The following is a 288,358-nucleotide window of genomic DNA, read 5'->3' on the forward strand; positions in this document are numbered from 1 at the left end:
AAATCATATAATGTTCATATAAAGTTCATATAATTGAGGATTGCAAATGTACATGAGGAGCAACAAAAAGAAAAGAAAATATGCTTTTGTCATTTACTTGAATTTTCAGTGTTCTTGGCTTTCAGGATATTAATTGTCTGTGGATCTAGTAGTGTGGTGCATTATTAAAGTGGCCTAACATTTTCCCCCTAAGTTTCTGGTTCTAGTCGCATAAAATTTCAACCATACTTGGCATCAGAAACCCTATGTTAGTCTTCTTTTCGACTCTTAACCCATAGTGAGGCAACAAATGGAGTTCCAAATTTTGTAGGCTTCAGCATGTATACATAAACAATTACTAACTAACTAATTTGTTCTCCAAACACCTTACTGTAAGTCAAACCCAACAGTTCTAGAAGGGCCCACACAGCAGGAGATTTTCTTGACCAAAGTTTTTCTGTATTGTGATGAAAAGAAAAGTTACTTAGGAAAATAACCTACAGGAGAAATCACTTCAGTGAGATCATACTTTTATCTCACCTGCTGTCTAAATTTTGCTTTATGCTGATGTGGAACTTTTATGTAACAGTAACAATGCCTCTGTTAGATCTGTTGAAAGTGGCCAAAAGCAGATGCCAAGGAAAAGTGAAACACAGTACGCATATCTGATACTTCCTTGAAATACCTTCTCAGTCTTTGCCAATTTGAAATTAATTGGCTATCTGAGGCAAAGGTGGTTTCTAACTGTTCTGGGATATCGATCAGTGAATTTGTCTTTTATGGGTCTGCCTGACCTCTATGGAATCCACCTACATTTTTGGCATGTGTGCCACGGCAAGGAGTTCCACAGCTTACTTGCTCCCAGTCACCTCCTCTTGCTCACTTTGAGTCTGGCTCCTTGCTAACTCTATTTTATGCCCCTTAGTTCTTCCACTGCAGCAAACAACTAATACTTCTCCATCCTGTGTTCCCATCCCCACTCAACCCTATCCCCCTCTTGATTTTCTAGGCCTTCAGTTTGGTTAAAATTAAAAGAGAAACAGTTGCAAAGATGACCTTGTAATGGGAATGAAAAATATCTACCTAAACAGTGTACATATAGGTATGTAAAAATGTTGAGCAATGTAGGCACTCTTATTCAGAAAATGAAAAATAATTTTTGTATGACTTCATGTTTTGAATGCTTTGATTAAAAAAACAAAACAGGAAGGCTGATTATTTATTGAGTTGTAGGCAACTTGGGATAACTGTAAACATCAGAGAATAAGTCACTGGCTGCATCGTCCTCTTAGTTAGCTGGCAGTGTATTAATCTGGAAGGAAAACACAGGCAAACCTTTTGGAATCCCTATCCTGGTTTTAAAATGTATCTTAAAAAAACATTCAGAAAGCAGCAAATGAGAGACAAACCACAGGTAAGAAACTTAAATTTTTGTTTTCAGACACTTCACGAACTAACATGTACTGCTCTGTCATTTAAAATGTGCTTATTCAGAATGTATCAGCATTTTGTCAGTAATATGCCCTAGCTTGTCAAACTCCAAACTGTTCATTATTTCATTTCATTGCAGGAAATCGCATTTCATTATAACATTGTTTTTCATTGGAAGTTTTGTAGCAAACAATGCTTTGGATGAGGTCCTGGCCCAAGAGGACAATTTTTCAAGTTGTGCACAGACTCTAAAAGACGGAGACTGGACTTTTACAGATGCTTTGCAGTGCATGGAGCCATTAGCAGCAATGGTAGACAGCCCCATAGGGGATGTCATGATCAAAGCACTCTCCTTCGTATTTGGCCATGGATTGTTATCTCACAGCACCCCTATTGCAAAGCATGACCTGGTGTTTAACACTTAAACAAGTAGAAAAATAATTGAGAATATAATAGTTTATTGTATTTTCTCTTTTGCCTAAATGTTTAAATGTTTTCATTATTTAGTGAGATCATGTACAGCATTTGAGAAGTCAGTAACTTCTCTGAGACTGTCATGTCCCGGGAGAAGTGACTCAGGTTTCTGGGTCCCCTTGGTTGGAAAATAGTACATACAGTACTTAAGGTCCGTAAACAAAAGGTTTTTATTTTGCAGCTTGGCCCAAATGGTATATGATTTGGTGGCAGAAGGATTTACATTATTGTAGGTTCAATTGGTAAACATAAAATGTTTGCGGTATATGCGAGGCTGTAAATCTTATGTCAGTACGTCATTTATAAAAAGGAAAGCAAAAAGTAGTGGAAGTATGGGAAAGAAAGAAGAGAGAGAAAGATTTCGCCATCCTTATGGGTCCGCTTTATGTGTGATGGAGTTTGCAGTCTTGGGTCCAGCGATGTGCGCTGTCCTCTGGTGTCTTCTTTAGTTCATGTGGTGAGCAGAGTGGTCCTCAGGATGGTGGGTGGGCACCGCCAGTGCTTGCACAAAGTGGAGATTTATAGCCCTCTGGGTTGCTCGCTTGTGTAATTTTTTTTCTTCTTTTTTTTTTTTTTTTTTTTTTTTTTTTTTTTTTGGTGGGGTGTTATTGTGAAAGAGAGTAAAGTTGGGCAGGGGAGGCGGGGGGCACCGGGGTGTGATTGCGAAAGATTGACAAGTCTCGGGTGATGACGAAGGGTCTCAGCTTTTCCCTTTGTGCCATGCTGGGCGTATCAGAAGGTGGAGCTATGTGCCTCACCTCCTGTATCAGCCAGACTGGTCTTAGTCTGTGGCTCCTTAGCTTGTCGTTGATATGTAAATCGCAGTTCACCTTATACTGAATGTATCATTTCCTGTGGCTGGATGAACTGGCTTTGCCACAATGTTTGAGCCATTATCCTTATCAGTCTCTGACAGGGACTCTGTACAAACTTTAAAAACCGTATTCAACATTAATGTCCAAGTGCTGCAAAGTGAATGCTGGGCTATTGACAAATTCTATGTGACATTTATTATGCTTGATTCTGTGCTGACCCAGAGCTAATGGAAGTTACGGAGTATGATCTGTATTTGTTTCCATTAAGGGTACTTGTCCTCAGTAGCACTTTGGGCTCCTCTTGTCTGATCTTTTTATCTGTCTAGTGATTTGAGCTGCCTAAATTCTTTCTAATTTCCATGATCAATTCCACCCCTGTAAGGACAAATACAATAGGCAGGGATTACAAGAAGGAGCAAAGCTGAAAGAAGGTAAAAACTTCCAGTTAAGACTGGGGTTGTGGAAAGGCAGAACTCTTACGTTGCATGAAGAAAGCTGTAAGTTCTGTTCTCAGGTCTGTCATCATCTCTCAGTGCCTATAAATAAATCGGTAAGGTATTCTTGAGTTCCTTGATCAATGGAGCAATGTTCAATGTGTTACTGTTACTAGGAATTCACAGGAATTTTTTAAAAATGAGAAAAAAATGTGGCAAGCTAGAAGGGAACATACTGCCCACCATCCAAATAATACTTTGGCATCTAAAGGCTGTGGTCTGTTATGCACCAGAGTATCATACTGTGGTTATACACGCCTTGTTAGAACAGTTTAATTTAGTTCTCACAAAATCTTTCCAGCCGTTGGCCTCCCATAACTGTCAGAATGATTGAGTAATTCTGATGCCTTCCAAGGCTCCTTTTCTCAATAACCTAGATTGTTTCAGATTGAGTGTGTTGTGGAGAAAAACATTTGCCAGGAATTTCTGCTACAGGAACTGGTGGAAACATCATTGGACCTGACTTAAACTAGACAAACATATGGTTTGTTACAAATTTATATTGGCAGTTCTTGATCATAAGTATCAAATTTAGGGAAATTAACATTCCTGAACAATTTCAATGTTTGGCCTTTTGCATTATGGACAGTGAAATAATCTTCTGACAGCAGGTGGTTAAAAGTCTGCTATCCCATGCACATGGGTAGAACATGAATAACATTGAAATTCTACACAGATGTAACAAGGTAACGCCTGTGGCTGACCCGGTATAGTGAATGCAGTAGTTGTCTTTCTCATGGTGAGCAAGAGGTGTGAGGGCTGTGGTGATTGGCTCTGAAGGGACTCAAAGGCACAAACAAGTAATTTTTATGTTTGATGACTTCAACTAGAGGAGTTATATAAAGAAACCAGCAGTCTGTGAGGGAAATTTTTTCTATCAGCATCATTCAGCAGTCAGTCAGCGAGGCACACAGCGGCAGCAGTGGCTAGTTCCCACGGCTGAGCACCAGATTGTCTAGTTCCTGCAGCTAAGCGCCAGACAGGGGCAGACAACAGGCTTCCTGGAGGCAGGGAAACCCGAGGAAGAGGTGGTTCTGGCATTCACGGCAAGAAGTTGCAGATCTCATGAGAGAGGCTGACACGGAGGGGGCATTACCAGGAGATTTAAACAGCCCCTAGGAGGAGCAGGCGAGCAGGAGCACAGCGAACAGGGCCAGCAAACAGGGCTGAGGCAGTTAGCATGACAGTTTGTATGGAAAGGCGAGTGAGAAGGGTGAGGAAGCTCTGCCAACTCAAGAGATAAGTTCAGTTAGTGGTTATCACGCTCAAAGGAGGAGCCTTACTATGGTAGCCATTCAGAAGAATGGTAAGTACCCTGCATCTGCTACGAAGCAGGCAGCAACCCACAAAGAACTACCATGGAAACATACAGCTGTCCAGACCTCAAGCTGCAGGGAATGCCAAAGTCTCTCTCTGGCATGGAATGGTAAGAAAGATAAAAGCTGTGTGAGGTGTGAGCAAGGGGATGACCTGCTCAGCCTGGTGGTAGAGCTAAAGGAGGAAGTAGAAAGGCTGAGAAGCATCAGGGAGGTGGAGAAGGAAATAGACTGGTGGGATCAAGCTCTGGCCTCTCTGAGACACAAAAGGCCACCACCAAGTAACCAAGATCAAGAGAGTCCATTAACCTCACTCTGCCTGACTGAAGACAAGGTCAAGGGAGAGAGGTGGGTGGAAACAAGTCCACATCTGAGGAAGCAGATAAAACATCTCTTTTCCCACCCCACCCGCCCAGGTGCCTCTATACAACAGGTACGAGGAAGTAGAAGACCAATGAATGACTGATGAAAATCAAGGATCATTAATACCATCTAGACCACAGGTGCTAACACGGTCTGAAAGGCCGATCCCGCTATTGCAACCACCTCCACAAGAAAGAAAAGAAGCATTATAGTTACAGGTGACTCCCTTCTCGTTGGGTATGAAGGGTCCAGTATGTGAGAAGGACCCTGTTCCTACGGAAATCTGCTGCCTTCCTGGGGCCCAGGTTAAGGACATTGCCAGGAAACTTCCTAGACTGGTACAGCTCTCAGACTACTACCCGTTACTGGTCTTTCTTGTGGGTGGTGATGAAATTGTGACCCATAATCCAAGGGCAACTAAAAGAGACTCCAGGGCCTTAGGATGGTTGGTGAGGGAATCAGGAGCACAGGTTATTTTTACCTCTCTTCTTCCAGTCATGGGCAGTGACATTAGCAGAAACAGATGGGTGCACTCTATCAACACATGGCTCCGTGGCTGGTGTCACCACCACAAGTTTGGATAATGAGATGGCGTACACAGCACTGGGTTTGCTGGCATTGAATGGAGTGCTCCTTACACATAAGAGGAAGAGGGTCTTTGCACACATGCTAGCAGGGCTTATTGACAGGTCTCTAAACTAGATAGGGTAGGGGAGGAGGATATAACCAGACACACCTGTGACAAGCTGTGGGATGAGATAGTAAGCATAGACGAGCGAGGTGAAGCTTGGGGAGTGGGGTTCAAAGTGGTGATGCTCACACCATCATGTCCAACTGGGGAACGTGCCAGACCAAGCAGAGCAGCGAAAAACACTCCTTAGCTGCCTCCCAAGATGGGAACCAGAAGGCAAACCACCTCAAGGGTACACATGGCTGAGGTGGATCCTTGTGTACCCTTCATGGGACACCCAGATGCTTGAGTACTTCCCTGAAGTGTCTATAGACCAATGTGCGTAGCATGGGGAATAAACAGGAAGAATTAGAGGTCTACATGCATTCATTCACAAGGCCATGATCTCATTGCTATTATGGAGATGTGGTGGGACAGCTCACATGACTGGAATGTTGCCATGGCAGGCTATGTACTGTTTAGGAAAGACAGGCCAGCAAGTGAAGGTGGAAGAGTTGCACTTTATGAGAGAGAACAACTTCAATGTCTAGGACTCTGTCTAGGGAGGGATGATGAATGAGCTGAGTACTTACAGGTAAAAATTAAGGGACAAGCTAACAAGGGGGATGCTGTTGTGGATGTTTACTATAGGCCACCTGATCAGGAGGAGGAAATTGATGAGGCTTTCTATAGACAGCTGGAAGTGGCTTCATGATCACATGCCCTGGTTCTCATGGGAGACTTCAATCTCCCTGACATCTGCTGTGTGATAAGCACGCACAGTCCAGGAGACTCCTACAGATCATTGATGTCAACTTTTTGACCCGGATGGTAAAGGAGACAATGAGTAAAGGTGTGCTGCTGGACCTTGTCCTGACGAACCAAGAAGAACTGGCTGGAGATGTCTTGGTTGGGGGCTGTCTCAGCTGCAGTGACCATGAGATGGTGGAGTTCAGGACCCTGCATAGAGGAAGGAGGACAATAAAAGTAAGACTAAAACCATGGACTTCAGCAGGGAAAACTTTGATCTCTTCAAGGTCCTGCTTGGAAGAATCACATGGGATAGGGTTCTAGAAGATAGGGGGGTCCAAGAGAGCTGGCTAATATTCAAACATCATTTCTTCCAAGTCCAAGACCGACGCATCCTTATGAGGAAGAAATCAAGTAAAGGAAATAAGAGGCCAGCATGGATGAGTAAGGAGCTCCTGTCAAAACTCAGGTGGAAAAAAGATGTTTACGTGATGTGGAAAAAGGGACAGACCACCTGTGTCAAGCTCCACTTGGAATTAAATCTGGCTGGGGATGTCAAGGACAACAATAAGGGGTTCTTCAAGTACATCAGCAGCAAGAGGAAGGTTAGGGAAAATGTAGGTCTGCTGCTGAATGAGGTAGGTTCCCTGGTGATGGATGATACAGAGAAGGCAGAGTTACTGAATATCTTCTTTGTTTCTGTCTTCACTGCTAAGACAAAAATACTATCCATGAAGAATCTGCAAGACTTAGACACAATCTGTTTTGTGGCCAGGGAGATCAGGGTCACAGACAATATCTAGATGCAGGCAGATATGTGGTAGTCATCTAGTAGCAGGCAGCAGGTCATAGGTGTGGTGATGTTGAAAGAAGGTATCTACAAGTGGGACTGGTCTGAAAATTCTTTAATCAGCAGAAACCAGGTGTTAAAAAATCACATCCAGTTCCTAAGACATCTGCTAGAACAATTTTCTGTAAGCTCCACTCCTTCTTCTTGACCCACAAGGTGGCAGGTAGCTCTCCTTGTTCCATGTCTGCTCTGAAGGTCCTAGGCCTTATAGTAATAGCTTCCTGTCACTGTACCCATTCCCCTTTACATGTGGAACTTCCAGTGATTAAGACAAGTTCTTGTTGTATATTTGCCAACAGAACTGAATCACTGTGTAGCCTCCTCATCTTTCATACAGCCAGTCCAGGAAAGTCTCCGGAGTAAAAGTCACCCTCTTTGGTGGAGATGTGGTCAATCTGTTCAGGACTGATTTCTTAGTCTGTTGTAAGCATCATCATGCTTTAAGAACTATATTTCTATTACACTTTTACCTTGAGAAGGGTGATGACTTCACCATTGCTGAGATACTGAGAAAGAAAAGAAAAGAAAAATCTGAATGTACATTACAATGGAGCTGGAGGCCAGACATCATCTGTGATACTGAATGCAGAAAACCTACTCACTCATGAAGCTGCTGTTCAAAAGTGACTTACTAATAATAATAGCAAATGGAAGTCTGTAGTGCCTGAACATGAAAATGTGCTTTCTTTAACAGCCAACTTCATACTCCTATAACTAATTCAAGACCCACCAGTCAATAGGAGATTGCCATTTATTTCAATAGGAGGAAACAGAGTGAGGAGAGATGAGTGCACCTTCCCAGTGAAGGCTCTTGAGATTTATAAAACACTTGAGATGTATAAAACTCCTGAGATTTAGAAAAAACCTTTTGAATTATGTTTTTCTTCATTCTTGCATTCAAGATGCAAACTTTTCCATTTGTTTGGCCCATAAATATCACTCCCAACCATAAAAAAAAAAAAAAAATCCTTCTTTTTGTTTTTTTTTTTTTTTTTGATTGAAAGTTGAATACGGATACAGTCCACTGGCCACTTTGGGGGCTGTATGGAAAAGACAAAATATCACAAGAGTCAGTTGTGCTGGTAATGACAAATTCGTGTACCTAGTCAGGTTTTAATAATGCTCTGTACACTGTCTTCAATCTGTTAGCCTATTCTTGTTCTGTGTTCACAGATTGCTATCTGTCCAGGACTTGGGTTTGAATTGGAGGAGAGCCTCACTCATTTAAAAACTTTGGATCTTGAAATGAAGGGTTCCTCACCAGCTGGAAGGCAGCAAACATTTGCAGCCATGTTAACTCATACTAGTTTCTGTCTTTTATGTTTTTTAGGCTAAAAAACATTTTCAGCAACTCCACTATCTCATGGTCTTAAAGAAGTTTTGGTAATTTCACATGCTAAATCTTTGACCACCTCTGGGAATAAAATTGCATGATAGCTAATGCTGTTACAAAAAGAGCATGTGCTATATCAGTAATAGCAATGATGTGAGCAACTAAGTGAAAGTATTGCAGTTTTTCAGGGAGTTAGAATCGTAGAATCACAGAATCATATAGTCATTTCAGTTGGAAGAGGTCCGTAGGATCATGGAGTCCAACCATACCATAACTCTAGCACTAAACCATGTCCCTAAGAACCTCGTTTAAACAACTTTGAAACACCTCCAGGGATGGTGACTCCACCACTTCCCTGGGCAGCCTGTTTCAATGCCTGACAACCCTTTCCATGAAGAATTTTTCACTAATATCCAATCTAAACCTCCTCTGGCACAACTTGAAGGCATTTCCTCTTGTGCTATCACTTGATACTTGAGAGAAGAGACCAACACCCTCCATGCTACAGCTTCCTTTCAGGTAGTTGTAGAGAGCCATAAGGTCTTCCCTCAGTCTCCTTTTCTCCAGGTTAAAAAGCCCAAATTCCCTGGGCCGCTCCTCACAGGACTTGTGCTCCAGGTCCCTCACCAGCTTCGTTGCCCTCTGCTGAACTCTCTCCAGCACTGCAATGTCTTTCTTATGATGAGGGGCCCAAAACTAAGCACAGTACTTGAGGCAGGGCATCACCAGCACCAAGTACAGTGGCACAATTACTTCCCTAGTCCTGCTGGCCACACTATTCCTGATACAAGCCAGGATGCTGTTGGCCTTTTTGGCCACCTGGGCACACTGCTGGCTCATGTTCAGCTGGCTGCCAATCAACACACCCAGATCTTTTTCTGCCAGGCAGCTTTCCAGCCACTCTTCCCTGAGCCTGTAGCGCTACCTGAGGTTGTTGTGACCCAAGTGCAGAAACCAGCAATTGGCCTTGTTAAACCTCATACAGCTGGTCTCAGGCCAATGATCCAGCCTGTCCAGATCCCTCTGTATGACCTTCCTACCCTCCAGCAGATCAACATTCCCACCCAACTTGGTGTCATCTGCAAATTTACTGAGGGTGCACTCAATCCCCTCATCCAGATCATTGATAAAGAGATTAAACAGAACTGGCCCCAATACTGAGCCCTGGAACACCACTCATGACTGATCACCAACTGGATTTTACTCCATTCACCACAACTCTTCGGGCCCAGCCATCCAGACAGTTCTTTATCCATCGCAGAGTACACCCATCCAGGCCATGAGCTGCAGCTTCTCCAGGAGAATGTTGTGGGATATGGTGTCAAAGGCCTTACTGAAGTTTAAGTACACAACATCCGCAGCCTTTCCCTTATCTACTAGTTGGGTCACCTTGTCACAGAAGGAGATCAGGTTGGTCAAACAGAACCTGCCTTTCATAAAACCCTGTTGACTGGGCCTGATCACTTGGTTTTCTTATATGTGCCATGTGATGTCACTCAAGATCAGCTGCTCCATGACCTTGTCCGGCACGGAGGTCTAAGATCTCCCCTCAGCCTCCTTTTCTCCAGGCTGAACAGCCCTAGTTCTCTCAACCACTCTGCCTCTGTTGTGTCTGGTTTCCTCCCCTTCCCACTTCAAACGTAGTTTAAAGTCCTCTCAATGGGACCTCCTGACTCCTGCCCCAGGATCCATTTTCCCTTTTAAGACAGGTGTGTTGCATTTGTCACTAGCAGGCCGGGTGCCATATAAACTGAACCATCATCAAAATCCCCAAAATTCTGCCAGTGGCACCAGTCCTGCAGTCAGGTGTTGATCTGTTGGGTCTGCCTGCACCTTTCCTCATTGTACGCTGCAACTGGGGAGCAGAGAACACCACTTGTGCTCCCAGTCCTGCAACCAGTCATCCCAAGGCCCTGAAGTCTCTCTTGATTGCCTTAAGTTTTCCCCTTTCGGTTTCATCACTACCTACCTGAAAAATTATTAGGGGATAATAGTCTGACTGCCTAACCAAGGCAGGAAGTTTTCTTTTCACGTCTTTAACTCTGGCGCCAGGGACGCATCAAACTTCCCTAAGAAGTGGATCTGGCCTGCATATAGGGCCTTCTGTTCCCTTCAGAAGGGAGTCTCCTATGACTACGACTCACCTTTTTGACTTTGTGGGAGCTGTTCTGACAGAGGGCGCAGGGTGACTTATCCTCTGTGGCACCTGCAGCTTGGTTGAACCGCCTTCATCAAGGTTGTTGTTTGGTTCCACTTGCAAGGCCTCATATCTGTTTTGCAAGGGAACCTGGGAGAGTAGGGTAGTCACAGCAGGGTCCCTCCTTCTAGGCCCAGCAGAAACATGCTACCATTCCCCCCTATTCCCCAAGTCACTGCATTCCACATCCTGAGCTTCATGCCTGTTGAACAAGAGGCACCTGGTAGAGTGAGGTGGGGAAGGGGGTGTTTCTCCTGCCACCCCAAGTGTGGACTTTCTTCCATTCATCCCGTTCCCTTGACCTGCCTTCTTCAGTCAAGCAAGGGGAGGATATGGGAATCCCTTGATCTTTTTTTGCTGGTGATCTTTCTTGTCTCCGGGAGGCCAGAGATTGATCCCACCAGTCGATCTCCTTTTCCAGCTCCCTGATACTCCTCAACCTTTCCACCTCCTCTCTCAGCTCCACTATCAGGCTGAGCAGGTCATTCACTTGCTCACACCTCACACAATTGTTTTCTCTGCTGCCACTCCTTACTGGTGGAAGGCCTTGGCATTCTCTGCAGCCTGAGGTCAGGGTGGCTGCATGTTCCTGTGGCAGCTCTGTCTCAGATTGAGGTGCAAAAATGTTGATTCATCAAAGATTGCCAGATTTTAATGATAAACCAAATGAGATAAAGTGATCAAGAAGCTCCAGGTCGGAAAAGGGAGAAAAAAGCATATATTGATAGCATCTGACTGGTGGTACTCTCCTTACATTGCCATGAGGCAACAGATATTTTTGACCTACCATTTATGAGAAAACAAGATACCACTTGAAGATAATTTTGTAGCTCACATGTATTCATTAGTATTCTGCTTTCATCTGCTAGTTTGCATTGTGTTTATAAAACTCAAGGATAAGCAGTTTAAGAGCAAGTAGGGGAGACCAGCATGGAGAACATACTCTCAGCCATTGGAAGTTGCCTGAATACACTGAGGCCCGAGAAGTTTAGATTTGGTCTGTCATAGTGTCTGTTTTGCTTCCCAGATAAGGTCCCTGATAAACACTTCTCCCTACCCCATGCATCATCACAGCAGCCTCAGCACCTGTGTCCATCCACAACCTCTTCATCCTCCACCAAAAACATTCTGCTTCCCACTGCCAGCATTAGCTTCCCTCTGAGGTGGCCTTTTTCGCCTTTTCTTTCCCCACAGGCAGGTGTGTCAGTGTTGCCACTGCCTGGGAAGCAATGGCCTTGCAGGGTTGATGGTGGTGGGGCTGGCAATGACACTCTTGCCTTTCTTTGCTCCTGGTGCTCCTTCTGCTGGGGCAGACAGAGGACATCAGCAGCAAAGACAGGACCTGTAAGTGGATTACCATCATTTGCAATAGTCTGTTCCACCTGCCTCCTTGACCAGTTTCCAAGTTGTACATGTTCAGCTGGCAGACCAGTAACCTTCTAAATTAAAATCTAGCCAGTGTGGCCCCCACAATATATCACATCACTGCTATGTTGGACTGCAGAGAAAAATAATTGTCTTGTATTGATGTGCTGAATACAACATACTAAATTTGGCAACATTGCACAGGACTCTATTTTTGATAATAAATATAAATGATTCAGCTCTAGAAGCAGCTTTTTATTTTTCAGTTGGTTATTCTTTTCATGGAAAAATCAAACCTGTCTATACTTAAGCATGTGAACTATGGTTGATTATTCATAGACATGTTCTACTGAATTATACTACTACAAAGTATTTAAATCTTGTCCTGGAGAACATCTAGCAAGCACACAATAAGTTGTAGAGCCAGGCCCTGGATTCTTTCTTCACTGAAATTTATATGAGCTCCTGTTGCTGCTGTCCTGTTTAGGGGCCAACAGTGCTCCCATTTTAAAATCAGCATTTTTAAGAATTCAGTATATAAACAAGCTTGTAGCAGAAAATTGTAATATGTATAGATGACTGGCAGTGGGCCTTTTTGTCTTGTTGGCTTCTGGGTTTTAAAAAAAAATGTGCACTTTTTAATGTAATAAAATATGTTAGAGACTGCGGTTGTTAGGTGACACTTCCTGTAGTCTGTATAAAATGTTTGCAGTTCATGTAGCTGCTGTTTTAAACAATCTGCATTTTTTTAGGAAGTTGACGGAGAAGGCTGGATGATCCAATGGCATGGAACTAAGTCTGTTCCTTTAAAATTTGCAGTTTTTTCTACTGGGGTTCAGGACCTAAGTATGCATTCACCAAACCAGTTAAATTTTGACCTTGTTCAGGGAGATGTATCCACGTGCTTAAGTTCCAATAAAATCAACAGCATGAATAAAAGCCCATTTTTTATGCCTTGCTAAATAGAGTGTCCTGAGTTGGAAAAGACCCATAAGTATCATCGAGTCTAACTCCTGTCCCTGCATATGACAACCCCAGAGTTCACACCATGTGTCTGAGGGCGTGTCCAGTCTCTTCTTGAACACTGTCAGGCTTGGGGCCGTGTCACCTCCCTGGGGAGCCTGTTCCAGTGCTCCACCACCCTCTAGGGGAAGAAACTTTTCCTAATGTCCAATCTAAACCTCCCCTGGCACAACTTCCTGCCATTAGATACTAGATCTGGAATAAGTGCCTGTTTTCCAGGATGAATATGCAGCAGAAGTGAACTGGAAAGAGAGGAACCTGTCCTGTCTTTGGTGTGGTAATAGATAACTAGACAACTATAATCAGTCAGAAGGAGTTGAGACACCTGATTGCCTTTTCCTGCATTAAAAAGATTTTTAGAAAAGCAATTCGGGAAAGAACAGATCACGACAAAATTACTGGTGATTAAAAGGGAGATTGCAATATTGCCTTCCTGCACAGGGGCGCTACGGAGGCAAAAGGAATTGTTTTGTAAGTACCAAAGCCTTCTGTGCACCTACAGTGATTATGTCCAAATCAGCACTTAACTTATGCACTATTTTTTACATACCCATATCTTGTCATTTACTCTTGTAAAGGCTGAAGGATAATTTAGGACCCCTGGGCAAATTCAGCTTTATGATGAAGACTGGGCAAATGCAGCTTTACTTTGTATTTTTGAACATAAATGATTGAGTAAAAATGGACAGATTCATTTGAAAAACATACTGATTTGTGATCATAGCATTTTGATTTAGTGAAGAGTTCTTCAGTGAATTCAATGTTCAGCATTCCACTGATTGCATTTCAGATCAGATTGAGAAAACCAAACACACAAACAGGAAAATATTTGACGAAAACAGAATGCCCCTAATCATGTGTTCAAAAATTTTAATGGCAACAAAAAGGGATTTGTAAGTCCTTGTGAAGTGATTGTCTAAGTCAGATGTTACCAAAGATTTTAGATAACTTACATAAATAAAGGGTCTAAACTGTGGTAAGTTATATCTAGTGGCAAACTACTGAGTGAGAAATAAACAAGAAAAACTGTTTACACAAGTAATGAAACTGCTCTGCTTTTTGCTTTGCTTTTAACATGAAAGTAGAGATTCTGAAATACAGTGTCTATCCATGACATCCATTTAGTTCTACTGGAAATTTTACCAGATTGCTTTAAAATTTTTCATATAATCCTTGTTCAATTTTATTGGAAAAGCAGTAGTTGAAGGAGAAAGTATAATAATAGAATAATATATTTGTTCAGCCTGCAAATGTGATCATAATTGTTAATCCCCACTACTGTAATTAAATGAGGGGTACAGATTAAAAAAAAAAAAGCTAAATGAGAATTTATACAGAATGAAATGCAGCTGATTTTCAAAAAGGCAAATAAAACTCTTCTCTTGTGCTTGAAAATGCACAATTTTATTGGTGCAGCTTGTTTGAATATAAATACGTATCATCTAAAGAAGAAATTACAGGCTGTGACCTGCAAATACTAAGTTTTGTTCTGCCTTGGAGGGATTCAGAATTTTTTTTTTCAAGATGTAGCATATCTTCTGTGAAAGTATAATCTCATGAGATCTTTGAGTCCTGACTGAATCTCTTAGGTATTTCCAATAAAGTTTTTTATTTAATGAAAATTGCAGAAGTCATCTATGCTATACGTGTATTGTCCTGCAAGTCTATTGGTGGGTTTAATGATACTGAGTTCGTGAATAATTCTAAGACCTTGCAGTTCATCAGAAGCTTAGTGTAAGGTATCCCTGTGTACATGCTTGAATTACAGCAATTACTCCTGAACTGTAAAAAATACAGAATAAAAGTCTTTCTGTGTATGATTACCAGAGAGCAGATGAGGTGCTCTAAGTCCTCCCTTTACCAAGCAGTAAACAGCTCTTCTCCCAGAGAGTTAAATTAGCTGCAGTAAATTCTCAAGAACAAAAACTGAATAGTTTTGGAAAGATCCAGAGATAAGATGGAGAAAAACTATCAGGGTGAGGAAAGCTTCATTCAGAAGCCCCAGGGTTTTTATAAAAGAACTGTTGAAGAGCTGAGCGTTAGGTAAGCTTACATGTCTGAGATGACAATGGTGACACAAAGTCAAGAAAGCCTGAAATCAGAACCATATTTAGGTGATACAATATGATTTTGAGATTGTATTTTTCTAATCCATCTATCTCCACCTCTATGTGCTTCCATCTGTCCCTGGAGTATTTATGATGCTGTATATATCAGGTGTAACCACTGTCTTCTCAGGCTACAGTAGTTATATTACTCCACCTTTTTGGCAACTATTTATCACTGTGCAGGACAACCACTGCAAGCACCAGAGACTCTTCAGGCTCCAGCATCTGCAGACACATTTACACGGAGATGGGCAAACGTTATCACTCACAGATCCCTAGGCCCCCAAGACTCCCCTTCCTTCCTCCCCATAGAATCTAATGACCCTGCTGACCCGCACGTGCCATTGTGCTCTATGGCCCCTGGGGACTTAGAGCCCCCAGTCTATGCTCTTCTCCATCCTACAGCCCCACAGCCCTCCTCTCCCCAGGCTCCCATCCCTGGTGGCTCTGCAGCCCAGTGTACCCCTCTCCCCATCCCCAGTGGTACTGTCCCCACAGCTCCATTGTAGGTTGCCCCCCAACTCTTGAAGTCCATTCTACCAATCTTGTAGCCAGTGGCCCTGTCCCCTCATGGGGCTTATCTGCAGAAAAATATCCAGGGCCTTGTGGATCTGGAGAATAAAGGGACTTTTTAGAAAAAAAGAAAACAATACAAAACAAAAAAGACATAGAAGTTCAGTCCACAGGGGAGTGAAATGAAGGAATTATTCTCTGAAATACTCAAGAGCCTGTATTTTGACTTCTCTGGATTTTCTGCACAAACTTTTCCCCACAACTTCTGTCTCATGTGGGATCTATCAACAGAAGCATCAGGTCTGCCACTTGATCATCCTCATGAAGACTGAAGGTGCAGACTAATCCTGGACCAAAACACATAGCTAAGTAGTTAACCTTTACTTTTAAATTGGATGATGATGTAATATCTGTTTGTTTTTTTTTCTGCAGAGTTTGGTTTTTTTTAGAAACCTTTACCTAATACATAGCAAACCTTTTATCATGAATATCTGGCAGGGCACTCGAAGTGATTAGATTGCAACTGAGCAAAGCCATATCTGGATGTTTAATCAGAAAGTCATACAAAACAATATCATCAAACCGCATCCATTTCCTTCTCTGTTTTCCAGAATGTACAGAACTGGCAGCAATCCAATCAGAAATCAGTGAAGGAAATGACGATAGCCATTTTTCCTCTTCTGTGCCATGTCCTGGGTAAAAGCAGTTTGTGTTTCCCACTATTTCCGTGGCACTCGAGTCACAAGAAATTCAACCACAAGTACACTACAGCTAGAGCCCTCTCAACTTGTAGCCACTCAAATAAGAGGCAAATCAGTGAAACTGGAAGATCTTTTCCATACTGAACAGCAATAGTATGAACTGATGGTCATAACTGTTTTTCAGAATGCAGTGGGGTTTTATTTATTTTGTTTGGGATGAGGGGAGGTTTTAAAAGAATACAATGGGCAAAGCAAGAATTATTAGCTACCCTAGCTAGAAAACTAGGTGCCTTATGGATGGCTGTAGGGATGAACATTGAATTCTAGCTCTATGAGTAAAGCCATGGCTATTAACTTCTCTGTTAATGGACCAGTTACTGAACCCACTTTGCTGCTAGATAAGAGGCTGATGTGCTGTCAGTGAAGAATTCACTTTACATCCACACTCAGAAATCTTGCAGTGCAGAATCTGTACATAGTTATATAGGAAAATCAAGCAAATAGCTTAGACTGCTTCTCCCTGCTGGAAAATGTAACACAGAGGTATCTGCTGAATTTTCAGCTGGCTTTTATTCACAGTCAGCAAGAGGAGGCGTACAAGCTCTGAGTAACTTTAAAAAAGAGGTGAGTGGCAGCTGTTTTCGTTCACATGAGGACTTAATATTTACCTTGATGTCGGACAAAATATAAATTGCAGGAATTAGTAAAAATTAAGCTGTTTAAAATGTGTTTTCCTAGTTCTTCAATTCATTGCACATCTACTCAAGCTGCTAATGCTCTCACCCCTAAACCTCTCTCTAAACCTCTCTCCAAAATGACTGATTTAGTGCTTAATTGAGATTGGACTTCAGCCTACCTTCTGAAAGTAAATTTGCTTCACACAAATTTCTGCTTCTCAGAAATGGCTAACTTTGCCTCCCTTGCACAGTGTTTATATAATTTCCCATATGCAGGTATCTTTTTTCCAAATACCAAAACAATTATGAAATTGACTTTTCCATCTTGAAAGAGAAAGAAACAATGTTGTGAACTTTTTTTTTTTATTTTAAGAATTCTTGACTGTGATTAGGACTCTCCGTGTCTGTTTTCATAATGTGTTCTGTTTTTTCAACTTTCTGTATGGCTGGCATCATCTTAACCCTGGCAGAAAGTTCATATTCTTACATGTACGTTTTAGAGTTCACTTTCTGAGTTTGGTGTGGTTTTTTTTTTTTTTTGTGTGTGTGTGTGTGTGTGTTTGTTTTTGTTATTCTTATTTATTTATTTATTTATTTATTTAAGGTGCAGGGTAAGGAGGGGTTTCTTTTTCCACTACCCTGTGATGGAATGGGTGGGGAAAACAAAACCAAAAAACAACCACCCCAAACTTCCTGCATCAGAAACAAGGAAGCATTTTATTGTAGACAAATTTCTTGAGCTGCTAAAAATGGCAGAGAAACTTCAGCTGTATCTTGTTTTAGCAAAGATAATCTGCAGAAGCAGATAAGTGGGTTTCACTCAGGAATAGCTACGTGTAACTTCTGTGGGTCCTCCTTGGCTACTTTTGGTTGGTGAAGCCTACCCTCAAGAGGTTGGTTTATTTGGATTTAATGACTCATGTAGCCTTGTGGATCAGATTTATTTTCTTTAGTGAACCAAAGAATGCTGTTCAAACTTGCAAAATGAAAGGGAATGCTTCAAGTATCCTTTTGAATTCTAGAAATCAAAGGATTGATTGAAACTCTTAAAGAGGGACAAGAAAGATAAGTGCCATGACTATGTTGCAAAGATAACTGTTCTGTGTGCCCTCCTGCAATGACTATAAAATGATCCTATTGATAACTGAGGCCCACATAATGCAGTTCAGGGATAGCTGAATCACATTGTTTCCTAACAGTTCATCTTCAGGCAATCACTTTTTTATCACCACTTACATGTTTGCTTTTCCTAGACAATGGAAAAAAATAGTCTTGACTTCCAAACATGTGTAGGGGTTGAGGTAAAAGAGCTTGTTGCTACTGTCCTTCTCAACTTCCACCACTCTGCAAAGGATCTCCCTGTTTCTCTCCTTTGTTTTCTTGCATAAACACATTTCCTCTCTGTCACTACTCTTCTGCTGGCCTCTGCCTGCCCTGTGTTCATTCTTACCTGATTTAATCTTTTCACGTAGACAGCTGATGAAAGAGTCTGTCTTTATCCAGCAGTTCCATAAATCTTTAAGTATTAAGACTTAGATTTACATATAAAACAGCATGAAATATAACAAATTAAGAGACTGTGATGAACTTGTTCGAAGCAAGTCATAAGGCTCCATCTACATGAATAAAGAAATTGGCAGGTGTTGGCATTTCTAACTGATGGGCATTCAGCGGAAGCTTGCATGGTCATCCAAACGTACTGGAAGTTGAGTGCAAGATGAAAGATGTTGTAGAAAATAAAATGTAATGCAAGGCTTTGTATTCAGCAGGGAAAATTAATGATGGGAAAGTGAAGAGAAAGCTTTTGGGATTTGCCCTGATCTGAACTTCTTTGAATTCTATTTGGCATGGTTTGAATAACTTCTGATTCAGAAGACCTAATTTGCATTATACATATTGCAGGTAAGCATCAGGTGTAGCACAGATGCAAATGTGTAATCCATAGTGGATCATCTATCCAAAAACAGAAGCTGTAGTATTTGCAAAATGTTTTGAGATGAATGTTCCTTATTGAGGACAGTATCTGACAGTTTGCTTCTTATAGATGACAGTACCTTTTCTATAATAGGTGTGGACATCTTGTACGTTCAATAAGAAGCTGTGTTGTTGTTGTTGTTTTTTGGTTTTTGTTTTTTTTTTTTTTTTTAGAGATAGAAGTATAGGATATGAAAATAGTTTTTATTTAGGTATCTTGAAGATATATGATACAGTTTGCCTAGGAAGAAATACTAGCCTAAGCTGGCCAGTGACTAAAATGTTACTCCAGTGACTAAAATGTTACTCTTTTAAATAATGCCCACAATCTGTGAACTACTTATTCAAAACTATGAACAGAAGTTGCTTGTTCTCAAGTTTCTACCCAAAGTCTAGCTGCTCGAACTGTACAAAAATTTCAGAAGTCAAGTTTAAAAGTTTCTTGTCCTGTACCTGTTTTTGAAGTTAGCCCTGGAAAGTGTGGACTGCTTATACCTGATTCAGTGATGTCTATACAGAAGGAAAAAAGCATCCACAGAACAGAATTGCAGCACATAGGAGGGCAAGAAGATTACTAATCCCACCTTCACCAAACACTCCAGATTAACTTCTCAATTTGGGTTTAAATTTATGGGTAGCAGGAGAGGGGCAGGAGGCTGGACATCTCTTTCGTATATTTTTTGTTCATAAAAACTCCTTATTCTGCAAAAGATGCATGCCTCTTTGACCTGCCTTTTTCCTCTGAGTCTGTAACCTGATTTTGTTGGCAGGAAAATTATATTTGTAGCTCCATAGTAAAATTTTACACATAGTATGTCACAAATACATAAATGAAGTTTTATCAGTAGTTTAGTTTCATGTCCAAAAATGACAGTGAAAATCTTCACATTGTTAACATAGATCTGATGTAAGTGGAGCAGCGCATATTTGAAATGCTGCCTTTTGTATCCTGGAGACTGAGAGAGGCATTCATGTGCTAGTTACATGCAGCATGTAACCTAAATACTTTCTTTAATTCCATATATACATATTTGGATATTGTTATTTTAATTTTGTAAGGAAGTGAACATCTTGGAGAATAAGGTCCAGCCAGTTTTCAAGTTCTGGATTATCAGTATGGTGTGATTCAGCTCACACTGAGACAGAGTTTTAAGGAAAGCAAGCCTTTCACATAGGTATAAAAAGAATCCCCAGATGCTATGTCTTTTAGCAAGGAGTACATAAAGGCTCATGGCGAGCATACCTTGATCATCTGAGCTGTGAATCTGATTACAGGTACTTGGATAAACATAGTCTTACTAAAATAATTTTTACAAAAACCCAGCTACAAGGAAATATACGTGCTTTTGGATTACAGAACATGTTAGATATTTGAATAAACAAAAATACAACGTGGAAAACCAGTCTTCTAAGTGTGCTGATTGGCTATTTTGTGTGTGTGTGTGTGTGTGTGATTTTTATCATCAGTGACCATTTTTTCTCCCAGGAGATGCTGTCAGAAAATGTCATAAGAAAACAGGAAAAAATGTCACCTAGCAACCAAAGCTTTATGAAGAAAAGTTCCACACTGACCAGCAGAGACAGAGCGAGCTGGGGAGTCGGAAACAGGCATGAGCAACAGTGAAAAGGCTGCTTGTCTGCTGCTCTGGTGCTGATCTCACCCTTGCTATGGTAGGTGCTCTGGCTACAAAGTTGGTCTCAAAGAAGTGTAGAGTTTCTGTGAAACTGGTATCCATAGAACTTCGTTTGTGAAGTATGACTTTAGTCTCCTTTTTCCTCACTTTCAAATATGGATTTGAAAATTATAAAATCTCAAATAATGATGTGATCTACTTTGCAATTTTATGATGGCAAAAAGTAAACTTGAGAGGAAAGGGCATTATCTGTTTTATCTGTCTCTTTTATCCTTTCCTACCATTAACAAAGACTAGATTAGCACGTATTTCTTCTATTTATCTGGTTATGCAGAGAGGAGTATTTATTTTTTAAGGTCTTTGAGAAAAATAAGAGATTCAGAGTTAAGATTACTTGCCCCCTCCAGGTACTGTAAGGAAGATAGGGAAGAGTAAGAGACAGAGTTGTTTATGGGTGGGAAACAAAACATACTGGAAACAATTAATACACTTAACACAACCTTGAACAGGATACTGTGCTTTATCAGAGCAAGGAATACAACATTTAAAAACAGGCAAGTGGATTGTGGTTGAAAATTAGAGGAAAATACTTCTGTCACTTGTGCTGCATAGGCTTGCACATGGTCCATTTTACTGCCTGCCTGTGTGTGTGTGACAGTATGAGTGGGTGTAATAGCATGGAGAGGATGTGAGTAGGATTGATCTGGCATACTATGCATGCAAGGCACACATGACTGCTGCTGTCTTACTTTACCACTACACTGACAGAAACTGCCCTTATATAGACACTTCTGGCTAAGGTTTTTACACCCAGGGATAAATATTATAACTGGATGCATTTCATTACCTGCAGATTTCATAATCTGTTAAGAGTGACATTAAAGCATGACAACTTCTTTACGGCAGTCATGTTTGAGCACTTGTCAGCCTCTTCCCACTGTTACTGGTGGTGTTCAGTCCCTGCCTCCACATCCTCCTTCCCAAACGCACAGCAAACGCTGAGAGATAAAATCCTGAACTCCGTGATGCACCCTGATAACCGATCGCAGATCTGGAACTGGCAAAATGGTGCGGCATAATGGGGCGGCGCCCACCTCGCTACGCGCTACACATGCCTCCCGGCCCCACCGCCGACCGGTACGGCCCGCGCCGCCGGACCCTGGCAAAAACCGCAGCGGTCCCTCCCGATCGGCATGCCATTTCTCCTTCGTGATGTTGTACCCCCGTGAAGCTCGATCCCGCCCGTTCATTGGGCTGCGGGCGGCTGCGCTCCCGGTGACCGCTTGTGTTAGCATGCTTTTAGTGAACCCGCAGAGCGGTCGCCGCACAGGGCCAGCCCGGGGGATCGGTCCCGGCCGACGGGGATCGCCCACGCGTCGGGGTCAGGCGACTACGGGCTGCACTCGGCTCGGCGGGGCTAGGGGCCCGGGAACGGCTCGACCCCCGCCCGCAGCAGTCCCCTGTGCCTCGCCGCCCGCTCGCCGTGCCCAGCCCGCCCCGCTGCGCTCCGCCCCGCCCCGCCGGCCGCTCTGGGCCCGCCCAGGCGTGAGGCTCCCCCACCGCCCCTCCGGGCTGGGGGGAGCCGCAGCCGCCGTCGCCGCTCCAGCTCGGCCCGGGCCGACGCGGCGCGGGAGGTGGGGAGGAGGAGGGAAGAGAGAGAGAGAGAGAGGGAGGGAGGGAAGGAAGGAAGGAAGAAAGGAGAGAGGGAGGACGGGAGGGGAGCTGAGCTGCCGCCGCCACCAGCCACTCTGTCGCTTTGCTTTCTGCAGCTGGTGCCGAGGAGAGGGCAGCCGCCGGCAGGCGTCTCAGCATGCTGAAAGTCACCATGCCCTCCTCTTCCTCTTCCTCCTCATCCTCGTCCTCCTCCGGCTCCTCGGCTGCCGGTCGCCCCGGGTCCGCTACGTCCGATTACTGGATCGACGGCTCCAACAAGGACACCCTGGCCCACTACTTCGAGCTGGAGTCCGAGCTGGGACGGTGAGGCGGCGCGGGACGAGGCGGCCGCGGGGCGCGGGTGCGGGTGCAGCCACCGCGGTGCCGGGGCTGTCGGGGCTGGATCTGCCCTCCCCACCAGCACTGCGTCGCTGTGGCGAGGGCGTCAAAACTTTGGTTTGCGCGAACGACATTGGGAGAGCATGTAGGCTTTCGAAGGAAAATGACACCTCCCGAGAGCCAGGCTGTGCAGATCCCCGAAAGAAACGAGTGATTTTCAAGACAGGGCATCAGTCCGTCTCGGTAAATGCTGGTCCACATGAGCAGCTTTACCTCAGTCAGATTACCTGTATATTTGCAAGCTCTAGACTTAATACTGTATTTATCAGCTGAATGGGAGGCTTCACTTCGAAAGCGCTAAAATGCCAGCTTATTCGCAGCCTCACTTCATATGAGATCTTTTATTGTTATGACCATTATCAGCACCTTCAGACCTTGTGCTGACAAAACTCCCTCCTGAGACAGGAGTCTGTGAGTAGGCCTCAGTGAGCAGAGTCTTTTCATTGAAATGCAGTGCAGATGAGTGACCTGGTATATGTTCATTCACGAATTCTGCCATAGTGCCCTGATGCTTCTGCCTGTCAACTTGAATGTCCCAAGTGTTCAGTTTTTTTTTTTTTTCCAAAACTGAAGTCCAGTGTAAAATGCTGTTGCCCATATCTAATGTGTGATTTTTATTCTCTAAATACGTTTGGTGGTTTATGTCAAATTTGTGGGTAGAAAATAATGCGTTTAAAAAAGGTTTTATTTTCCACTTTTTATTTTAAGGGTATACATTAGATGACTTAAATCTCTACGTCAGGAGATAAAATAGCAATTGCTAACTTTGCCAGTGATAGTGTATTCAAAACCTGGACAACTGTGGGTAATTTGCAGGTAATAACATGGTTGCCTTGGTACAATATTTTTGCAAAAAGGACATGCAGTGGAAGTTACTGCTACAAAGCATACCTGTGCTTGCTATACTGTAACTGATAGGGGCAGGAAAAGCTGTAGAAATACAATACAGTATCATCCTTGGTGTGCTGGGTAGGTTTTAAGCATCTGCTGCTACCTTTTTGCCACTGTTGCTACTCAGACTAGCCAGTTTTAAATAGGCATAGGTTTATCTATGCTTACCACATATATACTTCACTGTACACCTATGCAGAAACATAAAAATGTAAAGCAGGAGATATGGCTGTGTCAGTTTTGTGTCCCAGATTGTCAAAAAAGAGTGTGTACTGCTAAGTAACAGCAGTCAATACCAACTCTGTCACCTGGATTAATACTGTTACATGTGGGCTATCTAGAATCCTTTCAGTGTGTGTGCTGGTGACTGTGGGCTTTGTTTAAGAATAGTCTGTGTTGGTGGTACAACATGGCTTTATTGTGAATCTTGGGAAGGGATTTTAAAATGGAAACTCTCCTGTCTGAGGAAGGAAAATATAATGAAAGCTGAGGTGCAGTGGGTTTTTCTGCCTTGCAAGGTGACATAGTAGATGCTGAAATCCTAACAAAAGGTTTGAATAAGGAAGATAACCACACCCAGCTAGTGTAGGGATGTGAGCCATTAAGCCTGCTCTGCTGTTGGATAGAAGTAGTGTCCTGATTTTGGCTACGATAGAGTTAATTTTCTTCCTGGTAGCTGGTGTAGTGCTGTGTTTTGGATTAAGTATGAAAAAGATGTTGATAATACACTGATGTTTTTGTTGTTGCTTGGCAATGATTGTATCAAGTCAAGGAAGACTGCAGGTGCACAGGAAGCTGGGAGAGGACACAGCTAGGATAGCTGACTGAAACTGACTAAAGGGATATTCGATGCCATATTGCATCATGCTTAGCATATATTTTGGGGGAAGAAGAAGGAAGGGGTGAGTGTTCAGAGTGATGGCATTTGTTCTCCCAGGTAGCCATTATGTATGGTGGAGCCTGGCTTTCCTGGAGATTGCTGAACACCTGCCTGCTGATGGGAGGTAGTGAACAGATCCCTTGTTTTGCTTTACTGGCATGCACGGCTTTTGTTTTACTTATTAAACTGTCTTTACCTCAACTCATGAGTTTTCTCAGTTTTACTTTTCTGATTGTCTCTCCCATCCCATTGTGGGGAGGTGAGCAGCCGTGTGGGGCTTAATTGCTGGCTGGGATTAAACCATGACAGTCCTTTTGGTGCCTGATGTTGCATGACAAAAAAGACTGTCATGGTTTAATGCCAACTGGCAACAAGGACCATGGAGCCACTCGCTTGCTCCACTTTCCCAAGTGGGATGGAGGAGAGACTCAAAAGCGGAAAAAAACTTACGGGTTGGGGTAAGAACAGTTTACTAGGACAGCAAAGAAAGAGAAAATAGTAACTACAATAGAATATACAAAGCAAGTGATGCACAAAGCAATTGCTCACCACTCGCAATGCAATAGGCTGTCCATTCCTGAGCAGCTGTATTTGCCTCCCCAGCTGCTCCAGTTTATATACTGAACATGATGTCATATGGTAAGGAGTACTCCTTTGTCCTGGCTTTGCTCCTTCCCAGGCTCTTTTGCACCTGGTAGAGCACTGAAAGCTGAAAGTCCTTGACTACCAGGCAAAACCCAAAACATCAGTGTATTGTCAGTTTTCCTCTCATGTTAAATCAAAACCACACTACTATACCAGCTACTAGAAATAAAATTAACTATCCCAGCCAAAACTAGGACATGTAGACAGATAGGAGAAGCTTCATATTCACAAACCCCAGTCCTCATGGGGGACTTCAAACACCCCAGTATCTGTTGGAGGGGCAACACAACTGGGCAGAAGCAATCCAGGAGGTTCCTGGAATGTGTTGATAACTTTCTTCTCCAAGTGATAGAGGAGCCAATGAGGACAGGTGCTATGCTGGACCTTATTCTTACCAACAAGTGGCTGGTGGGGAATGTGAAGCTCAAGGGCACACTTGGCTGCATTGACCATGAAATAGTGGAGTTCAGCATCCTTAGGGCAGTGAGTAGGGTGCACAGCAAGCTCATTACCCTGGACTTCTAGAGAACGGACCTTGGCCTCTTTGGGGATCTGCTTGGTAGAGCACTGAAAGGGAGACCTGAGGAACTACAGGCCAGTCAGTATCATCTCTATGCCTGGCAAGATCATGGAGCAGAGCCTCCTGGAAACTATGCCAAGGCACATGGAAAATAAGGAGGTGGTTTGTGACAGCAAGCATGCTTCCCTAAGGGCAAATTGTGCCCGACAAATTTGTTGGCCTTCTGTGATGGGGTTACAGTGTTGGTGGCTAAGCAAAGAGCAATTGATGTCATCTACTACATTAGACACAGTCCCACACAACATCCTTGTCTCTAAATCGGAGAGACATGGACTTGATGGATAAGGAATTGGCTGGATGGTGTCACTCAAAGGGTTGCTGTCAGTGGCTCAATGTCCAGGTGGAGACCAGTGGCAAGTGGTGTTCCTCAGGGGTTGGTATTGGGACTGGCGCCATTTATCATCTTTGTCAGTGACATGGACAGTGGGATTGAGTGCACCCTCAGCAGGTTTGCTGATGACACCAAGCGGTGTGGTGTGGTGCGATGCGGTGTTGTGTGGTGTGGTCAACATGCTGGAGGGAAGGGATGCCATCCAGAGGGACCTTGACAGGCTTGTGAGGTGGGTCTGTGCAAACCTCATGAAGTTCAAGAAGGCCAAGTGCAAGGTCTTGCACAGGGGTTGAGACAATCCCAAGCACAAATACAGCCTGGGCAGAGAATGGATTGAGGGCAGCCCTGAGGAGAACTTGGAGGTGGTGACTGAAGAGTAGCTCAACATGAGCTGGCAATTTGTGCCTGAAGCCCAGAAAACCAACCATATGCTGGGCTACATCAAAAGAAGTGTGACCAGCAGGTTGAGGAAGGTGATTCTTCCCCTCTACTCCACTCTTATGAGGACTCACCTGGAGCACTGCTTTCAGCTCTTGGGTCCCCAACAGAAGAAAGGCATAGACTTGTTGGAGGTCAGTCACAAAGATGAACAGAGGGCTGAAGCACCTGTCCAATGAAGAAGACTGAAAGAGTCAGAGTTTTTCAGCCTGGGGAAGAGAAGGCTCTGGGAAGACCTTAGAGCAGCCTTCAAGTATGTAAAGGGGGCCTACAACAAAGCTGGAGATGGACTTTTTACAAGGGCCTGTAGTGACAGGACAGGGGGTAATGGATTTAAACTGAAAGGGAGTAGATTCAGATTAGATATAAGGAAGAAATTCTTCACCATGAGGGTGGTGAGACACTGGAACAGGCTGGACAGGGAAGCTGTGGATGCCCCATCCCTGGAAGTGTTCAAGGTCAGGCTGGATGGGGCTTTGAGCAACCTGGTCTAGTGGAAGGTGTTCATGCCCATGGCAGGGGGGTTGGAACTAGATGATCTTTAAGGTCCCTTCCAACCCAAAGTGTTCTGTGATTCTATGATGAAGTTCAGTTTAAATAAATAAAATGGGGGTGGAGGAGAAACCATTTAGTTGTTTTATTAGTAAGATTAAGAGAGGGAGCTCTGGAGACACTTACGATGTAGAAAGAACACCTGGTTAGAGGTGCTTATTTCCTTTTTTCTTTGATTCATGCTCTGCAGGACATCTGACAGAGCTAGCAAGTGAAAAATGAAGCACAGGAGGTAAGGCTGTTGCAGCACAGTGTGTACTTAAGTGATGGAACTCCTGGCCACTGAATATTATGTATGCTAAAAACTTACATGGGTTTAACAGACACCTAGGCAAGTTTACATTCTAGAAATCCATTAAGACTGATTAAACATGAAGATACTATTGAACTACAAGTTGTTGAATGTTATGAGAATACTCTTTGACAGTATTGGTATAGTTTTGCTCTATTCTTATATTCTTCCTGAGGCATCTGTTTTTGGCCAGTGTTAAAACCAGTATTCTGCACTAGACAGGCTGTTATTCTGAGTCAGGATGACTATTTTCATGGTTTATTTGATCCTGGGTAGTTCACCTTATTTTTAGTCCATTTCTGACAAGAGGATTTTGTCTGTGCCACTTAACGGTAGTTCAAAATGATGTAAAGATGAAATTCTGGTATTTGTTTTATAAAGAATACCTGTTCCTTCACTAAAGTTTGCAACATTGGTCAGTTGTGGCCATTGAAATTTTTTTCTGCATATATTTCATCTAAAGGCTTTTTTTTCCCACACTCCCATGGAAAAAAAATTAATAATTTTAGATTTTAAACTTGTGTGTTCCTTAAGGACTAAAACCTTTTCTTGGCATGATATAATCCATACCCTATCTTTCTATGCAGAGTCTTGGTATTCAGGATTAGTTTAAAAATGGTCTTTAAGTGAAGAGGAAATTAATAAGAAGTTTTTATATTCAGAAATATAAAAGGAATATTATATTATTATATATTTATATTTATTTATATTTATATAAATATATAATGTTATTTATATTATTATATATTTATATTTATTTATATTTATATAAATAAATAATTTTATTTATATTATTATATATTTATATTTATTATTATATATTTATATTCAGAAAAGGAATTTCTCTTTGTTGTAATTTTATTTATGAAATTTTACTGAATATGCACTTCCTTGCCTAGCTGTGCCAAACTACATGACTATTTGAGTATAAACTGTCTAATATTATTGTAGGTGTATTGCAGATCTATTAAATGATCAAGGGCAGCTGGAAGTTACTTCCAACAAAATCCTTAGGGCTTTGTTTCATTTCAAAGATTAAATAAAATAATAATTTTAAAAATCTAGAAAAGTAACAGAGATTTCTCTTTGATAAGAATGATAAATCAGGAACTTCCAAGGTTAGCTTGTCCTTCATGGGCTGTCTTTCAATTGTGTGATCCTTGCTGAGGTCCTGAAACTTAAAGGCACTCAATACTTGCAATTTACAGAATCACAGAATGTTAGGGATTGGAAGGGACCTCGAAAGATCATCCAGTCCAATCCCCCTGCTGGAGCAGGAACACGTAGATGAGGTTACACAGGAATGCGTCCAGGTGGGTTTTGAATGTCTCCAGAGAAAGAGACTCCACAATCTCTCTGGGCAGCCTGTTCCAGTGTTCTGTCACCCTCACTCTGAAGAAGTTTCTTCTCAAATTTAAGTGGAACCTCTTGTGTTCCAGTTTGTACCCATTACCCTTTGTCCTATCATTGGTTGTCACCGAGAAGAGCCTGGCTCCATCCTCGTGACACTCGCCCTTTATCTGTAAACATTAATGAGGTCACCCCTCAGTCTCCTCTTCTCCAAGCTGAAGAGATCCAGCTCCCTCAGCCTTTCCTCATAAGGGAGATGCTTCAATCCCTTAATCATCTTTGTGGCTCTGTGCTGGACTCTGGCCCAGAACTGGACACAATATTCCAGATAAGGTCTCACCAGGGCAGAGTAGAGGGGAAAGAGAACCTCTCTCCACCTACTAACCACCCGCCTTCCAATACACCCCGGGATGCCATTGGCGTTCCTGGCCACAAGGGCACAGTGCTGGCTCATGGTCATCCTGCTGTCCACCAGGACCCTCAGGTCCCTTTCCCCTACCCTGCTCTCCAATAGGTCGTTCCCCAACTTATACCGGTACCTGGGGTTGTTCCTGCCCAGATGCAAGACTCTACACTTTCCCTTGTTGTATTTCATTAAATTTTTCCCTACCCAACTCTCCAGCATGTAAACTTACCTATCAGCAGGTTTGCTGATGACACGAAGCTGGGAGGAGTGGCTGACACACCAGAAGGCTGTGCTGCCATCCAGTGAGACTTGGACAGGCTGGAGAGTTGGGTAGGAGAGTCACTCCACTGTAAGTCAAAATAAAACAGGTCTAGCATTATGTGTTCACAATTGCACAAATGAAGAACAAACATACTACTTCATTCTGAACAAGCTGTAAGTATGACCATGAGCCAGCACTGTGCCCTTGTGGCCAAGAGGGCCAATGGCATCCTGGAGTGTATTAGAAGGGGGGTGGTTAGTAGGTCGAGAGAGGTTCTCCTTCCCCTCTACTCTGCCCTGGTGAGACCACATCTGGAATATTGTGTCCAGTTCTGGGCCCCTCAGTTCAAGAAGGACAGGGAACTGCTGGAGAGAGTCCAGTGCAGAGCAATGAAGATGATTAAGGAATTGAAGCATCTCCCTTATGAGGAAAGGCTGAGGGAGCTGAATCTCATTAGCTTGGAGAAGAGGAGACTGAGGAGTGACCTCATTAATGTTTACAAATAAAGGGTGAGTGTCACGAGGATGGAGCCAGGCTCTTCTCGGTGACAACCAATGATAGGACAAGGGGTAATGGGTACAAACTGGAACACAAGAGGTTCCACTTAAATTTGAGAAGAAACTTCTTCAGAGTGAGGGTGACAGAACACTGGAACAGGCTGCCCAGAGAGATTGTGGAGTCTCTTTCTCTGGAGACATTCAAAACCCACCTGGACACCTTCCTGTGTAACCTCATCTACGTGTTCCTGCTCCAGCAGGCGGATTGCACTAGATTATCTTTCGAGGTCCCTTCCAATCCCTAACATTCTGTGATTCTGTAATTGATGGTGTGAACTGAATCATAGGTGGTTTCTGTCCTTGAGGTCTTAGCATTGGGAGAGTTTAAATCCAATGTGTGGTTTGAACTCAAGATTTCAATGTGTAGAATGACATCTTACTCTGTCAGTCCTGTTTATGAGTGCTGTTATAGTAGCATCTGCTTTTGTAATGACAGTAGTAGATGAAATCAGGAAGCTCCACAGTATAAGCGTAATTTTATAGAAATGAACTGGTTTTGCACTTGATGCTTTGAAATTCAAACTTTTTTTTTTTTTTTTGCATTGAAAGTACGTAAATTATTTTCCTTTCCATTCCTTCATTAAAAAGGGGCCTTTCTTCTGTTCATCTCAAGAGCTGTTTGTTATATAGACTGTTTGCCATGATTGTTCCGAAAATCATTCGCTTATTTTGCTTTGAGCTACATTTAAAGTAGGTCAGTCCCCCCTTTAGTAACACTTTTGTTTAACTTGTGACCTTTAGTAATGTACCTGAGGATGTGCAAAGAGATGCAGGCATGCTGCTGACAGCACATGGTACAAGCTGTCTGAATGTGAGCATGGAGTGTTTAGCTGAAGCACGATGAGTGTTATCTTTGATCAGAAATTGGCTGTGTAGGTCTATCTGTCCTCCATGTCACATCATGCCACAAACTGCAGCTTGTTATCCTCACACATTCAGGCAAGCAGCAAGCATTTTCATTCCGGCAGTTCCTGCTGATGGAGAAGGTTGTTGAAAAGGTGAGTCTGAGGTCGTGTTTGAGACTGTTATAGGTACATTGGACCTTGCTTTGAGGTAGGAACATAGGAGATAGAGAGCACATGATGGCCTTTTACTACTGGCCGAGGTGGCAGCTGGATGTGGAGAACAGTCTTCTTCGTGCACTGCACCAGCCAGCATAACCCCAGATGAAGATTTTCACTTGCTTTTCCTCTTGAAGAGGTTCCATCCACCTTGAAGACGTTCTGTCCACCAGCTTTCCCCTTGAAAAATGTCATAGAAACATTTTGTTTGGAAAAGACTTTTAAGATCATTTACTCCAACTGTTAACCTAACACTGCCAAGTCCACCTCTAAACCATATCCCTATGAACCTTATCTATACATCTTTTAAACACCTCCAGGGATGGTGACTCCACTTTCTTGGGCAGCCTCTTCCAATGCCTGACAACCTTTTCTGTAAAGAATTTTTCCTAATATCCAATCTAAACATCTCCTGGCACAACCTGAGGCCATTTCTTCCTGTCCTATCACTTGCTACTTGGGAGAAGAGAATGACACCCACCTCTCTATAACCTCCTTTCAAGTAGTTGTAGACAGCAATAAGGTCTCCCCTCAGCCTCCTTTTCTCCAGGCTAAACAGCCTCAGTTCCCTCAGCCACTCCTCATAAGACTTGTTCTTTAGACCCTTCACCAGCTTCATTGCACTTCTCTGAACTCTCTCCAGCACCTCAATGTCTTTCTTGTAGTGAGTGGCCCAAAACTGAACACAGTGGGTCCTCACCAGTGCCAAGTACAGTGGCATAATCACTTCCCTAGTCCTGCTGGCCACACTATTCCTGATACAAGCCAGGATGCTGTTGGCCTATTTGGCCACCTGGGCATGCTGCTGATTCATGTGCAGCTGGGTGCCCGTCAGCACCTCCAGATCCCTTTTTGCCAGGCCGCCTTCCAGCCACACTTCCCTGAGCCTGTAGTGCTGCCTGGGGTTGTTGTGACTCAAGTCCAGGACCAGGCATGTACTAGGCATTTGACTGCAGGCTCTTCTGTGGTGAACATGCTCTTTGCTTCTTCCACTGAAGCAGCACCATTGTGGAGAAGACAATCCAATGCTAAATTGGCCAGAAAGAGGATGTCAGAATTTTGTTAATCGAGATACTCCTCTAGGAGCGGGGAAGTCAGTCCCTATCAAAATGCATGCTCATCTTTGGAGAGTAATAAAGAAAAATTAATACCAAGCAGCAAATGTTTTCTCTGGAAGATCTGTAGCTTCTTAACCAAGTGATGTGGATGAAAATTGTCATTTGAGTACCAGGAACCAGAACTTGCAGGCTATAGCCCGGGTTTTGATAACTAACAGTTTTTACTTAGTGCAGGGAGAATATTTTCTTCAGTTTTGTCTGGCTCAGTTCAACAATTGGTTGACTCAGAATTAATAACCTGGGTGTTGGAAAAAGCGTGAAAATAAAATTTTCTCTACAATTTTGTGAATAAAAAACAATTGAAAGAAGATACACCATTTCACTTGAGACTCTCTAACCATGGAGAGAAATGGGCTCTTAGGCTATTTATTTTAAACCTTGCCATTAGAGACTGTTATTGAATGTGTTGTCCAAATGCCTATCTTAGGCACTATGTACCTTGTCTAAATATTATCTCTGTCTTCATGTCTCTTAGAAAATAATACAGAGATTTAAAAAATTATTTTAAAAAATTATTTGTTGGCACAGTTGACATTTCTTTCTTGTTAGAAAATGAGTTTTAAGTTTTAAAGATGGTTGTTAAACCCCTTTACAGTTCAGATTTGTGGGAAAGCCGTTGTTCTCCTGCAGCCAGGAGTTTTGCACTGAGCTTCAAACTCAATGCCTCCACTAGGTCTCAAAAAACACATGATAAAATGTGCATTTTTCTTAATGGCTGATTAATGTCAATACTGTGACTGAGGCATTGCTTCCATCATGCCATGATGGAAAATAGGTTTGTTGATTCAATCAGCTGTGGACAAAATTTTTAGCTGACAACAGTTGTGGGCAGTCATGTCAGAGAAACTGACAATATTGTATTTGCATTCTTTCAGGGATGTGTTAATGCTTGTTCCTGTGCAAAAAACTGCCCTGCTACCTCTGTAAATAGATTACTTGGTTTTCAGTACAATCAGTAATATCTAAGTCATAACTGTGTTATATAAAAATAGTTTGAAACAAGCTTTTCTTCTTTTTCTAAATACGAACTTAAATAGACTACTGATAATGGCATGTATTTACATGTTTCCACTTACAGAATCAGAAAGATTTTGTTTGTAACATATTGCAACGTTCCTGTTTTGAAAAAGCAATTTGTGGGTGCATACACACTGAAGTTTTAATTTGGTTTGGGAGTGACTTCTGTGAAACAAATGTCCCAATTATCCCCTCTCAATGTGCTTTGCTTTGCATCAAGGGGCGTTCTTGGAGTGCACAGGGCAGACTGAATTTAGCTGAACCAAAAGATGCAGTTCAGGAACACTTAATCCACTCTAACACTTTGTGAACATTATTTCACAGGACCAAATCAGGGCTTATCTGATGTGAAACCTGCAAAAATTGTGTGTGCTGATATCAGCATGTTGCCACCATCTATAACACTGGTGTTCTCCTACTGCACTGCACTACTTGCTAGTGCCTACCTAGATTATGTCCTAGTGATACTGTATTTGAATCTAACTAGCTAATCTGGAAGTTGATTAACAGGATGCTTGTGATATGATGCGTTCAACGTAATGCACAGGTCAATGTCTGTCTGCTCAAGACTCAGAAGCCAAAGGGAATATATATTACATAAATCAAAATTCCGTACTTAGAGTAGGCAGTGAAAGAGTAGTTAAGACATTGCAGAGTATTAAATTATCTCTGTACTCTTATTAGTCTGTGTACTCAATGGATTCTTCTGTCAATACATGGAGCTGTTACCTTTTTTATATAAAAGGAGTGCCAGAGCAGTTTCGAATAGCTGCAATGAATAGGTGATCATTTTGTGTAATTTTTGCATCTTTCTTGTACTTAAAAGGAGATATTAATAACGAAAAATTACATTGGATAATTGCTATTTCTTTATTTTAATGTATTTCTTCTGTCAGCCACTATGCATTTTTGTCACTGGTTTTGGTCATCTTTTTAAATTAAAAAATATATTTCTAATGGAGAAAATCAGTAACTCTTGAAGTAAGTACTCTTAAGAATACTGAAAAAGTTTTTTGCACATAGAGATTTTAGGAATTGAAAGTAATGTTATAATTTCTGTTAATATGAGGGTTGTCATGTTTGAAAAACCGTTGCAATAGTCTGCAAAGGGTCGGATGTAACAAAGTCATTCATTTAGCTTGTTACAGGGAAAATACATCTGAAATTGAATAAGTATTTTCAAGTTCAGTTGAAAGCATTTTACCTAGTGTGATTGTGTAATAAACCTATATGATTATGGTAGGTAAACTTAGTAAATATGTGTTCATTCCACTGCGTTTTCAGGTGTGTGTCCAAGTACACATAGTATCATGTAAGGGATAGTAATGGACACAGTTTCATAGGAAGAATTCTGCCAATAACAGATGTTTAAATGCTTGCTCACATAGTAAATAGCCACATTTGAAAACACCAGCAATTATGAATGGTGGTCAGTGAAAAAATACTCACTGTTTGCTGTAGCATGTGCCCCATCTGTGGAAGTCCAAGTACTTGCTAGGAAGCACTAGCCATCCTCTTCAGTCATTCAAATCAAGGCAGTTTTATCTTCCTAAATATTGTCTGAAAAGGTCAATCAGGAAATTAAAAAAATAGGCATCCCTGGACCTAGTTTTGTTTGTAGTCCAACAAATTGAGCTGACTTTATTGCAGTAAACCTGAATGCTGCTTCTGTGGTCTTCTGCTAGCTAGAAGGCTGGCTGGACTTTGGGAAAGCAATCTTCTGACACTGCACATTGTGTAGAAAAAACATGCAAAGATTTGAATATTATTTTAATCTCTGCATGTACAATATGTATGAACCATTACTAGGAGTTAAGGCAGCATAAAAACAAAGAACATGTACTCCTTTGTGCTTTCACAATGATTCAGAATATAAATGTATAGACTTGCATATTTGCTGTTGACTTCCTTCTTTAGGCATTCTCACTGTGCTGCTTCTTTTCACAATAAGCAGATCTTTATTAACTGAATAACCACTAATTTTACAAGGCATATTCTTTTATGGTACAGTGATGCACATTCTGAGAAAGGGTAACCAAATGCTCTGTGTATTTCCAAATTGTGGTGCTGCTTTTGGTTTTTGGTTTTCTAATGTATTTTTGAATATTTATGGTTTTCCTAGCTCGTCTATTTAAAAAAAAAAAAAAAAAGTAAGAATGACAGCTTTTACAACCAGTCATTGATACCTTGGAAATACCCTTACATTTGTTTTTAATGATCCTTCGTTTGGGCTTGCGCTGTCAGTGTCTTCAGTCAGCCAGTAATCACCAGAGGATGCATTTTAGGTTATTGGTTTCTGCTCTTAAAAACTAAACTAATCTCTAATTTGTGAGGATTTTTTTCCTTCCCTTGTTCTTTGGAGTCTGAGCTAGCAGCTCTGTGAAAACTGAGCTGGTGAATCATTTAGAATTTAATTTAGGAATTTTTGTGTTGTGGAAGTGTGTTGTTTTCTTGTTGTCACCTTACTTTTGTATCTCAGTGTTAAGAAAGGTCTTTCGGAGTGAACCCTCTTTTGGCAAATGTGCACAGAATGTGTTTTCCCAGAGTGTTAGCTTGTAAACCTCTAGAAACTCATCTGAACAAGGCAAGGAAAGCATACTTCTTTCTTGCCCTGTTCTAAGACTGCAGTTTGTTGCTTGTGATGCTTTCCCAGCTTTTTCTGACCTGGGAGATAAGATCTGTTTTGGAGGGTAAATGCATGTTTTGTTGTGGCGGAGTGAGCAGGGAAGATTCTGCACAGCATGCCATCTTGGCTAGCAGTGTGCTCTGGAGCAGCTCAAATGTACTGCAACTACCGAGGATTTTATGTCTTAAGGACAGAATGACATTTCCTTTGAGTTTACCGGAGTGTGTGGGAAGGTTGCGGTCATGCGCTTGGAAGCCTACTTCTTTTTTCCTGGTGAGCTGTGGGTTTTTTTAAGATCTGTCGGCGTGATGGAATGGGAAAGATCATGGAGAATGAGCTATTCAAGACCACTTTCAAGTGTGGGGTTTTTGGTCAATATATACATTATGTGTGCTCAATTTCATAGACTATATAATATTTAAAATAGAGAGATGGAGTAATGGTAATACAATACTATACCAACACACATTGCAATTGTATCTCTTGGTTATAGAATGGAGGCAAAAATGGTGTTACTGTCATAGATTATTATCAGTTAAAACACACGGACTATTAGGGATCATAAATATTTACATCTGTTGCCTTGAGAGTAGATTGCTCAGGTGTTGATGCTTTCCTTGTAAAATAATTCTAAGTTCGGAGACCCTACAACAATATGACTTTGAAAAGGACCATTCAATCTGTAGCAATCAAATCTTTTGCCTCTTTGAATTTCATCTGCAGGAAATAACAGGAGAGAAATTATTTGGTGTGAACCATGAAATTACATGATTGGAACTGTATGCTGATTCTGACACAAGTGAAGTAGTCATCTGAACAACATAGTAGTGTAGCTTATAAGTTGTCCTCCTTTCACATATGCAGCTATCCATGCTAGAACTCAAGAACCATAAAACATGAAAGATAATAAAAATGGGAAACCCTTTGAGAAAAAAAAAAACAAAAAACATGCTGCCCTTTGACAATTTACTGTCTATTTATCACAGCTTTTTGGGAAGGGATAAAGCAATAGTAAAAGCATGTTCAAGATGTATAATGCAAAGCCTCAAAACCAACAGCATTAAAATTTAAGTCCTTCAACAAAGGTGTTGTCTGTGCTCTGATGCATACCTCGCTGTGAGCACCCATATGCCACAGATAAGATGCCAAAACTGCAACTTTACCTCAGAACTGATGTCATCTGAAAAGTCCTTTTCCCCAGGCTCTCTTCACAGAAATGTGTTGCATCTCTCCTGGCTTCTCTCCAGGCATGGTGAAAAGAAGCAATGGCTTGGGTTTATGGAGGAGGCAACATTCTAAACCGGGGTTCCTCCCTCTACCCCCTTCTCCCTGCCCCTGCAATAATTTTTTGTTATTGGAAGTATTTGTAGTGTCTTCTCAATTCAGATAATGATAAATGCACCAAAATTATTAGTTATTTTCAGTCTTTTGATCTTTAAAGCGTATCCATGTCTACCAGGTTCACTGCCTTTGGGAACTCATACTGCATCTTAAAATACTCAGCTGATTGTGGTTTTATTCATGAAGATGACCCTGATTGCTCCACAGACTTTGGCAGAACTGAATACTGCATAAACAAAAACATTCTATGAATGTCTTGATTTTATGTTTTCTAATGAGGCAGCATAGCACAGAAGGGAGGTCAGTCAATCAGATCAGTCACCATAAATTGTGAATTGCTTGTTGACATTTGTTCATGTATTAAAAAACTAAAATGCTGACATTAGTAGATAACAAATTCATATACAGAAGTTGGGATTATCTCAGAAATGAAATGCAGGAATTCCAATTTAATGTAAATAAATTACTTTCAATGAACAATTTTGCACTCATGAATGAATGGAAATTAAAAAATGTGTGAAATTGTAATGAATATCCATGGAATAAGAGGTCCAGCATTATCTTCAAGTACTTCTGAAATAATATTCATATTGATGTTTCTTTAAATAATCCTTGTTAACAGAGGCACACTGCCAATACCAAAGAAGCTGCTATGTGATGTTATTTTGTGTTTAGCTGTAAAAAAAAATGAATACTATGTTGAAAGGAGTGGACTTTAATACCCGTTCTGTGGAAGGCTGATCATAAATTGTGCAACTTTCAATTGATAATGAGGCCTTCTAGCTGCTTGTATTCTTTGGTGATTAGTTGTTTGAATTTTATTTAAATTTGTCAAAGTACCTCTTTCAGATTCTCTATATGTGCAAGATGGTGTTTGCTGTTTCTGATTTATTAGGTGTCCAATACTGGTCTAACGTTGTGAAAAAATGAGGATGTTTTAAGAACATGCTTTGGACCAGAAATTATTTCAAGTCTTTCGGTACACATTGATTTTCTGTGTGTGTGTGTAGTGGTATTACATAGTTTTATACTTTTGCAGAGAAAATGGTTGTCTTGGTAAGGCTTATAAGGCGTCAAGAAAAAGACTGCAATGGATGAGTACTGATTTTTTTTCTTTTTCCTTTTTCTCTTTTTCTCTCTTTTTCTTTTTCTTTTTCTATTTTCCATTTTCTTATTTCTTATTTCTTTTTGCCTTTTTTCTTTTTTCTTTTTTTCTGTTTTCTTTTTTCTTTTTTCTTCTTTTTTATTTTTTCATTTTTCTTTTTTCCCTTTTTTTCTATATTCTGTATTATTATTTTGTCCCCCTGTTGACATGTTTTCTAGATTAATGAACCACAATTCTAATATGGTATACAGTGCTTTACTGATGTTTGTTTTTCTGAGAGATAACATTCAGTTGTCAGCTTTCCATATTGTACAATAGTGATTTCCAAAAACTGAACAGAAAACATGCTGGTAACTCTGATATCTTCATAATAATCTAAATTCAAAGACCTGTAAATAATGTGTGCATGCATGTTTTAACCTGCTAGCTTCATTGGATCTCCCCACCATGCCTAGTGCTGTTAAAACAGTGAGTGATCCATCTCTCTACATTCTCTTCAAATCCTCATGATTTTCTGGCTGAATGGCATAGTAAATTTAAAAAGGGAAGGGCTGCAAAGTTGATTTTGTAATGGGAAGCAACACTTTGTGGTGTAGATACTGATGATAATTTAGGAAATAACTAATGATTTTGTTTAATGACCTTAGGTTTCAAGTGATCAGGTGAAGAAACATAATAAAGGTGGATGTGTGTTTGCTGCAGGGGAGAGGAAGGCCAGTAAATGTATTTCATCTGATTCTCCCTTCACAGAAATTTAGTTGGAGAGTATCTTAACTACAAACAAGAACACCATTTGGATTGATAGTTAAAATTAATTATCAATGAATGCTAAATAAGATCAGTAATAAATTTCCAGATTGGGTCAATGTGTAATGGAAAATCTGCAATGAAAGAGATACCCTAAAATTCACTTGCATGTTTTTTGCTCTGACTTTCATAGAAATGAAACCCATCTCCATCTCCATAATACCTCCATAATAAATGTGCAGATAAATTATTTTTTCTATTTAAATTCAAATCCCATCTCTATGCATAATTCATACAACAGGTGTTCAAAAGCAGATGGAACAGGAATAAAACTGAGCAGAGAAAGGCAGTTTTATTCATTACTATAAAAACTTGCTCACAGAGTTGAATTGATTGGCAGTAGCATAAAGAGAATACTCTTACATTTCCAGAGAATCATTCATTACAGATGACAAATCAACCTTGGTCATCTCCTCCTCCACCTTCTCTTCCTCTGCAGCACAACAATACGTTTTTGACCATTTCAATATTCAGCTTGTCTAGTTAAAAGACAATAGCTCATTTTACTGTAAAGGGATTTCTGGTTTAATCTGTGCTAGTCTGTTTTTTATCGTTCTAGCAACATTTATGTATTTAAAAAAAAAAAAAAGGAAAGCAAAATATTTTAACCTCTTCACATTATTTTTTTGCATGACCTTAGAAAAGTTGAAATGTCATTTATGACGGAAAAAAAATGTTAGATATATTTGTCTTGCATATGACCATCTAAATTAGAGCTGGTGACATTTATTCTTTAAATAAATAGCCCAACAAACCTTACTTTATTTTCCTGTCAGCTCCTATTTTGTGAACTGGTTATATTTGCTGTTTTTGAATGAATACAATAAATGTTTACCAGATAGCCTAGTTAAATAGTTTACCATGATGCTTCTTAGCAGTCATGTGTTTTAACTCTATTGAATATCTAGTGAGTCTATTTTATTGTGTTTTTCCCTGCTCACAGCTGAAACAGAACAATAATGATTAGCAAGATGTCATCTACAATGGCATGTGGACATTGGAAGACCATATTTCATGCTTGACAGTCATGCCTGTTAAAGTTTGGTTTTGTCTACATATTGACATCTTTACAATAGTGAATTGACAGATTTGAGAAACTCTAGAGTTTGCATCCCATGATAAATTACAGTATTTTGGCATATGTTTTTGTTTTGCATTAGGATGAGTAATTGAATTATTGGTATGATGTGGATAAAGGACATTTTTACAGCATGGAATTATTCAACAATTTCAGATTAAAGTTTACAAACACTTTCACATTTTACATTTTGTGTTAATTACAGACATTCTTGATTCAAAGTAACCAGATTGCAAGAACAAACTATGTTTATCTTTTGTACCATGGTGCCTTATGAGAATTTTGATGCAGATCCCTCTTTTAACTCTTTTCACCTTCTGTCTTTGGTTCCTGGTTGGACTGTGATTTACATGTTACACTGGAAGTGGTGCAGCTTTCATATGATATATTTCCTTACTGGGATATTGAGAGGTTGCAGAAGCTGTGTTTATCTGATGACCCAGTTATAAAATTCTCAGACTTTTCTGATAAGAACAATAAACATTATTGAATGGAACGGGATCACATTTGAGATTCTCAAAGCTGCTGTCTTGGTAGTTTGTAGCTGTCTGGTTGGTTGTTGCCCAAACTGTATGTCTTCCATTTTCCTTCTCTGCTTGCAGTTGCTGAGACTTACATTTTATAGCAAAGTTCTTGTTATTTGTCTGTGATGCATGACCTTCCGTTTAATACAGCTATATTTTATCCCTTTTCTCCTGCTCCCACTCCCCAGTTTTTCTTTTCTGATTTTACAGCCCTTTCCTGTATTGCTGATGCCAATCAGCATATTCCTAAGTTTATGCTATAGTCAATAATTAGAATATTAAATAAGAGGTATAGCAAACCAAAGGAATATCACTTAAACATGAACACTGGAAAAAAACCAGAAAAACTGAAAGAACAGTGGCAAGCTTTGATGAAGATTAGATTGTATGGGCAAATTTTCATGGGACAGAGAAAAAAATGCTAAAAGCAGATGTTTTATAAAACTGTTGCCTTCTATACCATTATCCCACTCAAACTGGAAAAAAAAAAAAAAAAAAAGAATTATTGCAGCATTGCCCATACCAAGCATTAATCTGTTCCTTTACATTCTTTTGCTGACTCCTTGCTCCTTTAGCTAAGGTCATCTAGGGCTATTCTCACTTTACTGCCCCCCAGCTCCTAGCACTTTCTTTAGAAAGCACTCTCAATTGTCTTTATGCAAAGATGAAGAAGTACTCTCTACTGTATTTAACAGGTGCAACTTCATAAGTTGAAAATTTTGGCATACTACACCTATCTTCTTGTGATAAGTGTTTGGGACTTATAAGTCCCATTATACCCCAAACAGGGTATAATTGGCATGCTAGTCAGAAAGCTGACAGAAATCTTGATGTTTCAGGGGAAGCAAGGGATTAGATTTCATTACGCAGATAGATTTCTACCGCCATCCTATCTTCCTCCTCCTGTTTTTATAATGTGGTTTAAGTGTGGATAAATTTAATGAATCCTGAATATAGAAGGACTCAGCTCCAGTAACTCTGTCAAACAAAAATGAAAAATGGCATGGTTTTAAGTGGCACTTGAAAATGATGTGTGTCTGTGAGTTATAGGACCTGATGGGTTTTCAGTTTTTATCCAGCCATCATAATAATTGCAGTTGTGAAAAGGGACTGCACCAGTGCCATAGAATTCTTGCCTTTATATGTATTATGAAAAATCTTGTTTATGCTTCTTTGTAAATTTTTCATCTGAAAATACACTGTGGAGGAATTTCATTCCCTTAATCTAACAGATGGTGCTGGGGAAAGGTGATGATGGTTCTCCAACAGAGAACCACACCTGTGAGATAGACTGACTCAAATTTAAGGACTTCTCCTTCATGCAAAGGGAGAGAGAAGTAACTTGACCATGATTACAACAAAATTTGTTACTTAGAAGAAAATTTCTAACCATCTGTAGTTCCGTGACAGACCTTCTCAATATGAGCAGGATAGACAAGAAATGTGCGGAAAATTAGAATGTGATAATTTTGTGTAAGAGACTGTATGACATGGTTACCCATGTTACTAGGAGCTGTCTTGATGACTCAGGAGAGTTCTTCCTGCTTATCTTCAGAATAACTGCATTGATTTTTCAGTGCCTGCTTGTTGATAGCAGTAAGTTCAATATTGATTTGTTGACATCACCAAGGAATTAGCCAAATTCTCCTCGTCAAATTCTTATCTCAAATTGAAATAAAAATGTCTTTGAGGGCTTGTGTTGTGGTCTTCTACATGTAAAATGTTGCTCTCAGAAATGAGTAGGTAGTGCACTGGATATGTGTGTTATTGTGTTCAAAGGAAACTTAAATTTACCTTTTAGTAAGTATCAGCTCTAATGATTTTATATTCTACTTGTGGAGATATCTTGTTTGGAAGCACGAGGTACTTTGTTTCAGAACTTCCAGACATTTAAAAATCTAAAAAACACCAACCCTTCACATCTGAAAAGATTTTTTTTTTTCCTATACTGAATTTTTCCTAACATCCAATCTAAACCTCCCCTGGCACAATTTCCTCTTGTCCTATCACTTGCTACTTGAGAGAAGAGACCAACACCCTCCATGCTACATTCTCCTTTAAGGTAGTTGTAGAGAGCGATAAGGTCTCTGCTCAGCCTCCTCCGGGATAAACAGCCCCAGTTCCCTCAACCGCTCCTCGTAAGACTTGTGCTCCAGATCCTCCACCAGCTTCGTTGGCCTCGCTGTACTCTCTCTAGTACCTCAGTGTCCTTTTTATTATGAGGGGCCCAAAACTGAACACAGTACTTGAGGTGGGGCCTCACCAGCACCAAGTACAGTGGCACAATCACTTCCCTAGTCCTGCTGGCCACACTATTCCTGATACAAGCCAGGATGCTGTTGGCCTTTTTGGACATCTGGGCACACTGCTGGCTCATGTTCAGCTGGCTGCCAGTCAACATCCCCCAGATCCCTCTCTGCCAGACAGCTTTCCAGCCACTCTTCCCTGAGCCTGTAGCGCTGCCTGGGGTTGTTGTGACCCAAGTGCAGGATGTGGCACTTGGCCTTGTTAAACCTCATACAGCTGGCCTCAGGCCAATGATCCAGCCAGTCCACATCCCTCTGTATGGCCATCCTACTTTCCAGCAGATCAACACTCCCACCCAATTTGGTGTCATCTGCAAACTTACTGAGGGTGCACTCCATCCCCTCATCCAGATCATTGATAAAGAGATTAAACTGGCCCCACTACTGAGCCCTGGGGAACACCACTTGTGACCAGCCACCAACTGGATTTGGCTCCGTTCACCAGAACTCTTTGAGCCTGGCCATCCAGCCAGTTCTTTATCCATTGCAGAGTACACCCATTCAGGCCATGAGCTGCAGCTTCTCCAGGAGAATGTTGTGGGATGTGGCGTCAAAGGCCTTACTGAAGTCTAAGTACACAACATCCATGGTCTTTAGCTCATCTACTAGTTTGGACACTTTGTCATAGAAGGAGATCAGGTAGGTCAAACAGGACCTGCCTTTCATAAATCCATGTTGACTGGGCCTGATCATATGGTTCTATTGTATGTACCGTGTGATGCTACTCAAGATCATCTGCTCCATGACCTTGTCCGGCACTGAGGTTAGAGTGGCAGGTCTGTAGTTCTCCAGATCATCCTTCTGGCCCTTCTTGTAGATGAGCATCATGTTAGCCAACTTCCAGTCAAGTGGGACATTCCACATGAAGTTTATACTTGGGATAATGCTTAGTGCTTCTTACCAGTTGTTTGTTTTTGGATTGCATTTTTTTTAAACTACAATTGGACATACAGTTGATCATTTGTGGACTTTTTGCTTAGATTTCAAGATTTTTTTGCTTGTGGTAATAGGCACTTAGTCTGTATAATATATGAAATTGGGGTTGTTTTCAATATTAATAATTTTTAATTTATTTACATGGAATTTCCTCTGCCACTTAATACCCCATCGCCGAATCTCAGTAGAGTCCTCTTGTAGCTCTTCTGTTGGGCAGAAACTTACTATTATGAAAAGCTTTGATTATAAAAAAGGAACCAACCAACTATTGTCACCTCATTTCTCATCGCAGTTCCTGTACTGGGTCGTTGAGTAGCAGACACCAGCTCTGGTCTGTCAGACTTACTGATGACCTCAATGCGCTGTGAAAACTGAACACTCATTCTTTCTCTGTTTTATATCTCTTAACCAACTAGTAATTAGTTTCTGCCTTCTGTGGTTTCCTCAAGAACCTTTGGTGAGGGAACCTCTCAAATAGCTTTTGGAAATCCAAGCAGACTAATCAATTGAGTCTCCTTTATTCAAATATTTGCTGAATCTTTCAAAGAAGTTCTGATACAGGGCTTCCCTTTAGAGAAGTCACATTTATTCTTCCCCAGGCTGTCACATGTATCTATATATCTACAGATCCTATTCTTAGAGCTTTAAATGACTTCAGCACTATAGAGAAAACATACAGTCCCCCAGTTCTCCGGTTTTCTCTCGTAACAATTTTTAATAATTGTTGTCACATCTGTTTTTTTTCCAGTGTAAGAAGGTGTGCAGTGTAAGTGGTGTACAAGAGGTTGCTTAGCACCTGAATTTGAGCTATTTCATCCATGAGTTCAAATTAACCCATTCAGTGAATCTCAATGGGTGCACTTAATTGGTCATTTTATCCTTTTGTTCCATAATCTCTTTTGCCTCTTCTCTATTCATTTTAGGAGGCTTGAAGACTTTTTTCCATTTATCTTCTGAGCAAAGAAAGATTCTAGCATTGAAAAACTTCAGTTTCTTCAACATCAGATGTGTCAAAGGCTGTTCAGTAGACACAAATTCTTTACAGAATTAAAATTTTGTGATCAAAGTGCAGCCACTCTTCACTGTATTATGTATTCGCTTCATTCTGTGCTGCAGAATACTGTAGAGATTGCTATCAATGCAGAATATTTTTCATTCAGTGAAAAACAGGTAAGAGGCTGGTCTCCTGCCCCTTGAGGCAAATGCCTTTAAACAGTAGATCTGAGGGAAGAGTGAAGCCGAAGCAGGTGGCTGCTGTTCGTCTTTGCAAGATTTCATCCCACACCTTCCTTTTGCTGTATTTCAGCGGTTTGGGCAAGGTGAAAGTCTTCATGTAGTTTTACTGTTTTTTATGTCTGTCTGCATGGTGTTAGCTACTTTAAGTCCAGCCAAGGAGAAATCTATATGACTAAAAACCAGAAATTTTCTGAAATTGTTCTACATCCCTGTGCTGTGACTAATCAGTACATTTGTCTTTTTGATGAGCTGTGCTACAGAGAGAAAGGTTTGGGAAGCTGAGGGGTAGAAGTTGAATTCCTGACTAATATGCAGATTGAGAAAATTTATTTGCTATTTTAGGCATACTTTTGGATATAGAAATGATGAATGAAGATTACAAGTCTTGCATCAAATATACTGTTTTCCAGCGGTGGTGGAAATTATTCTGGTAATAATTTATTTGTATGGGTTGTAAGAGAAATGCATATGATCCCACAGTCATTCAGAAATGAACATTTTCATTCACTCAAAAAGAAGAGTTATTAATGTAAAATGAACTGACCTCAAAAATTTGAGGAGGAGACTGGACAACAAAATGAGAATTACATAACTCAGACACCATTTGTGTATTGTGTGATGTTGGACTTCATAGACTCTCTGCCTTGAACTGGGAGTCATGTCAAGATTTGCCCTGCCATGTAGTTAAAGTGAGATAGTTATATGCCACCCTGGCAACGATTTCAATTCGAACTCCCATGTGAAATACACATTTTAAGCGTACCTTTCTTTCATAGGATTCTCATGTGCCAGACTCTTTAGGAAAGCTGTTTAAATTAGTCTTGAAAGACTAACATGAATTATGAAAATTATTAGTTGGCCATGCAGGCTTTTGCCTCTAAGTTTCATAGGACTGAACTCTGACAGGATTGGGATGACTAATATGATTGTTGGTCAATATGATTTTATCTGCCCCCCTACCCCTCCCCAAGTGTGAGCTGAATCTACCACTGCAGAAATGTATGAGTAGTTCATTTATACAGTCCTAAAATTACGTTCAGCCCTTTGAAGGCAACCACCAGGCCAATGTGACCCCCAGTGAAAGTGAGTTTGACAGCCCTGCTCTAGAGGATGCTTTGACAGCAGGATTAAGCCAAATACTTCTGCACAGCTAACATTAAGAGATTCATGTCTAACGAAATTTTGCAGCACCTTTGCAAGGCCTGGGCTTGTCACCTAGTTCCTGCTGGATAAGATCTGTCTGATGGATAAGGTCTGGCTATGGTGGATATGAGAACGCAGTTTTATGCATCCAAGAATATCTATAAAGCAAATCAGGCTATGTCACCTGGCTTGTCACTGCAATTTAAGTGGTATTGTACGTAACATGATAAGACGTAATTTAGCTATTAGACTTGAACATTAAGCATTGGCATCAAATTATTGAATAACAGAAGATTCGTAATGTTCTGGATGTAGACTGTGTGGGCTATCTTGCCACCAGACAGATGGAATTCTGTTTTTAGAACAGTGTTGTATCATTTAAATCTGACTGGAAGTCTTTCACTGGTTCTGTTTTTAATGAGCTGGTTTGTTCTTTAATTATTTTTAATTAAATACAAGTGGGGTTTGGTTTGGTTTTTTTTTTTTTGTTTGTTTGTTTTGTTTTTTTTAATAGATAAAAAATTGTGTGGAGTAAGGGAAAAAGTGGGAGACCTGCTTCAATAAAGCAGGTAAGTGTGGGTGAAGCTGAACATCTAACCATTGCATGTGATTACACTTCTGAGGAACAGCTTCTGAAACCCAGATTAGAAAGATATAAAAATACTAACGCGTTAGATATACTGATTTACCATAGAAAATTTTTATCCAGTATGTTCTTACGGCAGATCTGCAGTTAAACATATCTACATCCAAACAGCATCTGGAAACATAATAGAAACATGGAAATTTGGCTAGCTTCAGTTTTGCAAAACTGTCTTCTTTTTACACTGAGTTTAAGAATGTATGTGGAATAAGTCACAGCTTTGTTTACTCCAAATAGCTTGATTTGATAAGGATCAAATAGTTTCTCTGTCTTCATGCTCATTTCTACAGACAAAAATATATTATCTTGAAAGTGTCTTTCTGCATATCACTGACAGCAGTTTCATTCCATCATTTCAAATATACTTTGGAAAGAACTTCCAGAAAATTGTAGTCTGTCAGGAATACAGGCACAAATGGAATGTGCACACACACACACAGAGCTACCTTTTGATGTTGTTTTTTCTTTAACTTTCAAAAATACGAGTGAATTTGCAGAAGCTTGTCAGAAAGCGCTTTTAATACATTTGGCAAAAAGTATTCATTTTAGTTGTGATCAGGTATTAGAATCTACCGGTTATTTTATTATTGTGCATACAGATCCTTAAAGAGATGACTCCTTATAATTGCTTTGTGCAATCCCTAAAGATGTGAAAATACACAACAACCATTGGCAAAGAGTAAGACAAGTCATAGGCTTAACTTAGAGTAAGGATTATTTAGATGAGCTATTTGGAAAAGTGCAGGGTGTTTTTAATGAGGTGGTCCAGGAATGCAATTGGCATGTCTCTGTTGAGTGATCTGTACCAATGGGCTTCTTGGTTGGCCATAATTTCTTTTTCTTCCTCTCCATTGCCACCACACTCCTCAGCCTTAGTCTTCGTGGTCAACTCCCTAATACTCTGATACACCACAAGAATAACCCATGTGGCACAAAAGACTAAGTTCTTGATTTATTTTTGCAGTAATTACATTAATTTGAATAATTCCTTTTGAGTAAAACTGCAACATATAGACATATTCTGTGTTAAAATATTGGAAGTCTGATACATCAGAGATGCTTCAAGCTATTGTACTCCTATGGCTGCCAAGAGGTATTTCATTTTGTACTGTGGTGTGGTAGTTGTCCCTGAAGTACTTCAGGCCAACAAGATTTTCTTTTCTTTCTTAAGGTAGCTTGCAGTGTGAAATTTGAGCCAGTGTTCATACAACGCTTGTACTGAAATCTGAAATATATTTATAGGTAGTCCTGAAACACGTAGTCCTTTTCTATCTCTTATTTTAATGCTATTATCTGGATTTCCTCCTAACATTTGTGCTCCGTTGTTGCAAGGAAGGTGTTTCTAGATTATTTCAAATGGTACTGTTTTGTATGATTGTATAATTTTGTATGATTTATATGATTGCTGTCTCTAAGGATCTTTATGACGCTGTCCCTTAGAATCACAGAGTCATAGAATCACAGAATGTTAGGGACTGGAAGGGACCTCACCATTTTGTTTGGAAGAGACTCTAAAGGTCATCTAGTCCAAGCATAACCTAAATCTAGCACTAAACCATGTACCAAAGAGCCTCATCTATATGTATTTGACACACCTTCATGGATGGTGACTCCACCACTTCCCTGGGCAGCCTGTTCCAATATCCTTTGTGTGAAGGGATAAAGGATATTTTCCTAATATTTGATCTAAACCTCCCCTGGCGCAACTTAAGGCCATTTCCTCTTGTCCTATCACTTGCTACTTGGGAGAAGAGACCAACACCTTCCATGCTACATTCTCCTTTCAGATAGTTTTAGACAGTGATAAGGTCTCCCCTAAGCCTCCTTTTCTCCAGGCTGAACAGCCCCAGTTACCTCAGACACTCGTCTATAAGATTTGTTTTCCAGGCCCCTCACCAGCTTTGTCGCCCTCTGTTGAACTCTCCCCAGCACCTCAATGTCTTTCTTAGGATGAGGAACCCAAAACTGAACACAGTACTCAAGGTAGGGCCTCACCAGTGCTGAGTACAGTGTCACGATCACATCTCTGGTCTTCCTGGCCACACTATTCGTGATACAAGCCAGGATACTGTTGGCCTTTTCGCCACCTGAGCACACTGCTGGCTCATATTCACCCGACTGTCAGTCAACACCCCCAGATCCTTTTCTGCCAGGCAGCTTTCCAGCCACTCTCCCAGAGGCTGTAGCGCTGCCTGGGGTTGTTGTGACCCAAGTGCAGACCCAGCCCTTGGCCTTGTTAAACCTCATATGATTTGCCTCAGCCCAACAATCCAGCCTATCCAGATCCCTCTGTATGACCTTCCTACTCTCCAGCAGATCAACACTCCCACCCAACTTGGTGTCATTTGCACACTTACTGGGTGTGCACTCAATCCCCTCATCCAGATCATTGATAAAGAGATTAAACAGAACCAGCCCCAATACTGAGCCCTGGAAAACACCACTCATGACCGGCCACCAACTGGATTTGGCTCTGTTCCCCACAACTCTTTGAGCCTGGCCATCCAGCCAGTTCTTTATCCATTGCAAAGTGCACCCATTCAGGCCATGAGCTGCCAGATTCTCCAGGAGAATGCTGTGGAAAGCAGTGTGAATGGCTTTACTGAAGTCTAAGTACACAACGTCTACAGCCTCACCTGTTCATAGTAGATTAGGTTGGTCAAGCAGGACCTGCCGTTCACAAACCCGTGCTAACTAGGCTTGATAGCTTGGTTGTCTTGAATATACCATGTGATGACACTCAGCATGATCTGCTCCATGACCTTCCCTGGCACTGAGGTCACACTGATAGGCCTTAGCACTTGAGCAATCATTTTCTGTGAGTTGCTTATGTCTGTTTGTAGATACTTATGGATAAATGCCGAAGTGTGAAACTATATCCTAGACATGAGTACAGGTCTGTTTGTGGGCAGGGTTTTTACAGAAGAAAAAGGATTTGAATTTCATCAAATGGAAATTATAATTGACTATGCTGGAGCTATGCTGTCTTACATTAGTTGAGGACTATGGTTTTTGCTGGCCAGTTCACTCCAACAGGTCAAATTCTTCTATGCTGTGATACCTGTGGCTCTCCAGGTTGCTTATACAAGAGCTGAAATTGTGCTGGTGACCACAGTTGAGCTCTTTTCCTTGAAACCACAAATACCTGCCTTCAGCTGGGCGTTTGTTTAGACAGGGAGGAAAGTTTTTATTTTACTTTTTATTTAAGTCTCTAATTTCCTTTTCTGAATGAATTTCTGACACTATGAATAAACAATGTACTGCAGTCTTCTTTAGTGCCCTTACCAAATGCTTACATTGAAAGAAGGAAAAACGTGCTGCTCAGTGCCTGAAAGACTAGCAAATCCAGTTTCTGAAGAATGAGGAATAATGGAAGGCACTCCAGAATGCCAGGACTGACTCAAAGTGCACTAGCATACAGCATTGTCTCCTTGTGCTAGCAGTAGTTTGCAGGAAACTATTGAGACAAAGGTCAATTTATCTCTAAATATGAAATAACAGAAAATGTGTTCAGCTATCTCCAGATTTGCCGATATTCACCTCTGCGTTGAAAAGGGCGTGTGGGCATAGAGAGACTGATCATGTGACCTAGCTCCATCTGGAGAGCAAAGATTCACTTTGGGTCAGGAAGGTATTTGCATCTTTTAAAGCTAGTTGTGGAGTTGTCTTCCTGACCAGTGTCTCTAGTTTGTCAAAATAGTTTTAATTCTTCTGTGCTCTCCAATGTACGTTTCCAGCTTTGTAGTGTCCATGTTAGAGAACACATTTTTGTCCTGCTAAACCACTTATGACCTGTCCATTACCTCTAATATTTAGGTAATTCATGAAAACACTGACCAGCATCAGACACAGGAGCAGACGCAGGACTTATCTGTCCATTTGAACAAATTATAACTATTTTTAACTATCGAACCATTTGTAACTATTACTTTGATGTGTTTACCCAGTCTTTCACTGACCCTATGGCATTTTGTCCTATACTTTCTCCTTGTATTATTTCTTAGAAAGTCATGCAAGACAATGTCCTAAGTTGCATGGAAGTGAAAATGTGTGACATCTGCTGACTCTACCAGTAAGGGAACCTATTGCAGTGCAGGAGAAATTTTTCAGTTTGATAATGATTTGATCTTGAAAACTGGTTGTTGGTTGCCAGTCATGTCCTCCTCATTCTCTGGTGCTGACAAATAGTTTTCCTATTTTTTTTTTTTCCTGGTGTTTCTCCAGGGTGTGAAGCTGTCTGGAGAGCTGTCTGTTTTCCTCTCCTTTCTTCTTTTAGAGACAGTGACGGTTTGGCTTCCTTCTAGCCTTCTACTAGTTCATTTATTTCCCATGAGTTATCAAATATTGCCACTTGTGCTTTTCAAATTTCTTTGGATCAATCTTTTAGTATTCTGAGATAAAGCTTATGAAGGCCAGCAAATTCAATAATGTGCAATTTATCTAGGTACTCTGATATATTCTCTCCCCAGTTTTAAGATGTTACAAACCTGTTACGATTCTTCTGCTCATCTAAACAAAGCTGAGCCTTTAATGCAAGAAAGGCATTAAATTTGTGCCTGGTAGAGGTTTCAAGATTGTTTGGTTTTATTTTATTTTATTTTTTTCTCTCTGGACCAAGTAGCTCACCAACACTGCTTTTAGTCTTTTTTGTAACGCCTCCTTGCCTTTGATACAACTCTCAACTGTTTGCCTTTGTTTTTCAGAGATTGCCTGTGCAAGCCCTGGTTTTCTTTTGCAATAATGTTTACTATATATTTTTGGGGGGGGTGAAAGGGGGCGTTTATTTGTTTGTTGTTTTGATTTATTTTTTCCCCCTGTTTTGCTTTTTCTCCGTTGTGGTTGAGGAACAGTCCGATTTGCCACGTTGGTCTTCCGTTTTATTTCCCCATCCCTGTGCTGCATTGGAATAGCTTATATCTGTGTTTTCTGTCACCTCTCCTAAGTGCTCTTTTGCCTTACATTTGCCTACCTGAGATCTAACTAACTGGTTCTGAATTTGACTTCAAAAGAGCAAATTCAATATTCAGCTTGTTATCTATTATAGCCTGCACTCTGTGACTTCACAATTGTTTTCAGACGATTTTTCAATACCACATCATATTCAGCAGTGAACAAATGTAGGTTATAGACAAGCTGCTGGTTTTAAATTTTCTTTCCTTTTTAATTATATTTATTTATTTCCACTCCTCTTCCTTGAAGCCACATTCTTAACCTCTTTGGTATGGTGTTCATATCTGAAACATTGCATATGGTAGTATTTAAGTCACGTAACATGTATACATAGCAGTCAAATTTTTTACAGTGAATGATCTGAGATATAATTCATGTTTATCATTTGTATTTATCATTATCAGAGGACAGTTAGGAACAGAAATAAAGCTGCTACCTTACCACGGAGAAGGTCAGTGGTAGAGGTGAGAGTAGCCCTTGGGTTTCCCGACTTCTTGTTCTGTTGTTTATTCCCAATGGGATCCTCTTGCTCCACCTCTAAACACTCGGAACTATCAACGTGCACAAAGTTAGGCTATGGGGATTTGACTTCTTTTATTAAAATAACTTTTTTATTTGTTGTTGTACTTTGCTGCTAAGGCAAAGGTTCCTTGCAGAGCTGAGGTATATTATGAAATTGTGGCTATTGCTGGAAATGCAATATTGAAAAGGCTTTTATTTAGTGATGTACCAATCAGTACCTTCTCTTTGAAGCTGAAAGACACTAATTGCTTTATAAATTTGGTCCTCTGTACAGTAGAACTGTCAACTGCAAATGGAGTAAATATTAGCTAATTGGATTAATTTAGTCAGTGGGAATGGTTACTTCTGGTTGCAATTTTTAGTGAAGAGTTAGTATGTTTTTTTCAGACTGAACAAGTGGACATTTTGGGGACATATTTGTTCACAAATGGCAGAATATACCAATCACAAATGTGGAGATTTGCCGTCATTCCTGAGCAGTCTGTTAATAATTATGCTAGGTATGTTGTAAACCTACAGTAATTAAGATGAGTTTTCTAGTTAGATTCAGGGAACTAGTTTCCATAAAAATAAACTTGGATTATAGAGTGATTATATATAAAGATGAAACAGTTAAACACATTGTCAGTATCTTTTGCATAGAGCATGCTGTCAGTTCTCTTCAGTCTTAACAGCCTTATGTTTCTTTTCCACAAGATAGTGGGTGCAGTTGTACTTCTTCTTTGAATGGGGAGATGCACAGAGGCAATGTATTTCTTTGGGCCTCTTAAGAAAATAATTTCTTAAGCAGTATAGACTAATAATTTTCATTTCATAGAGAACAAATCCAGGCCCTGTGAGATGCTACAAAGTCTTAATAATTCACATAACCATTTGTGTTTTCCCACCATTTGGAGGTGAGAAACCATTAAAAAACTAAAAAGGTTTTAAAATATGCTAAAAATATTATTTGATGTCTTATTTGCAGTTCTAGAGGTAGGGAAAATTCCAGATGGTAAAAAAGCCTGCCCTCCTAAAAAGCAATATCCTTCACAATATGATTTAATCCTTTTATGAGGGTTATATTAGAAGCTTTTAATTTGGTTTAGGGTGATGTTTCTGCCCTGCACTGTGAATATAAGATTTAAATTCCTTGAACTTTTAATACAGCCTTTCCTGAGTCACTTTTCTGAGTCATTCTTCTTCCACGAATATAGAAAAAACCTTTACTATCTGTAAGTCAGAGAAACCTAGCCTTTATTGAGCTTTTTCTGCTTTAAATATTAAGAAAGAAAAAAAAAATAGTACTTTTGTAAGAAATCTAGATGAGTGGAAAGATTCTTAACAAAGAAACCAGAAAAGAAGGGCTGTGATGTCATTAGTTTTTAAAGGAAGAAACGCTTCTGGAGCAACACTGTAGAATATGTGCCCAGGTGGTCCTAAAATGGTGCCACAGCAGTGCAAGTGCTATGATATCTGTGAAGTTTACTTGCAGATTCTGAAGTTGCTAATGCAGAGATTGCTAGTATTAAGATATCATTATGTCATTAGCATCTGAACATTAAGGACAAAGTTTTCCAATTCATATTACTGATTTAATAACAGCTGTGTTAGTGGGGGCTTGTTGTTTTGGTTTGGTTTTGTGTCATTTTTGGTTTTGTGTTTTGTTTTGTTTTCCACAGAAAATGCCACACACACACAAAAGTATAGAGAGCATTTCGACTTGTTCAATATTGACTTATTGGTTGTGATATTTCAATTCCACCAAAAATTAATCCAACATAAACTTCTGCTTATTCTCACTTTTAAGAGCTGATTTTCTGTCCTGTGGATAATGGCACATGGCCATATCCATACACATCCCAAAGTAACCTTTTTTTTCTGCAAGGCACTGCTGAACCCTTTAATTATATCATCCTTTACCTTCAGAAATATCTGACTGTAAGTGCTATAAAATAAATCTTAAGTGGTTCATAATAGTAGGCTTCATTTTTAGTTGTATTGTGCAGGTACAAGTAGCAGTCTTTCTAAATCTGTTTTCAAACAGTGACCACATATAGAGTAACCTTACTGTTTAGTTTCAGTTGCAATTTCATAAGCTAGTATGGTGTATTATGAGGTAACTTCATTCAACCTATGTGTTTGTGACCTTTTATTCAATAAATTAACTTCTTTTGTTAGGAATGCAAGTAAGGAAACAATGGCATCTATGACAAGCTGTGGAAGTTGTTTTATCCTCTTCCTCATTACCTGCTCTGTAGTGGCTGTTGCTGTGATGCACCTGTCAAGCATGCATGGAATAAATTCAATGTAAAGCTAGCGTCTCTTGCAGAGTCTCCTGCTGGCCTATAGAATCATAGAATCACAGAATACCCTGAGTTGGAAGAAACCCACAAGGATCATCAAGTCCAACTCATGTCCCTGCATGGGACAACCCCAAAACCCCTATATACAATAAGATATTACTAGTCTAACAGGAGTTACCACCTGAGATGTACTGCAAAACATTTAGGAATGTTGATGAGGTTTTTAATCTAGTTTTATAGAAGTATAGCATCAAGGAGATCAGATGTGCATTTTAAACATTTCTGTATAATAGATAGTTAAGTGAAAGAGTTAACTCATCCAAATTATAAATAAAACTTGAGAATAGTCACTGGTGGCTTTCAAGTTTTGTCGATATGAAGAGCAGACAGTTACACAATCAAGATTACCTTAAAAGATTTATCAGGAGGACATATTCTTAAATACATGTATATTTCTATTGAACAGTGAAACAAATCTGTCACTTGAAGCTACAATATTCTCTGCAATTACAGCAGTCCACTCAGTGAGGGTCTGGTTTTAACTGTGAGAAGGAAATATATAGTCCTTTAATATTAAAGTGCAGAAAATGACAAGTACAAATGCTTCAGAAAGTACAGACAGCAAATAGGTGAGTGAGTTAGTAAATGTCAAATGTCTGCTCTCAGAAACAATTTCTTTCTTTGGGCTGTTGCACTGAACATATTTTTAGTAAGATCATAAGTATCCTCAGCCTTCACTTTTTTCATATTTTCTTAGGAAATACGGTTTCCTGATTGGGGTCCTAAAAATTCATGAAGCAGAGTAACTGGGTTAATTAGGAATATCCTTAGAGCCTAGGGCCATTCATATTCATGCTGTCAAAATAGTCTAAATTTACTTTCAAAGAAGTTTTGGACTTTACATGAAAATGGATGGATAACAAGAGAGATAAAGGACTTTTTGAAGCTGTAGATGTTCTAGCAATACTAAGAAAACCTTGTAGAAAATGCATCTCTTCCTTTTTTTCTGATCAGTTGTATGGCTTACATGGAACTGTTCCTAAATTAAGCTTTGGAGCAGACATAAAAATATTTTTCTTCAAAATGGGTCTTTTTTCTGCCTTCCTTTAAAATCCATTTTATTTATTAGAAGTTTATGTAAGTGTACTTATCTGCTCTGAATTTGCAACAAAAGGAAATGCTTTCAGATTGATCATAGTTGTGAAAATTACTGGTTTGCTGTGAACCAGTACTATTTACTGGAGAAAATTATGGAGATTTAGGGGCTTTAAATGACAAAATAAGATGATTTTAAAAAGCGAAAGGCTTTGCGTCTAGGAGGGTGGTATAAAAATAGAAACCTGAAAGAAGAGAGAACAAAAAGATGGGGCTCTGCTCTGAAAAGTAATACTGTGAATAGCATTGTAGAGTTTGTACAGATAAATATTCCTTTTGTATTTTGTTGAATCCTGTATTAAGTCTCCTGATTTTTATAAAAGAGATTCTTTTTTCTGCTCCTAATAGTGCTTGACCAATAATAATGATTCAGTCTGAACTGAAGCCTATACATGTGAAGGCACTTCACAACTGCGGTCAATGGTATTACTCCTATGATTAAAATTAAGGATGGGTTTAAAAGATGTAATAGGTCAGGGTCACATAAGACAGTGCAGCTGAGAATATTCACTATTGCATTGCAGAGGAAATGTGTGAAAATCTGCCATGCTTTCTCCGAGTCCATAAAACTAGCACAATTTCCAGTGTTGCAAGATAAGGGGCCACACTTGTCTGCTGTACGTTTAATTTCAGTCGGTAAGGCACTGCGATGATTAGTAAAGTGTAGTGAATTGAATGTCTCTTCCGTAACAGTGTAATACAGCATAGGTAACTTGCATGTTACTCATGGCAAATGCAGCTCATGTGACTTGCGCACCACTCCTACACATTACAGTACCACTGAAGCAGCTGCTAACATAGTCATCTGATAAGACAGTGAAGCTGGTAGATTCCAGGCCTCTTCTGTGGGAAAAGGTACAACCTAAAACATGGTTTACTTCAGAAGGGAGAAATTTTTTATTTCTAAACAGCTTTGCATGGATATGTTTTAAATATGTGTCATCTGAGCTTTTCATCACAACTTGTGATTTTGCTGACTTGAAATTTAACTGTTTACTTCTGTGCATTATTTTTGTTCCTAAGAAGAAAGATAATTTCAGTGATTTATGAACTCAAATCTAAGCTCTTTAAATAGGCAGGAAAATTAAAAAGTCAGGGTAGCTGCAGATGTGTCTTCTGTTACTAACTGTCACAACAGCAGTTATTTTAGAAAGCTACATGGAGGAGTGGTGGAGGCTGAGTAGCAGTAGAGGTCCAAAAAATGTGTGATCTGAAACACAGCAGCATTTATGTACCTGTCATTCAGAAACCTTATAACTCTACCAAATTTGGATATGAGATAAAAAATAACTGGTGAGGTTGCCTATGTTTTTCTTTTAATAAAACGAGAGTGAATAAGATGTGTTGGTAAGTCTTTCCTAATTGAAGTTATGCAAAATCAATTTTAGTGGTTTTAGCAGTAAGGTTCCCCTCCATAAAAAATGATGTCAGCAAATTGTATTTGAACCAAAGGGTTAGATTAGTCTTTGTGACTTATACAGCATTGTGCATTTATGTAACAGTGTATATACATTTATGTAGCAGATCTAGAGCAGATGTGTTCTGGACTCTCCTGCTGCTTTTCCCAAGGGCATTGTTTTGAGCATAATGAAATTTGAGCATAAACTGCAGAAACAGAGATAATAAATAATTACAGCTCTGTAAAACCAAGGTCCATAGTTGCCTGCCTGCAGCTTCATTTTATAAACCAGTTATTATTATCAGAACAAACAAGAATTGCCATTAAAATATGCATTCATCACAGAGTCTTCATGAACTTCACTTAAATCAATGAGAAGAATTCCCCATCCAAAGTCAAAATAACATCATCACAACATTAACAAAGGTGGACAATTTACACACACTGCACCTGTCGCCCTTTCCCCACAATTACAACAAATATTGTGGAAATTATAACCAGTTCCTAGTTGCAAACATTTACCCTAGGAAATTGTTTCTTATGATGTCTTGCAGCACAGTATCAGGGCACCTGTATCTTATTATTAACGTGTCTGATCTACCAGCAGAGGAAAGTGAGGAAAGAGATGAACAATTTCTGTGTGGCATCATGGTGTCACAGGACACCTTCCGTCCGCCACCAGTGCTGTGGTGGGTGTGTGGCGCTGACCAGGGTGCTGAGCAGGCGGGAGCAGGGCCTGGGGATCTTGGGGCCATCATGATGGAGCAGAAGAAAAGTCACATCTGTTGATAGAGGAAAGGGGCAGTTGTTTCTAATGGGGAAAATGAGAAAATAAAGATTGGCACATGGTTCCATTTCCTTGTGACTAAAGATGGCAGTGATATGCAGAAGAACTCAGAAAACTGAGCAAACTTTGTTAAACTTTTTGGGTAAATAACTTTGGTTGAATTTAAACTTTTTTTGATCAGGCTTATTACAGAATTACTGTTGTAAAAATTTCAGCTAAGAGCTGCATGGCTATTTATGGCAGAAGAAGTTGGTGAGAGTTGGAGGTTATAAGTAGTAGGAGAAAAGAAGAAAGAGCAAAGAATTACAGCTAGTCCTCTTCTGAAACATGTCTAGTCCTGTGCGTGCTTTTATGTGAGGGAACAATTTTTCTACAGTTTGCTCAAGTTAAATATTAAAATGGCATACTTGAGTACTTTTCTTCCCTGTCACCCTGGAAACATTTGAAGTCTTATATGCTGACCTGCTCTGTTTCATAGAATAGTTTGGGTTGGAAGGGACCTTCAAAGCTCATCTAGTCCAACCCCCTGCAATGAGCAGGGACATCTTCAACCAGATCAGGTTGCTCAGAGCCCTGTCCAGCCTGGCCTTGAATGTCTCCAGAGATGGGGCATCTACCACCTGTGGGCAATGTGCTGCAGTGTTTCACCACCCTCATTGCAAAAAATTTCTCTGTCATGTCTAGCTGAATCTCCACTCTTTTAGTTTAAAACCTATCACAACAGGCCCTGCTAAAGAAGTCTGTCCCCATCTTTCCTAAAGGCCCCTTTTAAGTACTGAAAGACCACGTAAGGTCTCCCCAAAGCCCTCTCCAGGCTGAACAATCCCTAATCCCATATGCTTTTTCTCATAGCAGAGGTGTTTCATCCCTCTGATAATTTTTGTGGTCTACTCTGGATCCTCTCCAACAGGTCGATATCTTTCCTGTACTGAGTGTTCCAGACATGGACACAGTACTCCAGGTTGGGTCTCACCAGTGTGGAGCAGAGTGTTTGTAAATAATTTTCTTTATCCCTTTGTAACTGTGGTGAGAGGAAAAGAGGTCAATGATAACCCTTTTTCCCCTTCACCAGAACAGAAATCCTTTCTACCATTGTTTCCCCCTTCCAGCCTGAAAAAACTGGTTTTAAAAGTGAAGTGTCTGTATGCTGTGGAGCATTTTGAGAAGTCCCATCTCATTGCATCTGAATGTGCTAGATGGAAAAGACAAGCTTTAACATTTTGGAAGAACCTCCTTTAGCAATTCTAGTGCATCTGGTGTATGCATTTGCTAAGCCTGCATATAGTTTCTCCCACATGAACAAATTAGTAGTCAGTGGTAATCTGTGGTTTAAATCCTCCCCCTTTGAAGCTGCTATAAGTTCTTGTTTTGTTTATACTGGAAGATGTGCATGATCAAGGCATTCTTTTTTGCTTTACAGCTGGTAACAAGTATCTTCTTTATGAAATTCAAACACAAAGGGGGAGAACCACCTCTCGTGACCTGCTGGTCACACTTGTTTTGATGCAGCCCAACATATGGTTGGTTTTCTGAGCTGCAGGCACAAATTGCCAGCTCATGTTGAGCTACTCATCAGTCAGCCCCTCCAAGTTCTCCTCAGGGCTGCCCTCAATCCATTCTTTGCCCAGGCTGTATTTGTGCTTGGGATTGCCTTGACCCCTGTGCAAGACCTTGCACTTGGCCTTCTTGAACATCATGAGGTTTGCACAGACCCACCTCACAAGCCTGTCAAGGTCCCTCTGGATGGCATCCCTTCCCTCCAGCATGTTGACCACACCACACCACACCACACCACACCACACCACACCACACCACACCACACCACACCACACCACACCACACCACACCGCTTCGTGTCATCAGCAAACTTGCTGAGGGTGCACCCAATCCCACTGTCCATGTCACTAGCAAAGATGATAAATGGCACCGGTCCCTATACCAACCCCTGAGGAACACCACTTGCCACTGGTCTCCACCTGGACATTGAGTCATTGGCAGCAACCCTTTGAGTGACACCATTCAGCCTATTCCTTATCCATTGAGCTGTCCTCCATCAAGTCCATCTCTTCGATTGAGAGACAAGGATGTCATGTGGGACACTGTCAAAGGCTTTGCACAAGTCCACGTAGATGATTTCAGTTGCTGTTCACTTATCCACCAACACGGTAACCTTGTTGTAGAAGGCCACCAAATTTGTCAGGCACAATTTGCCCTTAGGGAAGCATGTTGGCTGTCACCAATCACCTCCTTATTTTCCGTGTGTCTTGGTGTAGTTTCCAGGAGGCTCTGCTCCATGATCTTGCCAGTCACAGAGGTGAGACTGACTGGCCTGTAGTTCCTCAGCGTTTCTTTTTTCCCATTTTAAAAATGAAGGTTATGTTTCGCTTTTTCCAGTCAGTGAGAACTTCACTGGACTTCCATGACTTCTGAAATATGATGGACAGTTGCTTAGAGCTTCATTCGCCAGTTCTGTCAGGACCCATGGATGCATGTGATCAGATCCGATGGCCTTGTGCAACTTCAGGTTCCTTAGATAGTCTTGAACTTTATCTTCTCCCAGAGTGGGTAGTTCTTCATTCTCCCAGTCTCTGTCTTTGCCTTCTGTGATTTGGTTGGTGTGGCTAGAACACTTGCTGGAGAAGACTGAGGTAAAAAAGTTGTTGAGTACCTCAGCCTTCTCCATATCATGAATAACCAGGTCTCCCATTTCCTTCCAAAGAAGGCCCACATTTTCCCTAGCCTTCTTTTTATCAGCAACTGTTGAGGTTTGATTGCAGGGTGACAATAAACCATGGCAGATGTATTGTTAGCCCCCTCTCTACCCCCCCTCTCCCTTTTAGTCCCTCCTTCTCCCCGCTTCCCACTAAGGACAGTCAATTGGGAGGGAAAGAAGACCAAAAGAAGAAAGTTGGAAAAATTAAAAATGTTTTACTAATGCTACTAATAAAAATAGATAAAATAATACAAAATATACAAAACCAATCCTGAAAGTCCCAGCAACTGCTTCGGCAGATGTGGCACTGGCACCTGAAGTCCTGAACTGGACTCTGCAGCCAACCAGAACTGGATTCAGTCTGTCACTAGGCCTCAGTTCGCAGGGACAACTCACAAGGTCCTCTCCTCATGTCGACCATAAGGAAAAGGAATGAGATCCTTGTGATCTCCCACTTTTATCTTAAGTACCATGTGAATGGGATGGAATACTTAGTTGGTAAGTTTCAGTTCACTACTTCTCGTTGCCCCTCTCATGAGATGTACATCTATCCTTATCAGTGACCTAACATTCCATTGCTATGTCTACTAAAACAGGTATCTAGCTTTTCAGGAAAATGCAGTTAGTAAGGAGACTTTAGCTGACAGAAAAATTCACTAAAAGAGAAAACTTGTTTTAACAAAACCACGACACCAACATACCTACAAAAGCTTTTCTTGTTGCCCTTGATGTCCCTGGACAGATGTAATTTTATCAGGGCATTAGGTTGCCTAACCTGGTCACTGCCTGCTCGGACCATTTAATTGTATTCCTCTCAGGCTACCTGTCCTTGCTTCTACCCTCTGTCGGCTTCCTTTTTATGTTTGAGTTTGTCCAGGAACTTCTTGTTCATCCATTCAGGCCTCCTGGTGTTTTTGCCTGATTTCCTCTTTACTGGGATGCTTTGCTCCTATTCTTGAAGGAAGTGATGCTTGAATATTAATCATCTTTCTTGCGCCCTGCTTCTCTCCAGGGTTTTATCCCACCGTACTCTACCAAGGAGATCCCTGAAGATGCCAAGGTCTGCTCTCTTGAAGCCCAGGGTAGTGAGCTTTCTATGCATGCCCTTCACTGCCCTAAGGGTCTTGAACTCCACCATTTCATGGTCACTGCAGCCAAGGGTGCCCTTGAGCTTCAAATTTCCCACCAGCCCCTCCTTGTTGGTAAGAACAAAGACAAACATAGCACCTCCCCTCATTAGCTCCTCTACCATTGGAGAACGAAGTTAATATGAGCACATTCCAGGAACCTCCTGGGTTGCTTCTGCCGAGTTGTGTTGTCCCTCCAACAGATACTGGGTTGGCTGAAGTCGCACATGAAGACCAGGGCTTGTGAACCTGAGGCTGCTTCTATCTGTCTGTAGAGGGCCTCATCCATTCAGTTGTTCTGGTTTGGTGGCCTGTAGCAGACCCCCACTATAATGTCACCTGTCTCTGCCCTCCCTTCGGTCTTGACATGTAAGCTCTCAGTCAGCTTCTCATCCATCCCCAGCTGGTCACTGACATAGAGTGTGACACCCTCTTTTTCTTCCCCATTTATCCTTCCTAAAGGCCCTTTATCCTTGTATTTCAACACTCCAGTCATAGGAGCCATCCCACCATGTCTCCGTGATGCCAGTAAGATCATAGCTTGAAGGTGTGAGCACATCTCTAACTCCTCCTGTTTATTTCGTGTGTTACATGCGTTTGCACAGAGGCATTTCAGCTGGGCCTCCAATGAAGATGGCACTAGCTGGAGTGGCTGGAATTCCTTTGTGCTGTTCTCCAGATGTTCTGCTGCTCACCTGTGACCATTCTTCAGCCTCTGGGCATCTATTGCTGGCCCTGGCATCAAACTGGTAGAAGTGGGATGAATTAAGATTCCCCTCCACTGGGAACTTTAGTTTAAAGGCGTCTTCCCCAGCTTGCAAGCCTATGACCAAAGATGATCTTCCTCTTCTCTGACAGATGGACCCCATCAGCCCCCAGCAGACCAGCTTTCTCAAAATGAGTCTCATGGTCTAAGTAGCCAAACTCCTGGCTGTGACACCAGCCCTGTAACCATTTGTTGTTTCACCAGATTCACCTGGCCCTTTCAGACCCCATCTCTTTGACCAGGAGGATTGATGAAAAAACTACCTGTGCTCCAAAGTCCCTTGCTGCTGCTCCCAGGGCTCTGTAATCCTTCCTGATACTTCTCAGACTGCTCCTGGCTGTATCATTGGTGCCCACATGAAACAACAACAGCAGATAACAGTGGACTCGACGAGACTTGATGGTCTCTCAGCCACATCCCTGATACAAGCCTGCACTAAGCAGTGCAACTCTAGAGAGTGCATCAGGTTGGCAAATGGTGCCTCCGGGCCTCTCAGAAGAGAGTTGCCTGCTACTGTCACTGGTCACCTTCTCTTAGCTGTGCTGGTTGTTACACAGGGAGCAGATAGAGCTGCCTTAGCTCCAGCATCTCTCCTGATGTGATGGTTATAACTATTATAAAGATATATGATATGATATGATATGATATGATATGATATGATATGATATGATATGATATGATACGATATTATAGCTATAATAATGCCTTATAAGTATGATATGATATTACAAGAATATATAAATGAGAAATAAATTTTAGCATGCCTTGGACAGACTAAATTTGCTGTGCCCTTCCTTCCTTCCTTCCTTCCTTCCTTCCTTCCTTCCTTCCTTCCTTCCTTCCTTCCTTCCTTCCTTCCTTCCTTCCTTCCTTCCTTCCTTCCTTCCTTCCCTCCCTCCTTCCCTCCCTCCTTCCTTCCCTCCTTCCTTCCCTCCTTCCTTCCCTCCTTCCTTCCCTCCTTCCTTCCCTCCTTCCTTCCCTCCTTCCCTCCTTCCCTCCTTCCCTCCCTTCCCTCCTCCCTTCCCTCCTCCCTTCCCTCCTCCCTTCCCTCCTCCCTTCCCTCCTTCCCTTCTTCCTTCCTTCCTTCCCTCCCTCCTCCCTCCCTTCCTCCCTCCCTTCCTTCCTTCCCTCCTTCCTTCCCTCCTTCCTTCCCTCCTTCCTTCCCTCCTTCCTTCCCTCCTTCCTTCCCTCCTTCCCTCCTCCCTCCCTCTCTCCCTCCCTCCCTTCCTCCTTCCCTTCCTCCCTTCTTCCCTTCCCTCCTTCCCTCCCTCCTTCCCTCCCTCCTTCCCTCCCTCCCTCCCTCCCTCCCTTCCTCCTTCCTTCCTTCCTTCCTTCCTTCCTTCCTTCCTTCCTTCCTTCCTTCCTTCCTTCCTTCCTTCCTTCCTTCCTTCCTTCCTTCCTCCCTCCCTCCCTCCCTCCCTCCCTCCCTCCCTCCCTCCCTCCTTCCCTCCCTCCCTCCTTCCCTCCCTCCCTCCCTCCCTCCCTTCTCTCCTTCTTCCCTTCCTTCCTTCCTACCTCCCTCAGGTATGGCTGCCAACAGTCTATTTCATATTATACTGTCTTTTGCACAGACTGGCCCTGAATTTCTCCAGACCCTATCTACAGTTAATTTCCTGGTTAATAGTCCTAGTGCTAGTTCATATCTCCTCCATTTCTGGATGCTTTCAACAAATAAACCTACACTGCCATCAATGTCTGCCGAACATAATTTTGAAAACTCTTTTTAAAATCAATATGCAAGCTTTAATTTTAAGATCATAAGGTAACATAATGTATTTAAACCAGAAAACATATATTTATACTCTTTGGTCAAATTGAGTTGCAAGGAACCTCTGACATGTTATTCAGCAGCTTCAATTCTAAGTTAAAGGAAAGTCTCTTTTCCCCATTCCCTTCTGAAAAGCCTTTGTGTAATTGGAGATTTAAGATCATCTCATATTCTCCAGATCTTCCTGCAACATCAACATAGAAGTTTTGACTTCCACACTGAAATGAAGCTCCCAGTCCTTTGTAACTTCCAGTAGAGGACTGATTTCCAAACCTGAAGCTCAGTCTTTTGTGCATCAGCTGTTATCTGGAGCAATAAACTGTGTCATAAAAGAAGTGCTAAAACGAATTGCTCCAGAAAAGACTTCCTGTGTGTCAGTTCAATACTCTACCATTTTTTCCGGTCTCATTTTATAACCCTTTTCATATGTCGGTCATGTTTCATTTTAAAATGGGTTCAGCTGCAGGCTGCCAGTGGGTATCTGCTCCACCATGAACCTCCATGGGCTGCAGGGAACAGCCAGCCTCACCATGGTCTGCACCACAGGCTGCAAGGGGACCTCTGCTCTGGCACCTGAAGCACCTCCTGCCCTCCTCCTTCACTGACCTTGAGCTTTGATTTCTCCTGTCTTTGAAAAAGCAGTGTTGCTGGTCAGAATGGTTTCTGGTGCTTCTTCCAGTGAGAGAAACGTTTTTTTTTAAAAAAAAGCCTTTAGCAAAACAAACAACTAAGAATGTGACTACATCTCAGTCAACACTGGTTGCTGGAAAAACACAAGGTGCATGTGGAAATGTTTAGAACTTAAAAAATATAAAAATATCGAGAATAAGATTTGTTTAACACATCAGTAAAATATCTTAAAGCTTTGTATTTGAAATTATGGATAAGTGCCTTTTGATGACATACATGTAATTAACACATACATAAAGAATTTGAGTCAAACTTTTAGATTCTGAGATTAAATAGTCACTATTGTAAATCATGCAAAAATCAGTGCAAAAAATGCTATTACTGAAATGTCTGAAGGTATGCTTCTATTTCGAGTGAATGAGAGTTACTGCAAGGCACAGACCTTAGGCAATCTTAAACGTCTATTTCTTCTGTCTTAGGTAGCATTATTTGAAGGAAAAGATCCTGAAACTAAACACCACCTTTCCACTAAGGCCTATAAATTAATTTTCTTTGTTACTGACCTAGAAAAAAAGCTTCCAGAATTGCAGAGCATACAGAAACAAAAGAAATATTTGATTTTTGCCTGAAAATATAGCAGAACTCAGACCTCACCTATTGAGTTGCTGCAGTTAGAATCTTCTCCCAGTCATAAGAAATGCAAGCAATCTAAATAAGGATTCAGTCTACTTTAAATGAATTTATTTTGTTTGAAACAGAGTATATGATTCATATAAGTCACCAAATTAAAAGATTAACTTTCCCTTTATTTCCTGTCTGCCTGATGGCATAAACAAAAATTGTCATAATTAATTAAACACAGTTCAGTAAAAGATGAGAGAACCTCAAATATGTTTTGAAAAAGAAAAACAAACCATATGTATTGTACTGGAATGTAAATGATGCATAGGTTGGGCACTTTTGTTAGCCCCTTAGCATGACTGAAAAATAGATATTTATTTTGGAGTCTCAGGATCCTTGTGACTGAAGAATGATCAGAAACACATGATTTGTTTTAATTTAGAAATGCAAAGCCAGCTGTTGGATTCTCAGTTTTATCTTCTTTCAATCTACACAGTGCAGAGAAAAATGGAAAAAGTATGTCTTATCTCCTAAATTAATGAAGTTGTTGCTCACCATTTGAGATACATTTTCCAATTGTTTTGCAAATTCTTGTCTGAAGCAGAGATGTGGTGTGAGATTCTTCCATCCAAATTTTTATGGTGTTCTGCCAACCTACGTAAGTCTATGTCCCTGCTAGAATTTTCGCCTAAAACCCCTGCCTGTCTGCCTGAGCCATGCACAGAATTTAAAACATGGTAGATAAGAGGTTGCAGAGTCTAATCAGTCACCTAATTAGTGGTGAACAGCATTAATTTAGAATATGCTTTCTGATGATGTGGTTTACTTCTGCTCTCAAATATAAGAGAATGGTTGTAAGAGAAACCCTCTGAAATGGCAGTTACTGTAAATCAACTTCAATATCTTTTGTTGTTGCAATGAGAAAAACATGAATAAGACAATCTGGTACAATTGATTATTGTATAGAATACTATTTTCTTTTTAAAATGGACCCAAAAACAATAGGGAAACCAGTCCTACAGCTAACTTCCTCAGTCCTGATTATTTACTAAAGACAGAAACATGCATTTAAATGGCTAGGTGTCAAATTTGAAAAAGTCAGGAAATGTTTAGAAGATACCTATTACAGATCTAAGAAATATAGCAATGCTGCTTTCCTACATGGAAATCAAACATGAATCTTCATATAAAAATTTCCCTACCTCATTAATTTGTTAAAATGCTCATGTCTTGCCATGCTTTTACATTTTATTGCCATGGTTATCATGAAAATTTCAGTAAGCAGCAGAAGTGTGCACTCTACCAAAATCTTTTCTGTAGCCGTTTTCACACATCAGTTGTTAAAAGAATGTTGGTTCCTAAGAGCAAGTGGTTTGGAAAGGAGATTGTTGGTAAAAATACAATGCTTTTCCCCTTCAAGTGTTATGTGGAGAGAAATGAGGAGTTGACTGAAGTCTGTGAATCCAGTTACAAAAAATAATTAAGTGGCTGGCATCATAATCCTCTGTCTATTTAGGAAACAAAGATTTACCACAGCAGAGTATGAAGTATAAAGAACAAATAGTAGTGGTAGTGTTTATTAGCTGATTCATACCTACGTGGTGAAATGTCGTGTGCGCTTAAGGCATTTTGAAGAATTCTGTTTTTTCTCCTTATTTAGCTTGGGGAAAAGGATACGTTGCTCATGCAGAAAGCTTTGTCTTGTAGCATGTGTGGGATAATTAGAGTTAAGAAAGTAAAATAGATCATTTGTCAGAAAAAAAACAGGTCATCTCCTTTTCCTAGAAAGTGGTTACACAGAATTTAGGTGGTATAACAAGAACATAAACCATGAATTACATTGTATCTATGTTTAAATTCCTACTTTTGATCTATTGCAAATTTTAATAAGTGATTGAGGAAGAGGTTGGGCAACTTTCAGGGTTTCCTGTGCAACAGGGTGCAATCTCTGTTAGTATCTTGCCTAATTTTATGCCTGCAAATCTGTTTTTCCAAAAATAGATTAGGCTTATTTAGGTCTAGTTCATGCTGTTTATCAAACAAGAATTTTCTGTCCTGGTTTAAAAATCAGATATTGGTGCTCTTTATCAGCTTACTAGTATGTTGTGTTAACCTACTATGAACAAAGACTGTCAGGAATCTATTGAAGTGGCTTGTGGGTGAGGCTTGGTATGTCCAGTAAATTTCAGCAGTTAAAGTGTATCCAGTGAGATGTAATTGCAGTTACTGCAAACTAATCTGAAAAATCAAAGTGTGGTTTTGCAATTTTGTGCTTACCACTGGTGATGGTTTAACCCCAGATGGCCCCACACAGCCACTCTTTCTTCCCTGATGGGATGGGGGAAAAGAATCAGAAAAGTAAAAGTGAGAAAACCCATGGGTTGAGATAAAGAAAGTTTAATACTTTAAGTAATAGTCACATGCACAAGCAAAGCAAAACAAGAGATTCAGTCACCACTCTCCGTCAGCAGGCAGGTGCTCAGCCATCTCCAGGTCAGCCAGGCTCCATCATATGTAACAGCTGCTTAGGAAGACAAACACCACCACTCCAAACACCTTTTCCTACCCTTATATGCTGAGCATGGCATCATATGGCATAGAATTTCCCTTTGGCGAATTTGGGTCAGCTGTTTTAGCTGTGCCCCCTCCCATGTTCTTGTCTCACCTGGCATGTTGTGAGAAACTGAAAAGTCCTTGACTAGTTAGTAACAACTAAAACACAATGTATTATCAACATTATTTTCATTCTAAATCCAAAATGCAACACCATACCAGCTACTAGGGAGAAAACTAACTCCACTCCAACTGAAACTAGCTAAATCTACGTTTCTGAATTTGAGATGTCCCTTTCTTTTTTTTTTTTTTTGTTTTTGTTTTGTTTTGTTTTAGTATGAATCCTGGATATGTGGTGTATTCCCCTAAGGTCACCTGTTAATGAAATAACTGAAGGCAGTGGATACATTGTGCTTTTAATCAAGGGTATTATATCATTTTTTTTTGAAAACACAAGGTTAGGGAAAAGCAATATAAATAGAGATAATTTTGCTATAAACATCATAGTTGTCATTATGCTGCATTAATAAAACAAATAGAGAAAGTATTTGTGTTTTCTCACTTTGCAGTTTTCTGTCCAGATAGTACTGGCAATGTGGTGTATGGCTGTACAGGTGTTTCAAATCTATTATTTCAAGATCACTTCCCATTTACTTAAGGGGTTTTTTTTTAAGTATTTGTCACATTGTCTTTCTGGATTTATTTTTTTTTCTTTCCTTTCAAAGCTACATTTATTTCATATCAATGTTAGGTCACTCTATCCATTTGGCACAGATGCTATCTAGAAACCAACTATGATGCTCTTGCTGTAGCCACTGTTCCCTTGTGTAATGAGCTTCTCAAACTGGCAACCTTTAAAAAAAAATGTACATTTATTACAGTTTTGATAACCCACTAAGTAAAAGAGTGGCTAAGCTGATAGAGACAACTTTCTTCAAATCCTGTGCTAGAAAAAGGTACAGTGTCCTTTACCTGTCACTGAGTTCTGGATAAGCTGGTCTTAGCACTGTTCAACAAACCTAATTAGTATGTGTGGTGTACATTTTACTCTTACAAATGGCAGAATGCTCACAAGGCTTGCTGCTCACTGTGTTTCAGCCATGACATCCACAGTTGGCCATCTATGAAAGTGTGCAAGTACTTCCAAAACTACCTACCCAATTCAGTGATGGACATCTTATTAATGGGCCAGTGGAATTTAGCTAGAGTAAAATCACCCAGTGCTTTGTATATTCACTCTATAGAAAACTGAGAGCTATCATGCTTTATCCCGTTGTTGTGTAATGTCATTGCCATATTTCAAAATTCATGGAAATCAATAGTGAGTCTTCTACTGTAAAAATGAACTTGGTTGTATTTTTTTCTTTAAAGTAACAAGATTTGAAGAGTACATAGTTTTTTTTTCAGCCTGTAGTAGCCATGTCATGTGCAGCCAGGGTTTGTCTAGGACCAATAGATCGTTCTGTGTTTTCATCGTGCCATGAGTAACTGATAGCTACTGTAAGATTTATTCTTTCATTATTATGTCAGGAAAACTGTAGCCGATCAATAACAAAAGCAATACTAAAAGCAGTTCCCTTTTAAAAAAAATCTTAAGTGATATGCTGCAAGTGCATTTCAAACTAAATTATATCATTGGCATAAATAGCTGACATTTACAGAATGCCAGAAGACAGGTAAAGACAGTGCAAGAGGGCAAAGTTTGCTTACTAAATCTGTTGTTAGTAGTAGAAGATCAAATTACAATGGTTTATTTTTTACTTACGTTCATGTCTGGGGGCACAAGGGAATTTCTGTACTTGTACCAGAGGGCATGGGCTTGAGGGAGAAGATTTTAGGCAGTCTGTTAAAGGTAGATTGATGTTGTTACGTTTTACATTCTTTAAAAGCTGAGTTTTTCTCAGCTTACAGTACGCATTTCCTTTTATGTGAAGAGCAGGCAGACATTCTTTAAGAATGGTGATTTTTTAGGTTTGTTGAGACATATCTGATTTAAAGAAATTTGTTCACTTTAAGTTAGCCATTGTAGCATCTGCCGGACCACAGACTGCTAGTTTGCCCAACAGAGTTGTCTACGACTGGCACTGTCCCATTTAGATCATATTTTAGTGAAGATATCATGAGTTATACTCACATGCAAGTGTGGGGTTTGATACTTTAGCTTGATGCAGGTGCCACAGATGACATATTTTGTGTGGATTTTTCGCTCAGTTGTTGAATGTCTAATGTTTGAAATGGCATTGGGTGCAACAAGTCTCTAGTACTGTTTTTTCACACATACCACTTTTGATGCTGCATTGAGCTTTAAAAACTTGGCATCACACTTGATCTTGTTTTGCAAGTTTTGCATCTCCTCTAAGATATTAATGATTGAGCTAAGCTGGAAAAAAAGGAACAAGAAGGGCACAAAACTGGGAGGAGTGGCTGACATGCCAGAAGGCTGTGCTGCCATCCAGCGAGACCTGGACAGGCTGGAGAGTTGGGCAGTGAGAAATTTAATGAAATATAACAAGGGCAAGTGTAGAGTCTTGCATCTGGGCAGGAAAAACCCCAGGTTCCAGTATAAGTCGGGGAATGACCTGTTAGAGAGCAGTGTAGGGGAAAGGGACCTGGGGGTCCTGGTGGACAGCAGGATGACCATGAGCCAGCACTGTGCCCTTGTGGCCAGGAAGGCCAATGGCATCCTGGGGTGTATTAGAAGGGGGCTGGTTAGTAGGTGGGGAGAGGTTCTCCTTCCTTTCTACTCTGCCCTGGTGAGACCACATCTGGAATATTGTGTCCAGTTCTGGGCCCCTCAGTTCAAGAAGGACAGGGAACTGCTGGAGAGAGTCCAGTGCAGGGCAACAAAGATGATGGAGTGGAGCTTCTGCCTTATGAGGAAAGGTTGAGGGAACTGGGTCTCTTTAGCTTGGAGAAGAGGAGGCTGAGGGGGGACCTCATTAATGTTTATAAATATGTAAAGGGTGAGTGTCACGAGGATGGATCCAGGCTCTTCTTGGTGACAACCAGTGGTAAGACAACGTGTAAAATGGGATCAAACTGGAATACAAGAGGGTCCACTTAAATTTGAGAAGAAACTTCTTCTCAGTGAGAGTGACAGAACACTGGAACAGGCTGCCCAGGGGGGTTGTGGCATCTCCTTCTCTGGAGACATTCAAAACCTGCTTGGACACATTCCTGTGTAGCCTCATCTAGATGTTCCTGCTTCGGCAGGGGGGTTGGACTACATGTTTTTTTGAGGTCCCTTCCAATCCCTAACATTCTGTGACTTAAGCTGTTAGCTATTCTTCACTTCTTCCCTGTATTATTCTTAATTTTTGAATCTTGAAAAGCAATAAATTTGTTCCCCTCTAACTTTGCTTGCACTTTTCTTTCCGGCTCTTGTTCTCTACTGTACATTTTTGTCATTGCATGTTCTGTTTTCCCAAACTCTGAAACCATAAGCCTATCTACATATTTTCTATTTGCTGCTCCTTCTGTTCTGAAGTCCTTTTTTTTGCTTCCTTTCTTACTATCCAGCTCTTCCCTTGGCACATCTCCTGGCCCACTCTGCACAATCCCACCACCCCCTCCTCTCACCACCTTGTCTTCATTTCCCTGTCTTCTTACTTAAGCTTGCTTCCCTTCTCAGCTTCCCTTTGAGTCTCGCTGTCTCTGCCTTTCTCATCTCCACATATATAGAAAAATATACATATCCTTCTCCATGTTCCCTTCTGGGATGGCTTCTCCTTTTTCAAAAAAAGCTCTGTTCTCCCTGTGTCCATCCTTCTTCTGCTTTGAGTGGTAGTGTGCTTATGAGGAACTTCTCTGGTGCATGCCGCACCATACAAGGCAGCTGCTTTCTCAGTATGGTTTCATATCACATGTTCATCTGTGCTGGTTGAGGAGACAGAGGATAGAGGTCCATAATTTTTTTGGTATTGGCTATATGAAGAGAGTATCAAACACTGTTCCCTGACTGAGAGGTGGAAAGCCTCTGGTTCACAAGGGAAGAGCATCATGGTGATGTTTCGGCTGCTGTTGAAAGTCTCGAGAAAAGATTGCCATGATTTTTGTTCAAGTAATTGCTGTATGGGCTGCAATACTTAGAAAAGGTGGGAGTAATTTCTCCTAACCACAGACAGTTACTGTTGTAGTTGCCTGTGTGATCAGAGTTAAATTAAACTACTTTCAGGACCTGTTTCACTTGACCTGTACCAAACATCCTTAGAATTGAATGAATCATGATGCACAATTGCCCATTTCTCTCTGTTAACTTCAAAGGGAATTTAGATGGTTATCATCAAGTAAGTAAATACCAACATTTGATCAGATGAGTTGTGCTCACTGTTTTTGTACAGACTCAGATGGAAAGAAGAAAATTGTGTTGAGTCAGACAAGTAATTTTGTGGCTCAGGAAAGGTATTCAGTGCTTCACTTAGCATCACAGACTGTTACACAAATGAGGAGATAAATCCGAGGTAGAGCAAGACTGTCTGTGCTAATGAGGCATCTGATGAGTCTGCTAATAAGGAAGAATTACTCGAAGTCCTGTGTTTTAACAAGAACTGATGTAAATATTGTGGGAAGTTAAAATTAGCCAGAGGATTTTAATGCTTTATGTCTCTGCTGCTGGTCTTACTTTGCAATAGCACATCTTTCTAAATTCCTTTGAACTGACATTGTTTGCTTTTCACTCTATTTTTTCCTCTCTGATGAAAACTAATTCCCTGGATGTACTTGAGAATCCTCCTCTGGGTTAGTCTGGGAAGAAAATTCATCTAAAAAGAACCCAGCTAACTTTGAGGTTATTTTGTTTGTGTTTGTGAAGGTTTTATTAATAACTGGTCTGTCAGAATACATTGTGCTGATGACTGACATCTTATGTGCTTTGGACAAATTCCTCCCGATTGTATAACTTGTTCAATCCCTTTAACTTGATGAGAACATGAAGAGTTCTAAGACTAAGATGTGCTAGAAGAGTAAAGGCTTTAAAAAATCAGTAGGACAGCCAATTTTAAAGTGTTGCCGTATGCTATACTTTTTCTACTGCTCAGTGAAATTGTCTTTACAAGGAAGTCATTTTCATCATATGCTCAGATCATGTTAACTGATGTACTATCTGAAGAAACAACTAAAATACTGTTTTTTTCAACAATGTCAGTATATTTAATAAGATATTACCTCTTCCTGCAATTCTTGCCATTTTAGACTGTTGTGGCTAAAATCATATTTCATCTTTCAAATACTGTGCTGTATTATATGAACATTACTTGAAATAACTATGGAGTCCTTTTTTTTGACTTGTGCATAAATTTATGAAATTGAACACAATTTTTGTTATAGTGCTGTGTAGCACTGCAGGAGCATTTATTTGAGTAAATGGAAATAATTGCAGATTATTGCCGCGTACCGCACATTTCTAGTACTGTGGTATGCAAAAATAACTTTGTGTGTTCATTTGTAATAGCCCTTACAAAACCAAGTTTTTGAGGATAAATTGGAAAAACCAGGAAAAAACCATACCCAACAAACCTCCAAAACGAACTTCAAAAGCAACACAAGGGGAAAAAAAATGCTCTAGCCAAAAGACTCTGAGCCTGCTCTAGTGCTTTAGGCACCCATGTTGAAAATAGATACATTTTCTACAGTTTCTGTAGATGAAGTGGTTGTGCTTACAAATGGTCCATGTAACAGTGAACTTTCAGTGAGACAAAGAAGGTCCCCTTTGGGGACTGCTAATGCAGCGGTAGTTGCAGGATGGGAAGGCTGCCCCTCATAATTGTCGCTGGCAGCGGCAGCCTTGCCCGTAAGTCAGGGCAGCCCTGCAGTTCCAGTGCTTCCATCAGTGGGAGGCTGCCCACCATGGTCCCACGTCTTCACTCTCCCCAGGGCTGGCGACCAGTGCTTGTGCCATCACCTCTCCTCATCTGCGCTGGGAGAGGGCAGAGCCTGCTTCCCACCTGAGCTCGCCCACCTTCCTCCTCCCATCTCAGACTAATGGATACATCATTCTGATCATGGAGTAATGAAATTACAATACCAGGCTTCTGCTCTTTTTTAGTAGTCTCCTCCTTTCTTTTACTTCAGTAACGCAAGGGACTTTGATTTATCACAGCCAGTGTTTTTCGTTAGTGGACAAACTACGCTGCTATAAACTAAGCATCTAAACCAATTACCCATACATCTTTGTTTATGGGTAATTACTGTTAACTCTTTGCAAATTAAATTCACTCTGATGGACAAACTATGACACTCTGACTTTGTACCATTACAGTTGATTGGAGTAGATTTGAAACTCAGAGGAATAATTTCATATCTTTACATTCTAGTCAGGCAGATTAATAGAGCAAACTGGGAGAAAACATGGTAGCTCTTGATTTTGTTACTGATACAGGCACTAGACCTTTCTCATAACTATAAAATGTGCTGAATGCTGTGCTCTTCCTTTAGGAACAAAATGTGATGCTTTTACAAAGTTGCATATGCTGTTGGTGAGAGAAGGGGAATGAAGATGGAACTGGGGTGGTTAGTTGTGTGACAAACTAAATGGGAAGTTTGCTGCTTTCATTTTATTTTTTCTTAATATTTGCAACAATATATTGGGTAGTAGGTTAGCAATAGTTGTCAGTTTCAGCAGGCAACTAAGCAGGTTTGTTGAGACACTGGAAATCAGAGTCTTTTCCAACCACAGTTTGCCAAAAAAAAAAAAAAGGATTATGTTTTCCCTGTCCTTTCTCACATAATCTATGCTATTTCACGGAAATCAACAAGTGAGTCTAAAGTTCCCCATAACTGGGAGTTACTTTTGCTGCCTATGTTATTCTAGTATGACTGCATTCAAGTAACACATATATCAAGCCGTATTAAGCCAAAGTGTACTAATCTAGGGTAACTTCTGTAATTATTGTTACCAGTAACAGCATGCAAAATATGTCATATTTGTGGTGAAATCATAGTCTGAAGTACAAGCTTGGAGCACATGAAGGTGGTGAATAGCATTCACAGTATTGTCAAAGTTTGATTATTTTTTTATTCTTGATTATTCATTTATCTTCATAAGGGTGCCTTTGAACGAGCAGCAAATATGTGTTTCTTCAGATGTGAATGGTTGGGATTTCCTCTGTTTAAATTTTCATTTTTCCTAAAGCCAGAGGCGGTATCTCTCTGTTATCTTGTAAGTAGTAATGAGCATGTTGTGCATTTTACCCGTTTGCCATCCGTGGCTTATTAAAACTTTCGGTAGCTTGGTACTAGCTGAGTGTTGTCTGAATGCCTCCTAAGTTTTCTTTAAAGATGTCTTCCTTGTTTGCCCAGTTTTCTTAATAGTCAAAAATCTTACTGGCTAGGCTGAGTCAAGTCTGATCAAGTAATCTCAAGAGCCAGTGTGGGCATGGTGTGCTTTTCCCACAGAACAGCCTCGTGCCTGAGTGTAGGTGGGCATTCGAGCCTCAGAGATCATCTGTTCGTCAGAGGACACATCAGCGTGGCTGTGCCGTGCCCTCTGGTAACTTGATTTGCTGTCTGGTCCTGAGGGTAGCCTAGTTTTGGCAATCTCTTTTTCCTTTGAGTTTCAAATACTGGGACAATACAAGTGAAAGGAGGTGATATATGGCTAGTAATTCTGGTTTACCTGCAAGAAAAATAATGCAATGATTATAAACTGCATTCAGAGCAAACTCTTTTATGTACAGCATGTATTCTTTACAGTACTTCAGTAGTGTGCCATAAGGAAGTTACCAGAGGTTGAGCAATTATCTGTGAGGTGGTTTGAGACTGTAAGATGTTATCTGCTATGAAAAGGGATATTTCCCATCAGAAATTCATGTATGTTTCTAGGAGACAGTAGGCTGCAGTAAATGCCAATGTCCATGGAGTCAGGCAGACTTCCAGAAATCATGACGATGGCAAAACACTATCACTAAGCAAAGCAAAGGGAAGTTTTCTTAAAGGTACCTTTTAGGAGGTATTTGAAAGTGCCAATGAAATTATTTTTTAAAAATGCACTCTGACTGCATATGTTGTACTTATTTCTACATCCATAAATAGTACTCTCCTGTTCTCTCACCCTCTTGGGGCCCACGCTCGCATTTTGTTCCTGTTGTAGTATGGTAATGCAATGTAATACACATTGCGTTCTGTTAAATCTGCGATGAAAGAATCTCTGGCTAAAATTTGTGCACCTAGATTTTAAAGTACTGCCTCGGGTCCTTGTGTGTTGGTGAGATGTTTTTAATTTTCATGCTGCAGTGAAGAATAGATTCGGCTCCTTGCAATATTTGGAGTTTGCTGTTGTGTTCACTGCTCTTGACTGTACCTCTGGGAAGTCAAGAGGATTCATTTGAATTCATGAGCAGTGAACCACTGAGTGAAAGCTCAGTGAGTCAGTAGTGGATTCTCAAGCAGGAGCAATATGGTGTTAGACCGGTTCAACACAGGAACATTGTCTGACTTGGTACAAATAATACAATCCGTCTTCTCTCATGTGGCTGGAAAAAGGGATGTTGGTAAATGTACTTCAGTTTTCCAGCTGAACACACTAGAAACATTGTAATTCCTTCTGTCCAGTTTCTTTCTTTTGAGAGGAGAGGGAGGATTCACAAGGAATAACAAGAATATTGTTTGGAATTGAGCCACATGGAATTACTTGCTGAGTGTAACTTCATAATATTTGCCCTGAGCCCTTACCCCTTGAGAGCAATCCAGTGACAAAAACTAAGAGCTGTTTGTCACAGCGGAGTAACTTAGAATTCTGCTTACTGCAGAACAATGTCTGGATTTCTCAAAGAGAAGTGCGACTTAAAAGAGTTTGGTGGCAGGTTCACTCTATTATTTACTGCATATGCCAAGCCAAATGCTGCTGACCTTCTCTCCAGGAGCCTGTACCCATTCACAAAGCAAACTTTCAGGCGTCTTCCCTCCCTGATAACCATTCACTCTGGAGTCTGTGTCTTGGAGCTCCGGAGGCAAACTTTCAGGCAAGGCCTGTATCTGTCAGGGTGCAAACTGTCAGGATTCCTTTCTCCCTGTTAACTGTTCACTCCAGAGCCTGTATTTTAAAGCTCCAAAGGCAAACTTTCAGGGTAGGCCTGTACCATTTGCAAAAGCAAACTTTCAGGCATTTCCTCCCTAATAACCATTTGCTCTGGAATCTTATATTTTAGAACTCCATAGGCAAACTTTCAGGCGAGGCCTGATAACTGTATGCAGAACAGACTTTCAGGAAACAAAATTCTCAGAAAAAAAATTTAATAGAGAATATCAGGAGGGCTGGCTCAAGCTCTGTACCTGCACAGAGGTCCCACTCAAACATAGAAAACCACAGACCTTTATATCTTTAGAGGCCATTCATACCATGATTCAGTCCAATAGCAGTATTTTTCTTTGGGGTCTTCTTGCTTCTCAATGGATCTTTTTCACTGATCTCACGTGTTCCTTTGTTTTGTTTAGCTGTAGATACTGTTTACAGACCATAGCCTTGCAGACACTGTTTTGTGTGAATAAATCCTTTCTTCTCAGCAAAGTGCAAAATAGGCCCCGTTCTGCAGATGTATGTAGTGTCTTCACATTGGCCTTCGATTGTTATTTTTTTCCCAGTCAGTTCTGTTCTTCCCAGCAAAGTGCAAACTGGACCTTATTTTGCAGGTGTTTAGTGTAGTTTGTAGTTGCTCTTGGTAAATATGAGCAGAACTTTACAGCTTAAGATTTTAGCAAATCTAGCTTATTAAGTAATATGAAACAGCGAGTATATTAAAAATCATACAACCTTATAGTTCTAGATGATTCATTTTAGTTAGTAAGCATTTACTTAAGCTACGTGATTGATACGAAACTCAAATTGGGCTCATCCACTGACATGTGAGTAATAAAACCATTGCCATACAGCCAGCATATTTAGCAGAGAGAGCTCAAAATAGGCTCACCCAGGCTGTCATATTTATAGAACAAAGTGGTTGACTCGTAGTCAAATTGCATACAGTGGGAAAGGTATACACAAGACTTCCTGCACCCACAACTGCTTCCTTGTGTATTTCCTGAAAGGAGCTCTTGTCCTGGTAGCAGCTCAGGCTTTTACTTCCTCTGGAACCTGGATGAAACTGCTGCTGGTTTGGCTGGGGGAGATCGAGTGAATCTGCCACAGTGTTTCACAACCCAAATGAATCAGTTGGAGAAATGTGGTTCTTCTGACTCAGGGTGACCTTTTTCGGATTTCTTTCCCTTCTCTCTACAGAGTTTCACCATATGGCCAGGCTATCTCAGCATCTCTGCAGCAGCAGCATTTGATTTCCATGCCTGTAGCCAGGCACACCCTGCTGAAATGGACTATGTCAGAAGTTCACGATTCTCACAGGAGATGGAACACATGTGTATTTAAACAACTTGGATTCACCTTTCAAAAAGGTTGATATGCCTTCTTAAGAAGTTGATTTAACTGGACTTACCTGAAGAAATCTAGTGAAAGAAGAATGCAGCACTTGGAAGTCAGTTTCTCAGATAATCATGTCGCTGATGCGGGCTAGCATGAAAATTGTATTTTAACAAGGAGAGGTTTTGCCTTAGGACAGAAGGCTGTAGGATTTTTATTTTTTAGGATTTTAGTTTATGTTCTGCCTACCTAATTTACTAACTGATCTCAAACAGGTTTGGGAGAGTTGCTGAGAAAAATGGTACACACTCTTCCTGTCGAGGGTTAAGATTGTGGGGTGACAATCAAACCCTGGCAGATGTATTGTTAACCTCCTCTCCCCCCCACTTCCCCCTTTTTGCCCCTCCCTCTCCCCCCTTCCCACTCAGGACAGGCGATCAGGAGGGAAAGAAGGACAGAGAGAAGAGAGTTGGAAAAAGTTAAAGATGTTTTACTAATGCCACTAATAAGAATAGAGAAAATAATACAAAATATACAAAACCAATCTTGTAAGTGTCAGCAACTGCAGAGCCAGCACCCAAAGTCCTGGATTAGACTCTGTAGCCAACCGGAGCTGGATTCAGTCTGTCACTAGGCCTCAGTTCACAGGGGCGACCAGCAAGGTCCTCTCCTAATGTCAGCCATGAGGAAAAAAGGGAAGGGAAAAGGGACGAGATCCTCGTGATCTCCCACTTTTATATGAAGTATTCACGTGAATGGAATGTTATACACCGTTGGTCAGTCTCTCGGTCATCAGTTTTCTCGTTGCCCCTCTCGCGAGATGTCCATCCGTGCTTATCAATAAGTTTGCATTCCATTGCTAGATTTAACCAAAACATGTGTTGGGTTCTCTAGGAAAATGCAGCTAACATGAAGGCTTTAGCTGACAGGCAAATTCACTAAAAGAGAAACTTGTTTTTAACAAAACCAGGACACTTCCCAAAATATGGAGATGCTTAAGGAAGAAAAATAGGAATAATGGACAGTAAGTTACAGAACTGCTGATAGTTCCAGCAGGTAAATGGCAGAAGCAGAAGACTGCAAGAGGAAAGGGACAGAGAGTGGGACAGAGCCACCAGTGTCCTTGAGACTGCAGTCTGCATTGTGCACAATACTTTTTGTATCCCTGGGCATTTATAGAAAATATATTATAAACTGCCGGCACTAAATGATGAGGGCTTTGTTTAGCCATGATCATTAAGATTTTGTTGGCCATAATCACTTGGCTTTGTTGTCAAGATAGGACATAGTCCTTCACAAATTTCTGTGATGTCTGTGCTTGCAACAGTTTTTCAAGTTTGTCAGTATATTCAGTGTCCAAAAAGCATTAATGTTGTTTCATTAAAAACATTCGCTTCCTGACTGAATTCCCAGATTTGCCATTGCCAACAGCTTTATTATTAAGCCAGTGAGGGTAAAAAATTATATTTTCAGAGGTTACCAATGAAGGCATAAGAAAAGAATCTCTGAATGAAAACCTGGATAAACTTCTCAGCATTATAATGAACCTCAAAAAATTATAATTTATATTTTCCAGGCTGTATCAAATAATTTAAAATTACATTATACTTCTCCTTCCTTTTTGAAACCAAAGCTTTGGAGAGCCTGACCTTACTGAAGTTCTTTATATAATGACATATGCTAAAACTTTGTGAAATATCTTTTGCAAGATAAAAACCTTATTAACTAGATAGTTACACTACATGTGAAAATATCGTAAATACTTAATTAAGTAGTCTGGATGGATGGTCTCTTGATCACAATGACATCAGGCTGTGGCCGATGAGATTGCCGAAGCCCATGCTTGTGGAGGACATTTGCTGTGCAGGTTGACCATCAGCTATTTGCTTACATCGATGGCTAATTGTATGACTGTTACCAAATTAATGCTTATAAATGCATGAACCAGTGCATGGGCATACATGACTACACTTTTTATTCCAAGCCTCTCTCCAAACATATGTGGAGAGCTTTTTAAAAATATGTTTAAAAAATAAATAGTGACAATAGTGACTCTGCAAATCCTATAGAGACTATGTTGCAAATACTGCTTAACCATGAGTACAGACTGGCATAGATTAGATTAGAATCATTAACCTGGATTACAGAGCAGCTCTGAAAAATAAAAAGCCTCAGTCCTATAAAAACAGAGATTACAGTCATTGCCAGGTGTGATCTTTCTCTAACATAGCCAATTAAACAGTGGCTTGGCCAGTGGCTGGTATAGCAAGCTTCAAGAAGAGATAAAAGATGTTCATGAACTAGAAGATCTTGAATCTTAGGATAAGAGGAAATGACCTCATGTTGTGCCACGGAAGGTTTAGGTTGGATATTAAGAAAAGCGTTTTCATGGGAAAGGTAGGCATTGGAACAGGCCGCCCAGGGAAGTGATTGAGTCTCTGTCCCTGGAGATGTTTAAAAGATGCGTAGATGAGGTTGTTAGGAACATGGTTTAGTGCCAGTGTTAGGTTAGAGGTTGGACTCAATGATCTTGAGAGTCTCTTTCAACCAAAATGATTGTATGATTCTGTGATTCTACTGTTCTCCCGGAAAACAGTAATTTTACTCTTGTAACTACAGAAAAGAGCTTCCTCATCTCAAGCATTGAGTAGTGGTGGCACTTCCTTGAAAACTTAATTTGTTGTACATGTACTTGCTTACATATGGATGTTGTTATTTACCATGATGGTCTGTGATCACCAACACTGAGAATGGTTTCTGTGAAATTCTGAACATCCTGTTGAAGTTCATGTAGGTATAAATATCTACATCACAAGCTGTCAAATGATAGGAAGATGAAAAATGGAATTTCACAAAAAGCAGAAAAAGCAACATGGAACAGAAGAGACAGCAGTAGCTCTGGGAAGGGAGAAAGCTGAAAAGTGTGTAAATGATTATATTCACCAAGGAAGAGATTTGAGAAATGTGCTGCAAGGAAAATGAAAAAGAAGACAAAGTTAAGTCCTTTACTTAATATGGAAGACAAGCAAGTAAAACATTGTGTAGAGAAAGCTGTGTCTTTGCAGAAAGTTAATAGAAAATTAGAGTCCCAATTATAGCAGATGTGTGAATATTTAAGTAAGTCAGAGCACTGATGTCAGTAGTGAGTTGGTGATGCTCACCTCATAATGCTGAAGAAGGAAACTCTTGGAAGCAAAACTTGACTGTTCAGCTGTTATCCTTGGGAGGTAACTACAGGTGAGTGAGGTCCCAAAAGTCTAGAAAAAAGCAAAATACAGATAAGTGAAAAAAGAGTGGAGGGTGATTGAGTCCATGGATTGTAGTTCAGTAAGGCTTGCATCAATACCTGTAAAATTATTGCAACAAGTTACTGAATGATCAGTTTGTAAGAGCTTAGAGAGTGGTAAGACAGAGGCTAGCAATACTGGCATGCCTTGAGTCTGTGTGTGACTTAGCCAGTGCTTTTTTTATGTTTTGTTTGGCAGAGTGTCCATTTCCTAGGGGATAGAGTGGACGTGGTAAGTATGATGTACCTTGACATCTGGTGAGATTCCCACAGGGTTGTTGTACTTGGGTGTACATGGCAAGGTTTTGATAGGGGCAGGGGGGTACTGCAGAGGTGATGTCTGTGAGCACACCAGAAGCTCCCTCCATGTCAGACACAGTCGGTTGCAGCTGGCTCCAAGATGGACCTGCTGCTGGCCAAAGCTGAGCCTGTCAGTAATGTTCGTGGTGCCTTTGTGATAAGAAACCTTAAGCAGGGGTAAAAATCGTTGCACAGCAGCAGCGTAAGAAAGAAATTAGAACAATGTGAGAGAAACAGCCATGCAGACACCAAGGTCAGTGAAGAAGGAGGGCAGGAGGTGCTCCAAGTGCTGGAACAGAGATTGCTCTGCAGCCTGTGGTGCAGACTATGGTGAGGTTGGCTGTCCCCTGCAGCCCATGGAGGTCCATGGTGGAGCAGATATCCACCTGCAGCTTATGGAGCAGGTGGACATGCCTGAAGGAAGTTGTGGCCCAATGAAAAGTCCATTCTAGAGCAGGTTCCTAGCAGGAGTTGTGGTCCTATGGAGAGGAACCTGCACTGGAGCAATTTCTGAAGGCCTGCAGAGGGATCCCAGGCTGTAGCAGGGAAAGAGTGTGAGGAGGAAGGAGCGGCAGAGACGATGTGATGAGCTGATCACAACCCCCATTCCTCATTGCCCTGTACTGCCTGAGAGGAGGAAGTGGAGGAGTTGGAAGTAGAGTAGTTGGAAGTGAAGTTGATTCATGAAGATGTGAAGGGTGGGGAAGGTGTTTTCAGTTTTGTTCTTATTTCTGATCATCTTACTCTGTTATTAATGGGCAATAATTAAATTTGGCTTTATAGTTTTGGAGGAGCACGCCTGACTTGATACCTTCTCCACACTTGCAGTAAGTTAGCATTTGTGACTTAACAGGACTGCAAAACTTACTGCTTTGATGGGAATAACCCCCCACTGACACGACCTGCAGCAGACTATATTACCTTAATACTATCTTCATTTTCTCAGGAAATCTGTTTTTCTGTTTTATGTAGAATATCAGTGTGCCCCCTGCTGCAGCTTCCTGTTTCTACTGTAGCTTTTTTATTGCAACAAAATTACAACCAAGTGTAAGTCTGGAGGCTATTGTTAGAATGATAGCAAATTAGGTTTTCTGAATGTTACAAAAATATTAGAAATGACAGATTAAAAGCGCTTCCTACTATGGAAAATGAATTATTTTGGTATTCTTTTTGCTTCAAAAGATAGTATATTTAATGGAGCATACTTGTAAGTATGGTGGGAATTCACAAAACATTATAAAAAGTGCTCATTTAGGGAGCATCGACAAAATATAATTCACTCCTCTGAACTCTTTCATTGCCTGGCTTTCAGTCCTACCTCTTATGAATAGATGTCCTGCCTTGTTTAAAGAAGAAAATATAGAGTAGATAGAAAAAAGCTAAGTAACTTCTAAGTATGCCATATATTAAAATTTTGGTGTTTGTCTTGTGGTAAGAAATCCTGCATTGGCACTGCACATAAACTTCTTGGCAAAAGCAATTTATTCAGAGAAACCATTGCATAGGAGTTGATGATTCAGCATGAAATAAACCTCCAAGGAGTAAGCTGCATAGCTTGCAAAGTGAGGGCTGTTCAGGATAAGCATGGGCACGAGCTTGCAGTATCCCAGAAATGACTTGGCTTAAATTACCTGGTAAATAATTTTGTTCAAAGCTTCATTTAGATATACAGACATAAATATCAATGAAATTTGCCCTGTCTGATTTTAAAAGGTTGTTTTTTTTCTATACAGAGCAAGCTGCTAGGTGTCAAACTTCTGTAACCTCCTTTCTTTCAGTTCCCTTCCCTTGACCAGAAAAAAACAAGCGTCATTACAGGATGTGTTAAGCTGTTTGTGCTGCCACATGTTGTCATTCAGTGCAAAGGCTGGTTTGCCTTCTCCACCTGGAAATTGTCATGAAGAGTGGTAATGATGTTGACGCCTACTCAAAGTACAGGCTGTTTAAAACACTTCCTGATGAAGGGATCTGTCACTGGAGAAAACAGGCAGGCAATTCTGCCTAGGAAAGAAAGTCTCACAACATAATTTCAAAGGTTTTTAAATTTTTTTTTCTGCTTAGGGCTCTTTCTCCTCACATGCACTCTTCATTAAGATTAAATAAACAATGTTTGTTCTTCATTCGTCTCTCTAAATAGGAAAGGAGGAGAAAGGTACTGCTTATGAGATAAAGGTTTTAAACTGTGCTTAAAATAAGACGTGTGTTTCTGGAGGAGCTATCTTCACTGAACTTCAGTCGTCAGGCCTTGTGTGCTGCTTAGGGAGGGATGGCAGCTGCACAGCATGTCACATAGACAGAAAGCACATGCACAGAGTCTGCTGCTTCGAGAATATGCCTGAGACTGCCAGTCCGAGGATTTGGGTCTGCATGTTGCATGGGTAGTCTAAGCACCTGGTTTTGAAAATTTACCCCAGTGTCTCCAAAGTTCAGTACCAAGGACAAAAGTCTGCATCCTTATAGAACAGCAGTTCACTTGGTTCAGTCTTCTACCCCTTTTCTTTGCTCCTCGTGTCTCATTGAACTGTCTAAACATGAGTGGGTACTGTCCCTGAAAAGAGATGTCTCAAAGGAAACTCAGTTCTAAAGAAAATATTCAAGATCAGTTTTTGGATCTATTGAACTTCAAAAGTTTCATTTTGAAAAAGCAACCTGACACTATTACAAATTCTTTTCAGTCAACTTTCAGCTTCAGGTTTTTTCAGACTTGGTAGGAAAGAAATTGGTTTTCTTATTGCGAATTCCCCTGCTGTTTTAGAAATACAGTTTTTCTTATGTGCAGTGTAACCAAATTTTCTAAAGGGGCTAAAGGAAAAAGGAGAAAGAATGAATGTATTTTCTATAAATTTTTCTTCCACAGTGCTATATGAAGTTCTCTGATCTTCACCTCATATCTGCATTTCAGCAGTCTTACTTGAAGCTTTGCTCAGGAACCAACTTTCTGAGGGTTGATTTACTTCAAGGAGAGCAGTGTACACACAGTAAAGCAGTAACCTCTGAAATTCAATGCAGTTTAAAGTCTGAGATAATGATTCTTGCTCTTTTAGTAAGTCTGGGTCAGCTGTATTCTTCCGTTCAACTGAAAACAGAACAGCCAGAGTCATCAACATGTAATGTTGGTGGTCTGTTTCTGGTCCTCGATGTTTACCCACCAGCTAAACAGAGACTTAAGAAGTAGTATTTGAGGTGGGGCAAATAATCTAGTGTGGACATGGGTATTATAGAATGCAGTTAATTCAACCCCTAGCTGAATGTCCACTGTTTTAAAAGGCAATAAAGCCAGGGGTAGTGAAGTGTTTAGAGTCTTTGTGGGATAGAGGTTTTTTATATAAATTTCATGCAATACTTGATGGCGGAGGCCTACTGAAAGTTAGTGAGAAATGTGTTGCTGCAGTCCCAGCAGGAATTAGCAGTTACTGGTCGAGCCACTGCAGCAAGGGTGGCTTGTACTGCTGCACTTTAGTGTTTCACCAGCTAATGTAGCCCACATCTGAAGGACTGTGGTTTTACAGATTATCTGTGGAAGTTAAAGGTTCAAGGATATAGGCAAGCACTAGTTTAGTTACCATCTATTTAAACACAGCATCTATCTTTTGCCATGTGCTTATGTAAGGCTCCTTTTGTTTGTCTGATGAATGCAGTGAAGGCTGAATATCAGAAATACCTTGTTGGTTTATTGCATTGCCTTTGCAGGCCAGCATCAACAGAAATCAATTGCTAAAAAGTCCTTTCACCTCAGAAATTAGAAAATCAGCAGCTAAAAGTCAGAGAATCAAACCTGAAAATGTGTGGATGTTTTTCTTGTCAAAATACAATCAAACAGAACTCCGGAATGCAATGGCATTAGCTTTCCTTTCCAGAACTGTGTATGTTTTTTTCCACCAGCCATGCCTTCTTCAAAGATTAGTTTTATTCATTATATAATGTGGGAGTTCAAGGTTTTTTCCCCCTACATTATGTTCATTTTGGGAAATTTTCTGTTCTCTTCACAAGTTGTGAAATAATGAGGGGGCAGAGAGGGCTGCAGTTGTGCACAATTGCTTTCAAGTGTTGTATATGTAGATATTGATGTTTAGAAAAAGCTTTTAGATAAAATTTGAATAATTTAAGAATTACTTGTGAGTTTACGCTAGGAAGAAAGTTTGTTTTGATACACTTTAATATGAAATGCAAGTTGTAAGAATTTCTGAGTTTTTAAATGAAGGCAATAGTAGTAATGCCATGGAATATGCATTTTTTAAATGTATTTTCCATCTGCATGTGTGACAATAGCTTTGTCCATGATTTTTTTGTTCTTTCCAGTCTTTAACTTCAAATGAGGCATTGAATTTTGAAGTCTAGGAACAGTAATTTTATTCCTATAAATCCATTTCAACCTTCTAGTGTATATACAAGAAAGACTGAATTAATGTATTTTAACTTTATGCTTCTGTAAACTGTATCAAAAAAAATCAGTATTCTTTAGGGAAACCAATACTGGAGTTTGATCTCTTATTGCAGCTTTGGCAGCACAGATTTCCGTGGCTTTGTAATAAGCACAATTTTCTTGGGACTGTTCCTTCTTTCACCTGATTTGTTTAGACAAACTAGATCGTGTAATCGTTCTTTGACTGCATGAAGCATAAACTAATTTTTTTTCAAAAATCAACTCAGAACTTAAGGAATTTATTCCAAATTAAATCTACAGGAGATTACATTGAGAAGTCTACTGAGTTGATTCAAATGCAGTATAAAATCCAGGATGAGTTGGCATGGTATGGAGATGATGACCTACTTTTGAGAGGACCAATTTCTCTGTTTCCAGTGAAAATACTGTCAGTGTCTGTTTTGTGGTGGTTTTTTTTGTTTGTTTGTTTTTGTTTTGTTTTGTTTTGTTTTGTTTTTTTGTGCATTCTTGTTGTTTCATTTATTATAAAAACTGCAGCTCTAGAATTCACCTGTCCTACCTACCTGTGACCAGATAAACTTCTGGCTGTATTTCATGTTGGTTGCTGCTCCTTTTTCAGAGGCAGAAGCTTTTTGTGGGTGTGGGGGATGAAAGGCTTTTTCCAACCTGGCTCAGTTACTGTTCTTTTTCTTGCCTTGGCTTTTCTCTCTCTGCCAGTCTCCACCATGGGCCCAGCCTGATCCTGCAAATTCCATTTTCTCCTTTATGTGCAAATTCTGCTGATCACTTCCACCTCCTTAACACTCCTCCTGGGCATCCCTGCCTTTCTTCCATCTATGCTGACAACATTCATTTTGACTATATATACTTGAAGGGTGACCATGCCTTTTCTCTTGGTTTCAGAGTGTGGACTCCTTAGCAAAGGTAGAACACTATGGTGCTGTCACCCAATCTCTAGAATAATGCCTTCTAAGATAATTGTGAATTTAATAACACCTGTGGATAATTACAAGAAAAATAATCAAGAATACTCAACAAAATGTATACTAGGGGGGCAAAAAGTTTTATGCATACATTTCTAATATTTTTTAAAGCACTTTTCAAATTTGTGTGGAAAACAACACACACGCAGAGATCAGTCATCGAACTTTAATCTAAATTAATGTAATAAGTGGTACTTTTAATACTTCAAATTTTTCATCCAGTCATTGGAATAATGGCTGAGTGAGTTTATCATGTTACCAGAGTACTTGTACTGCAGGAAAACTACAGGGTGTTTCAAAAAGATGGACCCAATTTCAAAGATATAGCACTTCCAAACTGGGGCTGTCTTTTTGAAAAACTGTGTAGTTCTGTGCTAAAACTGAGTTGCATGCATAGCAGCTGTGACACATTCCATGCGCAGGACATCACAAGGTTTCTTACGAGTTCTCATTGTCCTCATTGTAGGTAGCATTACATGGAAGTGAGTGTTTTTATTGTCCATTGCAACCAAGTGGCTAAGATGTATACATTATTTTTAGATTTTTAGAAGGTCAAAACTGAATATAGAAACAAGTTTATGTAGTAAGGCATATACCATACATCGTAGTTTTTGTGTTTGTTTCTTTTTTTTCTTTAGCATGTTCGCAGTTGTACGTGGGCTTTAAAAAGTAAATCTCTAACAGAATTGTAAGCAGCTTTTCAGACAGAAATACATATGTCAGTAAAAGGGAATGACAATGTTTTCAACTATGTAGGAATTCTATTTTTACTGTTCTCTAAGTTGGCCAACTATAGATTCTGGGAATATGCCTTTTTTTTTGTATTGTTCCAGGCAACTTCAAATAATTTATGTTTTGAGTTCAGGCAGCCTGTTCTAGGCAGAGATGCAAAAAGCAACAGCTGGATACTCCTTTAAGACTCATTTTATTTTTCTTTAGAACTTTATAAATGCACACTTAAGTACACAAATACATATAACAAAATATTTCATATAAGTTTAAGTGTGTGTATATATGCAAAGATATATGTATGTATGTACGTATGTATTCTCCAACTACAAAGAGGGACATGTTTATAGGATCAGTTCTAAATATGCCAAGACAATATAGTGAATAATCTTGTGGTTGAACTCATCTGGAGTATGGGATACTTAATTTCTGATTTCTGTTATAGTCTGAACTGGGAATGGGTTGCTTGTCCATCACACAGTGCAATGTATTTCTGCAAGTAATTATTAGCTCCTTGGGCTTAGGGTCCTCTCTGTTCTTTCTCTTGAAACTGTTCATACTGTAGGATTAAATATTCCCAAGTGCTGGTATGTGCTGCTTACCAAATAAGTGCCTTAGCCATTGAGCATAGGTGATCTCTAATATTGTCACTCAGATGAAGTGGATCACCACCTGCAGCAGATGGGACATTGAGAGGCTCACAGTCTGTCTATCTGTCCGTAATTTTGATGCCTGTAGAAAGAGGCATGTTTCCACAAGAATTTTTGCCCTCTGCATGTTTGTGTTTTCTGACCAAATGTACAAATGAAGTGTTTAGTTGATACAAATTCCAGACCAAGACTTGAGAGCCTGGTTGATCGCAGTCAAGGTTTGATTCTCTAAAAGGGCAAGGGGTTACAAATAGCAGCTCCCTGAGCTTTTCAGTTGCACATGAGATTTTTGCAGCTGAAACTTCTCATTGCTGTTTGATGATGAAAGTTTGAATTACTCCAGTTATGTTGGTGACCTTCCAAATCATACAGGCTCAGGAAAGTTGTATGTGCTGATTCAGCAGAAGGCTTGCTGAGCTCCAGCAGGAAACCAAAATAAAAATAAGCAAAGCAAGATGCTCTTATTTGCTCAAGGCAGTTCTGTTTGCACATTTACTTTAAGACCCACAGGCTGCATTCCCCAATCCTCCCCACCTGTTGCTTTTTTGCCTCCTTTTTTTTTTTTTTTTTTAATGGAAAGAAGCAGAAAGATCCTGTTATCACCAAAGAGACAAGGAGTCAGGTCTGTACTAGTAATGATTGTCTGCTAAGGTTTGCCCCAGGTATGGTGTAAGCAGATTGCCATCCTGCTCCTGAGTCCTAGTGCTGGTTTCTGGTGTGAAAGAGGAAGGCAGTGTTAGCTCAGTGATCTGTTTCCTGGCTGGTGGGAACATGTCTGTCAGAGCTAGACATAGGCACACAAACCAAAAGATAACTCCCTCAGAGCATTCCCAAATCTTGCAATAACTTGTCATTGTTTTTTCCCCAAATTAGGACTCCAGGGACGTGCTGTCAGAAATATTTACAATAGGAAATAATTTATAAACTAGCCCCTTTGGATGTATATATAAAGGGTGAGTGTCACGAGGATGAAGCCAGGCTCTTCTTCGTGACAACCAATGGTAGGACAAGGGGTAATGGGTTCAAACTGGAACACAAGAGATTCCACTTAAATTTGAGAAGAAACTTCTTCAGAGTGAGGGTGACAGAGCACTGGAACAGGCTGCCCAGGGGGGGTGTGGATTCTCCTTCTCTGGAGACATTCAAAACCCGCCTGGACACCTTCCTGTGTAACCTCATCTAGGTGTTCCTGCTCCGGCAGGGGGATTGGACTAGATGATCTTTTGAGGTCCCTTCCAGTCCTTAACATTCTGTGATTCTGTGGTTTTGTGATTCTGTGGCTAAGGAGCCTGATGGCAAACTGCTCATCTGGACATGCCTTCATAAATTCCCGTCTCTCCAAGCTGTGACATGCCTCTTTCAAAGATTATGCTGCCTCTCTTCCAGCTTTGAGTGCAGTCAAATTAACTGTTACAGGTTGTGCCATGCTACCACTGCTGGTGTAGCTGCCCATATCATCACTAAGTCAGCTCTGTTAAATCATCAGAGGTATTCTAATGGTTAGGTTTTTATTTATATTGAGGACTTTGCAGGGCCAGGTAACAGACTGGTAAAGTGAACACTGACAGTAGCATTACTGAGACACAGTGACTGCCCTGTGTTGCTAGAAGTTTTGCTGCCTACTTAATAAGAGCATATATAGACTAATGAGTTTAATGGTTACACTCTGAATACATGAAGCAGGGTACATGAATGATTTGCACTGTATTTGATGACTTCCTTATTACAGGGCTGTAATGAAATATTTTAGATATAAATCCTATCATAGCAGATCCTTAGAATTTTATGTTTTAACATTTTGGTTGTACTTAGAAAATGTGAGTTTTGGGTTTTTTTATGTGATATATTTTTTTTCTTCTTGCTAAATAGAGCCTTTTGAGACTTGGCCAAGGAGGGAAAATCTAGTTAAATTCATGTAATGATTCTGGTAGTCACTGAGGCTTGCAGTACTCCCACACATTTATGAATAACCTGTTATGAGAGACAAATCATTTTAGGATTTCAGATGAAGTGAAGACTACTTTAGGTGCGTTTAATGCATACAAACCCTCAGATGGTTGAGCTGCATAACCCTTGCCCAGGTGACCTTTTCTGATGAAGAGGTCTTTCTGAAAGAAATATTTTCAATCAAATGCCAGTTTGCATGCTCACTCATTTACGCATAAAAATATGGACATGCCTACTCAGAGGATCACTGGCACCTGTGACTGTGGTAAGGAGGGAGAAGTCCAGAGCGTGCATAGCCATTTTGTACAGTAATACATCCAGAATAATAAACCTTGTGTCACAGCTTTATTCATGCAGTTGAACATGGCTATGCTATTCCCTTGTTTAAAGGAAAGCTGCTTGTGTCAGTCTGCAGCTCATGGTCATCTCCTACAGACAAACTGAAGTGGATTTCTTCTGATTCAGAGAGATCTGCAGTTCAATTTGTTGTGTGCTACATGTGAAATCCTGTTACTGCAGAGTGGCTGTGTGCAGTTGTGTAATGTAGGCTGTTCGGAAGTGGTGCATGATAATGGCAGTCCCCTCTAGCTTAAAAATCTGAAGCTCTTCCAAGGTGCTGAGTCTTAGAGTGGGAGACAAATCTCCTGAGGACAGGAGGCTTCCAAAAATGCCTCAAATTCAGCACTGACATGCAGGACTTCAGTGCATCCATCTTGATAGTGGCTGACACTGGGTTGCTCAGTGACATCTAAACATAAATGTGGTAGAATATAAATGTATTGGAATTCTTTTATAACCATAATTGTTTTGCCAGAGGTTTTTCCTCTCTTTAGATAATTTATAGAGTACAGGTCCCTTCCTTGGTTGTAAAAAGTAGAGCACAGCAAGCAACCTCTGCAGCTGAGGCTGCCTCTGGAGACTGTCTAGCCCAACTTGCCACTCAGAGAAGTGCCTTACAACCAGCAGAGCCGTAATTATGTTATGAGTGCTCAGATTTAGCACGTTCAAGTGAATATGCCTTTAAGGCAACAGGAGCATGTAAACCCAGTTCTGTGTTGCTACGAACAAGCCCCACCAGTTTCCACTGAACTAACCGAAAGTGGTGCTCACTCCATCGTATAGTGAATTTGACTCTTGGGGAAACTGGGCAGGGAACAACACAATAATGATCTTATTTTCCGTCTTACTCCCGATTACTACCATTAACAGTTACTAAAGAATCCCAATGCAACTAATTGTAGCAAATGAGTTTCCTTAACAAAGACATGTTGTCACAGGTTTGGGCCCAGATTACATTTCTTGCAACCCTGAGGAAACCTCCAGGATGCGTCAGGAGTCAGAAGAGATGTGACCAAGAGGCATTGTGAGCTCTTGCAGGTTCTGTTGGCTGAATAACCTTTGAAGTTCAACAGAGCAGTTTTTATACTGACTTTTTTTTTTGTTGTTGCATCTGTGGAGAAAAATGAGGTGTTTTTGCCAAAACTGTGAGGAGTAGCAAATGTAGTTTCAGCTAGACAACTCTGTTTACTGACATATTCGAAGAGGCCTATGTACAAATATTCTTTTTTTTTTTTTTTTTTTTTTAAATTTAGTGGGGCTACATCCATTGTCTACAGATGCAGGCAGAAAGGGACCCAGAAACCTTACGCCGTCAAAATGTTGAAGAAGACAGTAAGTTATTTTGTTTTGTTTTGCTTTACTTTGGATATGTTTGGGATTTTCTCTGGTTTGTTTGGGTGTTTTTTTCTTGTTTGTTTGTTTGTTTGTATTTTTTTTTTTTTTCTTTCAGTGCAGTTTCTTTGTATGGGGGAGACAGGCTAGACTAAGGACCTCACTAAGCTATCGTATTTTCTGTGACCAAGTTTGTTCTGCTCCTCATCATTAAAACAGATTTTAGAAGTAAAAGTACTCTGTTGGGAATGGCATATCCCCACTAATCTTGCTTTCACCTTCATCGTGTGTTGTCTGCATAGACTTAGCTTTGAGCAAACTTCTTAGACAAATATGCCTTTTTCACTATGCAAAAGAAGTGGGTTCTGAATAATTTAAAATATTTTGTGATTTCATTTTGCCTTAATACATTGTTTTGCTCAAAAAACATCATTACATAATTTATCTTTTCCAGAAACTGAATACAGCTTTGACTCAAACTCAAGTTAAATTAAACATTTTTCCCCTGCCTTTCCCCCTACAAAATGGCAAGAGAATCAACTGAGACATCACTTAGAATCATAGAATGTCCTGGGTTGGAAGGGACCCACAAGGATCATCGACTCCAACTCCTGTCCCTGCATATGACAACCCCACAGTTCACACCATGTGTCTGAGGGTGTTGTCCAGTCTCTTCTTGAACACTGTCAGGCTTGGGGCTGTGACACCTCCCTGGGGAGCCTGTTCCAAGTGCTCCACCACCCTCTGGGGGAAGAACCTCTTCCTAATGTCCAACCTAAACCTCTCCTGGCACATCTTCTTGCCATTCCCTTGGGTTCTGTCTTTGGTGAATAAAGATAAGAGATCGGCACCTGACCTTCCTCCTCCCCTTGTGAGGAAGCTGTAGTCCACAATGAGGTCTCCTCTCAGTCTCCTCTTCTCTAGGCTGAACAAACCAAGTGACTTTAGCTGCTTCCCCTCCAAACCCTTCACGAACTTTGTAGCCCTCTTCTGGACACTCTGAAGTAGCTTTATATCCTTTTTATCTTGTGGCACCCAGAACCGCACACAGTGCTCCAGGTGAGACCGCACCAGTGCAAAGCAGAGCGGGACCATCACCTCCCTCGCCCGGCTGGCAATGCTGTGCTGGGTGCACCCAGGACACGGTTGCCCTCTTGGCTGCCAGGGCACACTGTTGGCTCATGTTCAACTTGCCATTAACCAGAACCACCAGATCCCTCTCCACAGAGCTGTTCTCCAGCATCTCATTCCCCAGTCTGTATGTACAGCCAGGGTTGTTGTGTCCCAGGTGCAAAATCTGGCACTTGCCCTTCTTGAACTTCATGCAGTTGGTATGATTCTATGATTCTGTGATAAAAAGTACTTAAATGACTCCTGACCATTGTTTCACATGAAGCTTATGTTTTTCAGAGCATGGGACTGTGTGGGTATATAGGGTTGTGTGCAGAGTAAGTCAGTTATGCAAAGGATGCTGCTGCATGCACAGGAGAAGCTGAGAAATGTCAGAAGGGACCTGTGGGAGGAGAAAGAACTGCCCACAAGCCAGCTGACAGGAAGGCAGGATAACCTTGCGCCGTCTTGCTCTGTCTTAGACTATGAGGCTGGATGGCCGTAGGACAGGGTCATCAGCTGCATGTTTCTTATGTTCTGTGTACATCTCTTTGGACACCCGAGGTGAAATTAATCTCACCAAATACAAGTGTCTCAGAGACGCTTAGTCTAAGTGATACATGAGTGTTTCTAGTCAGTCACTTATTTTTAGAGCTCCATATATGTCAGTTCTACCACAGCTATTTTTGTGCACATTACAAAATAGGTGGTGTAAAGCATGAAAAGAGACTAGAGAGGGAAGGCTAGTAACGTATGGAGAGACTTCAAGCAGAAAGAGAGCATGAGGGATAGGGTAGGGCAGTTCATGATCCTAAGAGGGAAAGAGAAGTTTGAGGGGAAACAAACAAGTTGTGAGGCATGGATGTAATTTTTATTAATGAGTAGGTTTGATTCAGTTTATTCCAGTATTGAATCATCCATTATTCCGTAAAGTTCAGGGATGGTCACATAGAGCAACATAATGATGATTGGGTAGGCATAAACATGTCTAAATGCTGAACTAACTGGTTGTCTCTGTGCAAGACATAATGAGTGGGTTCCACATGAGTAAAATGTTAGCATTAATTTGTCATCTTTGAAAGTAAGCCAAAGTTTAAACTGGCACAGAGGTTCAGTTGTGTTTGCTGCTTTTGAATTTGTATCTGGTGCACTGAAGGAAGCAATGCATGTGAGGAGCTTGCATTGCTGTAGCCTGTGCTCTGTCTTTCCTATGGAAATGCAGAGAACTAAGTAAGTTTTTATCAGTTCTTTTTGCCAGTGATTCCTGTAGTGTTTTAGGAATATACTTTATTGTAATTCTTATTCTGAAAGGCACTAGGAAGAGTGATATTACTTCAAAATAATTCTTTGCCTTGTGGAGATTAATTCATGTTCATAATGGTCACATTAACACTAGATCTATCTACTACTGTCTGAAACTATTCAGTTTAGACTTTTGGTGGACTTACTAGAGCAAAGATTTTTTTAGGAAGTGTAGGAAAAACACCAAGCAAGAAGAATGTAGGTGTATGGTTATGTAAGTTGTTTGCACAGCAGCAATAGCTTGACTTAATGCAGCCTTGATTATATTAGCAGTGTGGTTAAGCAGTTCACACAACTGAGTTGTTCCCAGTGTAGTTGATACACTTTGGGATGTTTTGTCATGAGAACAAGTGATTCTGTTCCACAGCTGAGCTTATTTGTATGATTGAGAATATGGGAGAGTATACTGTAAGGATGTGCCACTGCTTGTGTCTGTGAGCCATGAGCTACTGTAGCTCTGTTCCAATTTGGACATGTAATTATTATCACAGAGACAGAACTGTATGTTAAAATGCTGCCACAGCAGGAGGCCTGATCTTTGCTCAGAGTATCTCAGTGTAAAAATAATCAAGTGTGGGCCAAATCATGTACCAAAATGTTGATCATCTTAAGTTGCTTGTTGGCTTTTTTTTAAACAGCTGGAAAAAACAGATGGCTGTTTAATAGTGGATAACAGGTGATGGGAGAAAAAGAGGAAGAGCTTGTCACTGTTTGCTTTGGAGTCCCATTTCTTTGGTTTCCTCTCTTAAATGCACATTAAGTAGCTTTGAAGAGCACAGGAAATTCAAAGAATATGGAGAGAGCGAAAGAGCAAATACTCTGATTTTTCCATTCAAACTGACTGACTTTAAACACTGAACCAAACCAGACTAACTCACTGAGGAAGACTGTCTGTAAAAACAGAGTGAGGATCAGAGAAGTGTTAACAAGTGATGCGTGATTAGGAGTCAGATGGCTGACTGGCAGCTCCAGATTTGTGAATGCTTATCGCTACAGTACTGTAATTTGAAATAAAGCATTATAAATTATTACTTTTGTCTGATGGAAACAACTTGGATAAGGAACAAATGATCCTGTTGGATTTAAATAGTGTGCTAGGAACAGACTGAAAGAAACAGAAAATGCCTGTCAGTGTTATTTTCATTTAAATAATAAGATTTTTTTTTTCATTTTTTCCTGACTAATGCATTATTGTTTGAGAGCAAATAAAATTCATGGAAAAAAGTATCAGCCTATTCTGAGAATACACACTTGTGGAGAGATGTGAATTCTGAAGAGATTGTCTGTTTAATATTTCTTCACCTTCTAGCTCAATAAAATAATATTCCTAGATTATTTGCTCAGTTCTATTTTTTTTTTTTCCTGACTGATAGTTAAGCCAATAAAGAGAAACAGGAGAAAACTTTTTTTATACAAACCCTTTTTGTCAATAAGATAAAACAATTCAACATTTTGAGAATTTTTTTAATTTATAATTTTAATCATTCTTAACCACTAATTACAATTTTATACAGTTCCAAAAGTAAGAGAAAAATTATTTTTTACTGGCTTAAAACTACTGAAACAGAATTCTTCAGTTCCCTGTTTTGTTTTGTTTATTTCAACTTCAGTTGAAGTTTAGGAGTAGTTTCAAATTCTTGAAGTTTCACTTTTGGTGAACAAAATTTAGTTCAAATAACACTTGTGATTCTTACTCCTGAAGTATCCGACTATCAAAGTTAGGAAATAGACAGGCAAATTAGGATCAAAACTTCCAGAGCAGCTAAAAGACATCTGTTAGAAGGGCTAAAGAGGTGCAAAGAAAAATTGATATATCCATTAGTGGGAAAAAACTCTCAGATAATGTGTAAGAAATTAAAGTTGGAATTGTTCTTAACAGAAACATAAAGAAATATATTTATAAAACAACATCTGTGAGACAGGTGAGCAAGCAATCTGAATGATTGCCTTTGATTTGGTCGTCTAACCTTTATGCTCAGTTTCTGAGCATAATTGAAATGTAGGATTGTATTATATACTCATTATGTGAATTTTGTTTTGTGTAGCAGAGCTCTTAAGTTCCATGCAGGTAATAGAGATAAGGTTTAAATAATGTCATTTATTTGTCATTTATTTCATGAAACAAGAAAGAATCAAAAGTAGATCATATAGCCCTTCAGAATAAGTCATCAAATGAGCAAAGTACAGTGATGAACTTAGTACACTTGCAATTGCAAATATGAGGTTGGTTTGCTTTTCACTACATGTGCCTGTGCTTCATAAGTGAGTGCTTAAGAAAAATGAAGTATCTTTAGGATCCACTTTACAAATATGATTGTTACTACTCTTAAGACAAGACTTGAAAATTATGTGACATTTACAACCAATCTTTCTGGAACAGTTGCTGCAAATGTTAAGGAAGTTTGTTTTCCCTAGGTTTCCCAAAGCAGAGACTCGGGCATGGATTCCAGGAATTCTTCTTAAATAAATAATTCATTTGCAAGGTGCAACATAGAGCAGCTTGAGCTGGGTGCATCAGGTAGATGGAGTAAAGAAAATTTCAACAATTACACCCTTACCATCAAAGCTTCCCACCTGTTGTGCAGCAGTTTGAGTAAAACTAGAGTCTGTGATCTCCTCATCCTTCATTAGATCTCCTAATTTTTGTCATGCAGGCCGTTTCTTATCTCTGCAGGTAGTTTTTGTCTTTTTACCACCAGACTAGACATCAATCAAAGTCCTGACTTTCCGTTGCCATTTTACACCTGCAGCTGAGGACAAAAATAAGTCCTTCGCAATTACCAAAACATTCTTGTGTTTCTTGTTTTCTTTTAGATGAGCCATTTCATTTCTTTACTTATCACTAGGGATGTAGCTCCTGTTGATGATCAAAAGCTCCTTTATCTCCTTGCTTGAACAAACTCTGGGGACCTTTTTTTGCATGACAAAGCAGAAGGTTCAAAAGTTCATGGCTTGTAGCCTAAGCAAACTTAGTCACACTAAGGAGTTATGCTAATCAAATTCTACATCAGCGATTTCTAAACAAGTTCTATAAGAAGCAGTATACCACATAATTCAGTAAGATAAGGCAGTCTGTTCCCTAACGTAAACATCATAGAGCATGTGGGTCATATTTGAAGAACATAGGATTCTTGAAGGAAACAAACGTCCTATTTCTGAAATGAAACATCTCATCTGCAGACCTTTGCCTCCTTTTGGTATGTTTCGAGAAAGCTAGGCAACATATGAACCAGGGCCAGCCTGGAGATTGTCTCATAGTCTGGGCAGGAGAACACCTTCCAAGAAATTAGTTCCACCTCTGCCTTAAATTTCCTACCTGAGTCTGAACAAGTTGCTTTAAAGACAGTGAACAGAACAGATGGCCTCTGTTGCGCGGTTTCTAAATTAAGACACGTATGCAAGTGCCTGCATACATTATAGGTCTACCAAGTGCTAACAACTGTAACTGAAGTAATTTGGGAGCTGCCATTGCGATAAAGCAACACTCTGCAGAAAGGAGAATGGGGTGCTGAGCTGGGTTTTCTGGAGCCTGGGTCCTGGTGTATTCTCAATTCAGCCTGTGCTGTTGGCCAAGGTATTTCTTTCCATTTCAACTTTGTCATCCATAAAAATGAGATAGTACTTATTTGATTTGCTTCTCAGCAATGTGTTGAAGGATAGCCTGGTTAATATTCCTAGGTTTTAATTGATAGGTACTGTCCCCTAGGAGTGATTAAGTATTATGAAATATTAGGCCTCCTGTGTCTCAGTAAATGAGGCATGCCAGTACAGAGATTACTTTTAAGAATTATGATTTTGATTTCATTTTTTTCATGTGTGGGCATCCTCCCTCATAGGGTTTGTTATGCTTAACTAATACCTCCTCAGTACTTTAATTAAAATCAGTATTTATGAAGCAGCATTCTTCTTGCAGACTGGTTGATGTTCAAAATCAGACAAACGTTCAGGCACAGGAACTTTTTCTCAGATCAGAAATAGAGCAACGGTTTTCAAACAACACATATGCAGGAAATAGTTGTGCTGGGATTAATATAATTGTACTAATCAGTTAGACAATTTGAGAACAATGAATAGTTTGTGTCTGTGGAACAGAGGAGTGTGAGCAAATATAAGAGTAACAGGCTTCCCTCCTGGATAAGTGGGGTTTGATATCTAGAGTTAGGGTCTGAGGGAGATTATAATGGTCTAGAAAGGCATACATAAAAGTCTCAATTGTGTCCATGTTTGCATATATATACGTGTATATATATATTATATACACAGCCTCTCACATATATTTATATACTATAAACAATATATATTTCTATATATATACAGGGAGTGTAATTGGCTGGGTTCTTCATTTTGTGTTGCAGTGAATTTGCAGTATTAAATGATAATCAAGAGGCTCATGCAAATGTTTGATCTGTTTTCTTGGTGAAGTGCTGCTTTCGGTTGAGTAAATTTCCTTTTGCTGACATGTGGCCTTAAAGGATTTACAATTGGAGTGCCTCATGCCTCTATATGCCTGTTTCTCTACAGACTTTATTATGAGATTGTATATATAGGTGTACCTTTTATGGTGCAGTAATTGTCTTATGGGACTGACATCTAAGAGTGCTGAAGTTTAGCAGAAGTGGCGGGTCCACAGAGAAGTGAGAGCCTGACATAATACTCTAGTTTCTCTGAAGTGTTATGACAGCATTATTTTTTCTCCAGATTACAAATGTCTGGAATATGTTTACATATGTATGTTTATTGAAGGTGAATTTTTTCTTCACGAGGTCAGTATTAATTAACACAATATATTAATGTGTAATGTTCTAATTTCTTCCAGCTTTTCAGAAAGGAAAAATATGTAGGTGTTCATGAAAACAGTCAACTGCACGTCTGTACTCACCATTAAAAAGGAGTATTTTTGTCAACTAACTCACACATTCTCTTCTATTATTCATTCACACATACACATACACACACCACACATGCACTTGCTTGGTAATTATTGGGAAATGGTTATTTCTTAATTAACCCTCCATCTGCAGCACTAGCTATTATATATGTAGATTACTTTATTTTTCCTTGTTTGCTCACTTTTAGTTGTCCATGTTGTCGTCTCATTCATGTACAGTTCAGTGTTATGTTTCTTCTGAAAGATGAAAAAAATACTGCAGTCAAAATTATTTTAAATAAAGTAATAAGGCAGTAAGGCTTTTAGTTTTCCACTGCTTATATCCAGTTTTCCCTTATATATAAGGGGAATTTGGCTTCCGAAGTCTGACTCACTGCTTTCCAGAAGAGAGAGCTTTTAAGTAAAAGTTAAGTCCATTAAATGCCTGATGTCTAAAGAAGAAAGTTCATATTACATAAATGCCCAACAAAAAAGGAGAACTGAAATATATTTTTTTCTGCAGTAAGATACCAATAGGTTTTTGCTTTAAAAGCTATAAAATCAGACACGAGTTAGTGAAAGCAGATATTTTACTGAAAAATAACTTGTAATGTACTGGTTTAGTCCTTGGAAAGCAAAAGTGTTTTTTACTGTATTGGCAGGACGTTCTTCAGAAAAGGAAAAAATCTCATTCTGCAATTGAAAAAAGCCTGTCCTACATTCATGAAGTTATTTAACATGTCATCTGCATTACAGCGTATTGTATGACATTGTGGTGAAACTGATGTGTTAAAATCAATTAACATAGAACAGTATTTTTTACCTGTCACCATTTAGATTGAATTGCTGTACTCTTTCTGAGTAAGTCATGCCTTGGGTTCAGATTTTAAGAATAGAGGGTATGTATTATAGCTTTTTTTCCCTTACTCCATTTAATTTATACCTAATTAGGTAACACTCATTTTGGGTGTTCACAGCTTATTTTTCAGAAATACAAAATTCAGCCAATAAAAGGACAAAAATATATAGCTTAACTCTTCGTTATGCAGTTCAGGGAAACTCAACCTACTGTATACACTGCATGGTTGAACAAGTAGTTCTGAGAAACTAAATAACTTCCCTTAGATGATTAATTCAGTAAAATTAAAAAAAAAAAAAAAAAAAAAAATATATATATATTTAAACAGATGGCGTATGTTTAGCTTTGAATTACTTAACAGGAACTTTTGTGAAACAATCTGAGCTACACATTTTCTCCCACAAACCCATCCATGCACATTTTGCTCCCTTCCGGCTTGCAGCAATCTATCTTCTCCATGGCTTCAAGCAAAGGAGGAACTTTGTGTGTCTCGGGTACACATAAAATGTAGAGAGGCAAGACGGGATAGAAATGAAATGCCTAAAGCAAAGACGCATGTTGTGGTTGAGACGGACAAACGACATGGACCAAGTTGATGCCATTTATTGCCACAAGTGCCTTTTTATACAGTTTCACCAATTCATGTGTCTCTTCACTATTGGTTACAAGTTACAGCAGTAACATCTCATTGGCTAATTTTGCTATCATCAGTGTTACTCTTCTACTCCCTTCTCTCTCACGGGTACATCCTTAATATCTCCGGATACTCCTTTACTCCCATCTTTCTCATGGGTAGGCCTTCATATCTTCAAGGCTAATTTCTGTTCCCACGCCCTCCGTCAGGGAATCCACGGACCCACCGTAGTCCCCCACAGACGCAACCCTGCAAAAGGGCTGAGTGGAAGTGCACAGGTAAATATGAGGCTATCCTGAGATTATAGTCTTCCTGTTTAGAAAACATTCATCATTCACAGTCTGCTGCAGAAACCTGGTGACATGCCTTTGGTGGAGCTGTGCTGCACAGAAGGCAGCACTTCTGCGTAGAAGAAGTCTGTGAGGCTTATGCTTGGGATCTCAGAAAGTCTTCTCGTTCCTCATTTTAGGACCTTGTTCTTTTTAAGAAGGGTATGCTGCAATCCTGTCATCACACTTGTGACAGCTACTCATTTGGAGGGAGAGAGACTGAGCTTGTTCTATGCTGTCAAGTGAAGAATTAAGGGAAAACTGGTTGCATGCACAAAAATAAAGAAGGCAGAAGATAGGAAACCACCATGTTTTCTCCAATGCTGGGAGTTCAGCTGTTGGAACAAACCAGCAACAGAGTAGGACTTGAAATGCAGCATCTTGGGTTTATTCCTCAAGCCTGAAGCTGAGTTCTCTGCAGCCCCCCAGAGAGTGAAATCTAACTGAAATCTATAGGATAATTTATTTTACCAAGAACTCTGTGATCAGCATGTATTCACTTGGCAACCTGGTTAGACTGGTGTATTTCAAGATAAAATATATCCTCTTTTGGCTGAGGTGGTCTCCTTTTGTCTTAAGTCCTTAAAGAGGAAGACCGGTCACATGTAGGGAGGAATGGAAATTAACACAGCAACTGTGTATGCGGCACAACCTGTGGGTTCAGGTTACAGAAGCTTCTTTGAGAAATCACGAAGCCAGCATCATTGCCTGATCAACATGAGATATGTCACCTGGTCAGAGCATCTCTTAAGACTGGAACTAAGGTTCAGTACGACTTTCTAAGCTGTATGTTATGACGGTTGATGGCTGCAGGGCTGGTGTGTATGGGTGAGGTTAATCCTAAATTTTTTCCAAACTAAACTTACTTTCTGCTTGAATAACTCAATCTTCCTTAAGAAAAAACAAACAAACAAACAACAAAACAAACAAAGCAACCCCCCCGAATAAATAAAAAGTAACTAATGACATGTTTTCCTACAAATGTAAAAAACCCTGCCCCACTATTTTTTTCCTCTTCCTTTGTTTTAAGCAGTCTTCAAACAAGCTATTCCATTATACTTTGCATATATTGAATGAGCAGATGTTTGAAACTCCAACTGGGCATGGTTTTAGTAGGTACAATTGAAACCAGCTGGAAGAATTTCCATAAGTAATAAGAAATAGCATAAATAAGATGATTTGTTTTGCATTTCAGTCCTATGGTATTCAAGTCACTTTCATTTACAGTTTTGTTTGAGAGAATTCTGATTTCTAATTTATTTTAGAATCGCAAAGATTACATGATATGCTAACTTCTGAGAACCTCTAAGCGCTACTCTCAAGAATATCACCCTGCAAAAATTTAGGTTTTATCTGCAAGATATGGAACACTCATACAGGTTTTAGTTCTTCATACACTGAAAAAAAGAGCAGTGGAACAAGAAGAAATAGCATGATAATATTTGTGGGTTTCTGGATTGAGTGACTAACATAGTAGGTACAGGATTTCAGTGTAAAAATATGAGAAAATACAAAGTCAGAACAACTCTGTGACATGGCTTTCAAGAAATTATTTAAAAAGTCCTAATTCCTGCAGATGAGAGCCCTCATTTCTACAAATTTGAAACCAAATCAGGACTCCAGAAAGATTATGTATCTCACCATTATGATTAATTTTAGTGATTCTTTTGTTTCTATTACTGTGTTACTACACACTGTGTAACAACACCATGGTGAGAAAACATGTTAGTAGTTCCATGTTTTATGGATAAGAAGCACGTGAGATACTGAGGCTAGAAGCTGGATCTGTAAAGGCAATTAGCACCACAGTTCATGACACATCCATAACTACCCCCTGCATGCTTTACATCACAGGAAAATTCTGCCTTCTCTTCTCCAGGCTGAACAGCCACAGGTCTCTCAGTCTTTCCTCATATGATGGACACTCTAGGCCCTTCATCATCTTCATGGCCCTTTATTGGATTCTTTCCAGTGTATCTGTGTCTCTTTTTCGCTGGGGAGCCCCAAACTTCAGGCAGTAGACCAGGTGTGGCCTCACCGGTGCTCAGCAGGGGGAAGGATCATCTCCCCTAACCTGCTGCCAAGACTTTCCCTAATGCAGCTCAGGATACCATTGACCTTTGCTGCAAGAGTGCGCTGCTGGCTTACATCACCTTGGTGTCCACCAGGATGACCAGGTCCTTTTCTGCCAAGCTACTTTGCAGTTGGGTGGCCCCCAGAATGTGCCTGGGGTTGTTCCTCCCCAGTTGCAGGACTTTGCACTTTCCCTTGTTGAACTGCATGAAGTTCCTGCCTACCCATTTCCCTAGCTTGTTTAGGTCCCCCTGGATGGCCACATGATGCTCTGGCACATCAGGCCCTCCTCCCAGTTTGATGTCGTTACAAATTTGTTGAGGGTGCACTCTGTGCCAACATCCAAATCATCAATGAAGATGTAAAACAGTACTGATTGCTGGCATACCCCACATGCCTCTTATTACAACCCTCTGGGCATGGCCATCCACCCACCTTGCTGCCTGCTTATCCATCCAGGTCCCCTGCCTCATTCAGCAGCACGCCCTAGCCTTCCTTGTTGCTTTTGAAATCTCTTGCCAGATCCATATCCATCTGGGCTTTAGCTTTCCTAACTTCATACCTGAATGCTTGCACAATGTTTCTGTATTCCGTCAAGGTTACCCATTCTTGCTTCCACTCTCTGCATGCTTCCTTTTTGTGTCTGAATTTAGCTAGGAGTTCCTTTTTTGTCAACACAGACCTCTTGGCAGAGACTTTGAGATTGGAGAATGTGATCCTTGAATATTAACCAGCTTTCTTGGACCCACCCACCTTCCTTTCAGGACCTTATCCCATGGGATTTTTCTAAGATCTTTGAAGAGACCAAAGTCTGTTCTCCCAAAGCCCAGGGTTGTGATCTAGCTTTTCACTCTTCTTCCTGCCCTCAGGATCCTGAATTCCAACATGTCATTATCACTGCAGCCAAGGCTGCCTTTGATCTTCACATCCCAAATGAACCCCTGCTTGTTATTGAGTATGAGGTCCAGTAGAGCACCTGTCCTCGCTGACTCCTGTGTAACTTGGAGGAGGAAGTTATTTTCAAGGCACTCCAGGTACGTCCTGTGTTACTTGTGTACTGCTGTGTACTACCAGCAATTATCAGAATGGCTGAAGTCCCCAGTGAGGACCAGGGTCTACAAACATGAGGCTGCTCCTAAGTGTCTTTAAAGGGCCTCATCTACTTGTTCTTCATGATCAGGTGGCCTATAGCAGACACACACTATCATGTCACCATTTATCATGTTTCTTATGTCACCCAAGATTTTGTGTGTTATAAGCCAGGTCTTTTTCCTCCAGTATAGTGGATATGTGAACCATGTTCAAAGAGAGACAGCTTTATTATCACTGAGCTTTGTACAGAGTTTGTTAATCTCAAAGTTTATGAGAGTGTGTTCAGGGCATTGTGGCTGTAATAAGGACTTCAAAAAACTTAGGTTGAAGGTCCCAGATAATTTTCCATCACTGAGTAGCTAGACCTCACCAAAAGCTGAAGTAGCCACAGTGCTTACCTGCAGTAGCATAAGAACCTATGGGCTTTTCGGGGGTGCAGTTTGGTTTGGTTTGTTGGGATGGGGGTGTGTTTCTTTGGTTTTGTTTTATTTTTGTTTGTTTGTTTTATTTTTTGTTTGTTTGTTTGTTTTAATTCAAAAATTGCACCCCAAATCACCCTTCATGCATCAGAAGTGTTTTTAAGGTCTGATTCTGTGCGATTTGCCAAACTGGAACATGCACTCAGTGGCCATAAAGGGAGATGTAGGCAAGTCTTCTGAAATTCAAATATTCACCTGTTGTCATTTAAGTTCATATAGCTTACAGTTGCCTCCTTTCAGCATCTCCTCCATTTACTCCTAAATTGTGTGAAGCATCAGGGAACACAAGATCAAATATGGAAGGCATCCTGTGGTTCTTGTGCACAGCATTCACAAGGTTGGGGTGAGCTGTCAGAGAGGGAAGTCACTGTATGTTCCTGCTGCTCTCAGCCTGCTCAGTCACTTGTCCTTTTCTTCCAGCACAGCTCACAGACAGATTCTGGCAGAGGAGACAAGTTAACATGCTGTCATTAGTGTAGCTGAGACGTCCTCTGTAGGGAGTGGAGAGATCTAGGGACAAAAACAGTCCTGTAATTTCTTGACACATAATTCTAACAAGAAACTCAGCTCATGGTTTCTAATGTATGAAGCGAGCACCCTAAATTAGTTATAAGGCCTTGCTTTCAAGTCAGCCTACCTCTCTTGATCATTTCACCATTTCTACATGCTTCTCTGTGTTCTCTTCCAACTATATCAAATATTTTTCATTTTCAGTCCCTGAAAACTTTCTATAAGGGATACTTTCACTACTTTCCTTTGAGGATCTACTGGTTTTCTGTGTTATTCAGTTTATAAAGTGTATAACATGTACATTTTAAGCAGTTTTGGAGCATGGGGTCATTTAAGTGTAGAGTTATAGGTTCTATATACTACGAAGCAATACTAAAATGACTTCAAAATGCCTCATTATCAGTGTTTGGGGCTGATCTACCAGAAGAACTGTCTAGCACCAGGAGATTACAAGTCTTTTAGTACAGATGTCATTTAAGCAGCAGGTCCAGAGATTCAGGGTAGTTCATCAGAGAAAACATGCAAGACTCAACCTGCACCTGACATCATTATTTCATCCCACCTGAAATATTTGGAACAAAACAGTCTCACTTGGTCATCAGACTCACAACTAGGCCTTCCCCAATCATCATCTACATTATTTCTTGCAAAATGGAGTGGTACAGCATATAGATGATTCTTATGGTTTAACTCCAGCCGGTAACTAAACCCCACATAGCTCAGTCCCCTCAGTGGGATGGGAGAGAGAATTCGAAGGGTAACAGTGAGAAAACTCATGAGCTGAGATAAAGACAGTTTGATAGATAAATGCACAAGCAAAGCAAAACTTCCCATGGGAAGGCAGGTGTTCAGCTGTTTCCAGGACAGCCACGCTCCATCACATGTAAGGGTTGCTTGGGAAGACAAACACCATCGCTCCAAATATCTCCCCATTCCTCCTTTTTCTCCCAGCTTTTGCTGTTGAGCAGCGTGTTAAATGTTATGGGATAACCTGTGGTCAGCTGGGGTCACCTGTCCCAGCTATGTCCCCTCCCAACTTCTTGTGCTTCCCAGCCTCGGGCAGCATGAGAAGCAGAAGAGGCCCTGATGCTCCATAAGCATTGCTCATCCATAGCTAAAACATCCCTGTGTTATCAACAATGTTTTAATCACAAATCCAAAACATAGCCCCATATATATTACTATGAAGGAAAATAACTCTATTCCAGCCAAAACTGATACATTGATCGCATGGAATAATTGTGTATCTATGAGGGAGGTTACAGTATTAATGGTAGCCCTGATACATCAAACCTTCATTTGGTAACAGTGAAGGTTCACATGGATTCTTAAGTGTGAGTTGATTCAGAGAAGCATACCCTAGCTTACTATTTATGTGCGATTTCTTAAATTATAGCAAGCATTGCACTCGCTTGATAATATAAGCAGACATTGCATATTCCAGATCTTTATCATGCAGCTGAGGACTCCTAAGAAATTCGAGTAGCTTTAAGATAAAATGTTGTACAGGATGCTAGCTGTTGATTTCTAAGGGATTACTGTTATGTGGCAATTTATTTATTCAAAGGGATGATGTGACTCAAGCCTTTTACAGAATGCCAGGTGTCTAAAACTGGTTACCTCACTGAGAATAAAAGATGGATTAATAAATTTTCACTGAGAAAAGAGGAAACCTTTGGATTTGTAACTGCATAGGTGAAAAGCAAGAATGGGCAAGAAAATTGCAAGTACAGTTTTCTAAACAATCCTATAAACATCACTATTTTGAACTAAAAAATATATGTACTTAGCTTTTGATTTACACATTGTTCTTGCATCTTAAAAGTGTCTTCCTCCACCCATCTTTGGGGGTAACACTATAAATAGCAAATAGCTGAAATGAGCAGTTCATGAATACCTAATAGCCTGAAATTTGTTTGCATAAACCATCCAACTATTATCAAACATATTTGCAGAAATCTGTGTATAAATGACTCAGGAACAGAAATAACAACCAAATTAGTCAGAGAGATAGACCACAGCATATAATAAGGCTTGTTCTAATGAACATATAACTTATTTTGAACTCAGATGTAAAATCTATTATTGCAAATGACCAGTCTTGTATGAGCTATAAGCACCTCTGGACCCATCCTTCACCCTTCAGTGATGCCACCAAGTTAGTGTGGGTGAGCAGTAAAACCCATTTGCAAAGGCTTGTGTGTCTTCGGGGAATATTACCTGCATCTGGCCAGCTTTACGTTTGAAACTGCATATTACAAGATGCAAGGCCTGTTAATAAGATATGTCAGAATGTGATTTACTGTGCTGCCGTCTACACAGACCCACAAATCACCTCTATCTATCTGATGGTTTGCCTGCAAATGTAGTGTGCTTTTTGAGAAACAGAGTGTTGCTTCTTTGATGGAACGATTTACATTTAACAGGTTAACAATACTATAATATGCAGATAGTGCATTTCTCTTTCATTTTTCAAAAGCATATGCTTGTACAAACCCAGCTAATCTGTATTTCCAGCGAGTAGGTTTGCATGTACAAGCAGACTTTTAGGCACCTAACAGGACAAATGCAAGCACAGTGATGCAACTTGCGGTGGTTCTGTGCAAGTGTATTCAGTCTGAAGAATATGCGTTTCTTGAAGGTTTATAGCCACAAATTGGAAGTATGGGCATATACAAAGAAAATAGTTACTGTAATACTGAATAGTCTCTTTTTTAATTAATAATACACGTTTACTTACAGAGGCTCAAAATAAAAATTCTCAGTCACCTACAGAGTGAAAACTCCCTGCTGAGTTTATGGAAGGTACTGCAGAGCTGTGCAATTACTGCCGTGTTTTATTGTATTGTTTGATGTGTTCCTCAGGGACCTCATGTTCAGCTTGAATGGAGATAGAACCAGAATAGTCTGCCAAGCTTAAAATACAGAAAAGATTATTTTGAACTATTTTTTCTTCTTTTATGATAAAGATAATATTAGTCCATTAAGAGTACAAAGGTTGCTCCCATACGAAGAGAGAGCTGCTGACCTTGCTGAGAAGGTCAAGCTATATGCCAGCCCGAAGAGGCCCTAAAACACAGGAGGAATTCTTCACTTGAGAAACTTATTTTCATTGAGAAAAGAAAAAAGTCATTCAAAGAGTGAAATCACCCAAAGCAGGTGTTAAATAAATGCCCTAGTTGGAACAAAGAAGTATCCTTTCATTCAGAAGGGTCAGCTTTTTTTAATTCTGCTTTTGCACCCTGTCCCACTGCAATGTTGCTTACCGAATTCCACCACGGTAACTCAGAGAGATAGACTGGGTCATATATAAAGGATCTATTTTCATTTGTTCTGGGATTTTTCTGTCTTACCACTTTTTGTATCCCATGAAATTCTTTATCACTTATGGTGAAGACTGGCATCAATATCTTGCGTTGATACATAAGACAGCTCAGATGCATGATTTCAGCTTTATACAGATGGAAAAGCATATTCAAAACTCTTCTTTACGCTGTTTTAATGTTGAAGTCTTGACTGAAATGCTTTCTGATAAGATATTCTATGTATGAGCTGGGCAGAGGCTGGAATTCCTCTTACCCAGAACATTCTGAAATTAAAAAGCAAGACCTAAAACAGAAAATGGGTACTCTGAATCTTCTTCTTGTGAAGATTCATTTAAATTCAAGCTTTAAATTCAAGCTCATTTATTTTTTTCCTGAAATCTTTCAAGAAAATCTGGGTAACCCAGCAGCCACGTGTGTGGCTCTGACAATTGGGAACAGACCTTTTAGATCACCAGGGAATTAGCAGCTCTGCTTATAGGTGGTCTGTGTCTGTACAGGTTTTAATATTTCAGCTTAACTGTGAGAAGATAAAATCATAGCTGAGTTATAAATGGTAATTAGGAATCCACTCCATAAAATACAGAAAAATTTAGGCTGCAGAGCAGTTACTTTAGCTGAGATGAACATTAAAATTGTTTCTTGGAAGCACTTCTAATAGAGTGTGGTGGCAAGTCAATAATGCTTTGCAGCATGCTCCCTATAAGTGAAGAGCAATACATGCTCAGAGCCTGACCTGCTGTTTTGACAAAGCATTTGTTGCTCATACTAGAGGCATTCATGCGAGTCACTAAGTCAGATATTAAGTAAGGAGCTGTGCAGAGCTGGGGTGAACAGGCTCCCTGAGGTGGGCAGTGCTGTAAAGTTCCTCAAAATCTGTTTGCATTGGCTGCTTCACATCCCTTGCCTTGGCACAGCTTGGTCACCCAACCTGCATGGTGGTCACGCCTGGCCAGAGGTGCCTCTTCATGTCCACAGCACCTGGGGAAGTAGGGCAGCAGACACTAGACTTACAGAGTGAAGAATGTGTTCTGCTTCTTGCTCTCTTCTAAGTTTGACAGGTCTGTACATCTGTTGGCCACCTGTTTTCTGGATCGCATACCTTACTGCAAGGCAGCAGCTGAGTTAATCTGTTTACAGCGGCAGTTCATTTTATCTTGTTTCATTTAATTCAAACAGAAGCAGTATCACTCCACCTCACCATCTCAGAGCATGGAAACATGGAAGAATCTCAGCTTTTATTAAGTACTTTTCCAGATCCTTCTCCTGTCAAAATAGTCTGAAATTTATGAATCAGAAATAGACTGATTATAGACCTAGCACTACTTCACTGCATGACCAGTATCAAAGACACAGTGTTTGTAGACACCTATGTATAAAATATATAAATGTCTAATTCTAGAGAAATAAAATAACTGGAGAGACAGAATATTAGGAATTATTCAGGGATAATTATCTTTTAAATGTAAATGTTTTAATATAAATTAAGGGGTTGGTAATTTCATTTACCCACACTTGCAAATGCTGTCCTAACTTCCTGGGCCTTGATTACGTGAAATACTCTGTGAATGTTGTTAATTGTTTGTCTGTCTGTCTGTAAACACGGCATAGAATTGCAGTTTTGAGTGCACACAGCAAGCTACCATTTGTCTAGTGACCCTGGGTAACAATGCAAAGCCATGCATCTGGCTGTGGTACAGATAGGCATTTCAGTTCAGTGCACTGGGATCTTGGACTGCTTCTTGCTTCCAGGTTCAGGTTGCTGAATTTTGCTGCTGCAGGTACTTTATCTAGTTAGGTTGAAGCCATCATGCAGATGCTTACCTGTGCTGCAGCCACAGCTCCTGGTTTGTTTACAGAAGCATACTGTGAAGCACTGCAAGCCACAGCACAAGGCAGGACTGTATTGCACCTACAAGCCGTTCTTGCAGATTTGCTGCACTTTAGCACTTGCAGTGGATGTCTCCACCGATAAGCCGTGGAAGCATATAGATGTGGGTTTTAACAATTACCGGCCACTTTGTTTGATTTTTTTGGTCTATGGTCAGTGAAATCTTTATGCCAGGGGTCAGTGGTGAAGAACTGATAAATAAGCATTTCTGGATTACCTGGCAAATGACTTCTCAAATTGACAAGGATGTACCACAGCAGAATGCTGTTTCGTAGGCTTGTAACAGCAAATGCCTCTTGATTGTTTGCAGCTTAAAGTTCACAAACTGAAAATACAGCTCAGTAAAATCATACGAGTGTTAAAATCACCCAACCAGTCATTTGCACAATCTGTTACCTGCATTAGTTAAAGATTTGCACATGCTGAAAAGCAATCTTTTAAGTAGAAATCACATTATACTAATGAAATGTTTGACCAAAAGCATGCTTTAGTCCATTTAGAAAAGATAAAAAGTGGAGAATAAGGGAAGCTTGTAGTGGGATAATCACTAAACTAATGGAACCTGAAAACATCTGAAAATTAACGTTTGATTGTTTTTCTATTCTCAAACAACTGGTTCTACTGACCTAAATATTATTGACTGCAATATACTCACAAAGGTCTCACTAATGCTCCTATGAGTAATGTTAATTTAAGGAAAGTTCAGGTGAATTGTTATGTATTCTACTGCATGTTTAAATTACATACAAAGAGAACACAAAAATAAACAGTTCTGCAGCCTCATTTTGGTCAGTTATTACCTCTACACAAATCGGACCACTTTATTTGATCTAGCGGAACTTAATTTGCCCAAACATTTGTGATAATAGGATATTTTGGTTAAATTATCTGAATTTTAAAATTTGTTACTTTAACAACATACACTATAGAGTGAAATGCCTGTCATCATATCAAATAATGACTGCCAGGAATGTAAATGATTGAATTGCTGATACTACTGATACTACTGATACTACTAATTGCTGAAACTACTGACCAAAACAGGCCAAATTTGGCCGTGATGTAAGTAAGTACATTTTGTTGGAAGGAGCCGAAACAAGGTAAGTGTTGATATAGCTCTATACTTAGTTTAGGAGAAAGTAAGAAAATACAATGTGATAAAACAGGCTGCTCTAATAAAATGGTATGGCTATGTACGCAGCTGCATTTACTCTGGAATGATTCATATCACTTATACATGCACGCTTCTGTTGTAAAACCTATCTCAGTAGCCATTTCCCAGGTTTCTTCTAAATATGTAACACTCCAAAGTGTTTAGCTGTGGCATATTTGCCATTGCATCTTAGCATCTTGAATTTTTAGATACCTTTTTTATCATACTGCTACCTGAGCAAGTGTTATGAAAGTCAACTGGTTTGTGTCACGTCAGGAACTAGATCACAGAGGAACTCACCTACAGCTGCATAGTAAACGTCTAGGAAGTCAAGGGTGTGAAACTGAGTCTCAGTTCAATTTTTCTCTTAATTTGTTGCCACCTGCAAGATGAGGAGACACCTCTATAGTTTCTCAGTTATAACTACTCAGTGCCAAAATGAAGCATCTTTAGAATTTGGACAGCCTTTTCCATGTTTGTTGCCAGGCATGCTTGATGTGCAAACGTTTTCAGAACTGCAGAATACAAACTGTAGATTGTTCAGTTTGTAGTGGTGCTTTTGGATATGGTAAATTGATCAGTCTAAACAGCTCTCCCAAGCAAATGTCTGTCCATGCAATATTGTATTTTTTCTGATCCTGTGTGAGATGGAAAGTGTATGAAGACAGTTTAGATGTGTATTACTCTCTGAATCATCAAGAGCCCCTCGCTACCCAGCAGTGAACTCTGGAGCTCCTGGCTGTGCATTTGCACTCACAAATGTAAATTGGAGTTGAATAACAGCACTGATGGGAAGGAGATGTTGAAACTAAGACTGGCACACACAGCATTTTCAGAAAACGGCACAGGAAACCGTTATTCAAGCTATTGCTCAGTATTTACATAGCAGACAAGAGTGAAGAAACATTTGCATTTGGAGTAGAAAGCAAAAAGTTTATAAAGCCTTTCATAGTCACAGAGCTTATGCTGTGTTTGATCCCAGAGCAGGTGTTTACCTGTGAAGATTTAGTTATAGACCATGTTCTTTATCTCCAAATAGGTGTTCAGGTAATGGAATATTTCACTCCTCTTTGATTTTTGCTTTCTGTTGCTTCTCACATGCTCTGAATCTGTACAAAGTTTTCCTTCCTTCCTTCCTTCCTTCCTTCCTTCCTTCCTTCCTTCCTTCCTTCCTTCCTTCCTTCCTTCCTTCCTTCCTTCCTTCCTTCCTTCCTTCCTTCCTTCCTTCCTTCCTTCCTTCCTTCCTTCCTTCCTTCCTTCCTTCCTTCCTTCCTTCCTTCCTTCCTTCCTTCCCTCCTTCCTTCCTTCCTTCCCTCCTTCCTTCCCTCCTTCCTTCCCTCCTTCCCTCCTTCCCTCCTTCCCTCCTTCCCTCCTTCCCTCCTTCCTTCCCTCCTTCCTTCCCTCCTTCCTTCCCTCCTTCCTTCCCTCCTTCCTTCCCTCCTTCCTTCCCTCCTTCCCTCCTTCCCTCCTTCCCTCCTTCCCTCCTTCCCTCCTTCCCTCCTTCCTTCCCTCCTTCCTTCCCTCCTTCCTTCCCTCCTTCCCTCCTTCCCTCCTTCCCTCCTTCCCTCCTTCCCTCCTTCCCTCCTTCCCTCCTTCCCTCCTTCCTTCCCTCCTTCCTTCCCTCCTTCCTTCCCTCCTTCCTTCCCTCCTTCCCTCCTTCCCTCCTTCCCTCCTTCCCTCCTTCCCTCCTTCCTTCCTTCCCTCCTTCCTTCCCTCCTTCCTTCCCTCCTTCCTTCCCTCCTTCCTTCCCTCCCTCCTTCCCTCCCTCCTTCCCTCCCTCCTTCCCTCCTTCCCTCCTTCCTTCCCTCCTTCCTTCCCTCCTTCCTTCCTTCCTTCCTTCCTTCCTTCCTTCCTTCCTTCCTTCCTTCCTTCCTTCCTTCCTTCCTTCCCTCCTTCCCTCCTTCCCTCCTTCCCTCCTTCCCTCCTTCCCTCCTTCCTTCCCTCCTTCCTTCCCTCCTTCCTTCCCTCCTTCCTTCCCTCCTTCCTTCCCTCCTTCCCTCCTTCCCTCCTTCCCTCCTTCCCTCCTTCCCTCCTTCCTTCCTTCCCTCCCTCCTTCCTTCCCTCCTTCCTTCCCTCCTTCCTTCCCTCCTTCCTTCCCTCCCTCCTTCCCTCCCTCCTTCCCTCCTTCCCTCCTTCCCTCCTTCCTTCCTTCCCTCCTTCCCTCCTTCCTTCCTTCCTTCCTTCCTTCCTTCCTTCCTTCCTTCCTTCCTTCCTTCCTTCCTTCCTTCCTTCCCTCCTTCCCTCCTTCCCTCCTTCCCTCCTTCCTTCCCTCCTTCCCTCCTTCCCTCCTTCCCTCCTTCCTTCCCTCCTTCCCTCCTTCCTTCCCTCCTTCCCTCCTTCCCTCCTTCCTTCCTTCCTTCCTTCCTTCCTTCCTTCCTTCCTTCCTTCCTTCCTTCCTTCCTTCCTTCCTTCCTTCCTTCCTTCCTTCCTTCCTTCCTTCCTTCCTTCCTTCCTTCCCTCCTTCCCTCCTTCCTTCCTTCCTTCCCTCCTTCCCTCCTTCCCTCCTTCCCTCCTTCCCTCCTTCCTTCCCTCCTTCCTTCCCTCCTTCCCTCCTTCCTTCCCTCCTTCCCTCCTTCCTTCCCTCCTTCCCTCCCTCCTTCCCTCCTTCCCTCCCTCCTTCCCTCCTTCCCTCCTTCCCTCCCTCCTTCCTTCCTTCCCTCCTTCCCTCCCTCCCTCCTTCCCTCCTTCCCTCCCCCCTTCCCCCCTTCCCCCCTCCCTCCTTCCCTTCCCCCCTCCCTCCTTCCCTTCCTTCCTTCCTTCCTTCCTTCCTTCCTTCCTTCCTTCCTTCCTTCCTTCCTTCCTTCCTTCCTTCCTTCCTTCCTTCCTTCCTTCCTTCCTTCCTTCCTTCCTTCCTCCCTCTCTCCCTCCCTCTCTCCCTCCCTCTCTCCCTCCCTCCCTCTTCCCCTGCTTTCCTCCCTTCCTCCCTTCCTTCCCTCCTCCCTCTCTCCCTCTCTTCCTTGTTTTCATTTACACCACTCTCAGAGCACCGTGGCATTACTAACCTGGAGTCATTCCTGACTGACACAAAGGGAGAATCAAATTCTGCCTATCCTATCGTTCCGATTGTGACTGATACTTGGATTTTGTTGTTGCTGGAAAAAAAAATAGTACTGAGAAGTGTATCTCGTCTTTCAGGTGATTAAAAAAAAAGGGGGGATTTTTTTTTTAAGCATATGTCTTCCTCGCTAAGAATTTTAGGGTAGTTTTATACCCTTTTTAAAGGTTTATGTATTGCAACTGTTTTTCCCATATGATCAAAAAAACCCACAAAACCAAAATACATGTTTGATTAAGAAGCCTTTACTGAAAAAACCCACACAACTGTCTTCAAAATGTTCTGCTTGACGTCATCTGTGTCATCGGTTTGGAATGGATAGTGACTTAACTTGCTGATTCTCGTTGATTTCATAATCCCTGAGCTGAAGAGTGCTATAGAAGAAATACGTTTATAATGGTCACCAGTGTAGGATTTCTCTAGGATTTTTGAGAATATTTACAAACCAGATAGTTTCTTCATAAGTGTATCAATTACCATAGCAACATAAATGCATGTATAATTTGCTTACAAGTATTTTCATTTATTTGCTTAAACATTCAAGTACTGGGAGAGCTGCAGTTGTCTTTCCTGAATGAAGCACTTCCTAGGTCTGCATTTCTTGTGAGAAAAGACTGGTGTCCCCCAGCAGGACATAGGTTGTGCCTGGATTTTTAGAGACTGCAATTTGGGAAGGCGAGGGCTAATTCTCTCAGACGTTTAACCAAACAGATAGTCTTTTGCATTAATAGACCGTTCTGTTTGATGTGTCTGAAGAAGTGAAACTTAAATCTGATACTGTGTCTGTGGCTGGATGTGTTTGACCTCTGCATCACTTTTTTTTGTTCTAAGCAGTGTGTTACACTGCTTTGATGTGCACATCCTGTGTGTGAAACCTTTTTCCAGTACACCTGCTGAAGAACATGGCATAAACTCAAACAACATAAGTAGTGATATACAAGGGCAGAACTTGAGTAAAAATAGGAATTTTATCACATTTTTCAGATTTCTTTCCTATAATACACTTCTTGTGTAACTTATACATGTTGATTTGTAATCATTTTGCTAGATGCAGATGTTTTTCTGTTATAGTATCTGTTTCATGTTAAAGGAAGATTACCCCTCACAGTGTATTTGACTTGTGTGTATCACATTGACTTCTTCTCCCAGAACATCTCAAAGTGCTGTTCATAGACATTTTCCTGTGATGCAGTTAAAAGTTTCTATGGTGAACACAAAAATATTTTTTTCATTTTTTCCCTCCCCACTTTTAACCAGGTAGACAAGAAAATTGTCCGCACAGAAATTGGAGTTCTTCTTCGCCTTTCGCATCCAAACATTGTAAGTTTAGCCTTATTCTTTCACTCCACATTTGTTTCTTTAGTTGTTTGTTGTTGTTTGATTTTTTGTTTTGTTTTTGTTTGGTGTGGGGGTGGTTCGTTGGTTGAGAAATGACTGTTGTACTTCACCTATATGGACTTGGGAGAGTCCTGGACTAAAGCTTTTGGTTCTCCTCATGAGCACGTTAGCAGCTCCTTAGGAAAGACTATTGAATTGTACCTACACTTAAAAAAAAATTATTGATGTTCTGACAGAGTTGAGCGAGAACCTATTAAAAAAAAAAAAATAAATGAAAGGGGAAGTTGGTGTGGTCAGTCCTTGGAAGGTGGAGAAGGTCTTACATTCAGTTGCTCTAAAAGATTGCCAGACAGGTCTTGACAAGCACTAATGAAAGCAGCCTCTTAAACTCCTGAAGTATGAGGAGTATGAAAATAACAATTAACTAAAGAAAAAAAGGAATGCAAAGGAGATCAAACTAGCAAAAAAAACCAAAAATCAAAAAGAGCAGAGACAGGAGAGAACATGCACAACAACTTGCTCAACTGCAAGGTAAATGAGGCACCAGCTGGTACCATCCTCTGTTTTATTGACTGTGGTCTGTTTTCTGCTGTTGGGCCTGTGATATGCTCAGCAAGACAAATAAGCAAAATGAATCTTTTTTGTTTCTTTTACCAGATAAAACTGAAGGAGATATTTGAGACTCCTACAGAAATCAGTCTTGTTCTGGAATTGGTTACAGGTGGAGAACTGTTTGACAGGTAAGCTGTCTGTGTGCACCTCACTTGGTACCTTCCCTGGGATGTTACAGTGCAGGTTTATTCTCTGCATATATTCCCAGTGTTAGTAATTACTGGAATTATTGCATCAGCATATAGTTTATTATCATGAGTAAATATATGCAGGAGTTAGCTTAAAAACGTGTTTGGAAATGTGATTATCATGAGATTTTTTTTTGGAAAGGATACATGAGTTGAAAGTAGAGGAAATTTTCAGTGAATTCTAAAGAGCGCACACTATTGAAAGAAAGTGCTCAGCAGGTGCAGAGCATCCGGGTGTGCTAGAACAGACAGAAGGCCGGAAGAACTGACAAAATTGTATGGAAAGGTCATAATAAAATATGGTAGGTCACAATCAGCCTGCCAGGAGAATAGGGTTATGCCAGATAAAAATTTCATAAGCAGAGTAACAATGAAATCCTCTTTGGTATTCATTGTATTTAGAACTCACACAGAATAACAGAGTGTTATGGATTGGCAGGCACCTCAAGAGATCATCTAGTCCAATCCGCCTGCCAGAGCAGGAACACCTAGATGAGGTTAGAGGTGGGTTTTGAATGTCTCCAGAAAAGGAGACTCTACAACCTCCCTGGGCAGCCTGTTCCAGTGTTCTGTTATCCTCATTGTGAAAAAGTTTCTTCTCAAATTTAAGTGGAACCTCTTGTTCCAGTTTGAACCCGTTACCCCTTGTCCTACCATTGGTTGTCACCGAGAAGAGCCTGGCTCCATCCTCGTGACACTCACCCTTTATATATTTGTAAACATTAATAAGGTCACCCCTCAGTCTCCTCCAAGCTAAAGAGACCCAGCTCCCTCAGCCTTTCCTCATAAGGCAAATGCTCCACTCCCTTCATCATCTTCATGGCTCCGCGCTGGACTCTCTCCAGCAGTTCCCTGTCCTTCTTGAACTGAGGGGCCCAGAAGTGGACACAATATTCCAGATGTGGTCTCACCAGGGCAGAGTAGAGGGAGAGGAGAACCTCTCTCCACCTACTAACCATCTCCCTTCTAATACACCCCAGGATGCCAATGGCCTTCTTGGCCACAAGGGTACAGTGCTGGCTCATGGTCATCCTGTTGTCCACCAAGACCCTCAGGTCCCTTTACCCTACACTGCTCTCCAACAGGTCGTTCCCCAACTTATACTGGAACCTGGGGTTGTTCCTGCCCAGATGCAAGACTCTACACTTGCCCTTGTTATATTTCATTAAATTTTTCCCTACCCAACTCTCCAGCCTGTCCATGTCTCGCTGGATGGCAGCACAGCCTTCTCGTGTGTCAGCCACTCCTCCCAGCTTCGTGTCATCAGCAAACCTGCTGACAGTGCACTCTATTCCCTCATCCAAGTCATTGATGAATGTATTGAATAGTACTGGTCCCAGTACTGACCCTTGAGGCAATCCACTAGATACAGGCCTCCAAATAGACTCTGCCTCATTGACCATGACTCTCTGGCTTCTTTCCTTCAGCCAGTTCACAGTCCACCTCACTACACAGTCATGCAGACTGCACTCCTTCAGTTCAGCTGTAAGGATGCTGTGGGAGACTCTGTCAAATGCTCTGTTTTTGTTACAAAGGTTCTGCAATATGACTATTGCGTTTGCTCATGAGGGTGCACATGCTTTTGGTGTAGGTGCATATGCATAAAGCAAAATAATTTTGTAATATATTTTACTGGTAGGGATTTGGTTTTTTAGAACAAGAGAGGATAGGAAAAGCTTTTGATGCTGACTTGGGTAAAGCAGTTAGGTCACTAGCATTGATGATTTATAGCTCATGTGAGGACAGGTTATTTGATCTTCCTTTTTCTGTAACTAAAGTTTAGTATTTTAGAAGACTGTTATACAAACGCACATCAAAGATTCAGAATGAAAGTATCTTTGACTTGAGAAAACAAAAGCATACTATTTTTTGTACCATGGTCATATATAAAACCTTCAAATGAACTATTTCTGAACAATAACAATAAAAGTGGGTCCCCCTGTAACATCTTTAATTAGACAGATGAAAGGTGCATACACTCCCAGTACTCAGCCAAAACAACCAGGGGAAACGTGCTGCTGCAAGTTAAGCAACCAGTGAGAACCCAGTCCTGAGCTAGAGAGGATCCTGTGCAAGATGCTTTACCCTTCATGTAGCCCTCTATAAATTCATGCAGTTTCACTTTGGGTGGTTTTCAGGACGGCTGGATACTCTATAGAAATCTTTGGTGAGAAGTGTTTACAAAGGGAAAACACAAATATGCAGTGAAATGGTTGGTTCCTGAGCAGCAACCATCTGTGTGGTAGCAGAACTGAAGATGAAAGACCCTGTGGGATCCAGTGTGGGGAATTGCATTATCTGATGAAATTAGGATTTAATATTAAGGCATTTTCAACATCTTTCATCTGCACTCATCACTGATGATGAGATTTGAGCTATCGGATTATCTTGCCCAAAAAATTGTATGCTTAATCCAGTAGTGTGGCTGGGACAAGCTGTCTGTCATTTCCTGATGAGAAGCCGTTTAGTCACTTCCTAGAATTGCGGTGCCCCCTTGTGATGCTATGAATGAGCACTAATACCGTGGAGGTCTTCTAAATTCAGCATCTTCCTTTTCTCCGTGTACAACAGAACTGGAAACTTTGGCAATAGAGTCCTCCCTGATTTGGAAAAAAAAAAAAAAAAACAAAACAATGAAACGAAAAACATAATAAACTATTTTCAGTTTTTAAGTTAGTAATAGGAGTATTACTTCACTCTTCAGCCTTAAACTAAAATAATTTAAATAGGCAGCTGAGATATCTGGACTAGTCACTCCAATTAAGCATTAGCTGCCCCTTTCCTCTCTTTCAGCTGGGCTGAAGGATTTACACATGCATTGTGCTTTACAATGGCTGCTCTCTGAGTTTTAGGGAGGGGAAATTTAGCTTTCTGCCTTAGAGCAGACTTCCCCTCTTGTGCTTAATCCTTTCAATCCATACATCTTTTTATCATGCATGAAGGCAATGTCCTGACTTACAGAGAGGCCTTGTGCACTCTTTCCTCTGTGCTTCCATGACTCCTGTCCCAGGAGAAAGCAAAACGACCCTGGAAAAATCTCCTGCTGGGTAGTGTGGTTGTGTCAGGTGTGGAGGGAGAGCTGTGATGCTGTCTTGAGATACACCCCATGGTTGTCCTCAAGACAAGATCCTGTAGAGAGAGCATGTGGGCAAGCAGGACTCCAATGTGACCAGTGTGTGAAGAACCTTATATGTTCAGAGCACAGCTACATGACTTTGTAAACCACGCTCCACAGGCAGCAAAGCAATTTTTGTGCTCTGGAGGAGTTATGCTTATGCCTCTTTCAAAATAGCTGTCAGCAAATGATACAACTAGATGTGTGACACAGACACATCTGCTCTCCTTACTGTAAACATCTCCATTGCTGTTACTGCTTATGCTGATAATATGCTGGTACTTTTTATATCAACTGTTTTATTGCTCTAGTTTTCTGCTGTCTGAGATGTCCACTTTTGAATAGTATCTGAGCTGCAGAGTGAGTTCTTTCATGTACATGTTCCCCTCATGAAGAAAATTTTACAAATACCCAACATCCAATTAGTTTTCTAGAAGCCTGTTAGCATTGCTGATGTGCTGGTTTCACACCACTCTAACATAAAAGTTCTGGGTAATAAAATTATTCACTTCCTTCACTGTATTTAATATTTCTATCAAATAATCCCCATTATTACTAAAATCAACTTCCATTATGACAGTTTTTCAGTTGTGTTACCCAAAAGGAGATAAATTCAAACAAAAGTATCATTTGAGTTAATGCAGCTGAAATAAGCTCTTTATTAACTGATATTCTAGTTCTTTCTAGTTCCAGTGCTGGAACATAGGTCTTTGACATTTGCTTGGCCCTTCTCTTCCATTACTGCATGTTTAAAACAGACGTGCGTGGTTGAAGTGCATGCAAACCAGCCGTGTTTTGCAGCACAAAATGTCTACTCTACTTTAACCTCATTTTAGGCAGAATACTTGCAGGTTGATAAGAACAGTTAGACTCTCTCTTTTTTCAGCTTCAAATGATACTGTCTATACATTCTCCTTGTCTGTACTTCGGCCTCTTGACCACAAACTCTTCTGTTTCTTTCTTCTTATTAAGGGTACCAAACATTGTCTAAAAATATTGCTTACAGCTGACAGTTTGTTGAGTCGCTTCTGCTTCAAATTTCCCTCTGAAATACAGATTCAAGCTACTATGATATTCTTTCGTGGAACATAAAGTAACAAAGAAATTAATTACTTGTTCCAAAGAACTTGACTTTTTAAGAGATGTGGGAATGATTACCTCTCACAGACAAATTTCCTGAAGCCTTCCAGGCTTCAGGCACACCTTTCCCTGCTTGGGGAAATTAGAATGCTAAGGAACATCAAAAAGAATCAAGGAATTAATCAGTCCTAAAATTGAGGTCTTTTATAAACTAATGACAGAGTAGCATCTTTTGTTTGTTTCTGAGCTCTGATTTCATTGTGTGGTGGCAGTCTGTCTTCTGCACAGGGATCAGAGTAGTCCTTTGGACTCTATTTCACATGAGCAAGTTACAGTCCCCTCACTCAGGACTGGGGGGGAAAGAAAAAAAAAAGTCTGACTTGACTACAGTAATTATGCTCTATTTTCTGAAATCAGAAGACAACACACAAATTAGCTCTGGGAAAAAGTGCTCCCTGATGTTACAATAGCTCATTTAGTGTCTCCTGATTTCAGCTGCAGTAATGATAAAAAACAATGATGTAAGAATAAATAAAGAATTGTGCGTTAATGCTCATTTGTAGCCTTTCCAATGTAATTTAGTATTTCCTTCCTGTACAGAGTTGTAATAATGCCCTTACAATTTTTTTGTGGTCAGTGCCTTATCTTCTGTTACTGGACAAAATTACTCTAAGTCAGTATCTACCAACTACATTATTCTCTTCAGAATGAGAAATACAAATGATTTTTTGTAAATGTTTGTGCATAGGACACTACTTACAGTGTGATCAATTAGGTGAAACACTAGGTTCCAGAGAAAATAAACTTGCAGCTTTATAAATTACTAAATGACTCCAGCAATGATGATGGTACAATTATAATACTGTCTGGCTTCCTGCTACTCTTTAAATGGGAACTGATGTGACATTAAATTCACCTAGTTCTTAACTCCACTGTGGAAGGCTTTTCAATTCAAACAAATTAATTTAAAATGTCCTCTTGCCTTTTGTTGTTGTTACTTGAGATAACTTTTCAGGAATTGTTAGCATGGGTGTATCCTAGTTGGGACCAGCCTGTATGTTGCTAGCCTACTGTGGGAACTGGGCAAGCCTTTTGGAGCTAGGACACATCAGTCCCTGTTAAGCTCTTTAGCGTGTTATGTATTCTTAATACCAAGACTTCTTGTGATCAGAACATCTCTGACGTATGTTTTCTTGTTGTTTGTTTTTGGTTTGTTGTTTTTTTTTTTTTCCGTGGCCTCCCTGCTGTGATATAGATACACATGGTCTGGATGCCAGGCAAACTAGGAGAGATACTTCTGTTAAATTAAATAGGAAGCTGTTCAAGCCTTAACTGATCTCCTGAATTATCAACAAATGTAGCTTTCGTATTTTTTTGAAATGCAGAGAGGTTTTAACAGCCCTGTGCAGGTGACAAGTTGAGGTATATATACCTACAGCCTATATAGCTGTAGCCAACATGTATGTGTGCAATCTGACTGACTTGAAAGCTAATGATGTGTCTTCTGTGTCTTAATTCAACACCTTCCTTGAAATTATAAAATCAGTTAGGATGTGAGTGCTTTGTACATTTTGTCTCTCATTGCTTTTTCTATGTACATCATGATAAGAGTATAAAGGGAAACCAGAATATTTTAGGAAGAAATATAGTTATCCTAAATATTTGGATCCCCAAAATGCTTGTCCTAAATGATAGTTAAATTGTTGTTTGTTTGTTTGTTTTTTATGAAAGCCTGAAAAGTGAATCTTTTTCAAACAATGTACTTCTCAGTTCAACACTGAACTTCAGCTGCTGCAGTAAGTAATATATCACACATTCATGCACTGTAAGAGGTGCCAAGGCCACCAAAGGAGGACTGGAACAGGTGAACGCAAAATAATCCTGAGCTGAATAATAATAATGATGTGAATAAGCTTGTGAATTGTGACATAGAGGCATATAAGCACAACATATGTTATGCAAGCAGTGCCCAGTTTCAGAATTTGATGTCCATTTGTTTCATTCTTGAAGGGAAGTAAGCAATGTACCAGAGTGAGTTCCAGGGCAATGTGTTTAAATTGTCCTGGCAGGTACATCTGTGCTGGTTTGGCATAAAGGGCTGGCTGTCCACCTTAGCTCAGACAGTATCCTTCAACCATCCTTGGGGATTCATGGTCTTGAGTTTTGTTTCTTAAACACCTCTGTTATCTTCTTATGTGGGCTATACTAGTGACTCTTTGGTCTGGTACAATAATTGGAATCAGATTCAATGTTAGGAAAAACTTTCTTCCTGCAAATTTGGCCTGAATCTGTATGCCTTGTCCCCAGCAGATAGAGAGAAGGTGAGTACTACTTAGTTTATGGCAAACTTTCAAGCAATGGAGGACTGCAGAAGACTGTATATTCACAGTCCCTGTAAACTTTCATCCCTGGTCAAGGTTTTTCTGTCTCAATTACTGTTCATTGAACTTCCTTCAAGTTCCCACATCTATCTTATAATGTGGTACCCTTAGCTATACAAAGAAATCCAATGGAAGCCTCACCGGTTCTTGTCAGAGTGTCTTCATTAGTATCTTCAGTGCTGCTCCTTCCCCCTCTCCAGGCCGCTGCCTCCTTTGCAAGCTGCCAGTGATGCTTCTCTTTGCCCCCTCCCCTGTTGCTCACCAGACAGGAGCTGTGAAATGCTGAAATAATTCAGTTTGTTGCATTGCCTCACACAGTCATTTACACAGAAACAATTGTTTGAGAGAGAAGTTTGAGCTGCTAGTTCATGAGCACTGTGGTTTCACATCATCTAGAAATAAGGACTATTATTTTTAAAAAAAATCTGCTAAAATTAAGCTCCTGAAAGATGAAGCTGTCTTTCTGAGAATGATGGGCACAGGACTGTTCTTATTAATTTCACTGCAGACACATGGGTGATAGCTACTTTTGAACGTAAGACCATTTACTCAATCTTACCCAGGCTTTTAGTGTATAATTCCTGATTTTCCTACAAGATTCCTCTAGTTCTGTGAGCATTGTAGGGATACTGAGTAGGAAGAAAAAATAAAGTTAAAGAGGGGAAAAGAAACCCTGGTATGAGATAAAAGAAGTATGCAATCTTTCTCTAAATTCTCCTGCATGATGCATTTATCAGAAGCTGCCTCTTACTTAATAACGGTGGATGGGATATAGTTTCCCTGAATGACTGCAATGCTGCATTTCATTTCTGAACAAGGTATTGAAGAAAAACGTTTAGTTTGTTTGACTTTGATTCAGATCCAAACCCATTTCTGTATTTCCTATTATCCTTCTTCAGATCATGGGCAGGCAGTTTGAGCCATTAGTAACAGCTAGTTTGCAGTGAATTATGAAAATGATTGTAAAATAAGGGAGACTCATCAAACTGAGTCAGAGTTACTTTTTAATATTTATTACTCTTCAGTGCTGTATTATGGAAATACGTAAATATTTAGAGAGAAATCTTTCTTTTTGACTAAATAAATGCATCAAAGCAACAAGGATTTGGAATGACCTCATTACAGGTATGACCCAATAGATCTGTGAATCAATAATTTATTGAGAAAGTGTTCCTCATGGAAACCTTTTTGCTGTTGAATAGAGTGGTATTTTCTTTTCGTCTTCCTGCTAATTTTCAGTCTCACTTTACCATGTAGAAATCTTTTAATTTCATTTTAATGAAATGTAAGAATTTACATAAGAATTAAGTGAATGTGCACAGAAAAAAATCTCTACAACAACCAAGGAATTTTAGGTAGATTAACATTTATTATTTAGAACCAAATATTTTAAAAAATTGTTAGCACATCCTGGCATTGGAACAGATCTTGTGTTTATGTAGGCCAGTGTCTTACCTGAGACTATACATGATTTTACAGGATGCAGCCCACAGGTACATTGTGGTATAAGAGTTTTGGAGAAAAGCTAGCTAGAGGCAGAGTGAAAATGACCCTAAAAAGAGTGATGGCTTTTTTTGATACTGCGATTTTATAAAGGATGATCTAAAAAGCAAATACAGATATGGCATGTAGAAAAAACAAACAAACAAACAAACAAAAATGTTGGCAACTGATAAAGTAATTAAAGATTTTACCATTTTGGGGGGCTGTATGTTGCAAATTTTAGAGTAACTGTTTAGATTTATTAACATAAAACTAAGTGCACTTACCACTCTGAGGTAAGGAAAGCAAGAAACAGACTTTATGTGCTCAGATTTAAGGCAAGGCTGGAGGATGGATAGGGTGGCCTATGTGGGAGGGAAGCAGAGAAGTAAAGCTAAGAATAGGAGAACTAGTCCATTTAGAGTGTAGGGGAGGAAACAGTAAGTTTGTTAAAGTGGGTAGGGTAAGATTTCAAATTCTCTAGATCACAAGGAATCATGAGAACAGCTTGTGTTTAAAATTGCAGGAATAGTCATTGCTGTGGATTCCCATACCCTAGAAAAACAAAAAGGAGAGTTCAATTTCAGGGTCAGGGAGAGACGTGGTTAAGTTCCCATTTCTTCTGTCATGTGGTTCCTCTTCCATGTTGCTTTTTCCACCCACTAGCCAGGCACTCTCAATTACAAGTTTGAGGAGCTGTTATAGCACAAGACTTGGAGTGGCTCTGCAGACTGTGCTGCCCAGGGAAGGATGTACAACCCCTCCTTAATCTTAGCTGAGAGGTCTCACTGCCAGGGCACCTGCCAGTGCTGACCAAGAATTTAAGATACTGGTAGTCTTGCATGAGGAAGTGTGTGCCATCAGTGACTATTCTAGTCTGGCACTAGATAAGTCCTCTGCTTGTTTAAGGCAGGTTGCTGGGTGCTCTTGGTTGTTTTCTTTTACCACTGCATGTGTGGAGGCACTGTTTCTCTTGCTGGATTTGCAAAGATCTGGCCCTTGGTTTTGTTAGTCATTGAAAAATCAAACACAATGCCTAGTCCTTCTGTGATGAAACACTTGTTAGTTTTTGTAGGTGGTTGATTGTTTCCACTTATTGCCTAACATGCTTGTCATAACTCACCAGATACATGTATTCCAGTCAACTGTAAATTTGTATATCAATATAATTTTAATACTGCTCTGAAAATTGATTCTAAAATGACTCATTGGGATTCCCCATCTCTTTCCTCATTGATTTTCAGATCAAATATGTTTAGTTTGACAGGACTATGCTAATCCTTTTTTTTTTCCTACCAGTAATAAAGTGTCTGCAGAGCAAGTGTGGCCAGAAAACTTGCAGTACTTGCAGGGAACAGAAATACTAGAAAGGCTGTCTGGAAGTTGGCAAACCTTACTGCAAATTATGAAAAAACTTGAATTCATACATATGTTTTATGGTGACGTGGAAGCTGCCAAATTTCAACTGCCTGCTGTGTATAAGAGGGCATGCATCACGAGAAATATATTATACCTTTTCCACAGACTTGCTGGGCAGTGTGACGCTGAGGGTGGTTTTGCTCAGTACGATATTTGTTACACCTCCTTCACCTGGTAGCACAAGGCTTTTCCACTTCTGAGCTTCAGCAGCAGCTGAGAGGGCATTATCATTGCTTTAGTGGGGTGGCCATGGGCTGTGAGTCGGGGCCACGGTGGGGGTGGGCTCTGCTGGGTGACTGGAGTCTGCAGGCAGGCTTGGGTGTGCCACGGCACCATGGGGAGTGGGGCTGTTCCCAAGGGGCATCTCCATCTCCAGCAGTAGTGGGGAGGAGGAATGAGGGACCTTTAGGAAACACTTCCCTGCTGCTTTTTATAGAAAGAGCTGGATTTGTCTTCAATATCTTCACATATACAAGATTAAAACAGGTGGTCTGTAGGAGATCTGTAGCTTACTGTCCATCAGTACGTACTGTGTTAGATGTGGGTCTCACTGTCTACAAGTGTAAACAATGGAATCAGCATATTTCAAGAAATGTGTACACGCAAGCAGGAAAAGTGATTCTACAAAAATGTGATTAGAATATGAGTCATTTCTTTCATCAACATGGCATTTTTTCTTGCTCGAGAATGTCATCTTCAATTTGAAGTGGTCTTGAATTTCCTGGTTGGTTGCGACACCAAATTCAGAGCTTTTCCAAGGTGTTGGGTTTTTTGGTTGTTTGGTTGTTTGGTTTATTTGGTTGGTTTTGTTTTGTTTTTTGCTTTGGCTTTAAGCATTTCTGTATCCCTTCTTCTTAATTCCCTGCTGTCTTCCACATAGTTTTTCTCTCCAGCACTCTTTTGGCCTACCTGGTTCTTTCATTTGCATATCAAAGAGAGTATTTAATTAGTTCCTTATCGTTGCTGTTCCTGTCTTTCTGTCCTTTCTGCCAAGGTTTAGTCTTTCTTCATCCATGCTTTTCTTTAAGATCATTCTGTAAACTAGGTATAAATAATTGGTTTTGCTTTCGTAATAACGAAATAAGACATTTCTGCAGGTTTCCTTCCTGCTATGGAAAAAAGGGCAATGAGTCATTGTTAATCTGGAGGCTGAAATTGAAAAACCCTTTTAAAGAAGCTTCATTGGTCTCAGGTATGAGAGTTGTTATAATAAAGCAAACTGGCACACTTACCGTTTGTCTTATGTAAACTATCACGGGGAGGATGAAAAAAATAGATACACAAATGATCCCTCAGCATTATTACAGGACCTAACCTACAGGATAATTTTCTTTCAGTACTCTTCCTTACTGCCTAATAGCCCGGTTTTAGTTCTAAAGCAGAGTGCCCTTAGAAATAGATTTTCATCTGTAGCAAGAAGAATGTCTATTTTCATTTACTGCTGTTACAGAAGGTTACGTTTTCTACTTGCTAAATTATTACTAATTAAGAATTAAGTTTGTATTCTCAGTAACTCTGGATTCTAGACTTCTGAAAACCTTGGAAGTTAACTGCATGTGATATCAGCCCTAATTGGCTTGCCAGTGCATGTTATTCACACGTAGCATCAGCGGATAAGTCATGTGCATTGCACAGTAATTCTACAGTTGGCTTCTATTGCTTTCCTGAAACATGGGTCCATGCTTCATTACATTTATTTACTGCAAAGTGTAAATTCACAATGGCTTCATCTTCAGGATCTGGGCACTTCTTCTGTTATATGTTTAATGTAAATAATGAGATCAGTATCCTATCCTTACCAAAATATATTTCTTTAACTCAGAGTGGACTGGTCTTGTACCTTCTGTGGTAAGATGGCAGTCTTGAGCATCTCTTTGATCTCTTTTGTTTCCAGCAGTCAGGTAATTGGTAATTTTCTTTCCTACATTGGTTGGGCATTGAGAGGAAGCTAGAACCTCATTTTTTCCTTGATTTTATTGAGTGGAAAATAAGTTGGCTGCATTTAGGAGATAGGCTACCATACTGTAAAATTAGAAATTTGTTGTATAAGGGGAGAAATGTAGATTTGATTGTAACTGCATTGCCACATATTTCTCCAATCTTAAGTCACATATGCTGGAAAATCAAAAAATTTCAAATCCTGTTAAAACCTTAAAACCTTCTGCCCTCAGGTGTTTCTGAGGCCAGGTGCATAAGGACATCCTGCAGCTCTTAGGCTCTAGGCCTGGGCAGAGTGGCCCATTCACAGGGGACATATGCCTGAGTGATGGTGTAATTAAGCCCAGCACACTCCTGGCAGCTCAGCCTACATGCAGAACTTCCCCAGCAGCAGTCCCGCAATGCCTGTCTTTGCTGCAGTGCACTATGAAATATATTCCAAAATCTGTGGCAGTTTGAAAGCAGAGAGTTGAACAAGCACTGTACTTTTTGGTTTTACTACCTTGTGACCAGATTTGAATTTTTTTAATGATCTCCTGTGTCATACTAAATGTTATAGGCTTAACAGAATGATTATGTCAATGTCTTTAATACCTAGAATCCTGTAAAACAAGGACAGTGTTTTAACATGCCTCTTGTGCCATGATCTAAGGAGCAAGTTAGCACTCAAAATACCAGCAGGGAAGGGGCAAAGTGGAATGTGGGCAAGATCTACATTCTCAGAAATGCTTATGGATGCTACAGACAAGAACCCGCTGGCTGACACTAATTGCTTTATTTGAATTAAAAAGGAGGAGGAAGCCAAACCAGTATATTTGAGGGAACAAAGGCTCAAGGTCTCAGTGTGTGATCTACCAGAGGAGGATGATTTAGCTTGAAATAGCTGAGGAGGAATCTTAGTTTCAGGCATAATGTAGTGTTTTATTGTGCAATTTGTGATTTTTGGTAATCTCTTTCCTAAACTTGAGGTTAAAGGCCTAACATAATGTCTCATTGAGAAAACTTCTATTGGTTTTACCCTTGTGCTGGTAAGTTCAAGTAAAGCTTTCCCTGGTGGTTTAAACAGATGACCAATGCAGGGGAAAAGGTGGAGGTACCAAAATGCAAAAGAGGTAAAGCACTGTGTATGTGATGGTAGCTGAAGGGCTGCCAGAAAAAATGTTCTAGAAATAAGGCCAAATAATTATGCAGCCAAGAAATCATGGTGAAATAGAACAACTCCTGCTTGAGAGTGGTTGCTTGTTGCTACTGATGCCACATGAACAGACTTAGTTATCTGTGAACACCATGATTGTTAAGGTAAAGTAATTGCAGCTTGTTAGAAATATTCCTGCAGAGGCTATTTTCCACAGTGCCACACTTGATATATCTGTTTCTGGTGGATTATTATCTTTGCGTTGTTTTTTATTGCACTTAACCTTTTAATGAGTATGTAGTAGTACTTTTCACATGTACATTAGTCAACACATTTTCTGTCAGCTTTTGTAAAGCTGTAAGGAGTTGCATTGAGGATAACTCAATGTGAGTCTGTTATTTCAGAGAAGAGAAGTGAAAAAAAGATACTGCAGAACAGGGAAAGTGGGGAGAAAAGAGTCTATTCTTCTTGCCACAGGAAGAGTCTGTTTCTGAACTTTTAGGCAGAAGGTCTTTCCAGCAACTTTTGGCTTCAGATGTTACAGGCTTCTTGATCTCCTGCTTCGTGGGGATTTTAGGGTATTGTTTTGTAAAACTGGCTTGTGTGCTTGCAGGAGATCATTTTATAAAATATCTGATAGGTACCACAGATTCTGTTCCTAGACAACATCTGTCTCTGTTTTCTTGGACTTTGAAAAATTAATGTGGTAAAAAAATCAAAACTTCAGGTCAAAGATCTGACGTTTAAGGTAACTCTCTGAAGGGGAATTATTGTAGTTCAAAATTTTTGTGTAGTTAAATATATTAGTAAAGAAAACCTGTTGGGTATCTTAAATGGAGCATGTACATGTTAATGATAGATCCTTTTTTTATTAACTTCTTATATGTCATTGTGCAAATTTATATTTTTCAATGACTCTGTTTAACTGAACTGTGCATTTATATAATGTTTGATTCTGTAATGGCAATTCTTGGAGAATGTGGGATGCAAATCGTGCATTACAGTAACAAAGCTGGGCTTTGGTAGACCAACCAAGAAATCTGTATTCACCTGTGTTGTCCTTTCTATGCAGCATAGCATACAACATGTTGAAATACACTACTTCAGAACATTATCTTAACACAGAAAAGTATTTTCTTTCGTAATGTTTTTATATCATGGTACAGTTTCAGGAAGATAACATTATCGAAGAATAAAGTTGAGATTTTGTTTATTTTTACAAGACTGAGTTGATGTAAAAGCAAAAGTACAAATAACACCAGTTTTACAGGATCTTCAGAAGTTGTAAATGCTACTGAATTCAACAAAAGCTGCACATGGTCAGCACATTTAAAAAATAAAGCTATTACTTATTCTCTATACAAAATAAACATATCATAATGGCTATTTATGTTACGAAGAAAAATGAAAAGGTAGTTTTAGTTTTAATAAAACTGTGTTTCTTTGACTACAGAGACTCCAGTTTTGTACTGATGGGGAGAAAAAGTCAGTTGTTCAGTCCACTGTACTTGAGGGATAAGTTGAAGCTAGTCAATTTTTACGCCAACCTTTTCCCTTGAAAAAATCAGATCTGCATGTGCATAGCACAGTGCTTTTGTTTAATAACTAAATAAATAAATAAGGAGGAAGGGAAGCTTAAGTTAAATATAAAAGTGAAAAAACAGTTCCTAAGGGATACCTAGTTTTATCTGACAGTAATTCAAATTCCCTGAATTTAAAAAAATCCCAAAACCTTTCAGCTGAATGTGCATATATTATGAACTTCTTATCTAGTGGATATTTTATCTGCAGTTTTTCATTTAACTGAGAATCAAAAGTAACCTAAATTGCAAAAGCATTTCTTTCTATTCTTTGGGGGGCACTCCAGAGGCCTGATCATATTTAAATCTGATTGCTTTCTAGCTCATTTTTTAAAAGAAGCTTTTGCCTGCACGGATTATTTACCTTAATGCATAATCCTGAGCACAATTTCTTTTGTTGCTTTTCTGTAGGATTGTGGAAAAGGGTTACTACAGTGAACGAGATGCTGCTGATGCTGTTAAACAAATCCTGGAGGCAGTTGCTGTGAGTATTATCTAGCATTATATGCTCAACACCTAATCTTTCACCTGTAGTGGCTCAGTAAATACTTACATGGGAAAGAAGCAGAGTTTGATGGATACAGTCCACACAAGTTCTCTCCTATAATTAATTTTGTATTTTTTTTAAGGTAGTGACACTTCGAAGGGCAAGAAATTACTTTGCATGGCAGGCAGCAATACATTTAATGCTCTAAGTCATCTGTTACAGTGGGGAGTGCATGTCCAGTCTCAGAAGCTTGTAGAGTTCAGCACTGATCATTTTAGCCCCAAAAGCAATTTGAAATCACTTACATAATCTCTCATTCATTTTTTGTAGAGTGTGTCCCAGTAATTTATTTGGAACATTAAACAAAAGAGAGTGCATTACTTTTCCTCTCAACTTAAAAGGGTAATAGATTGGCTGAACTTTAGCTGGTATAAAAAGTAAGAAGAATTTGAGGCAGAGACTCTTGCAGAATATTGCCATGAAAATAGTTTAGCTTTATTTGCAGTTGTTGCCTGAAAGTGACCCATCACAGTTTTTGCCACTATGCAGGAGCATTTCTATAAACAAGACTGATTGCAAGGAGGCGTGGCCTACTGAGAAAGTGGATAGTGTAGGTTACAACATATCTAACCAAAAATTGATTCTCATTGCCCTTCAAATTGCACATACACACACAGAATTACAGTAATATTGACAGACATCAGAATAAAGTTTGGTGCCAGTAGTTTGAGCAGTTCCTAATGTACCTTCTTCCTCTATATTTTGTGAGATTTTCAAACATTTGAATTTTTGTACAACTGTTTCACATTCTGTCACTTAGAAAAAAGTATAAAGATTTTTGAGACAAGAAGATGAAACACACACACTATTTCTGTGCATTATCTATCCTCAGTCACTTGTAGCTTTTCCATCTGATTTCACACCAGATCTTCACCAACCAGCAATCAGATACTGGGAAAGATCGTAAGAAATTAATTTGTCAAATGTCCGGTCTATATGCTAGCATTGATCACCTTCAGAAAGAAAAGAGGGGACACGTTGGACAAGAAAAAAGAGCAGTTCAGTTGGGACACTCAGAATATTTCAGAGAAATAGCAATATAAGAGGCAATTTTACCTTGTGAAACTAAGATGTTAGCAAAGCCTGAGGAGGGATAGATGCTAAACATTTTGCCTTCTGCTCTGCCTGGCAGTCTGACCTCAGAGTCAGCAGGAGATACTCTGGATTTTATCCAGTGGCACTGTGTGGTTGTCTGCAGCAGATGTCTGGTGTGAAGCAGCCACATAGCAGAAAGACTGCAAAGATCTTGGAGCAGACACAAGTGCTCGGAGGTGTGCAAACAGTACAGATGAGACATGACTGACCTTGGGTGTATTTCCATATTGTCAGGCTTTTCAAACAAAAATCAGCTTTTGATCACATTGAAAAAAGAGAAGTCAACCTGAAGGGCTCTTTCACAGGATGGTAGTGATGGGGCAGGATCTGTACAGATCATCCACAGAGATGCAGTCTTGAAAGAGCTGTCCTCGGGAAAGGACTGGTGGTGGTGGTTGTACCCTGTGGAAAGTACCTAGAGGTGAGGAAAAGTTAATGTGCTTACAGCAGTAATGCGATTATTCAGAAGGAACAAACCAACTTGGGCATATTTATCTGGGATGGTAACTAAATACTCATGGTTTGGTATTATTTGTAAGCCTGTTCACACTAAGATGTGAAACTGGTTTGTGCTGCAGTAACCAAGCATATTGCAAGACTGTCGTGTTCACTTCGTGCTACTTTCTGAACGATCTGATGCTTACTGAGTCACTCTCAGCCAAAGCAATCTGAATTATGTATTTAAGTTTAGTGCACAGCATAATGCATTTGTATAAACTTCTTAAAATTGAGTCAAATTATTATTTTATGACCAATTTTTTCTTCCAGTCAAAGTGCCCCAGTTAAGATGGTTCTACATTATTTATCATTCTTTTGCAAAAATGATGAGTAAGTTTTGCTGAAAGATGGTTCAGAAGGTGTTTCAGCTCTTTATTTTAAAAGCTACGAACCAGATGGAGATCTTCTGCTTCTATGAGTTGTAATAGCTTTGTTGAAATCAATGGAACAGTGATGTATGAAAGCTAAACCACTGACCTTTATATGACTATGCAATAATTGGGAGTTCTTTACATCCTTGTGCTAGATCACTAGCTAGGATCGACTGTATTGACCTTTGCTCTTACAACTGGTACTCAATATTGAAGTCCAAGCTGGGAAAGCTGTGGAAGAGGCAGATCCCAACTTGGGATCCTTGCAGCCCAACTGAAAAATTGTGGTAGATAGGGGCTGAAAACTTGACAGAATGGTGTTTGTGAGCAGAACGGGAGTTATTGTTAGAAACTGTAAAATACTGCTGGCAGCAGAGTAAACTTTCCAGAATAAAAGGAAATATATCCATAGATCCAAATAATTAAAACCAAATAATTGTACAATCATCTCAATAGACCATGCCAATGAATATACTTCTGGCACCAGGTAGGCATTTTGACCTTTGCAATTTTCAGAAATTGCTCTTACCAATAGAAGCATTCATTCTTGCTTTCCTGAACTCTCTTGAACTGGGCTATCTGCTTGACATATAAATCCCTTGTTAAGGGGTGTTTCTGTAGCAATGAATCTGTCCTCACAATGGATCTTTGACATGAGAGGCAATTATGTCTTCATTTAGAAAAGGTTTTTTTTGAAACCCTTCCACAAGATTTAATCAAAAGTATAAAGAGGGATTGGAAAAGCACCAGAGCATTTTTGTTCAATTCCTTTTGAAATTATTAAACCAAATGGACTAATACTCTTAAAGAAATCCCATAAAGCTTCTAGGTATATCTGTTTCTTGTAATATCTGAGTAACTATAAGTGTAGCTCTAACTAGCGTACCAAGAATTATGCAAGCAGAAAATGAATCTTAATCTTCCATGTCACAAACCAACATAAATGTGTTAGACATCTGTCCTCCCGACAACGGAGAAAATAAAAAAAACAGTATTGTTCTGAAAACCACTGCATCAGTTTGCCCCTTTTCCATGTTTTTTCCTTCTGCTGGTTACATCAGATCCAGCATTCCCAGTCTATAACGGTATTTGGCTGTAGTGGGAACAAATTACCTTTCTTTCTCTCTTCTGCACCTTCACCTTTTCCATCATTCTTCCATTGTTCTTCATGCTGGGAGATAGCTTCATTCATAACATAACAGGCAAGCATAAAACTAGGGCAAAACAGTGTTCATCTTTTTAGCTCTTTTGCTGCACTGTTCAGAGCAGGTAGGGAGGTTTTGTTGCATCTCAGAACAGAGTGTATTTCATTCCTGAGAGAGGAGGCATCTGAGGGCAGCCTCTCTTGGCACATCGTTGTCCTTTCTCTCCTTCTCAGAGTATCAAATTTATACAGTGTGGTTTTCTTGCATGCTTATTCTGGTAGCAGTTTTTCTGTTTTATAAAATTAACTAATTTCCACACACAGATGTCCTGAGGCCAGATCTTCACTCCCTGACTTGCAGAATGAGTTATTGATGTTATAGGATTCAAATAACCCTTGAAATATTGGTCAAAAAAAAAGATATTTGCACACTTTTTCACTTAAGATACATCTGCTTTATAGCTGGTCAGACTTATGAAAATGACACTGATTTTTTTAATTGTGTACTTTCAAATCTTATGTCAGTAAGAAGAAACTGTGTTCTCTCTTGCTTACTCTGCATTAGTGTCAAAGTGATAGGTTTCTGCTTGAGGGTTAAATTACTGTTTTCATTGTATTTAAATTTGAAATGAGTTTTAACAGTTTACTGTTTGTTATTAGGGTAGTTACTAGCATGCCTTCTATGTGTAGTTTTGAACTCAGCCAGAAGATTCTAAGTTACTTTCACATTTTACAATAGGTTGTTTTCTTATGACTGGTCATTATCTTGTCCAGATAGGAACATTTTCCTGAAGCTATATGTAGGACCCCCTCTGTTTTCATTTCTGTTTTTTATTTCAGTTTTCTGCCACTTTAGGCTTCATTGTATGCCTGCACTTCTATTCACTTCCTTATCAGCTTAAATTCACAGGGAGCACACTGAATTCTCAGCTGTGATTGCAAAGATAGGGCACTTAGACACTTGCAGTTTTGAGAGGGAGAATCTAGATTAAAGGTTTCTATTCATTTCTGTGAACTTTGATCTGTCCGATAATGAGCTGTGTGATAGTAAGTAAGAAACTACTGTGAATGTGCAGTCTGCAAGTATATTTAACACACTCCGAGGCACTGGTGTGTTTAACAATTAGACCTTAGACCAAATGAGGTAATCAGACTTTTAAAGATCAGCTGAGACCCAAGAGAATTTATTACAATATTTGGGCTTTTGACATTCAAAGAAAAGTGGATATTAGAGATATTAGATTTCTTTCTTTTTTTATTATATTTTTTTTTTAAAGTTTCCTTTTTTTCTATACAATCATTGAGCTACTGCTTGCTGGGGATAGAGGCAACCAATGGTTTTTAATTTTAGCCACCAGCTACAAGGTGAACTTAACCAGGGTGTAAACATCACAGAATTCTGCAATTTTGAACAAGGCAACTGTGTTACATTATCAATATAGACTTAGCCCAACCTAAAAAGGCACACTATTAGGATCAATAAATATATTGAAACAAATAGGGAAGAAGCCTGGGACTCCGTTCGTGTAGAAAATGAGGTTAAATTCCACAAAAGAGAATGGCAGGACTGCCTAGGTGTTATAATACAGGATAAAGACCTGTGTAAAGTAGTAACAAAATATGGGAATACTGCATGTAAGAGGAGGAATCTTATGCATGATTACAGATATTGAAGAACATTGACTTCCCCTCCTTAGAATATTTTGCACAAGATTGTCCTTTTAATAGAGGAGGTATTTGCACCTTCAGACCTCTCCCCAGTCCCTGGTGAATCCTGAGTGTTTTCCATGCTCCCTCTGGCAGCAGGGAGTGGTTTTCTGAGCCTGTTCTGGGCATAAGTATTGTCTAGGATACGGTTAGGAAACAACAGTTATTCTGATCTAAAGCTACCAAAATGCAGCAATCTCTGCTTTTCCAGTGATGGAGGGAGGAGAAATGTAAAATTTTGTCGAATTTTCAGAATGTTTGCTCGAAGTGGTGTTCCAGTAACTTGCAGGTTTAAGCCAGATTGAGCGTTTTCATTGAGTATGCAGTCGTTAGTAAAAGGACCAATGCTTGATACTGTAAGATAAGAAGGAATTTGCTGTTCTGGCTGCAATTCTGTGCAAAGGATTATGATGTCATATTGTGTTCCCTGACAGCATGGTCTGCTTTTTTTCCGTTCTCCTTCTAACCCACCAACAAGAACAGGAAAAAAAGCACAGAGATTGTTGGTTTTCAGGTTTTACACTTGCACGCTGGCATGCTCTTCATTTTGGGAAATTTGCATGGCAAGATTTTGGAAGAAAAGGCAGATAAACACTGAGTTCAAAAGAGGCACAGCAGCTATCTCCAGTTAAAAACATCTTTTGCAATGTAGTTGCAGAAACATATAATACAGAGGCTTGTATTTGCTCTCTTTTACAGGAAAAAACAAAAATGTTGTCAATATGCAGGAGAAGTTCTGCATTACTTTTACGGTAATTCATACAGGGAAAAACACAACACAGAAAACCTAGACACTGAATCATTGTGCTAATTCTTCAGCTCTATCCTGTCACTGAGGTGGTGTGGAGCACTGTTAGCTTTAAGCTTGCCTGGGGAGGTAAGGATTGCTCACAGAAGCTGAACTTGAACTGTCAGGGAGATGCGATGTTGATACCCATGTCCCTGAGCTCGGGAGTAGTTCAGAGCAGTTAGTGCCAGTGGCCCAAGGTGTTCAAGAGCTGTGCTGTTCATTCTGATTTTTGTAGCGAAGCAGATCTTGGGGTGTTTAATGCCCCTTTTTAATGGATGAAACACAAACATGAAGTTCTTAGTATACGTTTTCCTTGTAAGATTGTCATTCATAATATCCTGGAAAACTGACTGTGTGGATATATTATTTTGCCTGACAGATTTCTCCCTACATATTTGTTGGTTTTGTTTGGTTTACACTTTGTCTTATAATGTGTTGGGTGGTTCTGCACTTCAGTCACGTCAAATGGGTGCAAGGGGAGGACATGCAAGATGTGATTATGGAGTGAGTTATTGTCACAAAAAATTATTACTAGGTCTGTACTGGACACCCTGTCTCCTGACCAGTTTTTTTATAATGTGATCTTCATCTTTGCCAGCTAGTTTGCCCTCAGTTCAGCAACCATGACTGGAAGACTTCTACCAACATAGCTTTACCCAGTAGCAGTCTTTCCTCTCTGATGTCCTTCTGTCACCAAACCTTTTTCAGTGCACTCCATAGCGGTCCGTTTAGTCTCCTGGTGTCCTGTCACCTTGAAGAGTAAGGCAAAATCAAACCAAACCAAAAGACCCTTTCTACCCTTTGTGACTGGGCAATATTTTCTCTTGGCTTGTTAAGAAGGATAAAGAGGACCAACCATGTACTCAGCCTGGCTTGCGGGGATGGCTTACCATAGCCATAGTGTTGACACTTCTGAGTGCTCTTCATCCAAGAAGAAATAGTAATTTCATTATACTGTTGACTCTTGTCTTGTCCTGTTCAAGATAAACACTAAGGTAAAGGCTTTTTGAAGAAGCATTGAAAGGTTAGGACTTACACTTGCTTTACAATGTACAGTAGTGATGTGGTGAAGAACATGGTAGCTTTTGATCTTGGGAGTTCACAGGTGCTATGTAAACACCTATGTGCATTTGGACATGAGTTGTTTTCCATTTTGTGGTAGGGTAGTAGCTTGTGAAGAAAAAGAAGCAGATGGGTCCAGCAATCCATGATAGGTCTTCTCATGTTTTTTCAGAAACATCTTCTGAAAGGTAATCCTTTGGCCTTCTACGGTCTTGTTTCTGAAATCTACATGGGGACACGTGATGAGATTTCTGTGTAACTTTGTTTTTATTAATGTTTGTTCCTTCTTGTGAGCTTGTCGTAAGGCTAATGCAACTACACAGAACTCAGTGGGTCCGTGGGTTTAATTGATCCTTAAATTTAAAAGTTCCCATACATGTAGGGAGTCTTCTGACATTTGTTCTCTTTCAAGGGTTTTAGGGGCAAATGAATTTATATTAAATATAGCTGTAGGAAACTAACATAAAATTAAAATCACTGTTTGGTCAAGTTCTGCTGTGTTTCTAAAAAGCTTTTCTTAAAAAGATAACTTATAATTAATGTTAAGACAGCTCAATTTTTAGAAGACATTAAGGAATAATAAGACATGGACACTACTGGACGTATGCAGAATTTGTTGCTATTAGCTAGATGCAGATCATTTTACTTAAAGGTGAAGGCAATGTTGACTGGAGAATTACAAAAACAAATTTTGGAATATTTCTACAGTACTGAATTGGGCAGTAGAAAATGAAGATAGCAGATCCAACCCTATAAAGAAATTTAACAAGATCTCTAGTACCAGTTAAAAATTCTGGTTATTTCAGAAATGTGGCCTGAAGTAGTAAGGCATCCAACATTTTACAAGTCTTCTCCTTTTATTGATATATTTTACTGGTACTTTGCACCTTTTTTTACAGTGCAAGAGTCACCTTCATAATATTCAGCCATTGACATGGACATACAGGAGAGTACTGAATTTTAATTGTAAGAATTATGTTAGGTGCCAAATATTTTGAAGGTGTTTAGACCAAGAGTTGAAGATGTACCACATGAACATTAACTGCAGAAATGTTTGTACACTCATTCATAACATTTCATTAGTTCCTGTAGCTGGTATCGTCAACTATGATCACTTCTAGCAGCATAGTTAGAGAAATTAGTTCTTGTAAAATATTGTCTTTGCTTACAAATTGCTAATGTCAAAAATTTCATGTCAAGGACATCTGCATGGCTTGTGTCAGCAGGGCTTGCACAAATGGTGCATAGGAAGCTCTGCAGAGTTGTGCAGAAATTTGATCTATGCTTTGATCCATTTCCAGTTAAATGCCTAGCTGGAATTACATTTAAGTGGATAAGAGATTTATGTATGCACATGATACATAAGCATGTCATACATAAATCTAAGAGTAATTTGAAAATTATACTGAGAACACCTACTTTTTATTCAAAAATTTACTAAAATAGTTGTGAAGCTTGTAAAGTATCTACAAATTGGCCTCTGTCACCTATTAAAGTATTTAAATTACTACTATTTTTTGGTATTTTCTTTTGTGTAATTGAAAGATACTTTGTTTTCTGAGAATAAAAATACATAGCTTAAAACTTTCTTCATCTCTTGACAAAATTATATATATTTATTATATTCTACTCAACGTGACAGTAGTCGTAATGATTACTAACTATGCATTTGACAGTAGTATTTAATGAGTTATAAAGAAATGCCTGGCCTGTAGATGGATATGTAAGTGAAGCAACTTTGGAAAACTCTCAAAGCAACAATTCTTTGTTATGCAAATTAGTACAAGAAATGTCACAACAGATACACTGGTTGTGCTAACTGATTTCACGCATTTCATAGAATCCTAGAATTATTTTGACTGGAAGAGACCCTCAGGATCATTGAGTCCAGCCGTAAACTAACTCTAGCACTAAACCATGTCCCTAAGAACCTCATCTAAGTGCCTTGTAAACACTTCCAGGGATGGTGACTCCACCACTTCCCTGGGCAGCCTGTTCCAATGCTTGACAACCCTTTATGTGAAGTATTTTTTCATAGTATCTAATCTGAACCTCCTGTGGTGCAACTTGAGGCCATTTCCTCTTGTCCTATCGCTTGCTCCTTGGGAGAAGGAACCAACACCCTCGATGCTACAGCCTCCTTTCAGGTAGTTGTAGACAGCGATAAGGTCTCCCCTCAGCCTCCTTTTCTCCAAGCCAAACAGCCCCAGTTCTCTCAGCCGCTCCTCATCAGACTCGTGCTCCAGATCATCCACTAGTTTCATTCCCCTCCTCTGCACTCTCTCTAGCACCTCAATGTCCTTTTTATGCTGAGGAGCCCAAAACTGAACACATTATTCAAGGTGGGTCCTCAGTAGTGCCAAGTACACTGGCACAATCACTTCTCTAGTCCTGCTGGCCACACTATTCCTGATACAAGCCAGGATACTGTTGGCCTTTTTGGCCACCTGGGCACTCTGCTGGCTCATGTTCAGCTGGCTGTTAATCAACATCCCCAGATTCTTTTCTACCAAACAGCTTTCCAGCCACTCTTCCCCAAGCCTGTAGCACCGCCTGGGATTGTTGTGACCCAAGTACAGGACCTGGCACTTGGCCTTGTTAAACCTCATGCAGCTGGCCTCAGCCCAATGACCCAGCCAGTCCAGATCCCTCTGTATGACCTTCCTACCCTCCAGCAGATCAACACTCCCACCAAGCTTCTTGTCATCTGCAAACTTACTGGGAGAGAGCGCTCAATCCCCTTATCCAGATCATTGATGAAGAAATTAAACAAAACTGGCCCCAATACTGAACCCTGGGAAACACCACTTGTGACCAGCCACCAACTGGATTTGGCTCCGTTCACCACAACTCTTTGGGCCTGGCTATCCAGCCAGTTATTTATCCATCATCCATCCATGCCATGAGCTGCCAGTTTCTCCAAGAGAATGCTGTGGGATGCAGTGTCAAAGGCCTTGCTGAAGTCTAAGTACACAACATCCACAGCCTTTCCCTCATCTACTGGTTGGGTCACCTTGTTGTAGAAGAAGATGAGGTTTGTCAAACAGGACCTACCTTTCATAAAACCATGTTGACTGGGCCTGATCACTTGACTGTCGTGTATGTGCCATGTGATGTCACTCAGCATGATCTGCTCCATGACCTTCCCCAGAACTGAGATTAGACTGGCAGGTCTGTTGTTCCCTGTATCCTTCTTCTGGCCCTTCTTGTAGATGGGCATCATGTTAGCCAACTTCCAGTCAACTAAGACCTCCCCAGAACCTGATGAAGTTCAACAAGGGCAAGTGTAGGGTCCTGTACTGGGGAAGAATAACCCCAAGTGCCAGTACAGGTTAGGGGTGGACCTGTTGGAAAGCAGCATTATGGACAAGGATGTGGGGATGTGGGAGTCCTGGTGGACCATGAGTCAACAATGTGCCCTTGTGGCCAAGGAGACCAATGGATCCTGGGTGCATTAGGAAAACTGTGCCCAGCAGGTCGAGGGAGGTTCTCCTCCCCCTCTACTCTGCCCTGGTGAGGCCGCATCTGGAGAACTGCATCGAGTTCTGGGCTCCCCAGTTTAAGAAGGACAGGGAATTACTGGAGGGAGTCCAGCAGCGGGCCACAAAGATGATGAGGGGTCTGGAGCATCTTACAAGAGAACTGGGTCTGTTAAGCCTGGAGAAAAGAAGGCTGAGAGGGGATCTCATCAATGTTTATAAATATCTCAAGGGTGGGTGTCAAGACAATGGGTCCAGACTCCTTTCAGTGGTGCCCAATGGGCAACGGGCGTAGATTGAAACATAGGAAGTTCCATCTGAACATGAGGAGAAACTTCTTTACTTTGATGGTGCCAGGACACTAGAACAGGCTGCCCAGAGAGGCTGTGGAGTCTCCTTCTCTGGAGACATTCAAAACACACCTGGACACGTTCCTGTGCGATCTGCTCTGGGTGAACCTGCTTTAGCAGGTGGGTTGGACTAGATGATCTCCAGGGGGAGAAATAAGGGAACACTCTTTTTGTTTGCTTGCATATACCTTGTTATAATCACAGTCAGTGAAAGCAGACAGGGCCGATGGTTGGAATGGTATCAAGGTTTGTTTTGCAGGCTAGTTATATACATTATTCCCTTGAATCTGAACTGTGGGTATTGCCATGGACATGGCATACATCTTAATGACTTGTGAGGAGAAGTAACCGTGTTCATCCTAAGGCATTGGTGTTGGGTTCTTTTAATTAAGAAAATAATTGCCATTTGATGTATTCTGGGCACAAAGTGTTTATTTCTTCAAATCTTTTTTGTGAGGCTTGAAGGTGAATCCTCTCAGAGAGGGGTGATTTAACACAACACATACAGAGAAGACTCCACGAAAGCCAAAAAATCGTCTCAGCCTTTTCCTCTGTTTCATGACAGTATTTTAACAGGGGCTTCTTGAATGTCCTCAGGAGACCTGGCTATCACATTACTGTCAGGAAGAAATAGGCAAGTAGGTAAACTGTCAAGTTATGTAGGATGCCTATTGAAGTGTAGCCACTGCCTGGGAGAGGAAGGCATTTGTGTCCTAAATCTGCAATTTCTGAAGGAATGTTAAGGATTGGTTTCATACATAGGATAATCTGTTTATAGGGAGAGAGCATTCTGAATGAATAGATTCATAATTTTGCTAGCTTATGTTCATTCGTTCTTCTTGTTTGTTGTAAACAGATTTAAAAGTAATTTTTCTTGTTAATGATATGTTGAAATTGTTGGAAGGGAAATAGAGTGGGTTTTATTATCACACCAGCCTGATTTATCGGTACCTTGATTCAGAGACCTGTTTTAAGCTGTTTTAAGCTGAGTGCAAAGCTCTTTTTTGCAGCACAGAGAAATTTACAGTCAAAACAGTCTGGCAATGCTACCATCAGCGATAAGGAAATGAGGGCATTGTATTTGCTATTATCTCTAATAGAGGAAATGGAACAAGCATTAATGATCATACTGCAGATTTACTGTATTACAGTTAATGTCCAGTGCAACAAAAAGTCAGGGTCATATTTGCTGAGTTGTTATCATCTTAAATTATGCTTTCATATAAGTAAGATGTCCTTCTCTCATTTTGGAAACAAGTTACTACAGTATTAGTATTGAAAATATTTCAAAATAGCAATGAAAGTGATAAACTATCTCTTGTTTTAACTTACAATACGCCACAAAAGCACATAGCGAAGTTTTGTCTAAGAACTGACTAAGGACTCAAGGATTCAACCTCATCCCAGTTCATCTCAGGCAGATGGGCAGTTTGCCTGTACCTTCATTTATAAGATGGGTTATTGGAAACATTGTATGAAGAGTATGCTGACACACTCCAAAGGCTGTGTCTCTGTGCACTGATCTTTGGGACATCGTTTGGCAATGGTCTGGTCATCCCCTTTAGAAGGGGAGCAGCCTGGCATGGGAAACAAGCTGCGTGCTGACACTGGGCATGAGACTGCATCTTGGCTTTAGACGGCCACCTGTTTCTCTTCTGTATGTTACTGAGCATACTCTTAGCAATTAATATAGTACAAGTAAAGGAAAAAGACTGGCTTCCTCTCAGACTTTAGCCTGCTAATACTCTTGCATTATTGTATTTTTTGTTGCACATGTTGTGGAAATTGTCATGCAGGGACATGACATGCACGACAATCTGTCCCTAAGGAATGTAAATAGTGTACAGTCTATGTCTACATGTCACTGTAGGAGCCTGGCAGGACTCTGAAGGCTGGAGAAGCTCCTAAAACATCCTGGAAGCCTTGCATACTGTGTAAAGACAATAAAAAACTAGCAATTGGATGCTACAGAAAGGGTTAGGAAGGATTCATGGCAGTTCCCAATGGAGACTGAGAAGGTCTTGCCTCAGAAATTGCCCAAGGAAAAATATCAGAATAGGAAAGCACCCAGCTGTGTGTTAATAGACAGATGAGAAATGTTAACTGGCACTGCAGGAGTGTCACCTGTAACTACTGCTCTTCATGCAAATTGTGCAACCTTGATAAAGTGATAACAGCGTGGACAAATATTACATGACTTTCTAAGGGCTAAAAGGCATCTAGTTAATTGTTACATTAAATTCCCTAAAACTTTTCTAATGTTTGAGGAACCATAGAGGGATTTAATGACTTTTAGAGAAATCAGTGTGGTGAGAAGGGCCTGAATGCACCTGTCCTCTGCGCAAACACCAACCAGAGGACAGGAGCAACCCCAGTCCCTGCAGTATGCTACCAGGCACAAAATTGCTTCCCCAAGGAATCGGCACAGAGTAGCAGCACCTTTGCAGAAGCCACTGCTTTATCCTTGAGAAGATTTACTGAAGCATAAGGAAGCCCCTTTCTTCAGCTCTCCCCATCCACACAGCTGTTCTTCTGTCTCCCAAGCCTCCCATGCCTGCAAACCTAAGCGAGGACAGGCTTGTCTCCCTGTGTCTTGCTATTCCTGTCTCAGTAATCATGGTAAGGGTAAAAACAGATGGATTGTTCAGAAGTAAATAGCAAGTGAACCTGTGAAATGAAAGACATTTGCAAAAAAATTGCTCAATAGTACTATTATAGCCTTGTGCAATTTTTAGTCTCCAATTTCATAGTACTGGACTCACTAGATAGGAGGCTGTCAGCAAAATGGCTATTTACAAAATTACATTTTTTCATGAGGTAGTATGGAAACTTATGCAAATCTCCATGCCTGTGGTTTGAGTAAATGCTAAGAGATTTTCTGCTGTCTTCAGAGGAGATTCCTGGCTTACCAAGGGCCTGGCATGAGCTAAGATGGACTCACACCAGTCACTCTTAAACAGGCTGTGTAATAACTTATCTGTCATTGTTTCAGATAAGTGGCTCCATTTCTGTGGCCCTGGCAGCATGAGCGAAACAAAATTCCTTACATATTATCTTAGGATTCCTTATTGTTCCCCTGGAATGCCAGCAATGTAGACATTTTACAACTTGTAATGAATCTGGTTTTCTCCTTCTTAATTTACTCTTTCCTGATACTTTTTATGTCTCTGTGTAACTGGTTCTCATACTAGTTTGCTGGCATGTGCAAGTTGCTTTCTAAATTCTTTTACCTCCATTTTTAGTGTTTCTCAAGAACAATCAACAAAAACAAGGAGTATCTAGACTTTAAATTACACACCCACCTTCTTTTCAGTCGAGGTTTTCACAGGCTCCTGTGTCTGATGATCCGGACTCTGACAGAGGTGAATAATGCTGCTGATGTTTTCAGGAATCAGTGTCACTTCACACTTATCACATAGTGCACAGCCAGTGGTAGTTCGATTTCTGGGCACTGACAAATTTGATTCCATGGTGAAGAGTGCCTGGTGTGGGGTGTTTGGTGGATTTTCTGACACAAGTTCTTATACAGTGGTAATGATGGGCAGGAGATGAAGTGTAAACAAACAGTCAATTTAATTATTGGAATGTGCTTTTTCAAATATCTTGCTGAGCTGAGTCCATCTGATAAGCAGCAATAGCAGAAAATCAGTATGCTGTCAGTTAGGAAGTAAACATACACATCTTTTTTTGCTTGGATTTTAAAATTATTTTGTGGTACTGTTGTGATTTCCCAGATCTATAGAGTATTATCATACTACGTAATTATTATCGTACTTTATGGTAATAAAATATGGTAATTCTGGATTTTATTTTAGTGTGCAATATTTAGTAACTGTAGAGGTAGGTACCATACACTATCAGGGATGCAAGTCAGTCCTTTTTCTTGCACCTGGTTGTGCCTACTTCACTGATGTTCTTGTATCTTTCTATGTGACACATGGATGCATGACTTCATGTTGCTATAAAGAACTTTGAAAGCCATGCAATAAAAATCTCTCTGTTTTAAAGCCTTATTATTATGTACTTCATTTAAAAATCAATATTTAATATAAAACTCTGTTATGATGTGATTAGGTGTATTATGGAACATTGTTGCTATCAAAAAATTCAGCGTGTTTTTCTGTGCAGATACAACACCCCAGAATAAGCTTGCATGTGTGACTGTCTGGAAGGATGGATAATTGAACAAACTCACAAACTAGAAGCTTAACCTCTCCACGTCTCTCGTAAATAAGAGTTCTCTCTTCCTGCAAGCATGCTTCACTGAAGCATCTTTAATTTGAGCATTGAGTATGCATGTGTATATACTGAATGCGCATCTTGTAGTCTTTCTCTTGGTGACAGGACTAAAAAGATCCCTTTTCTCTTCCTAGCTGCTGAATTTTTTCAACCTATGGAGAGAGATGGTTAGTAAAGTCTCGAAGGTGTTAGTTTCCTGTAAAATGTAGTTGAAATTGGTCAATTGGCTGAGATGGAGCAGACAGACCCCTAACATCTGCTTCCTCAAAAAATAAAGGCTAGAAGACGTAAATATGATGCTGCTAATGTCCTGAAGAGCAGATCTGTGGAAACAGGATTTCTCTCTCCTACTGTTGTCATCTCAATCCTTGTTTTTGCTTTCGAGATCCTCCCTCCAACTTCATTTCTCATTGGAAATCCAGAGCTGGGAGGATCAACAAGCAGACAAATGCTGATTCACTGCTGCAGGCAGCCAAAGCACCACAGCTCCCTGCCTGATGGCAGCTGATGCTCACTTAGTGATGAGACACAGACATTCCCTTGAGAGGTGCTTCCACCACTCAGCTGCTGCTTCTGCTTCAAGTTCACAGGTTCCTGCCACCACCATGCAGCAGCAGATGGAGGTTCCTGTCCTTTTGGTGCTGGTGCAGGTGCTTATGCAGACGTGCACGGCTGGGGTCTGCCAGTATCTTTATTTTCTCTACAGGAATTGCTGGAGAGGCAGTGCCCCTCCATGCTGGATCCTTTCCCCAAACGCCAGTCTCCAAATGATGCAGCACACTGATGCCATGTACTCTATACCCAGTGTTGGGGTTTTGCAGAGAACAGAAGACAAGCAGGACAGACTGCTGTAAGCTCACGAGTGTTAACACATGGTCCAGCAGCTAAAATTATTTCTGTCATGGTGAACCATCTTGGGTGTTACAGCACAGCAGACTGCTTTCAGTGCATCTGTAATGAATGCCACGTGTATGCCATTCAAATGGAGCAAACATCAGCAGCTACATTCACATAAGAGAAAGGAAAAGGGCTGCAGTTCCATCTAATGACACAGCATAATCCTTCATGCTGCTTGTAACCATCTGGGACAGCACAGGTCAGTCATGAGGGATTAATTTACCATTGCTTGTTCCCTTGTTTGAATGTGAGGATTTGGTGGCAAAACTGATGAGGGAGAAATGTAAAAGAGACTTCCATCTTCTCCATTATGAAATACATTCAAAACAGTGGACAAAGATTCAGAGTCCATTCAGAAAGTGATGTCTTGGCAGTATTTATTTTGTAAATTATGGATTCTGCTGTTCGCTGGTAAATCAAACAGGTGAACATAAGCCAAGCTTTGTTGGTAAGAACCGCATAGTTTTAGACAAACCACTCTGAAGAAATAAGAGATGATCTCACTACTTAAAAGGATTTATCTGATTTTCTGTGCAAGCATGACTCCCCACAATAACTTTGTATGTGTGGTTGTCTAGAAGGACAAACCTGTCAAAAGAAACTAGTAAATCCACAAATAAAATCTAAAGTTTCAGTCTCTAGTAGGCTCTGATTTTTTTTATCAGATAGTGTGAAGAAGAATCTGCTAATGTGCAAAGAAGCCAACTCAAAGACAAACTGTTTTAAATTTTTTCTTTAAATACGTGTCACGGTTGAGATGGGCAAACGACATAGACCAAGTTCTTCCAGGATTAAAGTAGTAGATGCCATTTATTGCCACAAGTACATTTTTATACAGTTTTATCAATTCATGTGTCTCTTCGCTATTGGTTGCAAGTTACAACAGTAACATGTCATAGGCTAATTTTGCTATCATCAATGTTACTCTTCTACTCCCTTCTCTCTCATGGGTGCATCTTTAAACGTCTCCAGATACTCCTTTACTCCCACCTTTCTCACGAGTAGGCCTTAATATCTTCAAGGCTAATTTATGTTCCCATGCCCTCCATCAGGGAATCCAAGGACCCACCGTAGTCCCACAAATACCCATGTGGTCAATGAAACTTGCAGCAAGGATCAGCTCTGGTATGTCACTTTTGAATCTAAACTAACTATTTCCAGCCCTGCATGTTTTTGCACTTGTTTCCATGTGAGACTCCCGCTGTCCTGTGCTGAGTCATCACAAGTGGTAGCAGTGGAGGTGTTCAAGCTGCAACTTCCCTAAGCTGAATTTCAAACTAGGGGTTTTCAGAGAAGGCCATGTTTAGCCAGAGTGCAGACCTGCTTCCTTTTCAGACTTGCTGCGTTTTCTCTATCTCTGCTCATGCTCTGTAGGAAGCAGCAGACTGAAGCAGGTATGTATCTGAGCAGATCCTGAGTGTCTGTTTCAGGAACGAATGGAAGATGTGTTTTAGTGAGATGAAGAAATGTTGAAATAGATTCATAAAGGTATTTTCCAAACTATCAAGTTGAGTAAACAGAAGAGTGATATATCTGGGTTCATATTGCTGCAAGAGCATTTGTTGAGAAATAGCTATTGAAATAGCCAGTAAAACATGTCTCTTTTGAGGCCTTTCTAAGCTCTGTTACAGGTAACCCAGTAATCTAAGTTAAGGACCACATGTTGGGCCTATTTGCTTGTGCCCCTCTCTAGCAGGATGGTGCTCTAAGGATGCTCTGTGACTCACGTCACACATCAGGCTTTGGAGTTGACAGGCAGCAGCGTGGCTCTGGCAGGCTGGTCTCTGCTCCTGGCGTCCCCACCACCAGGTGTGGGGACAGGTGTGCCCAGGTGTGCAAGACATACCCTGTGGGCTACGTGTCTTCCTGTGCTCCGGCCTGCAGACAACTTCACCACGAAACAAATGCCAAAGCCAGCTGGGTTTAGATGGATTTAGATTTCTGACTCAGGTAATTCTGTCTTCCCCAGTTAGCCTTTAATCTGTGAAAGCGAAAATTCATTAAATGCTACCACCCTTCAGGTCTGATGCACTCAATATGATGTAGTTAAACTGTTACACAGAATGGGCATGTGGCTTTTTAAAAGTAAAATATTCCTCTCTAACTATGTTGCATTTTACTTCCTGTTCTTCAGGGAGGGTTTGTTTGGTTGGTTTTGTTTTGTTTGTTTTCTTTTGTTTTGTTCTTTTCTGTTGTAAACATTTCTTTTTATTGTTTCTTAGAATTGTTTTTTGTTTTGTTTTGTTTTGTTTTGTTTTGTTTTGTTTTTTCTGCATGAAATACAGACCGATGTATCTAAATAGTGAAAAATCATGGACTGGTTCATAGAGTTCTGTAAGTTTTCAGTTTGGTTGATATGTTGGGTTTGATCTGGGCAAGGAAAATTCCATTCTTTGATATGGGAGAGCACAGCTGAGGAAAAAAAAAAAAAATTCCCTGGGCTGTTGTTTTCAAACACTAACAGTTTTCCTCAGAGAGCTGGAGTTTGTTTCAGAGCTGTGTCCAATATGTTGCTTGTCTGGCAACAGTCTTTGGCTGAAACCCTTTCATGCAGCTATGTAAATGGAAAAAGAAATGGCACTGTCTGAACAAGATAGCTTTTTATGCTTCCCTGCTGGTCCTTCCATCAGCAATCATAATAACAAAAGCCTTCTTCATAGCCCTTCACCAAAGATCAGCTAAAATCGTCCCTGACACAGCCCCTTCCAAAAGTCTCATCTGCAGCCTGGGGCAATGAGAAGAGCCTGGCAGCCCTTGAGACGTGAGACCCTTGAGAGCCCAAAGTGCCCACAAAAGCTAGGTCATGAAAACTGGTGCAGAGAGCATGTACGGAAGTGTGGCCTTGGCAGCAGGGACTACAGATGTGTTCGTCACTGGCCTTCTGGACTGTGTTTCTTGTTCTGTTAACATTGCAGCCCTCAGGGGAGTGCACATTTGGCACATTTGGTTTTGCTTTTTTTTTTTTTCTGATTAGAAAAAGCAGTTTGTATTTTATCAATATTCTGAGCTCTGAATCACAGGGGGAGAAGGAAGCTGTCTACTGGGACAAGGAGAGGCAATCCTTCACCAATGTACTTGGGTGTATCAGAAACGATATGAACCTTCTCTGCCATTTCTCTTGTAATCCTCAAGAGGGGACAGCTGCATTCATGCTTTTGAGTTAATCAATGAATGCAAAAAAATGCAGGATGAGTGGCCGTAAATACTCTCCAGTTCCTAAAAGTATGGACCCTTCCTTACACAGTTCAGCATGCCAGCAGAGAACTACGAAGAAGCATGCATCTAAAATGTTGGGATATCCAAGTCCCAGCTCTGAGCCCCTCTCTGGATGCAATGTTTTCTACCGAAACAGAACTGAATCTAGCTTTGTGCCTGTTGTCCTTCCCATCCACTGCAAGTATAGGCCCTTAAAGCTATTTAGATTTGCAGTAGGAGTAACTGCATGAGATCTGAGAATAAGCTGTAGCACCTTACATATTGTATTTTCCTTCAGCTGATAACCATTTTGATTTCCTCTTAATTTTATACTTAAATGTGTAATATTTATTTGAAAGTAGCAAAGAAGTATACAAAAGGGACATTTTCACACGTGGATTGTGCTTTTGAGAAGCTGCTAAGCTACTCTTCTTTCTGTGATGTTTGACAATGCAAGCAATTGTACTTAACATTTCATGAGAATTAGTTTCAGGGACTGCTGTTTCTGTAATAATGCAGACATATGGGAACTTATAGTCAGAATGGCTATTTCTGTAATAATGCAGACATATGGGAACTTATAGTCAGAACAGCTAGTTGATTTTCATTGCGTGGTTTCACTAAATAATTATTTACTCATGTATAGTGATCAGAGGAAAATGTACGATGAGATAGCTCTGAAATCCTCTGTGGTTTTCTTCACATCTGACCCAGAAAAATGCCACTCTTCATCATTGGTAACTTATGGGGAAGGTAACGTTTTTCAAAGTGGAAGATATTATGACTTTCTTCACTGATTTGCATGTTTTTTGTCCAGTGCCAGGAGGTTCAATCCCTAGTTGCCTTCTAATCCTAGTAATGTTTGGTTTGAATGAAAATCTGTTATCCCTGTTGCAGTGGACAGGAAAGAAGCTCCAGTAAGTCAAGTGTTACAGGCATTGCAACTCCCACCTCTGCCCTTGGGTACTATTCGGCCACAAGAAAAGGCTCCAGTTTTCCCATCCTCGCTACTGAGGATCACTTAGGTCTCAAGTTCAAATCACAGAAGCTTTAAAGAGCCTGTTTCTTTAAAGAAAGGTGTAAATAGGGTAGAAGATATTTTCACGGCACTTTGAAAGGATCCTCTGCCACTGGGACCTTTCATTGGGACAGACAGCTCTGATGACCACTTCATGGGCAGAGTTCGTCTTACATGTGGTGAAGTCATGGTATTTAGAGATAACTGTTGCAGTATGTTTGTGAAGGAATGTACTTTAACCACATGGAAATGCACTTTGAACTTGACTACGCTTCCTTGTGATCTAGTGTAGGTTTTCTTTTGTTGCATTTCCCCTGCATTTTGTGTTAATTTTCTTTTTTCTAAGTAGGGGAACATTGATAAAAAATACCCCCATGTTCCTTCTAATAGCTAATGTGTTTATTTTAATAGGTAAATGAATTTAGGTGCTGATTTTGTTAACATTTGTGTGCTTTTTCTGTTCCTTAGACATCAACACTGATTTAGAGTGTACAGGACTTACATTTTAATTAATTGGAAAATTTTTTACTGTGATTTAATAATATAGCTCCATTTTTGTATTTCAAATAAGTCTTCCCAGACCAAAGCATTCTGCATGTTAAATAAATGCAGCCTACTGAAATACAATATTAGAAATAAATTTGTCATACAATCATAGAATTCTAGAATACCAGGTTGAAAGGGACATCAAATATCATCTGGTCCAACGTTTCTTGGCAAAAGCACAGTCTAGACAAGATGGCCCAGCACCTTGTCCTGCTGAATCTTAAAAGCATCCAATGTTGTGAAATCCACCACTTCCCCAGCAAGGTTGTTCCAAAGGCTGGTTGTTCTCATCCTGAAAAATTTCCTTCTTGTGTCCAATTGGAATCTCCCCAGGAGTAACTTGCACCCATTACCCCTCATATCTTGCATGTGCCTCCTTGTAAAAGGGGAGTCTCCATCTGCTCTGTAGCCACCCTTTAAATACTGGGACATGGTGCTGAGGTCTCCCTTAATCCTTCTTTTCTCAAGGCTGAACAAGGCCAGTTCTCTCAGCCTTTCCTCATGTGGCAGCTTCCCAGTCCTTTGATTGTCTCTGTGGCCATTCTGTGGAACCTCTCCAGCCTGTCCACATATTCTTTTTGCATAGCAGGGACCAAAACTGAACTCAGTATTCCAGGTGTGGCTGACAAACGTTGAGTAGAGCTGTATAATGACTTTTGTCTCTGCTGCTGATGGCCTTGCTGATGCTGCCCAGCATCCTCTTGGCCTTCTTTGCTGCAGCAACAAACTGTTCACCCATATTGAGCTTCTTGTCCACCAGGACCCCAGGTCCCTTTCCACAGAGCTGCTCCCAGCCAGATAGATCCCAGCTTGTGCTGTACTCCTGGATTATGTTTTCCAGGTGCAAGATGTTACACTTTTCCTTGATGAATTTCGTAAGGTTCTTGTTAGCCCATTCTTCCAACCTGTCCATGGTGGCTCTCCCTTCAAAAGTGTCCACTTCCCCACCTAGTTTGGTGTCATCAGCAAGCTTCATCAGAGTACACTTGATCCCATCATCTAGATTACTTATGAAGATATTAAACAGCATTGGACCCAATATGTGTCCCTGGGGGACCCCACTTGTGACAGGCTACCGGTTATTAAAGTGTTGCTTATATGGCGTTTGACCAAGCTTTCTTACCCTATTTCAACATAAAGAAGAAAAGACTGTATTGGAAAATGAGCGTGCTGTGAGATGTGACATGGGACATCCGGAAGAAACCCAGCATCAAGTCTGGCTAAAAAGGGCTGAGGCCTTGCTGGGTTAACTGAGCCCTTTCTGAGGCTGGCAAGTACTCTCCTCCACAAGTAGGGTGTGCATACCAGGCAGCTTGTTGCAAAGGGTGGTGTCACCAAACAGTTGCTCTGCAGTGTCCTGCTGCCCACTTCTGCGTCTCGCTGAGGTGAATTTGCCGCCTCCAAGGAGCAGTAGCCATGCATGCTGCCTTGCCTGGATCAGGGAGGATTGCTTGGACTTTCAGTTGTGCCCTGTTGGTTAATAGAAAAGAGTAAAAGAAATCTTCAAACTTTTGTTTTACCAGATTGAAAATTAAAAAACAAAAAAACATCCACAATGCTGATAATGCACTCCATGTTGTTAGTGGATATAACTCTTGTTTTGGCCTTGACTGGTAGAATTAAAGGCATTTGTTGACCACAGGCTGCGTGAGCTTGTGTCTCCTCTTCATGTAGTGAAGGTCAGAAGAGGGAATATCTGAAAAGGCTGTGCAATAGAGAGCAACATAGTAAAAATGAATGTTAGTTTGAATTCTTCTAATGTGTTTCTGCCTTCAACCACCATTGCAACAGAAATTTTTTATCCAGGATTTGCCTTGAGTAGACAGTATTCTTCAAGCAAAGGAAATGGTGCCTTCAGATATGGTTGGAAAAAAAGAAATACAAATGGCCTGCAGCCATTTACAAAAAAAAAAAAAAATAATTCTTCTTGACTGCTAAAATTAAAGTTTCTTTTAGTATTTAGGGATTTTTAGTATTTTACTTTTGGCATATCTCCTGAAAAGAAGTAGTTTTTCTTGAGGAAAGGACTGAGATGTCACAGATTCGCATATTTTAATGTGCAGTATACAGAGACGTGTATTCACTGTTTAAGATGCAATATGTGTAACCTCAGGTGTTGTGTGCTGATAGGCTTTGTCTGAAGCAAGCAGAACTGTGTCAAAGACTGAAGACTTTAGACTTGAGATTTCAGCTCCTGTCCTGAGTTTTAGAATATTTCAGTTTTGCCTAGAGTTTTGCTAAAACTACAGTTTTTCCCGGGGCTTTTATTAACTCATTGTGGCATACTTAGTTCACAGTGTGTAATCATACCTCCAGAATCAATCCCTCTCAATTTCATGAAGAGTTGTGCGAAGGGAAGGAAGATGCTCTGAATGGGGAAATACAAACCTATATGCCCTCTCACACTAAAACACAATACTTTCCTGTGTTATCCAGCATTTTGGTCCTGAATTCCTGTTGGAAACCTGTTCTCATCCCAGTTATTAGGGAACAGCTGAGGGTTTTCATTCCTCCTTCCATCTTGTCCATTCTAGGTGTTTACCTGTTGTCATGAGAAACAGAAGTTGTTTCCCCTCCAAGCCTACAACTTCCGTTAAGCTAAATAAGCCCATATGTTTAACCTTGGCTCATAAGGACATGGGCTTCAGGGTTGATAGATTTCTTACTGGGAGATCTGAACCTGATTTTAACTATTGTGGGAGAACTTCAATCTCAAATACCATGGCAGGCACACATGTTCAAGGTAAAATCTTTCAAAATGGAACAAAGTCTCCTGATCACTCAGCTAGAACTTATCTTTACACATACCCCCTCATAAATTTAAAATAATGCATCCCACTTATTTTTTTTTTCCTTGGCAAAATGAGAATGTTCAAGTTCTCCAAAAATCCCTGCTTGTTCTTCAATCCAGAAGAACCTCAATATATACATTTGGTGTTATAGCATATGCTAGCACAGCCATCAGCCTGTTTTGGGATCTGGTCGAGTGACCCTTGTGCAGCAGCACCTCTCCCTGTGGAAATACCTCCTCTGCTACACCCAAGGACTGCATTTGTATGTACACATCTTGTACATCTAGAATATACATCTTGAGATGTATAAATACACCTAGGTCGCTCTCCTTCTCTTGCATTTCCAGCTGATGACTCCCCATCTGTGTGCTTGGCAACATTATACAGATGTCCAGTAACAGGAATGATTACTGCCCTTGAGACAAGTGGGTATTTTGCAGACCTCTGTGGACCTGCCAATATTGAATGCTGTTCATCTCTTGCAGTCACATGAAACTGTTTATCTTTGGTGTGTGAGGAAAATGACAGAGCTGTGTGTATTACAGGATGCACTGCCAGGATGCTGAAAGATGCATAAAGGTGGATGGGAGCTGGTACTTAATACAGATCTTGGTGAGAGTATCTGGGTAAGCGAAGCAGCACAAGGGGGTGTGAAAGACCTGAGCAGAAAGAAGTGGAGACACTAAAACAAAGAGTCAGGGTGCTAGTAGATAAGAGGGGCAAGCCCCCAAGTGAACAAGAAAATGCAAGTGGCTTGTCTGTGGGATGAAGGAGAGAAAAGAAAAAAAAAGATACCTGGAAACCAATTTAAAAACAAGCAACAACAACAAAAAAACCCACAACAGCAACAGAAGCAAAGATGGATTATAGGCGATCTATAGGATGATGCAAAAGTAATTGTGGTTTTGGACCATGAATTTAAAATTAGGCTCAAACACATCTTTATTCATCAAAATGGGAACCATTACAGTCAACACATTTTTGTGAATGAGAAATAAGTTTGTTTATTCCTGTAGCGTGAAAATCCATGCTTTGGGATTCAGCAAACTCTTGGAAAGCGATTTCTGCATCCTGCTGATTGTGGAAGTGTTTTCCCTGGAAAAAGTTGTCAAGATACTCGAAGAAGTGGTAGTCAGTTGGCAATAGGTCAGGTGAATATGACGGATGAGGTGAAACTTCATAGCCCAGTTTGTTTAACCTTTGAAACATTGGTTGGGCGACGTGTGGTCAGGCGTTGTCATGGGGAAGAATCAGGCTCTTTCTGTTACCCAATGCCAGATGCAAGCATTGTAGTTTTTGGTGCATCTCATCAATTTGCTGAGCATACTTCTCAGATGTAATGGTTTCACCAAGATTCGAAAAGCTGTAGTGGATCAGACTGGCAGCAGACCACCAAACATTGACCATGACCTTTTTTTGGTGCAAGTTTGGTTTTGGGAAGTGCTTTAGAGGTTTTTCTCTGTCCAACCACTGAGATGGCCATCGCCTGTTGTCATATAAAATCCATTTCTATCACACATCACAATCCGATTGAGAAACGGTTTGTTGTTGTTGCGCAGAATAAGAGAAGACAACACTTCAGAACAACATTTTTTTTTTATTTTCAGTCAGCTCATGAGGTACCCACTTATTCAGCTTTTTCACCTTTCCAATTTGCTTCAAATGCCAAATGACGATGGAATGGTTGACACTGAGTTCTTCAGCAACTTCTCATGTAGTTGTTAGAGGTTTGACTTCAATGATTGCTCTTGGTAGTTGCTAACTTCTGATGTCCAGCCACTATGCTCCTCCATCTTCAAGGCTCTCGTCTTCTTTGCAAAACCTACTGAACCGCCACTGCACTGTATGTTCATTAGCAGTTCCTGGGCCAAATGCATTGTTGATGTTGCAAGTTGTCTCTGCTGCTTTACAACTCATTTTGAATCCTAATGAGAAAATCACTTAAATTTGCTTTTTGTCTAACATAATTTCCGTAGTCCAAAATAAATATAAAATAACCAGCAAGCAGTAGGTCAGTAGCAAAAAAAAAACCCAAACAAACAAACATAGAGCAAGAAAAGTGCATAAAAATGATGTATAACATAACACATTTATTTAAGAATGTGTTTCAATATCAAACAGCAAATTTCAACAATGCAAAAACCACAATTACTTTTGCACCAACCTAAAGAATTAGCAGCCTACAAGAATTATGAAGGCTAAGTTGAGGAATGTTAATTATGCAAAATTAAAAACATAAGCAAAAGAATGGACATAAACTGGAGACCTTGTCATAGACAAGACTGTGCAGAAGCTCAGCCTCATATTCTGCAGTGCTCTATTTGGTATCTGCCAAGAGTCTGAGTGAAACATATGTTTGCCAGTTTTCCCTGAGCCTCACAGATGAAAAAAGACATCGTTTTCAGCACTAACTTTCTTTTTTATCACTTTCTCAGAGCATCAAGGTCTCTCTGCTCCACATTCCCCCTTGAACTGGGGCTAGCAACCACTTAAATCATTCCCCTTTGACCTGTTGTTAACAGCCTTGCAGCCTGAGCTGTTCTTGCCTGACAAAAGACATTCCTCATCTGAAAATCTTCCAGTGCAGTGCTGAGCTCACAGGAAAATAATTTCTGCTTGCTTGTTTGCAACATTTTGTGTACTGCTGCCTTGACTGAGCAGAGACCATCTCTCAATAGGATGCTCACCGTGGCAAGCACTGAATTGAGATCAATACTTAAATAAGGATGCAGTTGTTATTTCCACTTCATCAGTGGAACAAAGTCCTCCTAGCTCATTATTTCTCTTCTGGCCTTCCTATTTCCAGCCTGAGTGTCCTCCTGCAGTCCCACTGCACAAGTGCTTGCAGCCTGCTCTTACCTAAGAAATTATTTGATACATGCAGTGGGAGTGCCTGTGCATTGAATCCTATTTCTACTAACCAGCACAACCCACAGAAACCACTAGATAATGCAACTAAAAACATTTTAAAAGCTGTAGTATGAAAGAGGTATAATAGAAAGGGAAATACCCAACACACTCCACAATAAGACTTTAAAGTGGAAAAATGGAAAATTATGATTTTCTGCGAAAACCTACTGTAACCTAACCTCCACCTTAAAAAAACAAATTTCCCTTTCCAGCTGACAGAGCTGCAGCAACATCTCAATATCCAGAGTGCAACACTCTGCCTCACATCCTTATGTGCTGTTTCACACTTCCTGGCACCCCCATCTTGTTGTCCCTTTGCAGCCACCGCTAGGTGCCCAGGTGATGCCCAGGGCAGTGGGAGCAATGGGGCACAGAGCAGGCAGGTGTCCAGGCTGTGCTGGGCAGGGGAGCAGAGGCACCACAGGGAGGAGAAGGAGGAAGATGGACAGCTGGGCTCGAGCAGGTTGCTGCCTCCTGAGCCTCCCAAGAAGGGGTCTGGGCAACTGGCTGTCACTGCAGCACTGGCAGGCAGCAGATGTACCTGCCCAGCACTGAACCGCTGAGGCTGAATGGGGAAGCTGGGTCATTTTCCCTGGTGAATGCTTTGAGAGAGATAATCTGGCTGGGTTTGACAATTCTCACAAGCTCTCCTGAAGGAAGATGGAGTTTCTCTCCACAAGTTCACAAACCGAGACAGGACATATGCCCTTAGCTCTCTGCTGTGGTCGGTGCTCTTATAGGAACCATATCATGTTGTCTTAGAATCACAGAAAGTCCTGAGTTGGAAGGGACCCACAAGGATCATCGAGTCCAACTCCTGTCACTGCATATGACAACCCCACAGCTCACACCATGTGTCTGAGGGTGTTGCCCAATCTCTTCTTGAACACTGTCAGGCTTGGGGCTGTGACACCTCCCTGGGGAGCCTGTCCCATGCTCCACCACCCTCTGGGGGAAGAACCTTTTCCTAATGTCCAACCTAAACCTCCCCTGGCACATCTTCATGCCTACTGTCTTCTCTGTAACTGTACTGAGCATCACCTTAGAAGCAGTTCATGATTTGTCCTCCTCACACTCCTTGGCAGGTTGCCCTGAATACTTGCAACTTCACAGTGAGGAGCCTCTTTCTCATTTCTAGCCTTAAGATATTCATACCTAGTTTCCGATTGGGTTTTTGAGCGAAGAATCTCATAGCTTAAACCTCTTCCTTCCACAGTGCCTGCTCTTTACTGTGATATAGACAGTGGTCAAATCCTCCTTCAAACCTTTAGTCTACATTGCTGAACAAGGCAAGTTTGGCATCGTCTCATCACGCAGCAGGGTCTCTACTACCCCGTTGATCCCTGGTTCTCCAGGAGAGGTTTCCCCATACCAAGTACTTTACCTCCTGGAAGTACTTTACCTGCTTTGTCCTTGGATTAAATTTCCTGCCCACTTTGCATTTCTCCTACTAATCTCAATTTCATTCAGTGCAACCGTCAGCTAAACCAGTAATTGATCTGAAGGACTATGAGATACCTTACTGAAATGCACATGTATTCATGTCTGTGATTATTGCGCAAAATTAAGGTAATCAAAACCTCTGAAGATGAGGATTTTTTGCTCTGTAAATAGCCTATAGGCAGAACATTGCTATCTTCTTCAGCATCAGTGTTCACATTCACATCTACTGTGATGTCCAGTGCAGTTGTGGTTTGATGATAAAAGGTCCACCATGTTCTGAATTATGTTAAAATTAACATTGATTTATCATGCATTAGCACTTTTTAATCTTGCAAATCTGTTCAACCATAACCTGCAAAGACTGTGGAGCGCTTGGGCTCCTTTTGATTATCTATACCATACAAAACAGTGAAAGGCTTTGAATTTTTAATTGCATGCTTCTTCATCATATTTCACATCTATACTTTAGGTTGTAGCAAGCCAGAAGCCTCTATAATTAAAAATACCCATAAAGTATGGCATTATGAAGAGTTAGGTGGTAAAAGCTAGGACGTTAAGAAGGGACATACTGTTTTATGAGACTTTTCAAAGTTCTTCAGTCAGATTGTTTTCTCACTCTGATCAATAGGAATTTAGATGTTTACTTGAATGAGGCCAAAATAGCTTGTTCCTATTAACATTGTTTTTAGATTCAAAGATGTGAGATAAAAAGATTTTCATCCCTGTTGACATTCTTGTTTCTCTTTACATGCCTCAATTTTATTTACTGAGATTTTTAGTAAAACAGTTTTTATAATCAACATTTTAATACCATCATGCCCTTAATTTGGAAGTTACTCTGTAACAGTAAATATATTTTATATCTCATAATGATTGTCAGACTAATGAATAATGATCAAACTGCTGACCAGACAGATTCTCAATTGTCTGGTGGCTACTTTTTAGTATGAGAATATATTTAATCGTGTCCCTAATATTTAAGTCTCTTGTACACGATATAAAAAGCACAATCCTAAATTAAAATACAAAAAGAAATATTGCCACCTTATCTCCATCCCTCAATGCACAGTGATAACATGTAATGGAGTGATGGTCATGGTTTTTAATTCCACAGTTTCAAAACAGAAGTTCAACTCTCTTTGAGAGTTACTGCACTGACTGTAGGCTGATCAAAGATAACAGAGATATTTAAATTATGATGGTAGTGGAGTATGAAAACCAAAACTAGCATGCACACTTTGATTTCTTTGAGGATAACAGAAACTTTTCCACTGATTTCATAGGATTCATTGCAGATTGCCATGCGTGGCTACTGTTTTTTCTAGCTGTAAGTCCCAGTTGAAAATTACTATTTAAAGTTACCACTATTTACGAGTGGCCTGTAAGACATAAATCTGAGCTGGTTTTGCACCCCCGGCTGCTATGCCATCCTCAGCTTTTCTGACTACAGAACCTGAGGCAGACACCAGAGTTGGCAGCATTTTCACAGCCATATTTTATCACTGCTTACTATGGAAAGCACTCATATTATGTGAGTTTGTCAGAAATTACTGTCACTCTCCTACAGAAATAGCCCTGCGGGTTGCAGTTTGGAAAAGGTTGGCTTATTTGCATCAGGAATACAACCAATCCGCGAAATAAAGTCAAAATACCAAGGTATTCTTCTCTGTTCCATAGCTGTGAGTTTTGGTAGAATAGCACAACAGTTTTGTTCTGGTCAAATATTTTTACAGGGTGTTTCTGAACCCTGGGAAGAGTATGGCACAATAACCGAGAAACAGAAATTTGATTTTTGTAGGTTCTTTTGGAGATCTCTATTATAATAGCAGAATTGGGAATTAAGTGAAGGTAGATCCATGAAGAAACTAGGAAAAATATGTGTGGAGACAGGATTCTGAAAATTTTTCCCTGATAAAAATAGAATTTTAAATGAAATCTCTTACTGTGTCTTCCAGTATTAGTGAATCTCATAAAGGAGAATATTTGTAGCCTTCTGTACATTAGACATCAATGACACAGTGAATTTTAAAAATTAGCGGTATTGCTTAAAATTCTGGACTATAGTATCAAATCTATAGAGAGAAGTCTTTGTTCAATAGAAATTAAACATCCCATTTTGACCCGTTGCTGATCTTTCTGAAAGCAGAGGAGCTGATAGCAAATCCAAGTTTACAATTTGGCGTTTCTCCAGGTGGCACACATACATTCTGTATTTCAGAATTCCAGTCATTCAAAAAACAAATTTGGGTGCCTTGATAAGGTTGTCACATTTCCCAGCAGAAAGGTAATTGCTCTTTTGCATTCAAGAGTCTGTACAAACCATGTAATATTCCTTTCCAGAAAACTCATATTAATATGCAATCTAAGACAGCTTTTCAAAGGAAGCAGTCACCTACATAATAGAGATATCCACAGCCTAATCATCCTGACCTCCTCCTCTTTCTAGTAGATGAGAATTTTTTAACTCCTTCCAGTTATGTTCTTGCAGGCATAGCTCATTTTTATGATTTAGATTTTATTTAATATGTGATTTATTCAAAAATATTGCTGGTACTTTGTCATGTACAACAAAAATGGAGACAAATTCAGGCTTGGAAACCTAGAATGGAAATGTATCTTACGGATTCTAGCTGTTTCGGGGATCCTAAACAACTGTTCGTGAATATGTACATATATATATATAGAAATATATATAATTTTTTTTCCGGGGGGTGAAGAGATCACTGGGTGACTATGGTAGAGATGCAGTAGATTTCTTTTCTCGTTTTGTCTGTAAATTTTGTGTAGCAAAAGCATGAAAGGGTGGGATAGCTGGCAGATCTAGCATGCAAGGTGTACCTCAAGCAAGGAGGTGCCTGAGTTATGGGGTTGCTGCCAGAAATGATATATGGTTTTCCTTCCACACTTCAGAATAGGAGAATGCATGTGTGACAGTGCTGTGAGGCTGAATGAGTCCAAGTTTTCTATACCACTGGTATGGTTTAATAAAATGGCACCTAGAAGACTGATGTGGGCCTTTGTATCGCATGGGGTGAGGGCTCACCTCTAGTAGATGAATAAATGGAAACACTTATGTGCATGTAGACCTCGAGGGCTGCACTGTTTAGAACTATGTTTTGTAAAAAGTCTGTAACTAAAGTGAAAAAAGGAAACCCTGTTTTGTTTTCTTTTCTCTTAATATATGTCCCAGGTAGTCCTTTCTTAAACGTAAGCTCAAGATCAGGCTTAACAAATTATGCTACTGCATATAGGTGAAGCTTCATGATTGAAATAAAATAGTATAATTAACCCAAAACAAGATGTGTGTGTTATTTATGGATAAATCGGAATGCAAATGCAAAATATAAGTATTCATTAGATACAATTATGTTTTTGAAGTGATAGGCTTTTTATATGCATAGTTCAGGAAGAGTTTCACAGATGGGCAAGAGAAATGTCATCCTCCTTCACTGGTGTATTACCTGGAAGTCTCACCTTTGAAACAATTATAACATGCATGTGAGACTTTCTGTGCCTGGCTGTGGTCATGCACATGCTTGATGCAAAATTCCAGCAGTCTGGTCTTAATGCATCCCACTACTTTAATTGTGAGACCTCTGTGAATGCTAGCATATTAGCTGGAGTCACTCTCTGCCAGCAATGCCAACCAGCCAATATCCTTACCATTTGATTGTGCCAGCCTTAAAAACAAAGTGAACAGTTTCAAATTGCCTAGTGGAAGTCATCGTTAGTTTGAGTAACAAGGAGATGTTTAAATCTGTGTGCATTTACCCGAGACTGTTCTAAAAGCCTGAACAGTATAGACAATTGAGTTTTTGCAGCCAGGAGAACTCGTTGGCATGGGTTACTTTACTAGTGTAAATGTACTGTACAGGCAGAACAGAACCACCTTATTCTTCAAAAACAAGTAGTGTAAACTCGAGCCTATGTTATTTTGTGTAATATTCCTCTGAAACAGGAAGAGAAATTAATCTAAAGCCATGAAATGTAGTGCTCTGATTAGAATAAAAACAATTAAATTATTGCAAGAAAACTAAAATTTGTTGGTGTAGAATGATCAGATGTGCACCTGTGTTTAAGTCATTGTATTATTGCCCTGTCACAGCTACACTAGAGCTCTGGTTAGCAAATCTCTGTGGTTAGTGAAATCTAACACCACCAGGAACAGTTTTCCATCAACTAAATGGCTCTCTGATACTGGAGGTTATTGGGGTCTGAGCTTGCACCAGGTATCATTGACAGCAGCGTTAGGTCTATTCTAGGATGTGTTTTTTATCTGATTTTCTAAAGGCAAAGCCAAAGACATTAGTGACCTGCAAAAACGTTACTTGCTTTTTGGTAACCCACTTGGTATACAGAATCTATTTAGTTTTTAGATTTGCTGGAGTTAACAGTGATGTTGCCGAAGTTTGCATTCTATACAGGAATGGCAGATTGATAAAATACCTTCTGCAGATTTATGCTGTTGGCTTAAAGGAAGAAGCCTGATTTTGCAAAATTCCTCCCTGCTTCTTTTTTGAACTTGCTATAGTGGCATTAATTTACAAAGGCACATCTAATGGATTTATGAAGCTTTTGAGGTTTTTTTCTTCACTTGGTCTTAAAATAATTTTCTAATACTTTTTAAATACTTTTCATATTTTGAAGTTAATTAAAAGCTCTTGCTTATTATTTTGGTTTGGTTTGGGGTTTTTTGTTTGTTTTTGTTGTTTGGGGTTTTCTTGTTTATATTTGTTTATAATGTGACTATGACCAATAAAGAAAAAATGCTGAAGACAGTGAGTAGAATGAAGTCGTGGCAATGTAATGTGCATGTAATGCTTTTTGCTTTCAGACCACTGTGCAAACAATAAAAACTCAGCACACTTCAGGGGGCTGTGAGAGCTACTCCTAAGTGAAGTTAAGTCGAGCAGAGAGCTTCTGTGAGTTGTGCAAAACTACAGAGGGAAGGAATGGGTGCCAATAACAAAGGCAGGACTGCTAGGTTTTGTCTTTTGTTTTAAGGAGGGGGCTGTTTCTGATTTTTTTTAGCTCTCTTGCTGATTTTTTTGAAACACCCAGTTGTGGAGGGGAAAAAAATAGTGTACTGTACCTTGACAGCTCAGACAGATCAAATCACACATATTAACTATGTTCTACTCACTGCGATTTTGTGGCATTACCCTGCAACTAATAGCATGATTCTTTTGAGTTTCATTGCAATTGATTCTTTTCCCAAAAGAATATATATCCTTCATCTTTTCGTTAGGCAGCTGGACAGAGGGCAGGCAGGACACAGGGGCCTGGTCAGTGTGGAGGCTGCGGTGGGAAGGTCCCCCTGCGCGAGGTGTCTGGGCAATTGCAGGAAAAGAAACGACATCTTGTCACACCAGGCATACAGAGAAAGTTAGTTTACACAGAGTGGCTGTTTGAGGAATATTGTTAGTGTATGTTAATTCTTCACAGAATTCAGAGTCTGCAAGGGGGCAGCTCTTCTGGATGGATTTAAGAGGAAGCCACTACAGCAAAGCTCTTCTACCTACTCTGATGCTGTGGCCTACTTAAAATTTAAGAGGAGAATTTCACGCCTCTGCAAACAGTTAGCTCTCTGCACAAAGCCTGCTCATTTGGGATTTGTGTGGGAAGGTGCATGCGTTATCCTCTCCTACATATGTCAGATTGTACAGAAATCACTACATGATTTGCTATGATCACACCTGGTATAGTGTCGTCATCTGTAAGGCTGCTTCCCTCTTGTAAAGGCAGGAACATTAAAAAGATAAAACTGTTTCCAAATGTAAAAGAAAATAATTGTGGAAATTGAAGTTAAAACTTCATGTAATCTAATTGCTGAATTTAGAACTTCCCTTCTGAGCTATCCCGTAACTTTGAATATAGTACTCCAGCAAAGAAAATAAATAGATTTGGATTTATGGATCTATGCTGATGCATTATTTTGTACTTTTTTATAATGCACAGATGTACAATCTGAGATTATATATCAAATTAGTTGTGTTAATGCATAGTTATATAAAGTACAAAGGCAAATATTCTTCGTTCCACTAAAACAATATTCTGTTAGATGAGTTTAACTTAACTAATTGAAGTTTTATGAAAATGTTTGGAAGTCAGTATATCAAGTAGCAGATGTACTGGCATACTAACATTTTCCAGAGCAACCAGTAAAAGCAAGACTGTGTAAAGAATAGGGTTTCTGCAAGCTGTCTGGAGAAGTTTTCATTATTTGGTGGCTTTCTAAGACTCCATTTTGTTGTTATCCAGATACAGAAGTCAAAAACTTGTTGAAACATATCCAGAAAAGAAATCAGTGTTGTTTTTGTCTTCTGCAGTGATAAGGTGGTCTTCTGTTTATTTGATCCCAAAGCCAATGTGACTGCAGCAAGGGAATGGTGCCATAGAGAAGATTATGCTGTGTTCATAACTTGATTTCACACTTTTATTACTGAAACCTTGTTGATTCATGTGGAACTGGGTTCTGACACTATCACTGGCAGTGTCTTTTTTTTTTTAAGCTCTTTAAGCAAGAATTCTCAGGTACACTTCTGCAACAGTTCTCGAAACAATTCCTGTATTTCCAAAATAATTTCAATTATTGTTTTCTTTTTGTAAAAATTAAATCTAATTTTAGGCCTAAATAAATTGTTTCTCCTGTAAGCAACCAACTCAGATAAATGCACTTTTCTATAATCAGAAATCAAATTACCCAACTCCCAAAACTGAAACATACAGGATTCCAGGTCCTGTTCTGCATTACAAGTTATGTGCTGCTGGAGAGATAAATGGAAGCAGAGAAACAGGCTGTTTGTAGCAGCCACATTACTGTACTTTTAAATAAAGCTTGAATCAGTTGAAGTAGTGGAATTTTACATGGAGTTCAGTGAGAACAGCACAGTTTCAACAACAGATTATTATGTTGCCCAATTCTTCTTTTGCACTTGTCATTCAGATATTTAAAACACAGCTTATGTGTCACAAAGTTTTAAAGATGTGAAACCTGAGGTGCAGAGGAACTGCATCATTTGCTCTAGGATAAGGCTACAGTAGCTCCAGGTCACGTATCATAACCTCATATCAAACTGTCATTTTTGTGCAATTACTGGACGTGTGAATTAAATTCACCTGTTACATGCAGATTATAGCAGGGCATAGGTGCTCACTAACTACGAAATTTTAGATTTCTCTTGATTACTCCAAGCCACACGTCTTGTTTTCCGAAGTCTGCACCAATGTGGAGTGTATGACTAAGTATACATTTTGAACTATGCATATTTGTTTCTTTTTACTCTGTAAGATCTCTGCTAAATTATTATTTTAGACACAAATTACACAGAGAGTGGCTTTACCGTTCTACCTATATAAGGTGAGTTCACTCACCTTCCTAGGAAGAGAAAATAGGAATGCATGGGTTTTTTTCTTTGTCCAGTTAGATTATTAAAAGTTTATTTAAACTCGCTCTTATCTGCTTCAGAAACTGTACAGTGTCTTTCATTATGCAATGACACACTTTTGTAAGAGCTTTTGTGACGTCTACAGAAAGAGCTTAATTACAAGTCTAGACGTTTCTAAAAAGGGAGGGAAAAAAGTACTCTTCTCAGCTTCTTAAGGATGTAGTGACTGCATTTATAGCTGAAGGTGGTCCAGTACTGAATCAGTATGTATGGCTTTGGTTCTCCCTTCAGGACCATACAGGCCTGATTTTGTGATAAACTCAACATGCAAGTCCTAAATATATTTTGTGGAGTAGTAAAACTGGTAGAAATTTTCCTTTTGAAGACATGAAGGAATCTGATATTCATGAATGAGAGAGGTGCAGGTGGAGCTCCCTTAACCATCTATTTGATTGTCTAATGCAAATTTACGAGGCACTTGGCTTCACACACGTCAGGAGTTTCTGTGTGCCAGACCAAAGGCTAGTGAACAGGACACATTCACAAAAGAGTCAGGGCATCTGCACAACAGTAATCATGAGGACACTTACTGTTGCAGAGCTGTCTCTGCTGTACAACCTCTGTTCACTGCAACACTGGAGATCATGTCCAGAGTTGGGATCCAGCTGACATCAAAATCACCAGGTTAATGAGGATGCATCACGAAACCCAAAGGCTTTGCAGCTCTGTGCCTACCAGAGAGAGTGCATGACCCTGGGATCATAGTGATGTGGTCAGGGGTCAGCTGGTTTCTCATCAGTCCACCTGAATGAAGGTCGGTGCCCAGGGACGGCACATCCTGGAGTTAAACACAGGCATGATGTGTACAGAAAGCAGAAAACAGGTCAGGTTGTTTAAGCCTGTGTTGGAAGAATACCAGGAGTTTGAATGCTGAGGTCAGAAAGGCCAGGACAGAAAAAGAGATGCATCTAGCATGAGATAAGAAGGGTAGCAAAATCATTCATCCTCATACAAAGAAAGCTAGGTGAAGGAGACCTATTGGAAGATGTCTAGAAGAAGGCAGCAATGTTCTTGTCTTTTTTTCTCTAGTTTTCAGTAGAAGTTCAGCTATAACTAGATGCCTAGAACAATTAACAGCAATGACTGAGCTGTAAAATGTGAGCCAAGCATCAGAAAATATTAAATCAGAGAGTATTAAAATCATTTAGATATTTTTTAATTGATTGCACCCAGTGACCATCATAGTACAATCTTTAAAGAGCAAGCTTTTTAGGACTGAAACAGATTTAACAGATAACACTCACTTCTGATAGAGACTTGGCAGGGAAGCAGATGTATGTAGTATTCACTTCAAGAGGAACAAGGGAGGAATTATAGACCATCTCCAATCATGTCCAGAAAAAAAACCTGCAGTAAACAATGAAGCAGAAGAATATTTGAAAACTGGGAGATAACACAGCAGGGAGGTCACCAGTGAGGGGAGTTTTTGTCAAGATCAAGTCATGCCAAATCATTCTGATTTTTTCTCAAGCAGGGTGAGAGACATTGTTAATAGGGGAGGAACAGAAAGTATCATATATACTTGACATGAGTAAAGCTTTTAGTACTTGTCTCACCTGACAGTTTCATAATAAATTAGGGAAATGTGGTCATGATGGTGTTATTTTAAGCTGGATGGAGGCTGGTCTTCTGTACTTGAGAGAATGCCCATTAGTCTATCTAAATATAGAGAGTGAAGTTCAGGGAAAATATCTTTTCTGCTCTTTTAGTGTTTTTGTTGACAACATCATATCATGAAATAGAGGGTACACTTACAAAAATATTGGATGATCTGAAATTCAGAAAAACTGCAAGTATGTTGGAGAGTAGAATTAGAAAGAAAATTCTATGTCCTTTCAATACTGTCAAGGACAAAAATGTACATGAACTGGAACAGTCAACAGTACAAACACGGGAGTGGGAACAAAACAGAAAGGGCCTGAAGGTTACACTAGATCAAAAGGCAAACAGGAGTGGGATGTTCTGGAAAAACAGACAGATAGATTTATTAATACATCCTTTAAAATTTGTCAGGCCACAGCTAGAATAGTTTTGCATTTTCAACACATTGATGCAAGTCAATGCAGCCTGGAGGAAGAGCAACAAGAATGATCATGGGTCTAGTAAAGATGGTCTGTAAGAAAAGACTGAAGAAAAGACTGAAGTCTTTTAGTCTTAGAGAGAACAATGATTGTGTACATGGTAACAAGTACTTAAAAGGCTGTTGCAAAAAATAGGAATAATCTGATTCCTGACTCTATATAAGAAACAAAGTAATGGGCTTCATCTGCTCCTGTCAAGATCCAGGTAAGTCACAGGGATATACTTTTTAATGATCAAGATAGCACATCCTTGTAATAAAGTGCCTGAGAAAATTGTGGAGTCTCTCATACCAGAGTTCTTTAAGCATAAATTGGACAAACAACTGTTGTAATTCATGCTGCCAAGAAGCACAGAGAGGAGTAGATAACTCAGGTTTATTTCAACTCTACTTTTCTACAGTTCTGTGTAATAGGTACCATAAATAAAATCAAGGAAAAAGGCCAGAGTTTTAAGCAGTCTTCATTTGTCCGTTTGTCATAAAATCTTTCAGGTTAGGTAGGAACCTGAATTATTAAAGACTAAAACAAAGAGTGAAAGAAACTCTCACACAGCAATTAGAAAAAAGTTTTAGAAACAGGAAGAAAGAATAAGAAAAATAATCTGCTGCAGTTACAATTAGAGTCACAGCAATTATTCAGTCTTGAGTTGTGTACTGTGGGAATAAAGGCCAAGATTAAGCCTGCCTTTGTTTTAATAGGTAAATCTTTCAGAAGAGGTTCTGTATATTATTCCCACCTACTGTCATGCTGAGTCTGCCCCCAATGTTTCTCAAACATTAATAAGACTATCATACTCCATTTTGCTAGCATACTTTTCTCCCAGGTTAACTGAGATGCTCTACACTAATAAGGCAGTTCCCTACTGTGTGCCTGAAGCACAGCCGAGTCACTCACCTGGCCATCTTATATCTCACTGGCCAAAGCAATTGGAAAATAAGTGGGATCATAGAACGTGCAAATGTATTTTTTCACTATTTATTTTGTTTTCGTTGCATTTAAATTCACTAATTTAATACAGTCTGCTCAGGGTCTCTAGTGTTTCCATGTTACTTATTCGGTCTGTTTCACTAAATGGAATAGCCATGTGTTCCTTAAGATTAGTACTCTCCCTGTTTAGAGCACCTGCCTTGATGTGGTGCTCAAAAAAAAAAAAATTAAGAGGAGAAGGTATGTGCAAAAGCATAATTTCTCTTCCCTATGGTACTGGCCTGCTGCTTGGATGAAACTACCATGCATGGAGACTTTTGCCACAAGGTCTTCTTCCATGGCCCTTACTGTAAGATCCTGTGGAGACCTCTCTTCCATCTACACCTCGTCAGACCAGATGAAGTGCTGTTATTCTGCAAGTAATTTTTACATTTTAGTACACAGATGTTGCAAGACATATCTAGAGCAAGTATATCCGTGCAATGTTGCCATGGAAATACAGAATTTTGATGTAAATATACGTTTTCTCTATCCATCTTATCTTACTAACACAAGTTAGCAAAGCTGTAATCAGAGAACTGCTATGACATTATTTTCGTTTAGTGATCGGTGTTGTCTACTGAAAATCAGAAGAAAGTGAAAACAGGACATTTTAGCTACGAGTGTCATGTCATGATCATATTTTGTGTGCATTCTATGTTAAACTGTTCTACAGCACCATGCATCTAAAAACTCTTCATGCATCCATAGAATTCAAATGTTTTTCAAGTCTTGTTCATATCTTATAGGTGGGAAAAGTGATTTAGCAATGCCTAGATCATAAAGTGAGTCAGTACGCTGCTCTGGCTTTATACCCCTTCTCATTCAATCACATCATTTAGACATTAAGAAACATAACATATAAATCATAGAGAACGGGCTATCTGTTTTACAATGAGAGTACACAATGCCCAAAGTCATACTCCAAACTGGCAGTCTTTGAACTTACGCTGCAGAGACACTGCCTGCAAAGCAACATGGTGCTTATTAAAATCAATGTGAGAAATAAGGTGAAGAGCAATCAAAATAGAGCATATATAAATTGAAATTACTATTATACAAAGTGGATTACACTAAGTTAATTAAATCCATTTCTTAATCAAGATAGTTTAACTTAGAATACTGTTCATATATGTACAAGACAAGGTAGTTACTGAATAGTCTTCAATACCAGGAGCTGTTAGGCTACATGCGGAACAAAATCACTGGGACTGGTGAAAACTTGCAAACAAGCCCAAGGATATTCACCAAGTACGGGGACAATGCTGAAAATGGACACAGAGTTGGAACCTTTCATAGTGGGTTGTGTAGCAGGAGACATGCTCAGTGAATGACAGATGGCTCAGGCTGGACAACAGGGTGTCCTGTCACTGCCTGTGCTGGAGGCCTTTAATAACAAGACCGTTTGGAGACAGGTACCTTTTACAGAAGTCTGGCCAGTGGTTTCTCCCCTCCGAGGGCTGGGAATCCAGAGGCTAGCTGGCACTTTTGTTGGCTGAAGAATGGGATTTCCACACCAGTGAAAACCTTTTTGTCCATTTTGCTGTTTTGTCTATTAGTTCACAACAAAACTATTTACCTTATTGGCCAACCTCAATTAAATTTCATAGGAGGCTAGGTCTAAAAGTTACGAGATGCCAACAGTATGTTAAACCTATGGCCTGGCAGATCAAGGCAACTCTAGCTGCACGCACAGTTTATCTGAGCATCATCTTGTGCCCAAATATCAAGTCAAGAAAGAGAAACAGTGGGAGAGAGAGGACAGAGCAGCAGGGACTGAGATTAGGGATTCTAGCAGCCATGATGGGATCTATGTGGCCCTCAGAGAGAGGTCCGAGGAGGTACTAAGGGTGGGCAGGGATTCTGGGCTAGGGGAAGGTGGGCAGGAATGCTGGGGAGATAAGGGAAGGTGTGGTGGAGAAGGTGGGAGTAGCTGTGGGTGCTGTGAGGAGGGGACATGAGAGACAGAGCTCAGGCTATTGCACTGGCGTTATTTGAAAGATGTGGGCTAGGTTATTGAGACAATTCACATTTGTTGGGCACTCCTGTCTTGTGAGTTTTCTGCAAATGGTGGGCTGCATAGAGGAGGACAATTTTCCTACATAGGGTCTTATAATTCTGTTTGTAATAAAAAAAGCGTTCACACTGAAAGTTTAATATGAATCTTTTAAAAAGTCAGTCAGTCATGAGGCGCAAGCATGGTTTTCAGATGTCATTGGTTATGGTTCTTTGTTATGTTTGAGAGGGAGCCATGTGAGCCAGTCTCACTGTACTGATTAAAAGGGAGGAAAAGTTGAACAGCTTCTCCCGGAGTTTTTCCCAAATTTCCCTCCCACAAAAATGTAATTCTGGGAAGAGATTCTGTTTTCAGGCTCACACCATAAAATGTTTTAAGGTTGTGGGCATATGTAAAAAAGTACCTGCTAAAAGACTGCAGACTTGGCTGGAAAATTTCTCTGGACAAATATGGTCGAGGATTTTTTGTACAAATGAATCGGAAATGTCTGCTTTGCACCAAGCTATCATGAAATGTCTGATCATTCTTACTCCTACAGAGTCAGCTAGAGCAATTTGCAGCACATGAACACAGATTGGTTCAGACATCTTTCTGTCCACTCCAACTTGATTGCTTTTGGTGTACTCCCTCTGTGCCACTATTAGTTCTGCATGTCAAACACATCAGTGCTATTCTGTGGGAGCATCTTTGCTACAGTTATGTCTTCATTGGCAGATAATGATAAATAAAACGATAAAATGATATAATGATAAATTATCCAGGGTGGACATGATTGTGTGCAACCACACAGATATAACCGCATTAAATGATGTAGCAGCATGCAATCCCTCAGTTTCCATGTATTGTTCCCTGTTTCTACCTTGGATAACTGATTAGTTATTCATAGAAAACACAGCTGGGACAAGCATTTAGATTTCACTGTGAAGTAAAGTATGTGAGAGAATTTGGCTGATCTCCACAAGCCACATCATGACAAATACTGCAACTTTAGGATTTTAGCAAAAGTCAACATAAAATATTTATTGCACTATAAGACATACACATTTAAAGAGCTCTCAGTGTCACTAAAACAAAAGGAAAGGGCAATGTATCCTTACCTAATGTTATTTAATCACTGGAAACTTATACAAACTAGAACTCCAATGAAATACGCAGTCAAGAATTCATCTCAGATGCCAACTGAAGTGCACACTGTGACCGTGCTTTCTAGATGAATATTCAACCATTTCTCGTTTGCTGTGTAGCAGTGCACACACAAATTTTTATAATAGCAAAAACACAGCTGAGAGGTGCTACTAAAACAGAGACCAGGAGATTTTCAAATAAGATTCTGCCCTTAAGCATTTTTCTTCCAACACGTCAAAGGTTTCTGCTGAATGTTTTATCAGCAAGAAAAACAGAATTTGTTTGACTAGTTTGTCTTTTTTTTGTCTGTCAGCAAATTATATTTTTTTTCTGTGTCTGTCTGTAGCAGTGTAAGAGACAACCCTATGTACAAAGCTGGTGAAGAGTAAAAAGAACAAGTCTTGTAAGGAGAGACTGAGAGAACTGGGGTTCTTTAGCCTGGAGAAAAGGAGGCTGAGGGGTGACGTTATCACTCTCTACAACTACCTGAAAGGAGGTTATTGGTCTTTTCTCCCAGGAAGCGAACGATGAGAAGAGTTGGCCTCATGTTGCACCAGGAGTGGTTTAGAATCGATACTAGGAAAAATTTCTTCATGGAAAGGCTTGTGAAGCAGTCAACCAGGCTGCCCAGGGGAGTGATTGAGTCACCATCCCTGGAGGTATCTGAAAGACACATAGATGAGGTTCTTGGGGACGCAGTTTGAAGGTGCACTTGGCAGTGTTAGGTTAACAGTTGGACTGAATGATCTTAAAGGTCTTTTCCAGGCTAGATGACTGTGATTCTATGATTCTGTATTCCAGAAATTCTTCTTTCCATTAGTGTAAGGCAGGCAGGTGCAGCATCTTTAAAGGAATTCAGTGATCAGTGAATTCACATGTACTACATATGCTTCAGTAAGACAGAAGAATTTTTGAGACACTGAAATTGGGTGGTTTTAAAACCCTTGAGAAGTCTGCTCCAGGGATCTCAAGGATTTTAGAGTTGGCCCAGGACACATACTGCATCCTTTCTGCTCAAATGTGTCTCTTTAATAGTTTACTAGTTGTATGAGCATTTTCTTATATCTCAAAATGTTATAATATGAAGAAACTACCTTCCTCTGAAACAGACTTCGGTATCTCAGCGTCTGTTACCTTGCTTCCTAGAAGCTACCACTGTATTTAAAAAGTCAATAATACTTTCTGAGATTTTTTCTTCTCAAATGGACTTGATGCTATGTTTGCCTTCCCAAATTTTAGTTTCCTATTCAGATTACAATAAGCATCCAAGAATCCTGTGCTGAGCAGGTTTACGGAAAAAAAGAGCTGCTGAAAATTCATTGACTCATGTGTCACCATGTAGCAGATTATTAATCTCTGCTATAGATTATTCAGAAGATGTTAACTCATGCTTGGCCATAACTTCTTATTCTCACTTAAATGTTTTGACTTTCTCTTTTTCCAGTACCTGCATGCAAATGGAATTGTGCATCGTGACTTGAAGCCAGAAAATCTACTCTATGCAACACCAGCACCAGATGCACCACTAAAAATTGGTGAGCAGTATTAAATGCATGCTTCCCTAGCTCCTTTGTACCAGTAATGTATGCCAATTTATGCTTACAGTATATGTGTCTCACCACTACTTTATTCAAAGCTAATGCTTATTATCAAATGAACGACATGGTACTTCTTCAGCAGCACAGCTCTGCATGGAGGTTTCAAAACCGATAAAAACTAGATACTTGCTTAGAGAAGTTAGAGCCGAATTTGTGCAGAACATGGCAGAAAATAAAGCACTCAGGAGAAACAAGAAGGCTCATGAGATCAGCATGCAGCTGTGTGCACAACTTCTGTGCCCCTTTTTGTTTCTTAAAATACAGTATTTTAAGAGGAAAGATTTGTTGGCATGAAAGAACAAATGTGCAGATAAGCAGTGGAAAACAAATGAAGGAAGGTTGTCTTCTGTTTCAAAGGTAGATTTGAGGGATAAGAAGTGATCTTCGCAAAGAGCATAGGCAAGGTGTCTGAAGCACAGTCAGCACCGTGGGTGGATTAGGAGGGACACAATGAGACCAGGTTCTCCTAAGCAGGATTGTGTTATGTTGTTGATGGCAGCTGCTTGCAAAGGGCATGACCTTTAAAATTGCTAGGTGTTCCCTGTTTCTGCTTGAGCAAAGAGGAGCTGGGTGCAACACTCATGAGATGTGCATAACCAGTCTCAAATATAACACTACCCTGTGCTCCCTTACTGGGGAGTGTGTGCACATGCAAGGAGTGTTGCCACATTCATCATAGGTTTCAGGAGCCAGATTTCCATGAACTAGTTTCAAGCCATTTAATATAAATTTTTAAGCAAGCCGTGCATCTCAGGATGATGGTGTCTTAATTTACATTTTATCCTAGTTCTTATCTGTTCTGGAAGGGCTCTAAACAGCTGTAACGTGATAGTTTAATGCAGCAACCAGTGGCCTTAGTTTGATGACCAGGTTGGTGTACAGGCTTCTGAAGCATTTTCCTAAATGCTGTGATTCTTTGTCTTCTGCCTAAGATTATTGTCTTGTTTAAATTGAGATCTGATTTACAATGAGTGGCCGTGTTTATGAAAGTAAAGTGTATTCCTGTTTATATAAATAATAATGCATAAATTATAACCATTTAGGGACAAGCGAACCCTACCTATGCATTTCTAGAATAAAATATGAACTATTCTTATCCTCATCTTGAGTCAAAACATTCCTTTTTATATTCACTGTAACAAACCAAAAATACTTTTATTTTGCATTTTTAGGGCTAGATGGCATCACCTAAGTTGAAATTCTAAGCAGCTGAGTTTATTCTCAATGAATAGTAAAAGTGTTGTGGAGACTTCAGTTTTTCTGTCTTTTAAAAAACGAGTCATGCAAGTATGATGTGTAACGTTATGAAGCCTCTTCCTATCTAGGTAGTAATTCAGTGTGGAAACACTACAAAAAGGAAGATCAGTACTTCTTCCAGCACAACCTCCATGCCTCTAAAAGCCCCCTACCAAAATACTGCTGGGATTTTGTCTTGCAGGGACTGCTTACTCTGATCTTTATCCCAGAAATCGCAGATGCACATTTTTTTAACCCAAAATTGTTCTGTTAATTTTATTGGATTACACATACAGTGGAAGCTGAATATATACCTAGAACGCATTTCTGGGTCACTGTTTGTACACTCTTAGATGTCCTGTTGTATTCAATTTGCATAGTCTTTAGGATAAAATGCAAGCTCCGTTTCTGTCAAGAAAGAGCCAGAAATACTTATTAGTACAGGTGAACTTTCCTTCTGGATTGCAGTCTCAGTAGATTCTTTAAATTGATCTTTATCTCTGGAAATGACAGTACTGTTCATTTAATGAATAGATGTTCATTTAATTACATATGCAATGTAAAAAAAGAGGTGATTTTATAAGGAAATAAGAACATTAATATTTCTAAACAATCTTAACAGCTGACTTTGGACTTTCCAAGATTGTGGAAGATCAGGTGACCATGAAGACAGTTTGTGGAACTCCAGGATACTGTGGTACGTTGTTTTATTATTTATTGTATGCTCTGCGTTTAATGTGAGGATGTAACATTTTCTCTTTCCAAGGTGAAATGCTTCATCCTAAGGTCAAAATTTAAAAAACCCATGGAAAGCAGAAATAAAAAACCAAAACTCATAACTCACACTGGGTTAAATTTTTCTAAATTCATATTCTCTAGCACTGAAGCTTAATAATCAAAACAAATGTTATGGTGCAAGTTCATTACTTGCATGCAAATAAGTTCGATCATCTTAAAAATGCTGAAAATACTAAAATAATACTGGAGAGGCACTGAAATAAATTTAAACTATCAAAGGCATAGTAGAAAAAAGTAAAAATTTATGGAGTTCCTAACAATTATGAATATTTGAATTGAATAGTGAATTTCTGTTTTGCTTTGTTTTGTTTTTAACATAGAGAAAACCGAATGATTCCTTAAAGTAGGGTCACAAATTAATTCCCTAAACACAAAACATTTCAGCAAACACGTGGTTTTAAATCCAGGCTTGACTCAAGCCAGTCTGGTCCACGCTGGAGTGCAACCCGTATACCAGAATTATTAGCAGAATGTCAAGGACCGCCTTGTGGCAGATCTTTTCAATGGAGGTGACTGCTGTAGATCTAGTAGTCTCTTTCAGCAGTTAAAAAGCCTTGGCACTTTAAACTAATCCTGTTTTCTCCTAAACAAAATGAGAACAAAATCTTAAGTTTGCTTTGCTTTTACCAAGAGAGTGAGAGTCGTCAAGAACCACTGCTTGTCAAAATTTCTAATTTGCCTGTGCATGCACAATACTTCAACAAGCATGAGTTTATGAGTGGCTTCAGAGCAAAGATCTGACTCATGGGCTTAACACTGTAATACATAAGGATGGAAATTTTAATTCCTTTAGTAATTTGGAAATTAGGTAATTATATACTTAATGATGTCAGGTTTGTATTCTTCAGTTTGTGGCTTTTAAGTACACTTTCTACTTGTTTAACTGTGGAAGATGTGCACAAAGTTTAGAAACTGTGTTTCATCTCAGCTGTCCTTTTCTTACATGTGTGTGTTTTTTTCCAAAATCACAGCTAGTTCATGCTTCTTGATCTTGTAGCTTTTAATAATGTAGAGCATCTAATCTGAATGCACACAAATCACCACTGATACTTGAAATTTAAACAAATTTCCATAGATTCACATTTAGGTTAAAATGTGTTCCCTCACTGTCATATGAATGAGTTTTTGATAAGCAAATGAAAAAACATAGTACTGGTAACAGTTATTAATGTTCTGATTGTCTTCAGTCATGACAATTATACTACCAATACCATAAAACTGTAGTTAGTATTTGTCCCTTTTTATGCCTGTCTTTTTATACTACAAAAATAGGATAAGGCTTATTCCCATAGAAGAACCCCCAGAGTAGGGCTGACTTCATGGGTAAAGTTGAGGCAAAATGTCTGTGCTGAGAATAAAGGAGCTTTGTGCCTATGGACATGGACCTGCAATCCTTGCTTTACAACCCAAGTTCAATGATTGTGCAGAATTCCTGGTGCCTGGAAAATATTCAAGCATTACTTTCCAGAAGCAGTTGAAACCCAGGAGGAATACTATTGAAATGCCAAATTAAACTATGAATAATTGATACTCACAGGCTGCCAGCTCCCACATCCTGCCCACCCAGCTATCAGCAGCTTCTCCAGAAATGACACAGCAACAAAAACACATACCGGAGTTTGGATACTTTGGCATCAAGACTTACCAATCTACAGTCCCTGGGACAGGCACAGCGATGCAGAGGACTGAAACCAAAAAGATCGTACAAAGAATGTAACTTGCTGAGACATTGTGCTTTCAGTGAACTTAAGAAAAAGGGCATAAGTGATTTCTGACAGTAGCACATACATATAAGAGAGTACAGAGCAGTGATTCATGATCAATGTGTTACAACCAACATCTAAACTAGCAGCAGTGTATCAATCGAATCCATTTCCCAAAAGCAAACTTCTATAAATATTAAAAACTCATATTTACAAGATGTATAACTATGTAATCACAGTCCAGACAGCCAGGCAAACCTGTATATATAGATTTTTGGTCTCCTTTTTACGATACTGAGGAGGAAGTAGTAGAAAAGTGAAAGAAGGGCAGAAAGTGTGTTTTTGTCCTTATCCTGAGCAAGAAGACATCCCAAGAAACATTCTGTTCTCTAGAAGAGTAAGCATATTGGTCAGTAAACAGAAAACCTCAGAACCCCTCACATGGCATTAACAAACATTACAGGGAGAATGATGGTTAACATATGTTTTCTTGGTCTGTCTCCATCTCTTCCTCTGAAGCCATTTGCTGCTTTGCCTATAGGTTGCCCTGTTAGCTGTGAGTTGATCTGAGCTAAAATCAGCTTGTATCTATTGTCCCTTCTGAAAAACAACCCCTCTCTATTCATCAGTTTATCTTGCAGAAGAATAAGGAAGCAGGGGAAGTTTATACTTAGATTGGCAAGCTTTTGCCCAGCTACCAGCTATATGAGTGGTATGTAGAAAACGTAGTGATTAATGTCCTTTGCCTTCTATATTAATGCTTTGTAAAAATGCTTGATGTGTTCACTGCATGATAAATCCTTCAGGTAAGTTGAAGTCTGAGCCAGCTGCCTGGGGGCCATCAGGGAATTGTGTCTACTCTGATTAGAATCTTGCTTGGGGGAGCCTTGTTCCCCCAGGATGTTGCTCCCACTGGCTTGGAGCAAAGCAGGACTGTGCCAGCAACCTCCTTCAGTCCGGATGGATAACCAACACTTCGGGCTGAACAGGGAGGTGCCACGCATTTCGGGAAGCCACAACCCTTCCTGGCCCTGCTGCTTATGGCTGTGAAAGTGTAATGTGGGAAGGTGAAGAGATGCATACATGCTGTGGCATTGATGCACGTAGGTGCAGCAAGTCCAGTGTGCCCCAGAAATGTGACAGCCATCCCACATGCATCATAAAGTCAGTGGACTCAGGGGCTGTGCTGCCATCCCATATCTGTGATGGATATTAATAGATATACAATGATTCCTGAGAAGAAGGGCTACTGAAACATGAAAGTGTGGCTTAGCAGTGTCTTTTTAATTATTTTTTTTCCAGATTAGTTGGGTGTTTTTGTCTGTGGCCAAAAGGTGAAGAAGGTAGGGGTCTTGCCTCCTCCAGTATCAATCACTTCTGTTTCCTCCTCTGGAGATGTCATATTTTCATCCTGCCACCCCAGGAGCTTTGCCCGGAGAGGTTTGCCCAGTTGGAAGCAAATCTCAAGGGTGCAGGAAGCTACAAGCCCTGGGGCATGTGAGCCAGGGGCATTTGAGGTAGTCACGGTTTGAGTGTGCAACCATGGACGTTTATAGTCACACACACTAGCAGAAGATGCTGGCTTCAGGATACGGCAGTCTGCACAGCCTTCCCCAAGGTGTGTCTGTCAGGCTGCTTGGGCAGAGATTAACTCTTCTTTACTGTTTCAGAGCCAGAGTCCCCTGAGATTGCCTGGCCTTTCCATCTTCTCCGCACTGCGGCAAAAGTGATTGCCCAAAATGCTTTTGTCTTTCCTTACAAGTAAAACAGAATACCCAAAATAAAACCCAAATAAAGGACCAAATAAATAAGTAAAATACTGAAGTAAGAGTATCACCTCCTTTGTCACATTGCAGCTCCAGTGCTCCTGTAGCATTCTGTGGTTCCTTTCGCAAACCTAAAAAGCAATTTGAAACCAAATTCTGCTTCTGATTTTATTCTGACTGTGCTTGGACATGACTTTTCGTTGCTTTATACTGAGTGAAAGGAATCATTTGCCTAATTTAGGGCTTAAATGAGCAGGCCCTAACTTTAAAATACACTTAAGAGTATCCATGGAGAGTAAATTGACTTCTGTGACTGTTATTTCTGCATTCAGCTGTCATCTTATTGACAAGTCTTTTATCATCTGCAGCACCAGAGATACTACGGGGATGTGCCTACGGCCCTGAGGTGGACATGTGGTCTCTGGGGATTATCACCTACATCCTGTAAGTGTAGGCAGTGCCACAGAGCAATTCATTTGTGAACACCTGCAGGTTTTTATGGCATGAGCTGTACCCTTGGAAAACATAAGATCTTGAACTTTGATGATGATATTCCTAATCTTATTTAAGTAAGTCAAATCCTAGAGAAGCATGGCAAAACATTCAGCTTATATATTTGATAAATATAACGCTTCTTCCTGAACAGCATCAAGGTCTGCACAGAATCACGCTATTAATGGGAATGGATAGCAACAAAACTACCGGAAGTGAAAATACAAGCATACAAATGTCCAAAAGTGTTGTATGATTTTGTTTTTCCTCATTCACACAAACTCTAAGATATACTATGATCCTAAGTTGTTATTAATGTGAATGGAAAGCAACAAAACTACCAAAAGTGAAAATACAAGCATATGAGTGTCCAAAAGTGTTGTATGACTTTGTTTTTCCTCATTCACACAAACTGTAAGATACACTATGATCCTAAGTTGTTTCACAGCTACAGGTGGGGCAAGGAGAAGTTAATGTGGTTGCAGTAGTTTCGCAGTGCCTGTGAATATTCCAAATGCAACTGCCACACCTGTGTCAGCCACAGATGCTGCCACAGCTTCAACTGCAGCATCAGTGTTGCTGTCTCACAGCATCTCAGCCAGGAGGCAGGGAACAGCTCTGGACTCTGTCTACAAATCAGCCTGATGGGTTAAATCATTAATGTTGAAGTGTTCCACTTCTTACAAGATAACCAGAGACACTGTTGGCAGAGGGCTGTGAATGGTGCTGACCATACCTGTTTTAAACAGTTGAAGTTGCAACTATAGACCAAAATTTTCAAACAGTTCTGTCGAAAGGTAGACACTTGTGTCTCCATCTTAATATGGCTAGTCCTAATTAAATCGTTAAGCATTGTAATCATTTTATTGTATCAATGGCATCTTTCAAAGGAAGGTAATTGAGAAAAGTGTCTCTGATGTATTGACACTTCTCCCTGTGGGAGAATAAATAATTTATTCCCTCAGCAACACCAATGCTAAGCTGGCTTGTGTAGTGTGTATAAAGCTTGCAGGATGCCTTTATGGGAAGAAAGTGAGATTTTACACATAAACGTTAAAGATATGAGGGATTTTATACATCCAGGATATTTTATTTCCCGCTCTAAGGCTCATTAACTGTGTCTAGCAAGTACTGTGTATAATCATCAAATTGTTTTCTTTGTGTCTTTTGCAAAGAAAGAATTATATTTTCTTGGATTTACACTTAAAGTACTTACAAGGATATATAAACACTCTGATGGAAATATCAGAAAGCATCATTTGTTCTGTTCATAAGCTTCAAATAAGTAACATCTCTCCTTTTGAGTGCCTGTAAATAATACAATAGTAATACAATAATACAATATTCCCCTTTGCCTTTTTGTTATTTGCTCCTTTTAAAATGTGAATTTTTGTCTCAAGGCCTAGTTCAAGTCTGTAGAAAATCACATCTCAGATATTGCCTGCCGGGTGGCCATTTCTCCTCAGCTCTAGCAGTCAATGTGTGGCAGAGAGATGTGAAATTTGCCACCAGGGCTGTCCCAGAGACTGGAGAGGTGCTTTTTGTTTTCCCTTTTCAAAGATATGTTGATTAAGCCATGAGCTTGCCTAGTTATTCAACAATTGAGGGACAGCTTTTGTACTTGAAGCTGAGAGACTTCCTTAAGCAGGACTTGCTTTGAAGAGTGGGCGAGCTCCAAGTGAGAAAATACAGCAAGTTCCTGTTTGAATATATGAAGTGGCATTTGCTATATGCAGCCTTTCAAAACCTTCCAGCTGTTCAGGAGGTGCTCCTGAGCCACATTAAACCTCTGCACTGGTGTAAACACAAGTGTGTGAGCTCATGCTCTGGGTGGGACACCATCAGTACGGACACTCCTCTACTTCTTCCTCCTCTGTTCCTCTCCTCCTCCCTGCCTGAAATCCAATTTGACCTGCTGGAACAAGCCAGGCAAAGAGGGTGCTAGTCAAATCCACTTGGCCATTTCTTCCACTTAGCCTTAACAATATTCCAACTTCAAAACTTTTCTATTGAGTTTAAGTCTTTGTAGATCAATATTTCTGATGGATTAGAAGCTGACACCAGAAAGGTACATGTTCAGTAACTAATTCATTAATCCTGCAGCCAAAAGGACGGTGTTGTTTGTCTCATTCTCAAGATTAGTAAAGGATATGGACTTATGTACAGTCAAAAAAGCCATTGGTGTATGTGACTCCAAAATACAGTGGATGTAAGAGTTAACTACTGTGCAACAGAAGATGTGCATACAACTGTATCTTCTCACCAATACAAACTGGCCTTACCATGTGATTAAGAAAAACTTTGGCACATGTTTTGACAGAACAGTTATTCCTGAAGCAAATTGTATAAAGACCAATTGATGATAACTGTCATTTTTACATGGAAGGCACATTTACAGTTTTAACAGCAAAGAATACCAGTTCTTTTGGATTTCTGCAGCAGGTTAGAAATGCTACTGCACATTTGAGATGCAGATAGTGGTCAACAAATACAGAGGCTTTGCCTGTAGTCAAAATTTCATGGATTTAATTAAAGGTGTTTTTTCACTAACTTACTTAAAAGGACACAACACATGGTCTGGTCATTTCTAATTGATTTTTGAAGCTGTTTATATTGATATTTCTTTATTTTGTAAATAATTGATTCAAAATGAATCAGCATAATAAAATGAAGTTTCATAATAAAATGAAATGAAATCAAGAGTAGATGCACTGAATCTTACCCTGGTTTAATTTACCTAATTTGAAATCACACCAGTAGTTTTATTTGTCTAATTTGTCACATAGCAAAAAAAAGACTCTCTGCTGGAATGTTTGGTTGTTTTTTGTTTGTTTTTGTTTTTGTTTTTTTTTTGTTTGTTTGTTTGTTTGTTTTTTTTTTTTTACGTAGAAGCATGCCCATGGAAATTGTTTAGCTCAGAATACTTACTGGTTGAGTAGGAAATTCACTTTAAAGCATCTTATTATGTGTGCAGGCATGATTAAAGTGCAATGAAGTGACAAAAAAGGACATTACATAGATGAGAACTGCTTCAATGAGTTTGCTTTCCCCAGGGCGAGCAGTGTGGATCTGTGTCAGGATATGTATTATTCAATATATTCATAAATGCAGTCATTAGTGAGATTACAAAATTGCTTGATAATATGTAGGTTAGCTAAGTAAAGATGAGGGTTGATTATTAAAACACGCCAATGTTTTTTACATTTTGTGGATGATAGGATGAAAAAATGTAAAGTGATGAATATAATAAAAAAACAGTCCTTACTGGACATATAAAAGCTTCTGACTTCATAAGTAAAATGTGGTTCCTTAACCAATTCCTACCCTTCAGGGAAGAGCTACAGGGATTCTGGTAATTGCTCTATAAGCATGTCAATTCTGTGCTTGTAAACAACCCAAAAAAGCTGATCCAAGGTTAGGAACTGTTAGCAAAAACATGAAGATTAAAATAGAAAAGGTAATTTGCAATGCCATGGTGTGCCAATGCTGACTGGAGTTTGCACCCATTTCAAGAAGACACACAACTGGAGAAGATATACAGAAGACAGTAGGAATGAGCAAAAGTTTCAGACTGAGGAATGATTAAATAGTCCAAGCCTGAAACCAGCAGACTAAAGAGCTGCTTGAAAATTTTTATAGGTATGTCGAAGGTAAACAGATACCAGCTGTTGCATGGCTACTCATATGGTAAATCCCTATATTAATAGTTCCAATTATAGGCATGTGAAAATGGAAAATTTACAATTTTATTAGCCTTTGCAATGGTTATAAATGCTTATGACTACATGTTGCTCTGCTGTGTAAAATTAGGAGTTCATAAGTACATCCAGGTCTGGTTTCCCAAAGTTGTATACAGGACACAAAGTAGGGAAAAATAATTCCAGGATCTGTTTCTAACGGCCCAAGACTAATTAATCTTTGATAAATTTACTTGTTTTCTTTTATTCTGGCAGACTTTGTGGCTTTGAACCATTTTATGATGAAAGGGGAGATCAGTACATGTTTAAGAGGATCCTGAACTGTGAATATGACTTTGTGTCCCCCTGGTGGGATGATGTTTCTCTGAATGCCAAGGATTTAGTAAGTAACGTGAAAATGAGACTGGACTGTCTTTGCTGATATGTATTTGGCTAGTATCGTTTCCACTGAGAGAGTTCATTTTGGGGTAGGCACAGAGTAATTGGTAATTAACTTTTAGTTAACTTTTCATATTGCTCCTTGCTTTTCCGCTTATAATTTCTGGTATATTATGGTGCTGTTAAATATTCCCTGTTAGCCCAGTGCTGTAATTCTGCACTCAAAACCATGGATGTTCAGGACATTCTGTGAACTAAGTCACAGATCGCTGGCAGCTGTCAAAACATCCATGCATGTTAGCTTGGTTTCATTGTTCCTCTTTGCAGGGCAACCACCTTCAGGGGAAGGTAGAAATAAGCCCTATATTTTGTCCAGTTTTCAAGTCTGAACTTTGGAGGAAGAATATAAAAAGCAGTGAAATAATAATATTTTAGACCCTAGCCCTCAGCCCCCTTCCCCTACCCGGCTTGCTTTTACTGATAGCCTTTTTCTGTCCATTTAAGCTTTTTCTCAGTAAACGAAAAGAGACTCATTACTTTTAAATATGGTCCATTTGCAAAATACAAGGGCTGGCATGATATCTGCACTTTATTCTCCTTTTATTGGATAAAGTAAATTGGATCCAGGAGATATTGATCTGCAATGATAGGTATGCTTGAGTTTGATTTTTAGTCAACTATAACATGCATAATTCAGTTATTTCATTAGCACTGAAGACACGAGTGCTCAGTTCCATATTAGTTGTATAAACTGTGCCATAAAATGCTACACAATTAGTGTTTGTAAAGTACTTCAGGATGCCTGAAATGGAAGGGCTGTAGAAGTTCAAAGTATTTTTTTTTTATTAGGTGTGAAGTTTTTATAAGATCAAAAGATATCATTTACTGCCTTGTGTCATCAAAACTCAGATAAACAGCAGCCTGCAGCAAATCTGCGTGTTTATTGTATACAGAGAGCTTTGATCCAAACTGGTCCCTACCATTTTGCTACAGTAAAGCTCAGAGTTTCAAGTTTGAACACTGTATAGCAAGTTGTAGGTAAAGATGAAGCCCATGGCTCTTCAAAACCCATCCTGTGGGCAGTTCTGGGCTGTTCACTTGAAGAGATTTGCTTAACTTGACCAGGGAACACACAGCAGGTATTCATCAAGGTGCCTGTTCTCCTTCGCCCACTTCAAGGCACGAATACTCTTTGTAGGAAAATTTGAGGGGGCCCTAAAGCAAGTCCTCTTCTCACATGTGGGCACATAGCAGTGGTGGAGCCTTGTGCTGTCACTTGCACTCTGCTCCAAGAGGGTGTACAGTCAGGAGAGTTGCATTTAAGTGTGGCTCTGCTGAGCACCATCTGTGTACTGCTCCACTCCATCTGCTCCCTTATTTTTTAAAAAACACCACTTGTCCAGACTTAGAGCAAAACCCATGAAATACAGCTTGACTGGACACACTTTGTACCTAGCAGTTTGTACCACCTCCACTCCCAGGAGTATGTCTGCAGTGCCTTCTTCCCAAAAATGTTGTGTTTGGAGAGGTGCAGCTTCCCTGGTCTCAATAACAGAAAGAATGACTTAAAAAGCATTAGTTTCAGAGTGGGCTAAGGGAGAAATACTTGTACACTCTTTGTTTCATTTGTACATGAGGTTTTACAGTGACTGAAAGAAACATTTAATTTGTGAAGCACTCAGCAGTGACTGCGTGGTACAAGTCTGCATGAGTTGCATGCACTAGAATGTAAACTTCCTAATCCAGTTTAAGCCTTGTCCAAATCAAGGTAGCTGCCTGGCTGAGGGCATTTTGAGAATCTCTTAGGCTTTTGTGATAATTCTGACATAAAACAGCCTATGGTGGATACAAACCTTCTGCATTGGTACATACTTTTTACAATTGTTGGCAACCAGTTGATTCTTTTTCTCCTCTTTTCCCTCTTTGTGGCCATCTTATTCAGATGCTATTTATGGGTGACCAAGAAAAGCCAGAAATAAATATTTACGAAGACCTGAGTGCAAATTCTTGTGGATGTCTTAGGATGTGTTTCATTAAAATTCTTCCCAAACCAAGACCAAAGCCCCAAAATGTAAAGCTGAATAAATGTAAATGAATAATAAACTTAACAGTCTGCTGTATCTCTTCCCTGTGATGCAGGTTAAAAAGTTGATTGTTTTAGACCCCAAGAAACGCCTCAGCACACTACAGGCTTTGCAGCACCCATGGGTCACAGGGAAGGCAGCAAACTTTGCACATATGGACAATGCACAAAAGAAACTTCAAGAATTCAATGCCCGGCGTAAACTTAAGGCAAGTCTCTGGACATAGTCTCTATTTTGGCTATAAAAGCATGCAATTATATTAGTAGCCTTTCCTTTCCTTTCCTTTCCTTTCCTTTCCTTTCCTTTCCTTTCCTTTCCTTTCCTTTCCTTTCCTTTCCTTTCCTTTCCTTTCCTTTCCTTTCCTTTCCTTTCCTTTCCTTTCCTCTCCTCTCCTCTCCTCTCCTCTCCTCTCCTCTCCTCTCCTCTCCTCTCCTCTCCTCTCCTCTCCTCTCCTCTCCTCTCCTCTCCTCTCCTCTCCTCTCCTCTCCTCTCCTCTCCTCTCCTCTCCTCTCCTCTCCTCTCCTCTCCTCTCCTCTCCTCTCCTCTCCTCTCCTCTCCTCTCCTCTCCTCTCCTCTCCTCTCCTCTCCTCTCCTCTCCTCTCCTCTCCTCTCCTCTCCTCTCCTCTCCTCTCCTCTCCTCTCCTCTCCTCTCCTCTCCTCTCCTCTCCTCTCCTCTCCTCTCCTCTCCTCTCCCCTCCCCTCCCCTCCCCTCCCCTCCCCTCCCCTCCCCTCCCTTCCCCTCCCCTCCCCTCCCCTCCCCTCCCCTCCCCTCCCCTCCCCTCCCCTCCCCTCCCCTCCCCTCCCCTCCCCTCCCCTCCCCTCCCCTCCCCTCCCCTCCCCTCCCCTCCCCTCTCCTCTCCTCCCCTCCCCTCCCCTCCCCTCCCCTCCACTCCCCTCCCCTCCCCTCCCCTCCCCTCCACTCCTCTCTCTCCATCCCATCCCTTTCTCTCTTTTTGTCTTTCCTTCTCTTTTCATCTATTTTCCTCCTTCTTTTCTTCCCTTTTCTCTTTTCTTTTTTTCATGGTTACCTCTCCAAACTATCCACTCCTCATCCCTTCCTGCAGACCTGCTTTTTCTGTGATGCCTAAGCAAAAAGCTAGCCAAGTCAAAAATAGCTATAGTTGTCATACACAGGGATTAGCACTTCTTTTCCTTACCTCTGTATGTTTGTTTTTTTCAGGCAATAAAACTCATCAAGGCAAGGGCTAAGACAATTGTCTTATTGCATTTCTTCACATGATATTTTAGGTAATATGAGAGCCTAGCCCCAATGTGTATTTATATCTATACACAGGAGGTTGCCCATATGATCTGCACCATTGTGCCTAGCATATATAATTGTGCAGTAGTGATAAATGTTGTTTCCCTTGTGAACTTCTCATGGAAAAAACAGTGAGAAAACTCTTATTATGATGGAAGATTACTTCTGTTTTTTCATCTAACTTGAACATGGAAGATCTGAAGTAATATCTGGAAAAAATGCAGCATGTGCAGCTGAAAAAAAATTCTGTGTACGTTGGCCAACTAGTAACCTTGTGAAAGCAGCAATTTTAAACTTCAATGTGTTATTCCATGTGGCTTTCTAAATCTGTCCAGGCCCAGGCAGGTATGCGAATGTGACATTACTGTGAAGACTAAACATGGTTATGCTCCCTAATGGAACGGTGCTAAGGCTATAGTACTGTCAGGCCATATCCTTTAAGGAATGTTTTCTTGATCCTCTCTTTCTCAGGCTGCAGTAAAAGCCGTGGTGGCATCAACTCGCCTCGGCAGTGCCAGCGGTCACAGTGCGCATGACAGCAACAAGCCCAGCCATAACCCTTCTCCCGTCCATGATGGCAAACCTGAAGAGAAACCCACTCAGGATGAAGAAGCAGCTCCAGAATAAATGTCTTAAGTTAACGTGCTTCCTTGTATCAGCTGAGATTTGTCATTTCATACACCAGCTAACTTGTCATTCAGCAAGAGAGATTCGTAAGCTTGGCCTCTCTGGTTCAGCTTTGGGGTGCCAAATGCACTGGCTGGTGATCCTATCTTCAATGCATGTGACTGCTTATGAAAATAGTAAACTGTTCCATAAGGCATGTCATGGAAACAGTGTTATTTGCAGTAATACTGGCAGGTAAAAACATGGGGATTAAAAACTACCTACCATAATGCATATACTTCATATACATCTATCTAGTGTTTCTAGATGGCGTTTGAAACAAAATACTATTTAATTTTGTTCTGTGGGAGTAGTGTCTTCTGTATGTCATGAGTTTCTTTGAACTGCTTCCTTCCAGATTCATAGTCCTGCAGCAGGTGAAATGGAAGGAAATACTAAGCCAATGCTTTTAAAACTAATGTACAAAATAATGCTTTTTACGTGTGATATTCAAAAAGTATTTGGGGATTTATATGCAAAAAACATTCCACTACTTCTGGGAAGAAATTATAATGTTAGTTCCACTGGGCATTAAAATGTACATTGCTCATGCTTGTGTTAGGAATGCCTTATTCTGACTTTTCCTGTTTATATACAATATTTTAATGACAACCAAAATTACTCAGACTTCTCCCATTTCATTCTCTAGAAAAGTGTTAGCAAGATAAAATAATAGACTAGAAGTGGATTAGAGTAGATGCAAATTTTTGAAATACCATTATATTTATTCATTAAATTCTAAACTGTGCAGCTAGAAGACATTTTTATAGGGCCTAGGGGAATAATCTGCAATTATACAAATAGTAAATGCTTGAAGGAAGACATTCTGCGACTTAATTGTTTTGCTCTGGGGGTTTCCCTCTTAAACAAGGTCTGGGAGCAAGGAGTATAATCTAGTCACTTCCCAGATTGTTCAGCCTCATGAGTAACCAGTTTCCACGTGTCAGCAAATTTGTCCAGGTTTTCCTAACAAAAGACCCCTTCTGCAAAATGATCCACCAGCTCATATCTTGCATCCACCCAGAGCTCCTGTGTTTTAGGTTAAAAGCTGTGTGCATGGATCAGCTTGCAAAATTAGGGTCAGGCTCTTCAGCGATCTTGATTTTTTTGTTGAACATAATTGATGGGAGTTGAAAAACTTAACATGGGTCAGTATGTATGAACATTTACATGTGTTTGTTATCACTTCGATAGCATGTGAATTTCGTAACGTTACCAATATATTACAGAAATGGCAAAAAGAATCTGATGTAGAACAATGTCATTTGTATTTGTTAAACTTTTTAACACCAATAGTTACCTAACATCCTAATACGCTCAACATTCTTCTTCGCTTTGTTTTTGTGTCAATTTAGGCCTTGCACAACTTGCCTTGAAAGATTCTAATATATCAGCTACTGAAAAAACAAGTCATTGATAAAACATTCAGTAGCTACATTTCCTGATGAAATTAAAAGGTAATGCAATGTTATTCATATGGTAGGTTTGATAAATAAAATGTAATCTAGATTAATATAAAAATGAAGATTAAAGATACTGTCTTTTCTAGGTGAGAATGCATGCTAATGACTGTATTGTACTTGAGAATTTTATCCATGTCTTGTAACTCTCAAACTTGCAACAATAAGATTTGTTAATTAAGCACAGTTAGAAATGTAAAGTACATGCATCCATCCTTTTCCCAGATGACACATTTGGGGTCTGCTGAAACAGCTGTTGGGGCATAGCAGCTGTGAACAGGCCAGCAAGACACTTTTGCAGATTTTCCCTTGAAAACAAGTACAGAAAGACAAATCACTTTGGAGAAGGTGATAGGTACATACATCTGTCTCACTTCTTATTATCTTTCTTATCTCCTGTGAGGTGACTGCAGGACAAGTGCATTTCTCAGCCAGAGTTCTCCTCCCCTGGTTACAGTGGTGAAGCCATCCAGGTTTGGTTGGTAGGGAGGTTTGGCAGGAGAAGTTGAATTTCTGTAACATTTCCTCCTTTATTTAGGATAATTGCTTCTAATCTGCAGAAGTGGAGCCAACTGCACAGTCATTGCACATCTATGACTGCTTGAGCAGAAATATCTTCATCTGAGGCATAGTTTATTGAGCTGAAAAGTAATCCCAGCTGATTCTTAAAGTTATTCTCTGCTAAATTATACCATAACATATCATAAATATGAACTGATGCTATGCAACTGGAGACCTCTCTGTGACAGCATGATCTCAGAGCCAGCTCAGTCTTGTGCGTAAAGGCTCCCGGGGCTTCAGTTGTTTTTGCTTAGTTTTATTATGCTAAATATGAAACAATCAGGATGTATGTGCTGAATGAATTACCATATGTGACTCAGTAAAGTAGTATGCCCGATTTATGAATGACAGAGGTATACAGAAGGAAGAGCAGTGTCAGGGCGTATGCGTGTAACTAAAGTGTTATGGGCTTTTTATTTTTGTCTGAAAAACCACATTGCGATGGCATCTGCCGTAATTTAGACTTGGGAGTGCAACGCCAGTGTTTTACTGTGGCAGAAAAATATAAACACACCGAAAAACTGCTGGAGGTGGACTAGTTCCACATCTGTGATTATAAACCAGGTAGAAAATTACTGATGCTCTTTTCTGTTGAAATCCTAAGCTTTAAGTTTCTAATATGTTCAACATATCAGCAAAGTCCTTCAAGTGCAAAAGGGGGAACCTTGCCATCGTTTTGAAGTTTTCCAACTTACCAAACTTTTTCTTTAGAGGCATATTGTAGTATTAGCCAATTAAAATATAATATTTGAGAGCTGGGCTGAGGATCTGATGCTGTTAAATGGCTAACAATGTCCTGCCTTTTCACAACAACAGGGTTTTTACAAGTTCAGAAATAGTCACTCCAAAGTAGAACAGGTTTCCTGTCATTTTGAACACTTTTGCTTGTACTTTTGTGGATGACACCATAGATTGCACTGTCCAGTGCTGGTTTGTTAGCTGAAGTTTGTACCTTGCATTGTGCAAACATGCTGTAAAGACACAGACACACCATAATCAAACTTTTAAATGCCAAAGTATCAACAGAAAATTTTGTGATACAGTGTGTACTTCAGAAGAAGGGTACTAAGAGCTCTGTCCCCACAAGCAAGCAGGCTGCTGGGCACATGGAGAGGAGTGACAAAAACTGGACAGCGTCCCCTCTACAAGGACCCCATGCCTTGATGAATAAATCAAAGTGCTCTGCAAAACCATGTGGTGCTAGAGCAAGATAAATCAGTGACCAAAACATTTTTGGAAAGGGCTGTCAGCAGGGTGAAGCACAGATGCTGCTGTCAGCCCGGGGGAAAGTGAGGACAACACAGCATTTTCTGCAGCCCAGCAGCAGGGAAAGGGAAGAGGATGCTAGAGCTGTCAGCATCCAGCTTAGAAGATGGGTAGCAGTATCTGCTAAGCAGCAGATGTAGGAGGACTCTGGAGAATAAATGCCCATTTCCAAGTAACGATTAACTGTCCCTCAGCTCCCACACATACCTAGGACATGCTGTTACCCAGAACCATACAGTGCGGTTCTTGGGAGCTTTTTAAGAGTGACACAGGAAAGTGCAGGATGGAGGAATCTCAGCAGATCCTTGCACAGTGTCCTGCACATTGCCTTCTTACAGACTGATGGTTGCTCACAAGTCTCAGTGCAGTGCCTTGACCCCTGGTTGTGCAGAGGCTGTGTATTTCTCCTGGTGAAAGACTCTATTTTGTGTGATTGAGTCTGCCTTGTTGCTGCTCAGGTTACAAGTGTATAGCTCATGTAGGCTTGGCGTTTAAGTAGCAAAAAGTATCTCCTCATGTAGAAGAAAAGCAGGAATGAAGCTGACCAAGAGAGATGCACAACTGTGCCCGGAGAACAATGACAGGGATACAAGCAAGTCCTGAAGATACCAAAGGTAAACAAAGAGACAGCTCAGAACACCCGTACAGTGACTTTATCAAACAATAACCATGAGCATTACTCAGCTGGAACTAAAACCACAGTGTCTAACATTCTTATATACATGAATCATCACTGGATGAAATTCAGTGTAATGGATATCAAGGTATGAAAGATTAATAAATACAGTGGTTACGGAGTTTTCCCCAGTTCTGGCTTCTTCATACCAAGACACAGCTGGGAAAAGAGTGCTTCAGTGCCCTCATCCTTTTGCATGCTCAGGACATGGGCGAAAGTGGGGTAACAAGACAAGTACAGCATTTTGTAATGGGTTAGAGTTGTACTAAACTGCATCAGAGGCCCCTGCCCAGCAGTGCTCCATCCACAGTTCATATGACTGAGAACTGACAATCTAACCCTTAACTTGTATATCAGAAAGATGTTTACTGGCCAAGGTGTACTAAATAGCATGTCTTTGCTCCTATTAAATAGCATAGAGCTCCTCCTGTAGTATCAGCTACATTTTTGTGTCTGCTAAGAAATTACAGCATTCCAGAGTGTTATATGGTGATACATTAAGAGCAAAGCTTAAAAGAAAAGGATATTTTCTGTTTTGACATTTTACACTTTTCAAAAACAAGTGTTAACATGCATTCATGGCCAAATGGCTTGCTATTTTTCTTCCCCTTTATACCTGGTCTTTTTTTCCTGGCTGTGGATCCCATGGGGCACTGAGGAAGACCTGTCAGCTGCCAGTCAGTGGGAGAACCATCTGTTTCTTGGCTGCAGCTGCACTGCCCTGACAAATCTGCTGTTGCCCTTGGGTCTGTCAGATGGTTTTGCTCCTGCTTGTTGAGTTGCTTGTGCTCCCAAAAGAGTCTGGGTTTTACTGGCCAACTATAAATATATTCCTCTGTGAGCCACCCTTGCTGTGATAAGTCATCATCACTCAGTACCCAGGGAAAGGTGTTTCTCTTTTCCCTTCGTGTTTCCTGGAGTCATGCTGTTTTCTGGCACCTTCTGTTTCCTTTCTCAAGAACCTATACCAGGCTGACAGAAATAGACCAGTGCTGTGCAACAAATGCCAGACAGAAGAATAGTATTCAGTTCTTTGAGTTAGTTTCTCAGTAGAAAATAAAGGCACCTGGGCTACTGGAGGCACTTCGGTTGCACAAGTTGCTGATGCTGGGAGTGAGGGGTTCAGAGCAAAGTGACACAAGAACAGCAACACACCATGTTCTGCTCCTCAGCACCAGAAAGCTCCTTCATCAACAATATCTTTTCTGTGGAGAAGATGTTTAGAAGAGGTTCAGGCCAATCCAAAGAAGGACATCAGGGTTAGGAACTCTGAAAAATACAATGTGTGCTATGACCAGTGATCTTCTTAATATCATTTACTTAGTACCGCTTGATATACTTATTATCATATTTTATGCAGTGTTGCCACAAGAAATAGCTAAGTCAGTTCACTTGGTCCCATATATTGTCTGGAGCTGTAAGTAATGATCTGCTTCATAGTACAGAACTACATGGAGCCAATAATTGAATCTACATATGTACATACAGGAGAAGTCTATTGAAGAGAAAAAATACTGTAATTCTTATCCCCATGCTGGGTGGATCTGGGATAGCTCTTCTAACTGAAATCACTGTGTTGTAGACTGGAGGCAGTTATTCTGGTAACTCAAAAGCTGGGGCAAGCCGTTGGGTGTGATTTACAGCTGCCAATTGCATGTGATCCTTCCCAGAGACAGTATGCTCCAGTAGCCTCTGGGTCATATTTATTCATCCACAGAACTGTGCATGGGTCTGCTTAATTCTCAGTCTTCAGTATCGTCTGCCATGTACTTTTGAGCTACTCCTTCTGAAATAAAGCTCTTTCATAAGTTAGTTGTGCACAAAGTCAACAGTTGTCTCCTTGACACTGCAGCCCTGAGGGCAGCTCTCTTCCAGCTCCTGTTAGAGCAATAGTGTTGGGCACCACATTAACTGTGATGAGTTAATGTTATTTTAATTGGGCTCAAGGAATTCTCTCTCTCCCTCCTGGATGAGCCAGAGGAGCTGTAGGTTTTGCAGATCTCCAGTGATCAAATTACCTTATCAAGTTACTGTACTTAACTAACCAAACAGGGTGTATGAAGAGTAGAGTGGAAAGACTCCTGGCTGTTGAAGAGCCATGTAGCTGAGACACTCCTGTTAAGCTTTGTGTTATGCTCCTGCTTGAAATTAACCATAATGATGAGCCCAATTGGCCTCATCACAGTGGTAAAGGCACTCATGAGAATATCTGTGCAGACTAAGGCACGGTTTTTATAGTCATTAACCACAAAACCCTCCAAAATTTAGCTCCAAATAGCTGTATTGCATTGTGAGAAATTACAGCTACTGTATCTGCAAGAACCAAGGTACCTGGGAACAAACATCCCAAGGCATGTTTTTGTTACTCACAAATGCTAACTTTGCATGAATGAGCACAACCACCAACACAAATCCCTAAGTCCAAACAATAAGCACCCACAACAAAAAGAAGCAGGGGATTTTGCTACAGAGCACACCAAAGAGAGCTTCTTAGCTTTGTCTGGACAAGAAATAGGGTGAAGAGTGTTTCCTCCAAGGTTTCAGGTTCCCTGATTTCTGTTCTTTTCCAGACATTCCCATCAGACAGATTAATGACAGTAGCACAAATGTATCCAATGCCAGCCTCCTCTAGATGGGAAAACCTCACCACTGACCTCACTTTTCATTTCTAAGACATCAAAGCTGGTTTGTTTGCACTATTAATATGGCTTCCAGTCTCTTCCTCAGCTTGCTATGGAGTCTGAAGTAGTTTTTAATGCTGAACGGAAGTTTGTCAAGAAACATTTTGTGAAACCAAGCAAATGGACTGTATGCATATTTAGAAAAAAAAACCTTTGAAGAGTTTTCGAAATTCTGCTGCAGCAGTGTCCTCCCTGAGAAGTATCATACTTGGGAATGATGTTGCCACCACCAACCTACTGTCCTCAGTGTAGTGGTGGGTGCCTTGTTTGCCCTTCTCAAATCTACCATCTTTGCTGCATGAAAACAGTAATTGCAAACTAAGAGATTTTTTGCTGATAGTAATTAGAAACAAAAACAGTTAAACTACTAGCTGCTGAGAGCTAACTCCAGCTGTGTCTTCACGCTATCATGCACAACAGGAATCACTTCCCTTTTCACACCACATGCATATGAGAAGTCATGCTAGTACTTCTGATTAAATAGCAGCAATTTCATTTAGTGTTCCATAAGGGACTTTGTTTTGGAGTTTGGTTGTTTTGAATTTTGTTTTCTTCTTTTTTTTTTTTTTCAGAACACACGGTGTTGAGAGGCCTACGCTTGTGAGAAAATTACTTTGTAGTGATTAGGTGCTCAGGGAGAAAGGAAGATGGAGATGTTGAGGGTGAATCACAGTCCCTCAGACTAAGATAAATAGTATGGTATTTCAGATCAGGTTGATCCCACTGACAAGGGAGTGGAAGAAGCAGGGGAAGAGACAGTGGGCCTTTCTCACCTGAGGAAGCAGTTTGTTAGGCCCAAGGAGCTATATACCACCATGCCCCAAGGAGCTACACCACCATGCCCTTGTAAGCCTGGGAGGCAACAAGCAGAGTCTGGCTGGCTGCTCCAGACCCACAATAAGAAAGTTATCAGCTTAGGCTGGTTTTAACCTGAAGAGATATGACACATTAAGGGCTTATGTCTGGCTTAGCCATGGTTTGGAGTCTCCTGGTGAGTCTCAGCTTTGAGTCTGGATGAGGACCAGACCATAAGCAGAGATTTTTGTGTGTCGGTTAATTCAAGAGGAATATATTCTGGATGGTTAGGGTATGTGCTGATGCTTTCAAGACAAACAGAAAAATGGTGCTATTGACTTGTAACACAAAGATTTTTATAAGCCTGTTACAGAAGCTTATTGATCTCAGAGAAATGACAGCTGGACTCTTAATAACAATAAAAAATGTCATATATCTATCAGACTTCCTCCAGTTAGCTCCATGTCCTGTGTACCTCACTCCTTTTACTGCTCAATGTGTAAGAAATCCCGTCCTGTCAACACTGTTTGCTTGTACTAGCAAAGATGTTAGCAACTAGATAACTGTACACTTTTACTTCAGACTAAGCCTATTTGTGTAGTAAATTCTCTGATACTGTGCAAATGAACTAGAGACAAATTGGAACCAGTAAAAAACTGACAGTTATGTTGTTTCATTGTATTGTATTTGGGACCAATGTACCTGCTTGTGTGCCTGCATGAAAATGCTGATAAGCCATGGAAATATGCTTTGATGGTGGGAAGTCTATTTTTAATAAGTGTGTTGCATGACTGATCTGATACTAAATAAACCAGTAAATCTAGAAATGATTACATATATTATTTGCTGACAACTAATGCTCAGTGTAGGATAAGCATAATGATGGGTGTTACCTGTTTATGTAGCACATTCTTGAATGAATTCCAAGTTGGCATAGCATTTCCCCTTCTACTCTTCTGTCAAACCCTTAGCAACTGGATAACAAACTGTGTTATTAGTGGTGGAGTACAGAGCTAAGGGGTGTGGAAGAGCTTTGTAAGGTTGTCCAGCCTAACCATGTGCTCTGGGGAGGTTGTGCAAGAGCTGGTTATACCCAGCCAGGATGATGACACTGATCAGTTATTATTTAAGAAACTAAGAGTAGCCTCTAAATCACCTGACCTTGTCATTATGGGAGACTTCAACTTGCCTGATGTCAACTGGGAATATCATATAGCTAGTACAAACAGGTCCAGAAGATTTTTAAACCATCTGGACAATAACTTCTTGGTATGGTACTAAGGGAACCAACCAGGAAAGATACCTTCCTAGATTTGATTCTCATGGGTGAAGTGGTGACCTTGGTGGTCTTGATCACAGTGACCACAAAGAGGTCAGGTTTAAAATCTGTGCTAACAGGACAAAAACTGCCAGCAAAACCTCAGCTCTGCATATGAGGAGAGCAGACTTCAGGTTACTCAGACAACTACTTAGCAAGATTCCCTGGAAAGAAGCTTTTGAAGGTGTTGGGGTCCATCAGTGTTGGTTACTTTTTAAGTACCATCTACTAAAAGCACAGGACTAGGAAATTCCAAAATGCTGAAAATCTATCAGGCAAGGCAAAAAAACAGCTTGGTTGAGCAGGGATCTTCTTGAAATCTAGCAAAAAAATAAATTGCGTGGTCAGTGAACAAAAGGTCAGGCATCATGGGAGGAATACAGAGCTACTGCTCGTCGCTACAGGGGGGAAATTAGTGCAGCCAAAGTTCAATTAGAATTGAAGATGGCCACTACTTATGGACAATAAAAAAGGGTTTTAAAAATATGTTAATGGTAAAAGGCAAACCAGAAATAACATTGGCCCATTACTTGATGAGCGTGGTCACCTTATTAACAGGGTCATAGACAAAGCCAAGACATTGAATGTTTTCTTTGCCTCTGATAAGAGAAACAAGAATCTTTTAGGAACCCCTAGGTGTAATGTAGCAAGACTAGGCACAATGTAACAGAAACCTAACAGGGAAACGAGAGCTCTATAGAGACTGGACATGAGGCAAAGTGGGATGCCCTGGGCTTGCAAGCTGGTAAAACGAAGTGTTCCACCAAATTAAGAAAGAGCTACATGACTTTTGGTGAGTAGCAGCACACAATGACAATATGCATGCTCAAGAAATTAGGTCAAAAAGCCGACACTGGAGTGGGGGGCACCAGGCTGCAAAGACCACTGGGAACCACTAGAGACCCCTGATAAGACTCCCAAATACCAACAACGGACTCCCAGCAAAGGGCAGGGTTATGGAAATAATTTATGTTTAATGCATTAACTAGGCGGTAGAAACAAATGTATGTGCAATGAATATGCAATAAGTATATGTAATAAATACCAAGAAGTGGGAATCACTTGCATGCTGGATTAGAGGAACAATCCTCCAAGCATTCGACATGTTGTAATAAAAGCGCCTGCTTTTTAATACATCCAGAACAGTGTTAAGGAGTCTTTTTGCCAACTTTTCGGTATCACCTCAATCTTCAACACTGAAGATGGACTTGTAGCCCCCACAGCCCTGGGCTAGAGAACCGTGGCTGCGGGAACAATAAACTCCCAATCAATCTGGAACTTGTGTGGGATTCACTACTCCAGGAAAGCGCTACCACTCAATGGGGCCTGATGGGATTCATCCAAGGGTGCACAGCATTATCCCTTCAATGGAATAAATGTAAGTAAATGCTCAAATGTTTCCATGACCAAGGCCTGAATTTCTTGCAGTACCATATATTTGATGGTTGAATTGAGGTAAATCTGTTAACTTTTCTTTCCATGTCTCTGTTTTTTCCTTTACCTATCCTACCAGCTGAGCAGGTGAGGCTGGCATGCAGAGACCTGGCCTGTGGCAGGCAGGGTGGCTGTGCCCAGTGCCCAGCAGATGAGACTGGGCCTGGCCATGGGTGGCTGCAGGGACTGGCACATGGGGCAAGACCCTCTCCCTGCACTCCAACAAATCTGCCTGAGAACATGGAGGTGTAGATCAAAAGGACTTTTTTTGGGGGGAGCAGTCACAAGGGCAGCAGACCCTTGCTGACTACCACAAGGATCCTTCCCACTGCATAAGCCACATTGTTGTAGGTCTTCTCACACAGCACGTGCAACAGGAGGTGGTAGAGGAGCTTGGCATCACAGCAGGAGGCGTAGAGCACTGCAGCAGCCAGAGTGAAAAGGACAGCCAGCTCCAGGATGACAAAGAGCGTGCAGAGCATGCTGTGGGGCAGAAGAGGCATGGGAGGCAGGGCAAGGTGGAGGCCTCCCAGGCCTGTCCAGATATGGGATGGAGGGGCCCCTTCTAGGAGCCCCACAGGCCTCCTCCCCAGCCGCTTCTCACTGCTCCCTCGGGCAGGCTGGGACATGAGACTCCACAAGCCTGGGAAAACACCCTGGCCCAGGGAAAACTGACGCTGAGTACTCCTCAGCTGCAAAGCCCACAGCCAGCCAGCAGCCTGACAGCAGCCTGGCTTGTGAGCCCCACCTGTTGGAGCGGGCATCCAGCCCATCAGCCCAGCCACTGCCCAGGAGTGGGCCCCAGGACACAGACCCAGTGGGGACACTCTCTGCAGCCAGTAAATGAAGCTGTGTCTCCTCACCAGAAAGTCCCTCTCCTGCAGGTCAACACAGAGCGAGGACACTCGTCAAGCACTGCTGCATGGTCAGGACAGCTGGAGTTACACAGTGCCCCACCCTTCGACTTGTGCAGGAGCATAGCCCGTGGTGGCTGTGACCTCCATGGACCCCTCTCCCCAGGGAGACCCACGCTGGCCAGGGGGCAGGGGTTGGCACACGCTCTCCCGCTTACCAGCTGTTCTTCCACCAGCTCTGGCAGTGCAGACTGCGGTATCTCGGCCTCCTTCTTCCTCTGCAGCTGGCTGGGGGCAACAGGGCTTGGTTGGATGACTTAGAGACCTCCCTGGCCATGCAGAGCCTCTCCTTCCAAACATACACCACCTCAGGCAGGGATTGGGCTCCCCTCTCACACCCCCACTCCATTGCCTGGCAACAGCATTGGCAGCCCCATCCCTGCAGGTGCTGCAGAGACACCCTGGAGACCCGCAGGGGACGAGGGACCCAAGTCACCAGGCCTCTTCCTCCTCCAGCTCCTCTTCAAGATTCCTTATTTCCCAACGCAGCACCTGGGAGCCAGAAGGGTTGCGAGTGCCTGAGCCCGCTGCAACGCCCCGCCAGCCCCCACAACCCAGGGTCTGTTTTTCCCCAGCCCTTTCAGCGTTAACTCAGTCTTCTGAATAGTCTGGTGCAGCAAGACCACGGTCTTGGCATAGCGCCTTTCCACCTGCTAAACAACAGATGCATCATGTGGGTGGCTGGGCTGGGACCTGGACACCCCCGGTCCTCTCCTGCTCCAGGGCTGTGCCCACTCAGGCCTCCTTCTCCCCTCTACCTGCTGCATCTCTTCCACCCCTCTCACGCCTGCCTCCCGACGTGCTGCCTCACACTGCTCCTGCGGGAGAGGAGAGTGTGAGGAGCAGCCATCAATCAGGGCACGGGGACACCCCCACAAGTGCGCTCCCCTCACCATTATCCCCTCCCAGCTCCCTTCAGGCACCACCTTTGCCCTTGCATCCCCTTCCCTTCCCAGCCCTGCAGCCACTGTGGGCAGACAGAGGTACCCCCATGCCCAACTCGGGACACAGTCCATGTCTGCACATGGTCCTGAGCAACTCACTCTAGGTGAGCCTGCTTGAGCAGGGGCACAAGATGAGACAACATCATCTCCAGAGGCCACTTCCAAGCTCAATCAGTCTATGATTCTGGGAACTCACCTCGCACTTGGCCAGCAGATCCTCCAGCTGCTGGAGCTCCTGGCGGTGCTTCCCAAAACACAGCCCCACGACAGAGTTCTGTGAAGAGGAGCCACATGGAGTCACTGAGCCCCTGACACAGTCTGAGCCACTGCAGCTGGGGGAACATGGGCAGAGGAGGGGACACTGACCTCCTTGCTCAGCAGCCCTGTGCTTTCCTTCAGCTCATCCTCCTTCTTTGCCTGCCTGGGGAAAGGAGGGGTCAGGGCCTCAAGTCTTGCAGCCCCAGCCCGCAGAGACGAGAGGACAGCTCCACACCTGCCAGACACTGCAGCATCCCCCTTTGCCTTTGGGTCTCAGCAGAAGACTGAGACAGGCACTCCCGGAACATGCAGAGGTCTTCCTCCAGCATGTCCATCTCCATGCCCTCACTTGTGCATTCGGACACTGCAAGGAGTGAGTGGCACGGCCCTGGACACTGTGGGACACAGACACAGGTGGGGACACTTCCCAAGTGCAGGCACAGCCGTGTTCTCTCACGCACAGGACACGGCCATGCATGGGCACAACATTTTTGTTCTTTAGATTGACCTCTTCAAAATCATGCATCAAACAACAGTGTGGAAACTCGTGTTACAGCATAACATTACACTGCTTTTATTGACAGCTTCAGACAAACAAGAAAACAGAACACAAGAAAGATCTGACCAGTCTATAACCTGACAGAACTACTCAGATGGACTGTCCATAAGTTAGAATAGCTGGGGAGTTAAAGAAAACCATCCTGCCTCATAACTAACAAAAATCTCCATTTTTTCTGATGGCTGGTGCAGTCTGCTTCTTTATAAAGCCCTGGGGTTCTGTAGTTCTGATGTCCTTCTGAGCAGTTAAAATACCTTTTTCCTTGCACATGTTGTGCATGTGCAAGTAATTTTTTGTCTAAAATATCCAAGGATGCAGATGGTTTGTGAAATGATTCAATAGTTTTTGTGCATTGTGAATTCTCTATGCTTTTGTTTGATATTAAAAAAAAAAAAAAAAAAGTCATGTATGAAAGGCCTCTTCCCTCTCCCTCACTTTTTTTTTTTCATTCTCATGCTTCCATTTCATCAGGCAAGAGGTGTGGAGCAGATAGAATGTGTGGGAGGCATCAGGTTTTCTCATTTATCTTCCAGAAATGCTCAGTTTCCATGGCAGGGGCTGGGAGACACACACGCAGAACAGAAAGATGTTTTGCCCATGGAGACCGTATACAAAACTTGGTTCTTCATCTTGCTTGCTGTTTTGCACCAGGAAGTGTTGGTTCCTTATGATGCCAGTAAAAAGCCAATCAGCTTCTGTAAAGTATCACTTAAAGTACTATTAATTAGAGCTAACATAATAAAGAAGAAAAGTAGTGCAGATAATTTTGCACCTCTTCAAATATGGGAACCCTGAGCTGTGAGGCATCAAACAGGTCTTGGGCACAGCATATTGTGCAGGTAACACCCACGGAAGGGTTACCCTATTTTTTGTTATTCAAGCTATTACAGGATTTTCTTAAAAAAAAAAAGAAAAATCCTATAATTCACCAAACTACTTATTTCTACTGTCAAGCAGGAACGATGTCCACATGAGAATGTCTTGCTGCTCTGTCAGACAGAGGGAAGGCCAGGCAGGTTGTCTAATGGCTGGTACCACATGGCACCTGCTGGTGGGCTTCTGTGCTGTCATGACCTGGATGAGTTCATCCTGCAGCCAGGGAACACACACAGCGCAGCAAAGGCCTGACCCAAATCTGGTTAGCACTGTGTGGATCACTATTTCCTCAATGTACAATGGGTTCCTGGTGAAGATTACTACACCTGCCGGTCTTGGGAAACTTTCAGCATCTTACACACATAGGCTGTGTTTCTGTACAGATGTTCATGTTTTATTTGTATCTTTTAAATTAGCACGATTGGTGCTAAGGAGACCATGAAATTCAGCAGAGATGGCTGTGCACACAGGGGTTCCATGGTTGTATGCATAAGAGATGGTGGTTTGTAGGGACATTACTCATGTTTCAGTGAACAGGCATGCTGCAATTTCTTTCTTCCTTCAAATTGTGAGGAGCTCAAAACCCTGTTAGGTATACAGACAAGGAAACGTCATGTGGTACCCCAAAAACCAAAGTGTTCATGTTTGCAACTGCTCAGATGAAGGCCCTTGGGCATTGCTCTGCATCCCCAGTGAGCTTCGGAGCTTGAGTTGGTATGACCAACATGCTGGCACTAATGCTGTCTAATTGGAACCCCAATTAAAGGCAGTACTCAGACTGACACACTGAGGAAGTCAATGAATCTTACTTGGTATACAAATTTGCTCTCCAGGGTCACGACCTGCCTCAGAGCTGGGTCTGTGCTGGCGGGCAGGTGAGCAGGCCCAGGTACAGGGCTCAGAAATGTTCTCTATCAGGGATCACAGGGAACAGCCAAACCTGAGCGAGGTCAGTTTCTGGTTACACTTTGGGCAGTAACTGATCTTCTAATAGCTCCATCTTTGTTGCCTGTATCAAAGAAACCTTTCCGAGGATCATCAGGTAGCCATAATGGCTTGAGTTACTGAAAGAGAAATTTTAAAGAATATCATGGAAGAGACAGTTCTGGATAAGGCATTGCGATATGGGGCACCTTCACCCAAATATGGCATCTCTTATTGTGTGGGTCAGCTGTGAAACCTGCACAGATATCTCTTGTCATGTGCTGTTATAATCTGTGTCTGTTTTCTCCCTTCTAGCAGCACAATCCTGAGAAAGGTTAATCCAAAAATAACCAGTTCCTTCCCGTACTGTAAACCTGAGTCACCAGTACAGCTCAGTGAGAACTTGAAAAGGAAGAATGTATTACAAAGTTTAAATTGTGGTTTAGGACTCCAGCATATATTCTTTCCTAGAGAACACTTAATCTTCTGCATAGATTTATTATCTCTCTCATCTTCATGTTCTCTTTCACCAGGAAACAGGTTTAAACATCACTATTTTTTTAACAATTATATCCTTAATAACTTTCCAAGGATCCAAAGTGGCCTCTGTGCCTATTCCTACCCCACTTTGCAGAGAGTGACACGATACATGCCCTACAAGAGTGTGCTGTATCTCAGAAGTCACAGGTCTTTCCTCAGGACCAGAAGAGAGCTTCACCTCTTTACTCAGAACTCGAACGCTGTAGAACTCGCCTGCCTTTATGCGGACTTAGTAAGGGAAACATGGAAAGGTTCTACATAAGATAGAGCCATTTTCTTCCTTGGTGTCTGTAGGTGCTAATTAAATAAGGTCAAAATACATGTTGCAGCATCTGTCATAACCCCAATGTACATCTATATGCCTTCTGTGAGGTGCTACATGTTAATGTGTTTTGGATTAACTTGATGGTTAATAAACCATTTCTTAAACATAGAATTATAGAACAGTTTGGGTTGGAAAGGACCTTCAAAGTTACCTAGTCCAAAACCTCTGCAATGAGCAGGGACATCTTCAACTAGATCAGGTTGCTCAGAGCCCTGGCCAGCCTGGTCATGCTAACAGGTAAGTCATACTAAGACAAAATAATTAAGTTCTTCCACAGCAATAATGGGGTCATTACAAAAAGATATATATATATTTTTAGAATTTAAGCTTTGAGAAAATCCTATTTGTACAGTTTTCAAGATATTTTAATTTTGTAGAAATCCACGTTGTACATCTTACTCAGCCTAAGTAATGCTTCTAAGTAAAGGCAGGCTTTTTGGCTTTCAAATTTAAGAAGATGAACTTGTAACATTAGAGATCACCATGCAGCTGAAGACAAACTACATCATCAGACTTAACTCTCCAAAAAGTAAATGAATGCTACATGCACCTACACAGGTGTGGGAAAAGCTACATCATGAGTCTTTGAATCAACGATTTATTCTGCAATTGCATTTGAAATATAAATACAATCTCTTTACTACTGAACACAGTCAGATAAAACTACAGTTTAGATAGACTGATTTTGATTTTCTGAACATAGGCACAACTTGACTAGTTTCACTAGAATTATGGCTACTTTTACAGCAATGACCTTCTTAGGTTGAACCACCAGCTCACACCATCAAATCAGTTCCTGTTATTTGTAATTACTGAGGAATTATACACTCTTTTAATGTTTTCTAAATTCATCATATTTCATGTTTATAAATTGACCAAATCTGAGATCAGGGCTTGTGCCATTCCTAGAGTATCTATCTTGAAGTACTGGTCCACCTCCCAGCAGGCTGTGGTAGAGTACCCCAAACTGAAGTTAGCCCAATCTCTGTCTTCTCCATACGTAAAATAAGTAGCACAACCACAGGAAAGGTTTAATGTTGGAGGTCTTAGATTAGGAACAGAAGCCAAACATGAAAATCGTCTTATCTTTAGCCACCTTTCCCATCCACACACAGAGCAACTAGTTAAAGTGCCATAGACCGTCACATTGCCTTCATCCCTAAAAAATTCTTTTTAGAAAATACTAGTAATATAAAAATAATTTTGATTTGTCTATATACACCAAAAAAAAAAAAAAAAAAAAGGAAAAAGCATGTCAGCTGACACAAATTCCTTAATGTCCTTGGTGGTGAAAAATCACCTTGTCAACTTCCAGTCCAGCAAGAAAAAAAAAGGAAGATAGAAAAGATGGGAAGAGTAACCAAGGAGTTTAAAGGGTACTGTAGAATACACAAAATGTAATAGGAAGTTGACGTTCTGTGCCTATGAAGACACCAAAGGCTGTTTGATGTCATTGTTTTAAACCATCTCAAACAGTACTACATGCCTTCATACATGAAGCATGTGGGAAGACTCCTCTCTATATTTGGTGTCACGTTTTTTCTACTTCTTTGCTTGAGCAATGAGAAATAAAAGTCCTCACTGTTCAGAGTTCAGCTACAGTGGCCAGTGTCATAAAAAGCCAATACTTCAGGGGAACAATTTTAATTTGATTTTTTTTTTCCTGAGATTTCATTATCAGTCCTTGGATTGTATGTATACAACTGGGCTCAAAATATTTAGGGCACCAAGGTACCTCCCCAAACTACTACTCAGCTAAACTTGCCCTTACTAGCACAGGTAAAGAACACAGATAATTACAAGCTCACTTGAGCAAATGACACATACCGTCATTCAAAGCTTAAAGTCAGGTTTTAAAGAGAATTCAGATCCCTAGCAGCACAGACAGTAATCATTTGAAAGCCCCTGCCTGCATCACTGGGTGGTTAAATTCCCTTAAAAACCTGACCCTCCATCCTGCAGCAGATCTGACCAATTCTGCAGCTTGAGCTTTGGCCTCTTGTTGCTAATATTTTACGATGATAATTTTATTTACTGAAAAGATCAGTCTAGGGATATTACACTCCAGTGTGCTATGCCAGCATGCTAGCAGTTACTGTGGCTACACCAATGCCTACACCTAAAGCAAGTTAGTGATCCTTTCTGTTGCTTCAGTAATTCCAGGATTTTCAGCTAAGGAAGACAAAAACAAACAAACAAAAACCACCACACACAATTACAAGCAAATTTAAGTAAAAAAATACTTTTTAAGTGCAGAGTATCACAAAAGATCCACTGGAATTTTGCTATTTTGACAACTGTGTGATGAAAAAAAAGCTTGCTAAAAACTATGGAAAGACACTTGATGACTTAAATGAACTTTGGATCAGCTGTAAGGGCATTTCTTCATCTATGCACTGAGACTGCTATATACAACAGTTAGTTAAGTTACAGTTACAACACTGAAGAAATGCCAATAATGAATACTTACATTTGCTAACAAGAGCGAATAGCTTTCTTATGAATAGTATCATTTAACAACTTAGCTATGTAATATCCCCAAGAAAAATCAAAGCAATTTTTCACAACAAATTACAGATGCACTTGTACAAACTAAATAAATTAAAAAAATATAAAAAGACATATATTACAAAATTACATCTTCAATGAGATGCTGCCTGTATAGTGACCTGCAATAGCAAAATCCTGCTCTTACTACTGCTCATGAGAGCTAAATTTATGCTGCATTTTTCAAGCCCATACATGCATCTTGTGTTTTCTACCTAGGAAGCCAGGGGTTTAGAGATTCGGACTACTCCTCACACAGCTGCAAAGTGCTGAGCAGGAAATGGAATCCTGTGCAATGAATTAGGAATGTATGCTAAGTATCACATCAAAAAGTACTTGGTAAATTTTTTTGGATCCCTCAACATAAAGGTTCAGGCATCATTCAGGAACAATGTTACTCACCTCTTAACTCAGCAGCTAACCTATGCTAAGCTAAACAATAGAATCCGATTGCAAGAAACACATGGGCTTCTAAGTCACAGTTGGTTTATGTTTCAGTGCCTTTTTGAGGTCAGAGTAGAAACTGGTCAGGGTACTAGACATGGCAGTGTCTACTGCAGATTGTGGTAGCAACCCTCGCAGTTCAGTCTGAATGTAGCCTGTTAAAAGACTGTGGCTGGGATAGTCCTTCAGAGGGACACAGAACCAGCCGCAAGGGTGGTTGAATCCACGGACACAGTTAGGTCTCACTTCTCCATAGTCTAGGCTTATACCTATCAAGGAGAACAAACAACAAAAAAAGGAAATTAATTTGAGACAGTTAAAAATAAAGATACAGTAATTTTAAAATGTACAAGTTTCTGCTTGGAGAATTTGGTAGAAGTGACAGACACACTTAAAGTTTCTGGGTACTTTCATGCATGGAAGTTGTCCACTTTTCATCCAGTCTCCACAACAGACAGAAATTCTGCCATTAAAAAGACTTCCCTCGCATTTACTAGTAAGTTTATCAAGTTGTTACTCCAGCCACTTTGCTGTATGAGTCAGAGTACTCATCACACAGGGATGGCTCATGGGTAAACCAGTAACTTGTATACTTCTTTAAATGTGTAAAATGTTAAAATACCTTGGAAATACTTGTCGGAGACCATCTCACACTATTTTTGAACACTTACTGCAGAACTAAACTTAATTTGAATCAAAGCATAAGCCAAGCAGCTGTTGCAAAATAAGAATTAAGCAGAGATAAGTGGTGCCTTACCACATGTTAGAAGACCGTCTTCATAGCTTGTAGTGTAAGAGAAATCCACAAACTCCCTTGGTGCTATGATGTTCCAGAGCTGACCAGCAGTGGTGTAGCGCATCACACAGCAGTTCTTGTTGAGTGACAGAATAAGGACAGTAAGAAAACAAAAATATCTTAGTAGACAGCTAGCCTTTTCCACAAAGGTTGCAGCCTCTGTGAACTACACTGTGCAAACAACTTCAGTGAGGTCTAAATGGCTGTGTCACTTTCAGTTTAAATGCTAGAAGTTTGTAAGGATTTGTGGTCTGCAACTGAGAGCTGCAGGGGCAGAGAATATCTGGCACCTCTAAGCCATACTGACTAAAACTAGAGACCTGCGTCATACCTGGGAACCAAAAGCCATGTGGCTTTTGTGTGACTTAATCACTGCTTAGGAACTCTGAAAGAACCATGAACAAATTGCAAGAAGCCTCTCCTGGTACTAAGATGCTCCGTCAAGTACTTTTAAGCCACCACGTGAATAATAAAACAGAACGCAAACAATACTTCAAAAAAGGCTTTCCTAGAAGACAACACAGTTTGAACAAACTTTAGGGAATAACTAAGATAAATGCCTTGCCATATAAATCTTCATTAAGGGACAGGGAAAAAGACAATCCACGTTAAGGACAGATGTCCACTGGGTTTTGAAGTCATAATGAATGTCCCCAGTAACCAAAGGAAGGCTACAAGCTCTTCTGCAATCAACTTCAAGTCTACCTTTCTTTAGCAAGTCCTGCCCCTCATGTATGAATTATTTTGGCTTCCAGCACAAAACTTTGCCACACAGTGAAGTCAGCCCTTCAGGAAGATGGAGAGGTTGTAACTTCTGTATGTGTGGATCATTAATACCCACAATTTTGTTTGTTGTGGAATGGAAGCAAGCAAGCTGCATGAAAAGGCTCTGGCATGCCAAATACCACACTGTAGCGCTCTATATATGCAAATATATATGTAAATTTTATCAGAGGCTACCAGAGCTCCTAGGTCTGAGAGAAATGGGACCAACCAAGTTTCACCCCTTTATTTTTAGCATGGATGGAAAGTTGAACTTCAAACTTCAGAATAGGATTGTGTATCCAGAAAGCCTCGTTTGAAGTCGCCCACCACATGTATGGACAATATCCCATGTGCATGCAGAAAACAGGCAGAAAAATGTTAGTATTTGTTGGAACTACTGTTCTGCTGTGCTGTTAAAGCCATGTATGTATATATACACATTTCCCTTAAGAATCTAAAAAAGTCTTCACCTCTTCAAATGTTTCTATGATGTCCATAGTAGTCATCAAGCTGTCCCAGTCCAGCCTATAAGGTCCAGGGCGAATATGATCCACTATTCTGTTAGTAACGTCTTCCACCACTCCTTGAGCTTTGTAGCTAGAAAAACACGTTTCCTTTTAAAATTAAAAAAATATTTTAAAATATTCCATTAATTTGCAACAGCACACATACTGTAATACCTTGGTACCTGGAATTATGGTCAGTGGACAATTGTATCAGAAAAATAGTACAGAAAAAGACTTAGGGGTGCACCTGTCCTTCTCTGTAAAAGATGTTCTGCTGAGAAACTTTGTCCTTATGCTACAATCAATGTTTAGTAAATGGCAAACTCCTTCCTCAGAAAAAAAAATCATAATGTTTATTTCTCTAACAACTTGCTATTTTGCGCTTCTTGCTGAGTGTGCAAGGGAGTCCACCAAGGACAAGCTATTAATGAAAGCAAAAATAAAGGAAAGTAGCAATACAATCACACAGAATCACAGAATGGCTGGGGTTGGAAGGGACCTCTGGAGATCACCTAGTCCAACCCACCTGCTAAAGCAGGTTCACCCAGAGTAAATTGCACAGGAATGAGTCCAGCTGTCTTTTGAATGTCTCCAGAGATGGAGACTCCACAACCTCTCTGGGCAGCCTGTTCCAGTGCTCTGACACCTGCAAAGTAAAGAAGTTTCTCCTCATATTCAGATGGAACCTCCTGTGCTTCAGATTGTGCCCATTGCCCCTCATCCTATTGTTGGGCAACAATGAAAGGAGTTTGGTCCCATCCTCTTGACACTCACCCTTGAGATATTTATAAGCATTGATAAGATCGCCCCTCCGCCTTCTTCAGGCTGAACACAGAATCACAGAATGTCCTGAGTTGGAAAGGACCCACGAGGATCACCAAGTCCAATTCCTGTCCCGGCATATGACAACCCCACAGTTCACACCATGTGTCTGAGGGCATTGTCCAGTTTCTTCTTGAATATTGCCAGGCTTGGAGTCATGACACCTCCCTGGGGAGTCTGTTCCAGTGCTCCACCACCCTCTGTGTGAAGCACCTTCTCCTAATGTCCAAATTAAACCTCCCCTGGCACATCCTCCTGCCATTTCCTCAGTTTCTGTCATTGGTCACCAGAGAGAAGAGTTCAATGCCTGCCCCTCCTCTTCCCTTTATGAGGAAGCTGTGGACCATGATGAGGTTGCCCCGCAGTCTCCTCCAGGCTGAGTAAACCAAGTGACTTCAGCCACTCCTCATATGACTTTCCCTCCAAACCCTTCACCAGCTTTGCAGCCCTCTTCTGGACACTCTCCAGTAGCTTTATATCCTTTTTATCCTGTGTTGCCCAGACCTGCACACAGTGCTCCAGGTGAGGCCGCACCAGTGCAGAGCAGAGTGGGACCATCAACTCCCTCGCCCAGCTGGCAATGCTGTGCTGAATGCACCCAGGACATGGGTGGCCCTCTTGGCTGCCAGGGCACACTGTTGGCTCCTGTTCAATTTGACGTTGACCAGAACCCCCAGATCCCTCTCCACAGAGCTGCTTTCCAGCATCTTGTCCCACAGTCTGTATGTAGAGCCAGGGTTGCCGTGTCCGAGGTGTAAAATCCGGCACTGGCACTTGTTGAACTTCATGTGGTTGGTGATTGCCCAGTTCTCCAATTTGTTCAGATCCCTTTGTACGGCCTCTCTTCCCTTGAGAGTGTTGACAGGCTCTCCCAATTTGTGTCATCCGTGAACTTACCAAGCAATCCCTCAAGTCCAAAACATTTACAAAGACATTGATGAGTGCTGGCCCTAAGTGCTGGCCCTGTGGAACCTGCTAGTGACTGATCCTCAGCCTGAGAGAACCCCATTTACTAGAACCTTTTGAGCTTGGCCCTTCAGCCAGTTGCTCACCAACTGCACTGTGTGTTTACCCAGCTGTGTGCTGCACATCTCGTCCAGGAGGATACTGCGAGAGACAGTATCAAAGGCTTTACTTAAATTCAAAAATATCAACAGGCTTCCCTTGGCCAACTAAGTAGGTAACCTTGTGGTAGAAAGAAATTAAGTTTGTTAAACAGGACTTTCGCCTCATGAACCTGTGCTGGCTGGTACCAATGACTACGTTGTGATTCAGGTATTTTTCAGCAACTCCCAGAACAATCTTCTCCATGATTTTGCCAGAAAGAGAAGCGAGGCAACAGGCCCACCTCTCTCAGTCTCTCCTTGTAAGAAAGATGGTACAGACCCCTAATCATCCTTGTAGCCCTCCACTGGACTTCCTCCAGTAATTTCTTGTCCTTCTTAAACTGAGGAGCCCAGAGTTGGACACATATTGGGAAAAACATTTCTCATAGAGTAGAAATAACAGTAGTAGAACCAAGCTAATGAGAAACTATATTAGGCTGTGGTGGCATATAACAGTACCAACTAAAATAACTTGGTATAAGACATTACAGGACATTCATTATGAGAAATTTTTAGTAGGCACCAGAGACCTTGTTTACCGCAGTTACTGGGCTTCTGGATCCTGAAGGGGAGTAATCCATCAGGACTATTATTTTCAAAATACTTCTTATTCATCAAGCTGTTCTTAATAGTAGGTAACTAGTCAAGCAACAGATTGATCTATTCACTTGTGCAGTTTACCCATATTGATTCATAATTACCTAGCTGGAACCAATCACAACTCTATACTTAGAACTGGGACCATGTGAACATGCCAGTGGCTTCTCGGTGGGTGTCCGGAAAGTTCTTCAATACATCCTTTATTCCACCAGGTGTATATAAAATCCTGGAGCCTCCATCTGCACGAAGGAGCCACTGCCCTCTTGGCAGTGGTTCGAGTTACACAATCGGTTGATGCCAGCATGCCAATGGTCCTGCAAAGAGTCAGAAGACTCTTGGTGTCTGCAGTCATCAGCTATTGCAGATTTAACAGGACTTAAATTCCAGAGAGCATACCAGTCTTTAAGTTACTTTCAAACACTGCCTTTTCACATGACATTTTGTTTCTTCAGAGTGCTGTCTTCTAGTAACTATTTTTCTACCTAAACCTACAAATATCAACAGAACCCAGTTACAGAAATTCACAAAGGAAGGGCCTTTATGTCACACATCTTTCCCAAAACTACACACTTGACATTTTACTCTATTGCAGTTGCATAGTCATTGTAACAGTCCACACACTGGCTGGGCTGTCACCCAATAATACTTTGGACCTACTGAACCTAGACTCAATTCTGTTGTTTGCAGACCATCTTTCTAAAAGGTGTGGATACATGTTGTTGTCCACTTCAGCCAATGGGAGTTTTGTGGTGTGTTACACAGTTTTCATTGTTTGTTGCTCTAGACACCATGCAATGCTAAAACATCAAAGTATAACACTAAAAAGAAATGGTACTGACACATTAGACAATCCACTTTGCTTCCCCTCCTGAGAATTTGAGTAGCTGAGGGCTGTAGAATCCACAACCTTCATTTCTAAATTCTACAAAACATCTGTGGAACCTTAAAAATATATACGCTCTCCAGGCAAACTTACAGGTATCCGCTGAATTCCTCTGATGGTTTATGCCACACAGTTGCATCTTTCTGAAAGAAAATGGAAGATACGATGTTCATTATCACTTAAATACAATTGCAAGATGTCCAGAAAATGCTTCAGTTTTTCTGAAGAAAAGCAAATGACTTTATCTTTAAATATGGTTCACCCCAAAGTGCTCATTGACCTGGGTACTTTTGTACACTTTTCTGAAAAACAGAAGCAGACCTTTCAGACATCTTTTACTCTTAATTGCCTATTCTTTAAAAATACAAATCAGTCAGTTGCCCTTCTCAGTTTCAAATGATAGTAGTCTATGCAGACCTAGTGCTTGACAGGCCAAGACAGTTTACTCTGAAAACATATAGAATCTAATGGAACCACATTACTAGGTAAAGCCTTTCAATTAAAAGGCCACTGGAAAGCCGTTATCTGGACACTATTCAGACAGGAAGACCACACAACTTCTGTTTGCACTCCTGTAACACATGACCAAGCAGATGTGTGAAGGAGGTGATGACAGTGGCAGACATGAAAGTTGCCCTTCTCTCCTAGATGCCTGACTAGGAGTGTCTTGCAAGCAGTAGTCTATTCATTTTAAAGTTAGCCAGAGGAAATAAAGAAACATTGTCTTCTGATTTTTATCTAACCACAAAATGGAACCTCTGTGCATAATCTCTGAATTTTGGTGTTAAAGAGGGTACTATATAGCGCCTTTTTATTTGCAATCATGATTACATAAGTACGAAGAACCAAATGTCCTAAAGAACAGTGGCGTAAGTACTACATCCAGAAATGTTTAAGATATCTAGGGGCAAATGATCTGAAACAGTGAGGCTCAGTAACTTCCTAAAGGAAAACAATCTTATAGGTATAAGACTTAGCATTTAGCACAGCAGAGGTGGTGCAGGTGTTTTGCAACAGTGAAAACCTTGGATACTCTGTTTCTACTTCCCTAGACAATTAATTTGTTAATTTCGCAAATAATCAAGGTACATTTGGAACACCTGATCCTCTCTTACCAATGTCTGATCACAAAGGAAAAAAATGCAATAAAAAAAAAATAGAAGACCCACCCAAACTATTGTAATAAAAGTATAAAGCCAGAAATTTACCACATAGTCCTACCATGTTGCTACACTGAGATACCAAAATACATTTCCACCTCCAGTGCAGAACAGGACTAAAAAGTATTCACCCAGCCTACAGCTGATGCACCAGCAAAGTCTATTTAGCTTGATGAAGCAGGACTCAGAAAAGCCAAGCAGCTCAAAGCAAGGGTATGGCAAACTGCTTGGAGAAAGGAGGAAGTGCATTCCCTTTCATAGAAGGGAACTTAAGATAACGTGGGGGCTCTGAAGCAAAGGAAACATGTAGCAATATAAGAGAAAAGAATTGAGAATGATCTCAGTTTCTAAGAGGAAGTAATTTGGAAACTTAAGCATGACAAGTTCAAGCTTTATAGGTAAAAGAGATTTCAGGTGCCAGCAGAGCGTACTAGCAAGCTGTGGCTGGTTTGTTGAAAGTACAAGCAATCATCTTGTAATACTGCTAGTGCTAACAGTATTTCACATTTTAAGAAAAACCTATAGTCCTACACTGCCAGGATTCTCCTGTGAGGTACGTCCCTGAAAAAGGGTATCACGGATGACAAAGTATATCTGCAGACAGGAAAATCACACTCTGTCATGTAAAGAGGAGGTTGGCTTCACAGGGCATCTCATATGAAAGTCCTGCAATAATTTGCCAAATGTTTGACACCAGTGTTGAACAGCATAAGAAGCTCTTTTCCCCCTCGAGAGAACAAATTGGGTTGCAGGCACGAAGCCACCCGGACCACTCACGGTTTTCTTCACCACCCGCCACTCATTGTCTCCGATGCTGTGGTACTGAATCAGAGTGTTCCGCAGTTTCGTAGCCAGCGGTGCTGAATTTGGCAGGAGATCCATTTGCTTTCCTCCTGCGTTAAGGTTACACAGACACAGGCATCAGAAGCAGACAAAACATGAGGGACGTCAGCGACAGTGCGACTCAAATCCACGCGCTGGGAACACAGAAAGGAGAAATTGCCCCCATCCCTACCCCCCAGCCCCTCCCCGAACACACGCACATTGCCCGGCTCGGTCCGGGTGACAGCGGGCGGCTGTCGGGACCTCGGCTCCGGCTCCGGCCCCAGCTCCCCGGGCTCACCTGCGGCCTTCACCCTCCGCCACCTCCGGCTCCCCCGCAGGCGGCACTGCCGGCAGCGCTGCGCAACACCCGACGCCGGCAGCCAATGAGAGCGCTGCCGTCTTCCCGGCACAACCAATGGCGGCGCGATCCGCCGAGGGTGGTGGAGGTGGCTCGTCGCCTGCTCCTATCACGCGACCTCTCGACATGCCACCGGCGCGTCGTCAGCACCCGGAGGAAAGACGGCGCGCGGCGCTCTGATTGGGTGGACGGAGTGGCGTGATGGGAGGGGGCGGGGATAAGCGCCGCGGGCGGCCGTCGAGCGCTCACCGGCAGCGCGGCGCGGGCGGGTGGGGGCGCGGCGTCCGGGGGGCCGCCTCCGCTGGGCCGCCTCAGCTGCCTCTGTCGCTTCGCCGCAGCGGAGCGTGGCCGTGCGGCTCGGGCAGCGGGGCGGACCGCGGGGGTCCCATCTGCTGTGCTGGTAGCGCCGGGCCAGGCCCGGTCGTCTGGGGTGACACCATCATTGTGCTTGGGAGTAGGCTGAGCCTCAGTCCCCGGGCTGGGTGTGCTCGTGTTCTCACGTGTGACCTGTTACTGTCACTTTGTACAGGCTTTCTTACCACGGCTGTATAAAGGTTTACACGGGGTTGCAGCTTCACGTTTTAAGTGCCGTGTGGTTTTGGTGTTGAGCTGAGGCCTGTCCTGCAAGTGCTGATGGAGTCAGGGGCAGTGAAGAGCTGCCCTGGGTTGGTGCTGCTGGAGTGCTGTTAGCTATCACTTGCCACAGTGTCTGAAACTGAAAAAATAAATGTTTGTCCAACCATGAAGGGCTTAAGATGGTGCAGATCACAGGCAAGTGACACACTGTGGTGAGAAAGGCTGAGATACTGCTTTCAGTCAGCAGTTCTTGCAATGTGATGGAGCAGGCTTTTGAGGAAGTGCTGGAGTGTTGCTTTGGTCTGTAAAGCAGCAAGCAGACCAGATTCTTCTCAGGAATAAGGCAGCACCTGTGGTCAGCCCACCGCTGAAGCCAGCTTCAAAATATGTTTAACTCCTTGTTTCTGCAGAACTGCACTGTTCACTGGGCTTCACCCAATTCAAATCACTTTGGGCAACATCCATGCAAAAACAGTAGACTCTTGGAAGCACACCAAAAAAAAAAAAATGGGGCAGGAAGTAGGCAGTTAGAAAGAGTGGGGAAGACAACAGATGTTTCTGTGGTAGTATGTTGTTCATTTGGGGCAGTGCTGGCTCCCAAAAATGAATGCTTTGAATGTGGTTGTGTTCTCAATACATGTCTTTGCACCAAGCTTTTTGAACTACCCTAGCTCCCCTTGCAGTTTACAGCTGTTGGCCATTTTTCCTTAAATGAAAATGGATCTCTAAACAAAGACTGTGCTTTTAAGGGGAGACTAAACAAACAAACAAAATCCTTGAAATTTTACAATACAGAATCAAAAGAGAAGTTTTGAGCCAAAAACTTAGGAACGTATTTCACCTGTCTTCCTTTAGACCTCTGTCATCTTCCTGTGAGTGAAAAAGTCTAGCTGCTTTCTTCATCCTTCCCTGCTCTGTTGCATTTCTTGAAGTCTAGTGTTTCCTTGCACTTGAGTATAACATTCTTCTTCTCCATGGGCCATCACCTAGTTTAAACCACTGATGTAAGTTGTTAGTTTTTTTAGAGAGAAACTTCTTTTTCTTGAAGGGGGGAATGACAAGTTTTTATTGGAAGATGATGATTTTTGAATAAGACCTTGTCTGCAGAAAAGTGTTGTGTTTCCGTGGGCTAGATGTGTTTTAATGGAAGGCTGCCTGGTCTCTTGAAAGCTGCTCTGGCAGCTCAAACAGTAAGTTTCTCCAGCACAGGAGCTCTGTGCACCTTCTGTAACACCCCTGGGTACTCAATATTCCAATATTCAATACCACTAACATACTTGCAAGATGTTAGGGTTAGATGTATACAGTTTTTGTTTTTTTTTTTTTTTCAGATTAGTCATGTCTGTATGATGTTGAAGAGTGCTATGAATGACTGATTGATCAATTGGTCTGTTCGTAGACCAGTGCTCAATTTGGTCATGAATATTGTGTTTTCCATCGCTTTCTTCTAACTGATCGATTTTCCTGAGTTGGTTATTGTCTTCAGTGTTACTAGGACATTGGACTTGAACTTACTTGAGCCTGCCCACTGGTACAAGACATTGCATTAATTTCAAGCAGTGGAAGGCACTTAAAACAGCAAACACACTTCAGAATGTTGTTGTTGTTGTTGTTGTTTTGTTTTGTTTTGTTTTTTTCTTTCAGATATGCTGCTTTTAACTGTGAAACATAGAGAACACTCCACATATGCCAGGTTTGCGTGTTTGGTGCCTTGGCACAGGAATCAAGTTCCATGTTAAGATTCAGATATTCTAGTGCCAGGCCTCCTGTGTTGCACAAAACACAGGGGTACCATTGCTGGTTTGTGAAAAATACTTTTTAAACACTATTTGGTCAAAGCTGTGCTCCAGACGACCACCCCTCCTTCCTAAACAGTACCACAGCTTGCAATAGCATGGATCTTCAGTCCAACGAGTTTCTCTAACAGCAGAAATTGTGTTGATCAGTCCAGATCTCACCACAGAGTCATTCTGTCTTCCAGAGGCTGTTCCCTAGACCCAGGTCTGCCTAAGGCAGTGACTGTCTTACTGCATTCACATTTCTTATTTAAATACACTAGTTCAAAAGTGATTATGTGAGAAGTGAGATGAATTCCAGTCTGCCTCACACATCAGCAGAGACAAATGCTACCATTCCTATACCAGTGAAACATGCAAGATTTCTAGCTACGCTTCTCACCATCTGGAAAGCCACATTTGGGAATGCGTATGAATGCTAAGTCATAGCCTTTTGGATTTATTTTGCATTTACAGGGAATGGTCAAGGCTGCCAAATTAATACAGCTGATTTAATACAGCTCATATTAGGCAAACAAACATGAAATACTAATGCCATTTCCACACTTTTATGTGGGCTAATCGGCAAAAAAATAAGTAAGGACTTGCTTTCCATCACCCTCTGATAGAAAAGCAGCACATTGTACACTTACCTAAATCCAGCCAAACGAGATCAGACATCAGGAATATTAGAGGGTTTATACTTCATTGCTGTTGTTGTGGCTTACTTTTTAATAAAACTGCAAGAATCACTAGCTAGCTGACTCTAGAACAGCTCCATTGACTGAACTACCCAATAGCAAAATAAAGTCAATTGTTTTCTTAATATCTGTGACGTATTTCTATGAAAAAAGTATTTTACCATGCTGAATTAGAAAGAGTCTCCTACAAGAGATGTATGGTCACTTGGATTTAGTGGCTCATGTGACAGTGAGTGAATAATATTTGTGCATGTTTTTAGCTAGAAAAAAACGCTTAAAGAGTCAAGATTTCACTGGCTGATGTTCCAAGAGAGTCAGACTTCTCTAGCAGTTTTCCTGTCAGTTGAAATCCTATGCTAGTCTGACTGGAAACACCAGGCAAAACACTTCTGCTGGTCTACTACTTAGTGAGAAATTTTCTGGGCCACATAATTTCGGGTGACTCAGTACAAAGTTTCAAGAAAAAATAGTTTTAGTTAAATATCAGGCCTGCTGTGCAACTTGCAGAATGCTCTGTTCAAGACACTTCAAGACTGTGGTTTTCCAAACAAGCTGCTTATGGAAGTTCAACTTTCAATTGTTCTACTTACAGCTGAATTACAAACCTGGATACTCGTCTTTTATTTCTCTGACAGAGAACATGAATTGAATGGTTAGAGAGATTAAAAAAAAATCTTAGGAGTCAACTGCTGGTGAAAAGTAACTGCAAGATTTCTCACAGGATCCTCATGAAGAGGCTGTTAAATACTGGCTGGATGAGCAGACAGTGAGGTGGATTGAGAAAATGCCTGAACAGCCTGGCCCAGAGGGAGGTGGTCAGTGCAGAAAGCCTGGTTGGAGCAGCGTCCCCAAGGGTCATGTCCTGGTTTTGTTAAAAAACAAGTTTTTCTTTTAGTTAATTTTACCTGCCAGCTAAAACCTTCATATTAGCTGCATTTTCCTGGAGAACCAGACACATGTTTTGGTAAACATAGCCATGGAATGCAAACTTATTGATAAACATGGACGGACATCTTGTGAGAGGGGCAACAAGAAACAGGTGGCCAAGAAACCAACTGTGTATAACATTCCATTCACGTGAATACTTCATATAAAAGTGGGAGATCACGAGGATCTCGTCCCTTCTTCTTTTCCTTCTGCTCATGGCCGACATTAGGAGAGGACCTTGCTGGTCGTCCCTGTGAACTGAGGCCTAGTGAGAGACTGAATCCAGCTCCGGTTGGCTGCAGGGTCCAGTCCAGGACTTTGGGTGCTGGCTCTGCAGTTGCTGAGACTTACAAGATTGGTTTTGTATATTTTGTATTATTTTCTCTATTCTTATTAGTAGCGTTAGTAAAACATTTTGAATTTTTCCAACTCTCTTCTCTCTGTCCCTCTTTTCCTCCCAATCGCCTGTCCTTAGTGGGAAGGGGAGAGAGGGAGGGGCAAAAGGGGAAAGTGGGGGGGGAGAGGAGGTTAACAATACATCTGCCAGGGTTTGATTGTCACCCCACAGTCTAAACCCTCGACAAGCCACAAGATGGCAGGAAAGCAAAATAAATATTTTTTGCTGGAGCAGCTCTGCTTGAAAGTACCGTCTAAAACCAAATATGGCAGAGAATGGGGCTAATTTTCCGTATTAAAGTGTTGCTAAAGTCTTATGAAGTTTTGAAAACTGTTAGATATTCCTTTAGGTAGTGTGATTTGTTACTTGTGCTAAACCATATTACTGTATTTTTCTCTTATGTGCTGTTTGTGGATCAGGACAAATACTGTCTATTCTTTTGCTATAGGCAGGAAGTAGAAAAGCTAGCCCAAATGGTTTCCTTTTTGGATACCATTGGAATATGATGTGTGGGAAAATGAAATGCAGAATGAAGTCTCTTTGCATCTGGAAGAAAAACCATGATTTTCCTGAATGATTTTTATCCTGTGGTTTATATATTTTATTGGTATTCTCCCTAACTCTTGCCTTGCAAAAAATCTACCTTCAGATTATTCTCAAAGCTGACTGCAAAACCAGTTACGAGATTCAAGTGCCGACTTGATTCTTCTTGATTTGAAGAGTAAAAGGTAGAGGTGTCTTAAAATCACCTTTGTGCTTTATCTGCTTGTGCCATTTGATATTAAGAAACTACTACCATATTTTCTATGAGAAAATTTCAAATTAACGAATTCTATTCCTCTTCTGATCAATCTCTTTGGTGTAATCTTAGTGGACTGTTTTTTAAAAACATCTCATTGTCACGTAGGTGCACCAAAACAAACTTAAGTGAAGGATAAACTCAAACAAACTGTTTTGCAACAAAGCCAAAACCAAACAATGGAAGTCGATGAGCAATGGGAGGTAATCCAAAAGCCATCAGCATTCCAATAACATTTAACCCACCACAAGTCCAGAGTACTTGCGAGGCTATAATTACTGCAATTTGACACACAAGAACGATAATCCAAAGCATGCACACACTCACAAAAGGGGAAGCTCTCTCAAGGTACCCAGAAGAAATAATTGCTCTCCCAGGTGAGGATCAAGGGCTCTGTCAAGGATATCACTAGAAGAAATAATCACCAAGAGGGAGGTGAGGGGACTCAGCCCCAGGAAGTCTCCTTAGATGGCATCCACAGACCTGCTGCTTCGAGAAGACCAACTCAATGCTACTGGTAGGAGTTAAGGGAATGTCAGTTTCAGGAGCAGGGTTTAAAGGGTTATACTTCATGGTGGACCTGGGTTTCTTTGTGGTGCTCTTAATGCAGGTTATAATAATACAAATTACAACAAATACAACTGTTATCGAAGATTGTAGAAGGCTAGTCAGCCATATGAACAAGGAAAACCCAAATGTGTTAAAAACCTTCCCCAACCAGTTAGTCCCTAGTGCAGTGGCACTCTTGTGTCTTTGGCCATCTTCCCTATCAGTGGCACTGAAACATTTGGGATGTCGATGCAACAAATGCCTGACAATAGGTTCAGCTGTCCACATGTGCCTCCCTCCTTCAACAGCATCAACTCCAACACAACTTGTGTTTGAATGGTTGTCTTACTGTTTTCCTGTAGCTAGTGGTCCAGAAAACCTACGCTGTCATGTGTAAAGTTCATTAGCCCTTCTGGCTGCCAGCTTGTCTCTTGGCTAGCTTCGCAGTTTTGTATCAGTGTGATTCCCATCCCAAAGATTGGCTCCAGCTACCATCCAGTCCTAGTTAAGGCCTTTTTCCACCCCATCTGTACATCCCTTGGCATGCTATCCCATCACTGCTGTGGCATGGGCCCTTCCTGATATGTAGAGCAAAGGGAACACACAGCAGATGTGCAGGCTGGTTTGGGGATGGTCAGTTATAACCATGAATACAGGTGACCACTGGAGCATGCCTACACTAAATTAGTTGGTGCTGTGACACAGGTTGTTTGGCACAAGCCTGGAATGGTGGTGAGAGGGCAACAATAGTGTCTCTTGTTACAATATAGCATGGAAGGTCAAAAATATATTACTGCATAGGCAGCCTTGTATCAAGGCTATCTGGGTAAGTGGGTATTGCCACAACAGTGTTGTTTTGTCTATTTCCTTACATTCAATCTCTGTCTGACAATTCCGAAGCAGAGATTCCCCTACTGGGCATGCCTTATTCTTCCCTCCACACCAGATAGGTTCCTAAGTGAACCTGGCCCATGTTCAGTTAGGAGGATAGTCAAATGAATTGTTATTACACAGGCTAAGGCACTCATCATTATCACTATTGGGATGTTCGATACACCAAGAGGCATTTAGTTGCTTGGTGTATACCTAAGGAGTGATCATAAACATCCCACAGAGAGTTGCGTTTGGTGTTTCCCCATGGTACCTCAGGGCCAGGTGAAGTACCATTGGGACTCCACCCTGTGTCTTTGTGAGTAGGTTGGAGACTATAGTTACACCTGCCGTCCCATACTGAACTGGTATTTATTGTGCCCAGTGACCAGCTATAAATGATATGGGTGTAGCCTATACCCTGCCTACCTTTCCAGAACTTCCACCTATAATTGTTATATTGACCCCCTGTTATTTCAAGAGCTAATGAAATGTTCATAGCTTGTACAAAAATGGGCAAGGGATATTCCCTGGACCTGAGGGTGGGTAAACAGACCATGACATGATCTCAGGTTCGTAATTCAGGCAAGTCCCACCATCACCTTCCTCATCACATTGTCACCTAGATACATGTATTCTGTGTTTGTTGCTGTTGCCACTAGTAAGACTGGTAGGATGGTGTACCTCTTCATCATCCTCTAAGAAAACATAAGGCTGGGCCTCAGTTCTTTGGAACTGGGCTTTCAGGTTAGAAGTCGGGATTGTCCACCAGGTGCTAATACAGTGGGATTTTCCATTCTCATCTAGGGCCTCACAGGCATACGAGCCTCTGGGTTTTGCAAGGGTCATTGGCACTGTACCAATGCAAGAGAGTTTCACTGTGACAGGTTGGCCCACATGCATCTTCAGCAAGCTGGTCCCTTCTGCTGCCTAGGGTAGGGTGGTTACCCATCAGTGGTCTCTCAGGAAAGAATTCTCTGATTTTGGGCTTCCCATAACTCCCACAACAGTTATTAATGATGAAGACCACCTGTGATAGGTGCACATCCCAATTGAATCTTGAGATGTCAGCGTGTTTTTTGATTAAGCCATTAGTTTGTTCTACAATCCTATTGACTTGGTGATAACACAGGATATGGAACACACACTGAATACTTTCCCTCGAGCCCAGTCTTGCACTATTGCGACCATAAAATGCAACCCATTGCCACGCTGAATGGCACTCAGGAGTATGTAGAACACTAGACCATTCTCAAAACACTCATATTGTTTGGTCACCAGTGGCTGTGTAAACAGCTGCAGCCATCAACAGTCCTGATACCACCTCTACCCACACCAGGATGTATTTCTTTCCATGAGATGGTTTTAGTGGCCCAACATAGTCATCCTGCGAGGTAGTCCAAAAAGCCCTGCCTTGTTTGATATTCTGAGCCAGGGCTCGATTTGGGTGTTTTTGGTGGTTGACTGTAAGACTTACTTCACATGTTTTCATAGACACTGGCTACCGCTAGGACTGACACTCATAATAAAGATCCACTTTTCTGGAGTGACCTCACTTAATGTGCAGCCATTCAGCTAACCATCTCCACTCTTCTTGTGGAGAACCCTGATCAGGGGTAAATAATCAGCCCACTGGTTCAATTTAGTGGTCAGAGTTCCACCTCTCACATGACCTTTCACCCAACTTACTCTCAGAGGTCGTGACCCGCGCATTTCTAATAGTCTCTGCCAAGGTGTGTGCATGACAACAGCCACAGCGGGGCATAAAATGCGTAAAAATAAAATCACAAAAGAGCCAGTGGATGCTGTGTTAGAATCCTTGGTCTTTATCAAGGTTGATGCACCTGCCACACCCATCTCCTTTTTCAAAAGCAGTGGTCACAACTGCATTGTTAGCATGTTTTAAGTAGCAATAGTGTATAGTAGCAGTGCATAGCAATAGGATCAGTAATAGCAGTGTACATGGAGTCTTTCTGTGAGTTCTCAATTGCTTGGATAGCTTTGTCCCACAAACACTCTTAAATGCCCCATAGTGCTGACTTCAACCCAGAGAAGATGATGTCTACCACAGTAACTATTAGTATTTGAGGGATCTTAAGTGTTCTCCGAAGTGTAGCAAGTTGACTAAAAGACCCATATCCAGTGTCGTACATGGTTTTAACCAATTGCCATATCTGGTTTCTTTGACAGAGTCATCTGTGTCCTCCTCTCATCTTATTGTGGTGGTGGGTCTTCAAATTTGTACACATTCTAAAGTGCCAGAGACCTTTCTGCATCTGATAAAAATACTCCCTCTGCCCCCTGCAAATAACTCAACCATCTTGTATTAGTGAACCAGGAAGCCCCTCACCAAAAAGTCTTTATAAGTGGTGTTTCTTATCTCCAAAAATTTGTTGAATGTGTTTTGGCCAGGTTTCAATAACATGGCCAAGGGCTTGCTTTAGTTTTATCTTTTGGGGAACTTATTGCCTCTTCTTTCTGTCCATAATCTCATTTGTTGCTGCTTTACCAGTTGTTTGCCTTGTAACAGGGACACATTTTACTTCTAGGACAGGCAGCCTTGTTGATTTGCCAATGCCAAAGAAACTTCATTACTGAGCTGGTAAATCAGTGAAGTACACCATTCTGCAGGTGCAATAGTTGTGTCCTGGCCAAGGATCGAAAGCACAGATCATAGACCATGAGGCAGCATACAGAAAAACTATCTCACACAGGAAATGAGTCGGAGTTTGTGCCTTTCCAGCCTAGTTAAATAATCACTGTCGCAGGCTGTATGTACTTAGTTGCCCTGGTAGTAAAAGGAGAAAACTATAGCTGAAGAAAAAAATCTTCACCATATTGGTAATTCATGTTTTTTACATACAACACACTTACTTGTTAGGGCTACTGATCCCGTATTTTCTGCTATTGAAATGTTGTTTCAAGGTAGATTAACAGCTGTACCTGAAGCAGTTTTGATTCCTTCCAGATTCAGGCAACTACTCTAAAGCTCATTCTTCAGTTAAAGCAATCACTTCATCATTTTTCTGTTAACTGTCCATGCTTGTAGTGATCTGTGGGAGTAATATCAGCAAGGCATAACTGCTGGATTTCTGCCTGTTTTAACTCATTATCTCAGTCATGTTGAGGAATTCCTGATTTGGTGTGGATAGAAGGCTGTTAATGAATAACAAGAGTGACTTCTTTGTGTTTATTGTAAAATCCATCAGGACTGATGCAAGTGTTCCTTGAAAAGAAAAACATATTGCTCAGGTCACAGACAGAAGATAAGATTCATGTTTAGAACAATATTTTTTTTTACCATAGCAGTAAGAAAACAAAAATAGAAAACTGAGATTACAGTTCTTTGAAAGACAGATATTGGACCAAAGCAAAGAGTCTGTATTACATACTAAGATGCAATGGTGTTAGACTTTGCCACAGAGAACTTTCAGCAATAATTAGCTTTATTTGTTTAGAAGGCTAATGATCTTTTCTAGAAATCTGCTGCACTGAAAGCTTCTTGCCAACTATCCATAGATTTCCAGTGTTGGGATTATTGTGGGAACATGTTGTGTTGTGATTTCTGCAATTACACACATTTCCTTTTTTCTCCCTCCACCCAAAGATGGAGAACAGGAATACAGGAGTCAGTTGCTGCAGCCACATGGTACCAGAGCTGAAGATGCATTTACTCCTAGTGATCCCCTCAGTGCTCTTATACCAGTAGCAGTGCTGGGCCAAGCTTATTCTAGCCACTCAAAATGCCCACGCATGACTTCAGCTGCTATAGGTTTAAGTAAACCAGGGGTCAGGGAAAAAATAAAAAATAATGAGTAAATATCACATCCACTTTCCCGTGCCTTTCTCTTTTAACTATTTAATTTGACATCCCCTTGGCAGCACTGTAGGCTTTTGTGCTATTTTCCCATAAACATGTCCTGAAAACCCCCGTGGCCACACTCTGCTCTGCTTTGATATGGTCCTGACATTAGCAGAAGTGGAAGCTGTATTCCTGATAGATTTGCTTCTACAGTGTTCGTGTTCTTTTTACAGGTTGATTTACATATCCAAAATTTGCTGACACTATTACCATTGTAACTGTGTTTGTGTACAGGGTCACCATCACAATCAAGATTACTTTTTTGTACCATAGTCTTGGTTACTGTCAAGAAAAACAAGAGCTCTCTTGACCCTTGTGATTTACCGGTTAGACTGAAATTCTTGGGTTTAGTAATTTCTTTCTGTACACTATAGACTCTGAAATACCTAACGCTCTTACATTTGCTTCCCAGAAATGGATTTGGAGCTGGATTCTTTTATTCATGATTTATCTGTGTGATGACAGAACAGTATGGCACACAGTCCTTTGTATAGCTCTCAGTCTATTGACTGTGGTTTGTTTGGTTTGGGTTTTTTGTTTGTTGGTTTGGTTTGGTTTTGCTTTGTGGGAGTTGTTTTTTTTTTTTTTAATGTTTTTGTGGGTTTTTTGTTTTGGTTTTTGTTTTTGTTTTGTTTTGTTTTTTTCTTGATGCAAGCACACTCTCTACATGTTATTTTTTCTTAGAAAAGTAGCCATCTTATCTTTTTTATACAATGGAGACTATTTAGAGCACTTCCAGGGTAAGAACTTGGAACTCTGGGATCTTAAAGCATGTTTGGCAACTTTTCAGTTAAGATACACTTATCTTGGATGTCTGAGCTATTTCCTTTGAGAAACTGGCATTAGCAGTTGAAAATAAGTAAGCCTTTTTGACTTGTGAATTGAACATGATGTAATTTTTTTAACACACATTCTGTCTTAAGCAGCTAATGATATGGACATAATAAATGCCTCAGTTTTCTCAGCCAGTCCAAAACAGACTTGCCATCATGATTTTATTTTCACCCTAGTTATAAATTACATAAGTAATATCGGGGGTATTAGGTAAGTAAACTGACAGGGCAACATAGTTCTGGTTCAGGCTTCCAGGCAGAGCCAAGAAACATAAACTGTTTTCCAGATGTGACAATAGCAGACGGCTGAACCTGATTACCTTAAAAGCCTTCTTCAGTCCTATGACCAGTTGTTTCCTTAGCTTTGGTGCAAGCTTGTGGTAAACTCTAAGTAAACAGTTCTTGTTCTGTACCATGGAGGAATATCTTGTTTTTTCCCACGATTATTATTAAAACGTACCTCAGGGTTTGATATGTGAGGAGAATAACAGCATGGGCAAGGAAATTCAGAACATATTCTGAAACTTATTACAGACAAGTATTGTTTTTTTTTTAAATATGCAGAGATTCCTGGAGGCAGCCTCAGGTGAGAAAAGAAAGACTAGTAGATATTTTTAGGAAAGAATTCATTTCCAGGAGGAAGAGTGGCTTTGTCCTAGGATGAGGTCCTGAAATATCACTTCAAGGGGGAAGAAAAAAATTCAAAATCTCATCCAGTGTCTAGGACACTCTGCTAAGATACAGGAGAGAATTTATGAGGAAAGTCTGCACAAATTACCAGGTTCCTGTAGAGGCAAAACAAAGTTAGAGTTCAAGGAAACCATGTATGTAAGCAACTAGAAATACAAGGTTATTAAACATTTTGGGGAGCGTAGTTCAGCTGATAAAAGGATGTAATTCTGTCGGGCAGTAACACAGGTTGCATGATAGAGGTCGGAGGGGGTCTGTGTAGTGTTCAATAATGGCAAAACCTGAAGTGTCTTCAGTCACTTCAACTGTCTGTGTGTGCAGCAGGGAAGAACTTCAATAAGCCTCTACTCAGAGTTCAAGGGGTTTAAATATGTTTGAAGAATGCTGTGATAGATGTTTTTACCCAGTTCTCTGGAAATAAGAGGCTGAAACTGTGTGAAGAGAGCAAAATTCTTCACGGGACAACATTTTAAAATACAAGACATGTTAGAAGGCCAGAGTGGTCTCTTCTTTCTCTAAGAGATCAGGGGGAAAGGAGCTGTGCGTTAAATCCACTTTTCCATAGAAAATTCCTCTGCTATATTTCTGTGGCAGAAAAATGTTGGATAGATAGTCTAGGAAGAAGCAGTTTGCATTAGTTTGTTTCTCATCCAATTCTGCTTACAGCAGGAAGAAAAAGGTGGATCCATCAACTCTGACTACAGTATAAAAGTGATGTGTGGGTACATTGCCAAGAAGCCCTGAGACAGCTTCCAAGCAACCCATTCAATCTCTCCCCAGGGTGGTCCAGCTACTGGACAGTGTAAGTGGTCAGTGAATTCAACCTCTTAATAACAGCCAGAAATAGTATTTAATACTAATTTACTGCTTTTGTGGGTAGTCACATCCAATAGCTCTCTCTAAAATTGATCAAAGAACATTAAATTAAAAGTTGTGCTTATGAACAAGCCTATAGCTCATGCTCACAGATATGTCAAGTAGGCCAAAAGTGGCATGGCCACTGCTGGCATCAAACAGTTAAACAATTGAAGAGAAAAACCAATTGCAAAGCACAACATGAAAATAAATCCTAAATACATCATCAGAAGAGCCAGTGCAGGTTTCAACCAAACCTGCACTTTTGTACATATTCATAGAACTTGTTAGTATTTGTTTCTGTTGTTTCTCTGGAATTTTTATTAGGTTGATAGCAGACAACACTTTATCCTAGTGATAAAGTATTATGAAAAGAGAAAAATGCAAATAAACCATACAGGATTGATTTGGGGTGAGTCCGTGTTTGTTTTTTAATGGGACCAAATAATTTCAAAGCTAATGCCTTGAAAGAAACCCTCTGCACTAGTTTTATGTGAGATGGAGATAGATCGAGTAAGCTATATGACAGGTAAACATTAAGGTGTTTGGACCTGAACAGAAGTAACTACATGACACATTACTTTTGTAAGCTGTTTTCCTCAACTACATGGAATAAGCCAAGACACATTCTGACATTTCTACTACTCTCTGAAATGAAAGTATGTTCTCAAAGGATTTTCCTGTCCATTTTCTCAAGTCCTAACATCCATTTCTGTGAAAGTAGCTTTTTGAACAGCGGAAAATACTAATGACTCACTTGTCAGTCTCTTTGAGTACAGTTTAATCTTTCACTGTTTTTTACAGCCACATTAGAAGAGTAATCTGTAACTGGTGCAAGCCATGTTATTACTTGATTGATAAAAGATGTGTGAAATGTTGACCTGATCTGTGTTTGTTGATGAGGGCCTACATGTTGTTCAAAAATGATGTTGTAATGTAAGTATACTGGTTTAATTTATTGTGACCATAGCAATCTGTAGATTGCCTTGCCGAAAAATAATGTGCTCAAATTGTTCAAGTGGCACCTCTGTCCAATGCACACAGTTACTGTGTTCAGATGATAGATGGGTTATCATCACGGAGCACAGCTAACCTATGTGCAGTATACAAAAGTGAAGTACATTTATAAGTACTTCCACCGTAGTAATCCCTATCCTAGAAACTTTCCTGCATGACTGATGCTCTTCATTCTGCTGTATTGCAGTTGCATATACAGGCCAGGCTTGCCACTGCTCTTAAATTGTTTTCTAAGGTGGATTTACTAATTCCTGCATTGATAGCAAGTTTTGTGAGCTATGATATTCTTCTTTAAGTCTTAACTGTTGAGTTTTTATAAACTCTGGGTTTTTTTGTAATTTAAATGCCATGCATCCATTGCCAAGTACAGAAATTTTGAAACATTTGATTCTCACAGAAAGTGGCTGGCAACATGACAGATAGCAGTTTAAGTTATTTGCAGAGAAATGGAAAGGGATTTACAATTTAAAGGCACCAAGCTAATTCAGTTTGCTATCCCACATTATACAACCAGTTAATGCTGAAGGTCATGCTTCAGACAGGCCAGTACATGAAATTTTATCCAATCGTATTAAGGGGAAATATGGGGGTTTATGGTAAGTGGATTTTTTTTTTTTTCTGTACTGTCATTACCCATTTCTTCAATTATTTATTTTATCCTTAGTTTTGTTCTGTTTTGTTTTGTTTTCTGACATTTGCGCTGTTTTATTTTTTTTTTCTCCTTTGGTTTTGAGTTCATTGTGGGTTTTATTTGTTTGTTTGTTTCCCTGCTGTTGCTTGATGGAATATGCATTGCATTACTAAGGGACTGATCTCTTATAATGCTTCCAAATTTCTGGGTTTTGTTCAGGAAGTAGGAGTTACTGAGGTACAAGATCCAGAATATTTAAGGGACAAATATCAGCTCAAGATTGGGATTTATGGGAAAAAAAAAAAAAAAGTTATCTGTATAGATCTTCTGCTTGGGTCTAGTCACGAACATAGGAACATAAGGTCATGAACAATAGTTGCATCCCTTTTAAGGTGGTCTAAGAGATAAGAAAAGGAGACAGCAAATATAGACTGTTATCTTACTTCCTGCTCAAGCTCCTGTTACCTTTAGGAAAGAGAAAAAAGAAATAGGTAATTCATGCCCCAGTGAAAATGTACCATTTATGGCCTAATGTACCTTAAATTGCTGAAACAGTATACTCTACTTTTATAAAACATGTATAATAATATTTAAAACATCTGTAATGATTTTCAGAATTTTTTAACACACTACAAAGAATAAAAGAATGTCTCTTGCAGTGGTCAAAGGCAGCTGCCTGTAGAAGCACAAAATAAGATAATCATGTATGAATTTTCTCACGCTCTCTCACCCTTTGATTATTTGAAGATAGATGTGGCTTTGATTAAATTAATGTCTGATTGTGGAATTTTGTGCTATTAATTTGCCTACTCAATTTTCAAACCCATGTAAAATATTACTAGCCAAAACTTGGCCATATGCTGTGTGGAAAACCACCTCCTTTTGCTTGTTTTGTGTCTTCTTTCTGTTAGTTTTATTTGATGCCCTCCCTAGCTCTTCTGCTGGAACACACAGTGAATTTTCAATCCCTGCTCACTGTCTCCATGCACTCAGGTTTTATTTACCCCTGTCATATACCTCATTCAGTTATCTCTTTTTACCAGTCCTCACTTAGTAGTTTTCACTGAAGAGTCTTCACTTAATTATTTCTTATACAGAAGTAATTCTGCATTTTTTTACTATGTTTTTTGCCTTTTTCTCAACCTTTTGCAGTTCTTCTGTATCCTTTCAGTCTGACCTAGATAAAATGCACCAGTACCTCTGCATGGACTAATGCCTGTAACTTTTGAAAAATGTATCCAGGGTTTATTTAAAGATTACATCTGCTAGATAAATACATCACATACCTTCCCACTTGTCCTAGGTCACTTAACATTTGTACCCTGTATGAAACCAGGCCAACATGAACATCAATTTGCTAATGTACATCTTGGTAGACTTTTGATTGCTGATTTAGCGAGAGTAGGATTTGGCTGTTGACCAATTCTATTCAGCTGGGAGATGCTCAGAGACCCTCTCCAGCAGCAGAGGTATTTGGTCTGTGGTACTGGTTAACCACAGACCATGGTAACGTTCCTCTTGAAATTGTGCCCCAAAATATTTTAGCCAGTTCTTTATTCCATAACTTCAAGAGAAAAGATGACAGATGGTGTTTTCTTTGCCTAACCTGCAGGAGTTGTTTGTGCTGGCATAGAGTAAATGGTATTTCATTACTTCTCAATGATTTTGTGTGGTTTTGAATAAAAATATAAAGAAAAAAAGGTCCATGGTGAGTTTCACTGCTCCATTAAAATCTTCTTGCTCAGTCATACTGCAGCCATTTCAGTAAATTCCCGAGGAATTTTTCATCTGTGTTTTTTCCCCTCTCCCCAAGATGCTGAACACAGGATGCACAGTAAAAACATGAGCACGGTTTAGTGCTAGAGTTAGGGTAGGTTATGGTTTGACTCGATGATACTGAGGGTCTCTTCCAACTGAAATGATTCTATAAGGTCCTGGTTCAACCCTTACTATGTAAAATTTACTCTGAAGATGAAATAACACTGTTGTGACAGGAGTTCTTGCTGTGGTCATTGAGAGCTGTCTAATCCATCATATTGGACAATACTGGCACCAGTCTGAGTAATACTAAACCAGTGCATCCTTAGTAACTGTAGACTATGTCTTCTTCACTGGAGATGCTAGTGGTTCTCTCAGCTTCTTTTAGGCATGCCACCCTGTCTGTTCTAAGGGCTTCTAGTGCCAGTACAACTTGGAATTTTTACTTCAAAGAGCATAAAATGTTGAAAGACAGACTTGCCTCTGATTCAGTTCTAGAAGACTTCCCACTCTTTACCAAAAAATTACACTTTTATCAAAGGTGTACATGCTCTGACATACCACCCTTCACCTCAGGTGGAGGGTAAGGAGACAAACAAGTTAGCCCTTGTCAGTGTTGGAGTTTATAAATAATGTTTGCTGTACTTGCACAAATTACAGTATCCCTATACCCAGAGTATCCATGGATACACTTTAACTGTGAGAGTGAACTGGCTCTGTGAGGAAGGGCAGAAGTAGTTCAGTCTTTACACCCTGGAGAAGAGAAGGCTTAGGGGGACCTCATAATGTTTTTTCCAGTATTTAAAAGGTGTCTAAAAGAGGACAAAAGGCTCTCTCTTCACAAGGACCCACATGGAGAAGGCAAGGGGCAGCAGATGCAAGTTGCACTGGGAGAGGTTTCATCTTGATAAAAGAAAGACATTTTTCACAGTGAGAAGAATCATTCACAGCAACAACCTCCCCAGGGAAGTGGTAGAATTCCCATTGCTGGAGGTTTTCAAGACACAAGTGAGCAGGGTGCTAGATAATCTCAAGTACATTCCCTTTTCCATGAAAGTTTGGAGCAGATGATATTTGAGGTCCAACATGGGCCATTCTACGATTCTGTGATTAATGAATGGATATTGTAAAAGCATCTTCATCATTACTGTGTCAGTAATACGACCAAGTGTATGTGGAGTCAGCTTACTCAGTCCTTACTTTCAACAATGAAGGGGTCACTGCCTCACAGGGGTTGAGGACTACTGAGTTCATACACAGAATTTTTCCTCAGTTTCTTCTAACAGTACTCAATTAATTCCCTGAAATAGCCTTCTGAGAACTGCAAATAAGAATTTCTGGTATATTTTTGCAAATATTAACATTAAACTTAAGCTTTTGATGTTTCAATAATATAGTTGCAGCATACAGGACAGTAGAAATTAGACATAAAATAAGGAATTACCTAAGTTTCATGAAAAGCTGATGTTATTGCAATGTACATTCAGTCTAATTTATTACCTTTCATAAAGAGCAGGTCAGTAGTTCAATTTGTTATACTCCTGAACTTTTCCTTGCTCTTTAGGTGTTCTGCTTCCTCCAGAAATATTTCACATCACATGTTTTCAGAAATTATCTGGTCTAGCACATGCTGTGAGAAACCTAAGATGACTTTGCAAGATGTCAGAGGAGTTAGTTATAAGGAAGTTAAAGTTCACGTTCCCACCTCCTGAGCTGTCTCATCTTAAAACATAAATTCTTTGGGGAAGGAATTAACCTGTTTGTTTAAGTATATATGTTTGTAAACATCTACTACACCAGCACCAGAGGTACAGAAATTCTTGTAAGTTCTTCAGAGTCTGATTTACTGCAATAACTTCAATAGGCTGGATGACAAATCAAACAGATGGCGTGGGACATACGTATTCTGATCCATTCAGGGAGGGTAAACACATGCTTTTCAAATAGTTCTCTACCTCTCCCTCTCTATTCTTCTCCCCAGTTCATGTATTTTTTTGGCCAGAGCCTTTTCCAGATAATAAGCCATTTACTTGTCCACCCTGTTATCATTTGTTTCACATACTAAGACTGGGAAATCTTCTATGTAATCTGTTTTCCCAGAAATGCAGTAAGGGCCATTAGAAACTGTACTCCTCTATCTCTACCTTGTATTTATTTGTGTTTAAATTGCTTTGAGAGGTTTCTACCATCTTATTGTCAATCTGACAGAGTAGTTAAGTTGCTATATACTTAATAGGCTTTCTCCCTAGCCTAAGGATTTGCTGTTTCATAGACTGAACTCCTTGAATGTGAAGAGGCCCTCATTATAGGTTTAGAAAACACTTAGTTCATCTTGATGCTACCTAATGTTCTAAAAAGAATTAATACTCATTGAGTAGATTTCTCGTCTCTTCAGTTTTGACTGTTGATGATCTGAGTTCACTGAGTTTGCATAGCTGGTTTAGCTGGAACTAACACATGATTCTTTTGGTTTCCCTGTGTGAGATACTACCAAAGAAGGTTGGTCTTTGGGACTATTAAAACACTGCCCAAGGAAAGGGAAGTCACAAAATTCTAGTTCCTTTTCTTAAAGGCAGAGTTGTAAAAAGGACAGCAAGTTTTGGTGTTTTGTACAGGATTGGTAAAGGCTCTGTATGTGTTTGTGTATATCTGTGTGTCTTATATCCTCAGAACAGTATACTATTTTTACCTCTTTCAAACACTTCCAAGCATGACTCCCTTTTTACCAAGTGCTTAAGGTTCCCTCCCATTTTCACAGTCAAAGGTAGCACAAATGAGCCTTGTTTGTATTTCTTCGTAAAGGAGTTTGACCTGGATATATACGGGCTTGAACTTTGCATAGTGAGTTGCGTAGCCCTTAGTAAGGATCTTTGAACTTTGTTGGGTTCCCATAGCTTCTCCAAGAAGGGCTGCAAAGCCCATGAATGTATTATTCCTGATCTGAAAACAAAACCAAAACCAACCAATCAAAACCCAACTAACCAACAAACAAAATGAAAACAAAACTTTCTACATTGAAAAAAATAAATAAGTGTGCTAGTCACTAGCTGTTGTGTGATTTTCATTCTTAATGGAAAGATCTGCAAGCAGGTTTAGGGAGAAAGGCAAGGTTGTGCCACTTGAAATCTGTTCTTTACTGTTTGAATTTTTATTATTTAACAGTCAAATTAACTACTGCTTTCAAATAATGTTATCATTACAACATTTAATATAGTTGCTTTTCTAATTACTTATATTAGGTCATGCTTTTCCACTGTATTGGAAGGATTAATTTGCCATCAGCAAGTTTTTGGAAAGCGACAGATGGAGCTCACATGGTGTGGCAACAGTACCTAAACCTGACATTCAAAGGCTCTTTGGTGTCTACAATATGTCTGTGTGGTGGTGTGTTGGATTTATGTGGCAAATTTTTGGTAGCTGGGTGGCTACTGGAGTGGCTTCTGTGAGAAGCTGCTGGAAGCCTCACCTGTGTCCAACAGAGCTAACACCAGCTGGCTGCAAGGTGGACTCACCACCAACCAAAGCAGAGCCCACCAGTGACAGTGGTAGTGCTGCTGGGATAATATATTTAAGAAAGTGGGAAAGCCTGTACAACTGCAGCTGGAGAGAGGATTGAGAATATGTGAGAGGAACAACTGTCAGACACCCAGGTCAGTGAAGAAGGAGGGCAGGAGATGCTCCAGGTGCCAGAGCAGAGATTCCCCTGCAGCCCGTGGTGCAGACCGTGGTGAGGCCGGCTGTTCCCTGCAGCCCATGAAGGTCCATTGAGGGGCAGATACTCACCTGCAGCCTCTGGAGGAACCCACACTGGAGCAGGTGGATGTGCCCTGCACTGGAGCAGACTTCTAGCAGGACCTGTGGCCCTATGAAGAGAGGAGCCCATGCTGGAGAAGGTTTTCTGGCAGGACCTGTGACCCCACAGGGGACCCACACTGCAGAAGTCTGTTCCTGAAAGACTGCACCCCATGGGAAGAACTCACAATGGAAAAGTTCGTGAAGAATGGTTTCCCATTGGAGGGACCCTACACAGGAAGGGTTTTAAGGTGTTTTAAGATTTGGTTGTATTTCTCATTGTCCTATTCTGATTTGATTAGTAATAAATTAATCTAATTTCCCCAAGTCAAGTCTGTTTTGCCAATGACACTAACTGGTGAGTGACCTCCTTCTCCTTATCTCAACCCACAAACCTTTGTTTTCTCCCCCTACCCAACTTAGGAGACAAATGATAGAGTGGATTGGTGGGACTCTGGCATCCAGCCAGGGCCAATCTACCACAGGTAGTTAGGTGTGACTACAGCATATATGGCTGTACCAAAGGTGACAGCAAACTAGATTTGTTAATACCAGTAAGAGAGAAGAATTTGCTGTCATAGGTTTGGGTGTGTGAGGCTTGCATGAAGCATGAGTAGATAGCCCATGCTGGACCCCCCAGTATTGACGTCACTGCTGATACTGGGTTTCAAGTAGATTAAGGCTCACAAAGCTTTTCTTACTTTCTGTGTTCTCACAGTTCTGATTAAACTATGGGTGTGTGCAATGCACCGTGTGTGTGTACAAATACATGCGTGAGCCCAGTATCATTTACAAGAACTCTACTGCCCGGTTGACTTTCAGAGATGCTGACATGGATCTCTTAAATCTGAAGTTTGTTAGGTAAATCTTTTAAATAAATTTGAAGAGGATGAAGGACTAGATGGGGTGAAGGAGATATAGACTAAAGTTTCTGATAGCAGCAAAGTGAGGTCACTGTTGCAACAACAGAAGTAGGGCCCTGGGGAGGAAGGCAGGTGTGCAGAAAGCAAGGCTTCTCCTGCTGGAGGACTGGTCTCCAAGGGGAATTGTGCCCTGAGCGACTTGGGGATAAGCAACTCCAGGTGCACTGGAGCTCCACAACACAGAAACAGTGAGTACCTAATCCACCTAATTTAGGATCTTCTTTCTACATTGTTTTTTTCCAGGAAACTAATACTCTAAAGCAGAGTGATTGCCACCTGCTTCGCTGTGTCCCTTTCACTGAGGGTACAGAAATCCAGAAAGAAGTACCCCCATGTGCTCTGGATCCAGGCTAACTGAGGTGGTGATGCTAGTGCCTCCTTTTGCCTTTGTGCTGGTTTGACTGGAAATGGGTTAATTTTCTTTGTGCAGGTACAAACCTTTATTTTTCATAGCTAACATGTGCAGAATTTGGACTCAGTATGAGAACAAGCAGATAACACCCCAACACAAAGCTAATGTTTTTAATTGCTCTGGTCTGGTCTGAGGGCCAAGGACATTCTGATTGCTCTGCCCACAGGTGTGAGGCATCGAGGAAGGGGGGCATGGATGGGGCAGAGCTTGACTGACTTCAGTATTCCATCCCATTGGCGTCATGTTCCAGATTTAAGAGTGGTGCCTTTTGGTTTTTCTCTTCCGCTATCTCTTGCTCTCTCTGGAGCACAGCTGGGGGAGGTCTGTGTGAGACATTTCGTTTGTCTTTTTACCATTTTGTGGAGGTCTCTGAGCCTTTCTGCCTTTTTTCTCCCTTTTTGCTCTCTGGTATTGGCTTTAGGACCAGGTGTGGCTTGCTGGGACTGGCTGCTCAGCTGTGGACAGAGTTTGTGAGGAATTGCATAGAGTGTCTTTCATTTCTAATTTTTATATATATATATATATATATATATATATATATTTACTAGTAGTCTAATAGTATTTTGTTATTTTATTAAACTGTGTTTATCTCAATCAAAGTTTCTACCTTCCCTTTTGATTCTCTCCCCTGTTGGGGGAGGTGGGGGAAGGGTGAGCGAGCAGCTATCGTGGTTGTATTGCTAGCTTGGGTTAAACCATGACAGCCTTATATTCTGCATGAATGGCACTGGTTTCCTATCACCAGAAGACAGAAAAAACTTCCAGGCCATGGGCATCTTTGGTGAGAACATTTTCTGCTGTTAAGCCTCTCTGAACTGAAAAATGCAAAAGCCAGGAAAAAAATTAAGCTGAATGAAAGTTTGATCTGTCTTTATGGTTAGCACATTTCATGGTGTGAAGTCAGGAAGGATCCAACCTCTTTTTTTCTCTCTTTTCCAGAAACTGCCCTTTTTTGCTGGACAAAAGGAGACCATGTTCACTTTGCACAGAGCTGAGTCTGGAAGCCCAGTTTTGCCTGTACTAGCTGTGGAGGGATGGAGGCTGTTCTCGAAAAGGAAACAGCATAATTTGATGCTTAGAGTGTGCTATGCAATAGCTGAGTCCATGGTTCCTTCAGCTCTCTTTAGAGAAGGATTTTGTTTCTGGAATGAGTTCTAGATGTTGCTGCTGCTCTTTGGCCTCCTGCAGGCCGTGGGCAGAGCTATCAAGACCTTGTCCAAGCTGTGCTTGTGGAGGAACTACAGGTCTTCTAAGCCAGGAGATATTGCACATTGTCACTCTGCTGAGGCCAGGCTAGTAGTGTAGTAGATTAGTAGATATATCAGCTATTTGTTTTGAAACATTTTATTGTGTCACATAAAAACAAAGGGTAGCATATAGAGAAATTTACCCTTGAGTGCCAGCTCAGAATGTTTCAACTGAATTATCTCTAGCCCTTACAACCTAGTTGTTACCGAGGGCTTCTTTTTAATGCAGTAGAATGAACATAACAGGAATTTGAGGCACAGCAAAATGCAGACATTAAATTAACTCCCATCAGTAGTGGTTCACATATCTTACTTTAAGGGATCACTTTCAGAAATGGCATTGAAGAAGATGAAAACTCCAGTACCGACTACATATTTTCTCCTCTGCCATTCTAGGTCTTCTAAATGAGACTATTATACAGATAATCAATGGAATATTTCTGGGATGTTGTATGTGAACAACATTTTGAGATGTCTCATTGTAGCTTGCCTTCCTTTCTTGGCTTTTCCTGCATTAGATATTTTTCTTAATCTTCCTCAGTAGAGACAGTGGAATGTGTGTGCCACATATAATTAAGTCCTTCTGCCAGTACTAGCAAGAATAAAAGCAAACCAATAGAAATCAAGGTTGTAGGTAGCACCATCACCATAAAGGTCCATAACCATCTTCAATGCTCCTGCATGTCTGCAGGTGGCGTAATGGTAATGTGTTCAAATGGTTTCACATATCTGGCAGAGGTGGGAGACACCTCTTAGGGACAAAGCTTAGCTTTGATTTTTTTGTTTGAGTCACCTCCACAGACTTGCATTTGACTGAAGGCATTCAAAATCAAGATCTATTTAAGAGGGAAGTCAAGCTGATTAGTAAGAAGGCAATGTATAACAACAATGCAAATGTTAGCCATAAAGTCATCAGGTTATAAGCCTTGAACAGGCAATAGTCATGTCAGTCTTCTCTCTAACCTGCTTGTTGTGGAAAACAATTATCCAGTGCCCTTTCTGAATTCTAGAAACAACTTAACTAGAAAATACATTCTCTGGGAACCTGTTCTAGTATGTAACAGCTCACACACGGTGAAAAAATTATGTCCACTTACCAAGTCAAATAGTGTGCTCCAACTTCATAGTAAAGTGACAGGTGACATATTCTTCTTTTTTGTTGTAATGCTAGAAATTCTGTAATACATTTAGTTTGTGCAACAGTTTTGTGCAGCATTTTTCCATTGTTCCCACCCTCAACTTTCTAATTAGCAGAAAACTCAGGTAGGTATGGGAAAACATAAACCTTGCAATGCTAAGTGATGGCTTTGATTTTTATCAGGTTAGGAGCTTCGAGAACACATGTAGGACCTTCACAAATCCAATTAAACAGTTTAATATGCCAATAGGAGAAGTTTGTTCCCAACATAAACCTCAGAGTCATTAATTCTGACGTGAACCATTTCTGTGTTAATTCTTATTCTGGTTAGTGTAATGGCAAATAACATGTCATTCATGAAAAATGTGTCAGCTCTTTTTCATTAATTTTTATCTAACTAAGCTCTTTGTTGCTCTGATAGAGTGAGGTAGAAGATACTCAAACTGATTATGATTTAGTTCAGAATGTAATTCCATCTGATGATTCTAAATTGCTTACTTCTGTGTCTTCAGTGGAGATCCTTTTGTTTCTTGATTTGTGAAAGTGAGTTGGGTGACAGTTGGCTGACACCAACGGTTGTAGGGATGTTTCTCTCTGCTCTGCCATTTTTTAGCTAGGATGTGTCTAGTGGCCTGAGCAGAGAGCATTGCAAAAAGCCCTGAGCTGCTGCCAAGTAATTCTGTCTCAGAAAGGACACAACCCTGTCAGCCTTGCTCTGACCTGAGCTAAGGAGCCTGTCTCCAAGGGCTAATGAAATCAGGTATGGCAGCCTAGTGACATGGGCTTCCAGATTGAACCTCAGGGGGTTTTTTGCAGTTCTGGGACATGTTACATGGATATATAAGCTTTTGAGCTTCACCATTACATTGCCATACTCAACATACAAAGGAGAATTAAGCTTTTGCACATACAGGAGTGATTAAAAAACTATTCCTTGTAATTCCACTTCTGAGTCCTTGCTATGAAGGTCATTTGTAGCTTTCCCTTGATGTTTGGCATAGCTTATATTTTTTGCTTGGCTCAAAAGAAGATTTTATTGTGTCAGATAAAAATAAAGGGCTTTTGCGTTTTTGGGTTCAGAGGAGCTTAACAGCAGAAAATGTTCTCACCAAAGATGCCCAAGGCCTAGAAGTTTTGTCAGTCTTCTGGTGAAAGGAAACCAATCCCATTTGTGCAGAACACAAGGCTGTCCTGGTTTAACCCGAGCTAGCAATACAACCATGATAGCTGCTCGCTCACTGCCCCCCATCAGCGAAAGATGATGGCTACACAGCTGTCTGTTCTTGGGTGCCAGTCCAGGAAGAACATCCTACCCAAATGCATACTGAAGATCTCAAAAGTGCATTCAGATGGGGCCAACCCTATCCATACTGTGTACGTGGAGCGTTCTCAGACAGCACAGCTGTCCCACTAGGCTCTATCAGCACTTGCTCTGGTCCTGACTTCTCTGACACCACCAGGCAGTCTTTAGAAGGGAGCCTTAAGACATCCTTGCCGCTGATCCTCAAGATCCTCTAGGAAAGCAAGAAAGGCTTACAGGCAGCCTAGCTTAGCAACAGCCTTCCCACGATTTGTAGCCCTCTTAAGGAAAGGAGACTGGCACCTGCCCCTACAGGACCAGCCTTCATGAGGAAGGAGGCTGGGAAAAGCATGCATACCATTTTGTGAACCTCATGGAACAAAAGGCAATTTATGTCACCTGTAGGATGGACACAGTTCTGCTCCTGGTGTTTGGCCAAAGCTTTTCTGAGACACTCAGCAGCAAGCACACAGTGGATCCAGACCTCAGTCCTGCCTTGTGTTGGGACACAGAGGCTTCGCTTGGTGGAATGCTTCTGGGGTGATGAGGATGAACAAGACATTCTTCGTCTGTCTTTGAAAAATGACTATAGCCGAGTATTGCAAAGGCTGGGCAAAGCTGTGGTGGTCCCCAACATATGTATTGAGTGGGGGGCTTTCTAGGTGACAGTCTTTGTGACATGTTGGACACTGCAACAGGACAGTGAAGGTAAAGCCATTGCTCCTCTGGAACAATTGTCAGGACCTGATTATTCCAAACTCCTTATTTCAAAGCTTCCGCTTTGGGGATAAGTTGAAATTCGAAGATATTAATCATTGTCAAAACTCAGTTGGAAGAAGGATGTTTATGTAATGTGGAAGAAGGGACAGACCACCCGGGAGGAATATAAGGTGGCTGTTAGAGTGTGCAGGCATATAGTGAGGAAGACCAAGCTCCACTTGGAATTAAATCTGACCAGAGATGTCAAGGACAACAAGAAGGGCTTCTTCAAGTAGATGAGAAACAAAAGGAAGGTTAGGGAAATGTAGGTCCACTACTGAATGAGGAGGGTGCCCTGGTGACAGGAGATACAGAGAAGGCAGAGTTACTGAGTGACTTCTTCTCTTCCGTCTTTACTGCTGAGACCAGTCCTCAGGAGACCAGCCCCTCTCCTACCTAGAGATAGGAGAGAAAGTCTGGAGAAAGGAAGACTTTCCCTTGTTTGAGCAGAGTCAGGTTAGAGATCATTTAGGCGGACTGGACATCCACAAATCCATGGGCCCCAATGGGATGCACCTGTGAGTGCAGATACAGTTAGCAGATGTTATTGGTAAGCCACTCTCTAACATCTTTGAAAGGTTATGGAGAAGAGGAGAGGTGCCTGAGGACAGGAACAAAGCCAGCGTCACTCCAGTCTTCGAAAAGGGCAAGAAAACTGAGAAAACTACAGGCCAGTCAGCCTCATCTCCATCCTTGGAAAGGTGATGGAACAACTCATTTTGGACATCATCTCCAAGCATGTGGAGGAAAAGAAGGTCACCAGGAGTAGTCAGCATGGGTTTACCAAAGGGAAATCATGTTTGACCAACCTGATAGCCTTCTGTGATGGTATGACTGACTGAGTAGATGAGGGAAGAACAGTGAATGTTGTCTACCTTGACTTGAGCAGGGCTTTTGACACTGTCTTTCACAACTTCCTCATAGGTAAGGTCAAGAAGTGCAGGTGGGATGAGTGCACAGTGAGGTGGATTGATAACTGGATGGATGGCAGAGCTCAGGGGGTGCAGGGTCTTGTTGGAGGCCTGTAGTTAGTGGGGTTGCCCGGGGGTCAGTTCTAGGTCCAGTCCTGTTCAGTTCATTAATCACTGACCTGGATGAAGGGACTGAGTACACCCTCAGCAAGTTTGCTGATGATACCAAACTGAGAGGAAGCATTGATAAACCAGAAGTCTGTGCTGCCATTCAGTGAGACCTGGACAGGCTGCAGGAGAGGACAGAGAAGAACCTAACGAAGTTCAACAAGGGCAAGTGTAGGGTCCTGCACCTGGGGAGGAATAATCCCAGGCACCAGTACAGGTTAGGGGAGCACCTGCTGGAAAACAGCACTGCAGAGAAGGACTTGGGAGTTCTGGGGGACAAAAGGTTGACCATGAGTCAGCAATGTGCCCTTGTGGCCAAGAAGGCCAACGGTATCCTGGGATGTGTTAGAAAGAATATGACCAGCAGGTTCTCCTCCCCCTCTACTCTGCCCACATCTGGAGAACTGTGTCTAGTTCTGGGCTCCCTAGTTTAAGAAGGACAAGAAATTACTGGAAGGAGTCCAACAGTGGGCTACGAAGATAATGAGGGGTCTGGACTATCTTTCTTACAAGAAAAGGCTGTGATTCTCTGTTCTTGTGCCCTTCCTGTCCTCTCCCTTCCACTCCAGCACTACATCTTAGGATGCACAGATGTTTACTCTGGTTGCAAAAAAACAGTTGATCTGGGCTAATTTGGTGCTGTACTGAAGAAGGTGCTCAGTTCCTTCTCAGTACCAGATAGTGTCACAGTACTGTGATTGTGCTGCACAGACTGTACTGCTCTTGGAGCTGGCTCACTTTCTCATGCCAAGCTGTCTTCATGCAACTCTTCAGCATGCTTTTGTTCCGAACCTGACCAATACAAAATGTGTAAATCCTTGAAGAACCCAGAATTATCTTGACTCTGCCGAAGTGTTTCAACCAGTAGGCTACTCTCTTTTTCTTCTTGCTCTTTCCATGGGAATATTTGCCTGTGTTGGAGGAAGGAAGGAGGGAAGGAGGGAAGGAGGGAAGGAAGAAGGGAAGGAGGGAAGGAGGGAAGGAGGGAAGGAGGGAAGGAGAGAGGGAAGGAGAGAAGAAAGGAAGAAAGGAAGGAAGGAGGGAAGGAGGGAAGGAGGGAGGGAAGGAGGGAGGGAAGGAGGGAGGGAAGGAGGGAGGGAGGGAAGGAGGGAGGGAAGGAGGGAGGGAAGGAGGGAAGGAAGGAGGGAAGGAAGGAAGGAGGGAAGGAAGGAAGGAGGGAAGGAAGGAGGGAAGGAAGGAAGGAAGGAAGGAAGGAAGGAAGGAAGGAAGGAAGGAAGGAAGGAAGGAAGGAAGGAAGGAGGGAAGGAAGGAGGGAAGGAAGGAGGGAAGGAAGGAGGGAAGGAAGGAGGGAAGGAAGGAGGGAAGGAAGGAGGGAGGGAAGGAGGGAAGGAGGGAAGGAAGGAGGGAAGGAAGGAGGGAAGGAAGGAGGGAAGGAAGGAAGGAAGGAAGGAAGGAAGGAAGGAGGGAAGGAAGGAGGGAAGGAAGGAGGGAAGGAAGGAGGGAAGGAAGGAGGGAAGGAGGGAGGGAAGGAGGGAGGGAAGGAGGGAGGGAAGGAGGGAAGGAAGGAGGGAGGGAAGGAAGGAGGGAGGGAAGGAGGGAAGGAGGGAAGGAGGGAAGGAGGGAAGGAGGGAAGGAGGGAAGGAGGGAAGGAGGGAAGGAGGGAAGGAAGGAAGGAAGGAAGGAAGGAAGGAAGGAAGGAAGGAAGGAAGGAAGGAAGGAAGGAAGGAAGGAAGGAAGGAAGGAAGGAAGGAAGGAAGGAAGGAAGGAAGGAAGGAGGGAAGGAGGGAAGGAGGGAGGGAAGGAGGGAGGGAAGGAGGGAGGGAGGGAGGGAAGGAAGGAAGGAAGGAAGGAAGGAAGGAAGGAAGGAAGGAAGGAAGGAAGGAAGGAAGGAAGGAAGGAAGGAAGGAAGGAAGGAAGGAAGGAAGGAAGGAAGGAAGGAAGGAAGGAAGGAAGGAAGGAAGGAAGGAAGGAAGGAAGGAAGGAAGGGAGGAAGGCTGGCTATTTCTTAGTGCTAGTATCAGACCCATCCATAAGACCAAAATCTACGATTTCTCCTAGGCATAGCTTCCAAGCAAGAAAAATCACACATTCAAAGACAACGAAAACATGGTAGACCTAGATGCATTTTACTGTTTACTAGTTATTTGGGTGGGTAACAAAACTTCAAGTAGCAGCATTACTTTTCTCTTTTTTAAAATATTTTCTCTTTGACCTAAGGTCTGTTTAAAGATAAAGCTACCTCAAGCAACTTCTTCCATACACAAGACTTTTCCCTTGCATACACAGCACAGCTGTACTACCTGACTTTCTGCAAGTGAACAGTCCGCAGTGGATCTGGTTATTTTAAATGGAGGATGTGAGTGCTTGGCTGGACTGTGGCCAGGACACTTGCAGTATTTCAGAACTCAGCCCTTGTTCTCTGTGGCTAGATATTTTGTCAAATTCAAAATGTGCCAGTTGTGCATCAAGTTTATAGTACAAGTGAATTGCTCCATAAGAAGCAACAAATAATTGTCTGATGTATTCAAGGGAATATTTCAAGGGCTGATTAAGAACTTGTTGTGGAAACATGCCTAATTTTCAAAAGAGCATTTTAAACAAATAAGTTTCATGTGCTTTAGACAACTTGTAGTCATCCTAAACATATTGCAATTAGTTCATTTTTAGAGGTGGCAAAAAAAAATCTCTTTCTTCCTGATAGCAAAGCTATTTTTAGATGAAGCATACATGATTATGTAACCGTCTGGGGTATTTTTGCATTGAAAAAATATTATCAGCCACAATATCCTGAAGCATTAGGGTCCTCTGCTTGCAGAGTGCTTGGAATGCAGCTGCCTCTAAGTCAGATTGCATGACTCTGTAGGTAGGAAAGATCTGAAAACAAATACAACTTAAAATTAGTCATGTATACTTGCTTTGGAGGATCAAGAGTGTAAATGGGCTTGATAGCCCTCAAAATACATATTTTTGCATCATGTACTCTTCTTTTCCCAGAATAACTAAGGATGATTTGAAAAAGAAATGTGGGGGAAGATCCACTCTCTTCCCTCAATGTGGCTGGGTAAACTGGTTATATGTCTAATAAAAGCTGGAGCAATTTTTCCAGCATCATTATTGAAAACCTCTCTCTTTTGTTTGTCTTTCACTTCAGCTTATGTTAATGAGTGCTAGTAGAGGAATTTTCACTGTTCAAAATAGAATGGCAAGTCAGACCAAAATTTCCATGCTTAAGCAAGATCTTCATATGGTTTAACATAGCAACCAAAATAAATATAGTGAACTAGAGAGACTGTTGTACATTTATGTAGATGCATTGTTCTCTTTATGTGAAAAGTGGCTAATGCTTATCTCTGGTTTATGGAATGGAAACCTGCAGATAGATGATATGCTCCTGAGGCTGGCAAGTCGATTGGACTTTTGGTATCTCTTTCTCACATACTTGCCAAGGTGGACAACTTCCTATATAACTGTTGCCTCTTTGAAAAATACTCAATTTATTTCTTGGAAAGTCATTGAAGGTCAGGAAGAGTTTGTTCTGCATTTTACAGTATTTATTATTGCATAACAAGGTTGTGTCCTACTTCTTATGGAGATCTGGCTAAAGACTACTAATGTGGTGGAGGCATGCTTCCTGATAGAAAAGAAACCCCACTGGAGACAGTGAAAGGCAGTACTATATACAGGTCCCTGTAGTTGTTGCTCATTCTTATTTACATTCGGAAAGTACATACTCTAGAATAGTCTTTAAAATCCCTCAAATATATCCATACTATGGGAATGTTAGGTTTTGGTATGGGGTCTCTGATAATGTAGCTTGATGGTCATCCTGCTCTGTAGCAAGGGTCCTCAAGAATATGATCAAAAGGTATAATAACAGAAGATGACGGTAGAGGCCCTGAAGATACAGGCACAAGTGGGTAACAGGGGGCCAAGGGTGGGAACACAAATCACAAATGGTTAGTTACTAGTCACTAAAAGAGTGCAGCCTGGAGAGTTGGGGAAACTGGATGTAGGGTGTGATAATGAACAAGGAATATGTATCCCATGTGTAAAAATCCCATGTATGGTAAAAACACAGGAGAAAACAGGGAGGTGTCAAAGATGGTCAACCCCTAGCAGAATGGGAACCAAGGAGTAAAGGAAAGAGAGGAATTCACAGAATCACAGAATGGTTGGGGTTGGAAGTGACCTCTGGAGATCAACTAGTCCAACCCACCTGCTAAAGCAGGTTCACCTAGAGCAGATCACACAAGAATGAGTCCAGATGTGTTTTGAATGTCTCCAGAGAAGGACGCTCCACAGTCTCTCTGAGCAGCCTGTTCCAACGTTCTGTCATCCTCAAAGAACTTTCTCCTCATGTTTAGATGGAATCTCCTGTGCTTCAGTCTGCGCCCATTGCCCCTCATCCTATTGTTGGGCACCACTGAAAGGAGTCTGGTCCCGTCGTCTTGACATCCACCCTTGAGATTTTTATAAGCATGGGTAGGATTCCCTCTCAGCTTTCTCTTCTCCAGGCTGAACAGACCCAGCTCTCTCAGTCACTCTTCATAAGAAAGGTGCTCTAGGCCCCTAATCAACTTCATAGCCCACTGCTGGACTCCCACCAGTAATTCCTTATCCTTCTTAAACTGGGTAGCCCAGAACTGGACGCAGTACTCCAGATGCGACTTCACCAGGGCAGAGTAGAGGGGAAGGATAGCATCCCTCGACCTGCTGGGTACACTCTTCTTAATGCATCCCAGAATACTGTTGGCCTTCTTGTCCACAAGGGCACAATGTTGACTCATGGTCAACCTTTTGTTCCCCAGAACTCCCAAGTCCGTCTCTGCAGTGCTGCCTTCTAGCAGGTCAGGCCCTAACCTGTACTGGCGCAGGAACCTACACTTGCTTCTGTGAAATTTCATCAGGTTCTTCTCTGCCCAGTCCTGCAGCCTGTCCAGGTCTCACTGAATGGCAGCACGGCCTTCTGATGTATCAATGCTTCCTCCTAGTTTGGCATCATCAGCAAAATTGCTGAGGATGCACTCAGTCTCTTCAGCCAGGCCATTGATTAATGAACTGAACAGGACAGGAGCTAGAACTGACCCCTGGGGAAGCCCACCAACTACACGGCCCCAAAAAGACTCTGAACCATTGATCACACTCTTCTCTTCCTCTGCTAAGGACACCACTGCTGCTTAGGCACAGCAGGTTCCCTTCAACTTGGGTAGATAAGGAGGGCTACTTTCTGGCCATTATGCAGCACATTTTGCCTGTGTGAACTGTCTTTACTATGTCACTGGATAAAGTAAGTTCGGACTCAACAGAGCACTGCGTGTGCATGTGTGTACCCACACCTGTGTGTGCATGCGTTCTCCGCTCCAATCTGCCCACACAACAAAGTGATTGGTACTGCTGCACTGAGTCAGAATAGACTCAGAGGCAACATTGGAATGAATGTAAGAATTTCAAACTTCCTCTCCAATCCCTCCTTCAGTTTCTTTGATTTAGTCTTAAAAATCTATGGCCATCAAAACATGAATGCATGTATACAATTATTCACGTGAATAGCTCTAGCAAAGTTAATGGAACAGAGCATGCTTACTCCAGCACATTTGATGGAAGACAAATATCCCCATTTGTCTGCACTATTATTCATACCTTACCTGACCTTTGGATCTGTTCCTTGCTTGCTGCTTCCTGCCCCATTTATTTGTACACTGCACAGAATAGTGCAGTTTCAGCCCAGTAAATTGTAATTAATTGAATTACTGGAGAAGTAACTGATCCAGAGAGTAATGGTCCTGCTATGGAGAGAAAAGAACCAATTAAAATAAGGAAATACTAGGTTATGTATTGGTATTTCTTTTTTATTTTCTCCTTTAAGGCTAGGGTTTATTTAATGCTCTATTTCTGTTCAGCATACAATTAGAAGATTTTATGGCTGGAGAAGAAGTAATCCATACAATGACGTGTATACTGTGGTATTCCTGGGTTTTGGCAAGATGTCTCAAAATTAGTTGAAATTTTAGCTAAAGAAGTGCTTGATTTGGATTGAAGTCTAAGAGATAATACTTAAAAAAGTAAACACTTGCACTTTTGTGTATTCTGGCAAAAGTTAACTTTTTTATATGGTTTGTTTTATGGCTTTCAAAAGGTACTCTGTTCTTGCACACTAACTGCTCTCCTACATCATCACCAGGCAACAGAATTACAGTGCTGCAGTTCTGAGGTTGTCCCAATAATTTCACATTACATTTACCCATGGTGGAAGACCAAAGAAGCCTTTACCTTTCTCTGAACTCAATCTAGAAAGGCAGGTGATAAACTGCAAAAAGTTTGTGGATAAAAATCCAGGTTGCTACATTAACTCCAAATTATGTCATTAGCAGACTATAGAATCATAGGCTCATTTCAGTTGGATGAGACCGTCAGTATCATTGAGTCCAACCATAACCTAACTCTAGCACTAAACCATGTCCCAAAGAACCATTTATAAACACCTCCGGGGATGGTGACTCTACCACTTCCCTGAGCAACTTGTTCTTGTGCTTCACAACCCTTTCCTTGGAGAAATTTTTCCTTATATCCAATCTGAACCTTCCCTGGCGCTACTTAAGGCCATTTCATCTCATGCTATAACTTACTACTCATGAAAAGAGACCAACACCCTCCATGCTCCAATGTTCTTTCGGGTAGCTGGAGAGAGTGACAAGGCCTCCCCCTCAGCCTTCTTTTCTCCAGGCTAAACAGCCACAGTTTCCTTAAACGCTCCTCATAAGTCTTGTGCTTCAGATGCTTCACCAGCTTTTTTGCACTTCTCTGAACTCTCTCCAGCACTTCGATGTCCCTCTTATGATGAGAGGCCCAAAACTGAACACAGTATTCAAGGTGCAGCCTCGCCAGCACTGAATGTGGGGGGACAATCACCAAGGTCAGATTGACTGGTCTGTAATTCCCTGGATCCTCCTTCCAGCCATTCTTGTAGATGGGCATCACATTTGCCAACTCCCAGTCATTTGGGACCTCCCCGGTCAGCCAAGATTGCTCATAGGCATAGTGATCACCTGCACCGCCTCCCTTAGCATCCCATCTGGCCCCATAGACTTGTGAGTGTCTAAGTGGTGTAACAGGTCATCAACCATTTCTCCTTGGATTATTTGAACTTCATTCTGCTCCCCACCCCTGTCTTCCAGATCAAAACAGATCTTAAGGACTGAGGCAAAGAAGGCATTTAGTACCTCAGCTTTTACCTCATCCTCTATCACTGTGTTTTCTCCCCACATCCACCAGAGGATGGAGATTCTCTTTAGCTCTCCTTTTGTTGCTGAGGTATTTATAGACACATTTCTTGTTGCCTTTCACATCAGTAGCCAGGCTTAGCTCCAGCTGGGCTTTGGCCCTTGCAATTTTCTCCCTGCATAACTTCAAGGCATTCCTGTATTTCTCTTGAGTAGCCTGTATCTCCAACCTATTAGAAAAGTATCACTACCTATTTGCTACCAACCTGGAGGTAGTCTCCCCTGCCATCTTAAAATGATCATGGCTGACAGCAATGCAGAGAATATGCAAAAGAACATAAATATGAAGGCAATGTATAGCACAGGTACTCAGTTATAAACGAAAAAATTACTTTGGTGAAGACCAGGAAACTTCTGGGAAAATTATTGATGTCTGGAGCATGCAGGCCAGGCCCTGTGAATGACAGAAACTGTTACATTTTCACACATGCCATGTGCTATGGACTTGGTTCAGAAGCTCCCCAGAGGCAAGTTATGAGAAATAGACCACTGCACGATTGGATGAATTTCCCCCTTTCTTGTTCCTCCTGAGTTCTCAACAGACCGAAACAATTTGCAGAAGAGGATCCAATTTGGCAGTGGCTTTAGATTAAGAGCAAAGCCAAAACCAAAACAACAAAATAAACAAAAAAAAACATTGCTGAGAAACATAAATGTTGTGACTTTTCATTTATATACATCTCAGCATTAATGACATTTTTGCCAGAAGTTTCACTTCGTGTTTTTAAACAGCATTGACATTTTAGTTAGAAATGACGTATTTGCTTATAAATTCAGAAATGTTAACTGAAAAGGTTCTGAAATGAGTCAACTGGCCTAAAATGGAGAGGGGAGACTCTCCGAGTGAAAGACAAATGATTTCCTGGGTGAACATTTGTCATGGTTAACTCCAGCTGGCAACTAGGCCCCATGCAGCCACTCCCTCACTCCCCAGTGGAATGCGGGAGCAAATCAAAAGAGTAAAGCTGAGAAGACTCATGAGTTGAGATAAAGACAGTTTAATAAGTAAAGCAAAAGCCGCACATGCAAGCAAAGCAAAACGAGGGATTCATTCATTCCTTCCTGTCAGCAGGCAGGTGTTCAGCCCTATCCAAGAAAGCTGGGCTCCATCATTTGTAACAGTTACTTGGGAAGACAACGCCATCACTCCAAATGTCCCCCCAGACCTTCTTCTTTCCCCTGCTTTTATGCTGACCATATGTCGCGAGGAATATCCCTTTGATCAGTTGGCCTCAATTGTCCTGGCTGTGTCTTCTCACAACTTCTTGTGCACCCCCAGCCTGCTCACCAGTTGGGTGATGTGAGGGGCAGAAAAGGCCTTGACTTGGTGTAAGTCCTGCTCAGCAACAACTAAAACATCCCTGTATAATCAGCACTGTTTTCAGCACAAATCCAAAGCAGCCCCATACTACCTACAATGAAGAAAATTAACTCTACCCCAGCCAAAACCAGCAAAACACCGAAGAGTCCTGTGAGGTGAGCTGAATTCACCAGTTTCAAGATCTTTGTTTCATTCAGAATATGCCAATTTTGCTTGCAGTATCTTTATGTCAGATGAATATTGAAAATATGTCTTGTTAAAACCTGAGTGGCTGCTGATGGTCTCCATGTAAGTGTGACCTTTAGGATCCAGGAATTTTCTTTGCATGAAATAAACATAAAACACAGCAGTTCTCCTGGGAAGCAAGATCAGCAATATTATCCTTCCAGATATTGTGCTTAGCACCCACCTTCACAGTGCTGACTCAGTGATGCTTGTATTTATTAGCTACTTTTACCAGTATAAATATTCCATATGAACAATATCTTTAAGGAATAATTTCATATAATATCCTAGTGTAGAAGTTACTTCTCTTTTGTCTCTTGTTTTTACTTACGAGCTGCCACAGATGGAGCCCTGAAACCAGTCTGATTTCATGAAGGATTTCCAGAAAAACAATGACTACTTCTACTCCCACAAATATAACTAGTGAGCAAGAAGCAATCTGCAGAGAATAACATCCATTATAATTGAACTTCGCCTAGCTTCACAATTGCATATTTAATCTGAAATACCTAGAAACACCTTGCTAATTATATCCCTATGAAGAACAGCATGCCAAAGTTAAATAAAAGCCTGCTAGAAATTCAAGACAGGCCTCCTTACTCCATACCTTCCTCATTTTCTCCCTTGAATTTCTCCGTTGCAGTCTCTTTTAATCTTTACACTATTCTTTGCGAGCATACCAACATTAAACAAGGGAAGTGCACATAATCTCTTGACTGCAGAAATGGAAATAAAAATTGTTTTGTCCTTTGCTGCAATTTGGGTACAATTGCTGATAAAATTTGGAGTTAGGGATTCTAAACAGCTGTTGGCTACATCATTGTATAAAGTGATCAAAGCTGCAGGTGAAGGAAACCAGCCAGACATTCATTCAGGTCTTGTCTGTTCAGATTTAACTCAAAGAACTGTACTAAAAACAAATACAGTGACTATATACTGCAAAGAAAATTCTGGATGGAAAGTTTTTGCTATGACTTTATTTTGTATTCCAGACCACTGGTATGAAAAACCTTAAATCTATTGAAGCATTCATAAAGGTGAATCACACGAGGATTTGGAGAATTCCCTTCATAATTATAAATTGCTTTTTAGCAATTCATTCACATTGCAGTAGAAACCAGTAAGTTTAGTTTGATGTTAATGCATAGGTACTAAATCAGATCTGAGGCCTAATTCCTTTAGTGCACTGTCTCTTAGAGTGAGTAGATGCAGATGCATTTGATAGCTGTGCAAAAAAGCAGCCTGGTAGGAAGAAATTTTTTCTGCCACTTTAGGTCTTTCCTTTTATCTCAAATAGCAGAAGTAAATGAACTCATAAAGTGAAGTTAAAATTTAAATAGACACTGTTTGATGGTGGTCCTCTTATCTGCATGAAAGTGAGCTCTGTAAACCTTCCTAAATTTTTGGCTTCACCTCTGAAGAAGAATACTTACAAAGCTTTCTTTAATGAAGTTTAGTAATAGTTGGGTTGGCTCAAAAATGAGGAAAATCGTGCAAAGTATTCTTAGTGCTTTAAAATTCAGAAAACAAGCGAAAGCTAAGTTATTGACATAAACTGCTTTCATGTAACAGAGAAATGACTTCTTCATGTCAAATTTTCCTTGTGGAAAGTCTGCAAAAAAAACCACTTTTTTTTTTTTTTCTTTACTATAATGAAGAACATTTTTAATTGCATTTCAGGACTGGATGTACAATTTCACATCTATTTATTGTTTGATACTGACTGACCCCTTGAGCATACTAGAGGACTAAACTTCAGGATTAAGCAAAAATTATTCCCAGAAACAGATCTACACTTCTATATTCAGTGAAATGCATAATAAATTGTTGTCTTTTAAATGTATATGAATTACTATAATCCTCCTAACAGTAAGATATTAGGTAGCTGATGTGCCAGAATTAATGGGTAGAATGCAGATGCTATAAATATACTTCCAAGGGCTGATCTGAATGCTAGAATTAAAGTAAAGTTTACTTTTTGGACAGCCAGTTATCCTGGTGGTTACATGCGCCTTGTCAAAGCATGAGGCACATTGAATGCTACCAGCTGAACTCAGAGAAACTGTCCTTCACCTCTTAAGTGTCAGGTTGTGTCTTCTAGGACTAGGCATGCAAATACAGGTGTTCCCATGTTTCTTCTTCAAAGGGCATGCAACCATAGCCAGCATGTCAAATGCTTTGTGTCTTCCACGGCCTTATGGTAGACAGTTCTACCCAGCAACCCATTTACTGCAGTCATAAGCACCTAACCCATACCCCTGTTGCTGTTGTTAGCACTTGCATGGCCTAAAGCAGCAGAAGTAGTTGGAAAAAAATTAAAATGTGGCTTTCACTACCACTTCTGTGAGCTCGGGGGGAGTAGAAGTGGCTGGCAGGGTGGCAGAGACTGGACCTGAAGCAGGTAACCCTTACGCGCAGCTGGGGCTGTACTCAGCCCAGCACCGGGAGCTGTAATTTGGTCCATGCTTATCTCTTGCACGTGCAGGAAACAGCAGCTGGTCCTGGCTGAGGGATGAAGATGGGGAACTGCCTGCGCTTCTTGGCAGCACATCAGTCGGGTGATTTGAGGGGGAAAACTGGCTTGCTATCTGAGTAGGTGTCTTAAAAGAAACCAAACTCTCTACTTTTAATTAATCATTGTCTTAAGGCAGTGAGCTAAAGTGAAAAATTAAAATCATCATTGGAACAACATAAATACTGAAGGTTGTGGAAATAATGGAAACTGGGAATAGCAAGTTTGATCCTGTCAGTTGTGTTTCACTCACTGTTTGTTGTCTCTCTCATATTGGTTACAGTTAGTGCATCTTACTTCCAGTTAAACCATAGGGTCAGCAGGCCAGAGGCTTCAGGCTGTGTCTGCTTTGTCTAATGCTGTTATGAAGTCACATGCAGCCACAAAACTAGTAGTATTAGCACAGCCCCATCAGAGTGTCACAAGCAAACAGTCACAGTTCAGAGTTTTACATATTAGTCTGATTATACCCATGGAAACCAGAGCACTTAAAAATACATTAATTGTTTTAAATAGGGTACAGAATGAGAAAGAAAATAATAAAAATATTTCAAGTATAAAACATTGTTACCTTTGGTTTATTAACATGATGTTGCATTCTTCTTATTTTTTTCACGTGGGTGGAAAGAGATTGCTAAAAGGAAAAAAAAAAAAAAAACCACCACAACTATCAAATCCTGTTATTTCAGATATTATTTAAAATAACAAAAATTTCCTATTTGAAGTGAAAAGTCAGTTAAGATGTGTTAGGTGACTATTCTTGGAGATCTTGCATTTATACCTGGGCAGCAACAGTGAAGTACACAGACAAGAGAGAGTACAAGACTCACAGCTTCTCAACTCATTGCCACCACACCAGTGAGGTTGATGCTAGAGAAACTCATCTCAGCACAAGACCTCACTAGCCCCACAAATTAGAGCTGAGCTCTGTGCAGCAACCCACAGCACTGCTTGGAGCTGCTACTGTGTTCACTGACCAGTCTGCAAAAGACAAAGGGTGAGAGGCAATGAGGAGAAGGGCTTGGAGAAGGCACCTCTGAGTGGAATAGGATGCTGCTGCTATGAGTCCAGATGAGCATCACCACCACCTCCAGAGCAGCCTTGCAGATCTCATCCTTGGCCCTACTCGCATTGCGGCCAGCATGTGCCCTCCCTGCCAAGCACCTCAGACAGGCATTTGCCAGCCTGCATTGGGCATGGAGCCGCTGGATCAGGGCAGGCATTTGCTGCCATCCTGCTGAGCCCAAGCTGTGATGTTTGTTCTGCCCAGAGCAAGTATGGAAGTTGTGGCTTGTTGACTGGGGCTAGCTGGTTCCTAATAGCCTGGCCCCATCAGGGCTGGGCTACTCAAGCAAAGGATGCAAAAGTGCATGTGGAAGAAAAGTTTGCAAACCGTGCTGCCCTTTCTGGATGGTGTTCTTAGCTCAGCTGAGCAGTGTCCTTTTTTTCTGGCCACTGAGACCAGGAAGGTGCAGTCATGTTGGGGTAAACATGAAGATGTCTGGGAACAGAGCAGGTTGCACCAGGACATATTAGAATCAGAAGTTTTAGGCCATTAGTTCTTCAGCCATTTCTTCAGCCTTTTCTTATTAAATATCTTTTAAATTCCTGCAAAGTGGAATGGAGACCTGAGCAACCTCATCCCTCAATTTACTTACCAGTAGGTTCTAAACTCTTGCACCTATCTTTCATCTGGTTTGACTTTTTTGTTGTTTGCTATACATGAAATGAAAATGGTTGCTCGTCATTACTACCCTGGAAAGGTGTCCCAAGACATTCAGCCTTCTGCAGCAGTATGAACTACCTGCGCGGCTGTGATACTGCTGGGAGAAATTTATGCTATTTTTCTTGAGTGTATATATATCCTGCAGCAGTGGCCGTGCTGTTAGAAAATACTTCCTAAAACTAAAACTAAAGCCCCAATGAGGATTTAGGGTCTTTGTTTCCTACCCTAACTCTCATGCACCAGGAAACAATATTTTCCCCCCCGCGTCTTTGCAGGTGCCTTTTGTATACTTCAGGAGTGTTGTCGTGTTCCCCTCACATTAAATTCAACAGTCCTGTTTCTTGCAGTCTTTCTTCACTCAGTGCGTTTTCTAGACCTCTGGCTATTCTCACTGCTCTCTTCTGGACTCCCTCCAGCTTTTCCCCATCTTGCAGGAAGTGCCTTGCCTAAAGCTGGTTCAGCTGACATTTTGCAAATGCTGACTGGGTTGGAACAAGTACTGTATGAGCCCTGTAGGTTATGCATCTGTTTATATATTCCAGTACAGTATTGTCTTTTCTATCGACAACAGCAGATTAACTGCTGCTAGTGTCAGATCCACTGTGACCTCCAGATCTTCTACAGAAGTACTATCCAAAAATGTGAGGTTATCTGAGCTCTGGATGCTGTTGTCTGTGTGTAGTACCTTCCTATGGAACACTACCTGCTTTAAAAGAAAAAATATCAATTTTTTAAAGATAATTTTGAGTGTTTAGACTGTTCACTAGAGCCACTGCCTATACCTTCAGCTCAGTGCTTAAAATTCAATAGAGTTGCTTTTTAGTTCAGCATCCTAGTTGCTGGAAATGTTGATTTGCACAAAGACAAGGATTTAGTCTGCGTCTGTGCTATTGTAGTAAACAACTGAGCACTTTCTGGATATGGTTCTCCAGTTTTGCTCCCACCCCTCCTGACCTGGTTTGCCTAGTTTACTTATAAAAAGATCACATCAATCAATGTCAAAACCATAATGAAAGGCAAGATTCATGGCTTCTATTGCTTACTCTCAAGCCTTTTATCTTATTGTAGAGGAAATGAGATTGGTTGGATGCTATTTTGTTCTCAGTGAATCCTTGCTGACAGTTAAAAATTGGTTTGTATAATATCAGTAGATTCTTTTGTCTTGATCTTTCAAACTTGCAATATTTTTACTTAAAACTGTTGCTGATTAGTTAATTTATTTGGCTAAGGCAAACTTCTCTTAGTTTGCACAGCTTAAAGTACAGGCCTCTGCACAGTACTGTAAAGTATAGAGCAGGATTTGGAAACTTCTGTTGCAAGGCATTGCTGACTCTAGAGGAAGATCAGCCTGTTCAAATGATTTTAAATAATAGATTACTTGACATAGGATAAAGTAATAACCAAATTCCAAATCTCGGGGCCAGCAGTAAGAATAGACTTTTATGCTCTTAGCAAGAAACTCACCCAGGGAGAATAACAAAGGCATAAAAAGACTCGGTTACATTAGTCAATGTAATCCTCCAAGTTTTGACTACCAATAGTGACTATTGCTGTTAAAAGCTATGGTAGGATTTATGCAATGATATCTTGGAAAGCCATGAGTAATTCAAACTCTTCAGGTAGTCAGAGAACAGCTCACATTAAGAGTATTCTCAAAAAGCAACAAAAACCAACATGGGTACAACAAACATATTGATATTCCTGATAAATAAGTCAGAACTGAACATACGCGGAGGAGGAAGAGCTATTGATGAGCACAGAAAATGTGATTACTAAAATAGAGGAATATAATTCAGGGAAAACCTATGGGCTGAGACTAGTACAGTTAGCTATAGCAGATATTTCATAATTGCAGAGATGGGAAGTATCAGTAACAAGTCTCTTAAACCATTGTAGTAGAAGCGTACAGAAATGAACAACGGCAACTGTTCCATGTATCTCTCGCAGTTCCATGAATCAAATTGCCATGTGTTTAGTGTTTCAGAGTCACTAATGTGTTTCTGAAGTACCACTGTGAGGATGAAAGTTGTGTTTTATAGAGGAATTGTAACAAAAATGGGTCATGCAGCAGGGCAAGGTAGGGTGAGGTGGGTCGAGTGCCAAAAAGTGTGCTCCAACATGGAATCTGTAGATGGCCTCTTTTATCTTCTTTTTTTGGTTGTTTTTCAGTTTGGGGGTGAGGGGGAGGATGTCGTTTTGTTGGTTTGCTTTGTTATTTGTTTTTTGTTTGTTTCTTTGTGTTTTGTGTGTTTTGTTGGTTTGTTTGTTTGTTTTTCTTTTTTAGCTCTGACACAGAGTGACTTGTCTTAGTTTGCATAAGGCATCAGTGAACTTGACCAGTTTCCCATATCCTCTTAGTGTCATGCTCTGGCCTTTGGGCTATTTTTAATGCACACTTTTAACTCATCCTCAGAGAACTCTACAGCCTCTCCCATTACAAAACCTAATAGTCAGTGTTTTCTCTGCTTACATCTGTAAAAAGGAGGCACAGAATAGTTAAAGCTACATTTTCAAAGGGAACTTTTTCTGCTGATGCATCAAGAACTGTGTCTTTGAAGGACGTAAGCATACCCACCTCTTATGACATCTGTAGCTGTTCCTGGACAGGAGACAGCAGCAACCACTGTGCATCCTCCTGGCTCTTCTGCAGCAAGTGGCACAGGTGTTCTGGTGCTAGGGAACAGGCTCTTCCCTCAGGGATGTTAACTCTGCTTTTACAACTGCTTTCTTCCATTAGAATTAAGAATTTTTGTGGCTGCTCAGAGAGTGCTGTGTGGGTGGGATGTCAAGCTGGGACACGTAGCTTGTTTGCTCTCTACTTCGTCTTATGAGTGCTGGGGAATACAGAAATAAATCAAGAAAAGAAGTGGCACTGGACACACATAACTGTTCACGATGGCAACATGAGGTGCAAACTCCTGCAAACACCATGGTCTAAGACAGCAAAATATTTGGTTTTGTTTCAGAAGGCAGGGGGTGAAATAAAAAGAAAAAATATTTTCAGCAACTAGTAGAAGATATGAAGATCTGAGTGCACTGGATAAAGTAGTTTCTGTGACCTACTACTTCTTTTTTGTTTGCTGTCTTTTCAGTAGCATCCACATATCATTCTGGAAATAAGAATGAAATTAGAAAATCAGTTTGTGGCACAGGCTTGGCATGGAAATGGTGTACTTTGGGTTAGTACAAATTGAGGCCTGCTAGATTGAAAGTGAATAGCACAGTCCCAATTAGCCACAGATACACGACTCTAAATTATGGCCAGTAAGAAGCTGATTGCTACCTAAAGCTGCTTCAGAAGTCACCCCTCTCTCAGGTGCAAATAAAGGGCACCTGTCGTGGCCTCAAGTTACTTTGGCACACTGACATACTTAAGGGTATAGCATGCTTGTTTGTGCCCTTTAAGAACCCAAGTTATCAAAATGGATCTGTTCCATAGCACAGGAATTGCTCGCAGTGCACAGGATGCAGGGGGCTGTCCATCCAGCGCTGTTCACTTCCTTGCCCACTCCCAGAGGGACAGCAGTCACTCCTGTCCTGCTCCTTCGCCTCCTGCCCAGATTGTGAAAGCAAACTCCTGGCTCAGAAATAGGCAATGCGAGGCCCTTAATCTACTTTGCTCTTTCACGCTGAACTTGCATAACCTACGAGAGAGTCAGGCGAAATCTGGTTATTTATAATCCGGGGAAACTCTAGCCCAGTGTTTGCATTGCCCCATAAGGAGTTTCCCAAAGTGCAGGAGAGTGTGATGTTCACCATGATACTTCTTGCAGTTTGTTTTAAGAATATTAGTGCCAAAAAATTCTCTACATAAAATGTGGCAACATGGTCTGTTTTAAGTACATATTTTGCCTCAGATGTGCCTACCACCTGAGTATGGTTTTGTTCACTGTAGTGTCAAAAATGATGGAATGTTCTATTTATATTCATTAAAGTGTTGAAATTATATGTTCTGAATTTAATGTCTCTGCCTCTGCAATAGTTTGCTATTGGTGTGGGGCTTCTGGGGAAAGGTTTCTTTTGGTTTTGCTTTTCTTATGGTTTTCTGGGGTTTGAGACTTTAAGGTCAACCAGAAAACAGTATGCTATTCTCCAAATAAAAATTAAAATATTAAGGTAAATATTAAGGTAAGTATTCTAGCAGTCATCAAAAATCCAGTTACTTAACAGCACTATATCATCTTGAGAGAAAGCTTATACTTACTGAGATGGTCTGGTCAAGAAGTGCGTGGGAATGGGTTTTATGCTTCATGTAGGGAACATGGGTGGCTTATTTGACTCACACAGATGCTAGACTTAGGCTGCTGTCACTAAAATTTTCTTCTTTGTGACCCCGTGGGCAGAGGAAACTAGAGAAATGGAGAGGTGTAGCAATGGGGTTTTGCAAGATGGGAGGTAGGGTGCACAGCTGTGTACCCTGCTGCCAGTGCCTGGCTCCTCCCTTCTGACTTCAGATGCTCAGATCCTTCAGTAAAAAGGACAAATGGCAAATGAAATTCAGGGAAGAGTGCCCTGTTTTTTCCTTTGTTCTCAAGTGTGATCAGGCAATGCTGTGAGCTTTACCAGTTGTAGCAAATTGCAAGTCTGCTAACTCAGGGCTTCCCACTGGAAAGAACTTGCTCAAATTGCTCAAATTGCTGTATTTCAGAGTAAAAAGCATGAAATACATCTTCTATCACTTTGTTGATCAAAGTGCACTTTTAAATAGTAGCAATTTTGCACTTTACATATCTGTTTCCTGCCATGGGTAGTTTTCCAGAATCTGACAGAAATGTTTCCTGCTGCTACAGTTAGCTTACTGCTGTTTATTTACAAACTCAGTGTCCAGGCATCCTTTTTATACCCTCCTCCCCTTTCTTTTTTTGGAGGGTGTTTTCACTACTGTACAGCCCTGTCCTCATGCAACCTTCCTGCAAACAGCACTGCCAGCTGGGATGGGCTACCGAGGAAACACCAAGAATTTGCTGGGCTTGAAAAGAAAACAAATGGACTGTGAATTTGTTAGAGGCTACAGGTGGTTTTGAACAGCCAACTGAAGTCTGTGCTGGAAACATTCCGGCGCCTGAGACTCCCAGGGGACTTCGCCAGACGGAGCTCTACAATGGTGCTAGTGACTCATGGGCAGAAACTCACCTCCGAGCAAACGGTAGTGAGGAAAAAGTGACAAAGCCAAAATGACTCACAGGGAAATGAAACCTCCAGAGACAAGGCTGCTTTGACAGCCTGCTAACACACTTAACTCTAACAACACTCGTGCAGCTATCATTATAGTCAGTGATTGCATAACCAGTGGGAAAGTAAATCTCAATATAGCCATAAACCTGTGGCAGTCTAGTCCTAAACTTGGCAGCCTCTAGGACTTGCTGTCCAGTAGCTTTGTTGTAGAAACCTGGATGGTCAATGATAGGTCTTGAGTGGGTGGGTACAGAGAATTTTAACAGGAGCTTAAAAAACAGTGAAATTTCCAGCTAAGTAATTCAGTTTTAGGAAGTCAAGGTGTCGAATGCAGAAATCATGGTGCAAGGGGCTTTATGGTTCTTATATTTGGGTATGGAAATCAGCTGAGATAAACTGAAGACTCAAGACTGCAGAAAACGCCTGAGAATACAGGAAAAAATGCAGAAGAAACCTGCTCAGCACTTTCATTTTGAGGACATGTCTTGGAAGAAAGAAGTCCTTATTGCTATGACTTGGTGAAACTTCCAGAATCTTTTCTAAGTTACATAAAGTAAATTCCTCAATTAAAAAATTATCTGTCTGAACAAATTCATGGATTTAGCTTCCAACACGTGCAATATGAATTTGAAACAGTGCTGTGCAAACAGGATACTCTTTCTTTGTATAAAACATCAGCTGTTGGATCACGTCTCTTCCTCTGGAATCAGCAGCTGGAAAATATTAGATGAGTCACAAGGAGTTGAGAGATTTGAAAAGCAGCACGCACGAAGTGACATATAGGGTGAAGTCTTTATACCCCCAACTTAAAAACACTAAATTGGTGCCTACAGAGCAGGAATAGAGTTAAGCTGCTCTGAAAGGTAATTTGTGTTGCAAATTGACAAATGGGATCAAGCTAACACACTCAGGCAGTATCAGAAAGGGCAAAGTAGAAATGAATGCACAAAGAGCAAGAGCATCATTCTGACTTTTTTTTAAAAAAAAAAAAAACACAGCACTGATTTTGCAGTTACACTGCTTCCTGAGATCATTTACCCCAGTTTACACAGTACTTTGAGCTCTAACTGTACCCTGATTGGCAGATAGTAGCTTGGAGCTCTGGATGCACTTACAAAATGGTTCAGATGAACAAGTGTAGGCAGTCAGGATTGTCAGTATGCTAGTAGGTTACCTGAGGATTTCAGGTTATGTTTACATAGCAATTAAACTATAAATGTGTGATGTATTTTCTTCTTTATTCTGCAACATAGCTAGACAATATTTGAGTATCCAAATATTGGACTCATTTTTCAGGAGGAAGCAAACTACAGCAACTCTGTTCTATTTTACCATGTTCCTCCACTTAGCCTGGGACTAGAGATACGGGATCTGATTGTGGTGGCCATTGTGTGAGTGTTACCAAGTATGTCCATGGGCAGAGAGGTAGTGTCAGGGTCTTGAGGCCCAAGCTGGGCTAAGCAGGTGCAGCTGGGGCATCAAGGTACACGCCCGCTCCCCACACAGCTGGCCAAGAGTCTCATCTGCTACATCTTTTCCCATGGGGGATTCCAGCCTGTCTCCTCTCCTGCAGCTCCCTGCTTCCAAAATCTAGGGAGAAAAAGTGTCAACAACTGTCCTCTAAAGTCAGGTTTGCTTTCTGCATGTTTTTAACAAGGTATTTCAGAGCTCTGCATCTGAAAAGGAAAATATCTATTGCAAGTAGGAGTGTAACCTTCATGTTTTGTCTCTGCTAACCTTGCATCTCTTGGGCTGTAGAGATGTAGACAGGCACAAATTCTTCTGAATTTCTTATTTCCCCTAAACAGCTTGCTATATTCTCTCCATGTTTGTTTTTGGTTGGTTAGGTATTTTGGTTTGTTTGTTTATTTTTGTTTGCTTGGGTTTTTTAATTGTTGGGGGGCTGGGGAGGGGGGTGGAGGTGTTTGTTTTGGTTTTCTCCTGGTCTTTCTCTCAACTAGAGCGTAAGTTACTCACGTTTTCATGGCTGTAGCAGCAAAGCCCATATACGTTCCGGTATTTTTGCCTTCACCAGGACTCAAACGAATCTTACAAAACAGGAATGTGAGTGAATATAAAAAAGGGGTTTGTGCCTTAGTATATAGCTCTAGCCCCCTTGGAATCAGTCTGCAGTATGAATAAAAGGTGAGTGGGGAATGCAAATCTTGTGTGCATGGTTTTGCAAATGTATGAGGTCACACTATGTTTGCCAGGGATGTTTTTAGGAAGCCATAAAAAGGCAGAAAATGCTGATTCTAGTCTATTGTTACTTCATGATAGGAGTTACGGGTAACTCAAATAACAGATACTCACCAACCTGTTCTGAAGGATCTCAGATGAACATCCAATAGCCTCTCCCTGTCACCCTACTCCAGCCCATTCCTATCCTTCCACCTTTGAAAGTATTTTCCAAATTTCTAGATATCACCTCACCCTCTCTTATGACACTCAAGACTATCTTGCTCTGCCCTCACAAAGAGCAGTTTGTTAGCTTCACCTCAGACTAAATCAACCCATTTCTATCAGTCACTCGCCATCAAGAACATTCTGTGCCATCGTTCACACCACACTTGCTGTGTTCTTCTGGACTCTCACCACTGGGCACCCATCTTCTCTGAGCTGGGGTGCCAAAGTAGGATGTCTTATTCCAGCTGTAGCCCTGCCAATGCTGAGTAGTGCTGAACTATTACCTCACTTGGCTTGCTTACTCCAGGTTATTTTTTTTCCCCTGACAGGAACATGATGCTGTTGAGACAGAGCTGGAGTCATTTGCATTGTATTCAAATCTGATTTATTTATTTTGTGATACGGTAGTACAGCTTTAATAGTGGAAATTTAATTGCAGCATATTTAATTGGAGCCTGGCATTAAAGTAATATTATTTTTAAACTGCTACCGTTCTTTTGCATAGGTTTTACCCACATGCAGGCAGAATTTAGCTAACTTCCCACTGAATCAACTTATAAATATTGATAATTTTTTTTAACCCACTTCCTCAGGATGTTGTTGGTGGCGTAAACTGCAAAGTGTAATGGTTGATGTTTTCTTCAATTGGTAATTAACAATACAGTTCTTTTAGTACTAGAATGAGATTGATAACACATGTTGTTCTGCCCTATTTTTCTTTTAAAATGTGGTGCTTGGTGATAACAGTAGCTAGCTCCTAATTTATTATTTTATCTGCATAACATAAAATGGTTTGTGAACAACAGGTATCCATTATTATTCCTATTTTGGAGAATTAATCTTCTTTTTCTTGTTTGATTTGCTCAGGGATAAAGATCGATTCACCAGATCCTCCATGATACATTATTACCAGGTGTGCAGTTAGAACCAACATTTCCTGAATCAATTTACTGACCACAAAGCTTTAAAAATACTATTACTAGCCTTTCTATTGCACAAGTAATTATTTAATGAGGGATTTTAAAAGGCAGCCCATCATGCTGTACTGCATTAACTGTGAGACGCATGCACTGCTTTTTTTTTTTTCTTTTCTCAATTGTTTTAATCGATTTTCCAGCTACAGAAAGCCCCCTCACCAACCTGAGGAGCACCAACTTCCTCTCTCTGTTCCCCATCCATGCCCTACTACCACCTCTCTAGGTCAATACATGTTCTAAAACTTACAAATGCAGATATTACTTTTTCCATAAATAGAAGTTTGTTTGTTTGTTTGTTTGTTTGTTTGTTTTATTTTGTTGTTTTGTTTTCGTTTTTTTTAAAGAGAGAACTATGTAAACATTCTTTTAAACTATATTACACACGCTAGGAAAAGAGCCTTTTAATTCAGTTTATTGGAGGTGGAAAATTAAATATATTGTATTTACACTGCACAGCTCCAGAGTCTCCTCCTGGGATTACTAAAAATGGTATCATGTGTCACATCTGACCCAGCCATTCAGCAGTCTTGAAAGTGAAGTACATGACTACCATTGTCCAGCTGCTATAATTTCCCAGATCCAGGTCTGGCATTTAGTTTATCTTAATAGCTATTGTTTAGCATACAACAAAAGGAATCACCTTTTGCTTCACCAGGTATTCCTGAAAAAAAACATCCACCTCAGAAATCACATAACGAACAGGTGCAAACAAACAGAAATTGAGCCCTCCCCTAATTGTAATGAGGAAACAGAGACACCATGGCTATCCTTAGAGCTTGCATGTTTATTGAACAAATCCTACTAAAATAGCTAAAATACATTGGGTACTTGTAGTGCATTATTAAAGATCACATTGTTACAAAAGCCTGCATTTTCAGCAGTACACAACTGCAACTATACATAAATGCCACAACTGCTGAATATTACTTCTTGCCCTATATACAGCACAGTAGACATATCTAATCTATTGGAAAATAAAAGGTACAAGAAAAGGGATACAGAAGGTGGGGAAAGGAAGGAAATGTAGGAAGTGCAGTGCATGCATTGGTATTTAACAGTCAGAAGCTAATATAGTTCAGAACAAGGCCTGCCCTGTAAAAGGAAGAGCTAAAAGACAGTTATATAAAAAATCAAGGTGGGCTTTCAGACTGTGTCTAACACAACAACACTCCATGAGTAGATGATACTGTTTAGTTTTGTGTTTTGCGTTGTTTTGTATTGATAGTAGTCTGGGAGCAAGAACAAAAATGTAAAGTCCACATGTTGACAGTACTGTGGAAATGTACTCTTCCCCTTTAGGACTTCTCCCAGAAATTTGCTGTGTTTTTCTTACTATATCCCCTATTTTATGGTTTTAAAGAGGGCATTACAGCTTGTCCCTTCTTTAAAAAAAGGCTTTTTTTTTTTTTTTTTTTAAAGGCAAAAATCAAAAGAGATTTTGAGAGGTTGGTGGAAAGTTATTGCTCGCTTTTCTCCATTAGGTGGATAGGAGTCAGAAAGGAGATTTTACATAAATTACAGTTTCGTGATTGCTCCCACTATAACTGTATGTTTGTGAGTGGACCCTGATAGGGAATCAGTTCCTCACTTGTACACTATAAGTAATTACTCACCTACAGCACTGAATAAGAAAGCCACACTGAAGACACAAGTAAACAAGTCAGTCCAGTCTAAAGAACAACATTCAGAAAAACAAAGTACCAACACCTTCTCAGAATATGGAAATAAAAAATAACTCCATCAGAGCTACCTTGCCAAGGAGCATATTTAAAGTCCAAAATAGCACCATTCATCAGTGTCTCAAATCCCGTGGCAGCATCACAATCACTTACCACAAGGAAACCATGAGTTTCATACTACTTCTATACATCAAAAGAGTACATGGATAAAATATAGAGATATACAGACAATCGATGAAAATAAAGTACTAGGTTTGTTACATCTAAATGAAAAATAAAGGGGGGACTCTCAGCCTCTGCAAGAAGCAGTTTGGGATGGTGGAAATGGAGAGAGCAATTTACCGGTTGTGTGTGAGCAGTGGAGTTTGAGTAGTGGAAGACATTGCTGTGGTAGAACTAGGCCTGAAGGCCCACCTGTAATGTTTGTAAACATGGATTCACAGTGTGAAATTCTGAGAGCTTTCGCTTGAGTCACAATGTTAAAAACTATTTTTTATGGTACACGTTTGTCCACTGTTATTCTCTAAAGCAAGGCTCAGAGTCCCATAGTTTCTTCTTACACTTGATGATTTACACAGAAACAATTCCCGATATATGACACCATGACCTCATCAAACCCATACACCATATGTAATACAAATGGAGAAATTATGATTAAAAATAGTAGAGGTAATCAATTTTGGTGAAATGGTGTCCATAGCCATTTACTGGAACCAGGCATGCCCCTCCTGCCTCACTTTCCTTCTTACGATTTATTTCCTTTGAAATGGGGAGACTTCCCTGTGGAGAGAAAAAAAAAAAAACAGTATTAGCTGTGCTTTGTGAACTCCATTTGGCAGGGTCCTCCCTTTTCCTGTCCTAAGGTTTCCATAATTCTCTAGCTTGAGCTCAGAAGTAAATGCCTACTAACCATGGCTGAATCGATACAGTAAATAGTAATTCCACAGAGAGGAAAGGATTGTTTAAAAACAGGTAAGACTTTCAGCATCTGAGGAAAATATCAACTGGGGATGGACAAGTGTGTCCTAGCAGCCGAAATGCAAGTCTTGAGTCACCAACCATCCTCCCCTGCTGAACTGGGGAATTTGGACCTTTGCTACACCTGGGGTGGCCCCAACCACCCCAGCAAAGTTACAGAAGAAGCAATAGAGTGACAACACTTTCTGCAGCTCACCACCAGTTGTACATCCTTACACTATTCCTCAAAATTATTTTTCTCACTTCTACCAAACCAAGGTGCCCTTCATAATGGCTGGGACAGCTCAGGTCTAAAACTGTACCTGCAGGTGCTTTGTGTGCAGTAGTTTTAGAATACGAATATGGCTGAAAATGAGCGATTACCTATTTTACACATCTGAAGCACAGAAGATAGACACGGTGTCATGAATGCAAAATTCATGGCCACAAATTGAGAGATGGCACCGAGGCCTTTTGAATGTACAACTCGCTACCAACTTGGGTAATCAGAAAACTGACGTTAATGGTATTGTCTACCAATAAAGTTGTTTGCTTGCCTTTTTAGACCCTCAAGCTGCATTTTATGGCTGCACTTGGCCTTCAACATAAAAGCACATCTTAGTTATAAAATATCATCTTATTGTTAAGAGAACCTTTTACAGCTTGGACCTCTCATCTTTTAAACACCTTGCAGCTTAAGCAGCTAGTATGCACCATTAAGTGACTTTCCTATAGTAGTCATTGAAAAGAGCACTCAAAGACAATGTAGTGTGTTACTTGTCTCTGGACAAGTGAGGAGACAGTGTGCCATATCAGCCAGCTGTCTCCGGTAGGTTTTTGTTAACCACACTTAAACATTCACTGGCTGAAGTCTATGCCTATTCAGCAAATTATTTAAATTTCTGATTCAGTTTAAGCCTCAGAAGGAAGCCTAGAGGCTAAGCACATCCTTGAAGTATTTTGTTGATGCTAAGCCACTATGGGACTTTAACACTGTGGGTTATGTGTTTAAGAGATCAGAATTATTTTATTGCTTTTATTGCTTAGTACATGTTTGTCATATAAGCAGATTGCTTTTAGTTTGTTTAAGAAATTGAAGTTCTCCAAGTTCAATTTTTCTGATCTGAGAGTTGTGAATTTCTGAATTAGGAATTAAACACCTAGCAGTCTCACAACTACCATGGAAGTGCAGTTTTCAGCAATTTTTCTTTCCTGGTTCCTCAAAGCTATAATTTTCGCTGGAATACCCATATCTGCTACATTTACCTGTGCTAGGAATGAAGCCACCCCATGGCTGTCCCACTGTCTTTATCAGTTTACAGGATAACTTCTGCTTTCAGGTAGATGAACTTCCCACAGGGTTCTGCACTGCGTACAGCCAGGAGCAGTTTTCTGGCTGAACACAGAGTAAAATCCATTTCTAGGGGCAAATGATGCCTCTTCCTTCAGGGCATCAGAAATGGAGAAACTGAGCAGACTTCGATCAGCACATATGCAGAAGGGCTCTGCAAGCCAGGGGAAGGTTTAGAAATATGCTTTACCTTTGCCAGAGCCAAACAGGGGATTTTGCAAAAGACCATTTCAGAACAAAAAAATAACATTTACATTTTAGCGGCTGCACAAATATGTTTCCCCACAGGACTCTAGAAAATTCCATCCTCATGATAATATTTTTGCTTTTTTTTTTTGACTGAATTTGATACTTGTGTATCATTACAGGATATGAGAGGAAAACTAGAAACTTACACATGCGAACAGGCGCACTACACAGACCAAAGGTCTGGGCAAATTTCCAAAAGCATTGTGTTGGGCAGTTCCTTTTCAGCTGTGAAAACAATCTCATCCTGAAATTCTGCCATACAATCATAAGATAAAAAGTTCCATATGACCCTTCCAGGTCTGGAAATAAATTGTCTTTAAGAAATGTATCCTTTTACATTTGTTGGTTACATGAAAACAAACAAACAAGCACTTTTATGTGAAATAGTTTTAAAAATTTCTATTGATTTTACTTTACTCTTTCAGTAGTTTAAGCTGTTTAGCACCGAGTATACAAAACAGCTGAGCTGAAAGACTGAGCACTTTCTGCTCTCTTATTCACCAACTTAGTTTTATAAGACGGATGAAAAAAATTCAATTCCAAAGACACCCAGTTTCTGTTAAGGCTGATGCTCTGCTGGAATCTAGTTTGTGTGCAGCTAATATTCAAGTTGTTTTGAAGATCAATTGTAAAATAAAATTTAAAATCTAGTTCTAAAAACTGGTGCTTGATAGCACATGTCAAACAGCTTTTGAAAAATTACAAAAATGCTAGGAAAAAATCCATCATATTTAAAAAGCAGGAGTCCAATCACTTTAAAAGAAAAGAAATATAATATTTTTTACTAGTTGAGAAACAGTTATCCCTTTTGATAAACTTTTAAAATTTATATATGGCATAAAACCATGGGTATTCATAAATCAAATATAATGCACCATTGTTACTAACTATGCTGCAAGAGTTCACAGCTTGATCCCTCTGTTTCAGAAGCAACTCTGCTTAATGATGAATGACAACTCACTAAAAGCTATTGGCTTAAAATTTTGAACAAAAATCATGTAGTTAACATACAGCTGATTCATAAAATTAGCAAATTCATTTAATGTAAGTATGACCACGTACAGCACATTCATTGTTATCTGGCATTGCTGTCAACCTACTCAGCTGAACTTTTGAAATGCTTTGAATGTTAAGAATGGTAGTACTACCATATATGTTAATTTAAAGATTGGCATGCTGGCACATGAGTCTGCAAACAGCAGACTGCAAATAGCCCAGCTCTAAATTTTACAAGTTCCTTTATAAGGTGTGGAAAATATAATGTCATCCAGATGGAATAGCAGAGTTTTGTTAACAAGTAGCTGGAGTCTAGATAATAATTGAAATAATCAAAACATTTTTCCACAAGTTCTCTCCTTTACCAACCTGCCATTTTTTTTTTCCACAGATTTTGAGTCAGTCATGAAAGGTAATATGGAAATAAAATATGTACATTCTGTGGTTCTGAGTAACTGTTGTATTTGCCTACTCAAATTTCATATCTAGTTTCACATTTATGAAACCAGCAACGGTAGCAGAACAAAACCTTATGAATCTTGTCTGATGAGCCACAACTTCTGCATTTATGTTGGAGTACTTATTGTCAAACTCAGATGAAAACTGACATGCTTTGTATGCTTGTTACTCGAGACAGGTAAAGCACAAGCAGAAAACTTAACAACAGAAAAACAAAAACAACACCACCTCCTTCCTCCTCCTGCATTATCACTGACTTTCTTATCTGCATTGTTAAGACAGACTTGCCAAAATCAAGCATGTCAAGTTTGTAAAATCATACAACAGGCTTAAGAAATATGAGCTCTTGAAAATTCATGTGTTTTCTTTCTGGTATGTAGCCAGCAAGAGTCCATGTTTTCTGCAAGCCTGAAGACTAAAAACATCATTTTAAAATGAAGGTTGAAATCCTAAGTTAACTGCCTGGCTCAAGAAGCCAAGGCTTTAAGAAAAACAGAATACCATGAGACCATGTGATGAAATCATGAGAGCTGGCTGCTCTCTTGAAGCAGTCACAAAACGAAATCCCTTGAACTTACAGTGTTTGGTTTTGTTTGTTTATTTTTTTGAAAACTTTCATCTTAGTAAGCTAATTAGATGATAAAAGTTATATAAGTAACTTTACCTTTGGAAATCCCCCATCCCCTCGGCTGGTTGGAAAGATTTTCTGGCTTACCCAAATCATTAACCTCCGTTGATAAACCTGTAGTGACATAAATATATACAATTTCTTACTAACAAAGAGAGATTCATTAAATGCAATCAAATGGTGTTCATGTGACAGACTGCATTACTAAAACGAAGAGTATGTCAGCTGAGCTTGGCTGAGAGACCCAGCTGCATTTTATGCTCAGTACTTATTTTTGAGTACCCATGACAACAAGATCTGTCCCTAGAGTATTTCAACTATATTGTTTATGGCAATCAGCATTCAACAGGCTTTTTTTAAAAGAGCGTAGGATGGATTTTTTTTTTAAATTTCTTGAAGAAATCATGTATAAGAGGATGTCCTTACTAATAAACTTACTGACAATATTGTGAGACCACACGGTCATTCTCTTCTGCCAGAAGTCACCAATGAAAGACCATTTAATGAAGATTATTACCTTTGTTGATGACTGCAGGAGAGAAGGGCAACACATCTTTGATAATCCCTTCACAAGCAACTGTGAACTAGAACTTACTACTTTCTAAGATCATTTACACAGCTATAATTCTGAGTTAGCACCCTGTATTTTAGATAGTAAAGGAATTTCAGCACATTATAAAAGACATACAATAAAACACCTAGCAGCAGGACTTAATAGTTAGGGTACTGGCCTATGACTGCTATAGGAAAATTTTACTATGGAAAATTGGTGAGGTCCAAAGGCAGACACTGACTACAGTGTGAAGCTAGAGTGAATAAATGCCAGGTTAATATACCTCAGTTACACTGAATCTGAGCTGGAAACCTCCTGTGCTTCAGTTTCTCAAATTCAGGATGAAGATCAGAGCATTTCTTCATCTTGCTCTCATTTAACACTGAAGTAGTCAAGTACAAGTTGCACAACACACTGAAGATCTTAAATTTGTTCTTCTGTTGGGTCTGCCTCCTGGGCCTTTAGGGTTTTATGAATTGAACTCTTTCTGCACAATGCCTGAATGTCAAACTGTAAATGTTTTGAGCTACGCATTATAAATTACACCATTCAAACTTGTTTGCACTTTGGGAATCAAAAGTTGCCTTGTCACTTAAACTCCTATTGGACCAGCTTTACTCACCTGCTTACTATTGTATTTATATGAAAACCTGAGGAATGTTTTCCTTTCTGTGGAGTTGCATGTTGCCTATGAGTTGCGACAACTGGACTAGATGTAGCTTGGAGAAATCATCAGAAGATTACTAAATCATCTTCCAAGAGATAATCCTGAACTCTACTACAAAGCAGGTGGCAGAGGAGGGAAATTTAAAACACAGATCCTGGGGCAGTGGCTGCTCTGATACACTTTGCCATGATTTTCCACAGTACAAACTACAGTGCTTTCTACCTATTAAAGCATCAGGTTTCATCCTGTATTTTAGATTACTGTATGATCTCAGACAAGCCAATTAAAATGTCTGGGTATGGCTGACAGAAAATAACTAATACACAGGGCAGGACACTCTGAATTTATCAGTTAATGCTCACATTGAATAATTGAGACAGTTGAATGAAAGATAACAAGTAACCGTTGAGCTCTCCTATTGCTATTTTTAATCACTTACTACCCATCCTACAACTGTGCCTTGATTTTATTGTGTAGTCATATTCTTTGTATGAAAACTCATGGTGGGGAACAGTCATAGCAGTTCAGCTCTACAACAAGACACGAGTGCTCAAACCAGCAAAGTGTACAAAAATATTTTTTTTTTCCTACAGGAGCAAGGGATTAACATCAGAATACAGTACTATTCATTATGATGAATATGAGCTTCTATATTTTTCATATAGTGTGAGATATATTCAGGTTAGCCTATGGGCCTTGTCATTTCTCTTAAGAAATTAATAGGAATAAAATAAGCACCTGCAATTAAATGACAAAGAAAGGATCCTCAACTTAAATTCATAAAAAATTAGAGGGACTGGAGTTTCAGGGTGGATTTTGGGAATGAGGCAGGAGGATAAAGGTGTAAATTGTAAAAAATATCCATAACTATGCTCCACAGTAAAAAACAAACAAAAACCCCAAAATCCACCACCACCATCACAAAAAACACCCATACACAATCCCCCAGCAATCTTTCACAGTAATTTTATGTGGAGAAAAAAAATCAGTAATGTCCTATTTTCTTAATATCTTTTCAAAACCAACTACTGTGGCCAGTATTGGTAGATTATAATAATGTAGACCTACTCTACATTCAGTAGCTATTCTGCTACAACTACCAAAGTCCTGAATGGGCAGCCAAAAGACTGTAATTATCTGTCTTGTGAGCAATGCTGAAAGGCTGGGGAATCGTGGTTTGGATCCTGGCTAACTGGAAGAAGATTCTGGAATGGAAAAAAAAGATGCTGGTATAGAAAAGTCCACATAGGACTGACTACAATCTACTGGGAGAATAAAAGAAAAAAAAAAAAAAAAAGGGACAACTATGACAACTTACCACACTACATGCTTTATAACATGCAGAAACTGCTTAGATGTTCAAATACACTGACAACGAGGGTGTTAAAACACACAGCAAGAACCTTTTTGTCGATTACATCAGCTCAAAACAACTGATAATAATGTTGCAAGTTGAGCTATAGAGAGAGAAAAAGTGCAAAGCAATGTTCATTACAGAGTAGGGCATAAGGCTCACAACATTCCAGCTGTTAGCAGAAGCAAACACTTCTAAATAAATGCTTCCATTGATACACACCATATTTTCATTTCTTAGTACTTCCTCTGTGACTACTATGCAAGCACAGGCTTGGCTTAAATAACCAAAGTATCAGGATTCAGAACAGGATTACTAAACTTTAGGATGGACTGAAAACTGAACTTACTGCAAATCTATACAAGGCATAAGAATCATTAGCTGACTCAAACTGATAGCCTCAGTTTTTGATAACCATTAGGAAAAAAAATTGAGTTTACTTCATCCATGAATGATCAGAGTGGATCATCCCTAAACATCTGACTAATAGCATTACGACCCTTGGAAGTTTGCCTTCCTGGCAGAGCATGTGATACACAAAACCATTCACTTCTGCTTTGAGAAGTCAGGGAGAAAGAAAGCCAGTGATCTGGGGAGTGCTGTCTGACACAGTGTTCTACAACAACAAGCAATTCTGCCTGAAACATCACCACCAATTTGAAATAGGGATTTCTGATCTATAAAGAACATGTTTTGAACTCTTAAGCCTCTCTTGAAAATATACAAATAATAAAAATTAAGATTAACAATCAGAAAAAGCAAAGGTGGAGGAAAATAAATGCCCAGTCTATTTACTGGCTCTTACTGTACTCAGGCTCCAGAACTACTCACTACTACTTTTTTTGTCAAACCAGATGGACTGCTAGAGTACATTTTTTTTCTCCTCTGTCCAACAAACAAAAAAACTTTTGTTGTTGTTGTTGCAAAGGCTCTCTTTAACCAGCATTCTTCCATTTTAAGCCATGTCCTCTTTAAGAGCAATAGTAGGGGAGCACAAACCTTTGCCCAGCTTTAAAACAGATACATAAAATAATTTCAACGGAGTTGGACTAAGTCTACTGTATCAGTCATATTAAAATGCTAAAATTAATTTTGTGCTACCCACTCTTCATTCCTACTCACTGAAAGCATCTTTCAAACCTTCAGATACATCTATCAAGAGGGAAAAAAAAAGCCACACAGAAACGGATTTAAGGCATGCTAAACTTAGTAAAATGAGCACACTACCGTTAAGGTTTTTATAGTTAAGAAAAAAGCAAGAAAACCTCCACACTTACTTTTTATATCCCTTTTAATTTAAAAAAAAAAATATTTATTCATGTGGACTACAACTGAATTCCTGTTCATCAAGTCTCATTCAAGACTTAGAGGAGTTGAATTCAACCACAGTCTGGATTCCCAAACTGTAAGCTTTGCGAAGACCAACTGCTCTGAGTACATCAGCAACCACCTTTTGAGAACTTTCAGATAACCTTTTTATCATATAAACCAATTCTGGTGTGGGAAAAATTTAAAACAAAAAGGACATGATGACAAGCACTCTAGAAATTCCCAATTCCAAATAAAAGTTGACCATCTGTAGTAATTCTGCCCTAGCCTACCTAGAAGAAAGAAAAAAAAAAAAAAAGAAAAAAGGAAAATAAAAGAGGAACAGCTTTACTGTATGGATTAGCAGTCCAACAGCAGACACAGATGGCTACATGCCAAGGAACGGGGTAGTAAAATGATCAAGAGAAGGGGTAGGCTGTTCCCTTTCGCAACACTCAAACTACACTTCCACAGCTGTGAGGATGGAGGGCTGTGTGCCTGCAGCACCTAACCCAGAACAGAGAGCAATCATCCTTCTACCGTGCTCCCCTGGGGATGAGCCATATAGCTGGAAAGGAGCACTGCTCGTAATTTCTGTATTAATATTTCTTTAGTTTGCGGATTTTTCATCACCATTTCTCTGTTGCGATGACACAAACCAATGGTATTAAGGCTTCTAGAGGAAAAGTTGCAGTTTATTTCCTTTGTGGCTGGTCTCAGCATCACTGAAAGTGTCTCCCACATTTTCTTTACAAATGGAGTCGTGATGCACTTTCTTTTCCAAAAAATGATAACATAGTTGCCTGCTAAGATGAAAGAGTTATAACTTTGCAGGTTGTTGGGGTTTTTTCAAGTTTCTTAGTTACCAGCTGGTTTGAGCTGTAACAACTCTTCCCAGCACATTCTATCACGTGCTTCTCAATCCCTCAAATGCCTCCCACTGCACTAAAAAGTTCTCTTTGTAACCAACAGCCCATCGTCACAATCCAGATGCATAAACAGAAAATCTTACTTCACCACTGGAATACCAAATAAATAATTCTGTTAAAAAAAAAAAAAAAAAAAAAAGATATTTTAAACAGAACTGGAAGGAAAGCTTGTGCTAGGATCAATGCATTTACTTCAGTGCAAGTGGTAATGTTCCCATCTGCAGCAGTTTATTTTTAACACCATGAGGAGAACATTATGAAAGCATGTAATATTAATGTCCACCATGTTCCAAACCTAGCACACAGGATTTAATACATAAAGCAACTGTCAGGTGAAAGGTTGCCGCTTCTCAAGAGTTTAGTTGGGTGGCATTCTGTTTTCAATCAGCCTTGTCTTTTGAACCTTGTGGAGAGGGCGATGACAGGGCTACATCAAGAGTGCTCATCATTACTCCTTATTTCAGAGTCAGTTAAGTTTTGATTAATCTTTGTTTTATTTGTGAAGCTGTACTCATGATCAAATGGGATGCTGCTCTTGTGATAAGCTGATTGAAACAGCCTAGGCAGGAAAGCTTTGCCTGTTGAAACATCAGAAACCACAACTTGCCCAAGTTAAAATGCAACTTAATTACATTACCTTAATTATTTAAAAACAGTGTGAACATGTGGTTTAGCAGGTGTGAGGTCTGCCAATTTTGTGAACTTGATCACCTTTGTGTGTGTGTGTGTGGCTCTGCATCACAAGTCTGAGCCTCGGGTTAAGGTACAGAGACAGTTATCACCAATAAACTCTCTTCACATTTTCAGTATACTGTCAGGCAGCATGTTTTTCTATCAGTGCCATGAACGTTGAAAAATCAGTGGGGAAAAGAAATCACAATCACTAAACTTGGTTAATTTCACACAGCAGATAAAGGTAGCTAAAGAGTTTAAGAGAACTGATGAATAATTGCACAATCATTCTCTTGGCTGGGACTGCTCCAAGTGGCCCACATTTTTGGCAAGACTTTACTTGCCATTACAGTATGAATTAATACATGGCAGTACAACAGCAGAACATAGCAGGACAACCGCACATCTGAACTTGCCTTTGACTTGTGTGCATCAGCATCCTTTCATGGCTCTGCCTTTTCATGGGGAAGATATTACTGCTGCTTTTTATTCCTTCCCATCTGATGACTCAAACTCACAACCACATAACAGATGAAAAAGCCTAAATGAGACAAGTATGCTCTTCCTTGCATCCCCCTCTCCATGCTGCACATGAATTGGCAAGTTTATTCATTAGAGTTTTTTTGCAGTCCTTGTGCCTCACTTCTTCAATTTCTGTCAATTTCACAGAAGTCTGCTCCTTTCCTACACAACATAAGAAAGTGACCTTGGAAGTAGTTTTTCTAGATTTTAAGTACAAAGCTTCTCATATAAGCCCATCTTCATTCATTTTTTCTTTCATAGTTCTTAAAGCTTTTGTTATCCAGTTTACAATCAAGTGTCTGCTCCTGTGTAGTCTCCTATTTTGTCCCATCTGTATCAGCCTCTTGGAATAATTCATTCCTGCCCTCATCCAAAGTATATAGGTTCAATCTTTTATATATGTACTTACAGAAACCCATGACATATAAAAGAAAATTACCCAAATGGCTCCGCAAAATTTGCTAAAACATGCTTTTAAGACTAATGGGATCTACTGCTGCAGAGAGCCTTGCCTCAGGAAAGGATGCTGCTAGACAATAAGCACTGCGAGCAGGCCCTTTTAACCAAGAGGTGTCTTACGTGACTACTGGCCTCCAAAACTGTGTGAGCACGGTGTTGAGCAGGGGGAAAACACAAGCTATTATAGCTTGAGCACAGACAGCACACTTCTGCCAAATTCTTTAGCTGGCCTGAATCCTCAACAGAAACTTTAGCTGTATTCTGCAATACATGATTGAATGAGGCTAGCTATAGACAACACTCTTTTTCCCTGGAGAAGAATCCTCCCGCACCACCTGAGTGCAATGCACATTTTAGGCACAGAGATCAATTTGCACTTTTCTGCACTACTCAGGATGAATCTAGCTTGTGTGCTGCAATTGCTCTCATGCTGCTTTTTTGCTTCATTAATATGCAAAAACCACTGAAAACTTTGTTAATATTTACCATGTATATGAAGAGTAAGAGAAAAAATGTCAAGCGGTACATCATGAATGCTGTCATAAATGCTCATCTAACTTCTGACTGAATTAATGAATTTAACAAAGATGCTCTTTACCAGACTACCACACTCCTTGAAAGGAAAAGAAATGCAATTATTCCCAAACAATAAGAAGAAATAAATATATATTATACAGAAAGTTTCATTAACCAAGGAAATTGCTGTGAACTATTCCACCAGTAAATTTCAGTGTGTGGACTCTGAAAACATAAAACATTACTCCAGAAAACCAAGCTCAAAATCCAGTGCAATCCAGCACCTTTTTCACTTCATTTTGTTTGCCTCTGTACTACAATGATAGCTTTTGTTATTTTACTTAATATGCACGCACAAAAAACCAACAGTTAACAAGCCAGACAATTAAAATATTATTTGAGTTTTCAGTCAATTACATATGAGTTTGTAATTTGCTCAAGTGCAATAAGGTAATAAAAAGTTTAATTAGTAACCATTTGTATCTACATCTAATGGTTACTGCAGAACAAGACCAGAAACAAGTCCTGAGTTACTAAGTCAGGTGAACACTCAGCATGGCAGCAAAATTCAGGACCAAAGGCTGCACAGGTAAGTTCTTCAGTAGTTCCACATGCAACACTGCAAAATTATGGGAGAAACAGAGGAGGAAGAAAAGCAGCATGGTCACAGCCTGTCCAAAATGTCCATTTAGCCTTGTCTCCTTGCTTGAGTTTTTTTTTTAAGGGAAAGACCAGCAATAACAGCAGCCAGTAGGGCAATCCTGAAGAAAGAATAAGACCAGAGATAGCCCAGAATAATGCTTCTCCTGTGTGCTCTCCCAATTCCCCCCTTCCAATTTTGGGGTACAAAAAATGCATAGACCGAGCTGAATCCCAGAACATGTTTTGTTTTTTAATGCCCTATAAATTTTCTAAATTAATAGCTTGAATACCATAACTTACGGAAGACTTAATACACTGCTTTAGACAAAAACTGCTCTCGTTTTTGTTTAATTTTGTTTAAACTTCTCACACATACCAGAAAAATGACCATAAATCCAACAAGTGATGTTGTTCTTCAAGTGTTGGCAAGCTCACTGCCCCTGCTGACTGCTTTCCTGCAGAGCCTAGCCATGAAAGCCTTTTCCCTCATGAGATACCAACCTTTTGTTCAACCAGCATATTTCAGGCAAGTATTAAAAGCCCCAGTAATCTCTTGGAAATAGGAGACAGAACCACATTGTACAGTCAGTACTTACCTCACTAAAAGAGATGTAATGACCACAGCTAATGATATCGTAACAGGTGCTTGAAAGCATTATGGTACATTTACCTGCAGTCACCATATTACCAGCATCTAGTATCATTTAACGTAGCTTAACTGCTATGTCAAATACAAAAATTCAAACTATCATATATGTTCTGTAGGTTGAAACTAATAAAATATCTATGGGTTCTGGAACTCCTCTAATGAGGACACACACAGGAAAACAACTTTCCTGCCAAGTACTATTTCTGGGATTTGTATATGCTGTTTTATGGAATTCATTAGCTGAGAAATTAAGGGTAAGGACATTTACCAATATTTCCACAGGATTTTCTTCTGTCAGCAGGAACAGAGTTATTTAAACTCATACTCTTTCATGATGGAGATCTATCACAGATATAGCAATGTAAAAACAAAGAAGGAAGATCTGTTCCCCTTTAGCTTCAGTAGCTCTATGATGCCAATGCATGCCTTCTAAACATCAATGCTGCAAGAATTTGAGTTTTTTTCTGAAAAAGTTTATAGCAAACCAAGCATTATATCACCTTCACTAAGAATACCCGTATTTCTTATAACTTTTTTCAACTTTTTCTTACACAGGTATGCTATGCAATTGGACAGACAATAAGGTTAGTATTAAAAAAAGAATCCAGAAACATTTCTTCCTGCAGGATGAGAAAACACTACTAGTTTTGAGGGTGGTTTTTATTTTTTTAAATGCAGTATTTACAGAAGAAAACATCAGGAATCCTCCCAGGAACATTTACATAGGGATTCATTCAGTAGCACTACAGTGAATTTGCCAGACCAGCAGCCTAAATGGAATTTCATCTAAGACTTGAACAATGATTCATAGTATGATTCTACATTAAATATTTGAAAAGAACGTTTTTGCACCTTTCCAGATTGCACCCTTAACCAATATGGTTTAATGAGGTGAAGAAAAATTTGAAATAAAACCAAAATACAAATATTTTAAAATATTTTTATTAAAATATCCTGTCCTAGTTGATGATACTAACTGAATTATGAAGTTGTTCAATGGGTATTAAATGCAGTCCCTCTCTTTAGCCCTGCACATAAGGATCAGGTGTGGGGCAGCAAAAAAAGAGTAAAGATTGTTGGTGAGGGTATTAGACCCAGTGACTTAAAAATCAATGTCATGACTATAGTATTACAAGATGCATATTAATTCTTAGTTTTGATTTTCCAAGATTTCAGACTTTGTGCAAAAAAGTTCAGTAAAGGTTTGTCCTGGACAAAAGAGTATGTAAAGGTCCAACTCCATGTGTCAACACAGTTCTGTTCAGATGGTATGTTGTTACATAATCACAAAATTTCAGCACCCAAAGCATGCATGTTTTGTCACTGGATAGAAACATATATACACAGAGCTCTTGTTTTTCCATGTGCATATAATATGCACAGTATCCATAGCTTTGGACAAAAATTACTTTTTTAAAAACCCCATTTTAAATTTTCCTGGCCAGAATCAAGTAAAGGTGGGCTTTTCTCTGCAGTTGAACAGCTGATATGGCAGAAGTATTGCAAAAAGTGGGTTTGTGCTTCTGCTTACTTATTTTGTAAGATGGAAAGCCTTTAATTCTCTCTAAGTCTTCAGGAATCATGTAGTGTTGACCAAACTGCATCCAATGTCGTCTTCATGCACAATACATAAACATAGTAGAAAAGTACAATATAGACATTCAGATGGCCAAAATTGTTTAGCTTTCATCCCTCTTAATTCCTGCTCTTGATCAAATTCTGCCCATGGCTGCCCATGAAAAGAAGAGGATCTGATATAGTCCTACATCTCCTATACAGCTCTGAACTACTGTAAAGGAAATTCAAGTTCCAGACTTGGTAATAATCAACTAAGATGCATGAGTTTCCTCATGCCAGATCAGGAGCTGCATTCATCCAGTGTGTATCCAGCATTAGGCTAGACATTATGTATCATCCTAGTAGCTTTGTTTTTATTCCTCAGAGCATATAAAAGTTTAAAATAAAGCCTGCGTTTGCCAGACCAATCCCAGGCTTCCTTCTCAACAGATAATCCTGAAGTTATGAACAGTTTTTCCAAGTAAGTTGAAGTCATTTTATAGACACAAAAAATTACAGAATGTGTAAAGATATCAGCATATAGCTCACTGGAAAAAGGCTTGTAATGGCTAAACTGGAATGAAATCTTAAATATAAGCTTTGCCTCAAAAGTACCTTTACCTAACTTAAATGATATTACACATTTCCCTATGAACTGCAAAAAGAAAAAATGGGATGATATTTTTTCTCTTCAACAAAATGCAAGTTGTCATTTCTTTCTTTCTGATTTAATGAAGAAAAGCTTCTTCCCCAATAGTTTTCTGAAAGGCCATAATTTCATTTTTCTCTTTTTTCTCTGAGACTATAAAATGCAGAGAATGCAAATAATAGAAAAACCTCAAATCTGATCCAGTTCAGGTAAGGATATGCTACAGAATGTGTTCAGTCCAAATGACCTCCTTCCAAGGCCTTTTTGTTTTGAGATGCCACCTACACTAGAGATTCCATACCACTAGTGCTTAAGAAGAAAGTCATCTAATCACGGTAAGACACAAACAAATGAATGAGATGCTCCAGAATATATTTTGTTTATCTTCAGGTAAGTCAAAATAAAATTGTTAAGGATGTATCTCTTTACTGATATGCACTTTTATATTAGTTTAAATTCCTTAGGACCTGCACTGAAAACTCTCAGAACTGAAGTCCAGAAATGAACTGCAAGATGAGAAGGGGAAAAGGACACACCTGAGTGCTTCAGAAGCAAACAGACCACTTTCTCAAGTCTCTGAAATGACTGTTTGATCTTTTTAAAAACAAACATTTACCATTAAAAAAACCTTTCCTGGTTTTGCTAAAAGTCTTCTTTGAGGTCACTGAAAACTGGAATTAAGACTTTCGTACTCTTACTCTTCTGACAAGATCCTTTGTTTCAATGATTTTTTTTTTCTTTTTCTTTTTTTCCTTAATAAGCACTAAAATACAGCATTTTCTATGAAGGTGGTATACAGAAATTCAAGATTTTCAAATAAAAATAGCAATTTAAATCACCTCAGGACTTCGTGCATTGCAAACAAACATAAAAGGTTCTTTCTTCCTTTAGGGGGTCACTTAAGGAAATGTACACAAGTAAGGACAGATCCTCAAATGGCAGCTGTTCTTGTATAAGATGACTCAAAATATCCATGAGTTAAAACTGTAAGAAGAATAGAAAGTACACTCTTCTGATTTTCTATTTATTTTTAATTATTGATGATGTTATTATTACACAGCTCCAAGAAAGATTAATTAACCAGGTTAGAGGAAATCATAATTCCAAGTCTAGGAAAAACAAAAGTAATATTGAAAACTAAGCTGCTAAGTTATTTGCTTTTACTTGTAAGCAGTTTAAGAAACATTTTATGGAATAAGAACATTAAGAAACTAAGAAGGCAAGCAAATGAAGTTAAACCAAGAATTCATTTGTTCTCACTCAACAAGTTTATTCTAGTCACTCTTAATTTTACTGTAGCTTAGCTAAAGAATTAATGAACTTTCAGTTTAGCAGAGGAATAAGCAGGCCATTTTTCCCCATTTTTCAAGGTTTAGTTCAGCCTAGTGAAATCCATCAGCTAAATTCTCACTGACCAGTGAGAGCAGAATAGACCCTTTGCATATGCTGTTACATCAAAAACAAAGCAAGCCCTTATACAATCATGTGTTCCAGTGTAGAAAGCGTTGAGATGCAAAGAAGACTTTTTTCCTGCAAATTAGAATGGCTAAGGAGACACTTGCAAGAAACAGAAATATGCCAATGAAAAGTACACCTACTACTGCAAGGAAAGTGTGTCGGTGGTCTGTCTTAAAATTACATTTGGTGTTACTGTGCCGAAAATGGAAAGGGGAAAAAAGGGTTGTGGTAGCAGAGGAAATTCTGTCAAGTATCACATCTTAGTAAACCTTGCAAGTTGGGGCAAAACCTAGTCTTTCTTACATTGAAATTCTGATCAACAATCACAAAATTAGAATTGGGCCTTTTAGTAACAACAAAAATGCAAAACCAGCCAAATTATACTTTTATTTATGTTAAAATGCAAAACAAACAATAGGACTACACAGGTGGGTAGTCCTATTATTTTATGCATTTGGATAGCCAAAGTTGCATTTTATGTTCTGATCCAGAGACTGGCTTTACAAAACTGGTTTCATTGACTACTACAGGAACCTTACTAGTTTTATAGAACCATCTGCTGGTAAAAATCAGTGGCTATTTTATGCCCAACTAAACTTAAAATAATCTTTTGTTCCATAGATAGGAATATATATGCACATAACAGCCTGTATACCATCCAAAAATGTGGGCTGATTGTCACCTTGGTGTTGGTAGGAAAACAGTTGCCTTATCTAATATTCCAAAGTTCTGTGAACAAAAGGTATTTTAACATGATTTCTATTCACAGTTTAAGTGAATCATTTCTCTTTTAATTCCTCACCCCCAACTATTCATTTATACATAGATGAGCAAGGCACTTTAATGAAAGTAGGTTCTAGAATAGACTAAAACTCCAGAATTTGCAGGTTTATTTTTGCAGCTAAGAATAATATAAAACAAAGAGCCAAAAAGAAATAAAGCCTTTATAATAGATTTTATATTTGCTTATTTTAAACATCTTTTGATCATCCCTCCTCCCACAAATCAAAAACACACCCAGAGAACCAGACAAGAATAATATAGTTAATGCAATTAATTAAACACAATCTTACTATGTTCCTGAGAACTTCACACTTTGGAAAATATTCTGTCCTAATGTACACCTTATGCAATGCTACTTCAGACAAGCTATTGCCTCATACAAATTAACAGATTTTGACCATGATATTATCATGTAGCACCCAAAATATATCACATTTATGTCAGTACATGTATTCAGACATGTTTCTAGAATAGCCGCATCTTCAATCAAGAATGCTATATGACTACACAGCATCTAAACTAATTTTGCCTACTTTATGTATTTTTTCATTAAAAACAAAGAAAGTCCTTCTCAGAGAATACCACAGTTAGACAATACCTAGATTTATAAAGTTTCATCTTTAAAATTAGGTATTTGTTAGCAGTAGTATCTCAGAATATAACAAATGGGCTTAAATCAGTAAAAATATAAACACATCACTGAAGGAAATGGATCGTTGTTCAATATTTTTCAATAATTATATTTCAGCTAAGTGTCTGTAAGTTCAGTTGGGCTGAGGCCTAGAGATTTTTTTCTGGAACAGATTTGTACCACAAAGAAAGGCTAACCTGAAAGAATTACCAAATAGCAAGAAAATTTACCTTGCATCTTACAAACTTCCCTGACAGACTTAACATTAAATCTGTTTCACTTCTAAGTGCAATGACCTATTTCTTCTTTTTGGGAGGAAGGTGGTGGTGCTGAAATTACTGGATATTGTTTTGTCTGCATGTATTCCTGCATGTGTTATGATGTGTATTTTTCATAGTAACCTAAACACTTCTTGTTTCAATTAAATAAACCTTACTGCACAAAGAGGGATTTCACATTTTTATTAAAAAAAAAAGGCAAGAAAATCAAAGATCAAACATACGAAGGTTTTCAGAGTACATCAGTCATTGTATGCCAAATCCCCACAGCCTCAAAAAGTATGTCTTACAAAGGTCATAGTTATAAATAAACATTGGGGATAGAGAAAGAAGGTTTTTTTTTTTTTTTTTTTTTTAATTCTTTGCTAAAGCAACTAATTCTTACCATTTTTAGATTCTGTTAAGTCTTGGGATTGCAGTTTCTCTGAAGTAGCACAAGGAGAATAACCTGTAAACAATTTAAAAAATAAAAAATGAAAAAAAAAAGGTAATTCCAACTGTCACAATATTTAATAGGTTTTTTTTTTTTTGCCAGCATAACTGTGGGTGAACCAAGTATAAGCTTCAGTGGTTAAGATTAAAGTCATGCAAATTATTCTAACCACATTGACGCTTATCTGTCATGCATCTCTGCACTTCAGTGGTCTGTAGGCTTAAATATAGGACAAAGGAATCCCCGGTACCTGGATTTGCAGAACCCTGTGCTATTCTTAGTACTTGGTATATCTCTGAAGAGCACTATGCATAATTTTAACACACCTAAAAATCAATGAAGAGGACAAAACCCCATCACCCTATGCTTACTGTAAAGGTAGTCCATTGTTCTCAGATATACTATAAAGTGTGTTCTTTTGCAATCAAGAAACAAGTATAAGTGTCAGGCTTCCACAATGTAATGGCCCACAGAGCAGGTATTTTTGGAAATGGCACTGCATTACATAACCTCCAGATTTCTCGGTTCCACACACTCCCCTATTTTAAATGGAAAGAGAAAAAAATGAGAGTAGGTCCTACCTCATTTAATGGTACCTTAGATTACCACTCTCTTAATTGACTGAATTTGTAGCATAGCTCCTTTATCAGTTTTCATCTACTGAGAAAAACTAAAATTCTCTTCTATTGATTATATATTTCTTACCTATAGTGTGTATGTATGAAATGTAATCAGGTATGAGTGATGTTTACATACAAACACACACATATATCTTGAATTTAAAACTGCAAACTAATATATCTATAAATGTACACAGAAATGTTTGAAAGAAAGCACATAACTACATGTTCATGAAAATATATTTGGCTTTGTTTTGTTTTGTTTTGTTTTCTCAAAAGAACAACCCAAAATTTAACTGCTGCACATGCAAAAAGGCAGAAGGCTGTTGCAAGAATGACTACTTTCTAAAAATAAACCCTAGCAGCCTGAGAGGAATCCAGTGTCAGGGCGGAGAAGAGGGAGATTCGTTTTACAAGGGACAAAAAAGAGACAAAAAAACAATCCTAGAGCCTTACATGCATGCTAAAAAAGCTAAATGCGTTAAGTTCAAAATGCATTTTGGTGTTTGTGGAGTGCAAAATAAAAAAAAAAAAAAAAGGAAACAGTTTTAGTAAACCACTTCTCATCTCCCCTTGCATGTGTGCAGAAAAATCCCCAGCCTAGAAATCCAGCCGTAAAGCATAAAGACAAAGAGTTAAATACATATACTGCACGTTTCCTCATCTTCTTTAAGAAAGCCTGTTTGGAAATGTGCACCGAGAGGGGGAAAGGCAAGCTGCAGCAAAGTCCAGCTAAGGACAAAAGAAAATGAAAAGAAACAAAGAGAGAGAGAGAGAGAGAGAGGATTAATTAAAAAAAAAAAATAATAAAATTCTGTGGATTGGAATTGCATATACTTACAGACAAAAGCCCCCGCTCCCTGCTCACTTTCTGTCCTTTCTACATGATCTGAAACACAAATGTGGATTTAAAAAGGGCAGCATGCTACAGAAGGGAATTTATAGTTGGGGGAGTGGAGAGAGGGTAGGGGGTGTGGGGAGGAATGACTGCACCTCTTCCAAAGTGCAGCCTTGGAGAAAAAAGAAAAAGGGGTGGGGGTGGCTGGGGGAAAGTCTCTCTCTCAGGCTGGATTTTGGTTGCCAGTGCTGGTTGTATGGAACAATGAGCTAATTCTGATGGTAGCTGGCTGGCTGCCAGCTCTCCCCCCACCCCTCCCATCCCCTCCCTACACATACACACTCCCCCTGCCTGCCTGCCTGCCCGCTCCCGCCCGCCTTCCCCCGCCCGCTGCTGCAGCGCCAGACTGCTTAGTCTGCAATAATCCGCAGCCCCACGTCCCAGCGCCGTCTGGGAGCCAGGGCAGCGGCCGCCCCGCCGCCGGCCGCGCTCCGCCGGGCAGCGCTAGGGGCGGGGGCGCGGGGGCCCACGAGGTGCGCCGACGCCTGCGGCGCTGAGGGGACCGGCGGGGCGGGGAGCCGTTAACCATTAGCCGTTAGCCGTTGGCGATCAGCCGTTGGTGTCCCCGCGCCGCCCCACACGCGCGGGGCCCGGCGCCCCTCCCGCAGCAGCGCGGCGCGGGCCTGGGCGGCGGCCAGGCGCGGAGCGGGGCCAAGGGCCTGCACAGCGGCGGCGCCCGGCCAGCGGCGCGGAGCGGCGCGGAGGGGCGGGGGAGGGAGCAGCCACATACTGTAATAATAACCCTGCAGCGGCGCAAAGGGCATCTGAGGAGAAGCGGAGGGAGACGGAGGCAGCCGCCCACCGCTTCCCCTCGGTTGCGCCTGTCTGGGAGGGAAGAAAACGGTGGGCGGGGAGGAGGGGGCGCCGGGGCGGCCGCTGTCCCCCGGCTGGGAGGGCAGGCACGGAGCGAGCAGTTCCCGGCTGGCTCTTCCGGCGACCTGCTAGCACGCCGGGAGGGCGGCGAGTCGCCGCCCCGACCAGGGGAGCGCGGCGGAACCCGGGAGAGAGCGCGGGGCAGCTCGCCGCCAGCCGGAGGTGCGGGACTCGCGGGGCAGAGTGAGCGGAGGGCGGCCGGTGGCCGCGGACCCGCAGGTGTAGCCGGGCCCCGCCGCAGAGCCGGCGCATCCACCGCCTGTGGGACGTCAGGCGGTGACAGTGCGTGGAGTGAGTACGGGCGCGTCCCGCAGTGCAAGGCACACACAGGCGCTGCAAGGGCACCCGCACGGCGGGCAGAGACACAGCACAGCGGAGGCCGCCGAGGATGTGTGCAGGGTCAGGTACAGCCCGGCGTGGGGGGCGCCCCACGAGTTTTGCGGGAGCCGTGTCAGTTCGTACGTTATCAGTGGCCCCAGTTCTGAGTGTAGGGGCACAGGACGAGGGACAGAAACAGCCAAGTGAAGTGCAGTGTTGCGACAGAGGACTACATGAAGGCCCCTGCCACATAGGCTCCAGAGGAAATGGAGCAGTGTAGACACAGCACATTGATGAAAAGTGGCAGGGACGGCATGGTGCTGCACAGTGTCTCTCTCTAAAATGTTATTCAGGGATGTACGGCCAAAATATAGAGAAACAAGTGGTAAGAAGATTCTCCGTTACCCTGCAGCATCTGTAGTTACCTTCCTCAAGGTTAAAGTGTCTGAGGCAAAGGGGGTTAAAATGGTGTGAAATCATACATGCGCAGGCTAATAGAAGATTAAGTCTTCTCTATTAGGCCTAGGCTTTGAGCAACTAAACTTGTTTTTCAAATGCAATTTTAACCCCATGAAACTCTTTTTCTTTTTTTTTTTTTTTTTGTCCACACAGGGCTTCCATTTGTTGAGTGGAATCAGCTTGCTATCATGTCTCTGCACCCTCCTAAGCAGCTACTGCATCTTGGAATGCTTTGCAAGCCTGCCAGTCTAAGGAAAATTTGGCAGCTGGAAGGGAGAAATGTGAGGGGTAAGCAGCCCCTGATATTTAAACCCGTGGTAAGCTCTCATAGTAATTCTGACTTTAGCACACTAGGATCAGATCTTCAGCCTCAGAAGCACATAGCTACTACTGCTGGTGTCCTCATGCCTGCCTCCTCCACAGGTTGTCACTGATCAACTGTTAGGACTGAAGCATATTAGAGGTGGTACATTTAAACTTTACCTTGAGATACTGAAGGAGCACTATTCTCACCTTTCACTGAATAACAAATACTAGCCGAGTGCAAGTAGCAGCCACTTCAGAGCACACACTCTGGTAAGAGCAATGGCGTCCCTTTGGCTTAGGTGCATCTTCTGACATGGGGAGTACGTGTCCTAGCTGGTGAAGTGGCAGAAATTCAGCTCTTGTACGGATTTGACACTGGGCAAATAAGCTAGATACCAAAGACTTAACTGTTCATGGGTTGGGAACCTTGTGTTAATAAAGCCCCTAAGAAGCTGAAGTGGACAATGCTTGCACCTGACACTAAGGGGATAGACAAGTTCTTTTAGGGATCCTCAGCAGAATGATGATGGCACTAAATTGTAGTTACAATTAAAGCTTTATATTCTTAACAGGATATTATGATTAGTATAGCACGAAATTCATTATTAGAATGGCACAAGATTTCTACAAGCAGAATCAACATAGTATAACCCATAAGTAGTATAATACAGAATTTATAATACAACTTAACTCACAATTTCTAATCACCTTGTCCCTCTGCAGACCATGTCAGATCTTAATACATGGTTTGCTGTATCAGTATAACAATCATTGTCTAGATTCAAAAATGATACGAAAGGATACAAGTTGCTCAGTCCTTAGAGGAAGCAGATGATGTGATGGGGGTGTCCCTGGCCACAGTGGGTCCTTGGTCTAACTCTCCAGCAGCAGCTTCGGTCCAAGTTCCCCACCTAGGACTCATAACTCCG

The 288,358-nt window shown here is 40.6% G+C and overlaps 3 protein-coding genes across 7 annotated transcripts; 1 reads left to right on the top strand and 2 right to left on the bottom strand.

Moving 5' to 3' along the window:
* The first annotated feature begins 21,950 nt into the window (after nucleotides 1-21,950).
* CAMK4 (calcium/calmodulin dependent protein kinase IV) lies at nucleotides 21,951-197,026 on the top strand. Of its 3 annotated transcripts, XM_065861261.2 has the most exons (12): nucleotides 22,197-22,301; nucleotides 22,437-22,644; nucleotides 92,337-92,415; nucleotides 116,350-116,412; nucleotides 117,088-117,170; nucleotides 131,772-131,844; nucleotides 174,525-174,615; nucleotides 176,537-176,611; nucleotides 180,550-180,625; nucleotides 184,627-184,753; nucleotides 186,889-187,041; nucleotides 188,566-197,026. In XM_065861261.2, the coding sequence occupies exons 2-12, from the start codon at nucleotides 22,478-22,480 to the stop codon at nucleotides 188,719-188,721; spliced, it is 1,143 nt and encodes a 380-aa protein (XP_065717333.1). In that variant the 5' UTR covers nucleotides 22,197-22,301; nucleotides 22,437-22,477; the 3' UTR covers nucleotides 188,722-197,026. The 3 variants fall into 3 exon arrangements, with proteins under 3 accessions (XP_071658145.1, XP_065717333.1, XP_071658146.1); XM_071802044.1 differs by lacking the exon at nucleotides 92,337-92,415 and having other exon boundaries at nucleotides 21,951-22,301; XM_071802045.1 differs by lacking the exons at nucleotides 92,337-92,415; nucleotides 116,350-116,412; nucleotides 117,088-117,170.
* Nucleotides 197,027-204,634: 7,608 nt separating this feature from the next.
* Nucleotides 204,635-215,171, bottom strand: STARD4 (StAR related lipid transfer domain containing 4). Of its 3 annotated transcripts, none has more exons than XM_065860936.2 (6): nucleotides 215,044-215,171; nucleotides 214,698-214,813; nucleotides 212,854-212,903; nucleotides 209,314-209,440; nucleotides 208,040-208,154; nucleotides 204,635-207,551 (listed from the first exon to the last, which is right to left on the bottom strand). In XM_065860936.2, exons 2-6 carry the CDS (start codon nucleotides 214,800-214,802, stop codon nucleotides 207,310-207,312), a joined length of 639 nt encoding a protein of 212 aa, XP_065717008.1. In that variant the 5' UTR covers nucleotides 214,803-214,813; nucleotides 215,044-215,171; the 3' UTR covers nucleotides 204,635-207,309. The 3 variants fall into 3 exon arrangements, with proteins under 3 accessions (XP_065717008.1, XP_065717009.1, XP_065717010.1); XM_065860937.2 differs by having other exon boundaries at nucleotides 214,964-215,051; XM_065860938.2 differs by lacking the exon at nucleotides 215,044-215,171 and having other exon boundaries at nucleotides 209,314-209,457; nucleotides 214,698-214,735.
* Nucleotides 215,172-264,340: 49,169 nt separating this feature from the next.
* Nucleotides 264,341-285,678, bottom strand: NREP (neuronal regeneration related protein). The gene is made up of 5 exons (XM_065861004.2): nucleotides 285,569-285,678; nucleotides 285,417-285,464; nucleotides 283,908-283,970; nucleotides 269,932-270,009; nucleotides 264,341-266,035 (listed from the first exon to the last, which is right to left on the bottom strand). The coding sequence occupies exons 3-5, from the start codon at nucleotides 283,908-283,910 to the stop codon at nucleotides 265,910-265,912; spliced, it is 207 nt and encodes a 68-aa protein (XP_065717076.1). The 5' UTR covers nucleotides 283,911-283,970; nucleotides 285,417-285,464; nucleotides 285,569-285,678; the 3' UTR covers nucleotides 264,341-265,909.
* Between the last annotated feature and the right edge of the window lie 2,680 nt (nucleotides 285,679-288,358).

The sequence above is a fragment of the Patagioenas fasciata genome, chromosome Z, assembly GCF_037038585.1.
Source record: "Patagioenas fasciata isolate bPatFas1 chromosome Z, bPatFas1.hap1, whole genome shotgun sequence".
In the NCBI taxonomy this organism is placed as follows: domain Eukaryota; kingdom Metazoa; phylum Chordata; class Aves; order Columbiformes; family Columbidae; genus Patagioenas; species Patagioenas fasciata.

Bases quoted from the DNA above. Each gene is read 5' to 3' on its own strand.
- CAMK4 (XM_071802044.1), top strand. From the start codon at position 21,961: ATGCTTTTAGTGAACCCGCAGAGCGGTCGCCGCACAGGGCCAGCCCGG. The intron at 117,171-131,771 runs GTAAGCTGTCTG...GCTTTTCTGTAG, and splicing joins GGTGGAGAACTGTTTGACAG to GATTGTGGAAAAGGGTTACT. The intron at 131,845-174,524 runs GTGAGTATTATC...CTCTTTTTCCAG, and splicing joins AAATCCTGGAGGCAGTTGCT to TACCTGCATGCAAATGGAAT.
- NREP (XM_065861004.2), bottom strand. The intron at 266,036-269,931 runs GTAAAGTTACTT...TTCTCTCCACAG, and splicing joins GGGATGGGGGATTTCCAAAG to GGAAGTCTCCCCATTTCAAA.
- STARD4 (XM_065860936.2), bottom strand. From the start codon at position 214,802: ATGGATCTCCTGCCAAATTCAGCACCGCTGGCTACGAAACTGCGGAAC. The intron at 212,904-214,697 runs GTGAGTGGTCCG...ATTTTCTTTCAG, and splicing joins GGCGGGTGGTGAAGAAAACC to AAAGATGCAACTGTGTGGCA. The intron at 209,441-212,853 runs GTAAGTTTGCCT...GTGTTTTTCTAG, and splicing joins GAGGAATTCAGCGGATACCT to CTACAAAGCTCAAGGAGTGG.